Source organism: Eutrigla gurnardus (genome assembly GCF_963514095.1).
Source record: "Eutrigla gurnardus genome assembly, chromosome: 18".
In the NCBI taxonomy this organism is placed as follows: Eukaryota; Metazoa; Chordata; class Actinopteri; order Perciformes; family Triglidae; genus Eutrigla; species Eutrigla gurnardus.
The window spans coordinates 9,718,608-10,006,965 of NC_139929.1; the positions used below are offsets into that span (position 1 = coordinate 9,718,608).

At 42.2% G+C, this 288,358-nt stretch overlaps 4 protein-coding genes and 1 long non-coding RNA gene across 6 annotated transcripts; 2 read left to right on the forward strand and 3 right to left on the reverse strand.

The window, feature by feature from the left end:
• The first annotated feature begins 56,711 nt into the window (after positions 1 to 56,711).
• LOC311028941 (cadherin-10-like) lies at positions 56,712 to 113,750 on the forward strand. Its single transcript, XM_084033757.1, has 12 exons — positions 56,712 to 56,930; positions 77,037 to 77,422; positions 86,284 to 86,578; positions 89,737 to 89,856; positions 93,973 to 94,140; positions 96,375 to 96,562; positions 99,756 to 100,009; positions 104,699 to 104,835; positions 105,420 to 105,541; positions 106,575 to 106,692; positions 106,957 to 107,208; positions 110,481 to 113,750. The coding sequence occupies exons 2-12, from the start codon at positions 77,186 to 77,188 to the stop codon at positions 110,981 to 110,983; spliced, it is 2,394 nt and encodes a 797-aa protein (XP_083889883.1). The 5' UTR covers positions 56,712 to 56,930; positions 77,037 to 77,185; the 3' UTR covers positions 110,984 to 113,750.
• LOC311028943 lies at positions 72,092 to 85,899 on the reverse strand. The gene is made up of 5 exons (XR_014598813.1): positions 85,512 to 85,899; positions 84,308 to 84,432; positions 76,152 to 76,222; positions 74,814 to 75,264; positions 72,092 to 72,154 (listed from the first exon to the last, which is right to left on the reverse strand). It is a non-coding gene; the product is annotated as an uncharacterized lncRNA (long non-coding RNA).
• Positions 113,751 to 114,336: 586 nt separating the features above from the next.
• drosha (drosha ribonuclease III) lies at positions 114,337 to 194,023 on the reverse strand. 2 transcript variants are annotated; one of them, XM_084033756.1, is made up of 32 exons: positions 193,965 to 194,023; positions 192,176 to 193,031; positions 192,024 to 192,092; positions 190,414 to 190,708; positions 188,988 to 189,129; positions 187,765 to 187,922; positions 186,221 to 186,301; positions 184,950 to 185,036; positions 184,668 to 184,754; positions 182,075 to 182,146; positions 181,658 to 181,739; positions 181,365 to 181,433; positions 180,031 to 180,200; positions 177,891 to 178,015; positions 175,004 to 175,103; positions 169,822 to 169,929; positions 166,238 to 166,345; positions 160,900 to 161,038; positions 160,750 to 160,810; positions 160,401 to 160,460; positions 157,769 to 157,868; positions 155,826 to 155,928; positions 148,556 to 148,626; positions 141,065 to 141,109; positions 136,244 to 136,401; positions 130,960 to 131,065; positions 129,618 to 129,759; positions 127,582 to 127,664; positions 125,982 to 126,085; positions 122,968 to 123,060; positions 121,949 to 121,995; positions 114,337 to 114,979 (listed from the first exon to the last, which is right to left on the reverse strand). In XM_084033756.1, exons 2-32 carry the CDS (start codon positions 193,027 to 193,029, stop codon positions 114,849 to 114,851), a joined length of 4,050 nt encoding a protein of 1,349 aa, XP_083889882.1. In that variant the 5' UTR covers positions 193,030 to 193,031; positions 193,965 to 194,023; the 3' UTR covers positions 114,337 to 114,848. The 2 variants fall into 2 exon arrangements, with proteins under 2 accessions (XP_083889882.1, XP_083889881.1); XM_084033755.1 differs by having other exon boundaries at positions 187,765 to 187,925.
• A 27,257-nt stretch (positions 194,024 to 221,280) lies between these two features.
• mc4r (melanocortin 4 receptor) lies at positions 221,281 to 223,158 on the reverse strand. The gene is made up of 2 exons (XM_084033386.1): positions 221,785 to 223,158; positions 221,281 to 221,382 (listed from the first exon to the last, which is right to left on the reverse strand). Exon 1 carries the CDS (start codon positions 222,925 to 222,927, stop codon positions 221,944 to 221,946), a length of 984 nt encoding a protein of 327 aa, XP_083889512.1. The 5' UTR covers positions 222,928 to 223,158; the 3' UTR covers positions 221,281 to 221,382; positions 221,785 to 221,943.
• Positions 223,159 to 282,077: 58,919 nt separating this feature from the next.
• On the forward strand, positions 282,078 to 284,679 carry LOC311029101 (uncharacterized protein). The gene is made up of 4 exons (XM_084034035.1): positions 282,078 to 282,411; positions 282,537 to 282,695; positions 283,085 to 283,180; positions 283,587 to 284,679. Exons 1-4 carry the CDS (start codon positions 282,310 to 282,312, stop codon positions 283,893 to 283,895), a joined length of 666 nt encoding a protein of 221 aa, XP_083890161.1. The 5' UTR covers positions 282,078 to 282,309; the 3' UTR covers positions 283,896 to 284,679.
• Positions 284,680 to 288,358: the final 3,679 nt, after the last annotated feature.

Genomic DNA, 288,358 nt, shown 5'->3' on the forward strand with positions numbered 1-288,358 from the left:
AGTCAACAACGTGGCGTGGACTCTTCTGATTACTGGTGACTCGGGAAGCTGCCCGGGAATCCTGCCTGCAATGACAGTTCAGTCCGCTATGATGGAGGGCAACTTCTGGAGGTTTGATTGGATATTTGTCATGTGGTATTTCCTAAATAGGAGGCATTAGTGATCTAGGTCAGTACACAGTGGTAGGAGTAGGGCTGTCATTGACCAGAGTTCAGTTCGACATATTTCTTAATTAGCCTCACTGTCTGCTCCCCTCAAAGTAATTAACTTGATCAGAAAAGACCTTGCCTCAAGTCGGAGTGGAGTCAGAAATGAAAAAAAAAAAAAAATGTCACAGCATTGACTAACTACATTAAAAATTCTGAAATCATATGTTTATCCCGAGCTGTCTGCAATTAGTATGCATAGAGTGCAGCCCTCATTTTAAATCCTCATAGATTACTCTCGGGGAAGTGATCTGGGATGTGCTATCATAATATATTTGGCTCAAGGTGTTGTTGTTGTTTTTTTTTTTTTTTGCTGTTGTTTTTTTTGTTGAACTTTCAGAACATTGTTGAAGGTTTGTACTATAACAACAAACAAATTAAAATCGAACATGACACTTTGGCCTCTACTTGTTGTTATCCTTTTGTTTATTTTTGTTTTTTTATCCTTTTGTTTTTGGCACACGTGCTACATGCTTTTTCATATGGGTATGTAAATGAGAGAGAGACAGAGTGAGAGGGTTGAATCCGTGGAGACTGAAAGATGAAGCATCACATGATGGGCACTGTAATTGCATCGGAGACAACGGAGCACATTAAAAAATCCCCCTCCCCTTCTCGCATGTTTTATTGCCTCATCCTCTCCTCTTGATGGAATTATTACCCTATTTGTCCAAAGAAAGAGGAAGCTGGCAGAAGCCATCGAGACAACAGTCCATCCCAGAGGGTAGATGGTGCCCTGTGATACGGATGTGCCCTGACACAGTGATGGAGACCTAGAGTCATAATAGGCGGGAGAGGATTTAAAAAGTCCTCTTTTCCTGCCGTGTCCATCAACTTTCCGTCTGTGGCCGTGAAGGTACAAAGCTGGGAGGGAAGTTAGTGCCACAGCTGCACATTATTATCACCCCCGACAAGATATTATCCTCATATATTTACAAAAAAACATTTCATTGCGCAGCTGTTGTCCCTCCCACTCACTTGCATTCATCACCGGCGTGCAGAACAAAAGGCACTTCTTCTCTGCGTGGACTTTGTGCTGCACATCATCAGGAATCGCCCTCTTTCCATCCCTCCTAATCTTTGGTATGGATCTGTGTAGGGCTTAAAGTCCATCTTTTCCAATTGGCTAATGATCTATTTTGAGCAGTTGGAAAAATATCTGTCTCAGTTAGTTCTGGTGTTGAAAAGTTTGAGAGATGGCGCTGAGGGGAGTGCAAAATCAATAAACCCATCAGAGAATGGTGACATGATATATGCCGCCTGGGCAGCCACTCCGCGAGAGCAGGGAGGACTTGGCACGGCCGTGAAAAGACGAATATACGCTACTTAAAATATCATAAACTGTGCGCAGTAAAAACAAAACTTTATCGGTAGTTGTCTTTGCCTGTCATTTATCACAAAAAAAGGACGATTTAGTGTCTTTGGGGCCTTTGAATTGGAGGCATAAACTGCGGCAAGAGAAGTTGTCTCATAACAACGGAGACATAAGTTGAAGCGGCAGCATCGGCCATGACTCTTCCCCAAGTGTCCTTGAGCAGGACACAATGAACTCCGCTATTTGTTCAGCATTATAAAGATTCTCTGGGCGCAAGAGTCAGCAATAGTTATCGCTTAAAGTTATTCTGAGGTCCAGTTGGAATCGGCTCTATTAGATGAATTTGCTGTCCCCCTGTTACCTGAATACATACGAAAATGCCATAATCCTTGATGAATATACTCACATTATAGTTGCAATTACAGCACTAAACTGAAAACATGTTCTCTATGGCAAGTTGCTGTTTTCATTCTTTTCCAATCCAGGATTTAGGGGTGTTATGGGAGCCATAGCATTGTCTGAGCATGCATGGTTAAATGAAGAAATAGATTTTGTTAATGAAAAATGCAACAGATGGTGGCTGTAAACCCAGTCCCTGCAGAGCATGAACATTTCCTGCAGAATGACGGAGAGCGGATTAAGGTCATTTTTGCCTGGTTTTTCAATTTATAAATTCATGCTTAGAGGGAATTGGGAGAAAAAAAAATGAAGGGAACTGGCATCCTGCCTCCACACTCATTGGGAAATCCAAATGTCAATGAGCACATATTGGAAATGTGCAAAAATATTCTGAAAAAAAAAAGCAGAACGTTAAGGCAGCCATCATAACAGACAATCAGACGCAGGGGCTGACAAGAGCCACCCAGAGAGCCAATTGTCCCAGAGAAAGACTGGTGTTTATCAGCATGAAAACAAGACTTGAGTTGATCAAAGCTACGTATTGTTTTAAAAGGTGAGAAACAAAGTAAGTCCCATTCATTCCAGTCATATTCAATTTGTTTTCAATTACATGCCTGCACTTATTGACAGATTATCATTCAGGTTCCATCATTTTTTTTTGACAATTGGTAAAAAAAGTTGCTATTCATGTGTATTTTCTTCTCTGTCCTTGAGTCTGCCAACTCGGGCCAATCCCGTTTCAATGTCATCATTTGAAAAGAACAATCTTCCAGAAGACAATGGCCAATGTTCAGTGCACAAATTGCATTCAATTCGAACTGAATAGAAGTTGGGTCTCTGTCTCCGGTGTCGGTAAAAGGCCCTGTACTCTTTAAACCCTTTTGTCTCCCCCATCAAAACACTACAACTCCCTCACTCACGCTCGCTTGTTCGCCAAGCAGGAAGTGATCACACAGCAACGACCCCGTTAGAGCGAATTGCCGTAAAACATGCAAACGAAGGTTTCGACCCGTGTCGGGGCGGCACACCATTAGCAGGATACCAGCGTTCGTGTTCAACTCAAAGCACCCACATGGCAACTCCCCAGCAAATACACAAAGCCAGTGGCCATGACAGATGCCTGGGACGCCAAGCGTTAAGTGTCACATATCTGCATGTGCGTTTCGGCGGCGCTCTTAGCGCTGCGCGCGTAGGAGCATATGTCTGATGAAGGTCAGTGATTTGAAAACAAGGCACCTCGGCTGGTGCTGTGATTGCTACTGTGGCGGCTGGTGGAGCCACTCAAGCTCTTCCGTCTTTTCTTTTTTCCTTAATCCTGCAGTGATAGAATACAGCTAATGACCAGCAGATGGATGTGACAGAATAAGAATGATATAAGGAAAGGGGAAAACCTGAGGGAAGATGAGGGGTTTAAATGAAACCAGCCTGACGAGCAGAAGAAACTCCGCTGATATCACAGAGGGGCGTTAGTTTCTTTGCCGCCCGGGGTGCGCTTGTTTATCATTTCACAAAGTGGGTGGTGGAGGGGGGGCGATCATTTAACCCCTTCCATCTGGGCTTTAACCCCAATATCCTTGCTGGTCTTAAAATTCCCTGCCAGCCTTGACATCGTCATTATCATCCATCATCATCATCGGCATCCTTTTATAGTTCCATGCATCTGGCGTGTACAGAACACGCCAGCAATCCGGTGTTAAACGCATAAACATTCTGCCAGAGGAAAGTTATGGCCCAGGCGTGATTTTTTTCGATCACGAGCAAGATAAATTATGCTCGGATTGGGATTGTAATTGGGGGAAAGCCAGAGGTCTGCCTGCTGGGAATAGTAGGAACAAGATGTGACGAATGGGAGGAGTTGCTAGAGTTGAGGACGCCGGGTGGAAATGTCGCAATAAAAAGGGAGGTTAAGGGATTAGGAGGAGAGTGAGAGTGTTGTGAAAAGTGATAGTGGGAAGGATGTTCCCCCATTGGAATTCAGGACAGGCATACGGAACACATCAGAGGGAAGGAGAAAAAAAAAAGAAAGGAGAAAAGTAGAACAATGAGCCACTGCATCCTTTTATTAGAGCCACGAATGTCTAGAAATTTAAGACCTCCATATTTTTAGAACCCCATCAACTTGGCCTTTATATAGCTCGATAAAATAGGCCTCCGTGTTTCGAGCTTATCCCGCCATCTGAGGACTGGCTGCTTTTTGTGAACACTCGCTCTCAGGGGGGAGGACATCCAGGCAGGGAAAATGTATGGGCTGCATCGCTGAATGTTATTTAGATTGATAGAAGCTGCTCAACCTGTCAGCATCTCAACGTGCGCATCTTTGCGAGCAAAATGATCCAGATTACCTTGGGAGCCCGATGTGAGGCTATATGAGTGAGCAAAAGAAAAAAAAAAACAGAGCTGCTTTACTTGTTTGTGTATTTCTTTCTGCGAAGGGAAACAAGCGGGCGGGTTCATTTGCGTTACAGTTTTATCATAGCTGAGGAGCGGCGTATCATGAAATAGAAACAAAGAGAAAGTATCTAAAGGCATCCACATATACACCCTGGCCCCCCTGTTGCCTTTCTCCCTCGGGTGTTCGTTAATCACCCTTTTAGATCTGTCAGCCTGTGGGTGGGCCCATTACCCTTCAACGCTGCCACTTTTGTTGCCAGAGACAGTGCCTCCATTCAGATCCTCGGCAGACGCATCACCCCTCGGTGTGCCTCGCACAGGCCCCACCTTATTAGAGGAACATAAGAGATAATGAATAAATAAACAAAGTGAAGTGGATTCTGGGACGTGGGAGCATAGTGACAGTTTGGAGTGTTCATTAAGACAAGGTGCAGAGTATCGTGCTGCGTATGCGACACCAGGTGGCAGGTAGGGCTTCGGTGACGCCGCCGAAGACCCCTTCCTCAGCATCCACCCCCAAATTCGTAGGCCCCCCCGTCAAGCTATTAAAAGCGAGAGATCCGGAGCTCGCCGCCAAGACAGAGCAGAGCTCTTCTCAAGGGGAAGGAGAGGCACCATATGGATCCAGGTTCAAATATAACTAGCCTTGAGCTGTCAGGGTTGCCAACGCTCTTTCCATGCGATCGGTTGCACCTTGTTAAGAATTGGTCTAAATGAGTGTGAGTCCGGTTCTCACATTAGACAGAATCTCAGGTGAGACATGAGTGATATAAAATGGATATTAAGTCAGGTTATCCTTTGAAATGGAACATGGTAGTTTTTTTAAGGCTAGACACCCCAGGCAAAAACATTGTTTTTTGATGCACTGGCCAATTTGGGGCTGTTTTGCTTCCATAACATGTCTTCTGTCAGGCAGGCGGGAAAAAACCCCATCAAAAATACACATTTAGGCGTTAATTTTAATACTTGTTTTACCATTCGATAATGCTTCATTTGGGTATTTAAATGTAAATTCTGTCTGTACTCCAGACAACTAGTAGTACAATCAGTGTAAGTAATCTACTGGGGAATTTTGAAGGTGATATCTATATTATTTTCCCTGTAGTTTTACACCATAAATCATTTAAATTCCATTTCTTTAAAGTTTTTTTTCACTAAATTCATTTTTTCTCATCCTGCGAGCCAGAAAGCTTCACTTCAGTAGTACTTACACACACCAAAATTCCCAGTTCTATTCGTATCTACATTCTGAAGGTTTTTTACTCTGGGCTCTGTTCATATATCAGTGTGATTTATACAACATTTTATTCTGTAAACTTGCTGAATCTGTTGAGTCGGTGAAGACTGTTGACGGTATTTTTTGATTCATGGAGTGATACAAAGAGATGAAAAATCCCCTTTGACTCTGATACATTGACAAAATTCATAAAGCGAATGAACACATATTTATAAGATAATGCCTCATTTGCATATTTAAACCTGCAATTTCAGAAACGTGCAAAACAAACATATTTCCTTGATGTAAGAAATCAAACGAGGAGACGTTTTTCATGGTGGCAATATGAGTTAAATTGTTACCCTATTCGCTTGGAGTTCAAGGAGGATTATACTGAATCTCTTACCGCCCAAGAGTCCATGGAGTTTTAGGGCGAATTGTTTATATATGGTCTTTAACCATCCGCATGATGTGTGATTGTTATTACCTGGAATTAGGCAGTTGCTCATGAGTTGCGGGTTTGTAAATCAGAGTAAACACTGAACTCACCTATTAACTTAATTGACCAATTCCGCAAATGGCCAATAAATAATATGTTACTGCCAATTAGGCTGTATCATGTAGGGTGATTGTGGCAGAAGCCATCTGTTCCATCTAAAGGTGTCTGACCTTGGTTTGTAAAGGTTGTATTTTTAAAACCTTGTCGGGTTGTTACGAGCCCGTCTACAGACACACGCTGCTTTCTTTCATATTTAACTAGCTCGCTTGATATTCCTGAGAACTTAAACAGCGATGTGCAAATGCATGATGTTCCCGTTGTTTTTCTAATTGTCTTAACCAACACTGTCTGGCATTCTGATGAGACAATTTGGATACATTAATGGGAATAAAATAGGCTCTGAACACGGTGTTTTGGAAACACAACTCACTTTGAATTAGTCGTTCCAAAGTTAAGTCTTATGAAGTTGTGACAGCTCTTGAATCTGTCTCACCTCTGGAATACAAATGTGCTGTAAACATTGTACTGTAATGGCACATCCTATTTTGATGAGTGCATTTTAACTTACCTGTCATGTTTGGTCAGAAACACTTCATGCGAACATGGCATAACATGATTTTAGTGCTTAAATTTAGAATGTAATTAAAATATTCAGTCAGAACCGCAGCCTCTTTGTTGTGACCATAGCAACTAAAGTGACACAGTCTTTTGTCCCGGAAGTTTTTTTTTTTTTTAAATCCATCACTATGCTCATGCTGTTTCAGGAGACAGCTATAATGACTTTATGAGTCTCATCCTCACATTTCTACATTTCTTTGCATTAGCTCAGCTGGCAAAGTGGAAGTTTGCAACATGAGAGACTGCGGTCTTAATCCCGAGCGAGCCGTTCTAACACCAGACCGGTTGCAGTTTATCATGAATTATGTGCTTGTTTACAGGCAGTTTGAGATTAACTCCAGTCAACAGTCGCAACTGCTTCAGTGTTGATGTCTCCGAAGTCACTAAACGAGTTACAAAAAAAATCAAAAAAATCCTGCCAATCAGGCAAATTTGCTGCTTTTTGAAGGAGATTAGAGGAGCTGCTGTCATTGGCCTCTGAGAACATATAGTGCTTTTCAAATGTGTTCAATTATTAATCTTCCTCGTGCAGGACATCAAACACTAACTCTGGGTCATGATTTCTACTGGAAAAAGTGGATGCAAAGCAAACTGTTAATGCTGCAGTCAGGTTGTCCATTTGACATAATCACCACGTAACCCCAGCGATGAGATTCCAGCACTTACAAACCCACAACACTCACTCCCAGCATGAATCGCAAAGTGATGTGATGGTGTTAAAAGCAGCCCCGCTGTTGTCAATTTGAATACAAGGAAATGTGCGATGACGCATCGCAGAAGAGGCCGAGTACGTGGAGCGAGGGAAATGTAGGGGAACAGGTGAGCGGAGGGAGGTCACACTTAGTGAACAGATAAATAAAGTGAGGAAATCTCACATGCACTTTGCAGAGGGGAAAAAACAAACAAACAGCTGGAGCCGTTAATTCTGTAGATTAATTAAAAACAGCTCTGCCTTCTTGTAGATATGAATTCAGACGAGACGCATGGGTTATGAGTGATGACTTCTCTCAAACATGCTCTCAAATTAAGATTTAAACTTGCTGTTCAATACATTTTAAAAAATCCCATTTTCTCTATTCCTTGGATAATATAATGAAGCTTTTTCTTTTCTTTTTTCTTCTTCTTCTATATGCTAAAACCACAACTCAAACCTGTCCATCACCCCTCCTTTGTCCAAGCACTCTAAACCATTTTGTGCACTCTCCACGCAACCACACACTACTCCCGTTCATACTTAATATCTTGAGTGGAGGTACATTATTTTTTTTTATTGTGACTTAAGGTTATCAAAGGGAGAAACAACAAACATGCTTTTTCTTCGGTAATAGTCGTCTCTATCGCCAAAGAAAGCTCTTAGGGTGGAAAAGGCGCAGACCTCGCGGTAATACTTTTGAATTGCTTTTGATTGGTTGCATGACTAATGGAGAGAGACAACACCTTGCCAGGTGAAATCACGCAACCCCAAAAGAGATTTCCACTCACGTTGCCCAGGGGTCACCTGTCCAGTCCTTTGACAACAGCATTTGATCAAAAAAGAGAAAAACACACAAAATTGTAATGCGCGGTGCTGCGGGGTTGCAGAGGAGTAATGTGGGATTTGATGTGAACAGACAAGACATCATATACCGCGCGTGTTCTATCAAATAATCTTCGGTGCTGTACATGTAGACTTAGAGGAGTATTATGCAAATTCTTGAAACACTGCGATATGGTACTTTGAAATCAAGAGTCAGGGTCAATGCTGGACTTGTTATGTATACATAAATTTCATGCATCAGGAGGTATGAGAGACGAGGGTTTCAAAGACGATGCGCGCAGCGCTAAGTGGTCTAATGAGGAGCTCTGCACATTCTTCCACAGAACCACTTTAGTTCAGGCCTGTCGGTACATCTCACATTATCGCAGACCACCTGAAACCTCGGGATGTTCTTCGGACAATAAAGCGAGTCGCGTGCTTTTCACGAGGTGAGATATTGCCGATGATGGGAGTCACAGAAACATACCGGAGAGGCTGCATCGAAGTGCACTCTTTTTTTATAACCCTATTACCCCACCACTCGTCGCTCTGTGACTCTCCCATGCACTGGCAATTATTGGAAGAGCCACAGGGAGAAGACATGGTGGACAAGACAAGTGAAAAACTCAACAGTCTTCACTTTAATTCTGTTAGGTTAGGAAGTAGTATCATGGTATAATGTGTAACTTTCCACAAGGCATCATTCAGTATAGAGTGCTTCTGTTGTTTCCTTTCAGACTAAAGCAACTCGGCCGGGATCAACTTGACCTTTAAAACAATAAATACATCAAGGCGACTGAACAGTGAATATGAGAGCTCTGGCCTTAAAAAAAACGTTTGAAAGTCGTCCACAAATACCACAAATTACAGTTGTTCAGAACACACTTAATTGCATTTCTGACACATGTGGCGTCTCAAATTGTATCGATTGCCATTCAGATTTGCAGAAAGAACATTCTACCAGAGAGCAAGAACATTACTTCAGGGCGTGCCCTCTCAGACTGTGATCAACGTCACTACTTCTGCCATCTGCTTTCTTGCAAATCAGCAGTCTGATCAACTTTGTAAAAGTTGAATTTGTATTTTTACCTGTAAACCAAAGGAATAAGTCTACTGGCAAACAACAGCGTGCAAAGTTGTAACTTTCTGTTATTAGGACAGAAAGTGCCACAAAAGTACCATGGCCAGTTGCTATCTCACTGAAATTGCGAGGAACATATTGTCTTTGTTGAGATTCATTTTCTGCTGCACAATTGCATTTTTGAGCTGCCTGGGATATCCGAAAAGTTTGCCACACACTTGAGCTGGTGGAAATTGCATAGTTCTGGGGTTTGATGGTTAATTGGGGTTGGCCAGTGTACTCAAAGTGCTCCCAAAAGGTGGTCCAGGTGGGATAAAGTAGTTCCAATCTTTAGGAAATTTAGTGGGGTAAATTTTTGCTCTTATCTTGACAGAACTTTTTTTTTTTGTTTTGCATTTTTGACTACCTGAAGTAAAACCTACGTATCTTGGTGCAAACATCAAACGCTGCAAATGTGAGAATATACACTGACTGGGTTCATGTCATTCGACATGACAAAGGAACTGATTTGAATCTACATTGTCCAATCTGCCCTAATTGTCACATGCTGGATTAGAGTCCAGGCTTGAACACACCTACGTGCCCATTGTGTGTTATAGTCATCAGCCACTCTACTCACCCGGCTACTCACACTCAATTCAAGGAATTTATTCAGGCCAAGGCCCATTCACAACAGTAACTGTAGCTTTTATCAAGTGACTATACAGTGAGTAACCAGTGTGTTATACTTAACAATCAGGCTTGGTAGTTTGTTGTAAACCTTCTCTTCCTACTTGGTTTTTATTTCATACAAAAAATAACAGTTTTTTTTGTGACAGAAATTAAGCCAGTTCATATCTTAACCCTGAATTTTAAAGGTATATCAGTATTTCAAGGTCAGTACATTGACTGTTTTAGTTTTAAATTATGAATTAGTGATATTGGGCTTTATGAAATAAATAAAACTGAATTCTATTTTGCAACCATTTTAAATGTATGAACACTGGATAAAATAAAGTTCTCCATAACACTGCGTTTACTTTTGGGTGGTTTATGTTTTAACATTCTTAGGTATGAAGCAACGGCATTTGTTTGAGTCTGCGATCTGGAAACTCTGTCAAGTCAGTCATAACAGTATACAATTCATGAAAGGATGAGATTGGTTGATGCTAAACAGGTATTAGAGCTACTAAATGAAATTTGTGATGGTAAATCTGAGGATCAGGCCTGTGTATTTTTTTTAAAGAGCAATTAAAGAGCAATCTCTGAACTTTTCAGGAAGACGCTGCTCTCTCCCCAGTGCATTTACAGCACTTTTCTGCAAGAAAAAAATACACATTTTTATCTTATGAAATGTTTTTTCTTTCAACATTCAAAAAATGTTGTTTGCTCTACAGCTTGCCATGTAGGGAAATGTTGCACCTGTATTAGTATGCATTCATTTGAAAACCTCAACATTACCTTCAAATGCAAAAAAAATAAAAAAAAAGACATTGAGTACAGCTCTTTGTTGGAAAGTGTATTGTTAAAATAATACAAATTATAATAAACATTATTTATGAAGCGCTTTTCAAAATAAAGTTATAAAGTGCTTAATTGACAAGATTTCTTAAAAAAATCAAAACACAAACATCAGTGTAATATAATTAATACAATGATTTTTTTATACACATTTTTTAAATACGTTTTTAGAAGTGATTTAAAAAATGTCACTGTCAGCCTCAGACCCTCAGGAACTTCCAGGGCCATTGTTCGCACAATCCTGGGCCCTTGGGTCTGAGGATCTAAGGCAGGGTCCCAGCTCATATGGGACCAGCAGTTCAGCACTGTAGCTAGGGGCTGAGCCATGAGGTGCTTTGAAGGTGATCAGTAAAATCTTAAAAATCAATTCTAAAATTTACTGGTAACCAGCAACGGGAGGCTAAAACAGGACTGATAGGATCTTGTCTTCTAGCATTTGTTAAAAGCCGAGCTGCATCTTGTACCAGCTGGAGGCATGAGATAGCTTTTTGGCTCAACAAGCTATCTCAACAATGATTTACAATAATCCAAACGAGATAAAAGTGTGGATGACCTTGAGGTCGAGATCAGGCCGAGAGAGATAATACCTGATATTTCAGATGCTCCTTAATTGATGAAAACATGTCTAAAAATCATTTTTGTAATTTCACAATCACACTCGACCGTTAAACAAAGACATTTTAGGACTTGATATTCCTTTGTGTAGACAATGCCTAAATATGATGACAGAGTACACTCGTAGATAAAATATATTAGCATCGGCGATTTTAGGTGTAAACCACCTCAGCTCAGCACTGCAAGACAAGACCAATTAAAATGTGTCACTCTACCCACTCTCCCTGTTTTCCCTCACCCATGCTGTGTGCCTGGTGGAGTCACTAATTCAAATCAAATCTGAAAGTTGCACAGAGAGAGGGAGAGATAATGACAATATGTTTGCAGTGGGAAGCATATGAATCTGTGTGCTAACATAATTATTTGCATGCTTTTTGTTTAGGTAGAGGTTGCCTGCTGTTCTGGGCCAGATGTCCGTCATCAGCTGCCAAACTCCTTGAATGCATTAATGCAAATATTGTCTTGATTGGAAAATTTGCAAAAGTAGACATGATGCCTCTATCCGAACACATCACGTGAAGCTCATATCTTTGTGTGCACCAGCAACAGCTGGGGTGGGAGGCTATACGTTTTGGGATTGTCCTCCTGTCCGTCTGTGTATTCAAAGGTCTGTCTGGTCCATTCATGTGAATGCAATATCTGAATGACTGTAGGGAATGTCAGATTTTGCACAAATGTCCACCTAAACGTTGTCATTTCAGGGTCAGAGGTCACCGTGCTACCTGATGGTTTTTGGCCATCAGGCAGCAACCTCCAGTTCTGAAAAGTGAAGCCAAAGTGAAGTGCTTGAAACCTGCATTCTCTGTACTGGCCATCAGGGGGAGACTGCAAAAAGAAAGTCCGTGAGAAAATAACCCTTCTTGATGTATTACCTCAGTAAACATTGTAAACATGAGTTTATGGTCTCAATCGCTAGTTTCAATTCTTCTTCAACACAGCATGATGTTCATTTAGTAAATTATGGCCCCATTTAGAGTCAAATGGACCATAAAGCAGGGTATGCTTTAGGGCGGGGCTACTTTGCAATTAACATTATCAGTGCAATAAGCTACTAAGATTGCACTTAGCTCTAAAGTTTACCTTGAATTATGGAAGCTAACTTTGTTAACAGCTTCACACCAGAAGCCAGATGGAGTCAGATACATTAAGGTTGCTGCTCGCGGTGCCGATCTGATTCTTGAAAAGATTAGCTCACAACCTCCTCTAGCTCTGTGCTGAGCCGAAGTTGCAGATTGATTGATGGATGTAATTCATGATAGCCTACTGTTGTTTGAAATTGGTTGGTACTGGCTGATGTAGGCATGCGTCATCATTTGTTTTCCAGGAAAAAAATAATATTGGATTTTGATATAAAACTACAGAAATAAATGATATACTGTTAAATAGGTGAACAATATGACCTATTGATGATGGAATTGAGGCACAATCTTGACTTTTAATCTGTTATGGCAAATATAGTCGTATTTTGCTTCACAATATACTTAAAAGGACCAGAGTCCAGTTTGCTTTCAGCTGTGCCTCTTTCTGTAGAAGATCACCAACCGACAGCCAAACTTAATTCCGACAAATCCACAGGATATCAATCAGGTGAGATGAGACACTCGTTTCATCTGTATCCTTTTGTGATCTCAACTGATAAGATGGAGTGTATTATTTATTTTATTTTTTTAATCTTTATTTCTTAAATCTTGGTCTGTGAAGCTTCAGCTGTGGCAAAGGAAAGGTATGGCTGAGGGTGTATCAGGGTCAAAGTCATCTACATGTGTCACAGAACTGTGACATTTAGAATCCACTCAACTGCAACCACAAAGGAAACCGAGAACAGCATAAAAACACACGGCGTTCGCCTCTGGGGGGTTTCTGCTTCCTGTGCCATGTCTCCTGCTCACCTTGGACACTGGGTCAGTGTCAGCTGTCAGTGTCAGGTTGAGAGCAGGAATGCTAATGGGCCCATACCACATTGCATCCCCTCTCCCTCTCCTTTTTCTCTCTGCGTTTTTTTTTTTTTTTTTTTTGTGAGGGAGGCCAAGCTATTAACTTTCCTTTAGTAGCGAGCTCTGCATCTGACTATGGTAGCCCGCAGTTTCCGTCTCTACAAAAGATAGGCAGGCTCCCTTTGAGAACCGGAGACTAGCCTCTACACTGGCTGTCAGAGGCACAGTTGCTCCATGTGCAGTCCCTCCCTCCTGCCTCTCCCTCTTCCTTGTGCTCACATAAATGCTAGCAGATACTGCCAAAACCCCTTCTAAACCTCAGAAGAAGGCAGAACTGTCGGTCAATTCGAATGTAAAAGAACCAGCGGCCACTGCAGTGCCTCCTGCACCACAAAGAAAAAGTTCACAAAACAGTGTTAAGATCTGAAATTGTGCCAGTGTGGTGAGATATTCTTATTGTTTATATCAGGAATTAATAAGTGTTGTATGCCTGAAGGAGAGCTTAAAGGATAATTGCTGTTTGTTCTAAATGATTTTCAGAGCTTTGGCTGTTTTTCTAGCAGTTATGATAACATTGTACTCATCAAATTAATTGCTGTGATATGGTAATATGGTAAAATTCCTACAACAATGTCCAACAAAGAAATACGATGATGTTGTAAACAGTTTTGTCTCTAGCTAAAACCTACAAAGAATGCATGCAAAATGTTGCTATTTATCATTCATTGCACTGAAAAACTGCCAAGATGTATTGAGTTGTTAGCAATGTCAAATAATAGAAACAATATAATGCAAGTCAACAGCCCCACATTCTCTAAAACTGTTTAAACAAAAACAAAAATAACATTACAACCTTCATGAAGGTGTACCCACTTTATTATTGAAATATGATTGTAAGACTCCTGAAGGGCATTCACTTTTTTTCTGATAGTTTACACAACAAAATAAAATGTCAATATTCTCTGAGTAGAGATTACACAGAATTAAATGGTGATTTCACCTGATTCCTGAAACACCAGTGTTTTAGTTGGCTGTGATGCAAAGTATATATGAGTTGCAGCAAACGGGTTAAAACCACCAAAACAATAGATCTTTTTCGCAGTAGACATTTTGACTTACCATAGTGGGAAAACACATTCGAAATAATATGAATGGTGGCTCTGTTGTATTTAAGTGTGACAGTCATCACTGCATGACAGTGAGCCAGCATGCAGTGATGCCCAAAACTGGCCGGTGGCCCCATGCTTAAAACTAAGACACTATGTACATTCCAAGTGTCATGTCAATTTCCGCTCATTACAGACATTCTGTTCAATACAAATGTGTGTTTTCACAGTCAACAACTCGATTAGGTTTAGGCAACACAACTACTATGTTGGTTTCAGGAAAACAATGTGGATAGTATTAAAATAAGTTATGTTTATAGTTAAAGTTATATGTTTGTTAGGTAATTCAGGACGCTATTTTAAGAATGTTATTTAGTACAGTAACGTAGCCTACGACATGTAGTCACATATCACACACATAATGTTGTAACTTGAATTAAGTCAACCGTGACTTTTGGTTTCACACGGGACATTAACATTGGCCACCTGGGTGAAGGTCCTGTGTTTTTGTTCAGTCAAGTTATGGACGGTCAGGAGACTGTCACGTAAGCGACATAGCAATGTTACGTAACATAACAAAACTTAAAATAAGCCATTTTGACCCAGTCATCAACCCTGGCCTGTTGAGTAGTGTCCTACTAACATTAATAGTAGTTTGTAGTGCTCTGATACTTGATAATACAAGTGAGCAACCGTTGTAAATCTCTACTTTATGCAACAGAATCTAATTAAAGTAAGTACAGTAAAGACTGACATTTTGAGTTTTGATGAAGGGGTCAGAAAGCAGTTCACAACCATTGCTCCAACAATTTGAATAAACCTCAGAACGTAATTATTGAAACTGACATTTCATGAAGATTTCAAGAGCAGTCTTTCATTAACAGCTGAAACGAAGGGATGTGTTTACAACCAATCACTTTGAGGAATCTCATTGAACTATAATCTGACAACAGCAACAACAACGGCAAGCTTTTTTCTCCTTTTTTTTCCTTCTTCCACCAGCGCAATTAATCAAAAACCAATTACATTAGCATGCTCGGGAGATGGATTAAATGATTTTGACAATTTCTGTGGCTTGCTCAGACCCCATCCCGCTGTCTGCGGAGCGCGAAAAATCACGAAGTCGAGAACATTGGGATAATTAGTCCAGAAGATGAGCAGAGGCTGTTCGTGTCTGTGGCACATCTCCAGAAGCAGCCCCCCACGTACTGTTCCAGCCACCATGTATTAAAGCAAACGTCTGTTTAATCACAGTGCGCCACGTACCCTCCATGCTTTATTACACCATAAATGTGCTGAATGAAGGCCCGCTGCCTAATTAGGGAAGACTTCAGTTCACACACTATCGCATACTGTTTCCTCCCACCTTGCGTTCTCGCTCCGTCTTTTTCTCTCCACTGCTCTCGCAGCAACTCTCTCCACAGTAAGGGAGCAGCGCTGAATCCCCCAGTTTTAAGGAGCCAACTCTCCTCCAACTCAGATGTTGAGGGGGATTGCACTGGAGGCATTTTCTTTTTTTTTTACTTCAGCCATTTCAGCCGTTTTCTGTCTGTGGGATGCAGGTGGCCTTGCGTGGAGAATGCCGGGGGGGAAAGTAGTCATGCAGAGAGGAGTCCTCAATCTCAGCAGATGGACCGTCGGGGGTGGGAGTGAAGTATCGAGGCTCAAAGAACCAACTTTAGAGGGACTGCTTCTGAAAGAGTTTCAAAAGGGGTCAGGAGGTATCAGCCCGCATGGGGCTTAGGAGTAAATGATGGGGAGAGAGACTTGGGAGCTGAGGAGAACCGACACGCCATGGCCAAACTAATAGGAGAGCCAACATACAGCACATGAGTGCATTGGCTAATAGCCACAGTCGTTGGAGATAATAGGTGCAGTCTGTGGGCCAGAGAACCTGAGACCCAGTCAACGTCCCAGTGGTGGGATTAGGGTGAAGGACGACGTTAAAGATATGGGGAAATTACCGTGCCCACCTCGCCAGTCAATTATTTATATAAGCCTCCTGGTTCATGGAAAATGTTTGGTAATTACCATTAGCAATTACCATTGAGCAAGTGCAGACACGTCCATAGCCTGGCTGGAGGTGCCAGATGTGATCAGGAGGTGAGAACCGGGGTCTTTTCAAACACACCCGAGGGCACAGTTCCAGATCCCCGATGCAGCATCGTTGTGAAGCACTTCTTCGCAAACAGCTCTGACTCGAAAGTAACACTGCAAAACCTAAGCTGCCAGGCAGACGTATTCTTTTTTTTTATTTTTTTTTTTATCAGGCACAAAAAAAATCTATTTTAGATTGGTGTTATTATTATCTATTGGAGATAACAACTCCCTCTGTATGAGGAGAGGAGGACCACGTCAAGCAAAGCGAGGGAAGAGGCCAGAGGGAGAGGTGGTGAAAACAATGCAAGCGAGAGAGAGAATTATAGGAAATGGGAATAATAGGTCTGGCCAAGTGAATGCATCACTCTCTGTATCCAAGGTAAAATAGAGCCCTATTTGCACAAAGGGGCTGCCCATTAGCGGCAAGTAAGCAGCTGGGTTTTCAGGTACAGTTGTGGCAAGGGCTTGGGGGGGTGTGCAGGAGACGACTGGACACCTCTGTGTCTATGTCCTCGGCTCAAAGGGCCGGGAGGCAGGAGACGTGCTGTTCACTGAAAGTGCGGACGCCCTGCCACGTCTGTAATGAGACGAGACCGCCACCACTGAGAGAGAGGCGATAATTACACACACACACATACACCCGCACACAATACACACTGGAGAAGCTAAGAAATAAAGCACTGATGTATACTTTATTCACCGTCTGAAGGCGACGTTAAGGTGGCATTGGACGTAGTCACAGCTCGTGTTTAAGACTGACATTTACTGTTACAAATACATAGTCTGTAAGTATATATTCATACAATGATGTCTCATGCTATGAGAAAATGTTCTGCTCTGCTGTTGTTATGGCAGCACGGTGTGATAACCTGAGTGAAGGGAACAAACATCTGTTTGTTCTCAACATGAAACGCTGAATATGGCTTGTGTGAACTCGATCTGAGCGACTGATTCATCTACTGACATTTTGAGTTGCCCCATGATTTTGCCATTCAAACATCACTATTTTCTTTTATTTTTGCCAGTAGTTCCATGACTGTATGTAAAGCAAAAGCAGCAGTTTGTATAAAGACAGTTGTGACAACTGAACTACACTACATGCATTTCAACTTTATGGTAATTTCACTTATTAGCCATTGCTAAATGTGAACAATCATGGCGTTTGTTTGACGGTCAGCAGCTCGTTCTAGTTTAGCTTAGCACAAAAACTAGAAAAATGGGGAACCGGCTAGCCTGTTTATAGATAACACATTGCCTACCAGCACCTCTATTGCTCACTAATTAAGACATCTTATGTAGGCTAATCCATAAAATTGACAAGTGATTGCTTCTGGACAAGTCCTTTAACAGAACTAACAAGATATAACATGTTAAATGGTAAACATTAGATGTGCTGGTGTGTTGAATTTTCATTTTTGGATGAAGCCAGGCTGTCTGTTTCCCCCTGTTTATGCTAAGCTCAGTTAGCCATTTCCTGGTTGTACCGATCTTCTCATCTAACTCTAAAAAGCAAATGAGTGTATTCCCTCAAACATAAAATTATTACTTCAATAATTAGTTAGTGCAGCACATTTGGAAATCTAGGAGCTAACGAGCCAGATATTTTGTTCTGGAGTTGGCAGAAACCAAAATAGAGCTAAAAATTAGAGTGAATATTGGGCTAACATTAATTACACAAACAGAAACACAACTCCAAATGAATATGTTGTTATGCCTGCAGGATGTGTAAATTGATAATGGAGTTCTGCTGGGATGACTACTAAATCCTTGAAATGAGTTAGCATTTGTTTCATTTCCGGTTCCCTCATTTCAAAGTCAATGTTGTTGTTTTTTTTTACATGGATTTAGTTTGATGCCTGAAGTAAGGCCTAATTCTGAAGCGTTTGTGTGAAAGAAAAAAGGCAGTTGCAGATGCTAACAAGTAAATCAAACGACAAAACATCATCCTATCCACGAGTCCACCTTAAGCTTTGTTGTGGTGATGTCATAGTGACAGTGGTGTGGTTCATTTGGCCAAACTTGAGCTAAATTTCTACATGAACATCATAAAAGTAGAGTTAATTTTTGAAGATTATCCTATTGAAGTAACCTTATTCTCCCTACGGAACAATTTTGTTTTCGAATAATCCAAAACACCATTTGAAAAATCGGGGTGCCCCTCCAAAAGTGTCACTCTGCCCCGAAGTGGCTAAAAAAATCAACTAATGCAGCTTTAAATGAATATGTACTTACTTTATTTAATTTACGTTACTTTATTTACATTTACATATATTTTCCTACAGTTAAATTGAAGCAACCATTGAATAGAACACTGCACAACGCTATGCCCGTTTTTAGATACTTGATTAGCACAATCTCAGCAGCACGTAGTCACACAGATACGCATGTACGTCCAGTTGTAATGTGGAGGTCAGAGCTGCACAAAGTCTTGTTTCACTCTTTCCTCCCAGAGCGGTTGTTCAGGTAGTCAGATAACCGTTAGTGTTCCTCTCTGCAGTGCAGCGCTGTTCCGTGTAATTATCTTTTGCCGGGATAATCAGTGGTGCTAAAAGGTGATGGATGGTGAGGGAATGCATTGCAATAAACCAAGCAGGCAGTCCTCTGATAAGCTGAACCACTCAACTCGGCACTCTAAATTTGTGTTATATCTGACTCATTTCAAATCAAAACACTGAGCAATAAAATATCTTACTGCATGTTTAGTTGTTAAACATCTGTGTGTGTGTGTGTAGGGGGGGGGGGGGGGGGGATCCAAATACAATTCAAATTTATTGAGATGGATAATTAAAATCTCACCAATTAACAATGGACGATGCATATCATGTACATTGTGATGTTTCTGAGCAAAAAAAGAAACCGTTTCAGCAGCTTTCCTTCAAGTCCTTAACACATAAATAATAGGCTCTAAAAATATTGTCACTGCGGGGTATAATTTCATCATTTTTTTGCTGAATCTGATTTGAATGGAAAATGGTATGCATTTGCATTTAAGGCGTTTAGCTGACGCTCATATTCAGAGTAGCTCGCAGTGAGTGAGCAGGCAGGGGTTCTGAGTCGTGTTCAAGGACACTTTGACAGGGTGCGTGGCGCTGTGGCGAGCATATTGTCTTGTGGAATGATGAAAACCTGTGACCTTTCTGTTTGAGGACACTTCAGCGTTTTAAAAGTCACAATGAAACAACAGGGAGAAGCTGAGGACTGGAATTCTTTGTTAACTTCTTATTTGCTTGAGTAAAACCATGTTCTTACAATGATTGAACAGGCGTCTTTTTTTTAGTAGATTGACTTAGTGCACAGTTGTAACCAAAGTGCAAATTCAATATTGACAGTACAGTAGGAAACAAAGTTTATCTTAAATTCTTCAAGTTTGCCAGCAGGGAAGCATCTACATGGGGTGATGTCGAACATGACTGTGTCTGTTTCAGATCTTGATACATTAATCATGCATTGAAATATCCAAGACTGTAAACACATGAACATTTATACTGCACCTGTTTTATTCATTATTGCAATGAAGAATGTGTGCTTTAATACAGGCAATTATAAATACACAGGAAACTTTGAAGGGTTGTGAGATAATCAGTTGGAAAAGAAATATGTATTTTTTCATGTAAAGTTAATTTGTTATTATATCCTATAAGCCATTCTAAATGGCAGTAAATGCATCATGTTCCCGTTATTTTTCTTCTTGCAGTTAAGGTTGAGCGATGCTGTCAATTGGCCATGTGTTTACCTTTAAAGGTCACTGACGGCAGATCCAGTTGGCTATAGGAGGGGAGCTTATGCGGCAGTGCAAATTCATTCAAGACAAATGTGAAGCCTATGTGGGAGTAAATGCTTGTGCTTGCACTTGACAGTGCACGTTTTGTTGGCAATTCAGTCTTTCTCCATTTGCTACAATGCATTTGTGTGTGGGGTTTTTGTTGCATCAGAATGTACCGCAATATGCATTGTTTTATGTAAGTATGTATTTATTTAATGCACTGATAAATTTTGAGATTTTAAGCTATTTTGCTTCCTTAACATGTCTTATATGAGACCAGCAGAAAGGGGGGAAAAAACAATATACATTATATGAGTATTTGACTGTCTGATTTCTCCTAAAAGTTAAGATTAGATAACGCCTCATTAAGCACACACTCACACACACACACACACACACACACACACACACACACACACACACACACATATATATATATATATATATATATATATATATATATATATTTATACACACACACACACACACACACACACACGTTTCAGGAAACTTGTGTTACAAAAAATAATTGTCTCAATGCAAGTGATCAAATTGAGAAGTTTTATCTGTGATAACTATTAGTTATTTTTATTACTCTATTCATCTGTAGTGCTCCTGATAAAAGCTGATTAAGTAAATGTGTTCTGTTCTTTATGAAGTTACTAGTTGGACATATATATTGGGAGAAAACATAGGAATTTGCTAGGTGGGCTGTGTCTTGATAGAATACCTCATATCTATGAAAAACAAATTAAAAACTGTAGAGATTCCAAATGCATGTTAGAATTAGTTTTATATCCAGGCATTTGAATGCACAAACATGGCAGTACAGTCCAAAAATGTAGATAGTTGGATCGAACCGCAGTGTAACTGCAGCAGTGAGATCATAAGGTGCTGAATATGGAAATACTTGAGCAAAGCAGAGGTATGCTTAAATATTAATTTCAGTAAGGTACTTGAGTAAATGGTGTTAAGCTCCACAGGTGCCTTTGCCATAGAGACCCATATGGTCCCCTACGGTGACCATGTCTGCAACAGTTGCTTAAGTCAGTTGTTAATATGTTTCCCTGCGGTGCTTCAGCAGGCTCCATGGGAACACATTCCTCCAGGTGTTTTCAGTGGGCTATGTTTAAATAATATTTGCTTCACATTTTCGCACAGTGATTGGTACAATGCAGAATGTTGACAAATTTAGTTTTTCAACAATTTCAACAATTCCAAATCATGAAGTGGCACTTCTTCAGCAGAGCTGATGTGACTCTGGGCTGCGAACAGCGAGTCAACAAGTCCTAAAGAGCTTGTGAGACAGGAGACCATTGGCTGACATGTGGACAGTCAACAAGCTTGTTGGCCGAGAGGAGTTGGCCGGAGCTGAACCTTTCAACAATAACAAAAAAAGTCTCCCAGTTACCTTGATTGAAACAAGAACACAATCTGTAGAAACCCACAGTGCATGACAAGTAAATGTGATTATTAATTAAGGCTTGAGATATCTGGATTATAATGTTTTTTTGTGTATTTAAAGGTTGTATCAGTGATTCTGGGCCGAAACATAAATGATCACATTCATCTGTTTTTACCTCACGATCCGCTAGCTGCCCGCCCCATAAGCAGGCCGTCAAAAAAACGCGTCTCTCTAGGCAGCCTAGGCTCCGAGATTGCACACAAAAACAAATGGTACTACCAACACCTCAAAAGCAAAATAAACAGTGTTCCAACCAATCACAGACAAGGGATGGGTGGCACGTTCATGAAAATGCGCGTCCATGATCATTTTCAAAACACAGGAGGGAGGGGCTAGCTGGCTCTTTTTGTTTTGGATCTCGCAACGGATGTAAGGGCAACCAGAATCGCTGATACAACCTTTAAGATGGTCACTGGTGCTGTTGTCACTAATGGGGAGATGAGGGATTGGCTCTGTGGCTTTAAGAACAAATGTAGCGAGGTGAACACATTAATCCGATATTAATTAATTCAATTATACAATGAGCCCTTCACTGGCATTTAAATCACACCATTTTTGTTGTTGTTTTTTCAGCAACGTAAACATACATGATTTAGCAATCCTTACAAGCATAACATAGTAACATTTTATTCACCATGGCAATGGCTGGCATTTGAAAACATGGCGACCTAGTGTCCAGAACAACAAACAACTACACAATACTACAAAAAACACATCAAAGTTGTAATAAACTGCAATAATAATTGAATCCTATCGTGTAAAAGAGCCACTACTGGCTCCGATTACTGTCAAACATGAGTTTATTTACAAAGTACAGTTCTTTGTTGTCTTTGTTTTTAAGGCCACTGAATAATGTGAATGTTGACATATAGTAGAACACAAACCAATGAAAAAAAGAATACTCTGACCTACACAATGGACACACTATTACCCAACAGCCTACATAGTGAGATAAGAATCTGAAAGTTTACCCATGCTCATGAATCAGCATTATGCTGAGAAAATCTTTATGTATCAGCTGAGGAAAACGCCTGAAGATAACATAGTTCTGCAGCAAGACTCTCAGTGTGAATGTCTTTATCATTGACTGAAGAAAAAACATGGTTGCACAGAGTGAAATCACACGTCACTGTAGATATGTTTGTTGGGTTTACTAGTCACAGCCATCGCTGTCAGTTTTATGAAGCAAAGAAAATCAAGTCTGGCAAAGGGCTGTGGATGACACAAATGCCCTAAACACAAACACAAGTGATGCCAAAGACACATCACAATAAATAATGCATGATAGTTTTGATATTTTAGGGAGAAAATCCCTGCAGCCTGTTTCCTAAATCTGTGGAGACAGTAATAGCACAATATTAATGTTTTTGGAAAAGACGTGTTCCGAAAAAAGTTTGGCCATTGTACATTGAATTTCTGAACAAAAAGATGAGTTTCATGAATACCTTTCAGATAAGCCCCCTGTCAGGCTTGCAGAAAAGCACAATGACAATGTTAACGTTTTGAAAAGACTTTTTCCGCAACCAAACTACTTGGTTAAGTTAGGGGAAAAAAACATGGTTTGTGTAAAAATAATAATGTAACAACATGGCGTAACTGCAGTAACAATGCAACCAGCATTAATAAATAATGACTACCCAAAGTGAACATTCTCTAGTGATGTTATATAACAATCGCAACAACGTCACGTGGCAAACATTAAGTCAATGTTTACTTTTGGTTTAACATGGGACATGAACAGCAGTCTCCTGGGTGAAAGTTGTGTGCTTGTTTGACCACCACCCAGCCTCGCTTGTTATGCTCATTATAATAATAATAAATAATAATAATACATTTTATTTCTTGGCGCCTCTCAAACACCCAAGGTCACCTTACAAGATAAATTCAATTCAATTCAATTTTATAGTGTCAAACAACAGAAGTCATCTCAGGACACTTAATATTGAGCAGGACTAGAATACGCTCAAAATCTCAAGAGTCAACACAATTTCAAAGTCCCAACATCAACCAGGGGCAAGCTTTACAGCGACAGTGGCGAGAAAAAAACTGCCTTAATAGGCTTTTAGGCAGAAATCTCGTGCAGCCCAGGCCCTTGGGTTCCAACTGCATTTGGTGTTGGTAGTATAGTAGTAGTAGCATTAACAGTAGTGGTGGCATTAACAGAAGCATTTATCAAGTAGTAGTCCGTGGCAGCAGGCACAGCCACGCCGAGATGGATCCATCCAACAATGTCGCTGTAGACCAAAAGCAGAGCAGTCACACAGCGGGCAGGTGGAGCTACAATGTTTCCAGCGTCAGGCCAGTTAGCAGTCGGCATCGGTCAGGACCTCAGTGGACTCTGCTGGACCAGGAAGCAAAAGCCAGACTCCCGGGAGTGATCCCGGGAGTAGTCAAGTTAGTAACAGTAGAGATGCCAATTTTAGTCAATTACTTTAGTTAAAAATACTCTTGGTAACAGTCAAACAAACCACAGCATCGGTGTAGTCCGGGTCAGGTTGCACCACGGTCCAGGGAGACCTGCTAGGCGAGAAAGCACAAGCATATACAAAGAAGAGACACAGTGTTGCTCGATAAATAAATAATAAGGATAGAACGGTATGGTGCACAGAGAATTATACAGAGTAGGACCATTTAAAAAGGTGTGTTTTGACTTGAAGGTGTCAATGGAGTCCAGAGTACGTATGTGTAGTGGGAGTGAGTTCCAGAGTCTAGGTGCTGAGCAGCTAAAAGCTCAAGCTCCCATTGAGGTGAGTGAGAATGAGGGGGTGGAATGCAGGGCGGCAGATGAAGAACGGAGTGAACTGGGTGGGATATAAGGGCGTAGCATATTAGAGAGATATGGGGGGGCGTGGTTATGAAGAGCTTTGAATGTTAGTAGGAGTTTGTAATGTATACGCTGTTGGAGCCAGTGAAGTTGCATGAGGACAGGTGTAATATGGTCAGATAACTTGGTGCGGGTGATGATCCTGGCGGCGGTATTCTGGATGGTTTGTAGCCGGTGGATGAGTTTCTGTGGTAGACCGGTGAGGAGGGAGTTACAGTAGTCCAGGCGGGAAGTGACCAGAGCATTTATGAGGATTTCGGTGGAGTGCTGGGTGAGGGAGGGGCGAAGTCTGGAGATATTGCAGAGATGGAAAAAGGCTGTGCGTGAGATGTTGTTGATGTGGGACGTATAAATATACGTATAAAATGTAACTTTGTGTTAATCACTTGCTCTGACAGAATCTGAGTTTTTGAAGGAACGTACGATGTCAACATGTTTTCCCCCAGCTGTCACATAAGGTTGCAACATTCAAGTGTCTCCATATTTTTGGCCATACAGTGTACTCAGCAAACCAATGTTACAACGTAGCCGTTGAACACTTTACAGCCGGAGCTCGTTGCATATGTAATAGAGCCTCCTGGAATCCATCAGGAGATAGCAGCCAGCCAGCCAACCAAGGAGTTTGCAGTGTGTACCACACATCCACCTAGGGTGGTGTAGAAAGAAAAAGAATGCATGGTGATATGCACCGAAACAAAACATAGTGAGCACTCATGTTCATCATTTTTCTGAGGATAATCTGATTGTAAATTAATCTCAAAATGTTACTCGGAGAAAGGTTGCATCTATTGTAGGGCCAGGTGATAAATTCAGCAAACCAGTGTTCCATTACAAAGTGCAAAACTAAAGGAGTCCAATGCATATGTAATGGAGCCTCTTGCAACACCCTAAATCCATTAGCGCACAGATACTATTCAAGACGGTAAGAAAAGAAAACCTTGCAGAAACGTATTAAGTTGCATGTGCTATTATCGAAAACACCCTGTTTGCACGTTCCGAGTGTCTTTTCCATTTCCCAAGTTGTTGTAATATTACCAGATTAACCATCTGAAAAAGAACACAAGGGTTCATAAAAAAAATGTCTGCCACACTAAGCTTGGCTCTCTTTCTGATGAAACTGTCTGTCTTTGTTGTGCTACGCCATGTGTTTCCGTATCCCATTCAGTCCTGCGAGAGAGGCCTTCAGCAAGTTTGTGTTTATGGGTGTTCTGGGGTGGTTGATGCAGCCAAAAACCAGAGATGGAGAGAGGGGCTGACATTAAAGGGAGAGAAAGATGACAGAGCGAGATAGAAAGAGTGACAAAGACGGAGGACGGCAGTTACCTCAGATGCAGTTTGCCCACATCTCATTAGTGCCTGCTTTCTGCCCAGCTGATGTTCATCACCTCCTGAATTATACATCCGCCACTAATTTGGAATGATTTAATATTGAATCTGCTTTATCTCTATCAAAAAAAAAAAAAACTGCAGGCATTTCATAATTTATTTGTTAGAGCCCTCTAGTTATACCTTCTAAGCTTTAGAGGCTGGGGAAAGAATCTTAAATTAGCCCCATTTTTGGTGTTATGACCCACATGTAATGTCATACATCTTGAGTGGTTTATCAAGAAAAAATGCTTTTTTCACTGTCAGAAAGTCTACAAGATAAAATCCAAGCAGTTCCAAAGCACAAGATAGCAGTTCCATCCATCCATCCGTTGTCCTACACTAATTTGCTGCCAGGTTGCAGGGCAGCATGTCGCTATCCTCGGGAACGCTTCCTGGCAAACCCAAGGTGTTCCCAGGTCAGATGAGATATATGATTTCTCTGGAGAGTTGTGCCTGGAAAACCTCTCAACGGAGGTGTCCAGGAGGAATCCTGATCTAACACGGTCTCACAGCAATCCTGATCTGTGTACATGGACATGCATTTTCCATTTTCTTTGCCGTGTTGCTCAGCACAACTTTCCAACTAATGTATTCCAATTGGAAGTGTCGGTCATGCCTGCACTTTGTTTTTGTTTGTATGTGTTTTTGTCAATTGGGACACAGACATAACCAAACTTAGGAAAAGACATCCATTTAGTTTTAGGACGAACGTCATGGTCTGGTTTAAAACAACTACACACTGTTAGAATAATGCAAAAAACCTATTATGTTTTGTAAAGCAGTCACCAAAGGGTCACTTCACAACCAAACTATAGGACACGCAGTTAAACACTGGACTCTTGGACCCATCCATCCCCGCCACCAGAATCAATCCCAGTAGTCACGCAGATGTGTCATGTGACCATCACGAAAAGTATCACAATCAACGTTGTTTTCCTGCACAGCAACAAAAAAAGGACAATGAGGTTCCCTTTACATGAAATCAATAAATTGCATTTCGTAACTATTTTTCACCTGTCTACCACTTTTCAACACAAAGGAGCAGCGGCTCTACCCCGAGTGGCCTCCAGATGTGGGAAATCCTCACCCTGTCTCTCGACTGAGCCCAGATACCCTACAAAGAAAGCCGTCTGCATCCACAATCGTATTCTTTCGGCCACTACCTGAAGCTCATGACCCTAGGTGAGGGACAAACGTAGAAGGACTGGTAAAACAAGACTTTGCCTTCCGGCTCAGCTCCCTCTTCACCACAACCAACCCGCCTGTCTGTCTCACACTCAAGCCCGAGACAATTCAACTCTTAATATTTTACTATTAGAGTGCATTACGGAGAGTTATTGTGAGGTAAATGACTGTACGCTACACAAACTGCACTCTCCTGCTCGCACGAGACATGATTGATGCGTATGTGCGGTAGATCCCCCAATAAGTCATACATATTTAATACAGTAAATGATCTCTCACCTCCAATTTCACATGATAGATTGCACGTGTACAATGTGAAATATTTTGTGGTTTTTATTTTTAGTTACGTTAACAGAGCGTACACACACGGGCAGACAGAGGCCACACAGGCTGATTATGTTACAGTGATAAAAATAACGCCAGCCATCCATCAGGGGCTCAGAGGGAAAGTCTATCTCTATGAGGCTGGAGGGGGGGGGGGATTTTATCTTTATGGTTGAATCGCAGTGAAGCAGTCACAGCAAATATGTATTCAAACTCCGAAGGGTTCACAATCAGAGGCAGTAAATTACAGCAAAGAGATCAGACAGGTCCATCAAGCTTAGCTGAAGTTAAGTGGACTAGAATCGGATCCGTTCCAATCACCACCTGGCAGGATGACAGGTTACCAAAACGCTGTGCTGCTAACAAGCTGCTTTTGTTTAGAAGCCTCACTTGTAATTGGGCAGTGTGTATCAAAGACCCAGCCCAATAAAAAAAAAAAAAAAAAAAGCATTTGCACAATATATAAATTATTCTCCAAAAGGACGGAAGGAGAATTCACATGAAATATTCTGATTCTTATATAGAAACATCATGTATGATCATGTCATCGTCTATTTCAGCCTCCAGGTTTCTTTGAATAATTAATCACACAAGCAAGGGAAATTAATTATCTTCTGTTTATGCTACAGTTCACCGTTATTTATAGTTGCCCCATGACTTAGCCTTTGTTGTCCTTGTACTGCAAAGGCCAAGCTCCAGTCAATTTCCTTCTTATCTAAATTTCTGTTTGTTTGTTTTATTGAAGTTGCAAAGTTTCAGGAATTTTCTAAGGCTTTTTGGCCTTCTTTTAGGACACATTTAGTGAAGTTTTGTTTCACTTTAGATTAATTGCAGGTGCCTACAGCGGGGAAGATGCTTCTTCCAAAAATGGATGTGAAAAAGTGGTAACTCCATTCAACCGATAATTGAGAGTAAAGGTTCAAGGCATTTCTTTCTCTGTTATTCTAAAATAGCGTTATACTGTTGCATCCTTGTTTAAGTACAATTGCTTTAACCCCTCTTCATACTTCTCATTTGCTATTATTTATAATAACAAAGGAGAAACTGTATCAGGAAAGAAAAATAATGTAGAAAATGTTGAATGCAAAAAAACCTCCAACAAAACAAACCTGCACAAAAAAAAAAAAAATATATATATATATATATATCACCAATTCTTGTGCAATATGACCGGTTCTGGTGCTAAACACACACACAATGCAGTGACATGGTGGGAATCAGCCCAGTTAATCCCGGGCTGAATCACCCGGGGAATAGCGGTCCCTCAGCTCATCAGCGTCCAAGGCAAAGTTGAGGACGACACCTCCAGCAAACACCACCATAACACATCCAATATCCCTGACATGTTTAGCTGTCTGCCCATGTGTCCCCTGCCAGAGGAGGAAAACCTGGAGATTAGATCATATTAGATAACAGGGCAGATGACCCGCGAGGTGGGACTTTGGGGCGTGTTTTTGAACCTTTTCCATCATGTGGGCAGCAATTCTTTCGGAAGGCTAAAAGTGACACGTCTACATAGTTTGGTAGAGCTCCTTCCCGGATCAGATCAAAAAGACATAATACGTTGCTATGTACACACACACAAAAAAAGAAGAAAAAAGCTGACAATAGTTTCCCAGATAGATTCCCCAGTCATTCTGCTGCTTTATTAGCATCCCTTTCTAACTTCCCTATTTAAAAATCCAAAGACAATATGAGACTATACGCAGAGTCAAGAAAACATCCCATAAAGCCAGACTCACTCGTCTACCACTATTTCCAAAAACAAACGTGACTGTTTAAAATAGCTCCTTTGATGAACTCCTCAAACCCCCACCCCCTTCGAATATGACTTTCTGAATACAAAAGAGGATAATTACATAAACACCGTTGAACCTCCTGCATCATATAATTAACGAGTCGTGCAGACGGTGGAGACGTAGCAGGCGAGGAGGCTTTTGTGCGTGTGTGTGGTCTCAGATATCTGCATGGATCACAGCGGCGACGCGGGTGCTGCCGGGAAATGTGTGCCAGGAATACGTTGAGTACTTTTGGAAAGTAAAGCCGAAAGATGAAAACGTCAGTCTTTGGTATTCTGATAAACTGAGTGGTCCCCCATCCCCCCCCAACACCCCACCCCCCCATCCCTATGGCTCACTTCTTTTGCAACCCCTCTTCAGAAAATCATAAAGGAGCAAGCTGTGTTTGTGAATTCCTACCATGGAGAGACTCGAGGAGGAGCAGAATGAAAGAAATATTTCTAAAACTTCCTGCAGAGCAGCTGAGCCCTCTAGGCCCAGTGAACGGAATTTGATTTATGTTTAATTTCACAATGTTTTCATTATTTTTTTATTTTTCTGTGCACCTGACTCCTGGACAATGACAAGGACCTTGTACAGTCTGCTGCAGCTGGGGGACGGTCTCCATATTGGCTAATAATATCTCATCTGCTATTCAGTTTTGCAAAGCATTATCAAACTATTGTTGACAATCCAGCTTGTGTGTGATTGGGGGGGGCATTGTGTTCCCGCCGAAGCCATCTGTGCACATGTGGAGCTTAATTACATGTATAAAAACAATGATTTTTTTTATGAAATAGTTTGTCATGATTGGGAGCGTATAACCTACGTGCACATGGCTTCCATATGAAGAAGTTTTCTGCCTCTCTGCGGTCCAGCGCTTCTGTGGATTGCAAAACGACTTTAATCATCTCAGCTAAAACTGACAAGCTTGCTTTAACTGCGTCTGCACACAGCCTCCGGAATGCGATTTGACATCTGTTGCGGAAGCCATTGGTGTTGCGTTACTTAGGGTGGTGGCGTGGTACAGTAATTCAACAATTTTATTATTTTTTTTCATCTCAATTTTCTCTCCTTCCCTCCCTCTCCGCCTCTTTCTCTCTCTCTCTCTCTCTCTCTCTCTGTCACTCTCTCACTCCACTCTCTCTCTCTCTCTCTCTCTCTCTCTCTCACACACACACGGTATATTCTAGTACTTTGATAAAACAGTGAAATTAGAGGTCATTTTGGTGAGCTCCCAAAATAGAAGGCAATCCAAGTTTTCCAGCCACGGGGTCTCTGTGGAGTCTGGTAAAATCAGAAAATGTTCGAATGTAATACAGAGACAGCGTTCAGAGAGGCTTCCTGCCAGTAACACAGGCACAACTCTTTGGATAACATTGTTTCATTAGATGCACATGGCCGCACAAACATGATGTGTTTTGTTTGGGAAAATCCTGACATTAACAATTCAATTCTTGGTATGAATGAATAAAGGGATGACAGGAATAGCAGATAGGCTATGTCATGCCTACAAGTTAATTTCTATACACCCATCCATCTATTTAACCCAGCTTGGTCAATGGCTCTCAGCTTCAAACTTTGACGCTCTACGAACCCCTGGGTTGAGGAAAATAATGAGGTTGACATCAACTTGACTGACTGATGACTCACATGACTACCTACACACATGAGTCATGTGACCTATGACAATAATGATGCTCATGACTGAAGTCGGACCGACGGAAGTCCTGTATTTGTTTGCGTGTAACAACAATCTGCACACCCACTATCTATCTATCTATCTATCTATCTATCTATCTATCTATCTATCTATCTATCTATCTATCTATCTGTCTGTCTGTCTGTCTGTCTGTCTGTCTGTCTGTCTGTCTGTCTGTCTGTCTATCCATCCATCCATCATCTATCCACCTATTTATTTATTTATCATCCATGCTCCATCATTTATCCATCTATGTATCTGTCATCCATACATCCATCTAGTTATATATCGTCCATCTATCCATCCATGTATGTTTCTATACATCCGTCTGCCTTTCCGTCCGTCTGTGTGACCAAGCCTGTGACTGGTAGAGGACAGGGTGAAGGGCCAGCAGTAATTTCCTCCTCCTCCTCCACAGTGAGATGGTGGACAGAGGATCTGATGGGGGTGTAATGGAAGCCGAGTGTCACAACAACATTGGCAGGATAGGAATGCAAGTAGATGAAGCGCGAGAGAGACCGAGGCCAAAAGGGCTGAGCCGTGGGAGCGAGGAGGGAGTCTTTATGAGCTGTTTGAGAGAGAAATGGCTGTTTTTTTCCCCTGTGAACTGGCCTTACGTAGAGGATTAGCTTTCACTAGAATATGACGGACCAGAATAAGCAGCAAGCCATTGTTTGTTTTTCATGCTACAGTTGGTCACAAAACCTCTATTAGCGAGTGATCAACCATGAAAACAATGAATGCAACAAGTGCCAAATTAAACTGGGAGTTGGAGTAGTTAAAATGCATCTCAGTATTTACTTTTTGTGCTGTTTAATGTTATTATAATGTTATTTATTTTCCCGACTACAGTATGTGAGAAGAAAGAGTGGTAGCCTGCATGCCTCTGTTGTTATTTTTATCTCAGGTGGTGAGTGCTCATTGCTGTGATGTCTCTGCACTTCACTTTGCACCATTCACCTGTCAGTCACACGATACCTCTGCTGCTGTGACACCCTTTCCTTTGGATTCTTCTAAGTGGCAGTGTTTTATTTGTTAGTGCAGTTGAGCTCATGCTATCAATCCAGTTGTTATACATTCTAATGTAAAAATCCCTGTTGTGTTAATGTGATGGCCAGCAGGTTATCTCATGAAACTTAGCAACAACTATACAAGCAGATACTATTAAAAAAACCTGAAATTGCATCTGTACAGTGTTTCTCATTCCCTTTGGCTTGATGGTTGAATTGGTGCAATTTTTCTTTAAAAAAACAATTAGCTCAAATCTGTGAACAATTAGTTTATTCTTCACAACAGATTAGAATTTTTCATTTACTTTCAAGCAGATTGAATGTGTTGCCTTGGCACTTCTTCACAACTTTTTAACATCCTTTCATTGTTTGAGCCATCGCATGCAAAAATGATGCATTCAAAATCACATGTATATTCCATAAATATCTCTAACATGGTGTTAAATACTGAGGAGGTATGAAATTATTTTTAATTCATGTTGCAGGGGGGGGTTTGGCTTTAATGTAATTGTTTGGCAAATGTTCTGTTCTTTGATGTCTATGAAAGATGAAAGGTAAATTTACTGCTAACATGTAACATATAGCAAATTAAAAAAAAATACTTTTCATTGTGTTGCCATTGGCCAATTAACTGTTAAGAAAAACAAAAACAAATGTGTTGAGGCGATTGAGAAAATTAAAATACATTAAACTTTGTGATAGATGCTTCCTGGCTTCGGTTTACATCTCATATTTTCTATGTTGGATACTTCGTTCTGATTGGTTGGGCCAAATACATGTGTGCCACCTCTAGTAGTTGTCAGCTCCCAACACACCCAGCACATATCCGCTCTTAAAAAGCCAGCTTTACTTGTTGGTTTTGGACAGAACGTGACCCCCGGCCTCCAGTGCCAAATTGAATGTCTTACCCTTACTGTTTGCCATGCTGCCTGAAGGTCACTGCCGTCTGCACTGGCGCTGGATGTTGGCATCGGGTGACAATGCCCTCGCCCAATGTGAACTTAATTGCTTGGAAGACTGGGCTGGTTACATCAGGAGGCAACAGCGAATTGTAAAACCATAATCTGATGTGTTTAGCGGAGGGCAGACCAGAGACAAAAGAAAAGGAGTGGTTTCACTGTACCGTTGAAGTGACTGGAGAATGTGCAATTAGATGGCAAGCCGTTTTCAACCCCGATCCGAATGACATACTTTCAAGATCAGAATAACTGTAAAAAAAAATGTAAAAAAAAAAAAAACCTGCATCAGCCTTGGAAATGGCAGAGGAGAGAGAAAGACTGGACCGGGGAGAAGCCGAGAGGCTTGTGGAAAAGAAAGAGCTGAAGGCAACATTTTGAGGCATTCACACTGGCACTCTATTACTCTCTGGACAGACTATTACAAAAACACAAGGCCAAAGACGAGTCACTTCCAGTGGTATCCATGCAAATGAAAACTGTTGCAGCTTATTAAATTCCAAGGTCTTGTTTTGCCCTATTTTCTTCAAATGCCGCGATCAATCTGAAGCCCGGGAGAAGGGTTCAACTTGTATCAGAATACATTCATTAGCTCTCAGGTAGTCTGTGGTCTCTTTATGTAGCAGGAGGGTGGGCATATGGAGACGCCACTGTGGGTTCGTCATCTATAAATCAATATTTTGTGTCGCCACAAGCAAAAAAAAAGAAAGAAGATTCATATTTTCATTATACAGCTGTGCACATTCAATGGGGAAAATACTGTACGAATGCGATGTTGACAGACAGCATGTAAAGTGGAATAGATCCATTTAAGTGCTGTTTTAGGCCGGATAATATGAATCCGGTGACACGGCGCCCACTTTCCCCGCAACCTGTCAGCAATTCATTGCCAAACAAACCAATGGCTACTTGTCAATTCCTCTATTACCTCGTCTGCATTGTTAAAATATATTCTAATCTCCCCGAGATGTGGCTCACTTACTGTCGAGGTGAACATTCCCAGGCGGGAGATGACAGCGGCACTGTCGACGCTCGACGCTGACCCCGCTCCAATTTCCTCCTCGTCTCATTTCTAGCGCGACTGCACTCAACCAGAGAGGGCGAGAGGAGGAGGAGGATGAGAAGAGGAAGAGGGGAGTCATCCTCCGAATGGAAATGGCCACTTTGAAATAGGCCCTGGAAAATGGGCCGCCCCCCAGTGTAGTTTCATCGGAGATGGGGGGCATCAAAAGAGCTCCGCGCTGCTACAGCAAAGGATACTAATGATCCCATGACGCTTGGAAAGGGGTGCTGGAGCGTTAACCTCACTCTAGACGACCCATCCTATGTAGGTCAAAATGAATAGGTTCTGCCTCAACACCCCCTTACCTGAAAATGACAGATTCTGTCGTCCTCCCCCCCTGCTCTATCACAAAATGACAAAGGAGGTCCTTTTTGAGACACATCTCTGGGTTTTACGCAAAACGATTTTCTTCTTCTTCTAATGAGTCTTGAAAGTCAGTGCAGGTAATTGTACTTGTTTCATTGCAATCATTTGAAGGATTTCTGGTATAGAGGAAACATTACAATGAAGTTGTTCAAGTTTATTGTTCACTTAAGAGCTTTTTTTTTTTTTTTTTAGGGCTTAGAGAGCAAAATCCCTTAACAACAGATAGTGGAAAAAAGGTCCAAATTGATTGACAGGTCTTTTGATGGACAGACAGCAACTAACTCTGAAGCTTTTAAAGGTTCCTACGAATTGGCTTATCAATGGCATGACAACCGGAAGGTCAATTTGCATACAAAAAATTGCAGTTTCGCTTTTTATTATGTGCATGAATGCTGCACTCTGAGCATATGACGTAGTATACAATGTGAGAGTGATGGCTCTATCAAGTGGTGGATGGTCAAACCAACACTGGGCCACAGCCAGGAGACTGGTGTGATGCTTTTTCCTCTAATGTTGTTTCAGTACAGATTCTAGCCCAATTATGATGTTTTTACTAAATATAACTGAGTAGTTCCAGTAGTTTAGACGTGATTGTAAAACACCGTTAAAAATGCATGAGATATTGAAAAGATGCTGAAATAATGTCTAGGCTAAGACTAGATGTCAATATCAACTCAACTTCTACTTTTCAACCCTGAATAACACATTTTAACTAGTGAACTTATTTGTGTCATAAGGTAAAACGAGATCACATCATTTATTTATTACAATTATAAAAGCAAACATACCTGTGCTTTGTATGGTTAGAAAATGACAGATTGCGTCTTCAACCAGACAGAACGCCTTGCTGAGATGAAACCTTGTCGGTTTGGAAATTATCCGTTCATTGGACATACATCTTAAAAGCCTTGTGTGCTGCGATAATGCGACGCAAATAACATCACAAGTGTGATATTGATTCAGTCGCACATGTTCTCCTGCAACAGCGGAATAAAAGACATTTGTGAGAATTAATGAGCTGATTGGATTATGATGCAGTGTAAACTCTTTCTGTTCCCTTATGAGGTAATAATGACACAATTTATTCATACAGACATGTTGCCAGATTAATTTTCCACCAATTTTGAACAATTATCATTATGGAGGGGGGGGGATTTTATTCAAGATAAATGAGGTGACGTAAAGTTTTGCCTGGCTCCACTGCTGATGAATCCACAGACAGAGCATCCTTATTAAGCACCACTTCTCATTTCAAAAGCACTCTCATTCATCATTCATAAACATTTGTTTTTGTGTATTTATTTTATTTGTTTTCTCCCATCTTTGCTTTTGTAATGCCCAAGGCTGGTTTTTAGCGCAATGAAAAAAATATGACCATTGTATGATTGGCGAGCGTGTTTCCCTCCCTGAGGACTCTTTATGGGAGTTTAAAATGATTCAACGGATGCGTGCTTGCGCCAGTGCTCCTGTGAGAGCCGCACAGTCGTAAACGAGTCCGACTCCTCAGCTGTCATCGGGGCGCGTACACATTTACATAACACCGACGTGGTCACGCGCGTGCACGAGGGTGTGCACGGCAGACACAATCAAATTTGACAATGATGCGCTCCGTCCTCGCTGATAATTCCAATTAAGCATAGCTTCTGCGGCTTTATCGGTTGCCATGCCAACCCTTGTGTTAACCAGGAAGCTAATTAGCAATGTGTCTTGTTTTTCCCCTGTCGCTGTTATCCTCATGTTTTTATGCATTAGTACTCTGCCAGTCAAAAAGTTTTTGAGCACCCTATATTTTAGCATCTTTGGCAAATGCCATAAAGGAGAGCATATACGCGAGGAATAATTATCAGAGAAGTAAGAATTGTTCATTGGGAAATGTGCTTGATCTAAGCGGGCGCAGTCTCATGTCAAACCTCGGATTCGTCAGTCCACCATACCTTTTATTCCCCCCACACTGCAGCAGTCTGGTGTTTCCCTTTCTTTGTCCGACCTGGCAACCCTGTTTTGACGGCTGAATGAAGGTTTCCGAGTCACAACACGACCCATCAGCCCCTGCTTCTCAAGCCTTCCCTGCACCGTTGAATTGTCCTTGTGTTGACTCTCATTGCAGTTAGTGCCTTGACATCGGCTGCAGCCGGGCCCATGTTAGGCCAGCGAGTGCAACTTATGAACCAGTTGTTTGATTTTGTTGTCGATCTGATTCTGCCGAGCATTTTTTTCTCGATCACAGTCGCACTATCTCAGTTTTCTCAACGTCTTTTGATAATGCGGGAAAAAACACACAGTGCTCAAAGACACTCTGAGATGATTTGGGGGGGCTATTTCTCTTCAAGACAGTCTTTCATTCCTCAGAGTAATAACAGCTTGCCTTCCCTGTCACGAGCTGTCCCCATGACGACTGCTGTGTGCCTCGAAGTGTTCTGCTGGCGACGTCAATTGCCGTTTCTAAGAACCAATTAATTGCAACTTCTCAGACCCTACTGTATCTCTAAACGTCAGATTTTTTTTCAATTAACATTTTCTTATTTCTTTTTTCCTCTTTTTATTCGCAGGTGCTCACAATAGTTGGACTTCTTTGGATGTAACCAAAATTGTCAAAATATGGGGATGGAAGCTTTTAGAGTGACTGCATGCGTTGCATATACAATATATACTACACTGTTTGGACAAGGAAATGATAAGGAAAACTTCCATGTATCTTGTATACATACTGTCAATATTTTGTCTATCTTCTGCATCTTTTTCCTCTGCCGTGCACAGCCCAGTAGCTGTATCTCTGATTGTATCTCTGTGTCTGTATGCAGGCCTCCCTATACAGTCCAGGAAGCAGCCCTGGGATGCGCCACACTACAGACCCGAGAGAAACGTCTGCACTCCAACTTCTCTTTCTCCTGCAGCTGCAAGAGGTTTCCTATCAGTGCAGATTATTCCCAACCCGGCCTATAGCTTTCATCTAAATGTCAGTTGCAAAGGCGTGTCAGAGAGATAAAAGCCCAGATAGAGGGCCGCCGTCAGAATGCATTCACCGAAGCAGGGGTAGAGGTAGAGAGCGAGGGATTGTATACGTGTCAGCGCGAGGTATTGACAGATGCTGCACACTGAGAGCTATAGTGTCCGGGTGTATAGGATTGCCATGCTTTTTTCACCCCCCGGATGCAAAACGTTTATCTCACCTAGTTTAGTTTGGTGAGTTTTGATAAGACTGGCGCAGTGAATGACACCCGTATCTGCTTTTTCCCCAACCGTCTTTTATTTACTGGAGGAGAAATTTCATGAAGCAAATTAACCTCCAGACACCAAACTCATCCTTTTTAAGGTGTGAGTTACAAGTTGCTCTCTCACAGATCCATATACAACCTATAAAAAAATGTGGATATTTCATTCAGCCCTAAAACTGAAAAGTCTGTAGATTTACAAAACCATTTAAGCCATTGCACCATTTATAGACGCTTCTTTTAGACCCACAATGGAAAATTCCATAGATTAACAGTAGATGGTCTTGAGCATTAGAGAAGTTGAGATTTTAAGTTTAAAATTTCAAAATAAACTTCCCAGGAAGTTAGGTGTAGGCAACAAATCCACAGAGTAAGGTTTAGGAAAAGAGCGTGGTTGATGTTAACTTGCCTGACTAACGAGTCACACGACTATCGACACTATTCACATTCCGAACGACTGACGTGACAAAATGTCAACTTTACTTTTAAGTTCACGCTAGACAGGAACAGCGGTCTCCTGGATGAAAGTCTTGTGTTAGTTAGTTGCCATGCCCGTATTGCAGTGGGCGGGAGCATCATATACACACACTAAATGAGCCACATTGTTTGAGGGACCGCTCTCTCCACCGCACCCCCTCCCCATTGGACCCAGCGCCACTGCACTACTACTACAAACTACGCTATCGCAGTTGTGTAGCAGTTTTGCAGCCGCTGCCCTACGCCATCAAATTTATAGAAACTGAGATGAATCAAACTCGCTGTGTAAAGGTGTAAATGTAAAATTTGTTTTTCTCCCTCCCCAACACTCGCCACCCACTCAATCAAATCAAAGCCACGTGCCGCCTCGGTGCCATCGGCATAGAGGCCAGTGAACTCCCTCAAGTCTTCCTGTTCCACGCGACCCGGACGTTTCTTTGACCAATGATGCACATGATGCGGTCCTCAGCGGGAGCCGCCACCTTGGCAAGATTCCCTTTCACTATGAACTCCTGAGATGAGGTCTCAACCCGGCTCTCTAAGGGGGTCACGGACACAGATGGGGCCCGGACGCCCCGCGTTCACCGTGCCTGTTTGATCGCTGGGCTGAGCTGCAGACACGGCAATGCGTCTGAATCAGCCTCACTAAAAAAAAAAAAAAAAAAGTAAAAAAACTGGTCTGTGTTTATGTTAACTCACAATGATTGGTTTCACTGAGTGCCAAGGATAATTACCAAGGGTATTTCTTTATTGAATGGTAATTACAAAAGACAAATAGACTCCATGCAGCTGACTTCCTGAGTAAAAGAGCTCTCCCCCAGTGCAGCTGTGGGTGGCGACGCCGCCAAGAGTCGTCGTTTATTGATGTTGCTATCCACTCAAAACACTGAAATAAATAGCCAAAAGGTGGCTGATTAAAAAAAATGAATGGATGAGGGAATAATAATACAGTTTACACTGTTCGTTGACCAGCTTTCTTTATTTTTACTGAACACAAATTGATCACAGCCTAAGTGAGGGTAATAAATCAAAAACCTTCAGCAGCGAGTGTACTTGGCCTCTGCTGTACTCAACAGTACTGTACTGACGATTTGACCATTAAATCCACTGTAGCTCAGTTGATTTGAAACTTTTTCCACCCTGACTTTCATGTGAATATTATAATGACCTATGATGACAATCTGCCATTTCCAAGGCCAGTCACACGGTATATACGGCCAGATCCTGAGATAGCACATCATCACTGTAATTGACTTCTGTCCAGGTCTTGACTGAAGGTCATGCAGGCAGCCAGACAGATGAGTAATTAAAATCTCTTCTGCTCTTTAAGACACTCGCTGAAGTCCACCCTTCATTTGGAACGTCATTAGTCATGCTACAACTCACACGAGCTTTATATCATGACACTTCCTGGTGCACATTTGCATTCAAACACAATGTATAATCATTAGCAGTATCCTAAGTAATTGAAGGTGGCACTTGGGAAATGGTTACCTGACACTGACAAGTGGAGGATGGAGGGCGCTGTCAGCAAGGTGCCGGCGCATTGCCGCCTTCGCTTCGTCACTCATAATCTGCCAAAGTGTGGTGAGAAAGGGAGGTTAGAAGTTTTCGCCGCGACTTGGAACCCAACTCTTGTTTTGAGATGGGGGATTCATTCAATATATCATCTTCAGTCACACAATACGCTGCAGAAAGGCTCGGAGCCAGTGTTGACCGTACGTAAAGTAGACCCCACTCATCAACTTGGTTTAATGCTTTAATCATTTCCAAATGCTTCTTTGGAGCCGTTTTGTACTCTGCGAGAGGACGAGTGAGTCCAATCAACACTTGAAACTAAAAATTCACTGAGACGTCAACACTTCTTACCACTGGGAGATTAGAGCAGAAATTACAGCAAGCAGACAAAAAAAAGTATATTTAGTGATAGCAAAAAAATTAATCTCTATTGTTAGGCTTAAAATATGCAACGTTTCTGTATTTTCCAGACATGTAATCATACATGTCATGGTGATATAGAATCTATATTATACGCAAGACATATGTTCAAACCAGATGTGGAACGAACTGCAAAATACTCACATTCATGTATTCAACGCATACAAATTGCATGTTTTAGAGCATACTGTGGTTCTCATTATTATTCCAATACATAGGGGTAGTGTATGCATTCAAATAACACAAGATAGACCCTTTATGCTGCTCATTGAGTTAAGTTGTTCCTTCCAGAAAAGCATAACTACTAGATTGAACCAGACCAACCTTCTGTTTCCATTGTGTTTTCATGTTTTAAGACATCATAAGACAACACCTGTTAAATTCCAGCATGTTGCGTTATTCTGCACTTGACACTAAAACAGGAAGTAGTTTAAATGTGCAAACATTTTGATGCTGAGATCCTTTTTTCTTTTAAAAACCACAGGCGATTTCTTCTTCTCTTATTTGACTGTTGCTCAGAGGGATCTTCATCTCATCCTGCCCTTTCAGTTGTCAGTCCGCTTGTGCAGAAACTTGACTTTTTTGTGTGCAAACCCTTCACAAAAAATCACATCTATTTGTAAAGAGGCCTTTCTACAACCTACAATTATAAAAAGAAAATTCATAAAACACAGAGTAGTCTCCTCGGCCATCTGGATGTAACGAATCAAGCCTTTGTGGCAGGCAATGCCAAACTATAGAACGGCAGTTTTTGAAATGATACAGATGTAGTTATTCTGCTTTTCTTTTGGCAAATCCTTCCACAATCCAGCAGCTCTCATTGTGACTAATTGTTAAGTTCTCTATTATCTCGACCTGCCCTTGAATGTGAATGTGTAAGCATTTTGTAGACAACAAAACACACACACAAACACACACACACACACACACACAGAAATATGAGTTGAAATGCCCACCGACAGACACAGACACACAGTGAGAACTGCTCCCAGAACCAGCTGCTGTGTCCCTGAGTTCCCGTTTTACAAGTGAGCTGTCGGCGCAGTTCTGCAATGGCACCACCAGGATGCATTTCTACTTCCATTGGACTTGGCAAATTGTTGCTTCCATGTGGCAATTCCGATTTTGAAACAACACCCATAACTGGGGAACGAGACGACGAGACGCTGCCTCACGTACAGGCAATCACACGGACAACTCCGGGTCTGGCCGGCTGCAGTGAGTGAAGGGAGAATGGATCACAGCAGCCTGCGGTGCTGATGGAGACTGGCCCATCCGTGGCCTTGCCAATCTGTCATCCACTGTGTGCCAGCGTACACACGCTCACACACACACATACACATACACACACACACAGGCACAAGCCAGCTAGCTGGCCCATGAATCAGTCATCCCCTGATCTTCCGCGACCTCCACTCACCGACATTCGTTGTCTGACTGACAAAGCAGCAGACCGGCCTGCCACAGCTCGGATCCCCTCTTCTCGGCGGGATCCTGTTTGGAATAGCCGCTCTTTGATTTCCGCGTGACCCGCAGGCGCGATTCAGGCTTCAGGTCCTCGTCTCTGTCCGAGTGGTGTCACCACCAGGTCTCACTCGTCAGCAACTTTTTTTTTTTTGCCTTTTAGGAATCATTCCTCACTCAGTTTACTTGGGCAGTTAAAGATAGTCATGCAGGTGACGTCGGTTTTTCGAGAATTGCAGGGAAGCTAATTTGGAGAATGATGATAAGAGTTCATCAATAATAATAATAATAAACTTAAATCATATAGCAACTTTTTTTTTAAATACAGGTTACAAAGGGCTTTACTTTCAAATCAGCAGAAAAGCTGGGGATAAGCTAACAAGGTGGTGTGTGTGGGGGGGAGGTGTGGGTGGGTGTTTGTGTGAGTGTGACTGCACAAACAAATTAAAATTAAAAACAATAATATGCTTACACTTTTGCCACTACATGATTACCAAAAAAAAAGTTTTTTTTCCAAACGCATTTGTGTTGTGTGTTGTTTTTTATGTTTTGTTTTTGATAATGGCATCTGATGGCCGGCTGTCAAACCCAGAAGAAAAAAAAAAAGAAAGTTAACTGAGGACGAAATCCATATTTAGCTACTTCGTTATGTGTTCATAACAGCTATTAACACCAGGGTAGGTAAGTCACAGCAAAGAAGTCCATAATGAGGACTGCTGCAGGGAGCTGCTGCAGGGAGTCATTGCAGTCATTTTCCCCGACCGCCCACCTCTACCCCCCGCAGCCCACGCCAAATCTCTAACCTGGCAGGAAGACAGGTTACTAAAACTTTGTCCAATTAACAAGCTACATGTGAGTCCATGTGACAAGCCCCGTTTGGCTTGTAATTGGGCAGCGCCGACCGAAATGAGCCAATAAAAAAATGCACCAAAGTAAACTTTGACTGTGGTTGACAGAAGCAGAAAACAAACTGCGTAGCATCGGTACTTAAAGTATCGATGGCTTGTCAGATTAAATACATCACATTATACTGCACTTTGAATTTGTGGCACAACTTTATCGTCCATTTACACTGAATTTACCTTTTGCCAAACTTGAATTCGCAGCAGTGTATAAAGAAGGAGGGTGTTTCGGAGATGCCAATCAGGTGAAATGCATCAAAAATGACTGGGGTTGTTGAGCAAATGTTTGTGGAAAGACGACGCATGTATTTGACTGCCTCCTTTCCCCCCCTTTTAGCGCTGGGATGATAAGAGCAGAGGTGAAATGAGCAGTTCTGCAAGTGAAACAGTTGCTGCACATTCTTTATTATGTTGTCCCCCCCTGATGAATAAAACATTTCCGAAGACAATCAAAGTCTCTGACATATATGCGCGGCTCTCTGATGGCTGTTGGCTAGAAAACGCCGGCCCAGACTTTATTGAGAGTGGCAGGGAGGAAGTCAGGGAGAGGAGTTCCAAGTCCATTATCTGTTCTCTCTCACTTAAACAACGTGGCTATCCCCTCGTCCTCCTCGCCATCACCTATGGACTTTCTCCCATGGTTCAGCAGCAGGGAAGTCTGATAATTGGTTAGACTGCTGCACAGTCAGAGAGCCACGGCTCTTTCTTCCCTCATTAGAGACACCATAGCCGCATTGAAATTTCAATAAGCTTTTTTGATTCAAGACACTTAAACATTTGCAGACATTTTATTGACGGAATATATTCGATTTTGCACCGAGGGACATGGACTGTATTTATATTTAATTTCCACCGGTTCGTATGACATTGAGCCGCAACGCTCGTCTGAAAGGAAAGATCAAGCCTGTTGAGAAGGTTTTGTACATACAACAACATGCGTCTGCATGAAATAATTGCTATAGATGTTATTTGATCACGGCATTATGTATGCCAGATACACAGATAGATGTCTTTTTTTTCTTGAACCAATGCTTTGGTTGTGTAAACTGTATTGAACGGATCGCTTTTATCAACCCACGCCTTGATTTTGCCATCCAGTGTTGATCGAAATGACTGTAAGGCATTGTACCATTTACAGTTTCTCTGCACTTTGCCACTTGTTTTTGGTGTTTTATTTTTTCTATTTAAAGGCTTTTTAGACATGGACTGACAATATTTCAACTAAATGTTGTGTTTGTGTCCTGCTCACGGCAATAGAATGGGAGTAGAACGCACATTGGACTGTTTTCAGTGGTCATTTGACTGGTATGAAAGAAAATGTGTATTGTTGTTAGTTGTTATGGTGACAACACAAATCGGTGGGGCCAGAAAGTGTTGTTGCAGGTCACTAGGAAGACAGCAGACACAGCTTGTGTAAGAGACGGATATTGAGCTAGTTAGCTCGGTAGCTAAGTAGCTTGTCCCTCGATGGAGAATGAGGTGGAGGGACTGTTTGACCCAGTGGACACCAGCCCGCTGCTTAGCTTCAATTTCTGTAACCAGAGTAGCTTTAATGAATTGGCTTGCTGGCTACCTAGCCAGCTGTCTGCTAGTTCACATATTTTACTTAAAGGTTCTCACTACGCAATTCAGAGCATATCCATTGCCTCCAAATGGCTTTGAACATGGTGACAGCTGAGCTGGCGGCTTGCAGCCATCAGTGCAAACAATGGTAACAGTGCTGACAGAGCTATCAGCGTGTTCTCATGCACTGACCTCACTGTTACCTCCATCCAAGCAGCACCTGTCCGTTTTACACCAAGGACCTGATTCAGCGTTGCCTCCCTTCTGTTTTCTGACTAGACCCGTATGTCATGATGCCTCCCAGTGATTCAAGTTACAGCGCTATACCATATATATATATATATATATATATATATACATTGTGAAAACCGACCTCATGGGGAAATCCTCTCAACTAGTCGTATACATCCTCTCATTATGATTCAAGCTGGGAGACATATTTAGCCTCTGTCTCTGTGGTTACATGGGCAGGATGAGACCCAAGCATGCCCCTGTTTTTGTCCTGCCATTTGCAAGGCCTTGTGGGATGTGACTAATGGAGTGTTGTGCTTAAAGGATTGTGGTGTCTGGTGCGAGCGTTCTCTAGGTCGTGGTGAAGTTAATTACCTGGGATTGAACAGTTAGCTACTTTGTCCATCTCCAGGGATCCGGTCAGCAGACAGGAGAGGAAAGTGATGCGTCTTGAACTGGCTGCATATCCAGGTCACTGTGGGAAAAAACAGCACTTTCTTTTACTTTTTTTTTTTTTTTTTTTTGCTTTAACCCTCCTGTATGTCTCTTTGCTCTCTGCATATGGCTTAAAGGAAAACACCACTGCATTTCCATAATGAACTATGTTCTGCCCTGATCTTAGACGAGGTGATACATACCTCCCTCTCCTCTGTGCGTGCACTCAATGGCTCTTGCGCGCACTCCACGCAGCGCTAATTTGCTAGCATGTAGCTTGGCGCAGTAATATCATCACTCCGCTCCCCCTCTTACTTCCGTCAATAGAACCTACGTGACCTGCACGCCGTCGCCTGCACTACCTGTAGTAGTTTGTGCACAGTTGAGGAAGCATCAGGTTGTAGTAAGATAGTTTGTGAACAATCAAACATCATGGTTATAACGTGCATCGTACAGGGTTGTGAAAACAAGCAGAAGGTATATAGTCCCGTCATGTTTTGAGTGATGATATTACTGCGCCGACGTCGAAGTGCTTCCAGTTGTTATTCCGCCATACATTATATAGTTATCCTTGTTATCCGCTTAGAAAAATTGGCATGTTTCATTTTGTGTAACCAAACTTGGGTCGTGTAACTACTCACCTAACCGTATTTAAATATGGACAACGTGGAAGTGCTTGGTCGCTTCTAACTTCACCCCCCTTTGGATCCTAAGGAATATACTGGGCCAAGCTACATGCTAGCAAATTAGCGCTGCGTGGAGTGCGCGCAAGAGCCATTGAGTGCACGCACAGAGGAGAGGGAGGTATGTATCACCTCGTCTAAGATCAGAGCAGAACATAGTTCAGTATGGAAATGCGGTGGTGTTTTCCTTTAATAGTTGGGCTCATTTCATCAGAACCATAGGAAACCAGTATCTCCCCGTGAGGAGATATGGGAAGGTAATGGCTACCTCGCTTGCATCTGTGTTTACTCTGTGAAGGAGAGAAGGAACGTGTCTGAGATGTTCCCAAATGCATTACTTTCAAAGGCAGTTTACCACATACTGAGGACTGCTTTCCCCTTGTAAACATTAACAATATTTATATTATTATATTTCATATATACATATTGGAAACAATTTCTATGTCTATAATACATTAGAAAAACAATCATAATGGGATATAATCTGTTTAAATTACTGTATAATTATAGAGGTAAGCACAATGTGTCAATAGTTATAACACATTAGAAAGCATTTTCCTATGACTTATAAGGCAAATTAGAATGTATCCTGCAAGGATCATAGTGAGTTATAATTCTCCAGCCCAGTCTCATGGCATGTGGTGAAAGAGTCCTGAAATGTAATCTGTGGTTTTCAGCACGAATTGTCAATTTTTTAGCTCAGCATGAAAACAATGTAAATTGGAAGTTAATTGGGAGCCTTTTTGGAGGTGGACACAATTAGATGCATCTATATGACTATGCAATGGTGACATAGTATTAAATATTGAGGAAAGAGTACTTAATTGAGGTGTATGGGTCCAACAACACAGGACTTCCAACCACAAGACTAGTGTTTGACACCACATGCCCGAAAGCATTGTTGTTTTCTAATCCTAGCTAAGTGGTTTTGTCGCCTGAACTATTGTGTGGTACTTGTGAGAAAAGTCAGTATCATGATATTTGACATTACAAATCATTATAAAATGCTGTATAAAAAAAAAATAATAATAAAAAAGCTTTATGAGTATTTATCAATGCTTGTAGCTATACTAATACAGTGCTATAAGTGGATTATAATGCATTATAAGTCTGGTGATAATGCATTATAGACATGGGCCACCTTGCATCAGAATCGGCAAGATAATGTCATTTGTTTCTAACACAAATCCCCCCCCCCCAAAAAAAAAAAAAAAAAAACTAAAATAAAAGAGTAACCTACAAAACAAAAATCAGATTTATTTTTTAATAATGTCTGAAAGCAGAGAGTAAGGAAATGAAAAATAAAATTTAAAAAAAAGGAAGAAGAAATCCCTATAAGCATTGCAGCGTTTATCAGGGGATATATATCCCCAACTAGTTGGCAAGTGTGCAATGAAGCCTGCCACAGTGTCACGCCGCGCTGTGGCTTTTAATAGGAACACGGCTTAAGAGGCCCTTACATCTTTCGTTTCACTTGAAGTTGTCACTCAGTAATCCCTCGGTAAAGTGTAATGCTGCTGGATTAGCGCCGCAACCCCAGATTTCCAAATTATCATCTGAAAAAAACCCACTGAATGATGTCGCTAATAGGAACCAAATTATGCAAATGAAGAAGAAGAAGAAGGCCATTCTCCCCCCACCCCTCTCCTTCTACCCTGTTTCAATTCGTCATGTCACTTTTTTTCTTTCTCTCTCTCTGTAACTTTTATAACGGGCAGATTAGTATGCCGCTGTGTTCGTGTCCACTCGCTGCTCGGAACTCAGAAAAGGGAAGGGGAAAAAAAAAATATGTCCAGATGAATACACAGCATCACAGGAGGATTTATTAATAGGGAGCAGTCTAAGTCCATCTGTGGTTGAGCTCAGGCCTAATCCTTCCCTCCGACTGAATGAGACTGTACAAATTCCCCATGATGGCCCACATCAACAGCTGCTGGAGTGGGTGGGGAGGATGAGAAGCGAAAGGGAAAAAAAGGAGAGGGAAGCGTCCAAGGCCTCCTCTCACTGTCCACACTCCCCGGAGTCATCTTAACCAAAGCCAAAACGCAGACTGACCATGTTTGTTGTGATCACTAAGCCCGGAGACTTCCACTTTCAGGATAGACATGATTTCCACCGGCCCTCCTTCAAACCCACACACCGAGTCTTACTTAGATTCTTTTTTTTTTCCAGCAAACTCTCACTATGTGCCTTTTCTCTTCCTCCTTCTCACTCTTACAGCACTATCATGCACTATCTCTGTCTCTCTGTGAGTTAAAAAAGACTTTCTCCCAGAGTGCATTTCAGCGTATCTCACCCATGCTAAACCCCGTGCGCTCGGGGATCATGTGCTGTTTTTTTTTTTCTGTACTTTGTCAACTTTGTCCCCCCCCCCCCCCCCCCCCCCCCAACACACACCCTTGGACAGATCAATGCCGATAGAGAAAGACGGAGGGAGCAGACATGTTTTTGCCGTTCCACTTCTTTCTCCAGACACAGCCAGGGGACATGGGAGGAGGGATGATGGTAGCTTCAACCTGCCCTCGCAGCACAATTGGGCTGCCTGCCATGAGTCCGGTGATTTATGATGCCGTCAAAATGTACACTGTTTTCTCGGTTGCTTCACCAAGGGTCACTGTGTTGTCTTAGATGCCTCTATCTCCCGGTGTGCCGCATTGCTCTCACATCTAAAAAAAAGAGCAACTAATCTCCCGCAGTCAGTGTCCATTTATCTGCTATGCCTGGAAATATGAAGTTAAAATGCTAATCCTGCATTTTAAATATTCTTTCTCGTTCTTCAGTACTGTGATATAATCCATTCTTTTGCTATTGTTGCGGTAGTAGCGAGCGATATCGTAGATGATATATATATATATATATATATATATATATGCCTACAAATTCTTCAGATGTTAGCACCAATTACCAGAGAAACCTGCAGAGCTGCATATCTACACAGAGGAAACGATTAGGCTTTGAATATCACCTTAAATGGTGAACTGCTGAATTTATACCTCTACATATGCATGAAGCTGTGCTTTTCAAGCCTCTGTGGAGATAGTGGAGAGAAAGAAAAAGAAAAAAAAACTCCCAGAAACCTTGAAAAATTCTGGAATAAGTGGAATTATCATCGTTTAATGGGGCACATTTTTGGGTGTTTTTTCTGCATTCCTGCCAAATCTGGAAGAGCAAATGTGACATAACAAACCGTTTAGATGTGTGGCTAATTCACTTAGCCGACCCTCTTCCCACTGCTCCGCATGTCCCCGTCCCCCCCGCCGGAGTCGGGAGCGCCACCGGTTCATCTGTGGCGGTTTTCCGACAGGGGAGAGGGATTTTTCTCTCTCTCCCATCAGAGGACATGGGGCTTGGCACGGCACGATTTGCCACGCTCACTGAGCATGCCCGGGCAGCGAAGGGCGCGCCGTTTAAAGAGGCGGAATGGATTGGGCTCCGGGAACGAGGGGCGGGGTGAGAGGTTGGAGGGGGAGAGGTTTGCCAGCGCCAGAGTGCAAAATCCGAGGTTGCATGCTAATAAACACAGGGTGTCACAGTGTCATGCAAATATAAACTCCCCTCGGCGATTTCCTCTGCGTGTTTGATACAGTCCCCGCGTGCCACTTTCCCTCACTATTGTTAAGGTGCCCCGAAGTGTGCTTTCTGCTTTTTTTAGTTTGAGCATTTCCAAATGCTATTCAAAATCCTTTTTTCAAATGCTCCACTGTGATTCATTGAACGGCATGACTGGCTGAAAAGTGCCAGCCCTCCTGGTGTTGCAGGGGTGGAGAGAGAGAGAGAGAGAGAGAGAGAGAGAGAGAGAGAGAACGTGCGATGAGCCGAGTCATGACATTTTTATGCTTTTTTCCATTAGCTTTCTAATTAACGCCACAATCGGGACCACATGACTCGCCTCGTTGCGTGACTCGTCGAAAGAGAGGAAAGTCGCATCGTTGCGATGTTTCTTTGTTCGGAATACGAACGTTTGCCAGTAAAGCGCTCATGATCTGGGATGAATTAGTCTCTTGGCCCCCTGAGCTGCTGAGAATCCTTTAAAATATTCCCAGCCACTAATCTGCTGATCAGCATGAGGTGTGGCTGCCATTCTGTCAGCAGAGAATTATGTTGATTATTGCACAATGTTAGAAAATCTGCAATGAGTTGGGCGAAGGTGGGGAGGGGGGTTCCAGGAACAGTTATTGCTCTCTGCATAACACCAATATCCACTCAGTGCAGAGTAATAGAATATTTAAATGTGGAAATTTAACAGAGATGGCAAAGGACTGATCATAATCCCTGATTTGTGTGTCTTCTCCTCTCAGGAAGGAATTGCAACATTACAGTGTCCGCTAATAACTTCCTGCCAAAGCTGGAAAGGGAATTTTGGAAACTGGAAAATGTCATCTCATGATTGGGAATTACCAAAGGAGGCCATATGCTAATTTTCGGTGTGTACATATAGAGGCATAACACAAGTGCAAAGGCCTTATCAGTTTTCCAAATTAGTAATATGTGCAGGGAAGAAACAGCACTAAGTCTGTGTGATTGTTCCTGTTCAGCCCCGCACTTTAATTGGCTTCAGTGTATGCTTATGTGCGCATACCAGTGTCCTATTAAAACATGTTAACCACTTTAAATATATGGAGGCACTGTACTGTAAATTAGATTAAACAACAACTCCTTGGTCATTATAAAGAGTCGATCAGTTGGAAGTTGCTGAACAAAATACTGTAATTTAAACTTTGCCTCGGCATTATTTATATATTATATCTTTTCACTTGGTTGTATATTCTTATGTGCCATACTGTAACAGAAAATACAAAATATAGCAGTGAAAAAGGGAGTGGATATATAAAGGGCGAAAGAAAACCATATTTTCTACCAATTCCAGCAACATATGAGAGCTGTATACTTGTTTTTTTCCTTATTTCTGAAAAAATAAATTCCGCAATTTCCGTACTGCTGTTTTTGCCATTAGCACATGAGCAGAGAAAGAGATTATTACACAATGGTTATGTGGCACACTTATATTTTCCGAGGCAAGGTCTACTTTTCTGAGCTTTCACACTGCTCATAAAAATAAGCATTATATTGTACAATAATAATAATACTTGTAGTCTGAACCAAGGCGGCAAACTTTATGACACCTTTCAACCTGAACACAGGCAGCGCAGACTACAGCTATTACATTTCACAATAATAGACCGACACATACACGATATAACCAGCAGCAAATTAAATTCACTCAAAGCATTTAACTAAAAGGAAACTCAGTCAAATATCTCTACATTAGCTTTGACTTACCTCAGACAGACCGGAACAGGATCCATGGTTGTTGGAATCCATTCAAAAGTGCTGCAACTTTCGCACATTTGCTCGGCTGCTTGTGTGAATAGTTTAGAATTTGTCAGGCTCAGTGATGCCCATTAAACAGCAATTTGTATCCTAAGTTTGCCAACATTTTCTGGTCATTTCAGGCCAAGAAAGGCTCTTGTGACAAAACTCACGACTGCACTGAATTGATACAGAGGCACATTTCATAACTCACAAATAAAATCCTTTAATTTGCATGAGGAAGAATGCGCTGTCAACTTTTTTTTCCGTTCAAAATGTTTTGTCTTGCTTTAAGCGATTGTCAGCAAGTCAAAAGCCGTTTAATTCGCAACCCTGTTACTCGGATGCTAATTTGACCGCCGTTTATCAGGAGAAACCTCTGGGAAACCTTTCACACCGGCTATTTCCCTGCAACCAAATGTTATCTGCAGACCGTCGTTCCCTGTCCTCCCCCAGATCAGCTTTACAGCAGAATTCTAAATGAAAGGGATATGTAGGAACCTTTAATTGGGTTATTTAGTTCCTCGCAGCAGTTTCCTTATTCCTTCACATGTACGTAAGGTAACGCAACATGTTCCACAGTCATTAGAGGAACACGGACACATCCTTAGTGTGAATATGCCTCTGAGCTCTAGCTCCGGTCTTATTTTCAGCTGAGCATTGAATTGAAAAACACACTTCAGATAGCAGTTCTATCTTTGTGTGATTACCAGTGTTTTTTTCCCTCAGGAGGACCTCGTGAGGACAGTCGCGCCTCCCCCCCCCCATTTCAAACCAATACTAAGGTCAAAGCCCGTGCCTTTATAGAAAACATTCCACCCTGCAGTGGGAAAACTTGTGACCATCAGCTGTTTTTAAGTGTGAGTTACTCAAAACAGGGCGCCGATTCAAGAAATGCCTCCACAGATGATTGCAAAATGTACCGTGTGTGCTTGCAAAACATGCTTTTGACAGAATTGCTTCCTTGTGTTAAGTGTTGCTTTATCCCAGTCGAAAATGACAGCCGAAATATGCTCGCCGTTAGGCAGAGTTCCAGTTCATGCGGGAGACTTAGTGAATGTTTATGCGGCGTCGTCCCCCAAGTTGAAAAGATCCAAACAGTTTGCTGTGTTTTTTATTTCTCTTGGGAGTTGGGAAAACTATGTTGATAAAAAAAAGTCTTTGCCTCACAGAACAAACAGTGTATCTGATATTCTTTAAAAAAAGACTATGATATCTGTGATGCTGGGTGTTTGGGCGCCTGACTCCTCTGTGCTCCCTTGTTCACTTTCCTGTAGCGTATTGATCTTTTTCCGGGATTGTTTATAGGACTCTGTGTGTCTAAAAGGAGGCCTATTGATTTCCTTTTTGGGGGTTCTGCCATGGCGAAGCTCCAAGTCTCACCCATACAATTAAACACATAATAAAATAAGTCAACTTAATCATTAATAATGAGTCTCCACATTTTAATGGTAATCTGTAATATGTATTATATATATATTTTTATGTGTTTGATGTTTTTGTACTGAGCGGAGGCGATGCTTCTTTATTTTTAGGCAATGGGAGCTATCACTTCAACACTGAAACAACCATTGTAAAAGCAACAAAACCGCATTGTGAATTATGTTCCGAAGGAAACTTATTGTGTCGTTAATTCCGTTTGTTTCAAAGGAGGTCGGGAAAGTGGACTGCTGTTTGTGTCTAGTGTGAACAGAGTACACATGGGTACATTTTTGTTTTTCTTTGTTTCAGTATTATCTTCATTTTAAGCCAAACCGTGATGTTTTAAACGTAAGCAGGTAGTTATATTGCTTAAACCTAACTATGTAGCTTTCTTATTTTGTTTTTGGTCGATAATCTCTTTATTCAAACTGTTTAAAATGGCAACTGGTCCAGAACAAAATACGTTTCTCTCAAGTTTTAGGAGATAGATTGTGTAAAAGATATAGGAGATCAAAGTGAAGCCAAAATCGAGATTTCCATGAAAACAGCAGAACCCAACTTCTATTGATTATGACTCGTCTATCCAAATAGGGAGCTCATTCCAATGTCACCATTGTCCAAAAACAAAATATATGACACATTTTTGCACTGGATGACATCTTCACTACCAACAACATGGTCATTGTAGTTTACTTTGAGGCAAACCCACAAACATCATGCTGGCAGTGTAAAAACCTGCTAGAGCACCAATTGTGTATGCAATGCGCAACTGAAAATCCCCAACACAACCAGCTATTTACTCCCATTTAAGTTGGGGACCTCATATGTTTGGTAAAAACTAGTCTCCACTTGTTTAAGGAAAATACTGATCCTTTAAAAATATGAAACTATGTTTAGCGACCTATTCTGCTGCACGCTCAGCAGAGTCAATGGGCAGAATTACACAATATGTTTTTGGCCGCCTGTTTACACTTAAGAGATAATGTGAAACTTAATTCCACCTTTACTGTGTTTACACTCATACCAACCCGTACCTGAACAGGAATAAACTACTGACTTAAACCTAACAACCACAGCCAAATTGCTATCTGTAATGAGTTCAAACAAGACAGAGATAACAAGGGATGCTGGAGGGTTTTGGGAAAAGGGGGGGGGTCACTTTTACCAGGCCGTGTGGACATAGATCATTGTGTCCTCCATTTTTATTGTCATTTTGACACACTCTGCTAAGGTGAGACAGATTAATGAAATATGGACGTCTTTAAACATGGAAGCCGGCCACGAATGAGGCTGGATCCTCAGATGTGATACTTTGAACAATTCCTTTCTCTGATAAATCCGAAAGTATCTCAGCTGTCAGGTATAATAGGAGTACAAATTTGTACTGAGGTTGCCCTCAACATCCCCTGTCTAACTCCATGCCCCATAACTGTCATTTCTCTGCAAAGTAACACATGGAGCATGAGGATGAATATGTAGGCTTTCTATTTTAATATGAAGAAGTCCTTTGCAAGACAATTCTCCTGGACATTTCCTAATACAAATCGTTGCCTGGATCGTTATTTTTATTTGTTTATTTGTTTATATTGCTATAATACGATCTGGAAAAAGGTACAGCAAGAACTAAACACATTATAATGACCCGCATATTCATATTTAACAAGGAGTGGACGTGGCATATTGGGACAAAATTGTTTCTACAGGCCGCCTTCACTGTTGTGATATGTTTACGGAGGCAGGCTGTTAAATAAACTGCACAAAATACTGAGGCAATGTAAGCTCATTCAGTAGCAATGATGCAGTCAAGGGCAGCGGTTATTCGTCTCGGGCTGATCTCCTGATAGAACATGATGCCAAATGCAGACATCCCTTTGGCTCGCTGCATTTTGCGCTATAGGCAAGAGTTTGATGTTTGGTTGAGAGGACAGGGCAGCGGCAAAGTGGATGCTTGGAGCGCTTCCAGGGATTAAACTCATGAATCTAACAGCAGCCAGTGGTCATCATGACACAAACACTGCATGGGTGGAAAGGCATGCACAGCGTGGGGTCTTTGGCTCCAAAAAAAAAAAAAGGGTGGGGGGGAATTGAAACCATAAAACCATAAATGCCTGCAGACTTTGCTTCCATCTTCATATTGCACATTTTATGGGCACTACATTTTTATTTGATGTGACACATGTTTTGTGGCCCTCGTCTCGCTAAAGCCGTGTTTTGATGAAAAGAAATGAGACGCAACTGTTAAATAAAAGACATATTATTATTTTTAATAACCAAAGCATTCATTTTTTTAGTATACTAATGAAATCATGTTCCAGTTTTTACAAAGTATAGTATGAGAGCCATATTTCATTCCTGTCATCATGTTCACGATGTAATTATCCCGTTATCTCAAGAAATCACGCTTTGTTTGCTTCTGATAATAATTTAATTATCTCCTCACCATATCACTGAAATGCTTCTGCAACATATCTTACTTATGTGACACATGGCTCCTGTGTCCAGTATGGATACCTCCATTCAACACTGTTTATTCCACTCTGATTTCTCTTATAGGTCAACACCAGCTCAAAGGCTGTGCAACACACACACACACACACACACACACACACACACACACACACACACACACACACACACACACACACACAGACACACACACACATCATTAAGTCATGTGTCATTGTCAGATAATTAGACGGGGATTGTGGCAACACACTTTAATTAAAACATATTTTATTTATATTCCAAGTAAGCAACCAAATTACATTCTAGGTGTCTTTAAGGCATTGCATTAAACCATTTGCAGCACTTTGTGAATGCTTTGAGCATTGTTTAAATTATAATCTTTTATCTTTGCATTATTCGTAAGCCTTGGCGCTTCTTGTTGATTTCTAACACCCTTTAAAGTTGGCAGAATGTTGCGTCATGTAATCATGTATGGGTGTACGTGCATCACTGAGCCTGCGTCAGTAGAGCAAGTGATGGTAATAATAATAACGGAAAAGACGGAAAGAAAAAACAAGATACAAAGCAATATAACAACGGAAAGCCAAACATTAAAGTAACCATACAAGCCTTCCTAAAAAAACACAGGTGACATTTTGAAAGATTCGGTTACTGTGTTGTAACCTATATCTTGTCGCCTCAAATGTTTCCAGAAACCAGTTTGTAAAATGGAAAAGATTGCGACCCACATTGCCACGTTGAAAACGGTTAAGGCAAAACAGATGACAAAAAGCAATTTTTCTAAAGAGTTACCAACTGTTTCTTTCAATTAGGATTCTGACAAAACAAATGTCCCCGGTAACATCGACATCATAGAATCATTCACACCAGAAACAATGTTGACCTTTCCTCCTGATTTCTTCAGCTGAGGCACAGTGACGCTAACAACAAGCAGAATATATTAGGGCTACGTACGAATCAAATCTACCAGATTACAGTGTGTAATCTGGTCAAGGAGGGGTAATGGATAAAGTATTTAAAAGCTGCATTAGTTTGATTACTCTAAATCCCCACAGTGAACAGGCGTGGTCAGTAATCAGATTCCCCTGTTACCTTCCTTGAACAGAATCAGACACATTAGCAGCTCCAAACACCAATGGACCATGTTGGATGGATTCATTCACTTGCAATGTCCAAACTGTAGCACACCGACCAATCAGTGACTTTGACAGTTCAGTGAGCTACGGGCCAGTAGGTGTACTAGCCAGAGGATTAATAGCAGCGCTGTTTGTTTCGGACTGATAAACTGGCAACTGAGTGGATTTGATCATTTGCATAATCTGCAGGTACTATAATAATAGTAGATGTCGTTATTGCAGCAGTAGCAGTACAAATGATAAATTATTAGCAGCCTAGGAGAAACAGCTGTATTAGTGGCAGTTGTTATGATTCATTACAAAGGCTATTTTGTTGGGGTTTTTTTTGTGTTTTCTACGATCATTGCACCTTGCACAAGCTCCCATGGTGTTTAGCCAACAAAACGACTTGGTAAGATTTCGGAAAATATCGTGGATTAAAATAAAAATGGAAAAGGTGCTACTTTACGGAAGTTACAATTCGACAAATAAGTCAGTGTTTTGGTTACAACAGAAGCTCCGTTAGGTCACACGAGAAATAAATCAACCTTAGGGTTCAAACTGCGGAAGTGAAATTAAAGTATGGAAGTGATACAAATAGGTCTCCTGGGTGAAAGTCTGGTGCTGACACCCACCCAAACCTCATATAGACTTTGTGGCTACTACGTCACCCTTCCTGGCTCACGATAACATGGGTTACATACAAATTGACCATAAGAGCGCGCATCATTACACAGTCACAGCAGTAGGGTGTAATAGTAACACCACAGTGTAAAGAACAAGCCAATTTGCACATATATTTGAATGAATACTTCATCACATGTAAGCAACCACTGTAATGACACATGATGTATGGTTTCCGAGGTTTTAGGCTAAAGGGAGAATTCTAACTTGAGCCTTAGACAAAAATAACCCTTTATTGATTAATTCAAACCCACACTCAACCCATGACTTTCAGGGATTATGCAAATGCAAAGAAGGCGCACTGACAAAAAAAATAACAACACTTGGATTGTATTATTGAATGTATTGATCATCGCACGGCAGCTGAAACGCTGCCCCACTTCGGAGCACTAATCTCCCATTCCTCCACCTTCCGTTTGTTTTTGTCCGTCATGGGTTTTTTTTTTTTTTTTTTGTCCTCCCCTTGTCTTTCCCTTTTTTCTCTCCCCTCTCTCCTCCACGCTGTTCTGCTGGGGACTTGTGAATGGCAGCCAATGGGAGGGTTGAGTCCCCTCAGCCTTTCAGCCTCCCTGACATCCACAGCGAGAAGTGATGCAGCGCGACTGAGACGCGCAGTTGAGGTGGAACAACGGGCAACAAAAGCTGCAGTGAACGGATACACGCGGCTCCCGACGGCCGCGACGACCGCCGGGACGGGCTTTTCCTGCTAGAATAAACTTCATTATCAGGTGAGCGGCATCTTTGACGAAACAACTTCTATCCGCGGTGTGAATGCTCTGATTTGGTGGCACATTTGGCCGCTCGGGCGGAGAGCGGACCACTTCTTCTTCTTTTTCTTCTGCAGCGTTTCTGAATTGTCCAAGTCGGGTTATTGTGGGTTGATCGCGCACCAATGACCTATAGCGGAATAGTTGCTTATATAAGGGCTGCGTGTCGTCGCGTGCACATGTAAAGGCTAGTGGAGCAAAGTCCATAACGCACATAATCACCGGCTTTGAATTGGAAATGAGTTTAGATCGGAAGTTCACAGCCTTGGTTCATGTAACTTATAGCAGCGGGGTCAATCTATTATCAGTGTCAACTTTTGTGTGTGTTTTTTTCATATTTTTTTATTTTTTTTATAAAATGCCTCGTGCGTAATTGTCATTCATGCGTCGAGGTAGAAAATAAAAAACGTGCCCCTCCGGCGCGGAGAGGTTCCTGAACGTCGCAGTACGGTTGCCCCGCCGCGCACAAGTGATGCGGGGCCCTGGACTCTGAAAGTCCCCCCACCCCCCCATTTGCCCTATTTGATCACGCGTGAAACTTCCGGCCCCCTGCTCGCATCTGTCCGCGGACGTGTTCTCCTATCTCCCTCCGCTCTCACCGCCGATCTCGCTGCAGCCAGTGGCAAATCCACGGGATGCGAATCGATGCAGGTGGGACAGCATGCTCTGATAAAGGCGGCTGATGGTCTATCTGTGGTTTTCCCGCAGTCGCGCTGTGATGCCCTGCTGCCTTTTTTGTTGTGGTTTTTGTTGTTGTTGTGTGTGTGTGTGTGTGTTTTTTATAGAGAGAGATTGACTGAAAGGCCTTGTTTCTTGTTTTCTTTTCTGGGTGAGAAACACTCCTGGAGTTGACTCAAGTTTTCTAAAACAACATGTCCTCCAGCGTTATTGACTACAAGACGATATCAGTGATGTGGCTGTGAATATTTAATGGATCTCGCTGAATAATGCAGCGAAGGCTATAAAAGAATTAACTTGGCTCCTTTACTCAAAAGTTGCCGGTGCTGACAGAAAGCGAGGGGGAAAACAGAGGTGCAGCGGATCTGTGCAATTCCTGAAAATTGAATTTAGTGCTTGGTGAAGTTTGGCTGTCCTTCCTGTTCCATTCAGATTGCTCCTCGGTGGTTATTGCGCTTGCTCATCGTAAGCCCGAGGTAATGTGCCTGAAGGCGACCAAAAAGTTGTTTGGGGTGGGGGAGGGGGGTTGTCAAACTACCCGGGGAATATTCTGCAATAATCACTCCTCTGTGCACATACTTTTTTGAAAATGACAAACAAGGACGTGTGCTTATCAGGAGGAGGCTGGGCAATCTGAAAAAAAGAAGATTGACATTTCCCTGCTTGTCTTTCTTTTGTATTATTATCTTTATTATTGGGACAACTTCCCGCTTGTTTTCAGGCAGTGCAGAGCAGCTTGGCGAACAGAGATCATCTGAACCAGAACAGGTTTCCGTGGTCCAAGGTTTTTCATACGCCGGGTTTGAAGTTCAGAGATGAAAGGGACAGAGGAGAATCTGTGGCTGATCAAAGTCGTACAGAAAACACGGCAGGTGCTGAATATTTAAAGGCTCTGCAAATAGAGTTCACGCGCATGCGCGTGCACGGCGGGGAACGTACAGTACGGCGCCGCGCATGTGTGTTTATGGTCCGAGCATGAAGACATTCAAAGTGATACTCGCCGAGCTGATTTGACAGGCGGGGGGGGGGGATAGATGCATCAGAGCCATCTGCCTTTTTTTTTAACCCTGAGCTCAGATTACAAAAGACAAGTCCCTCACATTTCATCTTCCTTTCCTCCCAAATATCTTCCCTCTGCCCGTCATCATGCGACGGCTTAGAGGGATATTCCTAACAAAAAAAAAAAAAGCTCCAGTCCCAATCTGTCGGACCGTCCCTGCGAGCGGTGACGTCATGGGATGGTGGGTTTACCCGGCGGCCAGACGACGATGACCGGTGACCCGAGTTGATTACATTATTTGTGCTCCAGATGGGGAGCATCATTTTTGATGTGTCCTGCTCGTAATATTGAGCGTTTTTCTCGTTGCCTCTCTTCAGCAGCATCTGGAGCTAATAAAATCACATCCCAGTGGCTCGCTGACTGCGAAGCAAGAACTCCCCCTGTGGGAACGTCTACGGCCTTCTTTCCTGCCCCTGCATCTGCGTGCTCGAGTACTTGTGGAACGCTCGCCCGCATCGGTGGCGGAGAGCACCCCCTGGGCGTTGTAGTTCACGAGATGCACCTTGATTGTTTGAGTGCATTAGTCACGGTCTGCATGATACGATAATAAATCATGACGTTGTTTGTACTTCGAAGGGCTGTGGAATTCCTTCTAAGATGGTCTTGTGCCAGATATTTATCTAGAGTGGCTACCGGCGTCGGTGCCAGTCGACTAGGCTTCTCTCCTTTCCTATTCGTATTTTCTCTTTCTTCCTCTGGAACAATGCACCTGCTGTACAGGACCCTCTGCTTGGCCACCTCGTGAAGAACGGCACATTCTACTTCCCCCTCCTCCGCTACATTTACATTGTCTTTTATTTCCCGAGGCTTCTCGTGACCATTATAGAGCACATTTCCAGCAGGCACAATGGCAACTTAATAACTGCTCCTTACTAATGAGGCAGATTCCCTTCAGAGACGCCTATTTAGTAGGCAGTCGGAACCATAATTGCACAAAAAAACAAAATAAGAAAAAGACACATTTCTCACCTACCAAGAAGCAGAAACCTTGACGTCTGCTGCTTCTGGATATGTTGGCGGGGGCCGGCATCACCTTCTCTCTCAAGGTCAACCTCAGTCCCAGATTTAATTTGCTTTGACAAAAAAAGAAGAAGAAAAATGCGGATTTCTTGACAGGTATTAGCAAAGGGATTCGGTAGCCAGGAGAGTAGAGCGTCTGCCCAAATCCTTCCAAAAGGGCCTATTTAGCTCTCTGCACGCTGAGAAGATAAATAGACATGGATCAGACAATTTACACCTCCCTTAACAATGGGTAATTATCTCTCCCTGCTTTGTGCCGGGGAATAGCAATTACACAGAAATATACTTATGGATCTATTTTCAAAGGTGGCAGACCGGAGATATGGTGTAAACGTATAGTGCTTGGATGAGGCTGATAGTACACCATGCAAGGCTTAAGAGCTGCTGAGAAGAGAAGAGTCCATCTTTAAACAGTATGGCACACTAGGACGGATGTGACTATGAAATCACTTAGATTCATGTCTTTGGGGTGGGAGACGGAGTAAATTGCTGCCAATGTTGAATAATGCAGTCTGCCAAAAGCTTTTTTTTTTCTTCCTCTCCCTCTCTTCCCCCTCAAACTGTGGCTTGGCTCCACAGCTTTTTCTAATTATGAAGTGGCTGAGAGATAGCTTCACAACTCTGATACTGGTGGTGGCGAGAGGAAGCTGGCCGAATCGCAATCTTACTGAATTACCAACAAAGCCTGACAGACTTGTGGAGTTTAGTGAACATATTTGCAAAAAAGTAACATCCCTTCCCCTACCTATACAGTCAGAACACACACACACACACATTTTGAAGTAGTCGCACACACATCAAGGTGCGCTCACACAGGCACAAATGCAAGCAAACAAACATGGTACAAAGAGGGAAGGTGTACAGTTCTCTGCACGCTTCTCAGCACAATTTAACAAGATATATTAGTCACCCATGAGGCAGCGGAAAGCCAAGCATCCACAGTGTACTGCAGACTGCCGTCTGACAGTGGGAGATAGTGATTTACAACAAAGCCCTGTAGACCATGGCACAATTTCAGAGTTGCCGAAATGACACTGGTAAAGCATGGGCATGAAAGTATATCCACCAGCCACGTCTCATTTCTTACACCATTTGCCCCGGGAGGGGGGGGAGGGGGTGAAGAAGGTAGGGTCAGATGAGAAATCCAGTGTTGCCACTACTACGCGCAAAGCCCAGTCGATTTCTGTTTGGGTGTCATCTGAAATATGAGCAAAAAACAAGACGGAAGCTGCCTTCAAGGACGCTGAACACTCCCCTCCCCTCTTTCCTAAACACGAGGTGAAATCGATTCCTTGACCCTGCGAGGGTACCGTTAGGGTTTGGATTGGATTTGGAATTAAATCTCTATATCCAATGTGTGTGTGTGTGTGTGTGTGTGTGGGGCGGGGGTGACGACAATAATCATTTAATAGTGGAAATCGCAGATCACTATCAAAATCTAATCAACTGGTCTTCAGCTCGAGGCTGAGCTTGCCACCAACTTTTATGGAAATGTGTTCATGAGCTGCCGTGACTCCCATGGGTTTTATGAGACTGTGGTGGGTGGACCTCAGACCTTCTTGGGGTTTTTCTGAAGGCGTGCTCCCTCGGGAAGAAAATGTTGCACATTTTAAAGTTAAATGCATCAATCTGGTGCACCTTGAGAGGAAAGTTCAGAGGCTAGAGCTATGGAGAAGTCTGGGCTCTTGTACACAGTTTTGTGCAGTGTGGATAAGTACACTTAGGCTACTCAAGTACTGTAATTGGCAACGATTTTGAGGTACTTGTACATCACTTAGGTATTTCCATTGTACGTGACTTTATACACTTCATACACTATACTTTAAACGCTACTTTGCACATTCAAATTCTTACAGCACCCCTCGGAGTCCGGCGAGGTGCTGCAGGCCAGGTTCACTTTCTTAGCCTAACTCGAGCTGCTCTCTGAGCACCTCTGCGGAGGAAATGCCAAGAGCCAACCAGCCCAATTTGTGAGTTGGGTTCATCATGAAACTGTGGCGGGACAAAACGGACTTTGGCGAGCCGCCACAGTTGAGGTAATAAATGATGAAACGCTGAGTTGCTTTCACGCGCTGCTGACATACAGAAAATGAAAGGTAGCGATACTTTAAAATGACCTTCGTTCATCAAAACGTAGAACTTAAGGACAACATTTCAATGTGTTTATGTCTTTTTTATGCCTTTTGTATAAACTATGTAAATGTATAGAACATTATGACATTTTTAAGAGGATCAAATCCAAGTTTTTTTTATTTAGAAAAAATGAGAATTATGTAAATGTTCCTATAGTGGACATCTGCTTCTCTGCCACTCTATATTATCCTAAAGGGGTGAGGGGAATAACCATGGAGGTAGTGTCCTGTATGAGGTTTTGGCTAGTGCGGGAGGAACAGTGTGTGTGAGTGAGTGAGGGAGAGCAGTAGATAGATCATGTCCGCAGGTCCTGCCTTCTCCCTCTAGTTGGATTCCTGTCTGTGCAAAGCCCAGAGGCTTAACTCCGGCTGCAGTAAGTGGACTGAGGAACGCTAAACACTGTCTGGGGGGAAGGCTGCTGAACATGACAGCCAGTTAATAAGTGTATGGAAGACGAGCAAGTGAATGAAGGGGTGGGTGTTGGGTGGCGGGGGGGCAACATCGTCTGTCTGACTTTTGAGACTTTTGTGAAAGCAAAGGGAAGGATTGGTCAGGAAAGGGGGGGATAATATTGACTGCCGGATGACGAGAGGGTAATAGGAGATCAGAGAGTCCAGTCCGTGGTACAAGGAGCATTAGCGGCTGACTGGAGTACAATGGAGACAGCGAAGGGAACGGGTCGGGGCTGCGGATAAAAGAAGGGAGAGACTTTGAGCGAGTGCTCCGCTTGTTTCCAACTGGAGGGAGGCACGGGGCGAGAGAAGGTGATAATGATGCTTACTTTACTCCTGCGAGGCAGCCGCAGTGAGAGCTGTCAGCTTCAGGCAAACACTGGCTGGTGGGACGCTGTTGGGATGCAACTTGCTACGTTAACCCCCTCCTCCCCCTCGCCGCCATGCCAGCCGTCACTGACAGTGTGTGTGATAGATCGCAGGTGTGTAATTACATGTGTGCGAGAGAGAGAGATGGCGAGGCGTGTGCACGTGTACATCGGGACATGTCTTTGTGTGACTTTTAGCGTGTCAATTTTTCTTGGCAGCGGTGAAAGCGGAGTGATGTGATTTTCCCCTCTAACAGCCTCCAGGAGTAATGATCCAGGTTATTGCAGATGGCGTGTAACACCTCAACCCAGCGGGCATTGGCGCTGCGAAAACCTGTCCTTATAGGTTAGGCTTCAGGGAGACTGTTGTCTTGGTGGCACAATTCCTCCGTCTCCCGAAAACCTGTCACCTTCAGATGGGCCCCTCCTCCTGCGGATAATGGTCTCCTGTCTATGTTGTGAATGATATCTGGACTCCATTGTGCGCCCGTTTCCTCCGCTGTGCTATTGTCCTGCAGAATGCCTTTTGTGAGGTTTTTCTTTTTTTTTTTTATTCCACAGAGGTACAACGTGCGAGCTGTATTCTAAAGGTGCTGTAAATGAACAGGCAAACACATCAGCAAAAGGTCCTATTTACTTCCAAATCCCTGAGTGGAGGGAAAAAAGAGGTTTCTGCCATTGTTCTGCTACTTCTGAAAAACATTAGGAGGGTTTGTTGTGAGCGAGGGGGGGGGGGGAGAAAGACCTCCTGCGTGAGCAATCCACGCGTCAAAGCGTGTGTACTGCATATTCCTTGGGGAAGGACACAATGCAAGCGCTCTGCAGAAACATGGGACACACAGTAATAACAGCGCCGGGGGACTGTATTGGGCAGAATAATACCCAGAGCGTCTCTCAGACAGTTGGGGAAACCAGTTCCCCTTTGAGAAAGGTCATTCTTTGAGAACCCCAACAGCTGAACACTGCTTTGACATGAATAACTGACAAACTGATATGTGCGGGTTGTACAGGCCTCCAATTACTTTTTCATGCCGCTGTCCATCAAAAACAAATGGGGCAGGACCTGCCAGAGGACCTTCAAGTCTGCGGGAGCAGACAGCCTCAGAGTCCAACCTCCCTGAACCAGAGGAGCTGCAAGCGCTCTGCAATAATTGAGTTTGATCTAATGAAGGTAATGCCAAACTTGGGTTATTGTTTGCCCGAGGACAATGCAAGAGAGTTGAATTCATTTTTGGGGGAAAGGGGAATTTCTTTGAAATGGAAAAATTGCATTAAACATTCCATTTGTATTAATTATCTTGTGCCTCTTATTAACATTGGCACGCTTAGCAGCGGCAGCGGTGCCGGCGGTAGGATTGGGCTTAAAGCGGCACTCACAGCAATAATATTAGAGGCAACCATCCATGCCTGAGGCACACTGAAACCGCCTGTGATGTCAATGAATAAATGACTGTAGCTTTATTCTGAAGCATTGTGTCTAGACCTTTGGTCCTATGAGACATCAGTCACTCAAGTTACTCACCACTAGATTCAATTAATCATAGCCTTAATTCAATCCGATGGTCGGGCCTCCCAGCTGTAAGCCTCTAAGTGGGTTTTAAGAGAGCTGGAGTTTGCTGGTTTTATGGTCCTCCATGCCGGAGCGGAAGGGCTGCCTGTCTAGCAGGGATTTAATGACACTCCACAGGTCAGGGGTTAGAAACACAGTGGTAGGTGTGGTTACTTGGGTCTGGAGTGAATGAGCAAAACAAAAAAAAGAAGTGCACCTGTATAATTCTGCTCCTCACTCATCAGCTTCCACTGCGAGGACAAGGAGGCATCAGATGTGTGTGCGTGTGCATGCACAGAATACCATGTCAGAACTCCACCTTACAGTGGCAGAAGCATTGTGAAATGCAGTGTGGATCCTCCTCCGTCTCATAAATAATGGACGTCGGTGAAGCATCTGTCAACATTTCTGTCAACCCTGTTCCAGATGGGAGTCAGACAGGCCAGGCCGGAGCAGCGTGTTACATACACATAACAAACCTCCATCCAGTGTGTCTTATGCACCCGTGCCCTGTTTACATCAGCACACTGACACCCCGCGCTCACCTACACGCCTCAGCATATCTGTTGATTTATTAGGTCCCGCACTGGGCTCCCTCGACCGTTTCTTCTCGGACATGCTCACCACACACGTGCGCAAATTTAATCAAAGCGTGCTCCGAAGACATCCCCTTGCTTCAATAAATAAAAGTGTGGGGGGGGGGAAATCCTGTCTGTTCTCTATCTAAATACGCACAAAGCTCCCGGGACAAACGGATCGGTAGCAGTCCATCACGTGGCGGCAGGGAGACGCTAAACACGCGGCGCGCACGTTTGTTGATTTAAATATGGCACCACTCACTTCGCACTAAACACTCGCTGTGAGTTCCCCTTCCTGTGGTGCCGAGGCACCCACTAAATCGTGCTTCCCTTGACATCTGGCTCCGAAGAAATCGGGAGTGTGTTGTCCGCCGGCACGCGGCCAGGAAAGGGACAGCGAGCGAGCGAGGGGCGCGAGCTTGTGGGATCCGTGCGCTGGAACGAGTTTGGGCAAGTGGCTTGATCTCTGTCTCGCTTTCCCTTCCCCTCTGGCAGCTGGGTGGTAGGATGAGTGGATCGGCTGCTGCCGGGTGGCGGTTACTGTACGGTTGCTTTATGGACTAAAGCGGCGTCTTCCCCGGCCTTGTCGTAATAGAGGATTCAGCTCATAAAGCAGCATCATGATTTGCAATAAGCAGAGTTAGGGGAGAGTAATGAAGGTGTAAATCAACTGAGCCATTCTCTTTTTCCCCCAACTCGTTCTTCTTTTAATCTGACATTGGCAGTCTCTCTCTCTCTCTCTCTTTCTTCTTTCCCTCCTCTGCTTCTTGTCCTCTTTCTCTCTCCCTTTGCAGTAATGGAAATCCTGGCACTCTGTAATAAAGCAGAGTGAGCGGCAGTATTAGTAAACATTCTCTGCAATCATTCAGCCAAGTCCAACTTCTTTATTGTGTGTGTGTGTGTGTGTGTGTGTGTGAGGTATTTTATATCCCCAAACAGCGTTAGGCCTGTGGGCGTGGGGGCTAATGAATGAGGATGGAATGAGGAGTATTTAATTCCAGTCTGGGAGAGGGAGCGACTATTTGTTGGGCCTCCTCATAAGAACGCCTTTGTTTTCATTTTTTTCACAGACGTTCTAAACAAAAAAAAGAAGCCTCCCTCCTCCTTTCATCAATGGTGGCACTGGGAATGTAGATGCAAATTGGCCACATACGAGCTTTGCAAAAAAACACAGGGCCACACAGCCAACGCGGGGGGCCACTGGGGGGCTCACCTCTCTCGCTGCCCTTTAGTAAAATAATGACGTCATTAGAATCCTTTGAGATGGAGCAGTGAGTTGGATTGGAAGCAGTCGTCAAAAGAGTAGGGTCCAATACTCGTGAGTTTAAAACGCCTGGCTGGGAATCATGTTAAAATTTCCATCCCCCGCTCCAAATCGATCGTATGGGTCCCTGCTCTCCAATATCCATGGTCACCTTTGCTATAAAGTAAGGTATTACTTCTTTAATGCGGTGGAGGTTTCAGTCTGTGACCAGTGAGGAGAGGAAGGAAAAGAAATGTATCTGGTGACCTCAAACACAAAGAACTGATGGCTGAGGATAATGAAAGAAAGTGGGCTGAATTTTCAACCGATATATATTTCTATATATATTGTTTCATGAGCAAGATTAGTTCCTTGAAGTCCGCCCATGACATTGGCTGGAATTATTTTCCTCGTCTGTTTAACTCCAGGTCGCCTCCGTGGACACGTTAATGCAGTATTGATTGTTTATCTGTAATAACACCGTGCCGTTGTCGCGCCGGTGACAACGGGGGTGGGGGGTGGGGGACGTGAGGGTTTGGGGGATAGAGGGGAGGGTGCCGTGGGGTGGGGATAGATAATGCACTGTTGATTGGTGGCTGGCGGTTTTAGATCTGGGGGTAAAACGAGGTGGCTGGACATATCCTATCTGGCGATAGTCCAAGTGTGAAATGGGAAATAGAAACTGGGGTGCAATGTGGCCGCTGCTCGATAAGGCTGTCTCCGAATAATTCAATCTCCCGGCTGTTCAGGTGACTCGCCAGTGCCAAAGATGGCGTCCACCCACTCTCTGCCCCTGGGCTAGGAGCCCATATGGCTAGTGACAGTGTCTCCCCATGACCTATGGCCAGGCCTGTTGTTCAGCCCCCCCACCCAAGGAGCTTGGTAATTACAAATAAGCTGGAAGTCACACCAGCCCCGAGAAAAAGGTGAGTGTGATTAAGGATGCGTGTACAGCAAAGTTCAAGTGGCGCCCCGCCGGTGCGGCGGCCTATCGAGTCGCATGGCCCACCCGCTGCTCAGGAACCCGAATGCGAACTCGGATCAATCGGGCTCCTTAGTTCATCAGAGTTGTCCCGGGAGGGAACATAAACCAGCCACCCATCACAGCGCTGACTTCAATGATGAGGGCCGCTATCCCTTTGGGATGACTGGCCGAGGTAAATAAACATGAGTCACAGTTAAGGTCAGAGGAGATCATGGCTGTCTGTTGTTCATCTCAGAGCACGGCGAGATCCCTTTTGACGTGATTGGGCGCAGCGCAGAAAGAGCCTTTTTTTAGCATCCATTAAAAAAAAGAGAAGCGTTGTTGATGACATGTATTTATACAAGGCATTCAAAGTGAGATGCCATCACAGGGTTTTTTCCTGAATAGTATTCATACAAGTCTTATGATTTTTCATTTGTTTTTTATCCCAAGGCTCTGCTGATACCCTGGCAGAAGGCCCGCCTGTGACAAATGGCTTTCTTAACACTCCAATGCCTCAGTGGTTTTCGTTGGGTGCCGTTTCAGAGAATTTTGTCCAATTTAACAAAAGTCAAAAGCCATAGTATCAGTTGCTTTTTTTGAGTGTGTGTGAAGCTTCCAGTATCAATAATGGAAAAATAGGTGCTCCTAACTGTGGCCATGTTATTTGGTTTCTAGGTATGGTCATTACTCATAGTCGAGTGGGAGACATATTTTGTCTCTGCAGCCTTTTATTATTAGGGCCATATTTTAGGTGTGTGATGTCTTTGTTTTGTCCCCATGCATTATTAAGTGGTGTGTGACAATTGTGTTTGCGTCCTCCTCGCCGCTGACCCGCTGTTACAGTCGATATGCGCCTGAATGGAAATGTGCCTGCACGTCGTTCCCTCTCATGTAATTGTCGCGACAGGGGAGGCCGAGAAAAACGTGGGAACACAACTCCTCCGCTGATATTCAATTCACTGCACCAGGTTTGACCTTTGTGTAGACCAATCAATGCTGCTCTGCTTCCAGAGATTATCATTTAAAAAAAAACACAAAAAAAAACCTCTGCAAGCTTGGATCTGTAATCACGGTAGGGCGTTGTTATCAATAGGTACATGGCGCTGTGAATGGATGTTGCAGGAATAGCTTTTAATTAACCCGATTGAATGTGAATATTATTCATCCATTGATGCAGCCCTGGCCTTTTGCACCGGTCTTTGCCGGGGCTAAACATACAGAAAAAAGAGCTTGTGCTCGACTGCACATGGCACACACAAACACTTGGGAAGCAAACACTGATTTGCATAGAGACGGAGGCTCCCGTAACCACCAGTGTATTACCACAAAGGCCACAGCGGGGAAAGCAGGAAGCCGCCAGACCCCTCCATTGAGCCTCCTCCATACCTCCCCCCACCCCTCGCTCTTCTGCAATTGTCAGTCCCTCACAAGAGAGCTGTGTGAGACCACACGGCCGCTGGTGACAAAACATGTGCTCTGGAGAACACACAGGAGAGCAAACAACCAAGGATGTCTCATCTGCTATCGTGTCACAGGATGAATGCCATTAAGCTATTATTTTTTTTGCTCTTTATGTGCGAGGATGTCTCGTACCCATTTGTTCTGCCGTCGGAACAGGGAATGACCACATCTGTTTGCCACCAGGGTACAAGGCGTTATTAATCTTCGCATGAGGACATTTAGCGAAATCAAACCTCCATTTATTAGCCCCTAGTGCGGGATTGGAGGACTGGCGAGGGGAGATAATGACTTTAAGCTCCCATTTAGTCAATTAATTCTGAGAAGTGGAATCAGAAGCTGCATGTTAAAGGAGGGGGAAAAAGTGAGAGACTCTGTTGTTTATGATGACGCAGTTATTTTGGGGCTGAAAGTCTTTATTTGGCACTGGAGTGAAGAGAAAAATGATGCCGCCCTAATATACTCGGAGAATGTGGAGTGACTTCAGAGAAGAGGGAGCCTTTAAAATAATGTGCTGAGAGGGTCTTCTTCAACTGGCGTGCCGCTCGACGGTAAACACAGCCATAAACACTGGTGCAAGTTCATAGCATCCCATCTTTGTTTTTGTCAAAGTGACAATGGGGAGAAAGAAAAAGGGAGTGAGCTGAAAATTAGAGCGCAGCGCAGAGAGCTGGCAACCCGCAATTTAGTCCACACTGCGGAGACATAAAATCAAGTGCACTAGAGGAAGGGTTACTTCAGGAGCCCCTCGGTGGGTTCTAAACTGGGCCACTCAGGCAACGGTTGTGAGAGCTTTTCGGACTGAGTGATGCCGCTGAATGATGGCGCGTTGGAAATAACTGGAAAACAGGGAAAACAAGGGGGGGGCTCTCATTGGCTTGGCCCAGATTGTATGATTTATATGGGTTATTTGGTATGCATTTGGGCAGCGAGGCAAGGTAATGTGTTTGCAGTGAGCTCCGGAGCGATGCGCTGGGATGAACGCTGCGGGCACACCCCCCTGCCTCTGACAGGGATCGTATGAGCTAATTTGTTTGGATTACTGTCATTCAGTCAGTCTCACATCCCCGTATGCCATGTCCACAAATTAAGGGTTTCATAGCAAAAGCTTTCTCCTCCCTTTTTTTTTTAGTTTCTTTCCCTGTCGTCGGATGTTAGCAGATAAACAGCCGATAAACATCCTTCAAATTATATTGTTTGGACTAAGTTGGCAGCGCACGTCAGAGTGAAACTTAATGTGCTATTTAGAAGCAGAAGGGGCACTTACAAAAGCGTTAACTAAATCTCCATGCTATTCCGGTGCTGTAGGTTGAATCCTAATTCTCGACTGGAGGACTCTGGTGTTTTTTTTTGCACTCCATTGCTGACATTCAGTCAGGAATTTTTTTCGGTTTCAGCTTTGCATTCCAATTTGACTGGGGATTTTCGTCTGTTTATTCGCCGGCATTTCATGATGATGACACTTTGCCCTCTTCAATCCGTAGACAGTTTTTATTAATTTTTTTTTCCTTTGTGGTAATATCCCTCCATCCATCTGAAAATCTCCTTTCAGTGATCAATTTCCCCTGGCTTAATCTGTGGGCCGTATGCTCCTATATGTCAGATTGGAGCAGGGTGAAGTTATTTTCAAGACATTGCAGCAGTGTGTCTAGACGTTGTTTCTCAGCTAAACAAAAGATCAATACTGTATATATTGACAGGCTTCTGAGGGATTTTTTTTCTTGTTTCCATCGGTATCCATTTTGCTGCAAAGACGAGAAACACAACAGGCTTGTTTTTACACGTTTGGAGAGCACAAGTTCATCCAGTATTTTGGTAATTTGCTATTGGGAACTCGGTTGTGAGCCAGTAACCCACATGGGCAACAAGACAAATGGAGAGCCCCGGATTTGGGTCGAGCGTACGGTTTTTCCCAAATCACACTTGGGATTTAGCTGCAAGTTTCTCCGGCGAGAAGCATAACATGAATTGTGAATGACACCTACTCTGACTTTGTCTGGGTTCTTCTTAACAAAGTGAGATGAGGTGGGAGGGAGCGAGGAAGAGGAAGAGGAAGGGAGGAGGCCAAAGGGAGCAGAGATGCTGGAACAACCTGCTGCTGACACCTCCACACATTAACAGCCTTTAAGGGCCTCCTTTGTGGATTGTAACACGACCGTGTTACCTGTGGCACCGGTGCCCAACCGTCCTCCCCTCCCTCCCCCCCATTTCCCTCTCTTCTCCCCTGCTCGCCCCCACTGGCTGACATTCTCCTCTCTCACTTTTTAATTGCACCCACGGGGCTCTTTCTAGGTTGCTGCGAAAGTCTTTGGCTCAACGGGCGCGATAGGGTGCTTTGCCGTGTCGCTCATATCCCTCGTTAGGGGAAAAGAAAAAGAAAAACAGGATGAGCAGGTGGGAGAGGTAGAAGAGGAAGCAGAGACGAGGACCAGGCCTACTCTACGAGGTTAATCCCAAATTTAGATTAGGCTAAAATGCCACCCAGGCTCTTTGTGTCTAACGGCACATGTGGACTGGAAAGGCCATTAGCCGGCTAGATCCAATATGTATTGACAAATGCATTTGTGCGACTCTCCGTGTCCCCGTCTCTATCCTCGTGGTCCCGTGTTCGATAAACCAATAGATACATTTAATAGCTAATTGTCCTGATTCAAAATGTTATCCCAAGCAATTCTTTGAGCGTAGCATCACGGGGCATTCGAAAATTGGCAGCAGACACATTAATCTTGCTTACGCAGCACCCGGGCACAATGCACGGGTCTTATTGCTCCACGGCGACTCCACACAATCTGTGACAGGCAATTTAAAGCAATTTACTTTTTTCATTTTTTCATCAAGCATTTTTTTTTTAATGCAATTAAATGGCACATGATATGAAGCGAGGATGGGGCAGGCGAGAGCGAGACAAAGAGAGAGAGAGAGAGTGAGTGTGTGTGTGTGTAAGGAGGGAGAAAATAAAGGCAGCCTTGTGCTCGTTGTAAACACTGCCTCTTAACTGGGAGAATATAATTATGGTGTCATGTTCTATTACACACCTTCATTATGACGACGGTGCTCCCTGTGAAAGCGAACAGGGAAAGATGAGACCTGTGGCTCCTTTTTCACAAAATCACCTCCGGCGACAGGCGTTCGTGGAAGACGGCTGTGAGCCCGCTCACTCTTTCTTTGGCACTGTCTCGGTCACACAGTCGAAAGGTTCATTACTTATAATAAACAGCGACATTTGCACGGCTGTACAGGAATCTGTATTTTTTTGATTCATTTGAAGATTTTTGCCGTTGATTTGGTGAATATAAAGATTATTTGACTATTCGTTCCATTTTTTACATACAGACGATCTGAGACACTCAGCATGTCTCACAGTGCAGAATTTGATCAGATTAATAGACACAGCCACAGTTTCATAATGAGCTAAAAAAATATAATATAATATAAAAAATATTTTTATACAACAGGACGGGATCCATGAAGTCTGCTCGGGTGAATTCAACTCAGTGGGTCAATGATGGCCGCCCTTTTGCTGAATAGGAAAGGCATCAGGTGAAGGTGACTCTCGGCTGCGCCCGTGAGCTGTACAGCACCCCCACCACCTCCTGCGGTCGTGGACATAGTCGTCGCCGCGCCTCCCTTCTAGGAGTCAAATGGGTGGACTATCCTCATTGTCAGCAGCCCGACCTGTCTTTAAAAACACAGAAAAACTGAATGTGATCGCAGCTGAAATGTTGATAATGATCAGCAAAAAAAACTGTGTGCCCAACAACAACAGAATTTACGGTAGATCAAAGTTGAACCAAGACTAAAAACTGTTATTCTCTTCCAATTCATTGCAGCTAAACTGGGGATTAATACCAAACTTCTGATTGCCTGACGGCTCGTGTTTCTTGACCTATCACACTTCCTCTTAGCGATGTTGCTAAGTCCTCATTGTCATCATTAATCTGAGTAATTAACTTGGTGCCAATAGAAGCCAGTACAGCGAATGAGATCCACATCGTTAGAAACACGTCTCCCTCCATCTTCCTTTTTCAACATCAATTTCAAATATAAAGAGGCAGGCATTTTGTCATAGCCACCGGGATACATGCAGCACCATAGCATTCGTAACCCGCTGTGACATTTTTCAACGTCGCAAAATAAAGCTTTAGCAGACTTACTACTGGTCCCTTGTCAAGAGAATTATCAGGGCAGGGAGCTGTACAATGTGGCTTCCGGGGTATGACAAATGTGGTCAAGGGGCGAGCACTCCTTAGGGACGGCGGAGCCCTCCATACAGTGAGAGCATTAGCTTTCCACGGTGACATTATGAAGAAATCTATTGAAAAGGCCGTCTTCCCAGTGCTGGGGGACTCGAGGTAGAAAGCTTCATGAGTCTACCCCAGAGACCAACTGGTATTTCCAACTATGCTGAAGCCTACAGCAAATCAATAGCTCAAAGTCCCACATGCTCCTCACCAGCGTCAATTAACTAAATTCATAAAGTCGAGTGCACTGGGGGGGGGGGGGGCAAATAAAAAGGGAAATACTAGAGAGAGCACACGGGGAAAAACATCCAGTCATGTAGCAAATTTGGATAGGAAACAGAGCTTCTGCCATGAGAGTTGCAGCTTAGAGAAAGTAGAGAGTGGTGAGAGACTATTTCTCTACGGGTGCTATTAAGAAGCTTGACAGTCCATCTCACTTTCACCTGCCTCCATCAGCACACGCACTGTTGACCCGGGAGTCTCCCCCACCCCTCCCCTACCCGTGCTGAGCCAGGCAGAGGACACATGCAAAGTGACTGGCTTTCAGCGAAAAGCCCAGCGATAATGCATATCAGCTCAGGCCTATGCAAGCAAAGTAGGCAGCAGCAGGGGGATGGGGAGGCTGGAGGGGGGAGTGCGGGGTGTGTGTGTGCTATAAACAGCAGCGCATGAGGGAAATAGAGAAAGAGGGGACCTAACCCCAAGCTTCAACCGCTCGCAATTTGCCTCATAAGGGGAAAGCAGGGCATGCCTTGGCTGCCTCTGGAAGACAGGTAGCGTAATGGATGGGCCGGTCTCCCAGCCTGACTGCTGACGCTGCTCTGACAGGACGTTTCTACCTCTCCCCTGTTTGCCCCTTAGTGTTGTCACGGTAACTACATCTGATTTCTAAAAACTTTCCGTTAGCATCTTCGGGGATATGCTGAAATTCCACTCTTACCATCACATCTAAACAACTACAGGGAAATGTCATTTGTTTAAAGGATAGGAGTAGTCCACTGAGGCAGTTTGAAGTGGGTTTGGCCCAAATCTCCAAAGTCATCCCACAAAGCAGACATGCAATTATCCACTGTCAATACAAAAAAAGCAGCAGATAGAGTGATGCCTTGACAAGTACAGTGGCCGCCAAGACGCTCTACAACGGCCTACAATTTTCCATTGTGAGAATTGTGCTGCAGCTTCAGAACGCATCCCAATCCAACAAATGCAACAATGGAAATCTGCTGAAAATGAAGAAGAATGCAACTAAAGTAAAACAAAACCACATAACTTGGAAAACAAATGCGACAGAAAGACGCTGCAAATCTAGTCTACACAAGGGAAGTTCTCCAGGCCTTTAGGGAGAGCGCTAGATGAAATGGCTTAATTCATGAAAGACTCAGGACAAACATTAAAACGTACGTTTTTATATCTTCTTGACTACACTTTTATTCCTGCTACAAAAACACACTGTTTCTAAGCTATTTCTCTTAATGGAAATGCTTTCGGCTATTGTAGCACGTTTCCCTTGCTGGCGACCGTACAAAGGCAACCTGAACAATTTGCTGTTTTTTCTCTATCAAAACATGGCAAATACTCATTACTTGACCAGACTACTATTAGTCGACTAAAGAACTCTTAGTTGACGAAAACATCCGGTGGACTTACCAACTAAGAGGGGGCAGCCCTGATCTCTATGATGCCGGATTCGGTGCCGTTCTTTGGGATAGGCTCGTAGGAGTGAAAGCATACAACAAGATAGTGAAACTGTCTTTATGAACCTCTGCCAGAACAGACAGAGACAACTCTCCATCATGTTTTGAACTGAATCCTTCTTCACCGCGAACAGCTTGACAAACTGGTGCCGGAGTGAAATATGCAGCTACTGTATTTTGTTTATCGTGCCAACAAAGACACCCAGCTGACATCAAAAGTCCCCTGTACCAAAGTTGCTCTAAAGCTTTCCCAGTCGATGTGGTGAGACATCTGTTTGCATAAAAAAAAAGCTCAGCGGCTGTTTTGTTACGTTGCTTGATGGGTCTTTATTTCTACTGTATCAGATTTTCAGATACTAAACTTATCGCCGGCGTTAAGAAGTCCCGCTCCCCCCTCCGACACCTTTTCTTCTCGCTCCTCTTCTCTTGCTCCACTTCCCTCACTCCCCTCAGTCTGACTTCACTCCTGCATGCAGGTCAGGGTACTTAATTCATGTCCAAAGATGTCGTCTGCTCGTTCCCCCATCATACTGTACGGGGAAAGCCGGCCAGTCTCGCCATACTTTGGGGCTAGACAGCACCCCCCTCCCCACCAGGCTTCTGAGAACATGCGATATGAAGGAGAGTTGCAGACACTCCCCAGCGGACGGCTGATAACCCTCCTACCAAAACCCCAGCCGAGGAAGACTGGCGGCCTGGATATCGGCCAGCCGGGGAGGAATAATGAGAACAAAAGCAGAATACATGGCCTTCTTTCTCATTCTTCCTTCCCCTCCTTCTCCTCCACCTCCGTCCTGCTCTGTTCCTCTTGTTCCATTTCCTTCACACATTTCGCCAGCGCATTCTGCGTTGGCCTTCGGAGGACGGCGGACAGAGAAAAAAAGGAGAGTAGATGTGTGGGAGAAGAAAAAAAAGAGAAATGATTGAGAGCGGAGATATCCCACTGCCCACATCAGGGCCCTTCTCTGTGCTTTTGCAAACAGTCATTTTGTTCAGTATCTTTACACTGATCTTTAGGTAATAAACTGGGGTTGACATTGCCCAGGGTCTCCCATTGGCATTCTGCTGGGTCCGATAACAAAGTGTGCCGAGGCAGATTGTTTAAAAAGATAGGATAGGCGGCTCCACATTGAGCCTTGCACTCTATTAGATGTTGATTCAGGCGGCTTAATGCAGATAAAGTAGCTCAACACATGCCGTACAACATGTAAGCCAATATGTTGATGTGTAATATTCCTAATCGGATATTTATCAGGTTTGGCAGCACTTAGCCTGCCCATCAATCAGTTGACTGACAGTCAACATGCAGGATGTGTGGGTGTGAATGAATGTACATCAGGGATTGTGTGGATGGGAATGTATGGATGTGTGTGCGCGCTGCAGCAGAAAAGTGCACCGCTGTGTTACAGATTTATCTGCTCTCTAGCATGTGTCTTTTTTTGTTTTTACCTCAACTTGATTGCTCAAAATAGAGCCGCTCAATTATGGCAACAGATCACAATCAGGACTACATTGGTCAATATTGAGATCATGATTATTTGCAGGATTACTCATCCTATGTTTAGAAGGAACATTTTGTAGACTACCATTACCATTCATTAGTCTGATGTGCTTGGAGAGCAAATTTCAGAGGCGAGGTCTGTGAAGAACTTTGCTGTCTTGTAAACTATTTAGTGGTTTAGTGAACATTGAATCATAAACGCATTGTTTGTATAGATATGAATGGTGATGCCAGACTTACAGTAGAATGGTAAATGTGGGTTTAAAGATCGGTCAGGTGGGCCTTGTTGGGAGCAGGCAACTCCATCCCTCCTGAAAAGAGGGAAAGAGGGCACAGTGAGGTACGGGTGAGTGATGCTGTAAAGCTCCACCTTCACCCTCGGCCTTTCCAAGCCGATCTAGAGCGGAGGAAATACGCCCGGAGAGTGCCAGCTAACGATGGGGAGGGTTCCCACGAGAGGATCCTTCCACACTGAACGTCTCTCCCTGACCTGCTAAGCAGGCCGAAGGTGCACCGCTGTAAAGGAAAGTCTGCACTGGATTGCTAGAGACAACAACGCAAGACAACAACAAAAATGCCTAATTGTTCGAAGCAAATCATAAGGTTTATTCAATCATGTGTGCATTTTTCTTGGATTTTGCCAATATTGGCACTCGGGGCTGGCTTTATGAAGTTAGTGCTGATGTCAATGATCACCTCAGATCTACCGCTTCATCATATTTTGGATCCAAAGTGGAAACAAAACAAAATGAAAGAAATAAAAAGAACAGCATAGGAAAAATAATATAAAGAAAAGCAAAGGGTTAGAGAGTTTTGTCATTTATTTTTGCGTTTTAATTTCTTGTTCATGGTGTTTATTCATAGTTTACTTATTTTGGGTTTCACTTAATTTGTATGCTTTCATGGATTTTTAGCACAGATCTAGAAATCTCAAGAAGTTTTTATTTTTTATTGTCTCTTCGCTCCCCATCGCCACTTGGTATTGACTCAATTTTATAAGTGCTGCTAAGCCTCCACTGAGTTGGTCTTGACCACAGGTTAGGAAACAAAACAAGAGCTTGAGCAGTAACAAATTGCTGCCTCCCCTCCAAGTATTGACACTGTTTTTCTCTGTAAATGTTCCAGGTGCTGTTTGCCGCCCCGTATGAGTGTGAGGAGCCGTCCCTGCTTCACTTGATTACAGCATGTGGACTGATCCGTTACCCTGACCAAAAACCAGCGGACACAGACCACCAAGAGGTGGGGAGAAGAGAGAAGGTTGTGGTGTTGTGGCCATGGATAGAAGGAAAGTCTGTGTGTTGATGGTGCTGTGGGCTGTGGCCCACCTCAGCTCTCCAGGGTACGGGCTCAGGGCCCTGCGAAGGACTACAGGGGGGCGTAAGGGGTCCACGGGGCTGACGGGACAAGACGCCAACGGAGTGCCGCTCAGGCGCTCCAAACGAGGTTGGATGTGGAACCAGTTCTTTTTGCTGGAGGAGTACATGGGGACGGACATGCAGTATGTCGGAAAGGTAGGTACAGAGCACCTTTTCTCTGCTTTTTCTTTATCAGACTCACAGAGAACCACACCGCCACATCAGCAGTAGAGACTACAGCTGCACACTCAGCAGGGATGGGACCATATAGGGTTTGGGAGTGGATTGTGATAAAAAACAAAATCAAACAAACAATAACTCAATTGTTCTGAATCCTAAAAAATACTGTCTTAACTTAATAAGTGCCATTTTAAGAGATTTAAGTGTATTTATATGATTCGGTATAATGTCGCATCACAATTATTTTGGCCAGGATGACAGTGATTTGTTTTTCCATATCGTCACACTCAACACACAATCTCACATACATGCTGTGTTCTACAAACCCGCTCTCACTGCCAAGGCGTTAAATAACAGCCTGGTTAGTGTTCCTTGGCGTCTGATGCTGACTCTCATTCAGTGTGTGAGCATTTGTATATGATGCATTATGGGAAGAGCAAACAGATGGGATCAAAGAGTGAGATAGTCCACCCAAGGAGAAAGGCAGTCGGGTCAAACAAACAACACAAACACAGGACTTTCATTTAGGAGACTGTTGTTCGTGCCCTGTGTGAAACTAAAAGTAAAGGTTGACATGTTGCCATGTCAGTAAAGGGAATTGTTGGTGTTGATCGTCACATGACTCGTTCTGAAAAGTGAAGCCAATGGTGCCTTAAAGTGCCTTAAACTTGCATTCTCTCTGCTGGCCATCAGGGGGCGAGGCCTCTGGGCTAAAAAAAGAATAGCCTACCTCGAGGATAAGTTATTAATCTGAAACACTAGATTATCATCAAGAGAACCATGCAAGTCTCCCTGTCATGCCAAGCTAAAACGTTGTTGCATGACGTGTAAGAGCGAGCCGTGACGAGTCTATTTTGCGTTCTCATAACGCAACGTGCGGCCCCACCACCAACTATAGTTGAAAAGAAACAGAAGAAACGTGGCACATACAGGAGCTCAAACTTCATCATTAGGACCCCTAGACACACTTGCTACGCTGTTGAGTTGATAATTGATCTCTAAGTGAAGACACCGCAGAAGTGAGCACTCACTGTAAATGACACATGTGAGATATTTGCAACGAGCCACAGCTTCCATCTCACAAATTGTACGTTTTGAACTGCAGGTTCCAGCCTCCTTCCGTCTCTATCCCTCATTCTGTGTGTGTTCCTCGGTGTCTTGTGTTTAATCTTCTGGAATTTGTTTTCCACAAAGCCATTGTCTACGCAACGCGACGTGAACTTGTCACATGCCGACATTTGAAAATGTATATTTATTCCCCATTTATAAAAAAAAACACGTCTCATTATATACTTTCTTGTCAATACATATTCATGAAAACAGCGTGTTTGTCTGTTTTTTTTCTTTATAAATCCTCCCCATCCATCAATCCAAGTGAATGCAAATGTTGCCACGTATTGCCTTATTTGCATATTACTGTCACACACAAAAAATCTCAATTTGTCATGCAACTATTTTGAAAAGTTCAGTTTCTATAATAGAGCCACAGGGGCAAAAGCTACTTGGTGTGGTGCCTTTTTCTGAGTAGCATAATGGATTTGTAGAGCCGGTAATCTTCCCCTACAAACTCAAAGGAGAAGATCTGCTCTTAATGAGATGCTCATCCCGTACACAAGTGTATCATGCTGTCTCTGAGAATACAGCAACCCTGCCATCATCATAGACTAGCCGTGACGTGATACTCCGCTCGGCTGATGCTCATATATCGGACTTCCATCCATCCATCCTCGGGCTTTGTTTGTTGCTGGCTGTCCAATGTGTTTTGTGCTTACTGTCTGCTCTGTGGCGGCTCGCGCCACGTCCATTCCACTCACATCAAGCCGTCCCAAAGCGTCTGTCTCGCCCTAGAGTCAAACACGACTTCCTCCCAAGGTATTATTTGCTCAACAAAACGAAAACACAGCGTCGACCCAGATACCATGGGGGGGGGGGGGCAAATAATGCTTGCTTTACATGCGGCGTAGCGGAAGTCAAGCTATCAGTCTCCTCTTCCAACCTACTGTAATTGAGGAGATTGTGAAGCATCGTTTGCAAGGTCAGGACGACTGAGGAGGAAGAAAGGCTGTTTTGTGTGGCGAGTTCAATGGGGCCTAGTGCTTTGCATTCCTATCGCGTGTCCGCCGAGGATAGAGTCATCCAACCAAATGAGATTCCGCAACATACGTCCTCCCGGAGTGAGGGGTTGACTTTCAGCCCCTGCCTAAAAGGATTACAACACTCGGTAAGATAGGAGGTCGAGCAAATACGACGTAAGAACAAAAAAAAAAGTTGAAAAGAACAAAAAGAGAGAGAGAGAGAGTGAGGGAGAGAGAGAATGAAGATCAGAAGTAAGTACCGAGCGTGATCAAACCACTTTGGCTTCACAGAGTGATGATTGATGTGCAACTCGTCCTTTTAGCTTGTAAAGTGACTAATGGCGAACGAGGAATGGATTATCTGAGTGTGGTACACTTAGAGAGCCAGAGGCTGCGGCCTAAGAGCTCGTCTCCTGAAGACGCCATTAAGGCATCAACCTTCGAGCACCACACTTAATCTTGACTCAGGGCGCTTGTTGTTCCTGCCAAGTGCATGCAGCTGGGAGCCTCCTCCTCATTGTCAGCTCAGCAGCCAGTCGTCATATAGGATTGCGGCACGCTGAGTTTTTATCTGATTGCAATTACTGTTTGTTAATTGCTTGATAAAGTACAAGTGATGAACGAGTCCCCAAACGGGAGTGAGTGGCTTTCGAGTTGAACGTATGACAAAACAACCATCTGTATCCTCAAGTGGAGGCCATAGTCTCACAATGTATTTGGTCTAAAAAAAATAATACAAAAAATTTAAAAAAATCACACACAAAAGGAAAGGTTTTTGTCATTGCGAGTGGCGGCATGGCAACCAGAGAAAACAGTATGGAGTAAAACCACTTTTGTTAGCGGGGAAAAGAATGAATTGGAAATAACACAATGGCAGGTTATTATAAACAAGGGAGCAGCTCTTGACACACAGTAAAAAAAATAGAATGATGAAACTACACTTGAATTACAACATCCCGTCTCCAGTTATTTGGTAAACTCAAATCCCCCCCCCCCCGTTATATTTTCTCATTCTTTCTTTTTTCACAACGGCTTTATCAAGTTGTGAAAGCGCTAACAAATGCAAGTTTAATCTTTCCTGAACAAGCGTAACAAAAGCAATCGGAACAGGAAGGAATTAAGGGAAGCGATCGAGATGAAGGGGAACAGGAGACTCTGGCGGTGTCTTGTTGTGGAGCTGGTTGGCTGCTAATCTTGCTAATCTTGCTGTATTGGCCAATGATTTTTTTGTTCTCCCCTTCCTGCAGGAGAGGGAATCGTATGCTGCCTCTCATTAGCAGGCGAGCTGCATACAGGCCTCGGAGGGCCCAGGCTGTCACTGGGGGAAGAGATTGTTTGTTTATTTCATTATTTCTTACTTTACCAAAGGGCACATATCCACTGAAAATGGTTAATGGCCTGTGGTTTAGGAGTGTTTGTGCTGTACTATCATATCTCATAAAGTATTTACAGCCCTTGATAGGCCCCAGTGGTTCTGGGTCTGCTGGGTAGACTCCTCAACACAGTCCCTCGCAAGTGAGCAATGCTCTCTGCATGTGGAAAAAAAAAAATGTTGTGCATGCGATCGTGCACGCCTGCAACACTAGCCTCCGGTAATGGGATGGAAATCAGAGGAAAGGGGGGGGGAAAGGCAGATGAACCCAGACATAATATTCTTCCCAGTCCTGTATGATTCAGCGGTTGAGGCGACCCGGGGGAAGGACTCAAGCTTCTTATGGCAGCGGAGTGGAAAGGTGCAGGGATTTTATTTGTGTTTGTTTGTAGAGGTTGGGGTGATTCTTTTTTTCTTTTTTTGGTCTCTGTTCATGTTCCCCCTCCATCACCAGCTGCTCACCTTGGCAAAGAGGCAAGGAGTTTGCAATATGGCGCAAGCCTGGGTGTACCCGCACCATGGCAACCCCTGCGGTCTCCAGTGGCGACCTGGAGCACACATTGGCAGTGTTTGTTGATGAGGCGATAAGTTCCTGCTTGTGTGCCGGGAGGGGGCCGACTTCAATTATGCTCTTCGCCTTCACTGCGTGAGCGCTGGCGGAGGGAAGGGTCTGATGAGGTCATGTGGCGACCAGACCGGGCAAACATCTGTCTGACAACAACGCAGGAGCAAAACGATGTCTGAGTGAGATACGTCGACATCGCCACAGCACCTTGCAATTGTTTCCATGCTATTACCTGCCGACTACGGTTTCAAACACCTGTTGGTTTTGTCAGGGTGAGAGTAATTCATTTTCTATCATCAAACAGTCAGAGTTTGTCTCCCCAGTCAAGTAGTTACTTGGCCAAGTTGTGTCCAGATAAGGGGCAAATGACAGCAAAGCAGGGCTGGAATCAGGATGTTGGTTGTACTGCCAAATCCGCCAATATTTCACCATCATTTAATGATATTTTCTCTATTTTTAATCAGCCTACTTAATGGTCTCAAAGATGATATTCAAAAATTTCTACACTACTGTTTGCACTACTAAAAATGCAATGTTACATTAAGTAATTTATTTTTAAATTGAGCTGTAAAACATAATTATTCTTGAAAAAGGAAACTAAAATCTTCCTATGCATGAATATTATTTCAGCGTCTTGCCATTAGTAATACATTTTTTTCAATCATTTTGCAATAATATCTGTATCTTAATAAAATAAAGGACAATCCAAGTTATTGCACAATCAAGACAAATGTAACTGGTGAAAAAAAATATTTTGCACTGTTTTAAATAATGTTGAACATTTTTTATTATGTTACAAATAGTTTATTTATAATATATTTATTTATTTAAATAATTTGTTTGTGTGTCATTGTACACATTGTAAATAACTACTTGGGTTTCTTAAAATCACCCAAATTGCAACCAGAACCAAGACTGAGGACTTGACCTCGGCTACGGCCCTGCAGCCAAGTGAATACAAGCTGTTGAGAAATGGCTGTAATTAAAAGATAACATGCTGAAAATTATGCAAGCAAAAAAACACAAGATGTCAGATGTCCACAAGAGAGAAATATATGTTAACTGACATTTTCACCTTCAAGTCTCTGCAGCTCAGACCACATATCTCAAGTTTACACATCAACAGACATTTGATCGGCTATTTTTGTGCACAGTCTGAGGCTACCATCTGGCTACATAGAAGGCAGCCAGTTCCCGACAGGCCAGGACACAGGGCCTTAAAGGCTAACTGGCTAATTGCCCTAAGCAGCCCATTTCCAGTGCCATCTTTTTGGCCTAACTCGAGTGAAGCACAAATGGCGGCCAGACCGAATCTGCGCTAACATTTGCTGCACTTGAAGCTGATTAATTTCACAAACAAAGACGGCTCACTGCTAAGTTCTCATGCACAGATGTCTGATGAGTACCACTTCACTTCTCAGCACACTTCAAACTGGAAGCATGTAGGCATAGAAAAAAGAAATGTCTTCTACTGTGCAAAAAAAAAAAAGCAATCCATTGGAAATAGGATGGTATCACTCTAACGCTAATTGAATGGAAGGTTTTGAAACATACAGCATGTCATTGATGTTAGAATGGTTTGAGTGCATGCTCAATAGTTCTCTTCATAGTTGATTCACAGTTACAAAGACATCTTTTGCTAGTCATTTCTTAGAAACGTAAGAACGTTTCCAATGTTTCCAATGCAACTCTGAGATCGAGTGCAGTCACTTCCCTTGATGCTTTTCCACTCAAGAAACAGTCACTGCTGTTTAGAAAATGACTTTAAAACATTTACTTTCTGTTGCAAACAGTTTGTTTTCACAACTGAAGACTGTTTCACTTTTTTTCAAAGGAGGAATAGTAATAGTTTTTGTAAATAGGTTTAAGGAAGTTAGATGAAAAGATTAATATCGTGTCTATACAGTAAATATGAGGCTACAACAAGCTGCCTGTTAGCTTAAGTTAGCAACAAGAGTGGAAAAGTGGGTGTTAAATGAAACACCAAGAAATGCTCCCCAAAAAGCTGTGATTGTTGGTACACACCACCGCTTCAGCCCAGCCCTTAAGGGTTCTACATGAAACCCTTTGAATCTAAAAGAGTGAAAAAAGAAAAAGCCCTGGGTGGGTTCTTGTTAGCACCCTAAGAAGGTGAAAAGGTTATGTATAGAACCTCCAAAGAGGGTTCTGTGTGGAACATTTTATTTTTCAGATGGTTGGTTCCTAGGTAGAGCCCTGTGATAGGGTTCCATGTGGACCCTTTACCGAAGGTTCTATTAGGACTATGAGGACAAGCAATGGAACCTATTTGTGTGATGCTCACTTATTAACAGTTATTTGTTTCATCCATGAGAAAACTGAAGTGAAAAAACAGCAAATTTATGCTAAGCTAAGCTAACCAGCTTGTAATCACGAGGCAGCGTTTTCTCATCAAGTCTATGCTTATTCCAACATATTTCACAAAATGTCAAACATTTATGAAAATATCTTTTAGGCCACTATTATATAAAGAAATGACTTGATGAGATGCATATTTTTTTTTTCCAGTGTCCTCTGCCTTTACAAAAAAAAGACCAGAAATCACAGTGTCCATGAACATAGCGTCATGCTCTCTGCCTTTTTTTTACGATTTGGTACCATAGGAGGGCAAAGGACAAAAGGGAAGCTATTGATGTGCCAGAGCTTCTTGGTGACCATACTGAATGCACATGTGGCTTTCTTCTCTCCCCCCTGTGACAGTTTAATTGTATTTTCGATATAAATTGATCAAAGGGCCATTGTGAATGCACGTTGGGCTGCCACATTGATTTCAGGGAGAGGTTTTTTTCCCTCTTAATTTGAGGAGAAGGGCTGCAGTAAATTCTTCTTACCAGCAAGGTGGGCAACTGGGAGGGACGGGGTCACAGCAGCGGGCCCTGGAGTTCGATACTCCGAGCTGCCTCATAATATCCTTCAGGGGGGCGAGGAGGAAACTCTTCTGAACCACACGATTTCTCTGTTTCCAAAGAAATGACAGTCAACACAGCATATGTCACACTGTCTATCTCCCATCTCGGCCGAAAGGAGAGGACTCAACGGTTATTAACTGAATTGTTGTGCTGGCAGAGATAGGCAGCTTGATACACAATCATAGAAAAGAACATTGCGGCTATAACAGTGGGGGAAAGATAATAATGTTGAAGTGGATTGTTTTCAGCCAAGTGAGTTGCTGTTGGAGGCACGTACTGTAAAGCAGAATAGAAAACAAATAAAATTCTGCAGAACGTTCTCCTGGCTTGGTTAGACAGAGGGAATACGAATAAGAAGGACCCCCCCCCCCCAAAAAAAAAAATTAAAACAGTCATTTTTTTTCCCACCAGCATTCAAGCAGGCGAACAAAATAGTGTTAAAGATGCTAATCCTCAAAGCTGTTCGTCTCGCATGTGCCAGCTTTGCCCTGATATAACAGCATGAATTAGTAAAGCTTCCGAGCACCTGGGATGAAAAGCTTTTTTAATATATGATGAGAAGGGAGACTTTGCAGCGCACTCCCACGTGACCCGGCTGCCGCGCACAATAGCCCCACCCCCCCTTAGTCCGTCCGTCCGCCCGGGGGCAGAGACGAGAACGTGGACACAACAACATCTCAAAAGGACAATGTGCATTCCGGCTGTCAAAAATCAAAAACGTGGCAGCTCACTCAAGTTAATGAGGTCTCAACCCGGCGGACCACAGAATCACGTACCGGTGCCCACTCATCGGCGTAAACATTCAGGTAGCGTTTGCCTCAGTTTGTACTCTGTGAACACGTGCCCTTCTTTTTGCCCTTTACCCCCCCTCCCCCGCAATTATTACCATGTCCTTGGGTATTAAAGAGGGGGGAAAGGGAAGTAGGCAGGGGAAGCAGTGGGAGGGGAAACGACTGGACAAGCTTTTGATGAGTTCTCTGAGATAAATATGTTGGGGGGATTTGGCGGTGGAATTAAAATGTCAGCGCATGCTAAGCTGCTGTTCATGCAAAAAAAAAAAATTAAATAAAAATTAAACAGGCGATAGAGAGGGAGAGAGCAAATGATAATGAGAAACTCCGCAGACAAGTGGACTCTGGTGGTCCTCTGGCATGTTGGTCATGTTGCTGATCCATCAGGGATTGGCAGGCAGCAGACGTGATCCTGCTGGTACTTCACAGACTTTGAACCGCCGGCATTCTGTTTTACAGCACTGTGAAAATGCCACCGTGGGGGCCTGTGATAAAAAAAAAAAGCACGTTGACAACCTGCGTGCCAGTGAACGCAACATTTTTAAAACGCTCCGGCTCTTTTTTCTTTTCTTGTTGGCAGGTTGTGAGTTTCACAGAGACGAGGTGAAGCCACGGGAAAATATGTATCGGTGTGACGTGATGACAGTTCACTGAAAGATGATATGAATCCAGCTAAATAACATCAAACACACTTATCAAAGCTGTCAGTGTTCCCTTGCAAGGGTCCTGATTGGTCAGATCACTGATATGTGCACGGTGTTTCAGAAATACTTAAGTGGAAAACTGTTAGTTTGAAATTTGATTTGCTTGACACCCTCGGTATAAAGTGCTTATTGTCGGGATGTTTTTTATTGTTGTTGCCGTGCACTTTTCAGAGATCACCTGTCAATCAAAGAGTGCATCCAGCCATGTGATGTTTTTTTTCTTGGACTCACTCTGGCTATTTCTGCTCGTGCCAACTATAGTTCCCGGGAAAGAGCGAGCTGACTGTCTATAACAATTAGCAATAGAGAGCCGAAAAGTGGACATTTCTTAAAATGGAAATGCCATAAACAATTGTTTGGTGCTGCAGGGATCCACCTTTTTCTTTTTTTTTTTTGCCCACAGCTTCACTCGGATTCCGATCGAGGAGACGGAAGCGTGAGGTACGTCCTCACAGGGGAGGGAGCCGGGTCCCTCTTCAAGATAGACGAGAAGTCGGGGGACATCCACGCCACCAAGAGGCTGGACCGGGAGGAGAAGGCCTACTACGTCCTCCACGCCAAAGCCGTCAACCGCTTCACCAACGAGGCACTCGAGGGTCAGTCTGAGTTCGTCATCAAGATCCACGACATCAATGACAACGAGCCTCGGTTCACCAAGGACCCGTACATGGCCAGAGTCCCTGAAATGTCTGAGATCGGTGAGTTCCTGCCGTAAATCCCTCATGTTGCGTGTACTATAGGGCTGTGAGGTATTCATTATCATCATTCATTTTCTCAAAGGTGTCCTGATAGGCAAGGCGAGTTCATTTCTATACATCTCAGCAACAAGGCAATGCAAAGTGCCTTACATAAAAGGTCCAAGGACAAAGTGCCAATGAAAGAAATTCATAAAATGGTCACATTAAAGTGCAATTAACACCAAGCATTAAAAATCCAGCAGAATAGAAAATGAAACAAGCTAAAATCGAATAAGACACGTACAGAAATACAAGAATAATAGTCACACTGCAGTGTAAGACATTATTCGATAAAAGTCAGCGGCCAACAGAAAAGTCTTCAGCCTTGATTTAAAAGAAGTGAGAGTTGCAGTTTTCTTGGACTTTGTTCCTGAAAAATGAACTGTTTTGACTCTGGTGACAGAAAGCAGAACTGACCCAGCAGCAGTGTCGCTGTCCAATCGATCTTTTAGGGAGACTTGTAAAGACGCCATTACAGTGGCCGAGGCTATTGAAGATAAATGCATGTACAAGTTTCAAATCCTGCTGGGACGCAAGGCCTTTAATCCTGGATATACTTTCAAAGTGATAGCAGGCTGACTTTGTAATTGTCTTCATGTGGCTGCTGGAATATATACAGATACAAAAGATTTTGTTGATTCGAAGCAAACTGAAAGTAAAAATTACTGAAGCGCCATGGCCTTTAGCAGCAGAAATCCCAACCATCTGCTGATTCTGTGAAATGAAATCTCTGGAACAAAAGATAGAAAGTGCACCTTGAGTTGAGTGGATTTTTTCTTTTGTCATATGAATCATTTTTATGATTTTAAATGCATTTTCCGACAAAAATAATTAGTGCTGTGCATCTATTTTCAACCACATTACACATACGTTTTCATGTCACCTTCTAATGCAGTATAAGAGATGGTTTTACTAATGTGTTTGTCTAAGCTTTGATTAATGATGAATAATTGAATACATACTTAAATATTACATAAGATTATTTGAGTAGCAACTTGTATGTTGATTTATTTTGGTTTTTTTGTATTTGTTTAGACTTTTCAAATATATTACTATACAATCTAATACAATAATAGCATAAATAAATAACAATGCAGATCAGTAATTAACTAATGAAAATTATAACACATAAAACATTTGTATGAAAGCAAATTCTACATTTGTGTGTCTGCACTAGGCAAAGAGAGGTGCATGTAGAAATGTAAAACCACATTTATTGATCATAAAACACACAAAAATTGAGTGTTTACACAGCTGAAGGTGTCTGATTGTGTGTGTGTAAGCAGCTGGATTAAAAGGCTTATGATTAAAATAGGATAGAGATGTTTTCTAAAATGCCAGTCTTACCGGATCAATGGGACTTTATCAATCATAAGAATGATGCAGACTCAACAAAGAGGGCCCGACTAATTAAATGAGACTAGGAGCTGTTTTATGACCAGAGAATAAACAAGGTAAAGCGTCTCTGTGACGGTTACAGCACTGGTGCAGATAATCTTTTAAATACAGTTTTGTATCTTATTAAAACAGTATTTAATTGAATTACCAGAATGTTCGACTGTGTCTTCACAGTGAATAATCGCGGCTTCCACTTCTGCAGAGCCAGTTTCTGAGACGGCACCATTTCATTTTTTTTTTCACCCCGTATTATCATTCAGCACCAAATTAAACTTTAATTCACCGTGCACTTTGGCTCAAGCTCTTAGTCTAAAAGTACATAGTGGCCTCATGAATATAGATAAACAATATAAAAAGACTCCTAATCAATACTTGCATGAAAACATGGTTTGAACTCTCTGTTCTGCTGCTGCTGCAGCCGCCGAGCTTCGGGGACTGAGGGACATCGGTCTTGCAGCTCAGACATGTGACAGAGTTGTCACTTGGTTCAGCAACCCCAAGAGAGAGGCCAGCACTTATCTAAGGGCAGCACGGGTGCCCATGGCAACAACCGAGGTGTGATGTCACCGCTTGGCAGAGCATGTGTTCACGAGTGACTGCGTTGAGACACTGCCCCTTTAAATGTGACATACACTTTGAGTTTCATTATAGTCCCACGGCTCTGACATTCTTCTCTCGGACTCTCGCGACTTTGAGGATTGAACGATGACAGCCGAGGTAATTTAGTCACGCTTATTCCTGACCTGCGTTGTCAGAAGATTCTTTTTTCTCAAAAGCTTTAAGTCGCCGATGAGATGGCTGATGTGGATCAGTGATATTTTCGAAAAGCCGTCATGTCAGAAAAAGCCTCTTTGAGTCTAATTCCCTAGTTAAAGGTATTAGTGATCAAGGTTCGGTGAACTTGCTCAGGAATCGTCAGGAACTGTCACTTACACCAAATCAGACAGCCGTGGTCTTTCTCTCTCTCTCTTTCTCTGCTTCTTTTGGTCCCGCCTTTTTTTTCTTCTTTCTTTTCTCGCCATCCTTCATCCATACGAAGGACATTGATTTTAAAAGAAGGAAACTCTCCTCTCGGCCCTTACAGATCATAGCTGACATCAAATTAGAGAAGTTTCTCGGGGTCGTTAACCCATTGTATCGCACAATTCTATATTTATACCACTTTGCCATTAAATATTTCTACTCAATTAATTTTCTTCTGCATGTAATGAGGCAATACTTGGCCCCGCAAGGCGCCATTTGGGAGGTAGCACTTGGCTAACCGTTTCCCTTTGTTCCGCTGAAATAGGGCTTCAGCCTCTCTGGAAGAGAAAATGGATCACAGTCGTTCGTCTGCGATCAGATATTTGGCTTCTTAGACACTCCAGATCTTTGGATACACTAATAGGCTTCTTGGGGTTTGCAAAGAGCCGGTATCGGTGCCGCTTGTATGCTTAGAGAGAGATATGCTTAGAAAAATACATTAGGACTTATCGATTACTCGCAAAAATCAATCATGTATAAGGGTATAAGTGGCCGAGGATAAAGATTGCTTTGGGTAATGCAAAGGGACAGAAATCATCAGTCACATTCTGCATGAGCGTGATTAGAAGAGGATCCGACACCTCATCAGAAGGTGCATCAGCTTGACCAATTATCCAGCAGGCAATTTTCAGCAGTATTGAAAAGTTGATCTAAATCATTGTCATGAATCTTCTTCTTCTCCCCCCTCTCCCCCGCAGGCACTTCTGTCATCCAGGTGACAGCCACGGACGCAGACGACGCCACGTATGGAAACAGCGCCAGGGTGGTGTACAGCATCCTGGAGGGGCAGCCATACTTCTCTGTGGACCCAGAAACCGGTCAGTGTCATGTAGCTGCTTTGTATTCACGCCTCCATATGCCAATCAAGTGAACTCCAACTTCTTTTCAAGACCTTTCTAGAAATGATTGTTTCTATCTTGCTTCATGAGAATCAAGTAATTCTAAATATCATTCGATGACGATGATTCGATGATGATTAAATGCATTTGAATTAATTTAGTTTGGGAGCAAGTAAAATATTATCCTATTATTGTTATATTTCTTAGAATATTTAGAGTCAAATAGCCCTTAAAGGGTATGCTTTAGGGCGTGGCTCCCTTGTGATTGACAGGTTAGTACCACGCTACCATGCTACAAATGCTATTAGCCACTAAGATTACATTAATGCTTAGCTGTAAACTTGACCTTGAATTATGGAAGCTAACTTCAAACCAGAAAGCAGATGATGATGAGCCAGAACCAGTAAGAAGCAGTCGTTTTGTTGCTTCATTGTTGTTGTCATTTAAGTCAAATCATGATGCTTTTACTAAACCCTATCCAGTAGTCGTGTTGCATAAACCTAACTTTGATGTTTTGTAGCATTTTTTGTTTTTGTTTTTGTTCCAAATCTTTGGACCCACAATTGGGTATGGAAAGAATATGTTTCCCTGGAAACACATTTGAGAATGCAGTTTAGTTGTTTTGGAACATAATTTGCACAGGAGACAGGATGTCAAAAGACAGGGGCTCCTTTGTTCATTTTGCACCAAAATGTAGCACCCAAGGAAAATGTGCCACCGAAAAGACAAAGATTATATTGTCTCCACACAAGGCATGTAGTCTCAATAGACTAGAATGTATGCCTTTACACTATGCACATTTCTTCAGTGGAAAAAATCTCTCATCCTTCTGCCCTAACAAGGCTGCTTGCCATTGCACTCTCCACCTACACATGTAACCCACAAGTTTACAGCCTTTACGCTCGGAGGTGGTCATTCTGGGAAGGAAAAACATAACAAATCACTAACTGAAGCGGAAATAGAGGAAGAGGCAAACTGAGCTTCACCACGAGAGGAAATTAAAACAATTTATCATGAAATAACGCCTGGAATGCCTTTAACAGAACCAAAAATACCAGCGTGCCTCTTGTCGCTGGCTGATGTGGCGGAGGAGGGAGGGTGGGAGAGCACGGGGGAGGATTTGTAGTCAAGAGAGTGGCAATTCACCAAACCCCACCCCCTAAAAAAAAAAAATTCTAGCCGCTTGCTAGTTTTAATCATTAATGTGCGCTTTGGAACACGTCCCGCTCGTGTCTTTTTTCGCTTAAACAAAAGGGAAACGATAAAGAAAAAAAAAATCCATTTGCAGATTAGCAGAGGGATTAACAGTAATATGGTTTATCCCACATGTGGTATGTAAGCTGACATCCCCTCTTACACAAAGACATGCCTGGACATCGCATTATAAGCAGGATTTGTTTCCTCTCCTCCTCTGTATGTGTGTGTGCATTGTAGTCATTAAGCAGTAACAAAGGTAGACAGATATATAGAGCGAGAGTGATGCCGTAAAGCGGCTATACGTTTGCTTGCTCTATTCAGCGATCGGTAAATTGCACATCGTTAGGATGAAGAGAAAAGTTTTGTGCCTGCTTCTTCTTTTTTTTCTTCTTTCTTCTCCCCCACGTTATGAATGAGAGGGAGCAAAGTTGGAGGGCCACAGCCGGTCTGATCTGAGGCTGAGTGATGCGCCTCATGCGTCAGCCTTCTCCTCCTCCCTCATTGTTTGATACGCAGCGAATCATCCATTCAGCCTGGAAGTGATGACGTTTGTCAAAGCCGTTTATTTAGGGTGAAATTGATGTTTTTTCATCTTCATTCTTCCTCTCCCGTCTGCCTCTCTGCCTCCACCTGCTTCTTCTTTTTTTTTTTTGTTGTTGCTTCAAATAAAAATAAAAAAAACATGTAATAGCAGACAGGATTTAAGACCAGCTCTAATGGGAGACAGAGCGCACCTTTTGAATGTGCTGCCAATTACAGCTTCACTCAGTCTCCGTCCCGAACCAGAGATCTAACGAGTCAGAGCGGCAGAAGTAAGCAACCGCACAACACTTGAAAGGCTGAAGATTAACATAGTCTTAATTCCAAAGGGGAGATAAATGATGCGTAGGCGGGTGTTGCGCATGGAAAGAAATTAAAGGGATACGCTGTGTGTTTTTTTTTAGATTGGCCCTTTGGTCCACTTACGAGTTAAATCACAGGAACACAGACACCGGGATGTACTCCTGTGCGACCGCCGAGCTCCATGCAGCCGCCCCGTACTCAGCGAGAGGACTGACCTTTCACTGATAAAATGTTCTTAGTGGTTTAATTATCTGGCCTGTAGATGCATAAATCTTCAAAAAATGGAACATCATTAATTCAACTACAGCTGATGCAGACAGGCTTATTTATAGGCTACAGTGATCTTTAGATCTGTGCGGGCCACCTGTGGAAAATTATTAGATTCGTTTTATATCACATGGCATGGTTGCACAGCTTTAAAGATGTTTTAGAGCTACATATTTATGGCTCCGTTCGTTTCCTATATACGATGGTTACATCATAGCTGCATACACATATACACTATTTTCATGATCACTTTACCCGTAGAGGGGTCAGGAGATCTTTGGGGGAGATATCAGGTCAACAGTAGGTGACACATAGGTGGTGTAAGGTGTACGCCATCTGAAAGCTGTGTGCAAAATGTTAAAAGTGTTTTAATCTTTTTACATAGAATGTGTCAGTGTAAATGGCTCAGAACATCTTGATAGAAGGATATGATCTTAGCCTGACTTAGCGTTGCTACAGCCTCTTAAAGAGAGCGATGTCGGCTGGGTCTCAGAGGGTTCTGTTTATTCATTATTACTTTATCATTTAGTCTTAAGTTATTAAAAGGTTATTTTTTCATGCAGAAATGAACACAAATCCCTAGTTGTAGCTTCTCCATTGTAAATAAGTGCTGCTTTTCTTTCTTATACATCGTAAACTGAGTTTCTTTGGGTTTTGGTCCGACAAAAGAAGACATTTTTTAAAAAAAACCTTCGACTCCAGGGAAACTAGGATGGACATTTTTTAAATTATAAAACATAGTGACTAGCTGTTTCTATGCTACACTGTATATTAGTTTATTGTTCACATTGATAATGCATTCATCTTTATTTACAGCCTATTCACTTCACTGCTGTGAGCACCTTGTGGTTATATTATGAACTACGTTTTGTTGCAGGGGTATTTACTGCAGTGCTGATGAAGATGAATCTAATGCAAAGTAATAATTTAGAGCGCTATTGTGTATTACAGTTTGAGTGAATGACTTTCAAAACTACTGCAGCTCTACAATGTAAAATAACTGATGAAGTGCATCATTTAAGCTCAGCAGTTGTCTTTGTTTTACCTTAAAATAAAAAAAATCCCAGATATTTTTAAATGAGGTAGGTTTAAAGGGACATTTACACATTTCCGCTGCTGCAAAAAAAGAGACGTTGTTGGCAGTAGAAGGGTCAACAAGGTCACAAGGCCCTCTTGTGCTGAGCACACCTCAGTAAAATGTTTTCAGTGAAGAGTAAAAGGTTTAAATGAGCCATCAGAGTCGCTGCCTCTCAGCGAATAAACACACTTCAGAGTTTTAGTTCTGTGCTGAAATTTTCATCAAGGTCAGATTTAAACATTGTCGATTAAACACTGATTGATTCTGAGCTAGATTTGCAGCTAATGATTATTTTCATTATCAATTTGTCTGCTGATTATCTTCTTGATTAGTCGATTATGGATTTTAAATGTGAAGTGGCAAAAAATTGTGAAAAATCACAGTATAATTTCACAAAGTCAGGGATCTTGATCGTCAGTTCACAACCTGAATATATTCAGTAATATGACAAAAAGAAAAACCTGAATATTTTCAAATTTTATGTAATGGCATTTTGGCTCAAAAATGAAACATATTTGCTAATATATCTTTTGTTGACCAACATCTTTAAAAAAAATGCCCTGTGAGTCTAGAGATTGTAAAGCCCTCTAAAACAAAGCTGGGATTCTGGGCTGCATACATTCTCTTGACTTGACTGGGCCGATAAATAACCAGATGGGCGTTCCATCCAAATGAACTCTCCCCCATAAATCTGTGCTTATTCTCCTCAGGCCTGATCAAGACAGCCCTTCCTGGCATGGACCGCGAAGTCAAGGAAAACTACCAGGTTGTGATCCAGGCTAAGGACATGGCTGGACAGATGGGCGGCCTCTCCGGCACCACGACGGTCAGCATCACCCTCTCTGACGTGAACGACAACCCGCCGCGCTTCACCAAGAGTGAGTACACACACATACACACACACACACACACACACACACACACACACACACACACACACACACACACACACATAGTGACCAGTACTCAGCCCATGAAATCCACTTGTCAGTGTGAGCTGGTGCCAGGCAGGCAACCCCCATCTGGTGTGAGTTTCAAAATGAATTTGGATTATTGCAGGGAGCTCTGGGTTTTGTGCGACTAAGGCGGGCCTCTTAAAGGCAGCGAATAATTAAATATAGAGCCATATGATGGAGCAAGGGGTCCTGTAAAGTGCATCAGATCAGCCCTGTAATCCCTATTAAATGAAGAGAGTACATTCAATGGGTTTTATCTCCCCTACTCTTCCCTTCTCTTTGTCTATCCCATGCTATTAAGTCTTTCTTCTGCTGCCTTTTACTCCATAAAACCGATGTTCTCAATTTAGTGCTTGAACTGTCCTTGGCGTGCCCCCCCCCTTTTTGTGTCCCCTCACACTCATCAATCATCAATCCTCTCCTTTTATACTCACTTTCAGTCTCACACATTGTCTCCCTTCGTTCTCTCCCCCTCCTCCTCCCACCCGTCTCACTTCCTGTCGTGCATCTGGTAAACGGCAGCCAGATCAGATTGACAGATTACTGGTGTCGTTGCGTTTCCCCCCTTAGTAACAGAAAGCGCCGACTGTGCAGTGGGGGCGACGCGCGTGCACGAGCGCGAGGCGAACACGCGACCGCAGAACTCCCGCCGTCCCCGCCATTTATCACTCCCCTTTTCCCCACCAGCTTGGGGGGGTGGAAGGGTGTGGGGGAGGGAGAGGGGGGGGGGGGGGGGGTGCAGATGCTGTCAACTCAGCCCCTCCACCAATGAATGAACAGTGCAAGGAGGGAGGGAGATGGATACGACCAGGATGGAGGAGGTGACAGGAGGGGAAGATAGAGGAAGAAAGAAGAAGAGTGATGCAGGCGACAGAAAGACAGCCTGTGATGGAGGGAGGGAGGGAGGAGAAAGGGGGGGTGGACAGAGGGGAAGATTGAAAGAGGGAGAAAGAGGGAGAGATATTGTAATGGGACACCCAGAGGAGGTGGAGTGTCGGCAAGCGATATCATTGTTGTCTGCCGGAGTGATGCCTCTTCTTTTCCACCCAATGCTAAATACCTGTTAGCCTAGTTAAACCTCCTCGTAGTGAGTCGCTTTCAGTGTGTGTGTGTGTGTGTGTGTGTGTGTGTGTGTGTGGAGGCAAGTGTCAGCGTCACAGAGACCTGCCGACTCAGGCGTTGCCAAAACACTGTCAGCATGTTTTATTAGTGTGTCAGTGCTGTTTGTCTCCGCAGGCTGTGTGTATATCACGCCCGCTCCCTCCCGCCATCCAGCTATTTATTTAAGCATACGAGATGCAGCTGGGGCCTCTGCAGCCGACAGGCAGCCATCAATTTATCCCCCCCTCAAACCAGGAAATCATCCTGCAAAATGTAAAAAAAAAAAAAAAAAGAAGAAGAGGATGCAATTAATTGTTGTTGAACAAATTGGCCCAGAATTTATGTTACATCCTAAACTTGTGAGCAGTGAGTCAATAGCGCTTGTAGCAACTTCCTGTGAAAGGCCAAATGTCTGTTTTGGAGATGAAATATGTTTTACCGCATATGAAATGGCTGCTCCACAGCTGATCTACAAACGTTGCAGCACTAAATCTCCCACACGGTTTCTCCCTTTCACTCACTCACTCTCCCTCCCTCGGCTAGCTCGTATTTTTTTTTTTTTTTTTGCCGGTCTCTGATTGGCTCTGAGTCACTCTCTCTAAGCCTTGCTCTCTTGTATTCTTGATCCCTGACTCACCCGCTTACAATCTTTCTTCTTTTTTTTCTTCTTTTTTTTTTCTGGAACAAGTTCATAAAGAATACGCAGGTTATGATGCTTGTCGGGTGCAAAGGGTGATGTTGTTTGTTTGTTTGGTTTGGCCCTCTGTATCCTCCGTGTCTATCGGAAATTAAACTTTGGTGGATATTAGGGCTTTATTTTACATTTTTACTGTGATAAGCTTTTTTTTTTAAAAAGTGGAAAAATAGTTGCATCTTTGCGTTAAAAAAAAGGAAAAGGGAATGAAAAGAACTACCAAGGTCGTGACCTCAGTTGTAACAGCCCTGCTCGCACAATCAATCCCTGACTCGCTTGCACTCCCAACCCTCACTTTCTTTAACTTTCTCTTCCTCTCATGCTACCACCAAATCACAACCATGATGTTCTTTCTCCCCAGCCGTCTACGAGTTCAGGGTGCCCGAGTCTAAGGAGATCGGCGGCGTGATGGGAGTGATCCGGGCCACGGACGATGACATCGGCGAGAACGCGGAGATGGACTACAGGATCATCGGGAGCGACGGCCCCGGCATGTTCGATGTCGCCACCAACAGGAGCACACAGGACGGCGTCATCGTGCTGAGGAAGGTCAGCGACTCTCTGTTGGTTTTACTAGCGAGGGCGATCGATCACATAGTATGGATTTTGGGTTAATTTGTTAGCATAATAACAATGTCAGTGTAATGATATGTCATTTCATAGATTGATATAACTCGATGTAGGAAATAACGTTCACATTTCACTCTCATTTGGGCAACAAAGGGGAAACAACTCAGTGAACTGCAGTAAATAAGCAGGAGAGGGAACTTTTAAAAAATACATTTCCATACAGCCGGAGGATGGACAGCAGAGTTATTAGATTTTCGACTTCCACTTGTCTACTCTCGCAGTACATGTGTTTTGAGTGAGGTTCATTTTTTCCCCCCTCAGCTGAGACCAAAGCAGAAACATTGATGCTCAGTATGGATCGCAGCGTTCAGCCGTGTGCCCTGGTGTGTTTCTGATGTATTCAACAGAATCCAGGCAGTTGCCTTATCAGGCGCTCTCTCCGCAGCCTTCGATTGATCGCTTCCATCATGCCATCATTAAGTGCAGGATGACATAATTGCCTTTTGTAGCCGCGGCGATGCTGCAGTGGATGTGGCGTGCAGGCACAGAGCGTGCGAGGGGGGAGGACTGAGCCTGCCCTAATTCTGAACCTCCTAATTAAATGGGTTTGTCAAGTGGGAGTGTGTCCCGTCTACGCTTTTACCGGTCCTTCAAAGCATTCCCTCCCATTGACGTGCGGTCCCCCACCCCAACACCCCCGCCACCATACCACAAAACAGCGAAAATTACCGACTCATGTTATTATTCATGGCTTCAGAAAACGGCTCGTTCCATCTGGAATTTTCATGCTTTCATTGGCTGTTTCCAGCGATGGCGGACCCGACATGCTTTCATATGTACAGTAGGCAGCCTACAAGGCAGCTCATTCTGATCCAGCTGCTCCTGCTTAACATTCATTAAAATGCACCGCTCCCCAATTATTCCTGTCAATGGGGCGATACCTTCAGTGGCTACAACATGAAAAAAAAAGTTCAGAAAAGGAACATTAAAGCAAAAAAAATAAGACACTGCCAACCTCCAGTAAAATGCACAGGGAGAGAACAGCCGTCGTGCAGGAATCACGCCACTAATCATTGTGTGTGGCCCATAAATTAAAGGATGTAAGAGCAGTGTACACCTAGATGAAGGATTATAGGGAATCACACATGAAAAACAACAAAGCTGCTTCCTTTTAAGCAAAGAAACATGTGAAATTAAAGGCTGCACACCAACAGAAACAGTCGAGCATAAATATACATTACATTACCATATATGGGGGCTGCACGGTGGTGTAGTGGGTAGCACTCTCGCCTCACAGCAAGAGGGTCCTGGGTTCGATTCCCGGGTCGGCCTGGGTTCCTTCTGTGTGGAGTTTGCATGTTCTCCCCGTGTAAGCGTGGGTTCTCTCCGGGTTCTCCGGCTTCCTCCCACAGTCCAAAGACATGCAGGATGGGGATAGGTTGATTGATGACTCTAAATTGCCCGTAGGTGTGAATGTGAGTGTGAATGGTTGTCTGTCTCTACATGTCGGCCCTGTGATAGACTGGCGTCCTGTCCAGGGTGTACCCTGCCTTCGCCCAATGACAGCTGGGATCGGCTCCAGCCCCCCCGTGACCCTGAATACAGGATAAGCGGTAGAAAATGGATGGATGGATGGATTACCATATATGGCAAAAAACAACAGTCGCAAAATGAAGCCATTTCTTCAATCGAAATGCATTTTTATCGTCATTTAATTTTAGGTGTTTGGTTCACATCATTTAAATGCTGTGGCCTTCCACAGAATACTGTCCCAGTCCTGATTTGTATTTTATTTTCCACATTTCAGTTCTTTTTAATCTTGCACCCTTGTGACTAGATTCAAATGTAGAAATGTGCACAACCTTGATACTCCCTTACAAATTAAAGCGGTCGATGTTTTTTCCTTTTCTGCATTACAATGACACATCATACCAAAGACCTCAGACACTCCAATACTGCAATATATACTCGCTGCCGCTTATGTACTGAGCTGATACACTGATCTCTTAATTAAAAAAAAAAAATACTATAACAGATGTCGCCCAGCAGACAATCAATAAACGCACAGGCTTCCAAGAAAGCTACACGTGGCACGTCTTTTTTTCTGCCTAAAATATGAAGCAAATATTAATATAAAATGGTGCACTGCATAGCATTAATGCATGATAACTGCAATAATAAGACTCAATAAAAGACAGCAATGATAATAAAACAATTACCCTTTTTTCTACTCTGTGTAATGCAGTTTTTGTACATTAACCCTAGCGTGTTGTTGTCATGTTAGTTTTCAGCCACATTATTCAGGATACGGCAGCAGCTAATGGAACGCTCTCCATGTTCAAAGCAGCACAGGTCTGATCTATGCAGCAGCCCATGTGTGTCCATCAACGGTCTTGTTAGTGTCCTTGAACATGACACTGAGCACCTTCACACGCGCTCATTAGACCAGGCTCTGGAAGCGATCGCCGGTTTAATGAATAAAATCCCAATCTGACCTGAAATTAAATGTGGCAGGATGCTCTGAATGGATATTAGTTTTCACCAAAATCAACAGCGGAACGTGTCGCTGCATACAAATGAATGTTTAAAAAGTAAATATTAAGGGGCAAACAAAAAGTCACAGTGGCAACTCTTTAACCCAAGAAAACAAAGAAACATGAAACGTCCGCGTTTGTTAAACAATTCAATACTCGGATAATAACGGACATTAAATAAACATGTCAGAAGGTCTTGTTGCCAACTCCATGCTATGTTTCCTTTGACAAGTTCACATAATAGTCCAAATCATATTTAGCAAATATAGCTGGGTTTCTATTATGTGCTATATAGAGCTGTGCAGGGGCGAGGCTAGCCCTTTTTTGGGGGAGGGGGGCTCCAGCCCAAAAGGTCAGATCCTAGAATCGACCCCAGACCTGTGGTCATTCCCAGGTTATCAAACGGTCTGATCTTTTCCTAAAACTTTTTCTAAATCAAGTGGTTTTATTGTTGTTTTTACCCAGGCTTTGTAAAACGAGCACAGAGAAGCTCATATAACAACACACACAGAGGGAGTTGGACTTAATCATCATTACTCCACTATATCTTTGCATGACAAATAGTTGTGTTGATGTTTTAATGCTCTTTATATCGTATAGAGAACCTGTAAGCCTACTTCCACATCTTCTTCTTGCAGCCTCTGGACTACGAGAGGAAGCGTCAGTACAGTCTCCGTATTCAGGTGGAGAACGCCCACATCAACCCTCGCTTCTTCTCCGTGGGCCCCTTCAGGGACGAGGCCAGCATCAAGATCATTGTGGAGGACGTGGACGAGCCGCCAGTGTTCGAGCGTGCCAGCTACGTCATGGAGGTAAAAGAGGACGCAGCCAGGAACACCATCATCGGCTCCGTCAGCGCTTCTGATCCCGACGACAAAAACAGTCTCGTCAGGTACGGAACCACGTCACATCTTAAGGAACTATATCAATGTTTTGCTTTGTTTTTGATCAGACCCATAACATATCCCATGGCCTATCCCACAATAACGGAATAGGCCATGCCATGTGGCTGAAAGCTCAGGCAGAAGCTACTAAGTGAATCCTAGATTTTGGGGACTTGTAGTTGAGTAATGCTAATGGGAGAATTATTTATGTAAAGCACTTATTAGTTTCTACAAGCAATACAGGTACCCCAATTAGGCGATTTAAATATTTAATTACTTTCATTTGAAATTGGTTTAAAAGCTCTGAATTAACCTGATGCACCATTACAGCCATAATTTAAAACAGTTTGGAAAAGCACAGGACCTTAACAAAAAATACTTTGCAGGCAATTAAATCAACTATCCGTCAATCAAACTCTTACTAAAGCGAGTCCAGTGAATATACTTTCCATCGAGAAAAATCTTCAGTGCAGTTATTTTCTCTTCCTTCAATGAATAAATACTCTCCAGTTCTAATACATCATTTTTAGGATTCAGAATGAACATTCACACACACACACACTTAAACCACGCCCCTGTCTACCAATAGCTCCGAACAGGTCGCTGATTGGTCAGACATAACCGCATTACTTGTCTGACAAGACGGATCTTCCAGCGCTTCTCATTTGATTTTATGATATTGTGAGAGTCCATCTACCGTGCAAGGTAACCAAAGTGGATATTTGTCCTTAGAATGTCTTCACCATAAACATAAACAGCATTAAAGCCGTAAGTAGAGAGACACACTGTTCTGTTAGATATACCGATGCATCGAACTACCGAGACGTGACAAAACTTCAATTACGCGACTTAGTTCATGGAGATACACAATCATGCAGGTATTCTATTAAAAGGGAGTAATGGCAACGGAGGGGTGAGCCTGCGCCTTCCACTCTGTCTCAAAGACTTTTTCATTTTTATGATGCACTAAGGGAGTTGGCTCTCAAGGTTGAAGTTCCACCACTTTATTGCAGGTGTCAAATATGATATCATTCTCTTTTATCGCCCATCATCAAGGAGGTAGCTACCCTGTGGCATTTAAAGCCGCGCAGACGAGGAGGAGGGCCGGGAAGCCTGGGGGCTGCCCGGCGCAAGGAAGTCACTGAGATGGTTATCTTTATTAGCTCGCTGCAGCACACGCAGACCGATTAGGCACGGATGCATGGACATATAGAATATTGACATACGTGATCACAGGGATCTACAGTGGCTGATATGACTATTTCTTATTAGAAATCAATGTCATGACAGGCCAGAACGACGGAAATGTATTACTGTTCAGGCCACTAAATGAATACTGACGTTTTTTATCTGAATGAAGGGATTTTGAGCAGTATAAGTGGTGAAGATAAACTTGAGTTTTAAAACAAACATTTTATTAGCCCTGGTATAAATGAGGCATTTTAGTGCTGCAGTATTTTAAATTATGTGTCCTTCCTCTAACCAAGGGCAGACATTTTGGGGAAAAAAACAAAACATTTAAATCTTTTAAAACATTTGATGTGAACATTGAACCAGTCAGCGATTGAATATTCATCCTAAGTGCCTTGTGAGCATAGTTTTGGTCATTTGAAAAATATTTGTGATAAAATGTTCAGGTTACAATGTTGTACTTGACCTCAAGGTCTAATGATTATCTACGGAGCTTCTACTGCCGTACATTTTGGAGACTTCAAATTAAAGTGCTCTAAAAAATGTTCATGTGATATGATCACAAGCTCCAAAATAGCTACTGAATGGACCTTGAGGTAATATTGTCCTGTGAAGTGATTTTGTCCAACAACATTTAGAGTATTAGGCTCGGGCGATATCTGTTTTTTCCATACTATCTGCCTATGGAGTGTAGGGTCTATGATACGGTAATTGAATATTCCCTCCCTCCCTCTCTCTGTCTCTTGACCACACACACAGCGGGCACTAACTGTACCGACACATCAGTGGGCTGAACGGAGCAGATGGTGTTGGCACACTGGCAGTTGAATACATCATGTTACTGTAAACTATGGGATGTCAACAGTTAATAAATATGTGTTTGACCGGTTGAGCAAGTCCGTCTATAGGTTAATTTACGCCTGTATATGAACCGATTGAGTTGTTCAGACAGGATGCACCGCAGCAATGTATCTGGCGTCGGATTAAAGAGCTTTAGCAAGTATTGAAAACCTTTCAATTCAGAATCGAGCCGTCATCTGAATCGGCTAACTATTTAAAATAAATATCAGCTGACAAAGCCAACATAAAATAAAATAAAAGGAAAAGTAGTAAAAGGAAACTCAACAATTTGTCTTTTTTTTTTCTAAAGTTAAATTAACCAAAACTGACACCCCTAATATAACGTATACGTTTTTTAAGTCAACAAAAGATGAAAACACTCAGTTGCCATCTTTCTGAGCTCAGCTGGCACTTGCTTCACATTGCAATATAGTCACTTAAATGTTGCAACGACCATTATATTTAACCTTAAAGGCTAAAAAACTTTCCTTCAAATATAGCCCGGGTCAAGCTGGACATTTTTGACCTCCAAATCCCCAAATCGATACTTGCGCTAGATTCCCACTGACTCTTGTTCTTGAGGAATATCTCATGGCTGGCCGGCCGCTCATGCAGCTTGTGTAGGGAGGAAAGAGGATATATGGTCCAACCTGCTGATCACTAACGTTTCTGTAACCCTCCATGTCCTTCTGCCTGGCCTCCCATCCTGCCAGCTGCCTGCCTGCTGAGAGCAGCACTTTGGGTGCGCGGTCAGGACGAGGCCCGCTGTTATCGCTCTGTCATTAATCAGGGGAAGGGTGAGGCCCAGCCAGCTGAATTATTGGGAATATTAGAAAAGCAATTAGTAAAGCCCACAGCCGACGCGGATTTAACGAGGTTAGAGTTACTGTCGGGGGCCGGCGAGGTGGTACGAGTGAAGAAGAGGCAGGCGGAGACGAGGAGGGAGTGTTTAGATAAAGACACTCAAATGGTTGATGTAGGAGAATCGGCAGGGATGGGTGTGAGGGGGTATCTGTGGAGAGGGGAGAGCAGTGCGGCGGTGCATTGAGAGCCCAGGTTCATAGTCTCCCCTCAGGGGTCTCCTCCCTCTTACGCCAGCCCTCCTGATGCCTGCTACTCCATTAATCACACTGATGTATCGCAGTAGTCTGGGAAGCAGAGAAAAACAACAGGACTGGATAACCTGTTGGCTCACGTGTGTGTGTGTCTGTGTGTCCGTGTGTGTGTGTGTGTGTGTGTGTGTGTGTGTGTGTGTGCGCCTCTCACTGCAAACGCTTACATAAATCCGTCATCACCACATTTGAATTCTGTGTGAAATGAAACGAACGCATTAAGTATGCTGCTGATCACTCGACTTAAGGCATTTTATTTTTCTGAGTGATGTTATCCCAGCTTGTTCTCCTATTTCTGTTAAGAGATGCAAAATCATATTTCTTGTATGCGTACTCATACTCGACACTTGATCCTGATCCTGATTACAATGTGCTGATGTCAGTTTCAAAATCAGGATTTCCATACAGCGATTCGTGTCAAAGCAATTGTGAAAGTCTGTGAAAGACCTGCCGGTCTATCTGAGAGAGACAGCAGCATCCAATCCCATGGCTTGGATTCTGACGGTGGGTGGGGCTGCAGTCAATGTTTCATCACTGATTGGGCCTTTAAATAATATGAGTGGTTTGAAAAGCATTTAGAAATGATATCCTGGTACATTTGGATGAGACGTCCAACTTCATGCAACATAAATAATCCCTTTAAACCCTGTTGACGGGGAGGTTTGTGGAGTTACTCGTGCATTGTTTCTGTAAAAGCTGCAAAACAAATAAAACAGGATTAAGCACTGAATGTACTTGTCCTGGCACAGAAACACACAATTCTTTGTTTGATGCAATTTGCTGTTTGTTTTAAGTCTGTTGTCTCTTTTATGGGAATTTATTTGAATGTTGTTATGTTGTGTTTCACTCTGTTATTAATGTTTATATGTGGTGCTCATGTGAAGCGTTCCCCTCGCATTCTTGGAAATGAAATTTAACATCTCAATGGGATTATCCTGGTTAAATCGAGGTACATTTAAAAAAAAAAAAAGATAATAATAATTCCATACACCATTGTATTTGTGTGGCAGTGGATGTTTCAAATGTCCACAACTATCTGCATGGTTAAATAACACAAAGGGCTCGTTGAGAAAAGACGATTTATTTTTGTCATTTGTGTAACGTGACCCTTGAAACGGTAGTCTGAAAATGTTAAGAAGGGGTTTATTACCTCCTGCAGTTTTGCTCATTTGTGCAGGTGAAAACCAATTTTGTTCTCTTCAACAAAGTTGGCCTTTCTTCTCAGGGCAAACCGCTGCTTGGATTGATGCAACAAAATTAATCTTCTTTTTCTTAATGCCTTCTTGTGTGGAATGAAAAGCAAAGAAAGGATATAATAGCAGACGAGTCCATCATGCTTAGTCGGACTTGTTATCGAAAATCTCTCTAACCACCGAAATGTCAATTTAAGCGAGACTCACCAGTAAATGTGACTATTTCACTGCGGTTCACACCTGAGGAACTCTGTAAATGTGAATGTACCCAGTATCCCTCACCCGGGGGAATACGGCGCACTTCCACACAGCCTGGGTGCACAAGTTTAGAAGACGATCTCTGTGTGTGTTTTTTGAGCAGGTACTCTATTGATCGACGCACGGACATGGACAGAATGTTCAACATCCATGCAGGCAACGGGTCCCTGTTCGTTTTCCGAGAGATGGACAGAGAAGAGAACGACTGGCACAACATCTCCGTCATCGCCACAGAGTTCAGTAAGTGCAGCGGGGACGGGAAGCACACTGACCGGAGTACCAGTTCAGCCAGAGTTTGCTTATCCCAAAATAATGAATCAGGCCAATATTATACTTTTAAACGGCTTTCATGCTTTAGATCCCGATGTTTCCTGTTATTATAATATTACAAATTAACGAGAAGTCTCACATTTTCTGATCTGTCAGTTAAATTTCATATTAAATCAACACTTTCTTCATTCTGAATACTGGCTGTTTCTTTTGGAGAATGTACAGAAGTAGATTTACTTAAGTGAATCCCCAAAATCCAATTTGAGTATTCACACCTGCAGGAAAAGACTTAATGTGAAGTGCAAGTAGAGACAAATATGTCACATAGAATTAGCATAATACTATAAATATGACAATTACACTGTTATCTTACAACATTTGCTTTACTGTGAGTATGGAACAGAACGCACACACACACACACACACACACACACACACACACACACACACACACACACACACACACACACACACACACACACACACACACACACACACGCGTACAGTGTTGTTGGGTAAGGTAATAATTGTTCACCCCTTTGTGTGCTTCCCAGACAACCCACACCAGATCACCCACGTACCCGTTTACGTCAGAGTGCTGGACGTCAACGACAACGCTCCGACATTTGCCACCAATTACGAGACGTTTGTGTGCGAGAACGCAAAGGCTAATCAGGTTGGTGCGGCCAAACACAAAGCGGTTGTCATGGTTTCATCCCGACTTCCTGTTCAGCATGTAATTAGCAGACATATGAGAACGTGTAATTCTATCACGTGTTTTGAGCGAGACGAAGTGCCTCTGCCCAGTCGATGGCTGGGACAACGAATACATCTGGGGACCTGCTTTAGTATTGAGTTCACATCTCAGGTTGTTGAATACAGTTTTCAGAACAGTTTCTTCCTCGGGATAAAGATTGAAGAAGTGTAAAAAATGTAAAAGAGTATCTAAAGGAAACAGCTGCATTATAGAGTATTTATGTGTTATACGATTCTTCACACATCACAATCTCAGCGTTGTCTTTTCCAACACATTTTAATGCATTACACTTTGACTCTTCAGTTTTGATATCACTTATAAATTGCAGTAAATATTTTCTGTGACTTTTTAATGACTTTTTGAACATGCTATACAAATGTGTTATTTGGACATTTTATATGACACTATACTATGACGCTATTACGACAAAAGTATACTCTGACTTTTTTTAAATTCTACCATACTGACTTTTTTTGACATACTAAACAAATAGTTTAATATGAGTATAATATAGTATAATATGACTTTTTATGATATACTATAATATGATCATTTTATGGCATAATATACTGAGTTTTTAATCATTTTTCGATAAACTATACTATGAGGTTCCATGGGTAATACCGTCAGGGAATCCCTGAGGTTTTTTACTTGTTAGCTTTCCATTAACTATGTGTCATTATGAATCCACCAAAGACCAATCTACCCCCTTAAACAGAATGAACAGCTGGTGTTAACATGCAAATACAAGCCACTAATAAGCTTGCACTGTTGGCATCTATGTTACTTAGATGGTGTACAGCTAGCGTTGGCAACAATTTGTATACTGTAAGACAACATCACCTTTAAAATATTGCACTGTATTGAGCCTTGCTGGACCAGACATGAAGGCCATTCTTTGGTTTAGCAGTTAATGCTTAGCTCACTTATCATTTCACTGCTTCTTTTTCAGAGGATACAAACCGTGAGCGCCACAGATCCCGACATGCCGCTCGGAGGACACCGATTCTTCTTCAGTCTCGCACAGGAGGCTGCTGGGAAGGCCAACTTCTCTGTCCGTGATAACAAAGGTAATGCCCTCCCAGCTGATACTTGTGGTCATCACATTAACTTCAATCTCTAGTATAATGTTCCCATAAGGCACTTATACCTGTTGTAAAGCGGAACCACATCTAGTGCTGCACTGCACATGATGTGATTTATATATATATATTTTCATCTCGCAGCACTAAAAGCTCATTCACAGACTAAATTAAGTTTCTCTGACAGTTTATTGAAATATTTATTCAGGTTATTGATTGCTGCATAGTTACCTGACCTCCTGTTGTGTTCAGACAACACGGCCTGGATCCTAACACGGAGGAACAGCTACAACAGCCTGCAGAAGAGCATCTACCACGTGCCCGTGGTCATTTCCGACGGAGAGTACCCGATGCAGAGCAGCACCAGCACCCTGACCATCCGAGTGTGCACCTGCGACCGCGAGGGCAACATGAAGCTGTGCAACGCCGAGGCGCTCACAGCGAGGGCGGGACTCAGCACGGGAGCCCTGGTGGCCATTTTGCTTTGCGTCATCATTCTGCTCAGTGAGTACAGACCGCATGAGTAGCATCCGCCTCCATTTCCATCTTGCAAACAGTTGTTTTTTCCAATTTGAGCCTTAGTTTGCCAGGGTGGCATCACTGGAAATTGGATTGGAGCGTTTCTTAAAGCTGCACCCGAGAGCAAGTACCTCTTGCAGGTGATAAAGAGACGGTTTCGTATTTCACTCTTTAATTTGATTCATCACTTCCTGTGGGCGGGTAATTCTTCCAGTGACCACGGCTGACATGCTGATTTGATTTGAACTGCAAAGCAGCGAAGATTACAGCATCAGCATCGTGCTGTATTGCAACCCAACTTTGTGCCGTAGGATGAAAAGGACAAGTGCATTTTTACACAACAATCCGGAGTTGGGCAATTTTCTCTGATCATCCAATCGACACATTGATGGATTGCCAATAACCAATGGGATTAGATAATACAATCCAATCCGCCCGTCTTTCGTGAACGTCTCTCCTGAGCGGAGAGTTGCTCACTCGCAGCAGACAGCAGACGTTCGCTGAACCAAAATAGCTTTCATGTCGTCTCCATGGGAAGAGGACAACAGTGATTGAAGGCTCATGTATTGATTGATTGATTTTACTTCCCCGCCCACCGCAGTAAAACAGTTGAGCTCACGTGCAAACTGCAGGACCGCCCTGTTGATACAGGCGTGTGTGGGAGAGTAAACAGTTTTTGACCCAAGAGAAAATGTCACATATGGATTAAAGCAGAATACTTTGTGAGATAAAATCATGTTGCCGATTGTGAAATATGACATCTGTCTTTTTTGATCAATTTTGACTTTGGCACTGAGATCATTAAGGAGCTTTTCTCCCTGTGTCTGTGTTTTAGAGAGAGAGTTGGGAATTGAAGGTGGACCTTTGGACGCAATATTCCTGTATCTTATTGAAAATATATGGGTTAGGGTTAGGAATGAATGAAGCTCTGTAGCTTTGAACTGTTCGGTACAGCCCTTGTTTTGACTTATAAGTCATGTTTACAACCAGTGACAAATGCAGGTTATTGTGCAGGGAATGTCGCTATGAAACTATGACAGCGAATATGAATTTTTAGGACATTTTTTTACAACATAATATACTTAGACTTTTTAGTGACAGCTTATTACTATGACACTTTTTATGACTTTTTATGGCGTACTATAGAATTTTCTTTTTAGGGCAAACTACACTAAACTCACTTTTTATATACTTATAGTACAGTACGTAGAAAAAAGTAATAGTATAATATAACACTTTTTGAATTACTTTTTTTTGACATACATTTTTCTTCATAGAACTTCATAGGCAAGAGGCAAGGTAATCCAATGTGCCCCACAGAATAATAAAAGAATACAGCAAAAGTTAAACAATTTACAATTAGTACTATAGAAAAAAGTAATGACTCAGAGCATAGTATGCCCAAACAAATCACAGTATTGTATGTTCAAAAAAGTCATAGCAGAATGTTAAAAACAGTATAAAGTAACAGTATAATATACGTTTTTCATCAATTTTTTTGCAGTATACTATGATTTTGTTTATCATTTTTTTAACATACTTTTTACATACTATTACATTTTTTGGATATGCTATACTATGACTTATTTCATCACTTTTTTCGACATAATACTATGACTTTTTATTTTTATTCATTTATTTATTTATTTTGTTTTACATACTATGACTTTTTTCGACATATACTATGCCCTTCCATTCCTGGCCAACTTCAGGAGGGTTGTCAGCCTGGTTAAGCTCACCTGTGCCTTCCCAATTAAACAGGCTAGTCGACATGCTCATTGTTTGGCTCATAACTAACTGCTCATATTGCCAGAGCTAGTTTCTGACAATAGTAGTAAATATAAAACATAGGTCGGTACTTTATTGTCCCCTTAGGAACCGGCCTGACAACACACAAAATAAAACAAACACAAGAAACTCAACCTTTCAGATAGTGCACCTGCTGTAATCACAGTGAATGAACAATTGTTTGCACTTATCCCTCACAATGCAAGCTAAAAAGAAAAGGACAATTCAATTAAATATAATTTATGGTGTCATATCACATGCTACTTTACACATAGAACTAGAATAGAATAGCACTAGAACACGCTCATGATTTTCAGTGTCAATGACTTGAATAGTCCCAACATCACCCAGGAGCAAGGGTGTGTGACAGTGGTGCGAAAAAAAAATGTCTGAACAGACTTTATGCAGACATCTCAAGCAGACCAGGCTCTTGAGTTCGATCTGCATTTGTTGTTGGTAGAAGTATTAGCAGTAGTAGTCCATGGTGGCAGGCACGACCACGTCCCATCACCGTCACCCATCACCCAACATCAGTTGACAGTAATGCACAAGGTCCAGTACAATAAGATCCATCTCCAACCTCTCCCAACATGTCGGAACAAGTCAGTATAGTATGTCCAAAAGGTGATGGAAAAAGTATACTAGAGTATACTATACTGTTACTCATTTCGACAGGATATAGTATGCCGAAAGAGTGATGAAAAAAGTACAGTTGATGATAGGTAATCCACAAACATGGCATGAACCGATATAGCGGCTGCTATTACCGTCGTATGAATTGGTGTATGAATCATCGTTTCATCTATGTGTCTGCTTTTAACTAACTGTCTGACTGACTCTCTTTGTTGTGTGGTGCGGTTTGTCATTTCCTATATCCTGTGAGCTGAAGACAATTTTCCACCCCGGTGGACAATAAAGATTCTATTCTATTCTATAGTTTGTCAAAAAAAAGTCATAGACTAGTATGTAAAAAAAAATGCATAGTATTGTATTTAGAAAATAGCTATAAGTCGTTATAGTATAGAACGTCAAAAAACAGTGCATTACCCTGATGGGGTTCATTTTATGTGAACTTAAAAGCCTGAGCAGGAATCTTAATCATGTTGCATTGGAAATTTAGTAACAAAGTGTATTGTGATGAGCCCCGGATCAAATGTCATGAGGCTACATAACGCCACATAAAGTTGTGTTTTTCCGCACAAAACGTTGTTGTTATTAAACGGCATTTTTGGTGATCTCAAGCAGCAGTGGCCCTGAGGAGAGAAAATACATAATGCATCCTTGTGGTAGCTGGGCCTCTTTCTACAAAGTCAGACAAAGTCCCTGAACATCAGTGAATGCTCGTGCAACATCAACAATTCCCCCTGGGTAGTCATCGGCCTTCAGAACAAGGAGAGGGTGCAAAGCAACAAACAGCAAAAGTCACCAAAGTTTCTTTCTTGTTCTCTTTGTTTGTGTTCTCCCTGTAGTGATCGTGGTGCTGTTTGCTGCCCTGAGGAGACAGAGGAAGAAGGAGCCTCTGATCATCTCCAAAGAGGATGTCAGAGACAACGTCGTGAGCTACAACGACGAAGGGGGCGGAGAGGAGGACACTCAGGCCTTTGATATCGGAACGCTGCGCAACCCAGAGGCCATCGAGGAGAGCAAGCAGCGGAGGGACATCGTTCCCGAGACCTTCTACCCTCCGGTTCGACGGCCCGTGCTGCCGCCGGTGCGGGACAATAACGGGGACGTGAGAGATTTCATCAACCAGAAGCTCCAGGACAACGACAGCGACCCGACAGCGCCGCCTTACGACTCCCTGGCCACCTACGCCTACGAGGGAACCGGCTCCGTGGCAGAGTCCCTTAGCTCACTGGATTCGGTGACCACCGACGGCGACCAGGACTACAACTACCTGAGCGAGTGGGGACCCCGGTTTAAGAAACTGGCGGACATGTACGGAGGCGACGACAGCGACAGGGATTCCTAACGAGAGCCTGGCACATAGATGAGGAGAGAGACGTGAAATGAAACAAACTTTCGGGGCAATTCTGGCGCGCGTTTTTGGCGAGGAAAAAACGGCAAAAGGACCGAGAAACAAGCGCCGTTTGTCCACGTGCTCTTTCGCCACTCACCATTCAGTTCTCCCTCCGGTGACCAGACGTAGGCTTTGTGTGTCCAGTCAGTGTTAGTTGCGTTTTTTGCCAGGGTGCAGTGAAAAGAGACTCTGTGTCAAGACTTTTTTGTGTGTGTACATGAGGCCCAAATATATCTATACCAACATCTTTCTTTTTTTGTTTGTTTTTTCCAAAGCTGCGTGTGATGGACATGTTCAACAAACAGCTTTGTAAACCAACAGATATGCCTATGTATTTTTCAGTGTTTCTGGGACAAAAACATGCTGCATATTGTGAGTTCTATCTTAGCTTGTGTACGTATGGTAATATGATACAATACGCTGTACAGTGGTTTTGTTTTTCTAGGGATTTCTATTCTATCTCCAAGTGATCCCCTCTCTCGGCGATGGGTGCCTCACATCAGCCACTCACCTGCAGTTTGGAGCTCGAGCCTGAAGTGCCAGAAAGTTTTGAGGGAAAAAAAAAAAAAAAAAGATAAATCTCAATACAGATTGGATGGTAATCGAATTCGCGTCAGCCGTGGCTAATGCTCTTTAAAGCGTACATGAATTTTAAACAAATATCCACAAACGCACCAGTTTTTCTTTTTTTGGGGGGTTTTTCACAGTACGTGATTTTAATCCCTACACAGCTTTGATCATTCGCTGTGAGGTGAGCCATATACCAAATATTTCCTTATTGAGCTGAATGTCAATTTTGCAACTCTGGCTGAAAAACAGTGTTATTTTTTAAGATGCATTGAGAAGAAAATCACCAATCTAATGTGCACCAGGCTCAGTCAGAGGAAAATACTGGTCTTGTACTTTTTTGCTCATCTCAAAACACAAAAGTGTGCAAACAACTCACTTTGTACAGCATGGTGTAAACTACGGCATCTAATTGGATTAGATGAAACATCTCGTGGACAGTGACCATTAAAATTCATCATGCAATGTTACTTTCTCCCCTTTTAAAATGCTTCATTTCATCTATTCCCGTGAAGAAAAACAGGAAAAGTAGTGCGCCGAGCGTAAAGATGTAAAGATTTTATACTTTGTGTGACAAAGCGTCAAAGTCGATGGTATGAATCGAAAGAGTTGCCTTAAATCATAAAAAAAAAATATATGCGATGACAAATGGCCTGAATGCTAGATTTGTTTTATTTGGAGGGGTCAGATTATCACAAGGAAAAGTCCATAAATGTACCACATGACCTCCAGCATTAAAACAAAAAAACTAGATGTCCTTACACTGGTTTGATGGAGATTCTGTGTCCCGCGACGGGCTTAGCCCTACACAGACGAATGTATAATAATGTAACGTAGATGTTTTTGGAAATGTGCCAAAAAGCAAAGAACGCCAGTATTTTCCTTTAAAACCCCTGCTATTTCTCAACGCTGTTCCCTGCCCTTCATTACATCTACTGTATGTAGGTGTTGAAAATGGAGCTGATTTCCTGAAGGATGAACATCCTTTTCCATAAATGGGCTTCGATCTAAGGGCGCCTGACCTTTTGAGTGGTGCGGAATGAGGCTCTTAGACCCAGAGGTGTTTCCTCCAGACGTGTTTCCTGCAGCCTGGACAGAAGGACCCAACGTTATCCTGCAGCGATGAAAACACACAGGTTGAGTTTTTAATTGGGAGTTAGAAAGCAAAACAATATCATCACAGTACTTTAACTCGGAACTATGAATATAAAAGGTTTTGGAGTAAGGAGCTGATTGAACTGGGAGGGCAGAACGATAAGGCTGATTAGGCCGGCTAAAGCAAGCTCAGCCCACTTTAGCAGAAGGCCTGTGGAGAGACTGACATTTGAAACCGAAAATGACGAAATACAACGGCATGTTTGCCACGGTGGCCGACTTTCTCCTCTGTACGCGGAATGGAGCTCGGCGTGTGCAGCACATTCAACAATCCAATTGATAACACTGTGGTTGGAAAAATGCTTTACGCTCGGTTATGGCATACACGTGTTCTCTTTCTCCCCCCTTGGTTTTGTTTGCTTGTTCCTGGAGCTCCCCATTGTAAGTGGCTATTTCAGACTGTCGCTGCGATAAGCATTTAATGGGTTTAGAAACCCTTCACTCTAAAGGAAACTGCGTTTCTGCCTCAAGGTGCAACGTGAGGTCTCAAATGGAAATTAACATGACAGCGGTACTCACCAACAGCATTTGTTCCCCTTTCGGTCTTCACTATTTTTCCGTCTTCATGCGGAGTGTCAGCATATCGCCATTACGAAGACGTGCTTGTGTTTTCCTATGGAGAGTGTAATCGCCTCCTAGCATTGGCGCCATGCTCAGCTTAAGGCAACGGACAAAGTTGCACATCGTGACGTACCACTTCTCGTTTTTTTTTTTTTGTTGAGGCAACTCGATGGTGACGCTGATGTCGTCTTGCGCCGGATACAATAGATCTGTGGTTGTTGATGTGTAGACACGGTCGGCCTTTGTGGCTCACCTCTACTACGGTGTATTATGTCGGTGACAATGTGATTGAGCAGTTCTGTCAATGTAGAAACTATTTGAGAGGTCGTCGTAGTGTAAGGGGCCCTCCATCATTGGCCATTCATCAATCTGCTTTGTAAAACGTGATATTTTGTACTGAATATTTATATGACACGATTAAATATCTTTAAAATCAGCCTCTCTATTTTTCTTTGTGAGGTATTCCACAAAAAGACGTTATACATTAAATGGAAGGTTAATAATTGGACAGGTTTATGTACTTGTGTAGTCGCTCCAGTGGACTACTCTCCCTTTAATCTTCTGGTTATGAGGGATGATTTAACTTTTATCTGAAATGTGATAGCAGCCACAGGCTAGCAGGCGAGAAATTTACCATCCTCACAGGTATTTATATATTATCTACGATAAATCGCAGCATAAAAGAGTCAGCTCTACATGTCAGATAGTAATTCATATGACGGCCGTTGTTAAATAGCTGGATCCAGAGGCTACTGAGCTGAGGAAATTGTTAATTAGACAATCTATAATTAAGATCTGTCAGACAGTCAATCGGATTTGGAGGGAGGTTAAAAAAAAAAGAGAGGGAGGGGGGAAGAATCACATTTGGAATATTGGAGGATGAGTGGCAGATGTGAGACAGATGGTGTCATTGTAGTGATTGAATACAATTGACTCAACCCTTTTTCTGAATTAGGCCTTTTAGCAGAGCGATGGGCAGGTGCAGGTTACAATAAATGCAAAAAACAACAAAAAAAAACAACTGTTGATCTGAACCTTTATTTACAATTATAGACTTGAATGATGGTTTATTTTGCATTTCATACTTGATTTAAAAACTTGTTTTCATTTTCTTGAGGCATGTGCCAGTAAAACGATGAGCTCCTTCTGTTTTGGATTTAAAAGTCAGGCAACAAAAATAAACATAAGACAACACAAGGCCACCTTTAACGGTGCTACAGTACTAAACAGCATTCTTCCAGATTATTTTTGCCTTCAGTTCCACTTTAACTTTGAAATTCCTGGATAGAAAAACAAACTAACTTCGAGCTAACTTCACTTTAAATCTCTGGTTTAAGAGTCGAAGCGATCCAACTACTCCACACCCGTGTTTCATCAATGTCCTTGTAGAACACAGTCGACCATCATTGTTAAACTGTTACAGCTCCAACATCAGCGCCATCTGTATTTTGCCGACTCTTGCCTGGACAGCTGCCGCGTTTCCTAAATGCGGACGCGGCTCCTGATTGGCCTCCGAGGGTGAAAAAGGTTGCTGTCACTTCCTGCATTCCTCCGGCTCGTCGGTTTCCTTCTCCTGCCGCTCCCGCTCCCGTCTCATCTCCTTCAGCTCCTGTCTGTATTTACGCTCGATGAAGCGCTTCTGATGAGCCATCTGTGGGAAGTTATCTGGTAGAGGGAGAGGCAGAGCAGGAAACATAAAGAAGTCAACCAAGGAGAACGGAAAGAGAGAGAGACAGAGAGACAGAGAGACAGACAGACAGAGGCAGGGGTGTGAAGCGACAAGGTCAGTTTCCAACTGGGCCAAGACGGCAATTCAGTAGCCCAAACTGCACAGAGCGTGGTTTTCATAGCAAGTGTCACGTTGTCACTTTGGTCGAATGACGCAAGCAGTTTTGCGATTAAATTGCCCCTGTTATTTCATTAATAATGATGAAGTAACAAGAAATTAGACAGGCCTTGTTTGGTTTCACCACGGTGACTATGAGATCTGATAACATAATTACAAGTGAACATTTCTAAATGAGATCTGTAATGAGATGGTGGAGCATGACAGCAGAGAAAATACAACAAAATCAGATACTGATAGGATGTTAACATATAGGCAGTAAACAAAATAACTTGTTTTCCCCTGCAGTTGGATCACAGATTATTTAAAAAAAAAAAAACGTTTTTTTTTTTTTTTTAATTGTCTCATACTGCTTTCAAAACTGCGATTGCCAGAACTGACAAATACAACTTCTTGTTGACAACCAAACTGTAGGAAAGCACAAATGAGACATTGGTTACAGCAGTAATTAGTTTCTAGAGAGTTCGGAAGTCTCAATTTGGGTTTTCTTCTTCTTGCCAACTTGGCTGGAGCAACACAATGCAAATGTGGGCACATATAGAGGGAGTCTGGGTGGGTGGATTCAATGAGTTTGGAGAAAGTGTTGACAGTAATGACTGAATCGGATTGGTTAGGACTCCTGTGGATCAAGGACAAGACACTTGAAAAGGTGCCTCAATGTCTTTTAAAATCTCAACCAATAAGGAAATGAGTTACTGAGGCCATTATGTGTTAAAAAAAAAAGAGTTGATGTTTGACTGAACCACGACAACAATAACTTTTATGCCAGCATCTAGTGGTCATTGTAAGTACTGCATCTCCAGAATGTCAACTTTTAAGTAAGAAAAACAATTGTTCGATCCCAAAATGTGAAGAAATAGTGAAAAAGACAAAGCTCATTTATTCTGAGAGCTTGTTTTGTTCGAGTCCAAAACCCAGAGGTGTTCAGCTTACAATGACAGATGAGTCTACTTAAAACATGACAGAAACAACGATTATATAATCAAAATGATTTCAGATTAATTATGTAAATCAATGAATCAACTTATTCTAGTTATCATTTCTTTGATTGATCCATTAATCATTCATCCCATGTCATGTGGTTATAAGTTCTGAGAGTACAAGATGACATTTTCAAAAGCCTTCTTTTCTTATAATTTGTCTTTGTCCCTTTGGCATTTCCACCGATTTTGCTTGAAAAATGACCTGAATAATTCATCAAAATAGTTGCCGATCATTTTTCATCAACCGATCAATGAATCAACCAACGCTTTCAACGCTGGTTAAACTTTAAGAGCATATCCCAACCCCGTAAAAGGAAACGTTATTTTGGGAAACACCTGGATTTCACAGAAAAGTGCCAAGCAGCTTTATTTTCCAGCCATGACAGCAGGATTGGACCCACCAGGCAGCGCTGTTTTGTTATGTTGTTATTTAGAGCTTAGGTCATTTTCCATTAAGGGTTTATGTTACTGGGTCTATCTGCTGCACACTTCAATTTAAAACAGCACGCATGACAGAGGCCCGGTGGCTTGTGTCAACTCGCTGAGACGCAGATTTGACTGTGCAGTTTTTCCGGCTGCTGACCATGACTATGCAAACCTACACAAATTAGAACCTGTCTTTTTACCCCCACAGAAGTTTTAAAGTCAGCCTGTGATTGGTGAGGACCACAATGTTCTGTAATAATAATAAAAAAGTTCTCATTCTGGTTGCTGTTAGAGGTTTATGATACACAGTGTTAGTGTTTGCTGAAGTTTATCAGTCATAGACTAACCAGACATCTTGTATCTTCCCTGGTAAAGCTTTGGAAAGGCGTCTCCAGAGTATCTGGCAGCGGGATGGAACGTTGGGAAAGTTGGATTTGTTGGTTTAAAGATTAACTCACGACCTTCCCCAGACCTCTTTAAGTTACCGATTGATTGATGGGAACATGTCGTGTCATTATTGGTTGAAAGTAGTTGGTTCTAGCTGATGTAAGCACATGTCATATTTTATTTTCCAGGAAGGTAAAAATATTGGATTTTAGTATAAAGATACCAGAGAAATTGATTTTCAGCATAGACTGTGAAATAGGCGAAAAATATCGACCGGGTTTTTCATTTCAGCTTAACTTTAAGCAAGGGATAACTAATACCTTTTCCAAGAACTACTACTTCATTAAAAAATCTACTAGTTTGCTTAATTTAGATGTTAACAAAGCAAAGAGGGAGCACCTGAACCTCCCACGTTGCTTCATTTCAAATCCAATGTGCTGCAACACAGAGCCAAAACAACACAACATGTGTCACGCACTAAATACTTTAAGCCTGCACTGCAGATTGTGTACATTATCCTCTGATGAATGGGGAAATGGAATTATTACTATTGTCCAGACGGTGGATTCACAGCTGATAATATGGCAACTTAGGGTGTGTGCCAACTCTTCAACTATCTTGTGTGGATAGTGTGGTATTTGTTTTTTTCTGGAAACGGCTGCCGCCCTGCTGCTGCAGACGCATATCCACGGTGGGAGAAACACACCACAGGAGCAGAAGTAAAAAAAAAAAACGCTTCTGGAAGGTTGGAGCGACGCATTATCCATCTGGAGGGCGCTCAACTCCTTCCCTGGCGCCGATAAGCTCTTAGCAGATCGGCTGTTTGAAAAACACATCACGGCGGTTTATTTAAAGAATGCCTCATCTAATGTCTAATAAAGAGCACAGTGGGAACTTCTTTCTGTGTGTCTCCTGAATGCGTGCAAAAGTATTTATAATTCAAGTCGTTTATTGAGTTAGACATGCAAGGAATTCCCTTCTCTTTGTGGCTCGCACAAAACGGGCAATTTAAAGATGTCATCTTCAGCTCTAAGGTGCGCTGAGGTATTTTTTCACTGTTTACTATCATTTTATGGACTCAATAGTAGTTGGCCTCGGTGTGAGCCTGAGAACACATTCTTCAACTAAAGGCCAAGTAGAATCTTAGATGTTTGGAGTTGGAGTTCCTATAATTAGAATTCTGAAACCGCTGATTTGAATAGCGCAGGTGTTTTGACCTGTGAATAGAAGAGGTGTTTTCTTCTATTTGCAAAACTAATTTGTCATTATGGCAACAGAGAGGAAAGGTACAAGTTAGCTGCAATATTCTATTAAAAAGGAGATGGATCAAAAAAGAAATACAAAAAATGAAAATAATTCTGAGAGAAATTTGAGACACACCCATGCACGGATACACACAGTATTTCAATATGCTTTTTGGTGAGTAAGGAACACTGGGGGAGCCTTTGAGAGAAAACTACATATTGCGGTTAAAATATGGAAATCACTGGCATTTTTCCCGAGGAGATGACTTGAGAATTACCCACTCGAGAGGAAACAAAACAGCTTTGGTTATTTCCATTGTTTAACATGCGGCACAAGGGCAAGCGTCAACGAATATGGTTGCTGAAGAATACACAAGGCTTTTCCTTTCAGTCAGGATCAGGCATCGACAATACACATTGAGATTTCTCCACCGTCCGCCGTTCTGGGGAAAAAGCACCTTTGAGAAACACGCGGTCTCTGCATATTGATGACTTTCGGTTGAGGCGTCAACGCACACGGGTCTTCCGTTTGTTTGTATTGTATCGACGGTGCAGTAATTCCTCTTAAGATCCAGGCCTGAGCTGCTTTCGGAGCCCGGGCTGGATGTACGGGGGCCTCTCGCAAAACAACGCGGCCTGTTGTTGCCCGCCGACAGCGGCGCGGCAGCTGGATGTGGAATCTGTGATGAGGGACGGCTCCTCTTTTAAGGGCATAAGAACATACAGTGTCCTTTCACTTAAGCATTCAGTATTCAGCCGAGGCTCAGGCTGTGAGACGACTCTACAATAGACTCCGCATCGGAGTCTATCACCTAGAGCTCGCATGCACCACATCACTCAACGAGCCAATAGTGCACCTGTATGGCAGTGCTGATGAAGGGATTTCCCCCGCCATGCCATAGGCCAAACAAAAGGCTCAAGTATTCAATAGAGATCCTGCATACTGTACTCTACTTTGCCTATATCCATCCAAGGCTTTTATCTGGAGATTACGGGGTTTAGAGAAAGCTGAGGGAAGAAAAAAAAAAAAAATGCAGTCCCCTTCCAGCTTCTATCCAGATCGACGCTCCTTCTCTTATTCAACAGATATTGCATTGTCTGAGAAACAAGCAGCTGCAAGGAAGCTCAAAAAAAGGGAAGGGGAGGGCACTTGGAGAGAGAGTGGAGACTTTAAACAGAGACGGCGCTATCTGGGAGGATGCATGACAAATGGTTAAGCCGTTTACCATGTATATTTGATGTCGCCTTAGACCAAAAGGTGCAAGGAGCCTCGGGGTGTGAGAGACTCCGCACCGCTCGAATCACTTCCCCCTACCTGGCTGCTCTCAGCTCGATTTGTTTGCACTCATCGCTCTCCCAGTCTGGGCCTTGGTTAACATTTAATTCTGCCTTTGACAGACACAGGCAGGAGACTGTCAAAACGCGGGCCATCAAATAATGAAATGTGAATCTGCTGAGCCACCAGTGGATCGGCTACAGACAGCGAGCGCGCCAAATATTGGGCCCTGCTCTCTTTAATGAGCTCTGAGCTGTCTGACTGAACGCAGCCATGTCTCTCACCTCTCTGACACCGCCGGAGCCGCCGGGGCAGGAAGAGCTCAGCAGCAGAAACAAAAAAAAGTTCAATCCCACTCAAAGTGCTCCTGATACTCGAGCACGCCTTAAATAAAACATGGAAATGAAGCCCGACACGTTGCCGGATGGCGTTTTTTTTCTTTTTTTTTTCGATCCGAGGGTAACACGAGGTAGGGCTGTTGTACAAGAGGAGTAATGGTGTAGCCAATGCTGCAGTGAGGGCCAACAAGACAATCAATGACGAATTACATGACACCAGGGCTAATGTCCTTGATTAGTCTTGCTATGCGAACAAATGAAGCGGGGCCCTTGACAATCACATGAGACACAATGCTGCTCCGATAGGAGTTGATGCGTCAGGCGCTTCGGCAGCAGATGAGCTCCAGTCTCATTATATAAGCTCATGGTCAGGAGACACAAAGATCCTTCAAAGGCGTGATAGAACCCTGCTGACTGACCTTGCAAGAACACGCTCGACAACGAAATAACAGAACACGAACGCTGCAGTGACGCGGCTTGCAAAGAAGTGAATCATTAATGCTTGAATAGTGAATTGTACAAGAGATATCATAGGATTATGTTTCATTTAAACGAGAAAAACGATAAAGAATGAGCGCTGCCTGGAAATGATGGAAGTGATCTGAGCAACCATCAGCAGCAATTCACTAGTGGAGAGCCTGGTGCAACCACGTTGCAGCCTGCAGTGGTTTTCTTTCCTCTAATAATCAATTAAAGTCATACGATTGACAGGCTCACCTCAGGTAGTCGGCAGCGCCGGGCAAAAAGAAAAGGAGTACGCTGAGGCTGAGGGGGAGTTGTAAATTGCCAGCGTTAAATTAAGTGACAATAGAAAGTCAAACAAAGCCCTCGAAGTGGGAGCATTTTGCTCTGAAGGAAGGAAGAGTTGAAGAGATGATTTTAAATTAACTGACCTTTTAAAAGGCATTGCTAATCTAGCCACATGAAACAGAAATTTATGAGGGGGGAAATATTCATTTACTAGCAATGAGCATCTATCAATCATGGTGACAGAGGTGTACACTGGGGAGAGGAAATGGGAGGAATTAAGGGAGGGAGGAAGCCACAGGAGAGAGAGAGTGTGCACTGAACTACGCCCCCTGATAAGGAGGGAGGTGAGGGAGAAAGAGTGGGGAGTTGGAAGCAGGAAGAGAGGGAGTCCTTAAATAATACCGCTTTAACACTAATGTTTCATAAAAAGAAAAGCTAGGGCGCACAAACAGTATCAATCACCAGCGGCTGGAGGCCTCATTTATGAGCCAAATGAAATCAAGGTTTGACCTCCGTGCCCTTTGCAAGTTCTGCAGGCCGGTTCCAACAAAGCCATTTGCGCTCACCTCCAGCTAATTAGTTGGGTAAAGAACAAATTGTACATTTGATTAATGTGGCGGTCACAGGGAAAGCGGGCGAGGCCAGTCCAAAAATTACACTTTATCACCGACCCAACTCTTTGCACAGTGTAACGTACGATATTATGCATCCGCATACATATGCATCGAGTGTATTGTTAAGTGGCGAATGGGAGACGATGGAAACATCTCACGGATGTGTCGCTGAGAGCCCTGTAATTGTATTTTTACTTGGCAGCGAATGAGACATTGTAAATGTCTAAAAACCACTATCTATTCTCCTTAAGTGGTGGTTGATGACAAGTTGAAAAACAGCCAAGGAGTGAAGCGGCACATAGGGAACGCATCAACCGCACTCCCTCAAATCTGAAGAGGAGTGCTGAGCACGGGAGAGCTGCGAGTGGGAAGCCTCGCTCTCGTGGTCTGTAAAAGGGCTCGAAAAACACAACAAAAAAAAAAGGAAACTTTGCGCCTGCCTTGACACAAACTTCCTGTGCTCCCTCAGGATGATCGACAGGGTCGAGGATGCTTTAGCATCTCCTGTCCTTGTTGTATTGGTTCTCAATCTCTGGCTAGGTCCCATGCCTATGCTCTGGGCTAGCACTTCAAACAGCCTAATGTCCTATATGTCGCAGCCAACCGGCTGGTCAGGCCACAGCGCTCTGCCAGCCATCTTGCATACTGTACAGCCAAGGCTAATATTCAACACAGAGGCAAAGCGTGTGAAAGGCTTAAAGGCTGAATATGTGTGTGTGTGTGTGTGTGTGTGTGTGTGGGGAGGAGGTTCATGATGCCAAACAACTCACATTTTTCGAGCGCATCCATCGCAGCTCCCATTTCCGCCTGTTGGATGCTAGATTAGAACATTTTTTTTAAAAGGAGACAGAGAGGGAGAGAGAGAAAAAAAAAGGGAGAAAGAGTCTTTAGCATATTCAAAATGTCTGTTTTTAAATTTTTTGTCGAAAAAAATGCAGGCCCAGTATTGAGGGGATTATGAAAAGTGCTTTATATTTGTTTTGAAAGAGCCCTTTTGCCTAACAATCCCAGGTAACACAGTGCACACATTTCAAAAAGGTAAGCCTATTGGCGGCTCGGCGCTGGGCACTGTTTACGCCCGCAATTCACCGTCCCTCCGTATACATATCGTGTGCCGTGTGATCAGAGCCCAGCGGCGGAGGTGGCTGGGAGCTTAAGTCATGTAAATACAAAAACATTAAGCTGTCAAAGATCCCATGGAAGGGACAAACTTATCGCCAGCTTAGAGCAAGAAGGAGCGCTTTCAAGTAGGGGGCCATGGAGGGGATTTCCACATGTGGTGGTGGTGCTGGTGGTGGGGGGGTGAAAGATGTTTGATGGATTTACGTTGCATTTCTAGCAAGCTCTGTTGCGGCTTTATTATCAACCCCTCCAACCCTGAAAAGGCCGCCGCGTGGATGTTCTTTACTTTACAAGAGCGTGAATGTATGAGCGAACACAAAAGGTGTCCACAAAACGCTCACAAACACATCGCTGCCCTGCTGTGAAACACAATATCCCAGCCAGACTTGAATTGCAGCCCTGGATGCATTGTCGCCCGATCGCCGATTCTTCTTCGGCACAACGTGATGTCTCCATAACACAATTTACATCAAATCGATAATGAATCGATTCATTTTCATTCTGCATAATGTCTCTCCTGATAGAATAGGCCAACACGAGCTTAATTGCTATAATAAACACCATCAATAAAGCGCAGCCATTATTCCTCGAAGCCCATTAGCGGTGCACTGAGAAGTGGCGCTGCTTGTCCTGTTGCGCCTTGTTATATTGTGCTCGTCTTACTCACCTTGGGCCTTTGCCACAGCCGATTCGCTCCCCTTTGAAATAGACGGCGACGGTGTAGGTGCGAGCGTGTGAGGGCCCGACTGTCTGCAGGGTCCTGCAAATTCAAACACAGAAATATGGGATGACAGGGAGAAGGGTAGAGTTGAGAAAATAATAATAATACCCAGGGAGAAAGGCACAAGGACACACAGGGACGTTGTCCTTCAGAGAAATAACAAGAAAAAGGGAGGTGAGGAGAGAAAAAAAAAACTTTTCAATTGGAACAAATATAATTCATCTCAAGCGGCGGGCTGAGAGGAGGGGAATAGCGCTTTGATTCAGTGGCGTGCTTTGAGAGCGCACAGAAGCCATCTGAGGGACATATAAACAACTTTTAAAGCCTCCCCAACTCCCCACACCCATCATCCTCAGATACCAAGATCTGTGTTTGCTTGAAGAAATTTGACATGTTTGGAGAAGAATTGAAATAAAGAATGACAATAGTCTTTGAGAGACCCATGAGTCTTTGGTGAGCTTGGAGGATAAACAATAAAAAGCTAAAGAGGGACCAACAAATCTAAAAGATGGATGACAACGGAATATCACTCAACTAATTTACAGATGTACCTCATTTGAGAGGGAGGGGGAGAAAAAAAAAAATCAAGCTGTCAGTGTTGTTACATTTCTGCAGGGACATAAGCACAAGATACCAGACAAAACTTGGGAGATGTTTGAAATGTTAACATTAGCATAAACATCTCAGACCCAAGCTGCGAGTCACCTAAATTATTCACAGACAATTTACTTATTTCAGGAGAGCAATCCATTTTTAATGCAATGTGGTCACTTATGACACGTTATCAATAATTCAGCCCCCTTTCTCACTTACAAATGAAGAAGCACATGGCACGCGTGGAGCAAATAAGATTCTTGTGAGGGACGTTTTAGCCAAATCTCAACAGGGAGAGCGTGTCGCTTGGAATTAACGCCGCAGCTAAAATAACACACGACGAGACTGGAATGAAAAGGAAAATCTGTTGGGCTGTTGGGAAGTTGTCAACTTCAATGCTGCACACAGATGGAGGTGTGTGTGTGTGCGAGGGGGAAAGAAGCTGCACCGTAGAGGGTCCGCACGAGCTTCAGCTCCCCACTAAAAGCAGCTTTCTTGCGGGCCACTCTCCGCAAGATGTGAAAATGTGCACGTCTACGCTCCCCGGTGTGTCTTGCCCCGGACAAGATGTACAGTAGAGTGATGGTGCTGGGGTTGAGGTGCAAATCTGTCATCAACCAGACACATTCGCCAGGGAACCTTTAGCAGGGGGCTCGATGCATTAACTCCCTTCCTTCTCCGTCTCCATCTCCGCGTCCTTTCCTGCCCTTCGTCGGTCATTTACTTCCTTTCTGTCTGACATGAACACTCTTGTCTCAGCCTCTGTGTCTCTACTCTTCACACTTGTAAACAAACACACACACTTAAGACGGCCTGCCAGTGAGGCGGCGGTAAATCAGAAGGTTGGCGGTTCGATTCCCGGCTCCAGTGTGGGAAAGTGTTTAGGCAAAGTGGAATGCGTTTTGTCTGGTAATGTATGCTAGACATGAACAACAAATGATGTATGAAATGCTATACAAAGGTATACAAGCTAAGTAGGCTAGTAACTGCACTCCAACTTGAGCCTCATATACATCAGTGACTAGCTGTGTCTATTAGCTGTGTCTATTATTGTGTGTGTCGGAATTCAAGTCACCCACGGGTTATATTTGTTTCTCGTTCACGTTCTCTTCTTGGGGGTTGGGGTAGGGGGGGGGGGCTTGTTGATTGTCATGTCAGAGTTGTGCCGTGTCAAAAGAATCACCATCCGTCGGGCAGATAGACAGAATAATACACGGAGGATCTCTGAAAAGACTTTCAAATAAATGTACGGACGAGAGAAATGGAGGGAGAGCCAAAGGATTAAATGCTGGATTGTGGAGTTCATTGTACATAAAAACTGCACCGTCTCCAACTGCCCTTGTGCATCCAGCTGACCCCCGTTTTTTCCCCTTCCCTTTCAGAGAAAACACTGTTTGTCAGTTTCCATGGTGACAAACACACGGCTTCATGGCAGCTCTCAAAAGCATTCTGTCAAATGACACTTGCTCCTTGACCTTTTGTCAAATAAGAGGTCTCTTTGGGCGTGTTTATATATGACAACAACAGAGACCTTTACACAGCTATTCACTATGTTCAGGCACCAATGGCAAAGAGAAAAGTCCTGTAAATTATGTTTGTGCCATTTCATTTCTCTGGATGTGTATTGTGGCTGATGTGATGCCTGAATGAACCCATCTCAACTGCCGACTGTGTCACGCTGAAAAGATGGATGGGATCCTTTTTTTCTCGTATGTACAATGTACAGACAAGTTATATCAGGGCAGAAATATCCTATTTTTTAAGCTCAAATTGTAACATCTAAAATATGTACAGTAATGTTGATATATGATGATTCTCAAATAAACTTGGGGCTGCTTTGATTGTGGAGTAGCTAATTTAAATACATATTACTTACATTATAATTTGAAAAAAATAATAAAATAAATTATACTGAGTCAGACAGTTGAAATAGCTATATTGTAGGTTTAACTGTTAAAATAGTTAGATAAAAGACATTGAAAATATGTTGAAATACTTAGCTTAAAGAAAGATGAATAGATGAAATAGGAAACGCAACTTAAATGTATCCGACTGGTCTGTGGCTCTACATCTGACAAAAAAAGGTTGGAAACTATTTAATTATCCCTAATGCCTACCTCATATATTGACTGTTTCTAGAATCAATTAAGAAGAAAACGTTTATTTTTAAGTGGCTTTTTTAATTAGTAAACCTTACTTTAAGTTAGTGAGCTGCTGAGTCATCCTCATATTACAGGAAATAAAAAAAGAACCTAACCTAAACCAAGTGTAAATAAAATATGACTCATGGCAGAAGAAATTGTTGTTTAACTTTCTAAAATTCACCACCAGTCCCCGTTGTGTGTATGTGTTTTCTGGGGTCTTACTTGTACAGCGGGATATCAGGCTCTTTGCCCTCTGTTCTCAGGGTCAAACAGCACTGCTGCAGCTGAGACTTCGGGTCATTCCAGTCCTGGTTCAGAATGAACTCCTGCAACACAGAAACCAAACAAAGCATGCATGTGATCCGACAACTTTTCCCATAACTTTCTTTCAAAGAATCAAAAACATAGGAAACAAAAATCAGCGGTGGCCCTCTCCCGTGGCAGCTCGTGCTTTTATTTCGTTCTTGCCGTTTCTGCCTCTCTCCACCATTTCCCCCCTTCCTTTTGCACTCAATTATTTGCTCTCTCCCTGACTGGCTCTCCATCTGTGTCTTCTCGGTGAGTACAAATCACAGGCTACTTAAGACAAAAGCCAATCCTTGGCCAGATATAAAGAGCGCCTGGGAGTCTCCCAGGTGTGCAGCACTGATACATTTCTCTTATCCAAGGGGGACTTCTAAAAGCCCTTCCATTAACAGGGAGGCAGCCTTGTCATAAAAAGGCAGACTTTGAATCCAGAACTGTCTGCTCCTATTAATTTTCTACAAAGAGTGCTTCTGCTTCTGTTGCTCCCACTCTCCTGCTCTCTCGCTTTACTGCCCCCCCAACCCCATCCATCGCCGCTGTTCTTACTTTTGCTCTTTCCCTTTTTCTTCCCACTTTTCCTCCCTCCTGGAGGCATATTCAATCCTTTAGCCTAAAGCAGAGAAATTAGATTGTTTTCAAAAGAGCTCACTATATGCTACACTCTCTCCTCTTTTTTTTTGGTACTTTATTTCATAAGTAAAAAGGAGCGAACATAAGGAAAGGAGCATTTATGTCCCTGCGTTTGCCTCTCTATTCCCATCCAAATTGGATGAAGCAGCACAGTGTGCAACGCTGTGGTTTCCAGAAGGCTATGTAAGGAGACGTGCTGGCTGTTTCACAACTTTTCTCTTGGAAGTGGAAATGAGGTGCTCTCTTGCAGCGACCATGACGCAAAGCTCAGCTCCTCCAGAGCTGGGGATTCTCCCTGGAGAGGCACACCAAGACAGCAATTAGCATGGCATATCAGACCACTGCAGCAGCTTCACAAGGAGAGGTCCACGCTGGGTGGGTACCAGCATAAAAGCATGTGTGTGTGTGTGTGTGTGTGTGTGTGTGTGTGTGTGTGTGTGTGTGCACTTGTGCGCATGCCCTGTTTAGGTCGGAGATACGATGTGATAGCTTAGATTATTAATAGGAAACGGCAAACGTAGCACTCGTGTCTACATTTGGACGATCCAGCAGTGCTTGAGAATAACGTTTCTGTCCTTCCTCTCTCACATTTGGTCATGGGAGTCCCGAATGAAGACGTTTCCAACACCAGCTGAAGCACTTCCTGGACCAGCAATACAGGACTTGCGATTCCCATTAAAAGGTCACTTAAACAGCGATGAAACCCACCGTCGCATGTCATTCAACAGCCGAGCACCACTGCAGGCCCCGTGTCGATGTTAGCTCCATTAGGGCCCAGCCATTAGCTCCCTCCTAATAATCTCCCTAGTTCTTTCTCTCCGAGGTGCCCGGCTGAGCGGCTCATTGATCAGGTGCAAGTGGTGAATGACTATCAATAAGGGCTCACCTTCAGCCTGGGGAAGAAGCACACGTTCATGAAGGTGTGCACGTACTCCAGATCTTTATCAATGTAGAGCGCCGCGATGAAAGCTGCAAAACATAAAGACAGCAATTATTTAAAAAGTAAAGATGGTAGACAATTGCTTCTTCTGTTCTACTTGACAATGGGCTCTCTTCCTGCTCCTAAAGCAAATGAAACATTGACAAAGACCAGAGGATGATCCTCAGCTGTGGCCCTCTACAGCAAGTGTGATCTTAATGTAAACAATCGGAAAAGATGGCTCTTTAGTTTATCCAACAGGAAATAAGGCAAAGCGAGGGCCACACGGGGTTCACAGAAACATTTATATAATATATATGTTATATAAAGAGTATGCCAAGCTGAATTGAGAGCAACTGGAGGTCTAAGTGAAGTGGAAAAAAAAAAAAGATTTGAAATGTAAGCGGTGGGCGCTGGGTGTCATCCTCATCTTGTGGCTGTCCCTTTGTTTTTCCCCTCTTCTATTGGCTGCCGGTGCATCGACTCATCTCCATGACTGGGACATGAGAGAGGAATAATAGGTAATATTTCAGGAGGCCAGCGAGGGTCCGCTATAGCTGCAGGGCACGGCTGCTCATATGCGCAAGAGCCATGCTCATTTCCAGTGCTGACCCTCGTCCCCTTCCTGTGTCATCAACTCTGCTCTGGCCCCAACGTCGAAAGATAATTTGAAAGGCAAATGATATGAAGCCCGTGTATTAAGGTCTGGCTACTGAATGCTGACCTCAGACGCACGAGTGCTTTTTTCTTTCTTTTTTTCTCTCCAGCATATTTGAAATGTACTATTCTCTGTCACTGCTTTAATTGGACGGATTTTTCCATTGGAGTTCTGTAATCATGCAGTAATGTTTCAATAACAACTTGAATACAAGGAGATATTTTCACAGGGATACAAAGTAGATACGTGAGAGGGAATTTCGACCAGGTTAACTTCCTAACTAACCTAAATGATGTGTTGCTTTCCCTAACTATTTTCATTTTCATTGGATAAAAAAACCTTCCCTGGCAACACTTTTTTCAGTTTCAGAATCTATTCTTGCTGGTTTCTCCAATGTTGTCAAGCCCAGTTTTAAAGGGTCATCAAATAAACATGCTCTTTGTTGTTGGATTTTTCTAAACTGTCAAATATTGATGCTGGTGTTGGAAATGTGAACATGAAGTATGCTATGCAGGTAAAATAAATGTGGCAGTGGTCTCTGGTGGAAAACTGAAAATCACCGTAAATTTGAGATTTCTGTTCCGTCGTCAGCAGGGTTTGGTCTGGGAACACTGTCCCATGTGTTCAACAGAGTCACACCAGAGCACTGAACTGCCTTCCATACAATTTATACCTTTTTATTTCATCTATTTATCTGGGAAATGTCAAACTTAACATCTCACTGCCACCTGATTATTTTTATTAGTACGCATTACAATAATGCAATCCACTTTGTTAAGAGTTCTATAGACACTGTGTGTAAAGAGGAGTGAGGCAGGGACACAGCCTCCATAAAAACATTGGCTTTGTTTTCAGTTACCTTACATGCCAACTGCCCATTTTTATTTGCAAAATATCCTGAAAGCACGAGGTTAAGTCTTCCTAAGTCAGGGTGGATAAAACAACCACTGGAGATCATACCCGAGCTGCCAAATATCTTCCACCATCCACATATAATTTATAATATGGACTATTCTGTTTGTAAAATGTTTTAGGGTAGTAGAACATCGCAAGTATCTTTTTCATTGTGGCAGCTGTAGCTGTTGGAATCAAAAGAGAGAAAAAAAAGGATGACAAAATCAACACTAACTGCACCAGTCATACTAAGCACATAGGGAGCATCCTGCAGTGTCTTCGGCAGAGAACCAAATTGACATCTAACACAAAGGGAACAAAAAAATCAATGATGGTGCCATCTTTAACTGCACATTCTGGAGAGACATGCAAGAAAAAGGTTGAGTAGGGGCTTTGTAAAGGTCTATAAAGATTCTCTTTCTGCAAATAAATCGAGGAGACATTAACGTACACTCCAGCAAGTCGGCCAGAGTCTTGGTCCGCAGTGCGACTGGCCGCTTGGTCTTATCATTGGTAATGGCGAAGTCCTGCATGCCCAACTCCTCTGCCACTTTGGCCTGTGTGCGGTTGTTTACCAGCGAACTGCGGAGTAACTGTGGACAAAAAAACAAAAGAAAAAGAGCATCACATTTCCATGTCCACCTTTCAGAAACCTCTACCCTCACACTCACATGGAAATAGACGGAGGTACACAAGAACATCAAAATAAACTCCAAATGGAATAATTCATCACAGACAGGAATGGTAATGCAGAGTAAACGTTTCAGGGAGATTGCACATTGCTCTGTTAAATATTGCATTGTGACTTGGAGCTTAGAGGAAAGTCAACATGTTAGACTGGATAAGGTACATTTGTGTCTCTAAAAGGAAAAACACAAACATGTTAAATATAGCTTCAAGATGCGGAAAACCATTAAATATAACGCAATATGACTTGTCTGAATCCGTCTCGCTGTGATGTACCCTCCTTCACAGTAGACACGCAATCCAGGCCACACAGACGCACACTAGTTGAATGAGCACTTTTCCTCCCCGATTTGAAATCCATTTCAGATGTACCCCATCTGAAGCTGATGCTGGAGCTTTCAGTCACTCCATGAACGCTCGCTGGAAGCTTTTAAACAAATGACGTCACAGCCTCCAGCTATAAGGAATATTCACGAATAAAGGTTCTTATTCAGGTTTAGTCCAGTTCAATCCCTCTCACCTGTGCTGATGCTCGAATGAAAAGTGGGAGGGTTGACGCTGTCAGAGAACGGACTTGTATGTTCAAAGTGTGATCATTTGCTTTATACCGGTGTCACAAGCTTGTGCGTCGTAAACAACTTCTATTTCTCAGGCGATTGACAGGCTTGGCAAAAAAAAAAAAAAAAAAACCTGAAAAGGCTGTTATTGAAAACCACTGAACAATTTTTATCTCATGAAAATACCCATCACAAGGAGTAGAGCAAACATACAGGCACAGTTTGGGATGAGGAGTTGAATTAGAGTGATTTTGTGGAAACAAGCAGTAGAGGAAGAGAATGAATACCTGGCTGGTACTTGGAGATTCAAAGATTGATGGGAAGAAAAAAAAAAAACGCACCCACACACAAACACAAAAGCACAGCTGTAGCTTTATTTCAGGTGTGAGATGCGGGGAACACCTGTGCTGAGCAACTTCAGACAGCAGCACCACAAAGACGGAAGAAAAGCCAAAAGATGCAGATGTAAAACAGTATGTTCCTGCGGGCGCGAGAGGAGCCCGTAAAGAGCGTGTGCAATGCTGTCTGAAATAAGGAATTTGATCTTACCGTTAGATGTCCTTCATGGTGATCGGGGAAGTGGATGAAGAGATACTCCGTGGCCACCAGCTGCATGATAGAGTCTCCCAGGAACTCCATCCTCTGGTTGTGACCCCTGAAAAAGAGGAAGCATAAATGGATGGATGGATCGAGGTAAAAAGAGAGAAGGACAAGTGAGAAGTTATATATATTAATATAAAAGGATATTTAGGGACCGGAATGGTAGGGGTGAATGGGAGGGCACGGGGAAATCGTGCAAAAAGAGTGGAGCGGCAGTGTTTTACGTGAGGTTACACAGCTACACATCATTGGGGCCTGAAAGGCATCGTGCTCTCTCGAAAATCTACCAGGCTTTTAGTCTTGTAACAGAAACGGTGAAGAAGGCTGATGTACATTTCATGGGTGGCCTCTGGGAACAGCTGCACTGACAGGCTGTGTGACAACTCGGAGGGTGCCTGAAGTAGCAGCCCTCCAGAAGAAAATCGCCAGGCTTTGATTGCAATTCAAATGAAAAAAAAAAAAGAGAGGAAAAAACAACATTCGAAAAGAAAAACTTCTGGTACAATTGCAGGACTGCCTTTCAAAAATCATGAGCCCAAAAAAAAGCAGCAAGTGTGCACACGGGTTTACAGAATAACTGTCAGCCTTCTAACAATTTAGATGAAATAACTAATGGCAGCACTGCGATACTGTACATCAGCTTCCTGCCTTTCTCCCCCATGAGTGTAAGGCATTAATTAAACAGAATTATAGATTAGCATTGCAGATGTGGGCTGGTGCTGTGCCAGGCAGGCAGGAAGCGTTGGGTGGGGGTGGGGCATAAGTAAAAACAGGGAGGTATAGACCACAGCAGCAGCAGCATCAGCAGCAGTGCATATATTCATCTATAGATACATGCTCTTCGCAGGAGGGGAAAGTCTGAAGATGAGAGAGAAAGATGCAGAGGTAGGAGTCGAGGAGGAAGCCGACATCAAAGAGGAAAAAAGGTCAAAGTTTATTGTCCGATTTATGGTGCCTCTGCCTTTTATGAGCCGGTGCCAAATAGAGATCAGAGCTAAAGACTGAGACAGCAGCATCTCTAGCAGGGCTGCAGCTGCCAATTAATTTGATTATACATTTTTTCTTCTGCAGACTAAATATATATCAGATTTTTTTCCCAAATGTTATTCAATTCATGATATAAATCAGTAAATTTGAGAATCTGGAAGCAGAGAAGAGTCCCATGAATAGGAATTTACATAAGAAAAAACTTAATTAATTGATTATCAAAAGGATTATCAATGATTTATCAAATCGACTAATCGGTTGATTAACTAAGCAGCATCCAATCATGGAGTCTCTGAAAATCCACAGTGATTCTGAGGAGGACCTCCACGACTTTTTCACTAATAGAGGGCCCACTTGCTTCCATCATCACTTCTCTCACCCACGCTCTTGGTAAGAGGACAGAAGAGGAGAGAAATGAATCAATTCTAGTCACCTAAACTACAACAGCAGCACTTTTGGGAGTGTACAAACTGGCATCCAAATGCATACCTTCTCCATTAATCCTTTACTTTATGAAACGTCTGGAAATAGTGCAAAACAGCCATCACAATCCCCCAGCTCACCATGATATCTTTTAATTAGACCCTAGTTTTGTCTGACCAACAGTCCAAAAAACATGATTTATTTTACAACAACATAGAACATCAACAACGTTTAAGAAATTGTTGGCTGGTTGTCCAAATCACATTTGAATATACAAATGTATATTCTGATAGACACCAAAGATGTATGTTAGACGAGTAAGAACTTGAAACGCTGCTTCTTATTTCACTCTGTCTCTAAGGTCCAGAGCGGAGCTTCATTAGAAGGGAAGGGACACTGCCCGATGCACACTCCCACATTAAATATAATCACAGAGCTTCTTAATGAAAAGGCTGAAGAAGAAGTGGAGGCTGGGAGGAGGAGGGGTGGTGGGAGGCCAGTGGGAGAACTTCCTCCACTTCACTACTGTGCATGTGAATGCATGTGTCAAACGGTTTGTTGCGGATTTCTCCCAAGCATCCATAGCATGCATACTGTATGTGAGCTGGGAGAAGAAGGGGGTATGCCAGAGAGCATATGTGTGGAAACAGATTGAGAAGGTGGAGTGTGAGCTAATTTCATGTCCAATAGGAGCCGGAGCGAGAAAGGGAATAGTGCAGTGACAGTGAAAGAAGGGGAAAAAAGGGAGAGATGGAGCGGGTCAAAGAGGAATGCGTTGCAGTGTGAAGTGGTGAAAGGAGCCATCCCTTATTCACTTCAACAGCAGAGGTACAATGCTCCAGTAAGGTGGGGGAAATTGAAGTAAAGTGTGGAGCCGAGGTCTTTATTCGCCTTTGACTTTGATCTAAAATACCTTTAACAGTTCCCTCTGAGGAGGCGGCGACGGGCTGCCAGCTCCAGAAGAGGGGAGCGCTCCATCTTTTAAGGCCATTTTTGCCTCAGTTCTTAGGGAAATAATGTTCTTGTTTCATATGTGCCTGCTTGTGTGTGGTTCAAATGTGAAATCTGCAGCTGCTTTCCACAAAATGTTACCTGCGAGGGGGTGAAAAACGTAATTATAATGTAATCTCAGGGTCTCTTTTTGGCAAGATTACGTTGAAAAAGAGTTTTCACTGCAGAGGACAAATTTCGCCTTTTACAGTATGACTGAAAGTCTTTGACTACAAGCTGTGTAATGGCATACCTAATCATAGAGCAGGCGGAAACCGCCAGTTCAGAAAAGTAAAGCCAACGCTCTCTCTGCCGGATATCAGGGGGCGACTCCTCTAATCGCTCCTCTACACTCCAAATATGGCCACTTCAGTGCAACGGCCAAAATGCTGAACTCGAGGCTTCAAAACAGGACACACGCAAATCAAAGGGTGACGTTACCATGACAACGGCTTATGTACATGCTGTGTCAAGATTCTGTTCTGTTCCTTATTTTTCTTCAAATAGCAATAGTTTTCATTGTTTTGGCACTATCAGGTTGTCGTAAATCATGCCAATTGAATCGTCTAAATACTATATTTGAAAATACTTGAAGTACCCAACCCAATGGCAATTCACCAAAATAACATTATTTTACACCGGAAACAGATCGCTACGTTACTGGTAACCTTAGATCATCTTTGTATTTGTGATACAAAAAAAACACCAGAAACGTTGCATTTACAGATTGACTCCAACTCTCAATTTTGTACAACCTGAATCTATTTGGTATAATGTAACAAGATGTATAAATGTTTGAAAGAACATCCCTCAGAGCTGCACAGCGAAATCTACTTTCATTTCACAAATACTGAACATGAAAAGAGATGGATGCTTTTTCACCAACGGTGAAATTCTTGCAGCATCCAGCTCTTCTGCTGTGAGAGGAGACAGGAAGCCCAGCGCCTGGGGGCCATAGCTCTCCATTTCTACCGTCTGATAGTAGCCTCTGGTCTCCACTGCCTCTAAACAGGGTCAACTCCGTTCCTTGCTTCTTGTGCCGTCTCCTTATAGGTCACACTGTCCTCTCTTTTTGCATGAAATGGAAGGCCAACCGGGGTCCCGTCTCCTCATCTGCTGCCTACCTTATAGCCTGAACTTCCTTTCTGTTATCGGACCTCGTTCCTCTCTCAATCATGACAGCGTGACCTACTTTCTATAACCTTAGGTTGGTATGGTCAGCCGCTCAGTTCCAGCTTTCAAGCGAGTCGGCTCTATTTAGGTCAACCTGCCTTTGGCCACCAACCAGCTAATGAACACAAATTACGATGAATTATTTCATTTTGTGCCAGGAAAAGTAATGCTACAATTTTGCGAATTAAAAAACAGTAAAAAAAAAATTGGATATTGGATGTGAGGGCAAGTTGGAATTAAAATATCAACCTTGAGTTGGAAAGTCCTCAAAGTAGAGCTCAACGGGAGACAAACCTCTGGACCTCTAATCGACTTCACTGACCATGAGTGGGGAGAGGTTTGACATTTCAGTGATGGATTAGAACATACACAGCAGTGTACTGTATGTGTGGACGTGTGTACATGACTCGCGCACACAAACACACACTAACACAAAGAGCTGTGTCCTTGTGGCAAACCCAAGCAGGCAATTACAGAGTGTGACCTGCCAATAAGAAATCGGAGGTGTGCTGCGAAGGCTAATTTGCTTTAGCTGTCAAACTCACTATTGTGTTGTGTTGTAAAGCACAGAAGTGAGTTAAGCTTCCCAATGCAAATAACCATCACACCTCAAATTGGAGTGAACAGTCTCATTAGTGACAAAACTTTTCTCGTGAAAACAGCTCATCTTTTCAAACTTGCGTTCTATCAACGAAGGAGGAAGGTTAAATTCCAGCAACACAATGATGACATGTTTGTAACAAGCAGGCCAAGCCATCCAATCAATTTCAAGAAATAACTGGAGAAGTTTCTAACTTCACTGGCTATTGAACAAATGTCATCGAGGAAGGTTGAGAGGGAAAAAAAAAAAAAAAGGTTTCCAATGTCGGAGCCAAATCAGTATCACAGTGAAATCCTACAATTAACAAGAGAAAAACAATCCTAAAACCACACAGAATACAGGAATACTGCAGTGGTATATGTATAGCACATATAATCTTAATGTAATCTGGACTAAAAATAAAAATGTTAGTGCAGTCCAGGAATGCAAAAGGTGGACTGGAGCATGACAGTGAGAGAGAAAATCGGTCAAATAAGAGATGTGGCTGAAATGAATAAGATACATTTTAAACCATCTGCCCTGGACAACCAAGTGAATCAAAGCCCCGTTTCCCATGAGGCACGGAGGTCGTGGCCTCTCACGTACAGGCAGACTACAGATATGGGGACTTCGGACTCCCCTGGGCCATTCTCTATCTCAGCTGTGAAACCCTTGGATTTGGAACCGGGCCAAAAAGCAGCGCAAGAGGCAATCTTTCACTAAGGTACTTTGAATGTAACATTCAAGACATCACTTGTTATACAGGCAGTTTTAGTGATGGCAAGAAAACGTAGAAGCTGCAGGGGGAAACATAATGATGATGTAGGCGGAGGAGGCGGCTGCTCCTGCTTTAACAACAAATAAAACAATTATAATGCTGGACGTACGATAACACTCCCAGCATCTCAAATCATATTATATATTATAATGCATCATGCCTCATCACCTCTGAAGGGAACAACAAACAAAGTCCGGCCAGTTCTGCAGCATCCTTGCAAATTGCATCTGGCCAACTAGTGGCTCACTTTGCATTTTAATTGGCTGTAACTCTATTATCAACGGACAACTGACTGTACTTACAGGGTGAGGTGGTTGAAGCCCACAGTCCTCAAGGTGAAGGCTCTGGCCAGGAGACGCACATGTGTGAACAAAATTCCAATGGAGTCCTCAAAGCTGGTCAGTTTCTGGAGGACAGGAGATGTCTCGATCAGCTGCCTGTCCGTCTGAGGCTCCTGGACCTGGTCATGAAACAGAATAAACTAGTATAAAACCTGCCAGGTTGCAGTTTACATCCATGTATGTTCAAATTGCCATCACATCACCATGTTATCCTATTAGATATTTTCATGAAATTGTCATAAGTAGCAGATTAATTATTGAGTTATGGCTGGAAAATGTGAGGTCACAGTGACCTGGACATTTGACCACTAAAATCAGATCAGTTCTTCCTTCAGTCCAAATGGATGTTCGTGCTAAGTTTGAAGAAATTCCCTCAAGAACAGACAACCTGAAAACATAATACCTTCAGCCAAAGCTGTTGCCAATGCACAAGATAAAAAAACAGAAGAGCTAGTATATAAGTATTTTACTCGGCACAGTCTAAATTTAAGTTAAAATGTATATGAAATATTATTTTTGACAACAATGTCCCTTCATTGTTTGGGGGAAGGTCCTTAGTTCCAATGAAGGGATTTAGTGCTTTTCCAATGTTGCGAGGAGTGACAATTGTTGCAACCAGGTTCCATTAATGTCTGTGGTTTTGGGATGAGATGATCATCCTATTACATCCGAGAGAAATGTTCAGGTATCCACATACCCTTAGCCATGAGATCAAGATTTGATACAGCATACCAGATGAGGGAACTCATCAATTTTTTTCTGAAGGTACTATTTACAGTTTAAAATATAAATGCCACCACTATGCACCATACCAGATTATAACTTTGAAGTAATTAACTTCTTTAGCCCCTTGGCAGTTCAAAACAAACAAAGATAACAGAAGACAGAGTACAGTTATACAAGACAGAACACACAACACAAAGCAACACACAATAGTACATAAAACTGCATGCTTGTCAGATACAAGTAAGTCATGAAGTCCACGATATAGGATTCAAGGTCAGTGAGTACAGAGCTGAGCGGCGGCTTTTAACAGACTTTAAGTTGGTTTTTGAAAGTGCTGATAGAGCTGCAGCCCCTCATAGTCGGTCAGGGTATCCCACTGGTTTGTGGCTTTTAGGGGAAAAAGCCGATTTACCAAATGCGGCGCGTCGAAATGGTATTGTACAATCTCGTACAGAGGATGTTCTTGAGAATCTAATGACATTTCCAGAGCGTGTATACACAAAGTCACTTAGAGCAGGGGGCCAGACAATTTAAAATTGTATAAACCAGGTACACATTTTAAAATGTGCTTAAATTCCCAAAGCTCCGTTAAGTGTATTTATCCAGTAGCCTACAGTGATTGAAATGCAATGCAAATTTGTTGAGTTTATAGTTCAGATTTTGACCTATGTCAATCTGTTCACCTTATGTGAGAATATCAGCAAGGTTGTACCATGGTTTAAAAGGGAAAAAAACATACCATTTGTCTTTAATCCTTTCCATTGCAACTGTTTTTGTGTAAGTGAATACAACAGTGTCATCTGCAAAAGTTTGCAGTTCTATATCACGACATTGTTCAGGGAGATCATTCATATATGGGCTAAATAATAGAGGGTTGAGGGTAGATGTGAGCAAATAGTGTATTGTTAATATGCATTATTTGTGATAGTATGTCTTGAACTAAGTGTGATGTAGCGCCACAGTCTTTTTGCTTATGTATTTTTGCAAGTACGTTACACGTATTAATCTATGACAAACCAAAAGGAGAAGAAACAAAACAAATAAGTGTCCAGTAGAAAGCAGCTTGGCCACTTTAATGATCCTTGAACCAGAAACACACAAAAAAATGCCACTTCCTCAATGAACACAATCCGCATAGAGTGTTGAATAAATTCCTTAAATGAAATGAACCTCTACAGTATGTGCTGCTTGAGGGCCTGTTTAGAGTGTGTGTTTTAACTCCCCCTCAAAACAAACTCCGATGATCTGCAGCAGATGGAATCTCTTAGTCATTAAGTTTTAAGTCAAACGGCCCGGTTTTCCCCCCCTCTCACTAAATCGGGTGATTCAAGCGGTCCATTAATATCTCTGGTGACTCAGTGGAACTGTAAGTCTTGTTTGGTCTAGAGCTGGCTGTATCAGAGACTCCCGGCCTCGTGACGTTGATAAGGCATGAAAGAATAGTCTTTGGTTGTGAAAATCCCTCTAGGCTATGTCTTTAACATTAGCTTTAAGGCTTTGTGAGTTAAGAGGTAGACGGGTTAAGCAGAAACATGCTGTGCGCTTTGACTACAGCATTTGCTCATGTCGGTGCTCATTAGAAAAAGAAATGATAGGCTAAAAGAATATGTGCACGCATGTTTGTTGAATCAAGACATATCCTTATGGGTGCATTAATTGGACTGCTAGAAATATCTAATTGGTCTCCGCGTGGAACCACTGGAAGCTTGACCAAGATATGTTTTCCAAAGAAAACAGAAACTTCGAGCCACATTATTTTATGTGGCCATTCAAAGGGAACTAAATTCACTCTGATATTGTGCTCCATCTACTTGTACATAAAGTGTCCCAAAATAAGAATAAAGAGAGCTACACTCAAGGCTCTCCAGGGGGAAGATGGCTACTTTCTTCATTTCCAAGCATATTCTTTGTCTCTACATTCATAAAGGCATGATGAGTAAACAGCTTTTCACAGTCTCCCATGTCAAGCCACTGCGTAGAGCAGCGATGTAGCTTTAAACTCAGTATATTAATTGGAGTGCTGCCGGTAATGTCATGGTTCCATCTTCCAATATGTCCTAAAAACATTTCATTTTTGCCTTCTTTCCCCTCCGTTAATTAACGGAAGGCGTTTAAATGTCACGCATCACAACTAACGGCATCTGACGAGTTCAGCACTCACAGGCGCTAGCTATCCTTCAGGGGGAATGGCCGGCAGCAAGGCTTCAAACGAAGTGGAGAGAGGAGGAGAAGCAAAAAAATCAACAGCAGTAATGAAAAAATAAATAAATAAATAAAGCACTTTTGAAATGGCTTCAAAGCATCACTTTCAGCTCAGTCCAGACAGAAACAGAATCAGAGGCGAGGTCATCTTGGGCCCAGAAAGCCTCACGCTCGCGTATCTCCCAAATAACCCCAAAAAACAAGTGGAATCCAGACTCAACATAAATGACATACTGGTAAATTATTCTGGAGAGCTGGGGTTGATGATGCGTTGGTGCGAATCGAGCGAACACGAAAGACATAAAGATGTGCCTGTCAACCACGGAGCATTCCACTGCGCTCTGGAAGGCACGACGGTGGCGCAGCTAATGTATGCGTGTATGCCAAAGACGGGTGTACGCATAATTAACCACACCATGGCGAGCTGCCATGGCCATCCACTCAAACCTCATTAAGACGGCTCCTCTTTCACCTCCGTTTTGTCATCCTCGTCTTCAGGGGAGTGGGGGGTGAAACCTTGTTCATTCTCTGCAGCAATTTTGGGCATAATATTCTGGCCTTAACTCCACATCTATTATAAGATACATAAACAAACAAAATAATGAAGGAGAAAGATGTTTTTTTCTTGGATAATATCTCAAGCCAAAGATGTCAAGATGCTATCAAGCTACCAAGAGGTGGGCACAAGTCAACAGAAGTCACCCCACTGGCAAGGGACCACCCTGAGGAAAACCTCAGACACGCGCAGTGTGTGGTAATGAGGCTGTGGCACAGAAGCGGCTAATGACTACTCATGCAGCACGCTGTGGAGGTTCCCCTCGCGCCGCAGAGAGGTTGTAGGGCTGACCCCGGGGCTCCACCCTGACCACGCTGGGCCCTCCACTGTGCAACTCACCAGGAAAAGACGCTGCTGGATACAATGGGTTTATTCTGAGCACTTGGCTGCTCAAAGAAAAAAACATCCAGAGCACTCTGTGACTCTTGAGCATTTGGGGATGAGAAATATGAGGAAGGAAAAAAAACAAACACACACACACACACATATTCCACACACACACACACATATATATATATATATATATATATATATATATATATATATATATATATATATATATATATATATATATATATACACAGATGCATGTAAACAGAAGCATGGATATGCAAAAATGTACATAGGAAGGCACAGCGGCACTTGTGCACATGCAGGGAGATGAAGAAAATAAACTGCTTAAAGACGAGTCTCGGCATCCACACAAAGAAACACTTTCTCCACACAAACACATCAGAGAGAAGGATGCCTGACGCTCCCTGGAGGCCCCATGTGATTCGGGACTGTAATCCTGTTATGGCATCTTTGATCTCTTCTCCCAAATCCTAATTTCAAACAAACACTGTTGACATGTTCAATGTTTCTGGGCAGATCATGCAAAGCAAGGGAAAGCAGAACAGAGGGAGAGCAAAGAGACAGAGGGAGTGAGCGCAAAAAAAGCATGATGATGAAGAAGGAAAGAAAATGAGCAATGGAGAGGAGGAAGAGAGACTGTAGTAAATGAAAAAGCGGATTAGGGTCTCGACGAAAATGGAGAGCAGCGAGACACGGCTGCAGAACAATGGAGACTAGTGGAAGGCTACTGGGGGCCTTGTGACAGCTATAAAGAACAGCCTCAGGCAAAATAACTAACAGCTTGGCCACCTCTGTCAGGCAACACACACACATGAAAAAACATACATCCAGGCTGGAAAACTACAAATGGGAGAGTTCTTTTGTGTCTTGGGGTGAGGAGAGTTTTAATGAGAGGCAAACCTAGTCCAAAATAAACATCAATAATAAAACATTTTTCAACCAACCTGCAGGGGGTGTGGTGGGAAGTTGAGCCAGACCTCCTGTAGGCCCTGCAAAGACAGCAAAGGAGGGGAAAGAGAGATGTGCAGTCAGAGGAAATAAATTACAGTATGTCCTGTTGGTTGATCTTTGTTTAAAAAAACACAGTTCTTCAATGGTGTATTTTGTATGTACAGTATGTTTGTCAGCTGTTTGTTGTTGGGCAGATAGCCTACAGTAGTAGTATTTTTTTTTCTACAGCTAGAAATGCATTCATGAAAGAGTAGAACCATTTTGCAAACATAAAACCAAAACAACGGGCTGAAAGATGATAAAAATGTTTTTTTTTGTAGAGAGAGCAGCTCTGTTTCACAATGTAAGACCCAATAATGATAGCATGTTATTTATCATTGAACGGCACACTAAACACAGATTGCGATGATGCACCACAGATGGTTCTATGTCGGGATCACTTTGCATTGCTTAAGTCAAAGTGTTTTCAGGTGCCGTGAGCAGCCCCAGTGGGAGGGGCGGTGAAATAACAGCGACGAAGTCAGCATGTAATTTTCAGACCAAGAGGTGTGTATATCGACCACCCACTGGGGAGTGAGGGAGGGGGCTCAGGATGTGGATTTGAGCAGAAGCCGAGGGGTGTTGCGGTTTGGAGGGATCTGGGTTTGAGAGGTGTTTGTCTCTGGGGAGACACATTGGCAATGCAGGACTCCCGTTGCCTCCCATAGCTATGAAGACCAACATGTATCCTCAACCTTGCTCTGAGGTTACCACACAAGATCGTATGTGAAGAAAAGAAAGAGGCTAAAAAATAGACAGAGAGAGGGAGGGAGAGAGGGAGTAGAAGCTGTGGCACTCAAGTTGTTGCCAATGACAACGCCAGTCAGAAGTGGTTTTGGGCCTGAGGTCTAATGTTGAGTGAGTCATAGTGGTGATAGAGATGTGGCGAGGGCCTCTAAAGTACAGTATCACTCAGGTGTTTAAAGGTTCAAGGAGATAAACCTTAAAGACGCAGCACTAGCCCATAGGGGGTTGTGTGTGGTCAGCGGCATCGAATGGGCGCCTCATCTTCTCGACCCACCCAGCTGGCAACCCATCGCCTTGAGCAGCCAATGAAAAATTCATGACAGTCAATACATTTGAGCAAATGCTTCCCTTTTGGTAGCTTGTCTCTTTGCCCGGGACTGGAGTTTAAAAAAAAAGCACAGAGTACATAGCAGGTATCAAGTCAACACGCTTGTGAACATAACACTTCCAACATAGTGATTATACAGTCACACAAAACATGAAAATCATCCAAAGCACATGATAAACAAGCACACATGCAGAAAATGAAGATGAAAGAACTAGAAAGAACTAGAAAATTACAAAAAAGTATGAAAAGAAAAAAGTATTTACACAAGTTGCTTCAACTTGTGATTAAAATTCGTCCACAGGGCACACACAATCCGCCCACATGCTGTATGTAGAACGGAACAGCTAATGTTTCAATTACTGCTATTCCAAAGACAAGGCAGACAATGATTAAGCCTGCATCGAGTGGGGATTTAAGAATAACAACAGGTTTCTTTTTCTCCCTCCCAGCACGATGGAGGTATAATTACTGGGGGCACAAATCATCATGTGCAGCAGTTGAATCCCAGCCATGATGAAGCTCTTGTGACAAAACAGAGAGAAAGGAAGGGGAAAAAAAGAAACCTATGCAAACATGTTGATTTGAATGTCAACGGCCAACTCGTAAGAGTTGAAATTAAAGGAAAATGAAAGGGAACCCTCCTATGAGCTCCATTTTAAGGTGGGCTGCTGCTGCTGGGGAAGCAAGCCGCAGGGTCAGTCTTGCACATATTCACAAGCCAACTGGGAATACTCAACACCACCGTACCCTCTACCCGCACACTCTCCACCCCCACACACCCCCTGGGATTGTTGGCCATCCTTGATTGGGACATAATGGTGCCCTTTGCTGACAAGGTCCAGTGCTCCTTGACAAATTGGTCTCTAGCTCCTGGCTGCCAATCAATCTATCAAACGTAGTAGTGCAGCAGAGAAAATCGATAGATAGCGTCGCTGATCAATACCAACTTAAAAGCACCCCTTAGTCCAAAACGGAGGTTTGTGTCAGTGAATGGTTGTGGTGATCTTCAAAACATGAGGGAAAAAAAAGACACAGACTCTTTGGTGCAAGTCCATCAGTTGATTTATGATGGAGGTCAAGAGCACAACTTTCAGTTCACAAATGTTCTAATCTATAGAGGGAATTAGTGTACCAAATGTAGTGGACTCAAAGCATCCCACAATTCATCTCGAAAAGTAGAGTAGAAACCAGTGGTCACTAACGAGCATTATATACCATCATGCATTGCACTGGGGAAAAATGGCCTATGGAAGAGAGAGAGCCGTGTGATTGAGAAAAAATAATACATTTAAAGTAAGCAGAGCAGCGCAATGCATTATTATTTAATCATGGGGAAAAATACACATATTGCCTCCACATTGACAACGGCAGCAAACAGCTCTTTTGGTTTTTACTTTTCACAATAAAAGCCCTGGATCTGCATTACTGCTTACCAGGGGAACTTACATTACAGCAAATTAGCTTACAATATGTATGTTTTGCAAAGCAATATGTTGGTATTCATTATGGATGCTCTACCAGCTGCTGTTGATCTGGCACGTTTTAATTGTGCAGCAGTGACTGTAGTTATTACTGGTGCAAAGAAAATTAACGAGAATTGTCCAAAAGTCTTTTTCCTTTTTGCTGATGAACTCATATTTATTCTTCCATAAAGTCTAGTTAAAGATAGTAGTGAGGAGTGAATGACTCATGGTTTATTTCTTGTTATCGTTCGTCAAACCAGAGACCAGTTCACTTGAGGCTCTGGTTACACTTGTCTTTTTCAGTGGGACTTTTGTGATAGATATGCCAGATCGGAGAGTGTCCACACTGACTATACACTACACTCCAAATAGTGATCAGATATATGTCCTGCTCAAAGGAGTGGTTGTAAATTGATTAAAACAAATGTCATCTCCTATCATTTCTTCACAATAAAAGTTGTTCTGTTCCTGCGGTATTAGTAGACTTTTCTTTTGAAGAATAGCGTGGCAACAACATCTTTAATTTCCTCGTTGAGAGAAGAGCAAAGATGGCTCTGAAGTCTTTGCTCTTCTCTCAACTTGCTTGATGGTTCCCAAACAGTTTCCGATGACGGCTTCTCAGATGGTTCTGTGCAACAAACCATCTGGCGGGTCAGGTTAGTGCTCCAGTGCCGGTTTTTGCGGGAGATGAATTCCCGCGTGGGGGAAGATGATGCGAGACCCACGTTTCATAAATGGTCCAGATTGTGCCCACATGCCGTCGACACCTCACTGAGATCTGAACTCAATGCGAGCCAGGCCGCCACGGCATGTGGTCTGCCTAAACATATCCCAATGCGAGCAAGATCCCATCTCAGGGGGCACAGCTAATGGGTCCTGACATGATCGAATGACAAAAGTCTCATTGAAAAAAAAAAACACATGTAATGTTTATTGTTAACTACGAAGGCGTAAACTCAATAACACATAGTGGAGAAAGAATGTACGTGTGCATTCATTCACCATACCAAGGATGCAGTGGAGAAGGCATAAAAACTCTCATTCAAACATTGCACATATGCGACTGCAGTTGTCACACGACAAAGCATACAAATTGCACAGATATCACCAGAGAACAGAAAAGGGACATGGGTGTTGCAGGAATAAAGAGCAGCCGGGTGAAAAGAGAAGTGTCGGTGTTGTTGCAGAAAATGGAAACACTCACTCATTCTTACAAAAGGCTCATGCCCAGTGGATGTTCTTTAAAAAAAAAAAAAAATGTAAATGAATAGTCTGTGTTTCGGTAAAAAAAAAAAAGGACGAGCATGAATCCACCTAACAGAGACAGGGGCTGCTGTTGCTGCGAGCCAGCGAGGTGACCTTCGTGTGGAGGGAGTTTCTTGTCAGCCAGCCTTTCATCTGCATCAGCATGTAAGCCTAGCACACTCTACTGGCGCACCGAGAGACCAGAATAAGATCAGACTGGGTCATGGTTATCAAATACAGTTAAAATCTGTTTTACTTAATACTTTTGCCGCTCGATCCAGAATGCATACTACCACCACTGTTGACAACATTGAAAGATTCAAACCATGGGTGCAATCTCTGCTCGAGTCCAGTTGAAAGCAAAGCGGCTCCAAAAACCCGTTTGCACCCACCAGCGAGGGCAGGTAGGGAGAAGGCTGCGATGCCACACTAGCCATAGTGACCATCGCAGTGCCATGGTGACCATCTTGGTTGTCACAGCATCCTTTTTATGGCGTTTGAGTGTGCATGCTTGTGTGCTGGTGTTAATGGAAGCCGACAGATTTGCCGTGGGTAACTAGTGAGATCATCATTATGATGATTGCTCCTCAAAAGAGGCACTTCCCCTCAGGACAGCACAGTGGCATCAACATCTTTTCCCAGCTATATTGCAACAACCACTGTCGGGTCCAGGTTGGGAGCAATCGAGCGGCTAGCCCTGAAGAAGACACTTCCTGCCTCTCTGCTGATGCTTTAATAACCTCCACAGTAACATCACTGGCAAATTAGCATCTATTGTTTCCTCCGGGCTTCTGTGTGCAGCGAAGCTAGATTCCATCCACGACGTTGTTTGGGAACTAGTGCCAGCAAAGGTGATATGTTGAGAGAAAAACAAGGGGACGGAAATAACTGTTGAGCTCCAGCCATGAATGCCATACCAATTAAGGTATAACAGAAAGAAAGGGAGGGGGGGTAGTGTTTGTCTGGCTAGGTCTTAAGGTGGAAATTATATGCATGCTTTGTCTTAGGTAGGCAATTCGGAATGCTACCTCCAGAGTTGTGGAGCTTTTGTGTCGACTTGTCGTAAGAGGACTGGAGCAAAACATCTACGGGGGTAATGACATCCTTGAGCGTTAGAGAGCGGATAGAATGGAAAAGGAAGGATAGAAAAAAAACAACAGGGAGCAAAAGAGAGGCACCAGGCAGCTTCCTGTTGTTACTGAGAGAAAAGGAGGGTATGGGACTGATCACCCATGTGTGAATGAGAACACCCTACCGACAAATAGGAGAGGAAAAACCTTGCCGAGTGTGATAAAGAAAAGTGTGGAGGGTTCAGTTTTGTACTGCCTCTCATTAGTCTGGTAATGTGCTGTTCGGAGACCCATTCTGACACGTTAAGCTAGAAATATAGATGGAGTCAAGTGGTCCTGCAGAAATGCATCTCACCGTCTGCCCCGCCACTCCCCACCATCATGCCCAGTACACCGACCCAGTTGGGGTTTGTCTTCCTGGTCTGTGTCCATCTGTTTGCTCACTGTTTTCTATGTGAGCGCAGCCATCAGGAGGATTCAGCAGGTGACAAGCCGTACTATTTCAATCCTCAAATCGCTCTACTTTAGTCGTACAACTTCTCGTGGGAATCTCCGCCATGTGTCATCTGACTAGAATGCTCCCTCAGCATACAGAGTTGTACTGTATTAAGAGTGCGATATTACATCAGATTTTACTGCATTTACTGACTGCAACTTGATTTTTTATAGAGTAACTTGGACTGTGCAGAACATGTTTACAGTGACAGTGCCACATCTGAAATGGCTGTCTGTCAATATTGTTTTCATGCCATGTGCATGAATTTTTTTGTACGTGTTTATGTTCTTATTCTTCTGCAAAAAAAAATCCATCTTACTGGTTTCCCGCATGCAATTCCCTCTCTCCTCCTTTCACTCCATCTCCTCATTAATAAGCACAAATGGCCAAAAGATTAAGAATAAAAAAAAGAGATTCAGCCAAAAAAGGAGTGAAAACAGTTTTAAATATAGCCTGATTTCATATACGGATTATCAGAGTTTTAACAATTCTGAATGTGATATCATATGCATTCTCTGCTTCTTTTTATTCCAAAATAAAAAGAAGTAGACCCTGCCTTAATCTTTTTTTACTCAGACTCTCCGTCTGGAAATTATATCATAAGCATGTCTAACTTTCCTCTCATCTGCTGTCTCCCTGAGTGATGAAAAAAACAAAATAACAGCAGGTATCTCTTTGTACCCATGGGATATCAATGTGCTCTATGCTGCTGGTTTATATTTTGCATTAGGAGGCGATGACGTTTGTGAGTGCGTGTTTCTCTCCGTCTGTATGTCAACTGCAGTGTTTTAACACGCCTTGATGTCGATCCTCTGCCCCAGTAGTTGCCGCACTGCACTTAATAATGAGGTTACTTATTTGAAATGCCGTCGTATTTTTGTAAATCCACATCTGTTCAGTAGCTCCAAGAAGCTCCATCTTTACAAGGCATTCTCTCATCATCGTACAAATAAAGAACTCCAAATTCAAGCAATAACTTGATAACTGCTGTCGACTTTCATGGCCAGAAGATGACAGTAAAACCGAACCAAGGACGTTTGAGCTCCCCGCATGGAAACAAATACTCCACAGTCGGCAATGAAACAAAATGCCTGTGTCCGCGCAGCAGAAAAGACTCATAGTGAATTTGGCCGAGAGTGGAGACAAATCAAGGCTGAAATGTTTTGTCAATTAAAGTGAAAAAAAAAATAAAAAATCTATTACATTTGAAATAGAATGATTAATTAACCGATTTGCCTTCAACCCTGAAGGAAATCATATAAATAAGACATTGTTTTGGGAGGGATGATCACAAATTAATGATAATCTGCCTGAGAAGTGGTGAGTTTTTTTCTTTTTATAAATTTAGCCCTGAAGCCTCTGATCTTGTCTCTCTAAGCCTCCCGATGTTGACGAAACATGTTGCCTCCATGTGTCCCGTAGTGTGCGGGAGTCAACAACCGAATCTCCGACAAGCACCCTCAATAGCCAATTAGAACAAGGCCTGCTGCTACATTCTAGATGTGCTGCCGGTTATTTAATTGACTCATAACATTTCTTGCCAAGATAAATGCAAATACTGATCCATTCATCAATTATTCATGCCCACTGATCACACTCACACAATCGCAAACAATAGCAGGTGTCCTGCTCAAGACTGGCAAACCGCAATGTTCCACACCTCCAGTTCATTTCACACAATTTAAAAACCACGCTATGGCTTCATCCAGGTTTTCATTTTCGTTTTTTTCCTTCGTCTTATCGTTTTATCTTCCTGCATATCGGTGCACACACAATAAGCAGCGAGTCAAAAGTATTGCAGGGTGAAGTGAGATTATGTGAGATTTCAGGTTCTGAGGCAGGCAAGGGCTCAGTATCATGCAATACTTGGCGCTTGCCAAAACAGTGTGTGGGTTTAAACAAATAAAAACATGTCAGGGGGGAAAAAAAACTTTGAAAAATATTTGTTATGTCATCAACAAAACAAAATTGGAAAATGTTGTCTCCACGACTGAAGGAAATGTCCGCAAAAAAAGGGAATCCACATCCTGTAGAGAAAAAAACTGGCACAGGGCAGAAACCTCATTAGAGGAAAGTAAGTGTATTGTGTCACTTACCCCGGTGCTGAAAAGCAGTCGACCAAAGAGCTTCCGGGACTCCTCCAAGCCTCCTTCCAAATACACAGCACCTGAAATTAAAAAAAGATGAATTAAGAAAAGTGTGCAAACTGTGTGGAATATTAGCTGGATCCTAAAAACCTACACAACATTTAAAGCAACCGAGAAAAGCATTACATTGCACCAGTGTGTTGCTGGTGTGGAAATTCTCTGGCAATTCCAAGGCAATTTCCAACTGTTCCCGTAATGGAAAACTTAAAATTAATTGAACTCGGCAATGAGTTATAATTGCTTTATTAAAAAGAGAAGTGCATTTTTATTGCTTTTTGGCAGTGAAAATGACCTCGGGGTTCCTGCACAAGAGGAGAGGAAGTGAGGGTTGCATCGGCACGCTGAGACGGAACAGGCCAAGGTCACGTAAACATCAAACTCGCAGGCAAACCGAGCCCGTGTCACATTCTTAGGTATGTATAAGCATAACAAACATACAAAGCCCACATACAGGCCTATGGACTTCACGCTCAAAACCTTTCATGGACAGTGTGGACAAAAGTGTAATGTCCTCGCCTACACACTGACGTATGTGTAGTTGTCCACACAGCAAACAGAATGTGATGCATTGAACTTGAATTGTTAGGGAAGGGGGGGGGGGGGGGGACCCACAAACACATGTGCATACACCCACACGCACGCACACACATACACACACACACAAAAGACAAGGGACAAAGAAAGAAATTTGATACAGGATTGGTCCCAAATTGCAGAGAGCTGCTGTCACAGCGAGCGAAGAACAAGACAAGTATCCCAAATGTCTCTCTCTGTGGGAATGATGTGCAGCATCTCCAGTTCATTCAGTTGCAAACAGTCAGCTGCTTTGCACAAGTCAACTCTCCCTTTGTGCGTTTCAGTTGTTTTTTTTTTTGCTCTTCCACCGTTTCCACTAAAATCAGCGGCACTATCATGGTGCCTTTAAGCTGCGTACAACTTCGAACCATCACACTTAGGGCGGCTCATTCAATTTAGAAAGCAATAACCACCTGGCAAATTGGGTATACAATCGTGCAGAGGTTTTTATTATGTGCATAAATGAGCCAGTGGAAATGGGGTGCGGTGCGGTTGCGAGTCTAAATGCGCAAACTGCTTTCATGGACGACATCAAAAACATATGAGGGATTCATCATCTGGGGAGGGAAACTGCTTTCAGATGGCTAAAAGGCCATTTACACAAACACGCAAAACACACACGCGCACACACACACACACACACGGACAGTGACGATGCTGCCTACATAACCGAAACCATAAAGAAATACAAACAAACCACCTAGCACAAAGACAAACACGAACGCACACCCACTCTATCTGCCTTCCATGCCCTTTACTTCTAATCAGAGTGGGAAACTGCTACCAGCCATTGCCGAATGTTCGTAAAATTTGATTAAGGCCTGACAACTCTGTCTCACCCTAGCAGCTACTTTGGCAAGTAACAAGCTCTCATTCGTTTGGAGGACCTTTTACTAATGTACAAATCGAGTTGAGTGGCACAATAATGAAAGTAGCTTGTGAATTTCGAAGGCACAAGTCGGAGGTTTTTTTAGACAGGAGTCATTTTTCTGCCAAGCTTTTGACCATCTAAAATCAGAACAGAATAGAGAGGTGGAGCCTCCTTCCGGTGGATTACCAAGGGACCTTTTTTGGGGGGGAAATATGTACAGTAGTCAACTGTGATAAACAAATGATTTTTGAATTTGATCCCGTTTGAATTGTGCCATGAATTACACATATGATTTTAGTCAATTAAAAAAATATTTTTCACTTTAAGTAAATATAGTAACTATTTATTTACGGATTTAAAAAAAGAAGATCTCTCACTGTTGACTACCGTACATAGTCCTCCCAAGATAGAGTCCCATAGCGGACACCGGAAGGGGATGTCCTTCGCCTCTCTATGTGCCTATAAATCTCCATCTATAAATCTAAACTCCACACACACACACACACACACACACACACACACACACACACACACACACACACACACACACACACACACACACACACACACACACACACACACACACACACACACACACACACACACACACACACACACACACACACACCGCTCGCTCCCTTGCAGATGTGTTTCAATAAGCAAGTAATCTTGGCATGTCGGGGCGACTGAGGCTGACCGCAGGATGCTCTGGAGATGGGAGCGGTTCTTAGCAGGATGTTTTCCACTAAACATCAGCTCTGAGATTTGTGATTTTACCATAATGTGGACTTCATTTCTAGAAGCTGCTACCAGATGTTTCCTCTGGAGACCAGCTGTAGGAGGATAAGAACTCCCTCCTAGGACCAAGTTTTGAACATCTTTCACTCATAATGCATTCATGTGTGAATGCTGACAAAAGTGGGGTGTGGGTGGGGCCGGGAGGCAGTTTTTCTTCATGTTTTGATGACACTGCAGATTTGTAGAGCTCCCCAAATGGAGGCCTCAAACGTTGTTGAATCTCAAAGTTTTTCCTTCTTATTAGATTTTAAAAACTTCTTGCAAGAGTAAGTAGAAGGTAGGGGGGAAAGAGAAACCAGGAGAGCCTCAAGGGATTTAAAAAAGGTAATACAAATCTCAAAGCAACACCTTTGGTGTCAATCAAAGGGCCTATGGATGAAGAAACCAAGATATGCAGTTCATTCGAGCGAGAACACTCTTGACAAGACGGCTGTCCATGCAAAAAGTGTGCCCCAAAGCGATCCAATCAATCGCACAACTTGCCGCAATCATTAAACGGAGATCTGTGCTTCGCAGTCCACCCTGTCAGCCTGCAAAGTTGCAACCGACGCCCTGAATACACACAGCAGCAGAAGGAGGCCCAGCCAACTCTGCTGGCAATTATATGCTAGCATCTACTCATATTGCAGTAACATCATGCACCGGCCAATCATTCCACAGTCTCGGAGCTGGGGCACATTCAGCCCGCTGAGTTGTCGACCCTGCGGGGTTAGCCGGCGTGCAATAAAGGAGGCCTGAAGAGTGAAGTGAGCAAACCTGCCTAGAATATGCACACGAAGAATCACCGACACTGCAGCAGGGACACTGGAGTTGGGTGCCCTTTTGAAACTTCCAAGAAAGTGCGATTGGTTCACCGTATTTTTGTTTTTTTAATCCCTTTAAGGCTGACCCGAAGGCTTCACAGCTTCAACGGTTGCCATGGTAATCAACGTCCAAATCTGTACTTGCGTGCATCGGTTTGAATTTTTAATATAGGCTACACATTACCCCACAAAACCCAATAGCCTATTGAAATAATGACATTATTACCATTAATCATTAAACACCATTATTATGAGTTATACCAGACAGATAGCGCTGTTTGTTCTATGTAGAGGGTGAGGGTGTGTGTGTGTGTGTGTGTGTGTGTGTTAGAAAGCTATTGATACAGCTGGCCTACAGTGAGCGGCCTAGACCTTTTAGTGACTAATTTGAAGTTTCAACAATCGCCGAATATTCCTCACTGAAGCTTTAAAGCTCCAGCAATGATATTTGAGATGGCCCTAAATCCTTTGTTGAAAGCTATCCATTTTAAACAATCAAATAAAGAAATAACTTTGATCCTTTCAAAAGTCCAGCACGTCTACTTCCTTCAAGATAGATTACCTATTTGCTATTTCGATAAAAAGGTCACCTTTACGCTGCTCTTCGCAATCTAGGCATTGCAGATCTGTTAGAGACGGAGTTTAATGAATCTGAGTAACTTTGAGCTGGATCCAAAAATGGAAACGGAGCCTGATGCAACCCAACCCAAAACTGATAGATTAGAAACTTCACCGTGTAAATTTGATAAAGGTCAGAGAGAACACAGCGTAAAAACTCTAACCGTGTTTTCCATCCGGCAGCGCATAGAGGATATCAGTCATGGCCAGAGAAGGCCAGCCACTAATGAATCTCCACATCTGTCACGAGTCTAACGCAGACAGCCATGCCGACTGTACAGTGTTATGTTTAGGAATAGAATTCCAATGTCTGTGGGCTTTCAGTGACCAATAAAAACCCAGAGTCAGGGGCATATGAAACACCAGCGGCTGACAGTCACATTAATAACCTAGAATGAATTATTCAAAAACGCTCAGACTCTAATCCATCAAATAATATATTAAGCCGCTCCCTCTCGGCTCAGTGGGGGCTGAAGCAGCAGACGGACACAGAAAGCAACACATTAAAAGGCAAAAAAAAAAAAAAAAAAACGAAACCAAAACATGAAAATAGAATTTTCACCACAGCGGTGACAAAAGGCAGGCTGAGTGCATTGTTACATCAAACATCTTACTTTTCAAAAAAAAAAATGAGGCTTGGAGCAGAAGAGTGAGACGGAGAAACCCAAAAAAAAGAGACAAAAACAAAAAAAGAGGGCACACGCAAAGCACCAACTCCACCACTTGCTACCATTGCAGCAATTAACAAAGGGAGCAGTGCTAGCTCAATGAATACACCGGCTGCATTGTGTATGAATCTGATATTCAGCAAGTGAGAGATAATCCTTTCTCTCCGTTCTTTTAATAGGAAGAGCTTAGAGAGGGCCCTCACAAAGGTTCACCATCTGTATCCCCCATGGCTGCTGGCAGCGCATAATCCACAGATCAACTGTACAAGGAAATTAGGGCCATAAAAACAGAGTGGGGCCTCTTTTCTTCTTCTCACAATTCTTTTCAAACAGTTCGGTAGGAAGGAAACGATGTGGCTTATCAGTGGAGAGGACCTGAGAGGGAAACGGGAGGGCAACAGGCGTGCCGAGTTTCTATGAATAAGCAGAAGGAGAAAGTGGTTTCTAAAGACGAAGAGGTAAAGTGGGCAGGAGCTAAAGTACAGAGGGAGAGAGGGTGAGAGGGAGAAGGGGGTGGGGGGGTACAGAATGGGAGGTGCACAGGCCAAAAGAGCCCAAATGAGAATGGCTCACTCCAGCAGAAGTTAATGACAGGGGATCAGAAAAGCAAGATTTCCATTCAACACTTTGAATTATTCAGGGTTGCAGGGCACCCATTTGCATTGCAGATGCCTTTACTTTCCATTCCTCTACCGCTCTCCCTCCATTCTTCCCCTCACTCTCCCTCTCTCCGGCTCTCTCCCTTTCTTTCTCTGTCTCGAGCAAGAGAATGGCCCTGCCTCAGGGTTAGGAGATAGACACATTCTCGGCTCTGCGGAGGGAAAGCTTTGCCCATGCAAAGCAGGAGATTATCTGCCATTTCCAACAAAGCCAAGGTTCAATGGTCACCGTGGCATAGAAACAAATAAAACAAAGGTCAAAAAACATGCATAGTAAGCTGTTAAAGCTATCTGCCAGGGCCTTGGAAATATTATGAGCATGTCATATTTCATCACAGCTTTCTGGATACTGGATGAAGACCGATTTGAATTCTACGCATGTGCGTGCTGGAGGGGGAAAAAAATGTGTTAAAATAGGAAAAGAAAAAAAAAATGATGGTTCCTTCAGAAAACAAGGCAGCATGTCTGTTGATGTGGTGCCTGCTGCTTTTGGGAAAGTGGTGGTTTGACGTCTCTGTCAGATGGAAAAGCGTATGTGAGGATGAAAGGACGGCGTTTGTGAGCCCCTCGTAGCATCCTATGGCGTGCATGAGCGATCCCGGTTTGTCTCGTAAGGAGAAAGCGCTGCAGTCGGTGAGAGTCGGGATGGGTGAGGATGGCGCGGCGCGGGGAGGGGAGTGACATGATGACTCATCAGATGCGTGGCACATCGTTCACCTAATAACACCCAAACTCTAGATCACAGGGGGGGGAGAAGCGAGAGATGGAAGAGCGCGGAGGGACACGAAGAGTAAGTCAGAGACGGGAGGGTGGAGACAGATAGACTGCTCAAAGACAAGGTCTTAAAGGAAGTGTTTGAGCTAAAAAAAAAACTGAAATGGAGATGACAAAAGTCTCGGAGAAAGAAGAGAGGCAACATCAGACAGCATTCTCAATGCTAGTGACTTTCAACGTCTCGAGTCTGTGTGTACGTGTGCATGTTTTGCCCCTCAGCGTGTGTGTGTGTGTGTGTGTGGGCAGGTGGGGGGGGGGGGTGATATTTTTGAGTTAGTAAATCAAAACCCATCACCACAGGGTGCTCTCTGACAGCGGTTCTCTCACAGGTTCCTTCATAACAGCACCCCTGTTTATTCATCACATTTCACTTTATTAAGTTGTAACTGGAGATAGAAGACGAGGAGAGAGAGAGAGAGAGAGAGAGAGAGAGAGAGAGAGAGAGAGAGAGAGAGAGAGAGAGAGAGAGAGACCCAGTGTTGTGGCCCTGCTGCCTTGCTCGGATGTGCACTGCGATGAGGCGGCGACAGCCACGGGACAGAATAGATTATGACTACGTCTCCGCCGATAATGAACCCATAACAAGTACGGCGCCCCCGGGGCCGACAGGGGGCCGTGGTGCCAGTCAGCACTTTCCCTGCCACTCTCTGCTCACTGCTGTTTTGGCGCGGGGAGGTGGCGGGGAAGCAAGGCAGATTTCTTGAAAGCCACCCACTTTCTCTATCTATCATCAGGGGAGCGCAGAGAGATGGCTGAACTGGTTCAATCAAGATGGTGATTAGATGAGGAGAGCTGCCGACGCTGCAGCTCTCGAGGAGTGAGACTTAGCTCAGCGACGCCCGTGGTGGTTGGACAGAGAGAGGGAGACGGCCCCTACCAAGAGTGTGTTTTGGTGTGTTTGTGTGTGGTTTTAAAGCGCCAGGGTCCCTAATCACTGCACAAACTCTGCTGATGAACCGCAAGCCAGATGAAATAGCGAGCCTGTGTTATGTGTGTGGTGTGGGTAAAGACAGTGCTCTGGGGGATTGCCTGTCCAGCCAGAGGTCAAACCACACCTCCTGAGATCAATAAAGCTGTGTAATGTTTCCACGGCCTAATGGGAGAGCCACTGCTGCGATTTACACAGGAGAACACACACATACACAAAGCTGAATTACACTCGGAGAAGATTCCATTTTAACCAAAGCACATGAAGTAGGTGAATTAAAAGCATATATGCATAGAAGCATTACCAGTATACCTGCCGCTTCACAAAGTATTGAACCCCTCCTTCCTAACTGTTTGTTGTATGTATGAGAGCGTAGAGACGGTATTTGTTTTCAGTATATGTAAATCTGTCCTCGTAGAAATAGATTTACATATTTAGTTCACTCAAAATGTATTCCTCTTTTTTTTTTGTTCTCTGGCGCAGCCATCATCCCCACTTCTATCTCTGTCTCGTGGGAATCTCACCGATAAGAGCCTCAAAGCAGTTGGCCATGGCGTGTCGCAGGTCCGACTCCCGGCACAGATCTGGTCCGTGAGCGTAGAGCATGAAGCGATCTAACTCCAGTTTCTGTAAAAAGACAAACACATTCATATCAGTGTTGCTGCCACCGACACCACGGTAATAGCTTCTTGAAAAAGTAATAGCATTTTTTCTTTTTTTGGGGTGTTGCACATTTTCATAGGCTCTTTATGGAAAATGGGGAGGGTGGGGGTGGGGGGGGAACTCGAGGGAAATGAAAAAGATTGTCTGCCCTTGCTGGAAAAGGTTCTACTTCATGGCACTGACAGATGTGCCCATGTGTTGTCCAGCTGTGGCATGATGCACTAAGCAGGCACAGGAGGAAAAAGAAATGTGCACACGTGCATACACGCGCAAAATTACACTGGGGCGCACGCGCAAACACACACGCGCTATATAATCCTAAAATAAATTGTGAAATAGTACAGTGGTGACCTTCAGTCTGCCTGAAGAGGAGTGACACTTCTTTCACTGGAAAATCACTTTTTTTTCTATAAGATGCATAACAGGGAAGCAGGGTTTAAGCTGCACCGCCAACCTCCACCTCAATGATGCCGAAAAAAACATAAAGAACTGATATTGAATGCATTCTACTGGTTACTTTAAAGCTATTACTGAGCTTATAAATATGTATTATTAGAATAGCTATGTTATCACTTTATCGCTGCTATCACATATAGCTGTATTATTGCATTCCCATATTTAACATACCTCTACCTGTGTGCATTCCAGTTTATGTAATATATTCAATGTATTTGTGAATTAATCTGTACAAGCTCAATTTAGCACCCTGCTGTACTGTTCAGTCTTCCCTATGATGGCAGCTTGCAGTGGAGCTGGTTGTATTGGTCAACTTGTGGTAGTGAGAAAGCTGCATGAGAATAAAGCAGACATCACGTAAAGGAGGAGAAATGTCAAATCTAATAATAACTGGTTGCCAAATGTATGTTTATGTATGTAATAGTTATTTTCTGGGACTGTGGGTCGGTCAAACTTTCTACAACTATTTGTTTGAGCCTTGTCGAGAGAAGCCCAACTTGATTTTACTGGCAGTGAACCACAGACGAATACCCGTCAAAAAACAGTCAGGGTGCTATTTAATTATGGCTGATAACTGTTGGTGGTATCCCACCCCCCGTGATTGCACACACAAATTAAATCACAATTCATAAATACTCCAACTCAGAGGGAACCCGTTCTGACTTTTAAGCCTTCCAAGTGAAGTGGCGGATTGTGCCGTTGCTCGCTGAAGATATTTTTTGAAAGATAATTGCGAGTGTTCTTGAGCAGACGGCTTTAGAGGAGCCTGGTAAACAACTTGGCAACGTCGAACACTGTATCACACTCACTTTACCGCGAGCGGCAAATTGAAACAAGCCAAACTGCTACACAGCACTAATGCAGATTCGGGCGGCTGCATCTTTGTATTCAGCAGGGAGCAACATGAAAGATTGAAGTTTTTAATTGCTTTCTCCACATCACGGGACGATTATTGTTGTGTTCTTTACAAACGTGCCAGTGAGTGCGGCTTGGCTGTACGTCGCTGCCAGCGAGAGAGGGAAGGAGGGAAGCAAGGGGGCCTAGCGATAACAGGAACTGGAGAGTGTTTCAGGAAGACTTCTAGGGGCCCACAGGGACCCCGGCCGCACTAGTCTAGTCCTCCAAAACAACAACCTTTTAACTCCAATTACAAACCTGAGGGGCCAAAAAAAAAGGGTAGGGATGGCAGCAAGACAAAATTACTCTTTTCCCCAGTGCCCCCTTAGAAAGAAGCAAAGTCATAACGGCAAGCCAGAAAACAATAACACTGTCTCAAACATGTGCTCGCGTCAGTTCGCAGACCTTTCACTACTTTGACCTGCAGAGGAAGGACATGTAATGAGTTTACCTTGGCTAGCATGGCTAGGTGCTGGTTTTGTACGATGGCTGTTCTGTAGGTGGCCAGGCCACCCTCCTCCAAACCGGGAAAAAGGTAGTACAAGTGGACACTGTGGAGAAAGGAATGGAAACGCAATCAGAAACGTCACTGGATCTCAGATTCCATGGTTTTTCAGGGCTTAAATTTCTTGCTTGAATATAATGAAAATGATTATATATATATATATATATATATATATATTAGTACATGGCAGAGAAATATGACATCACAAAATCTACTAAAAGGTATTCTTGACACCAACAACAATAATAATATAATGAAGAAAAGTGTGTATAGAGATTTCTAAAAATATACTATATTCTCAGATAAAAATAGTTAGTTATCCTTTCAAATTGCCTCATCCTGCATTTTGTCAAGACCACCTAATTCATTTTCCAGAGATATCCATCCTTTCCAGGTCTGTGTTGGAACCCAGAAATGGCCACAGACGCTTCAGTAGTTCCACAGCTGGGTTCCAGGCGAGCAGGTTCCATTTTCATTATGGTCCAGCGTCTCCCTAACCATAGCGTATCATTTGATTTCATTTGAATTAAAACAGGCCATTTAATTCAGTCATTTCTAATCAATGCAAAGAGAGGAAGGCAGGTGGTGTTCTGTTTTTCCAAATTCACGAGAGGTCTATTTGTCAGGGTATTGTGATCTTAGTGTGAAAACAAAGCACTTGGAATTAATAAAAAGCACTTAGCGCAATGAAAAATAATTAGACTAGTTTGCTGGCAAAAGTGTCAGTCACAGAGAGTGGCTAACTGGACTAAATAGCATTCGTCAGGTTTTATTTATCATTCTTTTAAGATAAAGATGATCCACAAATGTCCTATTCAAAAACGTTGTCACAGTGAACCATCGATCGCACGTACTGTGCAGTACATCAAAGGGTCATTCAGTGAACATAAAAACCGGAGCTCCTTCCAGCCGGCAACTCTCAAGCTCATCTGTAATCCATTTCTCGTGTGCTTTTCCTCATATTTTCTGCAGCAGTGGTCCTAAAACTTTATGGCCAAAAACATGAGTGAGGTTTATTCACAACGATGTGTTCTTAATGTGATTTAAAAGACGCATCGGTTGCTTTTTCAGGCATTTATCTTTAATAAAAATTGCTAATTTAAAGTGGCAACTTTGTCCCCCGACTATCGTTTCCAACTGGTATTACCGTTGGCGCCGCTGTCGCACAGACAACCGATATAGCTTCTGGTTTGTTTTCTGGCTGCTTGCGTCAGGGTGTGTGCTTTAAAGCAGAGTAAAACTAGTTTAAAAAAAGCCTTAATTTTCCCAGGAGATTGGAGCCAGTGGCAGACAGAATTATAATGAAAAGAGGCTTATAGGGAACCAATCTAAATCTGGTGTGATTATACATTATTCCCTATTACACCGTGCAATCAACATTTACGTCATGGTGATAAGTTAAAGCAAAAAACCTGACTATTTCCACTTCAAAAACTTACCTGAACTTGAATAACTCCTTCTAATGAAATATTTACTTTTTCAGAAGAAGGATCACAAATATTGCAAGAGGAATTATTTTTTTTACATCATCTGCTGACCCTTTTAAAAAAACCATGCCGTGACCCCCCTCTGTTCAACAGTAACTCCCGGTGTTGAGGCTATTCAAATGTGCAAAACAGTCTGTTGGCTGGACAGCAGAGGCACAGATAGCCTCTAAGGGCAGCGCGCACTGGAGGTGCACAAGGCGGTTGGCTGGATCTGCTGTACCCATTTAACTGGACAAGAGGCTGATAAATAATTCAGAGGGCCAGAGCGTAGGCCAAGCATGTCTCGTCAGAAGCTAACAATCAAAGAAGGAAGGCAGAGGAAGAGGAGGCGGGAGAGTGGCGAAACATGCCGAGAGATAGCCAGAGAAACAGAGGCTAACCAGCTTCTTTGTAACACTGTTCTTGCTGAAGCAGTGTCCTGTGTAACCCAGTGTCAGTTCCTATTAAGGTTTAATCCGGCTCCTGAATGTTCACTGTTGTGGAAGTGTTAGCATCGGGGGTTACGCTTGAGATTTTGGTGGTAGAAGATATGCTTTTGGGCAAATGGAAGTCGGATAAAAATTTGTTCTTCCTTTTTACAACGTGCTGTGTGTGTGTGAGTACAGCCTGTGGCAACAGAGAAAGCCCTCTTCTTGTATGTTTAAGTATAATATCGACACAGAGGAGAAGGTGCAGTGGGTAGATGGGCACTACCTTGTTAGGTGGTTTGTGTGATTAATAATGTACATATAATTAGCACAGTGCTTAGGTAAGTGCTGGGCAGCGACATCCACACTCACCGGGGAGTCAATAACGCAGTCAGCATTCCAGACACTTAATTGCAAGTTGTCATGGAGAATTTCAGGCTTTTAAAGGAGGAGGGAAGGGGAAGGGAAAAAAAATTACATCCCAGTACCAATTACCAGTAAATCGCTGTCTTGAACGCGTCGAAAGTATGGAGCGCGTGGCTGTGACAGACGTGGATAGATGTAGACAATGAGAGGGAGAACGAGAGAGGGCGAGAGGAACGGGGAAGGGAGAAAGGCCGATAGTCTTGTAGTCGTCTTCAATTAGCGGTGGTGTCCATCAAAGATGTGCGAGTGCTTTCTCACCTGGTGAGGAACTCGACAACAGCATCACCCAGGAACTCCAGTCTCTCGTTATGATTGATCCTAGGGGGGTGAGGAGGGGGAGGATAGGTGGAAGACGTGAGGACAGTTGAAGTAGCAAGACCTGACCAGCGCTCTATGAGAATAAAAGCAGCTCACATTCAATAATAAGTAGCCGTTGCCCTTAAAATTAGCTCATTTCATTTCCCCCTGCGATATCCCTTCCTTTCATAGTTAAAGTTAATTTTCTTGTCAGCAGGCCTGCCGGGAATATTAATCACAAGGAGAGTCCCTTTGATTGCCCCTGTGGTCAGTGATAGCATGAACAGATATGTGCCTGCGGGCGGCCTACCTGGAGGGGGAGGGGTCATCCTGGCCCAGGCGAGACATGATGTTAATCAACGTGTTGATTCCTGAAATCCCCAGGGAGAAGAGGTGAGGGACCATAGCAGACAGTGTGGTCATTTGACAGTAAGAACACAAACAGACACAGGTGACCCACCCTTCTTCCTCATGTACATGTGGTGGACCTTCCTGTCTCCGTACTTGGGCTGGCGGATGCCACAATTGGAGAGGGAGTTGCGGGCGTGATCGGGATTCATGCCGAAGTTGAGGTGGTGACTCGGGTGAGTCATGGCAAGCTGGAGGAGAGGATAAGGGACTTAGCAAACAGGCGTAAGTGTAGTAAAAAATGTAAAATATATATATATAAACCAACAATCATCATGTTCATGTGTTCACGTGAGCAACAGAAGTCCATTAAATGCCTGTTCTTCCAATATTTTAACAAAACTACATCACATTCCATTATTTGACGACCAGCTTTTCAATCAGCCTTCCAGTGTAACCATTCGAAACAACTATAAACCCTTTATTTATGACGTGGACGGACAACACATTGTATGAACTAGTTCTGCTCGAGCAGAACCCGAGCCTTAACGGCAGCAGAATCAATGCTGAATGTGAGTTTAAAGTAAAAATATGTGGTTTCCGAATGAGTCTGAGCAAGTAACATGTTGCTTCTCATTCATTTGAACTTAATTATTTGAAAGAGTCGCAGACCTGCACTTTTCTTTTCCAGCCATCAAGCTTGTGTGACATTTTCAGTCTCTCATTCCACCTCTGCACATCTGTTCCCCGGCATGCACTCAAACATATGAGTCGTAGAGCAGTAAATTACAGAGAGTGTGCAATGAGACTGTGTTGTCTTATTCTATGTGACACAAATAAAAGCCACTACTTTCATTATCAGCCTGCTGTACCAAATCTTCACGGTTCGTCAGATGTAGTTGAAATGCAAACAGGGAAATAAAAAGGGGAGTTTGGAGTTTAGGTTCTGGCACTCCTGAGTTTATTCCTGGTCACAGAGGGCCAATAGTATACAAATTGAGCAACAAAAGCCAAGCTGATAGCGTTTAGACATCGACGAAGTGGCCCAACCCCCGGCCCTGTGAAAACCCTCCACAGATCCTGATGCATTGCACTTCCTCTTTTGTTTAATGACTAATTACAAGCGTAACATCGGTCAAATCAGTATAATAATGTTGGATCAGCAGTTGCTCAAAGAAAAAGAAGAGAGGGGAGCTGCGTTTACGTGAGCTGAGCCAAGAGAGAGTACTTGTCCCCTCTAGGCTCTTTGTCATGGTGAAGTTGTCTGTATGGAAATTAATGACTTAAACTTTCAAACCTGTAAAGAGTGGCAAAAGTGGGGAATTTAAGGTAAAATCACCCTGAAGGAAACGCATTAGTTTGTTTGAAAAGAGGACAAAAAAAGAAAAGTGCTGTGCCTAGAAAGACTGTTGCGGCTGAACTTCACAAACTCGCTGGGGGAAGAAAAAGGAAAAAGATAGGGCTCGGTAGGATGTGTCAAGCCTTTATCAATCTTACATTAGGAGAATGTTAATCTCAGCCAAAAAAAACTCCAACTGCTCCCCCCCCACCCCGGGCTTGCTTTTCAAAATGCTTGTCTCCTTTCAGCCAACTTCAAATCAATTTCAAGCTCCAATGAGATATATATGTAAAACGTTAAGAGAGAGGTTTCAATATTTATAGTTACTCAAGAGGCCTTCAGCTTGGTAGCCTTGAACACAGAGGTGACAAATTCAACAGCAATTGTATCGTTTTTCCCCCCCGTAGTTAAGAGGCACAGCATTTTTTTGTGTTGGGAGGGGGGGAAAGCTAGTTATTTGACATGACACAAGCAGAAATCTAGCAATTCTCAGCACCGTGTTGACAGTTTGATAAGAAATATAAATAAAAACAACAACAACAACCGCGTCTACTTCCAATTTCAACTCCCCCATTGTGCAATGTCAGACACAAGTCAATGACTGCTGACTACACAGCCTCAACTACAGAGTTGAGCACTCTGAAGGAAAGGCATCAAGAAAACGGCATCAGTTATTCTGTAAACACTGCAGGTCCTTCACAGTTAAGGACAACATCCAACAACAGTATTGGCTTTTAAGTTGAATCTGTGGGGAGGATTGACGTCTGCAACTGTTCCTGTCAACATAATGACTGCGTAAAGTATCACAGGGATTTGGATTTAGTGATCGCTGCCTCAGCTGCTGCTCAACTGCCTTTGGCTAAACGGGAATAAACACCATCGCTCAGTGGAGAGCTGCAGACTTGACTAGAAAGAATGTTCTTGAACCTGCGTGCAGGGAAACTGATGGGCAAACTGCCTGCTTGGTAACCTGACAATGTCATTACACTGTACTTTATTATGGAATAAACGGGTAAATAAGGGTTGACAAAAGTGGAAACTGGCGAAATGAAAAAATCATGACATGATTATCCTGGCTAAAATAATTGTGATTTATGATATTATCTCAATAATCATCATGGACATACTGGAATCACTGTTTCTGTGTAAATCAGTCTCTCTGCACAAATAAAGAATAAACACATTTAAAATAATACATTCATGTATACTTCATGTAATATTTATTTATTTCATTTTTTTTTAAATCAGCATCTATTTTTCACTTCTCTAGCAGCAAGACAGCTTTTTCAAGTCACTCGGGACAATATTCGCAATTGTCCCAATAAAGGAAATTCACCACACAACTTATTATGAGGGTTTTATATAATTATGATCGACAATAAAATCCTATAATGTCTCATTCCTAACTGGAAATAATATCTAAATATTTAATCTTTTGAAGTATGTTAAACGACGGAGTTCACTTAATAAAATGGGCTATATAAGAGTAGCCATATAGTATGTAGCTTTTTCGGCATACGCTATTTACGTTCTGTATGAAAGTAATCATGACAAAAACAACAGTTTGTAAAAAAATATATATTGATGATGTCTAAAAGCTTTCACTCCTCAACTTAAAATAAATGCACGGTATGGCAAACTCTCATACAATAAATCCATGTGGTATTGCGGTGCTGATTTCTACTGATTTCACTTCTCACACTGAACTATACATACAAACTTAAGCAAAGAGTCAAAACTTTGTTAACTGCTGGGGTCCGTGCATGCATCATACATCAACACATTCCAGTTGAGCTGCTATGCCTTGCATTATTACATAATGTACATGTAACATGTTTCCATTTGTAACGAGATTAATTCAAATACTAGCTCTGAAACAGAATCAAACATTTCGAGCCTATAAATGCTATTCAGGCCGGTCCTAAACAGATGGAATCATCTCAATCACATGGCTGAGCATGCAACGCCATGAATAACAAAACAAATGAAATGCCCAGCTACTCGGAGTCACAGCCACGTTCGTGGGGGCACACAAACAAAAGCATGCAATATCAGAGCCGGGGCCGAAGACTTGTACGGTTAAATTATTGAGATCCTCTGTGATGCCTCTCATTCTGTCAGCATGGGTCAAATGTAAGGAGTGGGGATGAAGCAACGGGGTGGGGGGGTAGGATTCTGAGGGTCTAGATGTGGGGATGCGGGAGCATGTGGCGACCATGAACACATGCCTCTCCACCCTCAACCCCCCCACCCCACCCCATCAAGTTTTTTATGTTAAATGTTTAACGGGAAGGCTCTCAGAAGAGGAGCTTCAAAGGGCCGTGGCTCCGCTGAGCCAGGCGGGGGGAAGTGCCAAGTGCAGAGTTCTCCCGCTCTCGGGCTGAGTTTTTGTCAGTTGCCTCATGCCAGGAACACATCCACTCTGAATTGAAATAGCAGGTATGTTGCTGCAGAGAATCAAACAGTGTTCTCATGGATTTACTGATAAAGAGTATAGTATGGTGATGACATATGTTTCGCAAATATGATCATAAAACATTAATTCGGGGAAGGAGCTGAAAACAAGGGCTGATTCTGTACAGCCCACCCAAAGTTTAGATCTGTTGCTTTAATGTCTTCTCAGGGGGGTAAAAGGGTTATCATTCCTTTAATGAGTACAGCCGATTACCTTTTAAAGCTTGAAGAAAAATTATAATATTGAAATACTGATTCAACTGTTCCAAACCAAGAACGACAGCCCAATGCAAGTTACTGTTGCCAATGCTTTAAAAAAAAGTTCTCTACATCGAATTAACAGCAAATCTATTGTATTTTAAGAAAGGAGGAAAATAGGAAGCGGTGGCAGATCTGAAATCAGTAGTGACTCTGAGATTTGTTGTTTGAACAAGCCCCACAGCGCTAACAAGTTGCACTGCAGCCGTTCTGTCCAAACCTTTCGGGGGAGAAAGTTTGTGTGTGTAGTGGGACATTAGCTATTGATGAGTGTGTCCAGTAGATGGGGAAGGTGCTGTGAAGCCAGCAATGATGGCTCCCTACATGGGTCATTTCAGTCCCAGTAGTCGTGAACTGCTGACAGCCCTCGCTTTATCCAAACACACACACACGACAATCTCATGGTATTAACACCTCAGTGGACAGAATTGAGATGTAGACAGACAGACACACACACACTGCAGAGGCCTCTATTTGAGCCGTCATAATCACACTTTGTTTGTTTTTTTTCCTCTCTTTTGTTTGCTTGTCTTTTTTGGAAGATGAAGGAATTGAATGAGAAAGGGGCAGGGACAAATCCATTAACTTCTCCCCAAGAGACGGAGACGTCAAGCTCAAATGGGCGTCTCCGCGATGAAAGGGCTGCAGCTTGTCGGCCGCCGCTTGGCCTCACAGCGGGTCAGTGTTCCCTTTTTAACACTCATAACGACAGCTCGTCATTATACAAACGACAAAAAGGCCAATCGTTGATCGATACGTGCAAATCCCCCCCTTATAAACACACTCGGAGCACTGAGCAGTCATTCACACAGACGGACACTCACACAGACACACACACACAGAGCCTTGAGCGAATCTTAATGCATCCTTCCCCTTTTTAACTATGTATAGGCTACAACACATTGATTTCTAATGTATCAGGTTATGACAGCTCTTCAATATTGCTGGAGGCAGCCGTGGGGCTTACTCCGAGAGAACAGAGCTCGAGGCTCCAGACCTGACAGGGGAGAGCTGGCATTACGGAGGAGGCTGTTGTTGTCCTGACTACTGTCACTGCAACTTACAGCAGAGCCGGGCTGCTCGTTGCAGAGATATGACTCAGGCCGGTGTGTGGGTTACCTTAGCTGACTCCTGAGCCTCTGTTTCCACCTGAACTATCCCTGCAGAGGTGGAATGGCCACAATAATGAGGCAAACGCCGCCTGCCTGGATCTCTGTGCACTAGAAGCCCCTGCTCAAAATGTTTCCCTTTTTTTCCACCTAAAAGAACCACTGGGATTTGCCTACCAATATCTATCCTGTGAGTTATCAACTATGCCAGCCTTTAAATAATGCAGCCTGGGTTGGGGCATCGAGTCGCATCACTTTGTAAGTAAGGAGCTGCTGTGGCTGTGTCTTACCTGAAGGAGGCAGCGCTCCTTGAAGACGTAGCCAATGAGCTCATCCAGGTGCATCAGACACTGGTGGTACCGGATGTGGTGGGTGAGAACGGGCAGCATCATGGCGTGCTGTGGAGGACAGAGAGAATTGGCACAACAACAAAAAACAGGGGCACGAGGGAGCATAGGGAGACAACATTGGAAAGGGATAGAAGCAGGACGAGATAGAGAATAAGGATAATGCCTTGTTTGAAAGGAGAGAGGTGGAGCATGTTTTGAGAGAAAGTGTGACGAAGAGATTGTGAAAAAGAAAGGCAGAGTGTAGATAGAGGGAACAGGCTGGGAGAAATCAATCAGCCAGTCATTATTTATTAAGTGGTGCTCTGCAACAGAGAGATGAAATAATCAAAAACTCAATTGCTGCACTGTGAGAGGGAATGACAGAGAGGAGGGGAATTCACATTTGGACAGGACAGCCAAATCGAAGACCATTTCGCCATGTTGACACACCTCCATTCGGAGAAACACTGACAGCTGCCTTCTGACCCTCATATATATATATGTAATAAAAAAAAATGTGGGGGGAAAAAGTTTGAGTGCAACAAAGTGAAATAAAACAGAGCGTGGAGTTGGTGCGAGTGTACGCACACATCTGTGAGGAAATGTGACATGTAAAGTGAAGATGAACAGCAAAAAAGAAGAAGAAGAAAAAAAAAAAAAAGGAGTCAGTGGTCAGCAAATTAGTCTGACAGTCAGAGAGCCAATCTACAGAATCATTAGTGGAGGCTTATCAAGTCAGCCGGTTGAAGTGGCTGAGGAACTGTAGCAAAGCCTGGTGTACACACATTAACCCTGTGCCCCCACATGAGAGAGGGGGAAGCCATGCATGTTTTAATTAGTGCTACTGGGGAGGGTGAGCCTGAGGCCCGGCGGCTACAAGCGGTGCTGCCACGTAGCCCTGGGGCCATCACAGGGGCCAATGTGACACACTCCCCAGCCTTGTTAAGCAGCCAATTAACAAAGCCAGGACCTGGTCGCGTCTACAGCTCCTGACCTGTTCTCATGACTGCTGGAGTGACTGAGTACATGAGGAGAAGGTGGGGTGCTGCTGTTACAGTTGATACTCTGGTAATTAAAAGGTGGGACATTTCTAATTTACGGTCATGGATGACGTTCGGGCAGCTTGGACACCGTCCAACGGCCTTATTCCCCCACACTGTTGAAATATTACAAGCATAAATTCTAAATTGCACTTTGGCTCACTATATCACAATTTCATTAACTGGAATGTGATAAAATGGTTATCACGACTTGTTTTCCCTTTAATCACATCCATTTGTTTCTTACAGAATATTAAAAAATGATGTCCACTGTATATTGTGCATTAGAGATGACATTGTAGGGCTAAATGCTTTCAATGCCCTCCTCCAACTCATTGGAAGATATATTATGTATTGCATATACCCAGCAATGTTGAGTATAAAAGCAGTTAATACTTTCTTCCAACCTGCCAGTGAATGTGGAAAGTTCTATTCTGCGTTGCTCTGGCTTGGTTATGCGATATACAAATAGGCCAATTAATGTATATAGCAAGTGATAAGTAAATAAATGTGCCATGCTGTTTCAAGGAAGAAAGACCCACCCACACTTATTTTCTCTGATGTAGAAGGGAAAACAAGCTGCCTTTCCCTTGAAATGTAAAATCAATTGATAGCCTTCACATGGATGTGATCTTGGCCACAGAAAGCCAGGAGGACAAAGCTAAGAAAACAGCAGTGAATCACAAAAAAGGCAAAAAACATACACATATCAAATTAAAAAACAAAAACAAAGCAGTAATGAATAAATAAATCCCTGCCTCCAAAGTGTAGCCCGGTCCTTGACAGAGCCTTTCAAGTGAAACAACCTTGGTGTAGCCGAGCGATGTCAGTAACGAGGGGGCTGATTCTGTTCCCAATACAGCGCCTGCTTTTAGAATCAAGAAACTATGGGTCAGTTTCGCCGTTCTATCTTGTCTGTGTCACACGTTGTGCGGAGTGTACCACCGCGGTTCGAAAATGAAATTATTCATGAACCAATTAGCCGTAGAAGTACAGCTTGAAGCAAATATAATTGGGCAGCAATTATGGATCGGATCCTTCTTTGCTAGACCTTGCTGTTGGAGGGGTCTGGTTTGTGATGCTAGAACTTTCTGTCATTCCTCTCCAAAATGTGAGAATGAGTATCAGCTGTGGGCTCTCCTCGCTGTTTATACAGGGCCAAGGGGATGTGTTCAGAGAGAAAGATGTGCTGAACGCTGATGGCAATTATTTTCTGAGTAACAGGCAGAAAAATATTGGAATAGACAATAAATAAAAGCATTAAGTAAAGCAGACTAGTCCATTTCATTACTCTGACAAATCCGTGAACAAATGTGGCTCTGTATGTTTCAGTGCGCACAGCATGGCGCCAACACATTCGGGGTTATGGTTCAAGTCTCATTAGGGCCGCCTATACTAAATCGTATGCATGCCCAGAACTGGAAGCTGCATATGGTGTCCCACTTCCCTGAGAAGAAGATAACACGTAGACCCATATGGAGATTAAATTCAATCCTGCTTCATACCGCTGCTAATAAGTGCATGACTGAACTGAGCGGTGGTGAAGTTGTATATAAATAAAATGTCAGGTCTGAGACATTACTTAATGAAGGGTGTTGCTTGCTGAGGCTCTGTGGGAGTCCACTTTCCTTACAGATTTTGATACTTAAATAGAAAAGTGACGCAACGTGTGGAAAGATCAGAAGTCAAGTTTCTAACTGTGGCTGTGCTGAAAGCACTGGTCTGAGCGGAAGCACTGCTGTATCCATGTATGTGCCGTTTTAAAGGAGAATTGTCGTGTATTGGAAAGTTATGACAAGGTTAGCAAGAATTCTGAAATATAGAATAGCTAGACCTCAAAGTGTGTGCACCCGAAATGTCAGTAACTGCCGAGGAAAACGGCACACATTAAAAAAACAGTAGATCAAAACTGAACCCGGAATGCAGTAAAGCAGAACTGACTGTTAATTCTGACCGCAGCACTTAGTATTTCGTTGCCCTGCATTGGCTCTCGGTCAGCTTTAGAATCAATTTGAATAGTTTATTGATGTTCATGCTGGTTGCTGTTTAGATCGCCGAGACTGTGATCTTCTAGATATCAGATTCAGTTTTAATACCGAAGTACAGACTGGCGTCAACAGCTGAGAGAAACAGACTCTGCAACATCCTGACTAAGGAGCTTATTTGATAATAAATCAATTAATTGTTTTGTCATTTAAATATTACATGTATCGCGTCTCACAATTAAAGTTAAAAGAAATATTACTATTCAAGCTAATTGTTGTATGCTGTCCTACTACATTTTACTCTTTAAATTATATTCATAAAACAAGGTTTTTACAGCTCTTGTTATGATATATATATAAGAAAGTTAAGTGAGTGCACGCATCTGTGTGTGTGTGTGTGTGTGTGTGTGTGTGTGTGTGTGTGTGTGTGTATAACATCCAAATGCGTTGTTTGCTTTCACGCGTTAGATTCATATTGCAGCGTGTATCATGGTGGGTGTGTACAGTCGGCAGGCGTTACCTGACAGACGTCGGAGCGGATGCCAGTCTTCCAGAAGCCCTGACTGCTGAGCTCCACTGTCACCTCCCGGCGCATGGTGTTCTTCTGTCGGATCTTCTGAAGAGCTTCCTGCCAAACAATCAGCCAGTCAATTATTGATCTGCTGGAGCGCAGCCTTCGGGGGACAGCTCCCATCCTCAAAACCCCACCCCAACCCTCACCCCCCCCCCTCCCTATGCTTTCACTCCAGCTCTCCCAACAGATGCAATGAACTGAAACCTCTGTAGCATGACATAAATATGGTACAGCAGTGGACAGGAGCAACAGGGCCAGTGACAGCTCTGCTGGTCCTGGTTAATTGAGGCACTGAAATGGGTCAGCATGGCTGTGGGCAGTGGTGGCGCTGGGTGTTGGGGTTCGGTCCCAGTCACCAAGAGCCAAGGCACCTGGCTGCCTATTAGGACCATTACGCAAGAGCCTATAGGTACCTCCATCAGCAGCAGCAGCAAGAACAGCAGGAATCACACACACAGCACCACGCCAGCCCTGCAGCTAATAACTGGAAATTCAGAAGGGTGGGGGCTTAGACAAGAGGGTCACAGATAACAACCAAGTGGAAGACGTATTGACAGACTGCACCTCCTGATGTTTGTGCGTGCATGCATGCATTTCATTCAACTGAGAATTATCGACTCTCTGAGTTAGCCGTGATCTGCCTAAAATGGAACGCCAGGAATTTTTGGCTCGCAGAGGAAATAAGAACAACAAAGGCATGAATAAATAATGCCATCCTACTTTGAACTGTGCATCAAAGTGAACACGCTCGCCCGCACGCAACACGCGCACGCGCAAGCACACACAACAACAAATCTTTCCGCGGTCGGCCTGCCGCTGTATATGGAAAGCAGTAATCACTGCAAAGTGCGAATGATATGTAAATGCTTTATTATGCAAGGCTTTTCTACAGGGTCAGGGTATGGACAGAAGTACAAAAAAAAAGTAAATAATTCACCAGGAAAAGGGGAGGCAGTGAGACTTTCGGCTGGTCAAACACACAAGCCCTATGACATATCATCCCATCCTTCTGCTGGGAGATTTTTTGCGTTTTCGGATCAGCTTGAGGTCAAACACCGAAGACGCTGTCGGGAATTTGCTTTCTGCAGAAGGCAAGTGCACATCTGTTGCATGTCCGCTCCCTTGTTTACTTCCTGCAAACTTGTTTACTGCTTTTGCAAGTTCATTGAGAGACTTTTGCTTATTCTATTATTTACAGATTCTGGGCAATGTGAAGCCATGTGGTTCAGCATAAAGTCTCTCAAAACGAGTGGCCAGACTTCAATCACATTTGCAGGCTATTCATGGTTTCCAGGGGACAAATCTTAAAATGTTTTGCAACCTCCTTGACATTTGCTCTAGGCTTAGAGATGTTCGAAAAATTGTTTTCCTTCCCAATACACCTACGTATTGACCGATACAGACACCAGTACATTAAAAAAAACATTAAAACAATCTGAAATCTTATACCTGTTACTGGTGATGCTTGACAGTGTGAATATTACTTTAATCATCGATTTCGGACACAGCCATTGTTTTTTTTTCTGAAGCTGATGATGAAATTAGCTAATGAGTAAGTCAAAGACTTGTGTGCTCGCTGTATTGGATGCATTTCCGCTACTCGTATCTGAGCAACTTTATCTTTGACCATTTTTAGACAATGCATATATTTCTCTATGGAGGTTGCATGCACTTATCTTAAGCTACATTGGGAAAAGGTAAAATAAATGTAATATAACAAAATATATCATAAACAGATCATTTCTGTCTTGCCGGGCGGATGGTTTTCGTTACTTGGACCAACTAAATTAAAGTTCTTGTCAAGATTTAAGTGCCAAAATGTTCAAACTGGGCCAATATCTGTTGCAGCGGGACAATAATCCCTATGAACACATCCCACATCCCAATCAACACCAGAATCAACGGAGATGAATTGTTTTCTTGTGTGGCCCAGCTGAAGCCCAGACTGAAGCCAATGAAAGAAACACTGAAATGAGTTGAAGTCCGCCTTTCAAAGTTGCTACTCGTACAGCTCGACTGAGCTCGGCCAAATCTGCAAGGAGGAATCAAGAGAAAATCCCCAAATCTACATATGCTGAGTTGATAGAGAAGACTCAAAGCTGAATTCACTGCCAAAAGTACTGAATACTTATTCAAATTAGAGATACCAGATAATAAAGTAACATTCATTTTAAATACAGTCACACAAATGTTTTCAAGCTTGTGTCCGCCTCGTCAGTATTGGTTAAAATATATTTGTGCTTATATTATAAGACTGTTAACCAGAAACTATGAAATTGTGTGTTGGAGCATTTTCCGAAGACAATATCCGTCTGTATGTTTGATGCCCAGTCATGTGTTTGGCTGAAGGACTCACACAAAATCCATCTGGGCAACAAGCACGGACAGTCTGCATGTCCATCTATGCCACATCAACTCCGCCCACACACACACGACCCTTCATGCTCAGCATGAGATTTGGAAATAGCTGCAGAGGCGGGCTCCCTTGTGTAAAAAGCCCGTCCTAGCCAAGACTAGAGTTGCACGATACCCACGGTAGCCACGGTAACCCGCGGTGCCAAAACGTAACGGTTCCTACTATACTAGAAATTCTACACGACGGTACTACCGTGGATTACTACTACCGGTGCCAGTTTCCGCTACGTAGCAGCCGCCTCTCCTCTCCTCCCGGCTTCTCACTGCATGTAAACAGACCCACATGGCAACTACTGCAACCTAACTACACAGCTGCTGAATGATTGGCTGTTTGCCTGTTACTGTGACGTCCAGGGATATGATAGGCTGTTTCCGTACGCTGGGTCCGCCCGTCTGTTATCTGATTGGCTGTTCGTGTGTTTCTGCCGGGAAGACGAACTCAAGACAGCTCCGCTTCACAACAAGTTCTGTCTCGCCCAGACGCGCGCCCGGCTTATTAACAGTCACAATCAACACAACACAACACACTCACAAACAACACAACACAATACAACACACGCACCATGGCAGAAGCACCGGGCCCGAGCGGCGAGTCTGCCGCGGCGGCGTTGTCGTCGTCAGTGGCACCGCTAATTTTGCTAAAAAAAACGAACTCCAAAAGCCACATATGGAGCTATTTTGGCTTAAAACAAGGGGCAGACGGTAAAGCCATTGACGATGCCCGTCCACTGTGCAGGCGCTGCTACCAGGCGCTGTCCTTTAAGTTAAATACCTCAACGTTTGACGAGACACACAAACACGCAGAGAAAAGGCCAGTGGGTCTGTTGTTTTTTTTTGTTTTTCTTAAATTTAACTTTTTAATAAATGTTATTCATAAAAATATTTGTTCCAGTCTAATTCTTACTTCACCAGTATTATGTTTATCATGCACCAAACATTCTAAGTAATTAATAAGTATTTATTTTATTTTTTTATTATTTAACTTGTACAAATACATTGCAGTTCATAAAAACAATAATTTTAAAAAAAGGCCGCAGTATCGTGATATTACCCGGAACCGTGATACTTTGTCTGGTATAGTATCGTGGTTACTCATTTTGGTATCGTGACAACTCTAGCCAAGACGTACACCTTTGGTCTCCCTGGAGCTCCGTGGACTTCAGACTGGGCACAGAGGTATCAAAGAGCCAGTTGGAGCAGCTGCTGTGAAACACTTCTGACAGGACTATTCTTAATGGCGGAAAATGCCTTTCAGAAAAATACAGACATTTAGTCTTTCACTGAAAGACCATTTACACGGGAAGCTTGAGTGTTCCCTGGGGCATTAAATGAGTAGCGATGCCACACTTCCACTGCAGTGGGGAGACACTGACATGGCTAATGCTTGTGGTGGAGCCTGACAGACCCAGTGTACGAGAGTGCGCATGTGTTTGGGTTCACTAATTGCTCCGGTGCAGGTTGACAGTAGGATTGTCAGGGCCTGTTAGCCAGAAAGCTTTGCCGAGCTACCTGGGAAACAAGCTAATTGAGCTCTGAGTTCTTGCTCATTATTGGTTTAGAGTGTATCAAACAGACCAAAGAAGGAGACACACTTGAAGAAAAGGTGTATCTACTGTGGAGAGCTTGCAGCAGTCCCTACAGCAGAGGTATGGTGGGACAAAGTGATCAGCTACTTCAGACCACACACACACACTTCACACTCACACACACACACTTCACACTTCACACTCAACTCAGGAGAGAAGTTCCAGCAGTTCTATTCTGAACTGCAAATTCATCTAAATCATGCATTATTAGTCTGAATAAAAGACACTTCCACGCCAAGATAAAAGTATCTATACCTGTGCTTTCTGTGCTAATGGGTCTAAAGTAGAGAATGGTTAGATTCAACGATGTATATTCACATCCCTACTGTGTTTTGAATTTGTTACATTTTGTTTTGTCCAGGTCACTTACACACAGTGAGGCTTATTAAGAAAACACTGGCATCGGATCGGTACTCTGCCAATTACCAAAGCCCAGGTATCGGTATTGCAAATGTTGAATTGGTGGATCCCTGCTCTCACGCGTGATGGACAGATGGTGCAATCTGTCAAACATTATACTCAAAATGTCTGCAGTTACACCAATTCCCAAAAATAAAATTTTGGGAATAATGAAGAGATAGTTGCTTGTACGTGTAGAGGCTGGTCTTATGAACATGGTGCAAATGAATACTGTGTGTGTGTGTGTGTGTGTGTGTGTGTGTGTGTGTGTGTGTGTGTGTGTGTGTGTGTGTATATATAGAAATAGAAATATAATGTGAAAGCAGAAGCTGTGTTTTCTAAAAAAAAAAAAAAAACAATTGAAAAAATAATGCTGCCTTTGTAAGTTTTGGCTGTCTTATTTTTTGTTGCGTGAGACGGCATCCTTGTACCTTTCAGGCAATAACACTGACTACCAGCAGCAAGTTCCAGATAAGCAGCATTTGAATCAGTGCGCACAGCAGGAATAATTGCAATGGTTTTGCTCTTATTTCTGCAGAGAGTGCAAATGCTCCAGTGTTTCAGTACAACCTTTCATATCTGTAGGGAGTGGAAATAATATTTTAAATGAAAAGTGCGTTGCATCACATCTACGTAACGAGTGCGGGCCACCTGAAAATGTTAAAATATGAGCGTGACAAAAGAAGCAGTGAAAAATATCAAAGAGGGCTTGTTTTCTTTCAACCCACCTCTCTCTGCGTCAGCTTCTGCTTGTCAATCTGCTTGACCTTGGGGCTGTTGGCCAGCAGGTGGCGTAGTTTCACATAGCTCTTCCACAGCTTCTGGTATCTGCAAGCAGCAAATGAGACCATGTCAGACTGACAGGAGTCTATCTCCCCCTCGCTCTCCATCTTTGCAGCAACACATCAATATTTCATCTGCAGCTTTTCCCGATATTACACATAATCTAACAGTTGCCTGTGGTCGTTATTGCATTAGCTGCTGGGCAGTAGACTCACAAGATTCTCTGTGTCTCTGATGTACACTGTTTGAACTGTGAGCTAAGGATCAGACACACACTGGCTAATGATTTGCACTTCCCCTTATTTTATTTTCTCGTAAAAAGCTGTACATCGTGAAACATTAGAGGAGCACTGACGCACGGCTAGAGAGCCGTCTCACAACCTCATTTTCTATAAAACCTTGTTGTCTTTGCTCTCATTTGCATCTGAAAAGAGGCAGGGAGTTATCGGCAAGGTGACATGTAGCCGCCATACTAATGCCCCCGCTCTCTCTCTCACTCTCTTTTCAATCAGACCTCCTGATTGATGCACTGAGGGCCGAGTGTGACCGTTCTGCTCCCATTCAGGAGACTTTCTCCTCATTTACCCAGAATTATTCAATTATGATTGGTGGGATGGAGGGGTAGGGTGGTGCGGTTTGGGGGATAGGATGGTGCTTTGACGGAGAGAAAGGCAGAGAGGCATACAGAAGTGGAAGGGGGAAGGAGAGAGAGAGGTGAGCAAGGACGGGAAGAAAGAGAGAGGAGTGGGGGTGTACTGTGGAATAGAAGAATTATAGAGCTTTAATAGCGGGGACTTCATTAGAGACTGAGACGAGGGAATGAGACGGCTTTACCGCCCCGATTATCAGCTCACCACCACCTCCGCACTGAAGCCGCCCGAGCAGACGAGAGACAGAGAGGGGAAGTAAGAGAGAGCGAGACAGAGGAGGGAAAAAAAAAAAAGTCTACCCAGCCTGGGAGGCCCCCTCGTCCCCAATCCGCTCCAATGACCTTTCCACAGATCCGCTGTGTGCTCTCAGGGTAGCAATGCCGCGGCTCTCACCACTTTCTGCACATGCTTTCATTAGCATATGCTGCATCTTTCTTTTCTCTTCTCCCCCTCTCTCCTGTTTCCAATCTCTAGTCCTTTTCAGCTTCATCTATCTGCTAAAGTACAAAACATGGGTATCTGTGACATGAACGTTCTGTAATGGCTCTGCTCCAACATGACAGGGTCATTAATGGACAGAACTTGGCACCCTTTGGGTGAGGTAGGCAAAGGCAGCACTGATTGAATGTGATAGGGTTTTAAAACGTGCATCAATGACAACCATGAGGGATGCTCATTACCAGCGTCTCACCAGTCTAACCAACCTTATAGCCCCTTAATATATTTCCTCATCACTGTCATCGCTTATCAGATAGATTATAGAATCCTGCCAGCTTAAGGATTGATAAAAAGTGGATAAATACAGTATTTCATTGTAGTTGTACTTAAATGTATGGACATTCAAAGCATTAATGTAACAGCAACTATTTGTCATGTGAAGATATAATGAGCTGAAAATAAAGAAAAGTTCTCCGTCTGTGTGTTGCTATCTGGTTATTTTAACTTTGTGCAGCCTTTACATTACAGACTGTGATCATTATACATTCTGTTTACTTTTCGTATCTCTTGCCATCCATATGCGTTTCCCCCCGGTCGCACAATCCTTCCATCGTGTTCCTCTGATGTTTCACCCCTCTCTTGCTTAGGTCGTCTGTCTTGCTACATCCTGCTCTATTTTCTTTACATTCTGTGACCTATGACATGTCATCATTCTCACGTCAGCTGTGGTGATGGTGTTGGAAGAGCTCGAGTAGTGGCCCTGAACACAAATGCGTCCAGTGGATGGTGTAAAGGGGCGAAGGCAACACTGCTTCTTCAGTCTCCTGAGTTAATATATGCTGCTGCTGTGTCCAAGGCTCCGTCTCTGTGGCATTGCCGCCGCCGCAATCAACACAGACTCCTGCCCTCGCTACACGCATCATTAGCAGTGGTTGGAAATCCTTTCCACTGGTCTCTTACTACTCGTTTCTGCATCAGCTAATGATGTCCCAGTCCATCCATAAATTTGTCGTTGTCTGCCTCTTTGAGAAGTTTGACATGGCAGCAGGGTGTAAGGGGATGAAAGAGCTCGGCGGACAGACGGCTAAAATGTAGCGGCAGGGGAGAGGGGACATTAGTCAGGGGGAAGAAGCAAACTAGCTCTGCCTAATACGTCTTCATCACCACTATTTTCCTCACGCACCTCCTCCCGACTGTTGTTATTGAGACCAGCCATTAGAGTTGAGAAAGAAATCCACAGGTTTAAATTTAGACTGAGAGCTCAGAAACAGAGTTGTGTGCAGACTTTTGATTGGCGCTTGGCGTGGTGTTGTCGCATCTCTCTGAACACCTCAGGGACGGCGTCTCAGATGATCTAATACTCTGGTTTTGTTAATTATGCAGCAGCACAGTACAGTATTCCCTACTGCAGCCCTGTGACATTACTATTCACGAGACATAAACCGCAGCAGCTCCCTCAGCGGAGGCACCCAGCGGAAACCTGGGACCCGTGACGACGCATGTGAAAATGTCACGCCACTCGTTTTCTCATCCTTCTATTCCCTGTATTTCCATCTATCTGCCCCCTCCTCTTCGACATACGCCGCTCTCGTCCTGCACGACCCGCGACACGCAAGATACTGCACTCACAGCGTCCTCGGGGTGCGGCGGTGAATTAGGGAAGGAGGGAGACGGCACAGAGGGGGTGGGGGGAGGATCTGTCCTAGGCTGAATGGTTGACATTTATTTGTGTGTGCAATCTTACTGAGGGTCTCCGGCGTAGCTGAGCTGAGCAGGCCGGATCCCAAAATGAACGATGATGGGGAAAGTGATGACGTCTGGGTTGAACTGCTCCCTGTCCAGTTGGTCGATGCGCACCGAGCTCGGTTTCTGGGGAAAAAAATAATTCAGAACAGTGAGTCATGTTACAGGGCGACCACATCCATATAGCTACAAGGCAGGCATCATTCAATCACCTGCTACATATATGTGGAAAATAACAAATAATCCACGCCAAGAGGGTCGTCTGTCACAGGAATGTAATGAGGTGAGGCCCAGACTTGGCTTGCAGCATGCGCGCAACAATGATAAAGTGATGTCAGAGACGGTGAGCTAACTTCTGAAGCTCTTATCGGGGAGGAGATTGACAAGAAACATGTTCTCAGCTGACTCCCAAATCACAGTTAGCCTGTCAGGTGTTTTGCGAGATCAGAGGAAGGGGCTGTAGCATAAGGCGCAGTGAGCAACACGGCAGATGGCTTGAGGCTCGGGCTCACCTTGACATTAGACGCGCTCGCTCGTCATGGCCTGCATACAAACTTTGATTTACGAGCGAGAGGTCAGTCATCTTTGATTTTACCTTGAGAGAAGCACAATCAGGTTTGATTGGCTTGATGGAAGGGCTTGATGATTGACCTGTTTACCAGCTAGACACACATACATTGTGAGTTGTAATTTCTATATTTGAGGCCACTGCTTTTGATGTTTTAATGCACCGGAGCTGATTCAAGGTCAATGACATTTGTGGCGTCATTTGTCAACATTGCCACCGTGTGAAATGACAGGACTTGGAAGACATTCGGGGCTTAGCTGAGATCCCTGGTGGGAGGTAAGGGTAAGGGTTTTCTGTCAGAACAGTTTGTGTCGCCCTTTTTTCTCACGTTTTGTAGCTCTTCACATGCTTCCCTTTAAAATTATATTCAGGGCTACACTTAAAGCAAATCTTTGACGGTTTCGAGCCAAACTCTAAACCCATTGGCTATCAAAGACAAATTTAGCTTCTGTGTTCAGGGCTACACTTAAAACATTCTGGACTAAAACTCTAGTGAAATGCCCTGTCAACACCACTGATCAGTTTGAAGATTATTTGATCGATAGCAAAGGAAACTATCTTCATAATCGGTCAGCATTTTTCAACGTTTTATATCATTGTAAATTTAATATCTTTGGACTGGTGTTTTGACTAAACATTTAAAGTCATTTTAAAAGGTCCCCTTCGGCTCAAGGACCTTGAAAATGGATCATTTTGAATACTTCTTACAATATGTATTGACATTTCTGACCAAATAAATGTGCTAACTGAAAAGAAAATTGACGGATTAATCCATAAAGCAAATCTTTGACGGTTTCGGGTCAAGCTCTAAACCCATTGGCTATCAAAGACAAATTTAGCTTCTGGGTGCAAAAGCCAATATTGCTGAATTGAGTTAGAGCTGAGAGACGACATCTACAACCAGCTAGGTTCCGAACTAATTTTAAGCTAAATCATTGCAAAAAGATAGCCGATGGGTATCGAGATTGCAGGCGAAAACTCAAAAGAGGCGAAACACGTTTGCCGAAACGCAATCAACCAAAGGCTGCTCAAACTTCAACACCACACTGATTCCTCTGCATGCAGAATCTGTACCATAAAACCACCGATAGTTCTACTTTCTAAGTCTCTCTATATGACCTTTTGAATGGATTTTGACTGGCAGAACTAATCTTTAAGGGATCTCTAGGGATGGGAGACTATTATACATCCACTATGTGGAAATCATGTCAGCAACAATTCAGTCCTGCCAGGAAGAACAGTTGACTGAATAACTCACCCACGTCAAAGGTTACACAACCATTTCATTGTTCGCCTTTTAGCTGGCAATGACATCCTCACCTTTACCCAGACACAATTACTGAACATGCTTTAAAATATGGGCCATACAACAAGGTTAACCAACTTCATCGCATCACAAGGAAGCTTCCGCCCGAGGAACGTTGACGACAGCGAACGCCCTTGGGGATAATAGGTGTGTTTGTTCATGTCACAGCCTAACAGGAACGGCCCTATTCTTTGCAGTGTCAGGGGGGTGGGCGCGACAAATGCCCTTGAAAGGGTAGACAAGGCCACCTCCTGTGTGAAGCCTCACCATGCCCGGGTTGGTGACGATCATGCCCTTGCACTCCTCCGCATATTTCTGCCACTCCAGCTCCTCCCACTGCAGCATGTCTGCAATCTCCTCCTCGGGGACCAGCGGCTTACTGCTGCGCAGCAGGTAGAGCAGCACCTGATGCATGGACAGCACCTCCTTCCCACCATCTATGACAATTTTTAAACAGAAATACACACCAGAATTAAATTTGGACTGAAGCATAACAAAAACACCACCACCAGGTATGGAGCTCACCAGGGACTCTCAGCTAATTAAAAAAATGCAAAAATCGCAATCTTTATAGCTACAGTTTGTAGAATTAAGCAAGCCTGTGACTTTTTTCCCACAAGGTGGTGTTTCAGTGTGCCTCCATACAATGCATTATTATGCTGTTTAAAATCCATGTCCCAAAATCAAGGCTGATGTTGGAGAAAATCTTTGTTTTTATACAAGCACGTCACCCACCCTCAGCTCTGCAAACTCAAGCCAATACATATTGTGAAAATGTCCCCAATGCATTGGAATCGCATTGTTCAGGAAACACACAGGTACAGAAAGGCACTGGTGCAAGGTCGGATGCCATACAATACACAAAGGCACATAATGACAGGCAGATAGAAAAACATTTTTAAAAACTGTATTACAAAAAATGGCACTAAAGTGTGTGCAGAGAAATACAGCCAGGCCTGTGCATGAAATCTACTTGGTCAAATAGTCCGTTTAATAGACACGCATGAAAAATTGATTGACCTCCACTTAAGTTACGAGTGTTCCCATGGACAGACACACAAAATCTGCAGGCCTCTCAGCATGGAAATATATAAAAACAATACCAAAACGCATACCCAGACAGTTACTTTCAGACACTCCATCACCTTGGTCCCACTGCCACTTCCCGTCTCCTCTTACTCTCTTTCTCTTTACACAGACCACATTAGAAGCCTTGCATCGGACAGTTCTTTTTGTGCTTTTATAAAAAGACGCAGATGAGTGTTTGTAGCGGACTAAATTGGGAGAGAAATTGTTTTTTGATGGAAAGTGGCACAGCTGTCATGACAAACGCTGCAGCAATATCATAGTGCACCAGCACCATCTTGTGTATCAAAGATGAGTACCATGCAGCTGCAGAGCAGCACAAGCTACTGTAGGAGAACATAGCAAGAAATGTCAACACCAGCGTATACAGAGATGTTTGGAAGGAGACATTACTGGAGACCCTCTCTTTTCTGTACCACGTTTTAACTTAAGAGCGGTGTCGCTACTGACCAACAGAGGGAGACAAGTAGCAAAAGAAGGCAGAAAGGTTATCTTTGTATGTTGTTGAGTCTCACCAGGTAAGAATCGGACAAAACGGGGCATGAAATGGAACCGCTGGCATCCAGCGGCCTCAAACTCAGGACCTGGAAGAAAGAGCAGAGTTTTGTTGTTTAAGTAATTGTTCTTATGAATGGTGATTGTGGAGTCTCAATTTATATTATAATCTTGCCTCCTGCATATTTACCTGCAATTTGCAAGCTACAATCATTATTGCAACACAAAAGAAGCTGCGACCATTTGCAATCTGCATGTCAGCACTGCTTGAAAATCCCAATCGTGACACTTGGGTTTGGAAATGGTACCGTACCTGTCAGGTTCCAGTCATACAGCTCAAGAATGTCCTGGAACAAGTAGGAAGCAAACAGCTCCAGGCCTCGGACACAGTAGTTCTGGAAACGGCAGGGAGACAGTGTTATGAGAGTGCACAGTAGAAGCAGACTCGGAAAAAAGCCTACTGCCGTACCGAGTACCTTAATGTAGATGTGACTGATAAGTAAATCCACTTCTTAAACTTTATCACATAAGCTACCTTATCGGTGTAATCAACCTGTGCGGGTTAAAAAGAAGCTCTTTTCCCTCTTCTACAAGGATTAGCGCCTTCGCTCACCCAGGCACCGAGGTGCGAGGGTTACCTCTGGCTCAGCTGTGCTCAGACGCAGCCGTTTTGAGATAAAAACAAAAGGGGGCGAGGGAGAGCTGCAAGATAAAGTGGGGTTTTACTGACCTCCGGTGTCATCTCCTCTATGAAGTGAATGGTGTAATCTATGTTGAAGCGGATCACACGGCACAATGGGATCTGTGATGATGAAAGGAGCAGAGGACGAGAAGAAGAAAGGATGGACCGACTCATTACCATGGCGTTAGGCAGAGGTTACAGCTTTTCAAGGAAACTCATTAAAACCTCATCTCACTCAAAACAGTGCGCACAGCCTTACGCAAGTAAAGAAGAAAAATAATATGAGCTCAAGAAGCCACCCTGTAACTCACTGCAATGCGTACAAACGCGCACGACCTTTGGTCAATTTAAAACCCCGGACGTGTACAAACACACTCTCCCATGGATTGCACGCCTGCACACACCAGTGTGCACCAGACTCTTGAAAATTAAGTAACTCAAATCTCGCTAAATAGATAAGCCTGCTCCTCTGTGTTTAATCTCCCCAGTTACACGGTCTTTGTTGTCAGAGCGCAGGGGTCCATTTTAAGAGATTAACCTGGGAGCCACATTCATTCTTGCCCATCCTAGCGGCTAACTAGCAGGGGGCTAATATCACGACGCTTCCGAGGTTTTAAATCCCCACACTGCCACGAAGCGTTTACCCTAGCTTTTAACAAGGGCTGCTTAAATTATCCAGTTCAAATCACGCCTAATCCTCGGGGCTCTTTTCAAGCTAGATGAATATTGACCCAATAGTTTATTATTCAAACATGCAGGAAAAATACACACACAAGACAACTGACGGACACATGCACACGCGTATATCAAGACGCCGAAATACTTGAACTTTGAATAAACTTTCGAGAAATGGGGATGGGTCCATCGATTTTCTGGCTCCCTTTAAACTTCCTCCTTAGAATAAAAGTCAGGCGCACAGCTCAAACGACCGCAGGAAGAGAGGATCCTTTTTAAGTCGCGACCCCTCTAATGTTTGACCGCCATTGATGGGCGTTCAAAAGGGAGGGAGGAAGGGGACTGTGTGACAAGGTCAGCACAGTGAGCGAGGAGCACTTTGTCGGGGCAACAAAGAAGATGACCCGAAGCCAAAAAGCCGATTTGAAGTGATTTTTGCAGAGCGTGGAGTTAAAAGGAGGAGGGGATTTTTCACCCGAACGCTGGCCTCAACCGCACTGTAGATGGAGGACGGGAACACATGTGGCCGGTGCGGAGCTGACGGAGCAGCGGTCGAGTATCGTGTGAGAGAGAGGTAATTAAACCATCGTGGCTGCTTTAAGCAGCAGAGGTTCACACAACACAAAGAGAGAACCGAACTCACAGTAGATGTGGGAGGAATACCCGCAATGCGATGAGAGTTGAATCTAATAAAAAGATATTCATGAGATTATTTTTAAGATATGATATGCATACGACAAAAGCAGGACTTAATTTGTATCCTATCCTCTGTTTATTACTGCCCGTGCTCTGGTACTATGTTTATGGATCCGAAAATAACAATGTAATAATGGCTAAGGAAGTGGGTGTTTGTGCTGTGAAAGGGTGAAATGAGTATGGATGAATTAGTGTGTGTGTGTGTGTGTGTGTGTGTGTGTGTGTAGGTATGACGCTGTCTGTAGTACTGAAGCGGAGCGGAGAACGACAGACAGACAGAACACGTCACGGTTTCCGGCCGTCTGTCAGCAGCAGTTCCCGGGGAGCCGAGTGGACAGCGCGGGCTACCTGCCTTCTCCAGGCTGACTGAGAGCAGAAACGCACTGAACCAAAATAGCTTTCTTGTCGGCTCCACGGGAGGAAATCAACAGTGCTTGTATGTATTGATCTGCTGATTTCAATTGGGGGATTGGATAATTATGCCAAAACACATATACTGCGGGATATTTGTGCGATTTTAAGCGGCTATGTATACAGATTACGCTGCAATAAACGCGACAAAAATAGACTTGAAGGGTAAAAAAAGAAACACGGGGGGGCTCTTAGAAAACGGGTGGGGATTGATAGATTTAATAAAACTGAGATTCACAATGGAGCCTTCCTGCTTTTCGTTGTCGTCTCAAAACAAATTTGCTCCAGGCACTGTGGATTTTTTGGTGCAGCGTTTTTCTCTCTCCTTGAACCGCCGGAACTTCCTGATTTACAAATTAAACACTGGACAAATGTTTTGAAGCTATTCACACTTAAAAATAAGTCTTTTTTGCTTGTTCGGGGTTATTAACAAGGAATTGGACACGGTTATTTTTATTATGAATTTGTCGTATCTTATGAAAGTTTTAACTGTTGCTTTTAAATTACAATTTACTTGGAATAATTTATAAGAACAACAGAATTCGATAAAATAGTAAAACCTAATACAAAAAGAAACACCAGAACAATAATTGTCCATACTTCTCCTATCAGATGAGCTTTTAGTCATAAGTTGAGTCTAACTTGTTTTCATGTATAACACACGTGTATTTGAGTATGAAATGACTGAAGGCGAAGAGGTGGAAAAGTTGTTTTTTCCTTTTTTGGAGGTTTAACATGGTTCTTTCAAATGAAATTTGTGTGACGCCAAACACAATATGAAAGGAGCTGCAAATACAAAATAAATAAAGAATAAAGTCAATATTACATATAGGCATAACAGGGAGAGCAGCGGGCTTACGCTAGCGAGAGGTGTGTGGGAGAAAAGAGAGAAGCCTTCAAAGAGGTACTCATGGTCATCATACTCGATCACCGTCGGCCTGTCAGTCTGGAACAGAAAGCAGCAGGAACACGCAGCAGCTTAGGTGTAGTGCAGGGAATACATCCACAGTGATTACGGCAATGACAGTGTGTAAAAATGTATTACAAATAATAAAAAAAATCTGAATATATATAAAAAATGCTCTGGTGAAATCATGATTTACAGCATAAAACACACTACGTTGTGACAAAAGAGACATACCAGGAAGTTGGTGGGAGGAGACACAGTGATCCTGTAGTGGTATAGCTTTCCTGCGTTGTTGTTCATTGGACGACAGTGTTTCACGGGCTGTAAGAGACGCACAAATTTGTAACCGACGTGTAGCTAATCCTCTTTAAAACCAAATTGGTGCTTTGTTCTTACATTGAGTGTTACACCAACGAGCCTATTGCACGTAAAATAAATTAACGCTAAGATGTATGGGGTCTCAATTTTTGTCCACATACCTCGAAAAGCGTTGCATCCCAGAACTAATCCAGGCGATTTTGTAACTCTTAGGAATATCATTGACGAAAGAAATGTATGTATTTTTAGGGTCAACACCATTTTTCTGCTGTGTGCTCATTGTTGTAATACTCAATTTAGCCACAATAGGCAGAAGTGCACCACTATCCCATGTTCTAAATATGTCTGAGCAATTAGTCAACCAATGGTCCACGAGGGAGGCGAGCTTCACAACAGGTTAACATGTTCAGTAAAGGCTGCGATTCTGGAGAAAGATTGTTGATATCTGAAGTTAGTGCTGCTTCAGAACATTGCCAGATTCACCATCACTCTCACTCCCACGTTCTCTTTATATACCCTTGGCCTTTCCCCTGAGCTGGCTGGAAGAGTGTTGTGTGTGTGTGTAGTCTGACCTGCTTTGTTTGCTTCACATTAAGTGGATTTTTTTTGAGTGCACACACAGAATGGACAGCTAACAGACCTTGAGGAGACATTCACTGAATTTGACAAAAAGTGCTTAAAATGACATTCATTGGTCTCTACTGGCAAACAAAAGGAAAAGCAACCACATAAACTGATTTTACCTCTACCTGAGAAGGCATACCTTTCTCCTTAAATGTCAATAGTTTAATAAAGGAGTAATATTAGGAGTAAGGAGTAATGTTATTTGCCGTTACTTGTTGCTTAGCACTGTTAAACTGTTCAGTTGAAGAAGCACCTACATGGTTGTTGTTCCTATACAGAAGAAGGCCAGAAAACGAGCATTGAAAACCAGAAATCTCAGTACCTGGCAAAATAATCGATGAGTCGCTGATATAGATCAACTCTCCTGTCGTATACCTACAGTAATGTACATGTAATGTCATCATTTGATACTACTGGGATGATGTTCCTTATTGTCCATGTAATGCAATGGAAAATGCTCACTGTACAGAGAATACATTTAAGCCTACTAGAATAATGCCCTTGCCCCTCTGTGGCACAACTTGAAGGTTATGAGAGGGTGATTTATTCACGGCGTGTCATACCTCCTCCCCCGGGTAGATGCTGTGGCGGATCCCTGTACGTCTGGCCTTGGCACTGCACTTACACAAGGGACCATCATTCATCTGGACGGAAAGAAAATACGTAAATCAGACACAATTGCTTCACTTGCCATGTATAACAAAAGGGCTGCAGAGCATTTTACATCCCTAAACTCTATACTGCTGACCTTTACTTCTTCACTTGAGCTCTAAGTTGTCCTATGTGATAGTATCTGGGCAATGTGGAGGTAAATGAGACTTGTTTTCTCTTTTTTTTATCCCAACAGTTGGAAATTCAATCTTTAAACAAGGAAAACAAATGCTACATTAATCTTCGAGCACTTTTCTGATCACAAAGTCAGATATGAGAGCTCAAACTGACTCATCTACTGAAGCAAGTTATAAGTTACCAGAATGATTTCAAAGCCCTCAATCAAATGTTGCTACGAATGCAGTAAGAGTGGAAAAATTCCTGACATGTTCCATCTTGATGTGTATCTGCAATATAGATTCACTGGCACCAAACTACCGTTGTTGTTGGCGCCTTAGAACAAATGTTATGGGCACTATTTCTGTGGAATTAAATCTGTGTTTGATTGCTAGGGCTGCAACTTCCATTTAACTGAAGTGGATGATATTATTTGTGTTTTTCATAATCAATAAAGCACTGTGCACAATAGTAACTGCTTCATATTTGGCAACATTAGATATCACATGGGCATCTTTAGCAGGATTAACAGTTTCGTATTGACACTATTATCTGTCAATGTTTGCCCTTCACACTGGACACAGAAGGCCTCAAAGCACCAATGGCTGTGCAGCCAGAAGCATATTTGTCCTTGCTGGGCAACAAGTGATTCTGCTCCTCTGCTTGTGTGTGTCTGCACGTCACGCTTTCTCTCTGTTTAGACACAGCTGACAAAAACGTGGAATAAGTACGTCATTTAAAAAGCACAATCACAAACAGCAGTGACACCAGGCTATTTCTAATAAATATAGTCGGTAGAGAAATATGAAATTGATTACGTGGGAGGGGAGTCGGGGAATTTAAACTCCAGGAGAACAGCAAAAAGAGAGGGGAGAATAGTCAAGAGTGAAATGCATATATATATATATATATATATATATATATATATAAAAAACACACACACACACACACTCATTCATCAGAATGAGATCATAATCATTCATCAGAATGAGATCATAATCATTCAGTAGATAATAGTATTTTCTTGCCAGATTCGCTCGGGGCACACAAATAAAATAGAGAAGGCTTCCTCGTCAACCTGCCGTTATACAAATTCACAATTTTATTCGTGATTCATAACTATAAAAACTTGGCTGAGCTGCATTTCCAGCTTACGATGAGGCATTAACTACTGATTTTGTATCTACCCGTTAACATCCCCTACTGCCACCCCTCTAAATAGGTGGGAAGGCTGAATCGTAAGAGGTTGCTCATCCGTGAGTCCTGTGCAGAGTAACAGAAGATTCATGTAGAAGAAAAAACAAATGGAGATGAATACAGTTTGGTTTTGTAGACCGACCTGCCCGTGGTCATTGTACCACAGCTCTTCGTGCAGCCGGTCGGGGTGAGCTTTCTTTCTCTTGATCTCGGCGATGACGTCAAAAACCTCAGAGTCAGAGCTGCTGGAGCAGGTGCTTCCTTCGCCGTCTGACTCACAGTCTGACTCACTACTGCTGTCTTCTAAAAGGGCAAAAAGGTCTTTAATCATCACAACGTCATAATGCTGACAACTTAAATATAAATCGGTGAGCCGGAGCGGGTTCAGTGTTTAAGCTCCCCGGCTCAGCTGTGCCCTCGGAAAGTATTATATAACATAAAGCCTCTGTAAATCTATCTGTCAAAATGTTTTCAAATTGGGCGCACACACCGTCTCGGACGACTCTGGTAGGAGGAATAATTATCCACACAATGGTGGTAGAAAGCTTCAGACCTCATTTGTATTTCCTTAATGTTTCTTTCGGGAAACAAATACAGCTAAGTGTGATTTACCAATCAACTTTGCTGGAATAACCGTTTAAATATTCTACTTCATTACAATTTCAACTTATCTGCCCAAAGCGCCGAAGAGATTAAAAGAGCTACACAGTTGGCAACGCTGACATCTGGCACTCATGTTTCCTTTATTTCTCTTACTTTCCCCTTACTAAAAAGAAACCTCACACCAATATGAGGAATATATTTATCAGTCAGCTGAATAGTTGAAGGTTACAAGCCGAGCAATGTCTTCAGCTCTTATCAACGTTTTAGCTCAAGCGCTTGATTGTGAAGTCAGTGCCCGGAGCAATGTGTTTGGCAAATAGGATCCCTCAGAGCGAGATTTATATTGTTGCGGTGCTGAAAGAGACAACCACTCTGACAGCCCTGCAGATAACATCATAAACACTGAACATAATCTCTGCCTCGGTCTAATGCACTGCGGAGAAGATGGGGTTTTATGCATAACAATTACAAAATATTGCCAACAGATGTATTAACTGTTTGCATATTGTTTAGTTGTTGCACGTATACTTATTTGCTAATAAAAGGAACAAGATCACAAGAAAGAGCAGGAATCAATCCCGACCTGCTAACAAATCTGCTCAGCCCAAAATCAGAGCTAAAATAAAGTAGATCACTTTACATGATTCACATCGATATTATTTGCATTGATTTAATAATTCAACAAAACTATGTGGCAGTATTATTTGCATAAGAAAACACGCGCATCCACAATACACCCACTAGTTTTGCAGCACGGCCCACCTGGGTCCTCATCCAGTTTGGTCTTGGGTGGGTCCCATGAGGGACGGACGGCCTTCGCTCTCTCCTGTCTCTTCCCCAGCTCTTCCTCAAAGCGGTCGTACAGGTCCCGCAGTTTACTGGTCCCCACTACAGTAGAGTCTCCCTGAACAAATGGAAATGTCATTTTTCAAATGTTAAATATAATGAGTGCAAAAAAAACACCAAATGATGACATGGTCCAGCTGTTTTTATTTTTTTTTAAAGGATAAATAATTGTTAACTCTTCTAATAGAAACGGAAAGAATTAACAATTTAGTGAGTTGAAGTTAAATGAAATGAGTTCACTCTTGAGATTTTACTGAACTTTTCATTTCACAACAACAAGGCTTCTCTTCTTTTGTCCAAAATTGCTGAGCTCATCTTCCCCTGGAAATAAACTCCAGAAATGTGTAGACCTTTTCCAGCCCTAAAACAAGACCTTGTATGTTAATGAGAACTTAAATTATTTCACTATTAAAAAGGCTACCACGTTATACTGAAATTATGCAAAAACCTTCTCAGAATTCCAGAGCTCATCAGAAGATTTCTGTCAAATTTACCAGATATTATTTACCAACTATTTGCAGATCGAGTCATTGAATAGTAGTAATGCCCAACCTGCGGTCCAAAGATCAGAGCAGTAGCAGCAGACCTTTGTTGTTGAAAGCTTGTCAAAAAAAAAGATATTATACCAAAAAAAAGTTGAAATTAAACTGCATTTAAATATATTCATCAGAGTGTGTTTAGACATTCTGTATTCAGTAAGATTACCCTGCCGGGACCTGCCCTCACTATCAATGAGATTCAACAACACCCTTTTGGGGGCAGCTTTAGTAACTCACACGAGTAGCGTCCTCACTATCACAGCAGAAAAGACATTTACTTTGACTTTGTATTTATTTAAAGACAGGTCAAGTCTTGAGCAGAATGTGTAATTTGTGGCAAAAAAAATAAATTCGCTGACGACAGCATGAAGCAAGCATCCAGAGACCACGGATGAATTTCAGAAGAAGAAGAAGAAGAAGAAGAAGAAGGAGTTGGCACCATACGAAGACGGAGATCAAAAAAATCATTTGAGAGGACAGGCGGTGATTTGCAAATGGTGACTGAGGTGTATTTTGAGTGCTTGCTATTAAATGTCTAAAAAAGATATTGGAGAGCGACCAATCGAACTTTTTAACACAACTATTAAAGACAAAATGGATAAAATGGCAGGTAAAATATTAGAAAAGTAAAGTGTTACTCTCCTGTTTAATCCACCTTCAACAAACTGCAGGCAAAGACATTTTTCATGCCCTATATAATAATATAATAAAATATTCCACAAAATGATTAGCAAGTAAATAATAAGATAAGACAGATTAATTATAAGATAAGACAGATTAATTAGTTAAGATGTAAACTGTACCACTTGGTCCATGGGGTCATTGGAGTAGTTGTTTTCAGCATGTGTGCAGCGGATCCAGGCAGGTTTCAGCAGCTCTTCCTCCTCTTTCTCTTCATCACCCTTATCTTTCTCGTTGTCGTTCTCTCGGTCACGTTCCCGTTCCCTCTCTCGCTCTCTCTCTCTGTCGGTGAAGGGCTCTTCGGACTCTCTGCTTCTGATGGAGCTGCGCTCTCGGCTCAGGCCGGAGGAGCTCTCCGACCTTCTGTTCCTCTCCTCTTCCCAGCAAACCCGTTTCCTGTCTCTGCTTGAGGAACGACTGCACAGCACAGACAAGACAAAAAAAAAGACCAATTATCTCAATCACTCGAGATGAAGGTCATGACCACTGGTTGTCATGTGACCAAAGGACTGAGTTAAGGTCACGTGATGACACCTGAGGCAGCTCCAAGTGCTCTATGAAGAATGTGATTTAATAACAGTGTTATTAAAGGGGAACTGCAGGGCTCAACACTAACTTTTTAAAGTGGTTGGGAAACTTTTAATATAATTGCCTATGTCAGCTTAATGACAAGAATGTGACATGAGGAAAAAAAGGTTTAATACAGTAGCAGAGTAAATTCTGTGTGTTATTAGTTAACGTGACCTTCTTTTATTCCTGGTATACAGAATAGGATTAACGCAGCTGTTATGTTCTTCACAGAACCCTCAAAATGAATCCAGCAAGTCACTGGTTTGCTGTTCATCCGTCCCCTCCCTTTTAAAATTTAGGATTTCTGGACCACCACAGATTTTGACATTGACACGTCAGCATTGAAGTCTTGGACTGTGGGTCCGTCAAGTGACACAAAAATCAGCTACTTTCAGAGATGATCCAATCTGCCTCGATTCTGCTTCGACATCTGAATGTCGTCTCACACTGAGGTGCATGTTTGATTTTTTTTCAAATGTTAAAAAGTAGTTGCCACTGAGGGCAACCTTTCCTGAGGATTTCAAATATGTCAGTCAAATTACTAGTCATTGGAAGCACCACTCAAATGTGAAAAGAGTGTAAAACATATATATAGTGGCTCTAGATAAGCTTTGTGGGAAAGGATTACCACAATAACCACCCGATTTTGTCGACTTGGAGTACAATTTTTTTTTTACAAAAAACAGATGTAATAGTGGTGTGGTCTAGGTAAAGGCGCTGACCATTTACCAGAACATCCCTGGTTCACATCTGGCCATGGACCTTTGTTCCATGTCTTGGGCAGTGGGTAAAGCTGTTCATCCTTTAATGACTTCACGGTTTCTACCGCTTGTCCAAGACACTGAACCCCAAGTTGCTCCCTGGGCCCCTTAAAGCAGCCCACTGTTCCTAACGCTTAAGATGGGTTAAAGGCAGAGGTTGAACTTGAATTTATGTTCCTGTATGTAGGACTGAAATAAAGTTTCAGCTTTTGAAGTCTCCCTTCATCTGTCTACTGTCTCACATCTTCCAGCTATTGAAGGAATAAAATGCCCCTAAAATATAACACATGAAAACGTTAATATACACATCAGGCATTGTGTTCTTAAAGGTGAGTACTTTTTCAAACGAGGAAGTGTGACTGTGTAGCTTTTATAAGACAAACAATGGACTGTATGTGTACCTTCGAGGCCTCTTTCTGTGTCTGTCGGGCGACTGGGATCTCCGACTTTCTCTGTGACGGTACCTCTCCCTGGTAACAAACAAACACATGGTAGTAAGAAAATAAAAACATGTCACAGATCCCATTTACAAGAGTTACTGCTATTTATGTACCTGCTACGATCCCTGCTCCTGAGTCTGGGTGAAGTCCGGCCTCTGTCATACTCAGACCTGTACCGCCCACCCTCCGGCCTGCCACGCCTGTCTGGATCCCTCCCGCGGTCCTTCCTCTCTACAGGAAATTCCATTTTATGCCTATCACCATGGCTGCCATAGCCATAGCCTTTCTGCCTGTGGTCATCGTGACGGTACCCTCTTTCTGGAGACCTCCTGTTGTCAATGGGCTTCTCATACTTGAATTGCCCCCCGTGCCTGAAACTGTGGTCCGGCTTGAAAGAGCTGGTACTCTGAGTGTAGCCAGGGCTGAAGGGAGGAGGAGGGAAAGGAGGGTGAGGAGGATGGGGATAGTTCATGGAGTATGGAGAGTGGTAGCTCATAGACTGTGATGCTATGGGGGGTGGCATGGATGGGTGTGGGATTGGCGGTGGGGGCACAGGAGGCATCATGTAGGGGTGGTAGGCATTCTGAGCAGACACCTGGGACCCTGCCGTGGGACCACCTGTGGAGTTTGGTAGTGGAGGTGGTGGAAAGTTCGGCGGGGGTTCAGGGTAGCCCTGTCGAACAGGGGGCTTGGGGAAAGGTGGGCGGACTGGGCACTGGTTAAGAGAACTGGGAGTCTGGGACGGTGCTGGTGGAGGGTACTGCATGAAGTCAGAGTGTGGAGGCATGTAGCCACTATTTCCATGGTAGGTTGAACTGGGAGGAGTCTGAGGATCGTAGTGGTACTGGGGAACAGGAGGTTGGGGAGGTGGCGGCCTCAGGTTGGTGGGGCGGTAGTTTTGATGGGAGCCGTGCTGGCCTGGGGGCATTCCTCCCCTGTGACTCCCCCGATCCTGATGGAACGACATGACTGTGGACATGACAAAATAATTAGTTACAAAACAAGAAACAAACCTAAACATAAAGTAAATACACCTAGATAAAAGGTCTATAGTCTTCTGCTTTAATAACTTGTTAGGGTTATGGACATATAATAACAACCGTGACACCATATGACAGGACAAGTTAGATTTAAAAGTGCTTGGTATCATCTCTGAACTGGAGAACACTGCTTCCCAATCTTCAAAGTCAGTTTCCACATCGAACAGTGTTTCCCATCTAACTGCCTTCTGCACTTGGGGTTTGGGCTACAGTTTGCTTCTAATTAAGTTATGATTAGGAATGGTAGAGAGGATTGATGTTAAAGGAAACATAAATTGATGTACACACACCTGGAGACACAGCTGTGATTAACAATAATTAGTAATGGGTTAATTATGTATGTGTATATATATATATATATAAATGCTAAAATGTGTGAGTAAAACTAGAATAGATCTAGACATGTAGGATTAAAAATGTTCATACAGAACGGACTAGAAAGACTTTACCATAAGGAAGCTGAACAACGTTCAACGAATTGCTTAGACAACGTTAGCTGTAATGCATCATTAGCTAGCTAGCTAGCGTTAGCCACAACAGGAGGCGTTTCCGATCCAAAGCATACAGCATGGGAAAGTCGGTTATTAAATGTTAGCGTTAGAAGAGACTGTATTCACTCTGGGTCAACATGCACGTTAGTATTATGTTTGAGCAAAGCGCAACAGCCAGGTTACAGCTCCACTGGCTACCCAGTGGTAACATGTTAGCAAGCCTGCTAGCACTTCATGCCAGGATACGAGTGGGACAAATTGCTTGAAACTACACAGAGCGCTTGCTACATGAGCGAATAATTCCGTCTGCACCACGGGTTAAAACAATCTTAATTACATCAACGTTACTGGTTTCAAATAGCGCTACTCACATGCAATTACGTGATACGACGTGCCTTCTGTTTGGTATACGGAGGGTCCGAGTTTCTGGTCGGACGGGTTAGCGAGAAGGAACAAGGATGAACCAATCACATTCAGTGACTCGGTTGTTGGCCAATGAAATACCGGTTAGGTTTTCAAGGCGAGTTTCCGACAGGTTGGGGCGGCGGAAGCACAAATTAATTAAACTCATAGCAACAGAGACAGTTTCGAAGTAAACAACCACTTCGTCATTTTATATTATATATTATTATATTATTTGAATTTTATTTTTTTTATTTAGTCTGACAGCTTTCTCGGTGTGTGTGTGTGTGTGTGTGTGTGTGTGTGTGTGTGTGTGCGTGCGTGCGTGTGTGTGTGTGTGTGCTTTAATTTGTCTTACATATCGTCAAATACAGTTCGATACTTTTTAGTGATATCCAACTAATAAATACGCTTTAACACTGTTCTTGTGCACTTGTGCCATTTATCCACTAGAGGGCAGCAGACTTCTTGTTAAAATTGCATCACAATGAATTAGCAACATCACCATGGGAACATATCACACACCATTCAATTGTGAATGAGGCAGAGGCAACACAGAATATTTAACATAGTACATGTATTTTTTCAGGCTAAAACTCTCTAACTGCTTTCTTAATGTGCCCGGGGAACACTTAGGTCTAAATCCATGCTACTTTTCCTGTAGGCCTATTATTCTGACTGCGGAACCTGTTTGACATCTGCTTTGTATTGATCTAACCCTGTCTCAGGAGCTGTTGGTCTGAATGCATGACTTACGGCCCAGTTTTTAACCTCGGCGGCCTAGCATCGATGGGCTCCCTGCTGTGATGTTATGCACTGCACATCATCGATGGATGCCTTACTGTGGAGGAGCGAGGTTAAAGTGCAGGAGCCCACACAGTTTGCTTGTAGATATTATTCTGTCCTGACTACTAATCACCTAAGAGAATCATTTAGACTGCTTAGTAGAGTGTTAATACCAAGTGTGTGGACACCCCTGCTCACATGTATTTTATTTTACTTTTGGTCTTAAGGTTTTCTTTGGTTTTGGTTAAATTTTCATGCACTTAAGCAACTTTTAAAGTCCAGCCATTGGCAGTATGGTGCGCTAACAACAACATTGCGCTCAACACCACCAAAGAGCTCATTGTCGACTTCCCGGTGTGGTATAGGAACTGCACAATTGCTGACAGGAAAGCCCTAGAGTGAGTGGTGATAGCTGCTCAAAAAATCATTAATACATCATTCCCTGCCATCACTGACCTTCAGCACTCATGGTGTCTGCGACGTGCACACAATATCATCAAGGACCACATGCACCCCAGTCATGGACTGTTCTCCATCCTCCCATCTGGGAGACGTTACAGGAGCCTTAGGAGTACAGCTTTTTTTCACAACACTCCAACGGCCCTACCCCACCCCGCCCCCCTCATGGATTATGGACTGTCTGACTACATCTGACCACTATGCACTTTATTAATGCACTTCAATAATTCACTTTATATGATCATTCTGCATTCTGTCTCTCTACTATTCATGGACTATGGACTGTTTGATTCCCACTATGCACTTTAATGCATTTTAATAATGGACTAATATGATCATATTGCATTTTTGTTTTTTGTTTGTATGTCTTTTTTTAAAGCACTGCTATAAGGAAAGCACTTTTTAAATGATTACACTACTGGTCAGATGTTTGTTGTACTGGTTGTTCTTACTTGAGCAATGACAATAAAGTTGAATCTAATCTAATCTTATATTTTTCCTTCACATACATTGCAAAGAAGACACATTTTCCATCAGACTTGCTGTTTTTATTTTTCCTCTGGCTTGTCTGATTATGTTTCAATTTTATGCTCTGCTTGGCTCCTGTCCTGGCAGCTAGAGCTGGATCCACTTTTTTCTTGCCCATTCTTACAGGGCAAGGTGGTCGGGGTTGGTCGACTGGAGGGAGGAAAGGAGGTCAGTTTCAAACAAGTCTGCAGAAGTCCAGTGAGGCGGTTGAGGTGGTGGACAGGTCAAAAAACAGAAGGGTCAGGCCGGGTTAGGAGACTGTTGTTCGTCTGAACCACTTGTCGCCTCAACATAACTAAGTACTTCGTCAATTTAAACCAAACTATGTTTTCTACTCAACCTTACCAAGTATTTTCATTTTGCCTAAACCTGAATGTAGTTTTGTATTATTCTGTTTGCAAACAATGTTTTTTTTTAATTACAACTGTTTGGTCTGGGGAAGGTTCTCTCCGGGTTCTCCGGCTTCCTCCCACAGTCCAAAGACATGCAGGATGGGGATAGGTTGATTGATAACTCTAAATTGCCCGTAGGTGTGAATGTGAGCGTGAATGGTTGTCTGTCTCTACATGTCGGCCCTGTGATGGACTGGCGTCCTGTCCAGGGTGTACCCTGCCTTCGCCCAATGACAGCTGGGATCGGCTCCAGCCCCCCCGTGACCCTGAATACAGGATAAGCGGTAGAAAATGGATGGATGGATGGATGGTCTGGGGAAAAAAAAGTGTGTGTTGTGGCAAACCAGGGGAAATCAACGAGCCAACCCAGCACAGGGGGCGGATCCCCAAGCTCCGACTAGGGGAGGTGATGGAAGGAGTGTTTTTCCCAGTGCAGGTTCTGCAGCCGCTGGGAACATAGCACTGGACACACCTGCACCCCTCAGCTAATCAGAGAGGCATTAAGAGGCAGACTCACAAAGCAGCGGGAGAGAGGGTGAAATCAAAGGAGGAAGCCGGCCACAGGACGGAGGACACTATCAGGAGCTGGCAGATGGATCACACTCTCTACTGGGACCCAGAGTACGGCTGTGTGGTGAAGTAGGATAAAGACCCCAGATGAATCCTCAGTTATAGTTTGACCCATTTTACTGTTCCCCTAGAACCCCTTTATTGAATAAAACCCATTATTTCATGTTGTCTGTCTCTGCCTCCTAATTTATCAGTGAATCTTGCCGTCGCTTCTGTGTGTGTGTGTGTGTGTGTGTGTGTGGGCGGGGGGGGAGGTGTGGGTGTGGGCTTAATGTTACTTCCGAATGAACAAATGTGTTCAAGGAAACAGGCTCCAAAGAAGTGTTCCAAAGTCTAATTCATTGACTCAAGGTTATAGCATAAAGTAATTGGAGCTTTTCACGTCACTCTTGCCAGATCCCCGGCTGTGCCACGGCAGCACATAAAACGTGGCTCCGGTGCTCACCTGTAGCCTACCACTCCGGCACCGAGTCTATGTAATGATCATTTCAATGTACGCAATGTTTGCGAGCTTCAATGCCCATTCCATTAATGCTTTTTGCAGTTTTTCTCCCACACAGAAACAAGAATTCATTTGTTGCAAAAATAAATAAATAAAGGCCTAATGTTTTTCCAGGCAATGCATTTTGTTCCTGTTTTTCCCCTCGGTGATACCTATAGTGTATTAGGCTACATGCATACATAATAATCTCAGTATATCTGCTCTGGGGTTTAAGCAATGGGTTAACATTTTGGGCTAATTTGTTGTCTTGCTGTGAGTTAGGTGACAACTTCATGCACTCAGTGGCTAGGGGGAAAACGTTTTTAGATCACATCTCAAATCATATTTTGTACCTATATAATATATGCAACACCGAAACAAATGTAACCTAAAATCATCTTTTCTTCCTGTCAGATTAAAATGTAAGCTAATAGTAATCTCTGTAGGGGACTAGTGGTAGGTCCTCCTGAGTCTATTAACTACAGGTGACAACCTCCGATTCTGAAAAGTGAAGCCTCCCTGAAGTGCCTTAAACTTGCATGATCTCTACTGGCCATCAGGGGGTGACTCCTGGCTGCAAAAAGAAGTCTGCTTGTATAGAAATCTATGAGAAAATGACTCTACTTCTACTCCATAAATATTTTAAACATGAATTTAAGGTCTCTGAAATGGAGTAAGTTGCACTGAGAGCCACCTCTTGTGCCACTTGTACTCACTAAATTGTGAGTTCCATACTCACTAAATTAAATATATGACCCATTTTTCACGACATAGTCACGCTCTTACGAACATTCTGATGCTGACATGGCATTTTTCAGTGCATAAAATTGACTTTGTTTGAGACCGTTCTCTGTCTGAGCGACACACTTTCGACGACGCACTATTTACCATTTCACTGGGACTTCAATGTATGCATTAGTCAACATAGTTTGATAAGTGAGGTAACCCCAGGGCCAGTTATCTAATTTATCAGTTCAGGCAATGTTGCATTGTGGGTTGTTTGAAGCCATGACATAATGTGTCTATAAGTCATGTAGTCCAGAAGCTAACAAGGCTCTAATTTTGTTCTGTTCAAGAGAGAAAAAAATTGCTTAGCTGACAGCAGAACAAGTCGCTTCAGCTGATAATATCATTTTCTTAAGAAGCATGCTCCTTATTAGTTGGCATTTACCATTTGTGCAGAGCCTGGGGCCTGCGCACACATGGAGACCAATAATTACTTAAGCCGAAATGCGAACACATTTTTTATGTACCAACAGATATTGTATTTCATTGGAGTACAGGGAAGAGGAAATTAGTTTCATAGAAAAATCCAGGTCAGGGAGTTTACTTTAATGTACCCAGTTAAAGTACCGAGGCACATGTTGCTGCTGCGATTATGTGTCATTACTTGAGCTGACCAAAAAGCATTCGGTTACCGGCTTTTTTTCCCCGATTGCTAAACGACAGTGGGCACGACTGCATCACCAACAGTCACCTGAGCTAAACACTTCACATCAGCTGTAAAACAGGCTCAGTGCAGTGAACACTGTGAACAGTCATCATGACGACAACACACACTGTCACTCAGAATACACTGAGAGGAGAAAACACTAACATCAGACACCAATACACAAGTTAGGCACTTTTCATCTTTACAGTCTGAATAATTTGATTGACTTCACACACAAAAGAGTGAAATTCTTTCAATATTTATATTATAACATACCAGTTTTCTTTAGGTAAACAAGAAGGAATTAAAATCAGTAGTTTGCTTCAATATATATTTTCCACTCAAAACCATGGTTTTCTGAGTGTAAGTATATGCAGTTTGAGCAGATCACAAACAAGCGCAAGCGGGGGCGATTTGAGTGCAAGGATGTGGTTTGGAGCATTATAAAATCTGAGTGATGGATGATTCATGCTCATGGATACCACTGGCATTCATGCCAAAGAATATAACTTGCTGTTTGGAAAGGTAAGAGAACAGCAGGTGACTATTACGTTTTCTGCAGAAATCACTCTTCAGATAATTGTTTTTCTTTTTGTAGTGTAGGTTTAGTGGGAGGCCACTTGTTTCTGAAGGTGCACACCACTCATATCTAACAGGTAAGTACGAACGTAGCGTGATGCTCTTTTATCTATTCCCAGATTCATATGGCCAAGGACCAGGAGACAACAAACAAATATAAATGATTTTATTTATTTTTGTAGCACTTCATGGTCTATGGCCCATATCTCATCATTCAGTGTATGAACCAACGCAGCCCCTCCAGACCTCTGGCCTAAGTTTGTGCAAAAGTGCAGGACAAAAAAACTCTTTGGTGAATCAGATTTAAGCTTTTATGCTCTAAAATGCTGGAACAGAGAATCGCTGTTATCTGGTGTTATTCGCTAACACTAATTGCTATGCTGACTATAGTTATGATTATGGTTAGCTAAGAGTAATGTAAAGGGTGTGTTAAATAAAATACAGAATCATCTTGAAGAAACTATGAATTTTAGTTCACATTATGATTATGATGACGATAATGAAGATGATGATGATGATTATGCAAATGTTACACTTTAAATACTAAATGTACTGCACGTGTTTTTTGTCCTTATTCTCCCTTTCTGTTTTTCTAGGATTTGGAAGTGAAGTTTAAGAAAATCCATTATCTCTAATGGATGTTTCCAACTAGTCATTATAGGTAAATCTAACATCTCTGAATATCAAAGCTTATTCTTTGCTTAACCTGCTGAATAAAAGAGAACAAAAGTAGTTCTTGTACATGTCTTTGCATCATTATTTTTTACATGCATAGCAATCACGTTACCATAAGGTCACGTCGGAATTGGAATTGTCAGATTGGAATATACAGTACATGCAGCAACTCAGTACTCACTTTTTCCAGTCTCTCATTATAGCACGAAATGTTCTTGTTTTAGTTTTTTTAACAGACAGTGACATATACAGTAACAGCAGAAATCGACATGTAGCTACATAGAAGGGTCTGTAGTTTGAATAGCACCACTGACCAAGCTGCCATATTTAATGAGTTGGCTTTGAGTTGCTATCCTTTTATAACATCAAACTTCCACATGCTGCTCCTTATTTTATCTGGTTACCTGAACAACACTTTCTCATAATAAAGAAAAACTAAGAAACATTTTTGGTAAAAGAATTTGCCCGTAATCGAACAAATTCACCCAAGGAGGAGATCGGAGACATAAGTAAAGTCGACGTCCGACTTTAATCTTTTACAAGAGGAGCAGTTACAGTGCAACAACGTATGAGGATGCTACAGAGGAAGTGCTCCCATCACTGTTGTGACTTGAGTCTTTTAAAGGCACAGGAGATGATGCGTCATAGACAGTGAATCTTCGTGTAGACCAAGACATCATATGCACAAGGTCCCTGACAACAGACATGAGGTTATTCATACCTAAGACAAGGTTATACAAAATTCTTAACAGTAGTCATCGTCACGTAGTCCTTGTCTGTCTAGTCATCACAAAATTCTTATAACAACTTTATTACATTTTTTAAAAGGGATTCTGCCAACTCTACGCAGCTGCTCAGTTCAAGGATTGGCAAACTTCAAAGTCAAGGAAGGGACTGGAACTTTGAATTGAGTTGAAAAATGTTTTGACGGAACCATGTCTTCATCAGAGTCAACACATTTAAATAGTTGACCTAGAACAGGTGTACAACAGTCATTGGATATTTGGTCAAAGAGGATCTCAAATCTATTGGAAAATTGATCAAAGGGTGGGTGTTGCCATCCCCAATGTCCACATGCCAAAGGCCATGCAGTATAATCACATCAGAAACAAGAACACAGATATCTAGTCAAGTTACAAAGATAGGAAACATGACAAATTCAGTTCCTCATTTCAGCCAAATGCTCCACTGTGTCGAGAGTGAGAATCTGTGCCTCTCGGAGAGGATGAATGGTTTTCTATAGCCGTGTTTAGCATGTGCATATTGCAGATCAACAGTACAATCCATGCATTCTGACTGTGTGAGCTTGTGTTCTGATATAGGAATCTTTGAGTTTGTCCGATATAGACATTTCTGCATGAAGACAACATGAGTGCTGCCGTGTATTTTTATTTTATTACCAGGACTAGTATGTATTACTTGGTGTCTGCTTCGTTAGAACATCCATGGGAAAATCCTGTATGTTGATTGGACAGTCGGAAGCATAGTTTTAGGTGGTTTTCTAGTGTCAGAATGAGCCTGTCTCTCAGGACGTTTCAACGTGATCAAAGGAGGCACTGAGCTGATTTTATTTAGAGATGAATCATTTCTGAGGACATGTTAAGTGTTAAAGGATATTGTTTTTACTCCGCCAGCCAGATTAGAAATCAATCTGTAAATAGGGCAGGGAATTGTTGAGCATCAGCTGTTTAACTTGACAGTCTCTCTCAATCTGAAGTCTTTGTCAGACACATTCACACAAATGAAAAAGCTTATAGCTTCTCAAATTGAAATGTTTACTTCTGTTTTGAACTGGATATAGTCTATTCATCTTTTTTATAAGTCATTCTTTTACATTTTAAAGACCAAACTTAAATGGTGAATCAAGAAAATAATTGCCAGACTAATCAACAATGTTTTGTTCATCATTCTTTAAATGAACCAGACGTTTGTCTTTCACGAGCTAACCCGCTCGTCACTTTATTATTCTTCTGTGCCCCTCATCCGGAGTACAGATAGCAATGACACCTTACTATCAGCACATCCTCCCTTCTTTGAAGTAATGAACTGTGAGCATAAGAAACATATGCATGAACACATTCATATGATGCCAAGACGATAAATCACAATTATTGAAAATCACAATTACAACATTTTCAGCTCTGCATTAACTTCTTGCTAACTTTTTTTTTTTTTTTTTTTAACAGTAGAACTTCAGCACAAACAATAAATATTACTGTTAGTTGATATAACTCAGAAAGGTCAGCTCACTTCTCTCAGGGAGTTCTCAGCATGTGTTCATGGCTCTGGAGGAGCATCGTTAAGTCACAGTAATAGGCTTCATATAACAGTATACATTAGAAAGTGGGAGCATGGAGTTTACTGTATAAGACCTGCATGTTTACCAGGCAAAGGGGGTCAATCGAAATATATTGAAAGATAGTTTTGTTTTATGCTGCTTTGATTTTAATCATCCTCCCATTTATTGTTCGCTGGTGAGTCCCCCCAATTTGATGGATGAAACCCTTGGAAAACATCTTTGAAAACCTATGCCACTCACCCTGACATGGCTTGTACGGTTCCAGGTGGACCTCTCAGACATAATAGACATGATTACCTCTGGGCTCGTATCTGCTCATAAAAGCAGCTAACTAATAGAAGAACAGATACTTCAACTTCTTCGCTGTCGAGTAGGTTATTCTATTTAGAAATATTGAGCTATTATTGAGCTGAGCCTTGAGTGACAAAACAGCAAAGAGAAATGAGAAATGGGAATATTTTATTTAGCCTTGTGAGCGCATTGTGAAAATGGAGCCCCAAGAAATCGGCCATGTACGGTGAACCCGGTGGGAGAAGAAAACAAACACAACACATATTTAAGCTTATTTTACAGGTGTGGAAAGAATTAAATCACATGTATAACAACCGTCTTTGATTCAATATACTGCAGTCATAAACAATAACCCCACTCTGAAGTCATTTTAATATTGGGCCGAGATAAAATTTGAAGAGGGAACATTTCTGTACATTTCAGTTCACTTTAGTTTTAAACATTTTTTTTTTACCTATATTGTCATGATGGATGCATGAAGCATTTTCCTCAGTTGAGGATTCACATCCTGTCACACCGCGGTGAGGGCTGTCCTGTGGGTTTTCTGTCTTGTGAATTTTATGTATTACTTCGAAAAGTAACATCACTAATCCCTGATTGTTCTCACCTGTGCTCCCTCCCCTGATGTGTATAGTCTGTGTCTTCCCTCGTCTTGTTGCCAGAGTATTTCATCCTGTCGAATCTCCAGCATTGATCCACAGCCCTGCCTTTGTTTCATTGCCACGTTTGTATATCTGTGTTCTTTTGTTCCTCTGAAGAAGAGTGATTATTGTTTGATAAAGTTTTTGGTCAGCGCATTTTGTGTAAGAATAGTTAATTTCAGAGCCTTGTTGTTTTTTCTCCTTGTGGAGCGGTTTTTATTTTTTGGTACCATTTGTAATTCAGAATAGTGTAGTTACGTTTGTAGCCTTTCCCCTTGATCCTCCATGTGAGGACTTTCAGTTGTAATTTTCATAATGCTTGTTCTTCTCAAGAGTAGAGTAGACCTAGACGGTTTTTCCTCCTTCGTGAGTGATTTTCTGTTTCATGGTAATTTGGTTCATTTTCGTAATTCTTAGCCCTTGTCCTTTTGACGAAAAAAGAGTTCATTGTCAATTTGTTTTCTACGCTCATTCGATGATAAATTCAAGAATATCCAGAATAAAAGCCTGTCTACCCATTCCCATCTGCATCTGAGTCCTCTCCTTTGTCCAAGCCCTGACACATCCCTTTGTTTTATGACAAAAACCATCCACTCATCTCAGCCATAGGCACCTACATATATCGCCATTATGCATTGTGTATGCATAAATACAAACAAGCTAATGTGATGTCACATGGTGCCTTTATTCTATAGCCATTAATAAGTAAGTTAATCTCAATCGATCGAGAGAAGTTACAAAGTGCTTCACATTACCCTTCATGCAGAGCACACAAATACCGAGCACAGGAATAGACACAGAGCTTTCAACAGGCCGTGTTGTTCTAGTGTTGCCCAAACCTTATGAAGTAGTTTCAGTCTTTTTCATTTGCACTCCTTAACCACATGTTACAAGCTTAAAACGTCATTTGGGAGAAAACATTTTTCATCTCATAATGGAACGGAAAGTGCTGTTGAGTTGTTTGGGAACTTATTCAAGACAAGTTTGGCCATGGACTTTTATATCTCATAAATACTGCACTTCAACGGCAGCCAATGCAGGGAGGCTGAAATAGGAGCGGTGTGACATCTACAGGCTGTTAAAATCCTACCTGCTGGCTTTTTGTACAAGCTGGAGATGGGCCAGGGCAGTAAAGCAGGTGAAAAAGGGCTTTGCAAGAAGTCGAGACGGGCAAAAGAAAGGCTTTAAAGATCCATTCTAAATGAAAAGGTGAAAAAAAGGATTGTGTATTTGCATCTCTTTCCAGGTTCCATGATGGCGAAGAGCTCCTGGGTCTCTGGCTGTTTGACGATGCCTGGAAGCTCTTGGATCCGTAATCTCATTTTGATGATTCATTTAGAAATGTTTTTATTGTCTGTCTGTCTAGCAGAAGAATCCCACTCCCTGAAGTTTTTTTTTTATTTTTTATTTTGAATATGTTTTTTTCCCTCATATGAAGCAGGGGTCAAAAAGGGCAGAGAGCATCAAGTGCTGTAAAGATTGTGAAGATGAACGGAATAATTAATGATCAAGTCTAATATTCTCCCACGTTTAGGCTAAAAATTATGTTGTCATCATCTCTAAACGAGCTCATTTGCATGCGAGACTGAGTTACCGTTTTGGAACCACAAATTAGCGTGCAGTGCTGCATGTTTTGCATTGATGCTGCTGCCCTTGGATTTTAAGTTCACTCACAATTAAAAATGCTCAAGGACCTTCAGTTATTTTCTGATTGGACTTAACAAATTACTCCTTTCCTTAAAAGCTTTTGAAAAAAACCTATTCAGAACTGGGATACATTTGGGTGAATGCTGTGAAACTGATTTGAATCGGTTATTTATTCAGCACCTGTCTCAGCTCACCTGAATCAGGTCAAACATGGTACTGGAAGCTATGTTTACAGGCTGGTATAAACTGCAAGTTGAGGAAAGATGGATCGTGAAAATGATACACACACCTGGCAGATTTGCAAGTCTGAAACATGAATCTTTGCCAATTTAGTCATTTTGCTGATTGCTGGCTCTTAGTGAACATATGATCGATGATAATGTTGAGCTATCTAGATTCAGGACATGAGTCCATGAGGAAAATCTACATTTCAGGACAACATCCAGTCGCCTCTGTAGTGTGAATATCTCCCGCTCATCACCCCAGCAACAGCCAGCTAGAATGCGACGCAGTGTCCACTGTTTACCACCACACAATGGAGAAGCTTCTTTTCTCTGCACTCCATTGTCCATTTTTTGTTTTGTTGTTTTAGAATAAAGGAGCTGAAGGATAACCCTGAGGCGTTTAAGTAACAAGACTAAGGGCTCCAAGATTAAAGTGCATTTGGGGGCGTGTCAAACTCAACCTTTAAGTTAAACAACAAATAATGATGCGTTATGTCTCTTAGTTAATCATAGGTGGGTTTTTTTTTTTTTTCGCATAAGATAAATGAAACCAATCAGAGTGGCATTCCCTTTAAAAAATAAGTGTTCATTGAATTCTAAGTTATTGTAAGTATTTTCTTTCAAGACTTTTGGACATTTCAGGCTACACTTCTTTACTGTCCATTTGACAGAATGGAATCTAAATTGCGAGAATGCCTCGGAGCTGGAAGATGTTGCCAGGACGACACAGCCCTGGAGAAGTGGCAGATAGCGGGATTGGATGGAGTTTGACAAAGTATTTTAGCACAAGGTTGACGTCCAAGCAATTTCTAGGGTTTTTCAATTACAAAAAAGTCAAAGCGGGGAACTTTGGGCCGTATTCTTTTGGTGGCAATGAGCAATTTTAACCTTAAGTTAAAATTATTTTGTCAAGCAACGAATTTCAAAGAGAAATAACTTTTAGCGTTGAACCACAAAACAATCTTCTCCTTTGTAATATAACATTTCTGATGCAGACACTGAAAGTAAACATCTCACTCTGATGCCACGGGCCCAAATGGATCTTGAAAATGTATTAAAAATGCTGCCCTCAATAACACAGTGTAGAGCTCAGCTGCATCCAGAACGAACACTACATTTGTTTGAAGTGGACAGTTTTTAGTTAATTGCCACACAAGCTTGAACACAACATGTGACCTATAGGCTTTGCTAGTGGAGCCTCAATTTCTCACACACTCGATGAAATTAGTATCATGAGCACCATGTCCCCAGATAATGGGTCAGAAGTGAGGCAGAGATGTCTGAAAAAGGACAAGCGCCACTACATTACGAAAGGACATTTGTCAAAAAGGGTGATATTTCCTGCTGTTGGGGAGCAGCACAAATGGCTCTTTCTGGCTACTAAAAGGCTCCGCTACAATTATATTTCATGCAGGCTTCTCCTTCTATGAACCGTGAAGACTTTTTTTTTTTGTCAACACCTTTGCGAATTAATGATCCAATTGGAATCAGAACAAAAGTTTATTCTTGACCTTTGCGGTGTTTCTCCTCACAAGTATGCTGACGTTTATTCAGATGATTTTAAAGGGGAAATACAAATTCTGCAGATACAGAGTAATAGTTACCTTTTTTTTTCAAGGCACTTTTTATTATATGTCAGAAAAAAAAAAAATAAAGCCCAATCAAGATTTACATTCATACATCGAGTGTCATAACACAAACATACGTACATATGAATTTGCTACATGTTCTTACAGTTTATCTGGCAGGTGGTGTCGCTGCACTCTGCGCAAAGCAATAACCACACTTTAGAGGATAAATGTCTTCATACATTTATATAGCGCTTTTATCCAAAGCGCTTTACAGTTATGACTGACATTCACCCATTCATACACACATTCATTCACTGACGGCGGAGTTAACCACACAGGGTGACAGCCAGTCAATTAGGGTGAGGTGCCTTGCTCAGGGACACCAGGCACTCAGCTAGGAGGAGCCGGGGATCGAACCGGCAATCTTGTGGTTGCCAGGTGGTGAAGGTGAAGCTCATTTGAAATTCTTTATAACCTGCTGGGAAGTGGAATGTATAATATTACATAATCAATGTCAGACAATAAAAAGTACAATATTTACCCCCGAGATGTAGTGGAGAAAAACACCTGAAACACCTCAGCATCTGGATAAGTCGATGGACAGATTCGCCAACATTTCCATCATGAGCATGGCCAACAACAAAACATACAACTAAATGAAATGTCAATAAGTAAGATCATTCAAAAAGTAGATGGAAAAAAAATAAAGAAATCTGTTGAATAGAAGATGCTTTCTTCTGATCTACTTTTTCATTATGAATAAACTGTAAGTGGACACATTTATCACTTTATTAGTAATTTCAGCTGCTGCAGTCAGACATTATCATTTTCTATCTTCTTGTTTCTTCAGTTAATCCCATCTTTAAATCAGTGAGCCCTGTCATGATGTGATTCCCTGGATTTGACGATAAGATATTGACCTTTAAGCAACGCGTATGTAAGGATTACCTGGTGCCTTCACCCACTGAGTGCATGAGAACATTAAAGTGTGACACTGTTTCCCACGTTAATGATGAGTCACCCAGGCTTACTGAGGATGACTGGGCCATCAGCAACATAGAGTACATAGCAGTGTGCTCACACATTCTAGTGAAGGCTCAATTTTGTGTTTCATGTTGTGTGTTAGTCTTTAATTGGTATCCTGACCGAAATATTCTCGCTTTAGTATTTAAACTCTTTTCAATGAGTTTTGTTTATCCATATATCACTCTAAAAAATCCCAAAATGATCATGTTGTTTGACCACCAGTTGTTAAAAATATTTAAGAATACATCAAAGATGGCTATAACAGTTTACACAGTCAGCATTCATTATGTCTTCCATTGCTTGTCCTTTTTGCAGTTTGTGACATATATGCCTTATGGGTAGTACAGTCCACCCAACATATAACGTACAGAATTGTCTATTAATGTTATCAGTCTACAAGCACATAATTATACATTCATATTCATGGCCACATTGTTTTATTACATTTATTAGAGGCCATATTTTATATGTTTTTATATGTTACTTACGTTTCCTTTGTTCAGTATTTGTGGAAACCCCAGCTCATGTAGAACATCTTCAAGGAGCAGTACATATGTGTCAGTCCATAGTTATGTCCCAACAGTTACATTCTCCAAAGAAATATAAAATGTACAAAAATCTGGAGGACATATGGTCCAACGGTCTGCACCCCCCCAAAAAAACTACAATATTACAGAGCAGTAGCCATCCTGCTTCTTACAGCAATCTTTTCCAATTTAAAGGGTGGTTTGACTCAAAGCCACATTGAATTGCCCCATCTGGAGGTGATATCAGTGAGCGTTAACTCGCTGCTTCTGACAGACTCCTGTTCAGAAGGAAGGTGGGAGGAAGAAGAGATAAGCCAGAGTAGTAACTCTGAAATGTAATCATGGTGAAGTAGGCTGAGATATCAATGGGTGGTGTACTAAAGAGCTCTATTCATATTAAACAGATTTCATTATAAAGGATGGAAATGCCATCTTGAAGCAGGGCCAATAAGATACATCTGTCAGAGAAACATTAGCGTTACTTTTTTAATGTCAAAGAATGAATAATATTTTGACATTGGGAGAACAAGGATTTGCTTAAATCTGGTTTGTTTCTTATCAGTTGACAGGAGCAGAGGGTTGAGGGGAGGGAAGTTTCAGCTCCTCTCAAGTAGCTCACAGTAGGACCTGCCAACAGCACAGTCTCTTTGTCTTCTTTTATACCTTGTAACCACACAGAATGGGCAGTAGTGAAGAATATTGAAGGGAAAAACAGATAACCAAGGACAACACATAGAGATGATCAGTATGCCAGTAGCATGCACAAGGCAGCAGAGGACGGGCGAGATGACCATATAAGCTCCTGAAGGCAAAGAAAGATTCATGAACCGGGTGACCTCCATGACAGAGTTCATTCTCCCATGGACCGTTGCATTCTGAGCAGGGCAGCTGTGCAGCCACTTGGAGGTGGCTTAGTAGAGCACAATCAGGTGCACCATAGGAAATAGAAAACTAGCCTTTGCAGGTGTCTCATGTTATCTGGGTGAATTGAAGCAGCGGAGGAAGGAGGTTATTATGTTTTGAGTAAATGAATGAGAATTGTGAGGAGAGGGTCTCAATTCTCATTTCAAAGGGAAATTGAGTTTTATCTCAAATATGAATATCCAACTTCAGTGACACAGCTGCGAGGGGTCAAATGTAAGATGGAAACTTGTTTAGATATACACAGATAAGCCAAACTATGATATCTTACACCACGCCACACAGCGTAGCATATTCATGTGAATGCATCAGTACAGACTACATGACGTGCAAATGATATGCAAAACAAAATGACTGAAGGATTGTCATCTCATGCAAGAGAACATTTATTTATTTCATCTTGTGATTAGAGAATCAAATTCCTTAGAATACTTCAATATAGATTTCAAATAAACTGTTGTATGAGGATACATTGCTACATGCGGCAAGACATCGGCCAAAGTGTGTTACCAAATGATACTGAACTCGACTCAACCCTGTCTCCTAGAGATGAAATTTATGTACACTAATAGTTTTTTTCGACAATTACTTTGGGAGGTGCCCCTGTAACGCCTTTTCCTTAGCATGTTAATAATTTAAAGCTCATTAAATTAAAAAAATGTAAACCACGATATTTGTGGGTCTACCATTACATGTTTTATCATGCTTTCAGCTGTAAATTGTCAGTTAACATTTAGCTGATACGTTGAATGTGAAGATAACTTGTTTAGGAATATAGGGCCCTAGTTTCGTAGACCAGGCGCAGTCAGCTTTCAGCGCACCTGCGCCGCGCCGACGAGATGTGTCCGCCTGGACTTTGCAAGTTTCGTGCACCGCGCAGGCTCGCGCAGGCACACCTCCCGTCTCGCCCACCGGCGCAAGTGGGAAAGAGGGAGGAGAAGAAGGCGTGAGTGGGAGACGAGGAGGAGACGAGGCGTGGACTGGGATTGGGCGCGTTTCGGATTGCATGCATTTGCGCCGATGCATGCACGAGACTTGAGAGGATCCGCCGGAACTGGTCATAAACACGCCAAATTCTCACCACGTCAAGTCGGACACAGGTGCACTTCACGGACCTTTTTATTTATTTATTTTTTTTAAACTTTATTAATAATTGTATACATAACAAAAACTATTGCGCCAGGGGAAACTTCATGGACTTTGCACAAAGAATATGGCCTGCCCAGTGGCGCTGGCTTTCTTCGAAGCTGACGAACTCGAGCCGAGGCATTTGAAGTCCCGTTGTTGACGGAGGCTGAGGAATTTTCTCACGTGGGAAATACCACGTGATAATTCTAACCAACTAGGGCAACGTTGAGGGGAGTGTCTTATGTCCGCACTTATTTCAGACCATCTGCAGAGAAAAGCATGTGAAGGGAGGTACCCTGGAGATACCGCAAGTTTTTAAAGTCATGTGACATGTCGCAAAGGGAAGTTATCACCAGCATTTGTGACGTTTTTTTCCCAGAATGCCTTGTTTTGCGAGGCAAATGCATGCGCATGCTTGATTCGAAACAAGCCTATTAATACAGCCGATTCAGATCTCCACCAATCAAATGAGCTCCTCTCCTCACCTTTAATGCGTTAGGGGAGGTTCAGTGCAAGTTCCGTCATTTGACAACCCGATGACAGAAGCAGCGCCGCCGCTCCCACCACGCTCATCACGCACTGTGCGCGCGTATCATAATAATAACAATGCCGATATTATAAAAAACAGGAGAGAGAGAGGGAGATGTTTTGGTCCGAGAGGCTGAGTTTCCGTTACGCGTGCCATCCGCCTTTGATCTGACGTCAGATGTGACGGGACAATCTATATAGATATAAATTCACGTGTTCATTCAATTAGTTGCATTAAATAGTGTTTGTTGTGATTATTTATTGCATTTAAATGTGCCTGGAACTGTGGAAACCTGCCTGTGAGGTCTCGGTGACGTGTGCGCACTGCGCACAGTCAGCCAAACTTCCACTCCGCCAGCTGTGATTCGCATTGAATGAATGGACTTTATTTGCGCCTTGCGCCGAAAGTAGACCAGGTCGGAGCTGGCGAGCTTTCAGCGCAGTCTCGGCGAGGCTTTTTGCCACGAAACTTCCGCTACGCCAAGCTGAATCTGTGACGCCTCCCCCTGCTGCGCCGCCACACCCATCTAGGCGCAGGCGATCCACCAAACTGCCAAACTGACCGTGCGCAAGGCTGCGCGGGTCGAAACTTGCATTGCGCCGGCTCCGCCACCCTGCGCCGCCCTGCGCTGCGCCACGAAACTAGGGCCCATAATGTTCAATTTGTTTCAATATCTCCTGACTCAACCTTCTGCTTGTGATAAGTGATACTGACGTCTGAATGGACTCTCAGGCAGCAGCAGTGGACATTAGCCTGAAAAGCCATTTGCAGCTTGAGAGGCTGGGACAGACTCTTTAATCTGTCTCATAAATAACCCTTACTTCCCTCTCACATTCATTGATCAGGAGAAACAGTTCCAACAAAGTAGTAGAAAGTAGCTGCTGTGAGGTGTCATGGGCCCCCTGAACTTCAGCAATAAAATGTCTCTCAAAGAGAAATGCACCAACTAGGAAGAGACTCAAAATGACCACAAAGAATGATACAACAACTACAAAGTGTAGTTAAAGGCATTTCCAACGATACCAAAACACCTATAAATAGATACAAAAAACCAAAGTGACCAACACAACTCCAAATAGACACAAGCAGACTACAACTACAAATAGAGAATGAGACACAAAACAATCACAATGAAACTGAAAATGACGACAAAAAACACAAAATGACTACAAGGAAACACAAAACGACTGAAACAACCCCAAAAAGATGCGAAGAGACAAGAGACTCACGACTATCAAAAGCAGAAAAACATTCATAACTCCACGTATTCTTGCGGCCACTATCTGACCACTAATTATCTCCTTGCTTTTATATCTACTATTATGGAGAGCTGAGGGTCGGTCTCTGAAACACAAATGAATTGCTGTCAGTGGGCCTAATATATAATAAGATCCTTCTCACAATAACAACTTTCAGTCCAATGGGACTTTTTTTCGGAGTATTGGAATAACAGGCGCGAATAGTGAGGAAGTAGAGCCCTAATATGCTGCAGTACAATAAAGAATTCACACACATTAAAAAAAAGGATATCTCCAATTAACGTAAGTTATAAAGTCAAACATTGCAATTTGTGTTGTAGCATACAGCCATCTGCTCTATCCTTAAAATATATTATAACAAAACACAAGACAGTGAATATTGTTCTTTATCTGTGTTTGCTAGAAAAACAACAACAACATTGATCATACAATTCAACCTCGATAAAAAGTGAATTGGCGCCACGTTGAATATAGATGAGTCAATACAGTGAGAGACCTAATGACCTCCTCAGGTAGTGTAGCCAATGCTTTTGCTGTCAACATCTCTGATAAAAATAATACATGGTGTGGTGGCGAGGATAAGGTGGAAGTAAAAAAGAAAAGTAAAGCCTAATAATTTGACCAACAACCAAATTAGGAAAAGGAACCGACAACGCCACCCTGGGAATCTCGCCCAGGGAATTAATTTGGAAGGCACACAGGTAAGTTTACTCAATCAGGCATGAGACGTGGTTCAGATATTTAGAAAAATATACAACTTTTATTGTTAACTGACTAGTTTAAAATATCAATTTCATTCATACAAAAGAAAATCAAAACAAAAATAAAAAAAAGGGGGGCTGGAGCTGAGTGTATGGACAGGAGCGTAGTGCAGGAGGGGGGGTTAACCAAAAAGAAATCAATTCAAACACCCGACGTGACACACACACTCCGGGAAGTGAAGCCTGCTTCCCCGGACACTGCAAACAAAAAGGGGATACCACCACCCGGGCACCAGTACTGCCACCACCAGTCTCCAGCAACTGAAAGAAATAAACAAAATAGATCAATCACAAAACAAAAAGGGGCAAATAATCTTAACCAATATCAATACGTGCCCACTTTAAGAACTGAAGAATAAACTAAAAAAAACAAAACAAATTTAAATATGTAATCAATCCAAAATAACAAAATTACTCGAATAACCCAACACTCATCCACACACACACACACACACACAGGCCAGGCTCTAGTTAAAACACCCAGGCGTGAGTCTAACAGAGACGCTCTAGGGCATAATGTGGGCCGCAGACGCCAGGCCGCGGCGACCGCCAGGTGAAGCCAAGCAGAGCAAGAGCAGCCACACAGCCAAGCAGCGTGAAGACCACGCAAAGCAGAACAAACAGTCAAAACGGAGCAGAGCAAAGCATCAGCGGTTGAAGCAGAGATAAAACAGCGACAAAGCAGCAGCGACCCCAATCAGCTGATCGCACGTTACACCTAATGATAAAAGAAAATAAATAAATTAGCGTCACTACATTTAACAGCAAATACTGCGGTCGGTTGCTATACCAACACATACCTGGGACACACCCAGTCGCACCGGAGGAGGGAGAGAGAGAGAGAGCGCGGCCACTGCTGGTGTTTACCTGTGACCACACTAGCGTTAGCCCTCAGACAGCATCAACTACAATGGCAAGAAAGGGAGGACACTTACCACACAAACTACGCCACACATATGGGACGCACGAAAAACCGCACGCCAGCAGCTGCCCTACAAACAAGCACAAATGCCGTGAGCACGCAGAAAAGGACCGAGCGACCAGTGTGGTGGAGCAGCGGGCAACCATACCTGTCGGGCCAACAACCTGTGACTCGGAAATGACGCACCGATGACGACAGAGGCGCAAAAGGAATAGCCCGTGAAGGGTGGTGGCTTTTATACTGGCCCGGAATGATAGATGGCACCTGTGTGCTGCTACAATGGCACCAGTTTAAGGGTCATGGGGTTTGCTAACATCAATAGTTTTCTTCTTGTTGGGAGAATAATTGTGTAGGCTAGCAAATAAACTTCAGAGGCAAAGTCAAAGGGTCTCCTCAATCAATGCCTTCCATATGGGTTTTTCCTCTTTGGCATGTGAAGGTGCATAGAAAACCTGATTTGATCATTAGATTTCAACATGTCGCTAAGAAATAATGGTCCAGCTGGTTTACAGCATCACCTCTCTAAAGTAAATGTGGCAGACTGACGGAAGCGTGGCTGCCATTCAGCGCCTACGGCCCCTCCGACCCCCACCTCAAACATACAGCAGTCATACACATTCACACGAGGCAAGCTGGGTGAAGTGTCTTGCCCAAGGACACAACGACCATGACACAGTGACAAGGGCGGGGATCGTTTGAAACAAACAGGAGAGCAGGGGTAGCCAGCAAGGTGCCTGTGAATGCGTTGTCACCCGCAGAGAGCCAATGAGTCACCCTCATGCACGTTCCAAAAAAAAAAAAGCACACGTCACCAGTGGAGTTGTTTGGTGAAGCGTATTTTTAAAAAATATTTATAATATTCTGTACAATAGAATGGCCAGCAGCATGATGAAGTGCTGCATCTTTTCAGCTCTTGGGATGTTTTCTCATATAGAAAATCTCATCCACTTCCGTGGATATTCCGTATCATAGCAACAAGATGCAATTAAATGCTGCAAAACACCCATTTCAGAGATGCCTGCTGTTTTCAGCTGGGGAAAAACCCACTTTGGTAGAAACACAACTTTGCGCATAAATATGACAAAATCTGACTTTCATAGAAACAGATTAACTCTTGACAATAACAGAGATATCAACTTATAATAAGTGCATAATATTCAAGGTAAACTGAGCAAAAATGTATTATTTGGAATAAATAAAATGAAAAAAGTAGCCCTAAGTATTACTCTCTACCTTTCAGGTAGCTCTCAGTCTGAAAAAAGAAAATCGATGATCCATCCTGTGCTGTTATTAAGTTGGAGGTTTGTCACAGTGATGGTGTCAACAGAAGCAGATAGAACTCCTCATCTTTAAATGATTCTTCTTCTTCTCCTCTCACAGACACAGTGTGCGATATGTTGCTTCGGCTAATGAAAGGTGTTTGTATTCTCTTGCAGGAGTGTGAATTTGAACTTTGAATGCTGTTGTTTATAAGAAAAAAACAAGACTCTTCAGGCCACTCACAGGTTAGCGCTGTTACGTCTTGCACAGGTATGCGTTGTTATGGTGACTATGGAACCCATTAGCTCCCCAATCCATTTCTCTCTCTCAAGCACATGCAAGCAGACACACTTCAATACTCCAATACACATTGTGCAAATATACAATATGCACTCATGGAAGTCAGATTAGCAGCTGGGATCGGCTCCAGCCCCCCCACGACGCTGAATACAGGATAAGTGGTAGACAATGGATGGATGGATGGAATTTAGATTAAAAACAGGTCAGGAAAGAACAGAGCACTGCTAAAATTAATATATCAGTTAAAATTGGAAACGATGAAAAAAATGCAAATCCGATCACCCATAGGATTTATGCTGGATCAAAGAAATAAGAATTAGAATAAAATAATAAAACATTTAAATAAGAAAATAAGTAAAACAGATTGATCCGAACACCAAGTTCATGAAGTTAATATGGTGCTTTGAACAGTTTTCAATGGCTCAGATTGAATGTCTGATAGTAATAATAGAAAATAATACTTCCACTAACCCTCTCAAAGAATTGTTGTTTAATTTTTCAAATGAACTTAACAGAGAGGACCTGAAGTTAACTCCAGCATTTTTCGCTGTGGACAGGGATGATAACAGCAGCGAATCAACAGTGTTTAATTTGATACTCTGTGCACCAATCCCCAGGAAGCCAGCATGATAAAGATGGATGGAGCAGCGCTTTACCAATTGGCCACATGCAAACACAAATTCTGGTAATCCTGGACAAAAACCGATGCGGTAACTTTACCACCTTTTGTCTGTATTTCTATTGCACTTTTGTTTAACTGTAATCTTTAATTGTTCTGTGAAGCAGCCTTGAATTGCCTTGGCGTATGAAAGGTGCTACACAAAAAAAGTTGCCTTGCCTTGTAAATGAAGTGTAAAGGACGACTCACGACTAAAATATAACGATCGCATCGATCATTCCCGGGAGTATCTACTGATACGTTGGCTGTGTGGAGTAATGAGTTTGGAGGTGATACATGGAGGCATTCAAAACGGCCACACCTGGAGTTGGTGATCGGGCAGCTTCCGAGCATATTAGGATTCAAGTGACACCTGCGGTCTTGCTTTGAGTCGATATAAAACAGGGTGAGAGGCAAGGCATTACATCATAATCACAGAAGGAGGTTTTTGATGAATTTTTGAAGCCCAGAGAAAAGGATGGAATTCAGATTAAGAGATAACTGCATAAAAAGACAAAGAGCCTTTGGAACAGAAAGCTGCAACTTCAGGAAAGGACACAAACAACATAATTTGGGCATTTGGTGTTCAATCAGCCTAAAATCATACAGTAGGTGATTCCCTCATGAACAAATTCCAGACCCTCTCACGGCAGTCACAATATTGAAATCAACTGATTCATGTATGTCCACTTCTTTCGTTTTTCGAGTCAATCACCACAGAATTACATTAAAAAACTGTTTATACTGGGAACTGTCTTTCATGCCTCATCTTTCGCTAGTATCCTACCCGCCAACTCCTGAACCATCTTTCCCCTTTGAGTCTGCCCCAAAAAAAACAGGTTAGGTGCATTTTTGGACACGTTGTCTCGAACACCACTATCATAATTGAAAATCCTGTGTTTTTGAGCTCATCGACTTCCCCACCCGCCCACCATGCATTTCATTTGTGGGCGTCCACCATGAAAAATGATCCCTGTTGACTTTCATTGGCACTGTTTTCCTTCTGAATGACAAAATTTTAAAAAAGGGCAATTCGTACACAAAATCAATACATTGCATCTGGTGATTATTTCCAAAGCTGCCGTGAGAACGGGATGTCTCATCATTGTTCATTTACACATTGCACAGCTGGAGAATTCATAATGAGTTCTTAAAGTGAATTGTTAAAGATTTCCTCTTTTCAGGCTCACTCTCTTCCAATTCTCTCTGCTCCACTAACTTTTGTTACCCAATCCAATCTCTCATTCAGCATTTCTTTTGTCTTTCTGAGAAAAACCAAACCCTTTGAGGGCATATTGGCTTCAGGACAGCTCTCGGCCTTAATAGTTGGATCATAACAAAGGTCACTTTGTGTGCAAAGACAAAAAAGAAACCTCATCATGGTTTCATTGAGGCTCTTTTTCAATTGTTTCTTTCATTTTCACAAGACTAAAAACAATGTGAGGGAAGCCAGATTGTAGGCTAAGTTTCAACGTGGTTTTCAGCATACTTGATGCCAATTTGTTTTGTTCATACATGGGTGAAATGAACAGTATAAGCTTGTTTGTAAAGCCATAGTTTATGTCTGATGGATTTGCTTGACATGTTGTTTCGGGTATGAATAAAACCCCAAACCCTAAATTCAAGGAGTGAGCTATGCAGGGCACAGGGATTCCTCTTCTTGGAATACATTTGAAATACATGATTCTGTCATATGACTGGCCTTGAGTGACGGCTGCCTCGCTGTAACTGCTGCAAATCTCACTGGATACTTTTTCGATAGAAAACAGTTAAAAAAACATATACCCATTCATAATTAATCACATTCCACAATTAAAAGCTGGTACTCTACTAATTTATGGAGCTATGCAGGTCATTGCTCGGTTGGTCAACGAGAAGAAAGTAGGTCATTGTTGACACATTGTCTGCCAGTGGTCCTATCAGAGGCTGGATAGTTGGATCTGCTGTCTTGTCTCCTCATAAACTGGATCTGTAACATTGTTGAGCCAGTGGAGGTGGGACAGGTTAACTAGTCATGGCTGCTGGGTTACAGGCCTCCTCCTCCTCTTTCTCTTCCTTCTCCTCCTTACCATATCTGCCATCAGTTTCTTTTTTAGCCTTTTTCTTTACTGCTCCACCTTGTTGATCAATGTAAGTTAACAGCTCACCTTAAAGTGTCTATTCGCTCTTGAAGTAAGGAGACATTCACACTCTTGCCACTGTTGTTGTTTGGAGGCCTCTAATAGTTATAGTTGACAACGACCCCATCAGCCTAGTGGATAACAAATGACGCATTGTGCTCTCAGGGAGATGAAAGACATCAGAAAAAGCATAGAAATTAGCTAGGCTGATACCGCCATCATTTATGAGGTTATATAAAATGATGAGTCATGCTTGCTTTATTGTGCTATTGAAAAGTAAATGAAAGGAAGGAATGAAATCAGGTTTGAATTGCGAACCACAATAATGTATCGCAAACCATTTAACCACCATTAGTCACATGGCAGAATATTCCTCATCTTATTTGTTTGTTTCCGCTTTTTTTTAAAATTGTTTAGGAAATGTTTTTGGATTGTATGGTGTGTTGTACTTCTTTTTCCACTGTTGTGTATCCCCTCTGGACTAAGTGCAATTGACTGGAAAGCAATAGGACTCTCAGCTGGAACAGCCAATCATTATTCAGATGCACAACCCCTGGAACCAATCAGCAACTGGGGAGTGGAGCTGCACAGTGTGAGGAGGGTAAAATGACTTTAGCTCATCTGGTTTTTAAGGTTTTTTTCATACTAATTGTTATCTTCTGTTTTTAAGATAGCTTCAGTTTTTTCTTAAAATGAGCAATACATGACACTCGCCCCCGGCTCAGGCATCGCCATGTTGAATGCCGCTGGGAGGCAATACAAATGCCCCCAATCTTGTATTACACACCTCTAAGGTATTTGCTTATGTAACACTGTTCTATTGCTGACTATTTAAAGATTTGTTTCCCCCATTAGTGTGCTCCAGTCTCTGTTTTTGGGTTACCATACCCTCTCCTTTGGCGAACCAAAACTTAATGCAGCTGTTGAGTTTTAGAGTGCTGCAAATCCGAGGAATGGAAACGGCAGAGCAACATTCACAAACCACCTTTCACGAGCATATTCCTTAATTCTTGATTGTATAAAATGAATGATTTGGCTTGCTGAAATGTGTTTCTTTATTTGAGCATAAAGAAATATGAGAAATATCTAAGTTTTCTCAAACCTAAGAATTAAAAAAGGACGTAACAGAAAACACCCCTGATGTTTTGCAGATTCCAGTGTGTAGTCTGATACCTCTGATACCTATGAATCCACCAACCCAAAGTATATTAAGGTGTTATTAAATTCAAATACGTTTGAAGCAATAGTGAATGTATGCAAGTTATTTTTCAGTTTTATAAATGTTTTATTTGCTTCAGATTAAATTATTCATCATGATAAAAAACCCCGAGTATTTTTCCAGCAAAAAAACACCAGTTGCTCACCTCAGGGAAGAAACTGTAAAGATAAACTTGAATTATAAACGGTGGGAAGTAAAAAAGGAGCAAACTTTGCACTATGCAAGCATTTATTCAGCGATATTAAAATAAAATCATTTAAATCTTACATTTTTTGTGTTTTCCATTTTCAAATGCCAATTTTTAGGAATTGTTTTCAATTAAAGTAAAAACAAACAAAGTTAGGTTAAAGTCTGCACTCCAGAGAAAAGCTGACAAACAGAGCTGTTGCCAAGGTGGCAGCATGATTTATTGAAGCTACTTTGCAGCAGTGATTCACAGAGTATGCATTGGCCAAGCAAACAGCTTCATATCGGCACACATGAATCAAATTTCCCAGCGAAGCTTTTCACAATAAAATGGGCTAGCCATTTACATCAGTGTTCTTGTGCATTTTTTGAGCTTTCAAATGCACTTTTAGTTCAAAAGGCATACATAAATAAGGCAATGTTGAATATAGCACTTAGCATAATATTAAGACTGATCACATACGTTTGTACAGTTCACAAAGGACAAGGTTGCTATTCACATCACAGTGCAAAATATCTAAGGCAAGGGTAAGTTACACACATTACACAACACATACATAAATATACATTCAGTAAAATATGTCTTTTGACATAAATAGGATGAAAAATAGATCTCTATGTGGTCGCACATACATGCTGAGTGGGAAAACAAACCACATGTGCAAATGTACACGAATATCTACGCAAACCACAAATTCACAAGAGCGTTCATTTGAAATCAGATGGACTTTTAGCTATTTGTTGAGGCAGAAATCATGATTTGCAAACCTTAAAGCAACTTACTGTTCATAGACATAAGTTTATTTTTTAAAAGACCCTTTGCATGTAACGAGCATATGTTCACAAACAGTCCAAAACTAACACTATACAGGCACGTATGAGCCGTATGATGATTTAATTTCAACTGATCATCAACTGACTAAGCTGAGTTATGTGACGCATTAGTGTGAGAATGTGTTGATCACGAAGAGTGTGAAGTTGCCATAATGGAGCCAAAAACTGTGAACAAAAACTAAAGGAAAGGTTCTAGGTCATCCTGAATCCTTTTCTCTTTCATGTAGGTTTAAATAAACTAAAATGCTTATTAATTGCCATCTTTTGTGCCTGAGAAATGCACTGACATTTTCCTGATTTACCCATTTTAAAGTCATGCATGAATGCATTTTCAGTATATTCTACACTGATTTTATATAAGTACTTACGCCCCTTACTTTTCCAGTTTTACAACTGTGCTGGTATTGGTATTTTATCTTTTTGTGCTTGTTCCCAGAAGCATCTAGCTGGGAAAATCAAACGTAATACCTCCTTCCGACGAAGTAGTCGGTATCTGTTTCCCCTTTGTTTCTGACAATTTTACCTCCAACTCAGAAAAATGCCTTTTAATAATAATAATAATAATTTGAAAAAAAGTACACGTCAGTTGAGCAGGATGTGTTCTGCACTTCCATTCATCTCTTCCTTAATTATTGGCACAAAACGAGAAAATCTCTGAGGTCTAATGTCTTTCATCATTCTTTCTCATGAAAAGTACATTTATAGCTCATACAAATCATTCCACGCATCACTGCACACTGTATGAAATGGTTGGTTGGCCCTGACTTCATATGAGAAGGCACAAGCATTAGCTAATACTTTTGTTCAAAGCTGTAGTTGGCCAGCTTCCTTTGTACATAATTAGTCTTTTAACAGTGAACAGATAAGAGTATAATCTGCGCTCTAGTAGATATATTCTTTTAAATGTTCCATCAATGAAGACAGAGACTGAAAAGACTGCTTTTATTTATAGTGCACCTTGGAATGAGATTCAGAGATCACTCAAACTTACTGTTCATTTCACTCACTACGTTTAAGTCATATCTCAACCAAACATTCCAAAATGTCTGCTCAATTTTTAACTTTGTTTCATGTATTTATTTATTACCTTGTCTGTCCGTATTATGCTGCCTTGGCCAGGGCTCACTTGTAAAAGAGATATCTATCTCAGTGTGATTCTTCCCTGGTTAAAAAAAAAAAGGTAAAATAAAAAAATAAAAACGATACAGACATTTTCTTAACATGCATTGCGATGCAAAACAAAAAGGGGCACATCTCAGGGATATACCCATCTTTGACTGCAGTGTGCCAAATGCTCTGTTATGAGGTGGATTATAGTTTTAATAAGACGTGGAGGTAGTCTGTCATAATCTATGATCATATATGCTGCAACAGCTTGGATTTTCTTCGACAGTGAAAACGTATCATGTGTATTTGTTATATAGATACACTCTCTCACTTACACACACACACACACACATGCTGGTAACATTTACTTCAAATTGCACTTCAGAACGGCATTTACTAAGAAAGAAAATGTCTTTACATAGCAATACTCTATTTTACAAGGTGTCTGTAAACCTACCTCTTCAGCAACCCAAAGGCAAGCACCCTACCTATCAATCATTCAGAGACTGCGAGAACAGGGCAGAACAGAGCCACATCAGTCCACAGCAATTACAGCTCAAAATCTCAAAGTCCTTGAAGGCCAAATTTCATTCCGTTCTGACACTTAACAAGCAGCTCAAACACACAGGAGAGCGTGTGAGCAGAAGAAAATCTCTTTGAAGGTTTTCCTCATCTCCTGGCTGCGAAAGGCATAGATGATGGGGTCAATGACGGAGTTGCACATGATGAGTATGAGGTACATGTTGAAGTGGGACATGAAGCAGGTGCAGTAGGGGTTCCTGGGGCAGGTGATCATGAGGATGAGGTGGAGGAAAAAGGGCGCCCAGCACACCACGAACACCCCGAGCAGGATGGTGAGGGTAATGGCGCCCTTCATGTTGGCCCGCTGGTGGATGGGCGCGTTTCCCGGCAGCGCCGCGATCCGCTTCATGTGCAGGCGCGCCAGCAGGAACATGTGGACGTACAGTGAAGCCATGAGCACCAGCATGGTGAAGAACATGGTAATGAGGCAGATGAGCACCGTGGTGCTCTCAGAGTAGATGATGAACAGGATGCCGGACATGGTGCAGCATGTCCAGATGCTGACGATGACCAGAATTGCTCTTCGCAGGGTGACGATGTTGTGGTACCGCAGCGCGTAGAAGATGGTGATGTAGCGATCGATGGCAATGGCCAGCAAGCTGCATATTGATGCTAGCAGAGAGCTGCAGATCATAGAGTCAAACACGTTGTCCATGCTTTTGATCAGATCGACCGGGATGGTCAGGTTGCCTCCGTTGATGAGCGCTATGACGATAGTCTCAGAGGCGTTGGAGACGCTCACGAGCATGTCGGCAACAGCGAGGCTACAGATGAAAAAGTACATGGGCGAGTGAAGGTTCTTGTTTTTGACGATAGCAGCTACAACCAGGATGTTCTCAAACAGGCTCACAATGCCCAGAGTGAGAAAAACCTCAGTGGAAATCAGCAGCTGTTCGTAACATCCTGCCGATGAGTCTTTCTCCTCGGTTGATAAGTCTTTGTTAAGAGGCAAAATGCCTGAGGTTTGGCTCTGGTTGTGGTAGCCTTGGAGCAATCCATTGCCGTCGGTGGTGTTCATAATGCCTCCTCTTAAATTTCCCTTCACCTTGGGTTAGGTTCTCTTTTTCCTTTTGTTAGTAGTCCATTGATAGTGTTGAAATCTCCTCAGTCAGCCTCATTATCCGGAGGACTTTCTCAACACCCTCGAAGTGGAATGAAAACAAAAATAAAGAAATCACCCTTCAGTTTAAACAAGAAAGGCAATTATCTTCAAAACATCTTCTGCTGTCGTTGGTCAAAAACAATCCCACCACTCTCCTCTCATCTCTCCTCTCCACTAATGAGTTCAAATAAATGTTCTCTAAAAAGATGAAAGAACTGCAGCAGAAAAGGTGCGTGAGATTGATCAACAGTGAGGCAGAGAGATCACAGCTCTATGTGCGAGTGCAGGCGGATCGTCACTTAGTAAGCCACTGTGGTCTTCCTGCTCTGTCTGGCTCTGTTAATATACCAGGCGCACACACACACCAACACACACACCCACCACTGTCATTTTTTTTGTCCTATTCGCTCACTGATAAGATGGAAGGAGGAGCAAAGTTTGGCTTGACTCATGAAAGAAATGAAGAATATTATTCATCCTTGAGGCTAAACATTAAAAAATGCATTCATGAAATTTAAATCAAAGCTTCCGTCCAACGGTGAAAACGATATAAAGACTGAATGATAGCCTACAGGTAGAGTGTGGTATTTTTTTCCGATATTGACTAATGACTATTGTTTTTTGCTATTGTTAGTATGTTTGTTAAACATTGATGCCTGCTGTTGTGTGGAGTAAGTAAATAAAAAAACTATTAGCCTTGTCACCATGAAACCATGCAGGATGCGGCCATGAAACTTTACAAAATTTACAACATTTGAAAATGGGTGTGGTCCGACAAAGAGAGTTAGTAACTGGAGAAGGTCATTTCAGTCTTTTTATGAGATGTCTTTTACGGATATGCCCCTTATCCATCTGGCGTTGTGGCTTTAGCTCTTTTTTTGGGCTCCACCAACTTATAGGATAATATCTTGCTCTTTAGCTGCTGAATAGTCTTTTATGTTCATTAGCTAGTTGCAGGACACATTCATTATTAAGTAACTTCTGGTAATGGTTATATCTTTTGATACGGCCTGAAAGGCCACACATAAACACGTATTCTTGAATAATGTGGGGAAGTTGCACAGTGAATATGTCCTAATATTGGGACTGCAAACAAATATACATGCATCAGAACCTGAACAATTTACATCTGTCATTATGACTGGAAGTGAAAGCTACTTGGCCACATATCTGTCTCCTGGCTTTGGATCCTGGATTATAAAGAATCCTGCAAAAATGTTCCTATCCCAAAAACAGGACATTAGGTACATTAAAAAACAGATACCAGTTCAAATAGTATAGAATAGAGGTTACTGACATATGGGACTTTAAATTCACGTTTTTTAGTTATGGTTATTAATTAATTAATTAAAAGTATGAATACATTTTAAGATAATCTATGATGTATGACACATCACACTGCTGTCTCAAGAGGAAGCACTTAAACATGTATGCAAACGATGATGCAGAGGGATAACCTCCAGTGAAAGGACAGTTGCTGTCATGGCAATACTAGTCATTCACTATGCAGAGCTGAATTTCTTTTTGAGGTAGAGTACCATGCAGTGCAGTATTTTTGTTTTTTAATAGTTGCTAATTATCTGGTAATTGTTAGTGCAAAAGGTACCGCATGATTGTGTAATTATTTCCACAAAAGCACACATTATTCGTTAACCTGTGAAATGATCATGTAGATAAAAAAAAAACTCCATTGTCAATCACCTACCGAGACAGTTAATGAGATGTCAGAAAAGACAGAGAAGAGGAATATGTTTCAGTAGGCTTTCATGAGATTTCTCAGAGCATTTGTTTGTAATTTTAAAAATGTAGGTCCTATATTGGTTGTTCACATTATTGCATTATCAGAGAAAATCTTGAAGACCAGGAGAGAAAAAAACAAAGATTAGATCTACATACATTATAATTTAAGCCAAATAGACATTTTTGCATTTATTTTGGGCCCTGACTGATTGTTCAGTCAGTGTGATTATGTGACAACATGTCTGAATGACAGTGTCATTGTGCTGAGAACATTATCTTAATCACAAAGAAGGTAAGTGATGCAGTTGTTGAAAGTTCCCCTTGTTTTATGCCACAACTTGGCATGAAAGGAGCAAAGCCTGCAGCCTGCAGTTGCATTTTCTAAACTCACACAGCATGCATCCAATGCACTGCAATAATGGACGGATCTCTTTAAGATGTAGGACTAGCCCCTTGGTCACAGCTGCCCACAATACAAATTAAAAGACTTCATGTTGGAAAGCACAAGCCAACCTCATGACTGAACATCTCTTTCACCAAAAAGCCCCCACAAAAAAACTCCGGCAGCACCACGGCTCCTCGTAATTCTCATGTGAAGAATCTATTCAGCATAGTACATAGTGCATTGGGATATTCAGCTGTATTAAACCAAGACAAAGTCAAGGCTGCTTCTCCTCTTGACGCAACGCCTATTGAAAGTCGTTACCATGGTAAATGTGAAGTAAAACAATATGTTAACACGTAACACACACAAAGCTAAGCACTTCGTCGAACACTGCGTCTTCTTTCACTTAAGACACAGATACACATGAATAAGCTGCAACTTAAACCTTTTACGTGCAGCATTTTTCTATCTTCTTAAAAATTACATCAAGCCGAGTGTTCCCAGCATCGTAGCTTCTTTAAGGAAACTTAACACTAATGCATCATGATTAGTCCCTTTGAGTCTATTTTGTAACTTAAAAGGCCTCAAGTGATATGAGATTTAAATAATGTGTATTTTTTGTAGACCACTCAATCTGCGTATTCTCCTCTGCACAGAGAGAAGGTTGTGAGCTATTCAAATGAGTCTAGCAGGATTTCCCTTTTAAAGGAGGAGGAATCATACTGTAGATCAAGGTCATAAGGGGAAGCTCAGCTGGATGACGTCTTTAGATAAAACTACATCATGGATGGTTGGGGAAAGTGGAGAGTCATCTGTCTTGCCACTCTGGATGTGGAAGACGTCGAGGACGTGTACTTGTTCGCGTTCATGACAACTGGAATAATCGCCTTGGGATGTGGAATCTTCATGCTACATCGGAAATTGAGAAAGATCGCCACGGAGCTGACCAGTGTGAGGGCGGACAACGCCACCACTCGGTCTACTGTGGTCGGGATGGGCTCTGACATCTCTGCAGTTCGCGATTCCACGGCACTGGTGCGAGTTGAAGTGGCCACTAACCGGGAAGAAATAGTGACCAATCGGTCAACCATGGTCGGGATGCGCTCTGACCTCTCCGCACTTCGCGAGTTCCCTTCACGGAAGCGAGCTGAAGTTGCCAATAACCGAGAGGAAATGGCTAAGTCGAGGGCTGCGAGAGCTGCAGATGACAGTGAGGATTAATAAAAAAAAATTAAAAAAAGGGGGGGGGCTCCCACACCATCTCAACAACTAGAAGCTTCACTGGACTTTTATTTTTATCTTTATTTTTATTTTTTATTTTTCATTTTTCTTATTTTTTTGCTTGTTTTTCTTTCCTTTTTTTCTCTCTTTTCCTTCGGACCTTGTTACATGATGAGACTGCTGCTCAATCGTGATGAATAAATATGGACACGTGTGCAGACACACACGTAATCTGTATGCACTGGACTTCAGCTCTCTGTAACACCTACTGCTGTAACATGTTGTGTCAAATGTCACAAGAAAAAGTAAAAGTTATGTAAAGTGAAAAATGCAATGATAAGAAAAGATTATGATGACGATTTTCTCCTGTGGGTAATGGGGGCGGGACCAGATAAGCCTTGGCTTCTCCCGCTTTCCCTTTCGGCCATGTTGTATTCTACTATGTGAACAAAGATGTGTGATGATGATTTAACAGACATGCCCGAAATAAACAAATAAATAAATAAAACAAAGCATTCTCTCAGACTTGCCATCACAAAATCTCAGAACAGCATTTATGTATGTAATAAAAGACAGGTCATGTCCTATCTTAAAAAGGCAGGATGTACTGAACACAGATGTCCTAATGTCCTCTGAAATTATCGCATGTCATGTGGCACTCATTCTCATCTCACCTGACTATTCACAAACAGGCAATCATTTTAGTCATAGGATAACAGTTGAAAAGAGGAGATGCGGATCAACGTCTGACCTGACAAAGATTCTGATTATAAATTACAAACATCCAAAATTCCCATAACACCACGTTGCCATGATGTTCTGTGTTCGCTGTCATCTCAGAGGTCCTTCAGAAAGAGAGACTGGATTTTTATTGTTTCAATAAGTGGCGGTTATTCAATTAAAGTTTAAAGAGGTCCAGATAGAGAAAATGTCCTCAGTTAAAGGACTGGAACATCATAATGTCCAACTCGTGTTATGATTCAATGACATTTATAGTGGCGTCTTATATTCGCTTATATTCTGGATTTGAGTGGGTATGTTTATCTTCAAAAAGGCTTGTGCTTTGTCTGGTTGTTTGTCTGCTTTTGGTGTGTGTGTGTGTGTGTGAGAGGGGGGAGGGGGGCAGACTGGAAATTAAATGTTATATTTATTATGGCGAGTCCACCAGCTACCATTGATCTGACATGTTTTAATTGTGCGACAGCAGTGACATAAGGAAGCGATGAGAATATGACCTGGGGAAAGATACATTAAGACATTGTAAGATGATGGGTTTGATTGTTTCAGCACCATGGAAAGAGACACAATAAAATTATGGGTTTGATTGTTTCAGCACCATGGAGAGGGACAGATTAATATAATGGGTGTGATTGCTTCAGCACCATGGAGAGAGACACAATAAAATGATGGGTGTGATTGCCTCAGCACCATGGAGGGAGACACATTAACATAATGGGTGTGATTGCTTCAGCACCATGGAGAGAGACACAGTAAGATGATGGGTGTGATTGCCTCAGCACCATGGAGGGAGACACAGTAAGATGATGGGTGTGATTGCTTCAGCACCATGGAGAGAGACACAGTAAGATGATGGGTGTGATTGCTTCAGCACCATGGAGAGAGACACAGTAAGATGATGGGTGTGATTGCTTCAGCACCATGGAGAGAGACACAGTAAGATGATGGGTGTGATTGCTTCAGCACCATGGAGAGAGATACAGTAAGATGATGGGTTTGATTGTTTCAGCACCATGGAGAGAGACACAAAGTTAGATTATCGGTGTGATTGTTTCAGCACCATGGAGAGGGACAGATTAATATAATGGGTGTGATTGTTTCAGCACCATGGAGAGAGACACACAGTAAGATGATGGGTGTGATTGTTTCAGCACCATGGAGAGAGACACAATAATATAATAGGTGTGATTGTTTCAGCACCATGGAGAGAGACACATTAATATAATAGGTGTGATTGTTTCAGCACTATGGAGAGAGACACACAGTAAGATAATTGCTGTGTCCGAAATCACTCCCACCATTTTGCTATTTTGTAGTGGTGTCTGAATGTGTAGTGAGCATAACTATTCCCTATATAGTGCACTCAAAGTTTCCCACAATGCAATGTGAAAAGTAGTGTATAACCGATGTTCACTATGTAACTTTGGACTCAGTGAGCATTGCCAGCAAGAGAAGTTGACAAAGGCAGGCCTGGCTTTCCTGAAGAGGACATACACCCATTGCACTCAACATAAGGTGGAAACCAAGATGCACTTTCTGACTGCCCGGCAACGGAGACAAACAGAGACATTTGAGAACATTCTCATCCAGCTCAGCGCTGATGCTGAGTACCAACCATGTGCTCAAAGGGGTTGATTTAAAAAATTAAGTAATAACAGAGAAACACATTTAAAGATTGGAACAAGGAAAACATTTTTATAATAGTCATAGTTTAGTTATATTCTGGTAACAATCTGGTAACCTGCTAAGAATACAATGGTTGTATCATTGCAATATTTAGATTAAACTATGATATGATCTGAATTAGGTCATAACATGATAACAATGAGGTAAGGTAGGTTAGTTGATATTATGACAATATTGTAGGCTATTATCACCACCTTCAATCACATTCAAACAACATTTTGTTATGATGATGACGTGATGTAATACTGTACACACAATATGTTTAACACTGTTAAATACCAAGCTAATACCAAGTTAATACCAAGCTATTGACCAGTTATTACTTTGATATTTACATAGTATTATTTAAGTATTATATTTTTATTATTTAACTATTACCATGTTATTACTGAGCTGTACTATAAAGCATTTTGCAAATAAAGTTGTAAAGTGTGGCCTGTCAGGAAATGCTAAAACATGCTCATATCCAATCAACCTAATCCATCCATCCATCCATTTTCTACCGCTTATCCTGTATTTAGGGTCACGGGGGGGCTGGAGCCGATCCCAGCTGTCATTGGGCGAAGGCAGGGTACACCCTGGACAGGTCGCCAGTCTATCACAGGGCCAACATGTAGAGACAGACAACCATTCATACTCACATTCACACCTACGGGCAATTTAGAGTCACCAATTCACCTATCTCCATCATGCATGTCTTTGGACTGTGGGAGGAAGCCGGAGAACCCGGAGAGAACCCACGCTCACACGGGGAGAACATGCAAACTCCACACAGAAGGAACCCAGGCCGACCTGGGAATCGAACCCAGGATCCTCTCGCTGTGAGGCGACAGTGCTACCCACTACACCACCGTGCAGCCCCATCAACCTAATCTCAGCATAGGAATATTGTTCTGAAAGCAATTTTCTCATAAACTTTTTCTTGACATATAATAATTTGTATCCAACTATTTTATCATACAAGAAAAGTTATAATAAGCCATTCTATTCCTTTTGACAGCCTAATGGTCCATTAGAGATTGAATCTTTCATGTTCATTCACCTCGCTGCCTGGCTCTGCACTTGCGAGGATAACAGGAGACAAACACAATGTCTAAAGACTGTGTTACATTTCCTTTTTAAAGAGGAGGCCATGACTGAAACATTCTATTTTTTCTTTCCATCATGCCGGGACTAAAATGTCCTTGTGCTGCATGAATCAGCCCTGTTTTTCCTCTGTTATATTCAGCTGCATACAGCTTTGAATCACCAGCAGCAATCAGGCTTCGTTAAAAAAGAGACAAACACACCAACTCAGCTAGACATTTGTGGACAAGAGAAAACAGGTCGGTTTGACCTTTAGGGCACAAACATAAATACACCCTGGAAACGACGACTGACCAGCTCAGCCTTTCAAGCACATAAACACCAATGCCCTTTCATGTTTATGTGCAGGCACATTGTCCTTTGGTTTATAGTTGAGATCAACATGTACCACAGTGGACAAAAGGCAACTCTGCTGCTATTTACATAATACAAGTATAATGTTTGCCCTGGTATGCATTTGGGCTCATTAGTCACCTTTAAACCCCACTTAGACAAATAAAGTACTGTTGACTTTTCTTTGCAGAAGAGATCTCTTTAAGTTTTAATGTTCACGGTTTTAATTGAATGTTCATGTTCATGTACATATCATATATTATGTTTTAATGTGAGTCTATATCTGTTCTTGGTGTAATAGTTACTCTCTCATCAGAATCAGAAACATATTTATCGCCACGAAGGATTTTACACCAACAAGTGTGAGGGAATTTGTCATTGTGACTAAGGTGCATACTTTGAGGTGAAATAAGTATTTGTTGGATTATATGGTGTGTTTTTATATCGACCCAGGTAAGAGTAGTTGTTGCCAAGGTAACCATTACTAACTGATAAAGAATACTAAATCAGGGAAAGGTGCCACCCTATTAGAGTGAAGCTCCTGTTTTCAGATTGTCACTTTTTGCCTCATATAACCTCCTTCCTGCTCCCTAAACCTAGAACTGTGAAACCAATGCATGTGTCAATTAGACTAAATAAAGCATTAAGGTGACCGTGATCAACCCAAACCATATTTTTAGTCACATTAGTTTCAAATTATAGTTGGGATCAACATGCCCACACAGTGGGCAACATATTGCTCTACATTATAATTATTTACATTTTAAAAGTATAATTGATTGCCCTGGTGTGGATTTGGGATCATCAGTCACCTTAGACAAATGCCATGTATATTGCTTGTTACACTGTCCTATAGTCTGAGTGTTGTTGTAGTTTATAGTGTTGTGTATTTGCATTATATTATATCCTAATATGTAAATGGAGAAATTGAAATATTCCGACAGCAAAGTTTACTCCTACTACAGTGAAATATCAATAAGTTAATATGAAAAGTAATTAATTTTGATACATTATCTGGGTCACACCTGCCTGAGAGGGAACCATTACCATGAACAAATGGCTCTGCCAGGCTCTGCTGCAGAATTATTTAGCCAGTTATCACATTTTGCACCGTTGAGTGTAGACGAAAAGCTACAGCTCAAAATGTCAGCAGAAATGCACATGGAAAATGTGAAATATGCATCACTGACTGCACCATATTAGTTTGATTATTTGGAAGATGCGTGGTATGCATCCTGTATAGGGTGATTTTGCCCACACACCTGAGACTCAGGAAGAAAAAAGGTGTTTACGACCATTGAAGACAGTGCGGCTGGATTTGCAGTTATAGCTCTAATGGGTATCATGCTATTGTATCCGAGTGATATAACCTTGAAGACAAACAATGTGTGTAGTTTCTTTGCCTTGAGTTTAAAGATGAGTGGGATGACGAGATGGTAAAGTGATGAAAGAGGTGTATAGTCTTAGTGCAGGAGACTGGCATGACAAGCACCAGGCAAGATAATAGAACACTAGCTGATGTTGCTCCTACAATGCATCCTCCTTTGTTGTTTTCTTTTAGATAGTTTGTGTAAGGGCTCGGACGAGAAAGAGGACTCAGATGCAGAAGGGAGCAGGTTTGACAGACTTTATTCTGAACTTTTGTAGCTCCTTAGAATGAGTGCAACCAAACAGGCTATAAAGACTGTCGTCCGAGGGACAAGGGCTATGTGAAAGCAACAACACAATGAAAACCAAAAATCACTCCCGAAGGAGGAAAAAACCTCTACTCTACACTATCCTTAATCAAACTAAGCTCTATGAAAAATTACAACAAAAATCGCTCGCTAGGAGGGGGAAAAAAAAGGGCAAGGCTATAAATGAACTATTCTTCACTATTCACTAGACAAACCTAGATCTATGGGAACAAATAAAACAAACTCACTCATAAGGAGGATCAGGGAAAAAGGGTCTGAACTAAACTTGCACTAAATTGCACTACAAATAGGTACAAACCAAGGACGCTCGGCAAGGAGGAAAATAAACAGGACTCTGAAAATTAACTAACGCTCAAAACTAAACACTGACCAAAAGACTTTACAAAACCAAAAATCACTCTTCTGCAGAGGAACAAAGGAACATAATCTCTCACGTGGCAAAGAAGGTTTCCTGGACAAGGCTGTGGTAAGGGCTGGAGGTTCGACACAAAACGAAATACTCTGGCAACGGGACAAGGGGAGACACAGACTATATACACATTAGGGAAGGGAGCACAGGTGAGAACAATCAGGGATTAGGGATGACGTCAGACCGGAGACACATGAGGAGGAGCAAGTGACCTGAAACGAGAGGGGAGTTATTCTTCAAAATAAAACATGAAATTTCACAAGACAAAAAACCCCAAGACAGGTCAACCCTCACCGCAGTGTGACAGTTTGTCTGCCGGTGAGGTGGAACTCAGAAACCAGTGAAATCGGCTGCTGTATTATTGCCCTTAGAATAGACAAAAGGTATAACTTACTAAATCCATCCATCCATTTTCTACCGCTTATCCTGTATTTAGGGTCACGGGGGGGCTGGAGCCAATCCCAGCTGTCATTGGGCGAAGGCAGGGTACACAGGACGCCAGTCTATCGCAGTATAACTTACTAAATGTTTTTACTTATTCTATTCTAATACTGTTATTTCGAAATATTATCAAAAAGCCCACAACAACATAAGAAATAAAGCTATGGAGTTGCAATTTGATTTTCTATTTGGAGTTTTGGAATTTTATCCCAAATAATAGTCGTAATAATAATAACAGCCCCAAATCGCAAATTTGCCTCAGCTGGCTTTACCAACTATACAACATCTTCTATCCCGGAACCCTCCATTGGATGAGAAGAAAACTTTTAACGGGGAAAAAGTAAGAATCCTCAGGAAGAGAAACTGGGTAGGGAACTCTCTCCTAGGGTAGACAGAAGTGCAATAGATAATAATAATAATAATAATAATAATAATAATAATAATAATAATAATAATAATAATAATAATATGACGCATGTAATGTAATGTGGACATAATAGTAAAAAAGGATGAGTAGCCTAGCAGCAGTGACTATATTAAAGATAATAATAATAAAGCTGTCTATGAACAGTGTGAGTATGAACACAGTGGTGGGTGGCTGCGATTCAAGGGACACTAGCTAAAATCTTGCCTAGGGCACCAGATTGATAAGGACTGGTGCTGGTTTGTGGCCATGGTTACCATGGTCACGCTGGTATCTGAGAAAGCAAGCTTAATAAGCATGTTAACAAACTCCTGAGGGAAATATCTGTCATATTCATGGATTAAAAAAAAACGTTAATCTTCCTCTGTTAATGATTGTTTTGAAGCGTTTTGATCAAATGTTGCCGAATCCCGAATTCACATTTCCACATGAATCATGTAAACTTAAGTTTATGTTGCACACATTAAAACATTTTTTTTATATTATATTAAGCATTTGGTAATGATTACCAAATGACTTGCACAATTCTGGATCAGAAGTATTATCTAAATAATGTTTATAAATGCTTTATAAATTATTTATCAATCAGTAAATATTATTATTGCTATCTAGATAATGTAAATGTAAAATAACATACAGCATAGCATTACTTATAATGAACTACTATAAAGTACTAATAGTATCTTAGTGAAGTACATTAAAGAGCAAAGATGGTGTAGGCCTATAATGCACATTGTATACACTATAGTGTATATGCAGGATTTGGTGGAAAATCAAACTGGTGCACAGCTGAGCAAAGCCCCATTCTGGATGGAGTTCAGGTACTGAAGGGCATTCAATCAATGCACATGAGCAATAAATAAACGTTGTTTTAAGCACAGTAATGTTTGGTTTTCAGTTGCTATTTTTGTCAGTGGGGGGGGGTTAGCTCAGGAAGTAAAGCAGGTTGGTCTCCCTGAGCAAGACACCTCACCCTAATTGCTCCTGGCGAGCTGGCTGTCTCCCTGTGTGGTTGACTCCGCCGTCGGTGTGTGAATGGGTGAATGTCAGTCATTACTGTAAAGTGCTTTGGATAAAAGTTAGATTGGATAAAAATGAGGACCATCTACCATGTTTTGGCCTTTATTTTTCCAAGTTGTAAGAACATGGTTTACTCATAACAACACTCTGATGTGGAAATCTATTTCTGGGTATCTTGTGGGGTTCAGTCATCTATCAAGCTTTTTCAAAATTCCTCGGGGACTCAATGGCCAGCACCTTAGCAACAGAGCTCAGGCTTGTTGAAGCAGGTGGAAGCAAAGAGGAGAGGGAGGACAAGCCATGTAGCATGACTGGCAAATTATCAACCACAATGAGGCAGTGGTCTGCTTTGAGTTAATAAAATAATGAGATGTGACAGAGGCTGTGCCAATATTGTCCACTTAATGGCATTTATAGGCTTGGAAAATGCGATTGTGTGAGTAAGCATCAAACACAGTGGAAAGGATTGCTTCACACTGGTGTCTTCACTTATTCATTCGTATTGTAAAATAGACAAAGAGATGCAAAACAACAAAAAGGTCATGAAACAATGCAAAATGACTACAGGGAGGTGGAAAAAGAATTGACCTTGGGTATTAAAAAGTGATTTGTAAGTTGATAGAAAGTAATGCTGTTGTCTGAGATCGACCGGCTTTTCTTTTATTGGAGGAAAGTGTCGCCTGCAGCTTTTTGACAGGCAGCTTGAGAAAGCATGGGGAGGTGAATTGTCAATGAAGTAAACTAGATTATAGAACGTTAATTAGGAGCATAATTATTTCTCTCTAACAACCCTTCAAGACAAGTTGTCATGGAAACCTCATGTGAGAATGCAGTCAAGGTGTATGGATGATGGTGAAAAATGCTCTTGCCAACACATAACGGGGGCAAATTGGAAATTCTTTTGAGTTTCTGAAAAGAGTATGAGCACTTTCCCAGAGGAAAAATGTGGGCTTGGAAATAGGGCTTCGAAGAGAACGTGCAGCAGGGAGCTCATTTCCACACTATTACTCATTTTGGTCAAGTAAACATTTCAATTTCAAGGAGATCATTCTTCTCGTCTGAGAGAAGATAGCAATAAGAATGATGAAAACATGACATCTACTCTTTTAAAATGATCATTATATTTACCTTTCACAACAGGAACTCTCTATTTCAAAGGTTGCGGAAAATCCTCTTCTAAGGCTATGCTAGATGAAAATAAAGAGCTGCAGGAAGTTAAAACATTGGTTCTTCAAAACCACATGGCTCTTGATCTTCTGCTAGCAGCCCAAGGTGGTGCTTGTAAGGTTATTAGTACTGAATGTTGTTCCTACATCTCCGATGCAACCACCGAGGTCATGGACATGACATGATACAGCCCAGGGAATAAAGTTATTACATTTGGATCAAGGATTTCTCGGGTACGTTCGTATTCCTGACCACCCTCGTGGCCACAGTATTCATCCTGCTCCAACTTGGTTCATGTTTGATAATGATGGATAAAATTGTTTGTCCGCAAAACAACAAAGGTTGTTCTTCAAGCACCTCAGAGGGTGTCGAAGGAGGCAAAGGAGCAGGAGGTGGTAATAAAGTACTTTGTGTACCAAGGTTTTGATGAAGTGGGACCAGGATCAGCACACAATAGAGATAGATAGTAGTTAACAAATTCCTAAATTAAAAGAGGTATAGATTATCAAAGATTTAGTTAATAGTTAAACAAAGTGTGTGAATCCCTTGTCCTCGTATTCAATAATGTCTTCCTCATCATCGATCGCTTCAGCTCCTGCAGAACTCCAGTACAAGCAGCTATAGCTCCACCCAGGCCACTTATGTAAACTGGAAGCAGCTGGACATTAACAACAAGTGCACCCAGAATCTGCTTCTAGCTTCGGACGCAGATGTGATTTGATATCAATGCACAAATAGCTTTTACTAGAGTACAATAATATTAGATAAAAATAACGCAGTGATTTTCACAAGGTTGAATTATCCAAAATCAGCGACAGTCTCATACGTAGCTAAGTACGGTATACACTGCAGACACTGAAACACACAAAATCTTTTGAAGACAATAAATCTCTGCCAATGGCGAGAAGTCAGAATTAGACTGGTACGGACCTTTAATATAGTCATTGTTTCAATTGAATCATTTCCCACCAACTGAAGAAGGAAAAGTATCCATATATTTCCTAAAGACAAAAAGAAAAAAGTGGGAGTCAAAGTCCAAATAATTTTGTGTAGCAAATGCTGTTATTTTTATTTGCATTTTTTTTTTATTAGTTTTGCTATCAACTATTAAAAAAACAAATCCAGTTCAGGATTGGTGAGAGAGAAGAGAAAAACGGGAAGCTCTGAGCGCCATGAAGCTAAAATCTTGTCTGAGAGCAGCATCTGCTGGCTGAATTGAGAACTGTTCCTCACTGGAACGCTGTACCAGTGAACATCCAGGGATTAGACATTGAGATGGTGAAAGCTTAGAAAGTAGCTGGGTATTCACCTAAAAAATGAACTGGATTGGACAGACAGCACAAATACACTTTACAAAAAGGACAGACAACCTGCTGCTTTTTTAAATTTATTTCTACTGGTGACTTATCGATTATATCATGTTTATATATTGTACTTTTTTTATCTTAACACTGCAAATGTCCCTACTGTGGGACTAAAAGTATTATCTAGTAGTGCTCATGTTACAGGCAATATATCATCCTCAATCTGAATTTGATTTATATTGAATTTTTTTTTGTCAAGTTAACCTTGAGAGCATGACATTCTGTAATCATTTTATTAAATGATTCTGATTACAGGGAATTATTAAATTAGAAAATATGACTTGTTTCTCTGGGTAACAGCATGCCTAATGGTATGAGCCAGAGGCTTTGTGTGACTTGTCGGTTTTGAGCAGTTTGTGCATCCAAAATGTCCCTGTATTAAACAGATGTTTCAACACTGATTAGCAGCGTTGTGTAATTAGGCAGTCAATCAGAACAGCTCTCCACTCCACACACTGTGGGTGCCCATCATTCAGAATTCTTTGACTGAATGTTGGTGAAAGACGGAGCAAAAACTCAGAGAGATTTTTCCTGAGGATCAATGTCAAGGATGCCAAAGTAAAACAACACGAAAGAGAAAGTATGCAAATACGTTTCATATTCATTGTCCTACATGTTATCCCAACCGATGCAATGTAAGCCAAATGTAAGGGACAAAACTCAAATAAGCTGCCACTCGGTTCTATAGAATATAATATCACCAAAGCAGAAAACAGAGAATTAGAAACGATGTGAATTCCACAGCAGCTGCAGCCAATAGCATTTAAGCAAAAAGAGCTGAGCAGCTCCTCAACGGTTTCCTAACATTTATTCTAAATGTTCTGAAGGCCGAATCCACATAAATCATTCACAGAGTCATCGCCTCCGATTGTGAGACCAGCATGGACATTTCACTGCCCCTCTATCAGGAGCCGCAGGCCATGTTGTTTGTTGTTATTGATGCATTGCATGATGTGAGTGTTTACTTGATGATTGGAGAGTCTGCTTTCACTAATTGTATCATTTAAATGCATGCAGCAAATATCGTGAGACATTCAAGTAATGTATTCATTGAACCGCTATCACTCGCCGTTTGTCAAGACACACAAATCACCAGAATCACAATCATCAACACAACCCATTAGATCAGCTTAATGCTCATGATTTATTATTATACATATAAAAACCTACAGCAGCCCTAGCTGCAGAGTTTAAAAGAAAAAAGAATGCTCGTCATCTCTGATTTTTCCATAAATTGGTTCAAATCCAGCAGCAGTTTTGTGCTATTTGTGAATAAGTGATGCTTATCACCTTGAACATTGTCAATGTGGACAATATTGCTTAGCTGGATAGAAAACAGACCCAGAATAATAACCTCGCAATGGCTCCATTTTTTTTTTTTTTTGGAAGAACATCTCTCAATAGAACATAGCTCAATTGCATGACAGCCTACCTTGGCCTCCTCTCGGAAAACTTTCCCATGAATACAGACTCAACTCCTGTCTGTCTGTCTGTCTGTCTTTCTTATCAGACCAATACAATGCAGGGGCGGCCAGGGTAGGGAACATTTGTGTTTGGTTTATTGCTGTTTAAATTTGTGTCTAGTTTTTTTATGGATTACATTTTTTTTTTAATGAAAATACTAAATAAAGTACAAGTGAGATACACACAAAAGGCATACTTTTTAGAACAGTCACAAGAGTACACTGAACAAAAATATAAACGCAATGCTCCCATTTTTTTATGAGATGAACTCAAAGATGTAAAACATTTTCTACATACACAAAATAACCATTTCTCTCAAATATTGTTCACAAAGCTATCTAAATCTGTGATAGTGAGCACTTCTCTTTTGTCGAGATAATCCATCCCACCTCACAGGTGTGGCGTATCAAGATGCTGATTAGACAGCATGATTATTGCACAGGCGTGCCTTAGACTGGCCACAACAAAAGGCCACTCTAAGAATGTTCAGTTGTATCCCACAGCACAATGCCACAGATGTAGCAAGTTTTGAGGGAGCGTGCAATTGGCGTGCTGACAGCAGGAATGTCCACCAGAGCTGGTGCCCTTGAATTGAATGGTCCCACATTTAAGACTGTTCAGACAATTCAGGTAATGTGTGTGCATGCACATTATATACCGGTTTTGATCCCTTTCATTACTGTAATTGTGGTACTACAACATACGCAGCATAATAACAAGTGTAATTTCAGGTTGAATGGCTTCTGCAGATGGAAGAAAAGCAGAGCGGGGCAAACAAGTTTGCATGATTAAAACAACTTTTTAGCTTAAAGGACATGTTTTTTTTTAATATTATGTATAAATAATATTTATATTACTTTATTATTTATTTGTCATACATATTAGCATTGAGATTTTAGATCCCCGGTTGTACAGTTATACCCACTTGTGGTTGATGTAAGCAATTTTAACTTGTAATAGTAACGCATGATGTGAGCCTGGCAGGAAAATGGAGAGGAGCAAAGAGATGGAAATTATAGCTCTCAGACGTTGCTAGAATGCAGGATTTTTTTTTAAATGTTCTGAAAGAAAAACTCCAGCCTGGTTTCCAACATGTTCTGCTGCTAGATGAGAGAAGAGTGGACATCCGGTGACAGAGCATGCGGCACAATTTGAAATGCAGCCGACTTGTGTGGGGGAACAAAATCCATGTGGTTCATTGTGGCTCCAGCAGCATCCAAAGGCTGGCTCTGCAAGATCCCAGTTAATGCTTGAGAAGAAGAACAGCCTTTGAGCTCATAGCAGACTCACATTAGGAAAGCTGTGACAAAGTTGTGGAAGGGAAGAAGCTCAAGATGCAAATTGTTTATTGCTTATTAAGACATCAGGGCTCCTTTTTGGGAACACTTTTTTCCCCTTTACGTTAAGATTGTCCTTACCAATTTTTAAATCTGTACCCTTCTATCTGTGCTCAGTTGTGTCACCTCTGTTCAAAATAACTGTTATTCTTCGCTCCAATGCTCTTTGGCACCTCAGCACCATTTATTGCGCCTGCAGCCATGGCCTTGAGATTTTTGTGACCGTCACTGTAGCTATACTTGTCACACTTGTGAGTCACAAATTCAAACCCATCCAAGTCTAGAACATTGGTCCTCAAACATTTATTGAATCCTGCCATTTGTCACATAATATATGTATTAAAGTCATTTAAAACATTTTCAAATCAAGAAATAACTAGTTTTGGGTCAAGATTTCATTATTTGATTTGATTTTTTGAGCAGTTTTATGGCATATTATAAATAGAGGCGGAACATGACGGAAAATATTATCATTATAATTATTAGGATTACTTATGTCTGTGTTTCCTTTGCATATCTTGAACCAATCATCCGATCTTCTTCACAATAGGTGAGTGTTTTGCTGAGGACTCAATTGCGTGTTCTGTCCAATTTAGTTTAGTTTGGACATGTGACACATTGGATATTAATACACTTTTAATAAAAAAAAAAGTGAATAGCAAATGGGGTTTGTGTTGTCAGCTATGGGGCTTTGCAGATGTATGATATTAGTATGTATAAATTAAGATTTTAAAATGTTCACCCCCCATGTTTCTCATTTATTATTCACTACAACTTCAACAAGACGGCATTCGCTTTGTTGTGCTCGACGTTTCGCTGTGCCGTCCTATTTCAAACGGCTCTTACTGAAAAGCAAATGTGAGTTTATCGCAGGTGAAAAAGCATCTAGTGGAAAAGCTCTGATGTCCTTTGGATTAACTCCCGTACGTCTCCCTCATCCAGTCAGAGTGTGGGAGATGCCTGTGTGTGTATACATACGGCAGTCCAACCCCTGCTGGGATCAAAAGAAACATCTGTGAGCTTATATCTACATCAGACACCCAAAGATGTAAAGGATTCCACCAGCTCCCTGTGAATCCAAGATCCCCTCCAATCTGCCTTTATTCATTCTTTAGACTTGACACAGTTAAAACACTTTTTGAAGTGCGCACGTCACATTTTCCATCACAGTTCAACCTTGTTGCTACAAGTCAGCTCTACAGCTTTTTCTGCGGGATAAGCACCCTCGCGTTGGAGTTATGCCTCATGTAGACACGAGAAATGAATTGTCTTCTCTTGTTCCTGTCAACACCAGGACATCCATTTTTCATGTTGATGCCCTGACAATGTGCACAAACATCCATCAAGCATCATTTTCAAGCAAAGCAATTATGGAAATGGAATGTCAGCGAACAGCATTAGATGTTGTCTCCACAGGAAGACCGCAGATAAGGAAAAACGTAGCAGAGCTGAGTCAAACACTTTTAAGGATTTCACTGCAAACGAACACCAGAGGGCAGAGTAGCACGCTCTTTTTCAAATCCACCACAATGCTTGAACTGGTGAGATGTGCCTGGTGAAGAGGACATTGCCTGACAAAGTGCTGAAGTAAACAGGCTTTGCGGAGACAAAATGAGGATTTGCTAAAGTCACAATCTTCTTATTCCAATGCGAATTAACAAAGGAGACTGCATTCGGTGCAAATCATTAGAAGGGAATTAAAGAAATGAGTGTGCACACTGAACATTAATCACCCTTAAATCGCTATTTTAAAGCAACTTTTTCGCTTGGTTGCCATCTTTAAATGATTGATAACAGCATGCAGAAAGCATGTTTTCATTCAGGCCATTTCTACGCAGGGGGAAGGTAGTCAACTCCACTGGGTAATACAATATTCATTTTCCTCAACGCAAAGCTTCGTAGATGTGCTTTGTGTCTGCCTGGTGAACCTCAAGTTCACATGTCTCATGTTCAAGAGAATATGTGGACTACTGTATGTACAGCTACAGTAGTAGTAAGTGATATTTTATTTCTAAAACACAGTACAAAATTACAACCACAATGTGTGTTCCCAAATGAATAAATTAGTTCAAAGTACTTTGTGACCACACATTATTTTAATGGCTTTGTCTCAATCACTCTGCTCTCTTCTCTCGTCTGTCATTTTTCCTTCAGTGCAAAGCATGATGGTACATAATGCTCGGTTAGTGACCATCAGTTGTATGTTACTTTTCAAGATGAATTGTGGGATACTTTGCGTCCACTAGGTATTACGATTCTCATTTAACATTTAGACAGAACAGCAACTGGTGCAGGTGACGTCACAATTGAGCAGACTACATCGTGAGTGATTTCAACCTAAAAGGCATAAAATGGACTTCACTGTTGCTAGTTGCTGCTCACTGTTTCACATAGCTTCTCTCGGTGAAATAGTTCTTCATCTCAGTCCTCGGTTGTGATTTAAACTGATAAGACTTTGTATTTGGACACGCTTGACCATGAAACTCTCCCCTTAGAAGAACAACATAAATGGCTTCGCCGCTAAGCCAACTTAGTGGGTGTTTGGAGCACTACGGAGAAGATTTGAGGAGAGAAAAAATAAATAAATAAAAAAGTAAGACAAATAGATGGACGGAAAGGAAGGAGTGAAGCGACAGAGTAGAGGAAGAGATGCGGAGGGTGGCTTGTGCCTATAAGGACTGATGCTGTGTGAAGGTGACCTGGGATTATTCTGGTCCGATTCCACAATCTCATCCTGGTATCTGAAACTCATCGCACAGCGGAATGAGCTCAGCTGTCCACATCCCTAAGTAAGTCTTTGGCTGAACCCCCAATCTGCCAGGAGCAAGAATGTAAGCCAGGCTTGAGGATATTCCCTTTTTTTCCCAACAGACAATGCCGCTGAATGTTAGCTTGCAGATTTGGATGATGACATTTGGTCGGAGGAAACCGGAGGAGATTCCCTGAACATATAATAAGGCTTTTTAGTGCATTTTATATTCATTAAAACATTATGACAGAATAAAAAACCCATAAGGCAGATAAAGTTATATTAATAAACACGCACAATGTTGACAGTGTCACTACTGGTTATTTTTCCTACAATGTTGTTCATTTAACATGTTAATATTTAAGATGTTGACATAAAAACCATTTGGCAGTTGGAACACTATCTGTAGAAAGCATTTCCCAATTCAGTAAAATGATTGTATTTTTGTAGCAGGGCATCCCTTCCTACATTCACAGCTAGCTGGTGGCAGTTCATCATAGACTGTGTATGGCCAATGAATGACAAAATATTAAAACATTAGATTAATCCGGTGTTATTCACTAAATGAGAAATGTAAGGTAGTAGGTATACGTTTGAAATAGTCATGAAATTGTGCTTGTGGACACAAATTGATTTATTTAGTTTTTGTATTTATTTATTTTTTCCCATGTCAGTGAGACCGGTGTTTGAGACTACATGTCCCAAAGCATTGTCGTCAAACTAAACTTAATGGTTTTGTTTGCCTAAAACTATTTATTTTTGTTGCATAATGTCATCCCAGAAAAAAACAATTGCAATTACAAAATACTTCCAATCAAAATATATTATTCCAAAAATTCATTAGTTTTAAAGTCATGCCCACTGATAGTTGAAATAAATGGGAAATAGGTGACCATGTAATCAACAAAAACGTGATGTTGCGGCCATTTTCACAAACTTGATACTGTGTCTGTGTTGGTTTTTACCCTCTGGGATAAAGGCATTTTCTGTCCTGAAACCCCATATGGACATTGTTTGTCTGTTCATTATAGAAATGTTGAGAAATGCTTTGGTTATGGTTAAAATTACTACTATGGTGTAACATTTACAGTAATAGCTTATTTACTTCACGTCTGCCCCCTAGTGGTTAAAATGATTAAACCACACTGGTTGATTGGGGTTGTATTTTAGCTTTGGACTAGACAAATATCTCTCTTAACTTAATTCATTTAAAAATCAGCTTTGAGAAACTGCATTATTTGGTCCTTCCACTGTGACTTCATTTCCAGGTCTGGAGATTGGGGCTTGATAGAAATCTTTATGTTCCATGAATTCCTTTCAATAAAACATCATAATTTTTTTAATGTCTTTATACAAGTAGAATTATATGGCAAGGCTGCCTCGTTTCAAGGTTGTGCCTGCTGTGTCACACCACTTAGAAAACCTACAGTACAAATCTCTCAATTAATGAATGTTAGACTGACAAGTTTTTCAAAGTGTCCTTGAGGAAAACTGCAACTTTCCTCCTCATCACAACCCGCTGAGGATAAAAACCATCAGTTTTTCCCTAAAAAAAAAAAAAAATTATAATAATCATGATTTAATCCTTCAACAATACTGCTGCTATATTAAAGAATAGTTCCTCTAACTCATACCAACTGTCAATCACTCCGGATCGGTCAATCAATGTGTAAATATAAATGACAAATCAACAGATGTAATGCTAAGATACAACTGTAATTACTTTCTTGAGATTCCCTGCAGACAGTTTGCTAACCCTCATTGCTTTCTGCTCGTCCAAAAATAAATGATAAACTTTAAGAATAAAAAAAAGTCCCTGTAATGAATGGAAAACATGTTTATCTGTTAATTGGTTCGTGTGTTGAGCTTCCTGGGTGTACTGGTAATACACTAAATGTTGTTGCGCACACAGGCATATACAGGCCCCAAAGAGCATTCTTAGTAATTGCAATCAAAATCCAGAGTTAATGAGATCTATCCCACAGTCGCTCAAAAAAAAGAGCAACTGCAGATGTATTTGTGACAGCAGATTGATTCGTCAAGCTTGGTGTGATAAAAGTCTCCTGCCGCCGTTGGCTGCAGCCCGCATCCATCAGCCTCGTTTTCTGGGCGAACCAGAAAAAGGAAGGAAATGGGGAAAACAGCAGCAGGTAGCTGGAAAGAGCCAGAGCTGATGGAAGAAAAGGGGAGATTTACAGAGAGAGAGAGAGAGAGAGAGAGAGAGAGAGAGAGAGAGAGAGAGAGAGAGAGAGAGAGAGAGAGTATTAGAAGAAAGAAAGAGTCTGGGGTGGAGAGGAGATGCTGAATAGATGGGGTTGGGGGGGGGCTGAGCTGGAGTCAAAGAGGTATTGACATGGTAGGAATCGGGGAGAGCGGGGATTTACATTTCATTTGAATGGGATGATGAGTGGCGCACAGAGGCGTGGAGATGGGACGGCGGGCGCTCTCGTGGCCCCGCGGTGATGCTGCGTTCAACAGAAACACTTTGCCATTTCAAACCCATCAATTCAAAGGGACACGCTCATCATGCACTTGTTTTTCACTCTGTTCTGTCTCTTGGCGCTATAATTGTTTTGCTTACGCACGGTCACACGGGTGATATATGGAGTCAGCCCGCATGTCAAAGCACGCACAAAGCACCACCCCTCTTTGTGTGGATGTTTGTGTGTTAAAGCTTAAGGGCAGCTTTAATTAAAAAAAACAAAACAAAAAAAACTCCTTATTATAATAGCTTTCTTGTTTTAAGCTGCAGCCTTCTCATGGTTGCGTCTTGATTAATGAGATTATCATACGGTCAAGTCCTTGCTGGTTCCGCTCCCAAAGTACCGGCATTGAATAAAAGAGGAAAACAAAAAGCCTTTGGACAAAACACAACTTTGTATCTGGATTCCTGTCAGCTCTGAGACAAGATAGTGGAAGACTTTCTTTTTTTTTTATGCAGCCGCAGAATATGAATCACTGCTTTTATTCACGGAACAAAAAGCTTTTAAATATTTGTTTCTGGGTTTTGAATATGGAAGTGAAAGAGAGAGGTAATGTGATACAAGCAAGGTCAAAACGCTCAGACGTGATCTGATTTCTGAATAAAGTGCTTTAACTGCAGGGAAATGGGTTCTTCTGAAAAGGCTATATGGTCTCTTGTTGCAAGATAACCCGCAATTCTTTAAATGGATGCCAGACATTTGAGAAGTTAATTAGCATCATCCTGGAAGGTTATTTTTTCTCTGGAATAGAAAGGGAGACAACCTGGACAGGAAGTGCAGAGTCTGTTCCCAAATGTCAGATCCAAGTTTTCAAACAGGGAGAGAATGTGGATGGCAGCTACAGCAAAAACAACATTATGGTTGCCACGAGTATGACTATTAAATGTTTAACCATAGCTCCAAATCCACAAAACCAGCTTGAAAATGAACCCTCACATTTGGCTAAAGCTAAGCTATGATTGCCAACGGCAGTCTGCGTTCAAAGGGCAGGACATAGCGAAGAGTCAATTGCTTCTCTCTCTATTAAGTATCCAAGAGTGGATGACTTTGTGGGTATTGCTTGGGTTAATAATAAAAACATATTTTATATATTGTAAGAGGCCATTTTTGAATTAGGAACTTGATATGATACATGATGTGATAGTGTTGATGTTTGGCTCAGGAAAAGTGATTTATAATTTACAGAGACTGCTCTGAAATAGCCAATGCTATTACGTTTTTGTCACAAACACCTTTTTTTAAATATTAAACAAGGCCACCAAAAACCTTCAAAAGAGGTACTTTACTTTTAATATCACCATCTTAAAGCATTTCAGGACACTGACTCAACATATTTCCATTAACTATCGCTTCTATCTGACAAAGGATATTAAACCTGTCAGGATTTAAGAATGTCTTCTGAAAAGCCCCCACCTCGCGTTTTCCCTCATGCTGAGCCACATAAATTAATTAGATCAATGGCCAGTCAGCTTTGTACAAATGAGTTTATTGAAATGGAACAGGATCTCTTTTCTCGCTTTAGTTGAAGTCACCTTAATATAGTTGAAGGAAATTTCTTCTTTATACTTCAATCTCAGGGCAATGAAAGTCACAGTGCCCATTAAAGACCAGCACACACTGACAGTGCCCCATGTCATGAAATATGGAATATTATCTTTCATGTATTTGTTCATTTGATTGGGACAGAGCATGTTAACAAACATGCCAGAGTTAACTTTTAATGTCCCTTGGCAGGGACATTAAAAGTGACAATACAGGTACTTACAGTTATGACAAGTGTTATAACTGTAAGTGTCAGACATCTTGGCAACACTGAATGTCAGAAATGGCCTAAAGTGATGGTTCGGAGTTAATGGTAAATGGCCTCATTTATATAGCGCTTTTGTCCAAAGTGCTTTACAGCAATGACTGACATTCACCCATTCATACACACATTCACACACCGACGGCAGAGTCAACCACACAGGGCGACAGCCAGCTCGTCAGGAGCAATTAGGGTGAGGTGTCTTGCTCAGGGACAAGAGGCACTCAGGAGGAGCCGGGGATCCAACCGGCAATCTTGCGGTTACCAGCCAACCCGCTTTACCTCCTGAGCTAAACCCCCCCCTAGGTCAAATGCACCCTACGTCATTTCCACCAAGACATCTAGCCAAATACCCCCTCGGAAGCAATTTTAGCGATGGTCAGCATTGGTCAAGATAGGGCTATCAGCCGAATGGCTTAGTACTAGCGCGATGGTACATCTTGATTATCTCGTAAATTACCCCACTAATAATGCATGGAATGTTACCAAACTTCTGCAGTAGTACACATAGGGTCTGTACTCACAAAACGAGGCATTTGAAAGTTTGTAAGTACACCAGGAGTTTGTTTACAAGAACACTTGCCTTATAGCTTCTATCCTCGGCTACTAACGCTAACTAACACTACCGCAGCGTAGACGCTACTTCCGTGTTGCCGATGCTGTGACGCGAGTTTCACGTGAGAGTATGAAAACGTTTAGCTGAATTTTTATAAATGCTTGTATTATCAGCTCAACACTTGTCAACACTTGTTAACCTGATAATCCAAACATTTATAAAAAATGTGTTGACCTGATAATACAAGCATTTATACAAATTTAGCAAAACTTTTTCATACTCTCGCGTGAAAATCGCGTCACGGCATCGGCTGGGTAAACACGGAAGTGGCGTCTACGCTACAGTAGCATAGCAGCCGAGGATAGAAGCTATCAGGCAAGTGTTCTTTTAAATAAACTCCTGGTGTACTTACAAACTTTCAAATGCCTCGTTTTGTGAGTACAGACCCTATGTGTACTACTGCAGAAGTTTGGTAACATTCCATGCATTATTAGTGGGGTAATTTACGAGATATACCCACTGTACCATAGCGCTAGTACTAAGCCATTCGGCTGATAGCCCTATCTTGACCAAATGCTTCTGAGGGGGTATTTGGCTGGATGATATGGGGGAAATTACCTAGGGTGCATTTTACTCCGAACCATCACTTTAAGATTTTGACACCTTTTTCATGTCTTTTAAAGATTAAGGTATATTCCAATGTGACTTCAAGGTACTTGAACTAAATTACAATGTTACCCTCCTCTCCTCTCAGGAATATCTTAAAATGTGTCAGCTCTACTCGAGATACCTGAATAACAGACATTGGCCGCGTTTCTCAGATTCGATCGTTCTTAAGGACTTAAGAAGGCTCTTAAGAAGGGTTCGGCTAAGAAGGAGCGCTAAGATACGGGTGTTTCCCAGACGCGTTCTTAACTGCCTTTTTAGGAGAACCTTAAGATCAAGCCAAAGAAGCTTCTTAAGAAGCTCTTAGTGGGAGCTGTCCACCGCGGTGGTGCTGAAATTGAATCAATCAATGCCAGGCAAATCGATCATCCATCTCTTTATCAGCGCATAAGTCACACACAGCGCCCCGTGGTCCCCCCACACAGGTGCAATTAGCCTATGCATGTATCGTGTGTGTGTGGGGGTTGTGGGTGCGGGTGTGTGTGTGTGTGTGTGTGTGTGTGTGTGTGCCAACAGGTGTATCCAAGTAGTAATCAAGCCCTTTAGCGCATACCCCCGTGGATATAGGCACAGGCATGTGAGAATGGAATGAGGGTGCCATCCACCACACCGATCACGCGGGGGATCCCAGCCACTGTGTGGAACCCTTGGTGGACCTGGCGGACCTCGTCCCATGTGGTGGGCATCTTAATGTGGGTCCGGGCATGGCGCAGGAGAATCGGTGTCAGAGCTGCCACACTCCGTGACACCAATGCCTTGCCGAGGCCGGTGCCGTCCCCCCCCACCACCTCCAGGAAGCTCCCCACTGCATATAAACGCGGCGCAGTCAGGAGCTGCACCTCCGGGCTGAGGGCAAAATTGCAGCGGGTTGCTCTCTGGATGTGTGGAGACACCAGAGTGATCAGCCGTTGGATCTCCGCACGGGGCAGCCGGTACTTTGCCTTGACAGCCCGGTCTGACAGCACGTCCAGTGGGGAGAAGTGCTGACGCACGTATGCATTTATGTAAACTGTCTGGCTTCGCACACGGCGACGCTGTTGGTTCGCAGCGAGAATGTACTGTATTGCAACCAGCGTGTTTCTCACACGCGCGTACTTTGGCTTTTTTTTTTTCATATATGCAGATGTGTGTGGAAAACTTAAATGCGTAATTCAATAAAAAGTTTTTTTCGTTCTCCTATTAGCTTATGTTTCTTGCACCAGTGGTCCGCAGCTATGAGCGTATTTCTACATTGAGCATTGTTTTATTATTTCGAAAAGTGGAGGATATAAATTTCCCTGACGAGGCTTGATCACTTTATGAATCTAGCATGAACATTTCCAGTAGATTTCATGTAGGCTGTATGGAAAGTCATTGTTTCATGATTGGAACATGACATTTACTGGGGAAAATGTTAGGTTCACGGTGAGTGGATTTTGGATTAGAATGAGCAAGCAAGGATCACCATATAAATCCCCATTCCATCACTCACACACACTGAATAACAAATGATCTTTCTCATCGAAGCTCAGGGTATTTGGTTTTTATCATAGATTACCAAGCTTGGATTCAGGGCTGGATTCATTTGACTACCACCAGTTTCTTTCATGAAAACGCCACCTGGAGACAGCAGGTAATTTTAGCCTCCTTCACAGTTAATTAAAAGGCTTTTGTGGCTTCAAATTGTTAATCAATATGTGTTCCAATATGTGGAAGAGTTTTACTGTGGTGTTCATCTCGAAATGAAATCTTAAAATCATATTTGTTTGCACTGGAAGCAAGTGAAAGTTGTGATGAGATGGATAATTGGAAAAAGATATTTCACTCACCCATTTTCCACGGAAAGAATATTCATTATTTTTTTCCTTTTGTGGAGTAACCTCATAACATCGGCAGTCTTCATGCTGTTTGACATAACAGTTTACCTTTTTTCATGATATTGTAGCATTGAAACTCTCCTCTTGACTGTTCTCTCCCTGACATTTATTTTTCTAAGGCCACTTTCACTGTTTGGAATTTCCCCCTACGTTTTGTCATCCTTTTTGTCAAGTTTGGAGTCAGAGTTGACCAAAAGAAAGCTGTGGCAAAATGTCGGGAGGTGAGAGACTCAACCTTTAGATATTTGCAGAGGTAATGAATCAGCTTGACAGTTGTGCCGGGAACATGGCTCAGGGTTGCCTGATGCTTGTAAAACATGGCGGCTCTGCACCGTGTAAGGAAGCCGCAGTTTTCATAAAAAGTAATTAATTTTAAAGCTTCATCGTGGAAAAGACCAATTAAGAAAAAGGATCAAAGCATGAGGTCAACATTATGAGTCTCAGGAACAGACATGCAGACTGTTAAGCTGAGTAGGTCATAACTAATGGTCATTATTAACATGCTATGAATCCATGTAGCTTACATGCTGTACAGGATATAGACTCAGGAACATTTACAATAACAAATGCATGATTATGGGAAACTATATCCAGTGTGGCCACCTGACAGTAGCGAGTGAAAAGGCTTTAGGATGTGCCCACTCTTATTAAAAAGGGAAATAAACAGAGAGTGTCCTCCAGGATTCAAGTCATGATCTTAAAAGAGGTTGTCAAAACTGTCATCCACAGCTCAGAAGTGTGTTCTATTATATTTTCCATCCAGCTGGAGGGTCTACAGGGAGCTGATTGGCAGCCAATTGACCGACAACGGTTTAAAGAGATTTTTCACTCTCAAGATATGTCTGGAAAAATGTAAATGTTGTTGTGCATTAAGTACTGAGCTATAGTTTTGTTTCCACCCTTTGTGAAGGGTTAAAAAACGATCTAACATATTACTTCGTAAGAGGTGCTGGTAGGTGTTATTGTGACATTTAAGGAGGGCTGGGCTCACTGCTTCCCCCTGCTTCTACTTAGGATGCACTTACACCAGGCAACCCGCACTGTGCCCAAGCACGTTTCACCCTCGGGGTCCAGTTTGTTCGTTCAGGTGTTATGACCTGACCAATGAGCTAACCTGACCCTAACTACTCGAGAGGAATGCCAAACCTTACAATCGTACTTTTTAAAAGTAAAATTATGATTTTTTTCCAACCCTAACTTGCAGGTTTTGCAACAAACTAGCGAACAGCTCGACTGTAAACATATATTTTGTATGTTAACAAGAAAACTCTACAGGGCCTCCTATAATAAAGAGCCTCGGGGAGCTGAAAGAGGTCCAAGACTGAAGGGAAGAACAAGTCTTCATGACTCATGTTGGATTATTAATCATACTTGTAATACACCACTCTGCATTACACACACGTTAACAATCATGGGGACTTTCCAGCTTCTATATTAGATTATTTATCTAGATTAATGAATCTCAGTGGTGAACTGAAAGTTTGCTGATTTAAAATTAAAATGAATTTAATTCCGGTGCCCGCGATAACATTTAATGCTTCCACCCTAAAACTAGAATAATGTAGCAACACCCAAACCACTAATTGTACTTCTAGAGTTGTACATTTATCCCACAGATTTGAGGGGTTTTGCTGTTTTTTTTTTTTTTGCTTTTTGGAATTAGCTCTTTATTTCTGGCTTTGACAGTACAGCATGAAACACATGAACATAGATGCCTACACATACTTACACCCCTGACAAATATAGCTCTTATTCTTTTTTGTTTTTACAGAACCTACTCTCCACACATACACGCAAAAAAATAAAATAAAAAAACCACGCACAAACCCCCCCCCCCCCCCCCAAAAAAAAAGACAAACAACAAAAACAGAAGGTTTACACAGTCAGTAGAGGGGTTTTGCTGTTGATGATAACAATCTTTGAGGTCAAAGATTATCTTATAATCAACAGAGTGATCAAATCCTTCTCTCTCACTGCAGCACATTTCCCGAATTGTTACTGATTGGTGGCTGATTGTTTAAACTGAAAAAGTGAAGAACAACAAAAATAAGGAGCTCATGAGGCGCTCACATATGTCACATCACGTTTAAGTTACAAGTCAAAGCGAATGAAGGCAAAGTATTTATTTACGCATGTGGAAGTCTATAATAAAACGAAAAAGAAATCTGAGAGGAACCGGTAGACACATTGAGGAACATGTAATATATGTTGGAGCAAAAGATGAGGGCTTAATGCTTGAAGCAGTCAAAACCTTGACGATCGGTGCTGTCAAAGGCTGCTTTGTGCTTTCAGTAAGCAGTAAGTCTTGTGTGGCCTTCGAAGTGTGCAATGTCAGTGGTCTAAACCCATGTTCCTGTACCGCATTAGCATTTAAAAAAAAACACCTTTGAAGTACTCTACATCTCAAAAGGAAGTTACCAAAAAATATGTACAATTGTACAGTTGAGGTTAGGTTTCTCTGAGCTTACATCTGCTTAAAATCAACTTCCAGAGGTCAGAGAACTGCTGATAATTGAGACAATAATGCAATACAAACTTCTTCACAGAACCTCTGCCCTCCTCCCCGTCATCAGGGGAGTAAAAAGAACCAAAGGGAACAAAGATGAAGGATACAATCTCGTAAGCACAGTGAGCCAGGAGGTTCCTTTTGTTATTGAGTAGTGCAGCTACTGTATGTCATGCAGCACATCTCAATATGAACACTTTTAATAAAAAAAAATGTTTTAATGTATTTTCTTCTTGAAACTTGGCTGTCTGAAATGAGAGTTCTAACAAAAGCACGATGCTAGAGGTTGTGAAGGACATCTGTTCGTGACCTCAGACCCCACCAGCTGCAGCTGCCCTCATCCAAGCGCTCCTCCAAGGCCTCAGCCAAGCCCTCGCTCTTGGCATTGTAAGAGAAACTTTCTGCAGGGCTGCAGCATTGCCAGTTTCCCATTTGCCGTTTTAAAGATTATGGTTCACCCCCTTGTTCTGACATTATTATCATTCAATTCATGTTCCTCAAATTTGTATTTATTTACTTTTTACGTAAATGAGTGCATATCTGCAGGGTTTTAATGCGGTAATACCTGCTAAAAGTAGCCAATAGCCTCCTTTCCCATTGCCAGTATGCCGTGCTGTTGTGCAAGCAGGGTTAGCAAACACTGACAAGGTTCCTTTTTTGTATTTTGGGATGTTTCTATAAGCCATAATTCAACACAATATTTGAAAATTCTGCTTTTAAATTACTGACTCAGTGAACATTTTTAAGAGTATTTTTGAAAAAGCCAATAATTTGTTTCTATTTTCTGTTCTTCCTGTTCTGTCTTCTTCCTGGTTGTTGTTTATAGTTTTTAAACTTGTGTTTTTGCTACTGATTTTTTAAAAGCATGTTCTGCACGAAAGCATATAAATAAAGTGTATTCATTCACTCATTATGAAAAGCATGTACTGTACACTTTGGCCATAACCCTGGTATTAAAGTAATAGATGCTGGACTCAAAAGATTTTCCTGGTAAAAGGCAAATAAAATGTGCAAAGCAACCATAGCTTTTTGAAGGTTTCACCATCCTTTTGTCCAACAAATAATAAAAGTAAGGACATGTATAAATGTGACAGTTACGCTTGTAAGGCGACTTGTATGCGAGGGGATATTTCCCAGCAGACATTTCCTATTCTTCCTGTGGTGTCAGGTGATTGACAGTGAGCAGAATGTGTGCAGTCATATGAAAGGCACTCAACCAGGGCACGATGTAATGCAAAAGCAATGATCAAATAGAAACTGCCAAACAAATTAATGATTCATATTCCGTGTTATGGATTATCTTGATCTATTGAAGTTGGTTTTCCATAGTGCTGAGGGATGAATGGCAGCAAATGGGTTTTTTTCTGAAGAGGGAAATGATGGGCTCAGACAGCAGCAGGACGAAGAATGTAAAGAAGAGGAGCAATCTTCTCCACTAATGGACTGGTGGATGAGATGGATGTGAGTAGATAATGACTAAATGTGTTTACAATCCAAGAAAATGCCCCATGAACAAACGGTGTATTTTATTCTGACCCTTAGTAAAAAATAAAAGTATATATTTTTATATATACACATCCAACCATCCATCCATCCATCCATCCATCCATCCATCCATTTTGTTAATAGTAGCTCACTGCTGCTTGGATTTTAGCTCCTTATTCTGATCAACTAGCAAAAAATAAATACTGAACTGAATTTGTGTGTGTGTGTGTGAGTGTGTGTGTGTGTGTGTGAGAGAGAGAGAGAGAGAGAGAGAGAGAGAGAGAGAGAGAGAGAGAGAGAGAGAGAGAGAAAGCACAAAAATGGATGTGAAATGAAAAATGGAGTTATAAATTATCAAGTGATTGGATTAATTTCGCGAAATATTTTCTCTTCCGCAGTTGGCGAAGAGCAAACTAGAACGAAATGAGAGTGACTTGTTGGGCTTAAATTCATCAGTTCAAACAAGACTCCGAATGAATGCTAATGTTGCTCTATGTCTGGCCGTCACATAAAAACTCAATACAATTGTTTAATAACACAACTTTTCTCAAGTGATAATATATCAACGGTTCAGGTTGTTACAGTTATTCTGCCCTCTAGTGGACAAAAACACAATTGAAGGATCTTTAAGGTAGAAGAATATCAATTGTCTGAGCAGATTCTCAGGTCACGGTCATTTTAAATTCTAACTGGGTATTTCACTTCTTGTAGCGTCGTTAATACTGTGAGAGGTATGTCACTCCGAGCGAGTCACTCCCACCCAGACCTCAATGAAACTTTGTTGTTTGTACTTTGGTGGGGGCCTGTGGATCCAGAGCCATCAAGTGAACTATTCACATGGGTGTTGGATGGGTCATCTGAGAGTCGTTTGCCCAACCTTGTGAGTCACTGGGACTCATGTGACCCTAACGAATCCTCAGATTCCATTACTTATTTAAATCCTCTCACAAACCATCAGTCTTCCACGGCCAGAAATTGAACATTGGTGTCCCCAAAGGAGTGTCCCTTGTACTTCAGATGCCGATGGAGTCCTGAGATGAGGAATTGGCTGTCCCTGTTTTGTGCCACTCGCTTGTGCAGCGGTTGTTCCCCCCCCCCCCATGTACAGGTCCGTGCATTCCTCACTGCATTGGATCTCATACACCACAATGTCCCGCTTGTGCCTGGGTATTTTGTCATTTACATTTGCAATGTATGGGATCATACTGTTGCTGTGTTTTTGTTGTTTTCTTCTCTGTCTGTGTTGGGTCTCGTTGTGGTGTCAATGAAAGCCTAGAGCTTAGGGGTCATCAGAACCCTCCAGCATCGGGCCCAAAGAGGGAAATCACATAACCTTTCCCTGGACATCGATCAGCAATGAGACACCACTTGTATTTTTTTTTTCCAGAAATACAGAAGAATGTATTATTATAGTTTCTGTTTGCCTTATTTGTTGCAAACCATCAACTGCAATGTCAAGTGTAAAAGGCATCAACACAACATGTCACAAGGTCTCTACTCTGATACCAAAAGGAAGTTTTTTTTAGACAGCTGCCTCTACTGTTCTACTTTTAACAAAGTAGGCTTCTCTTACAGAGTTCATCACTGTCTTCCCCCGCTGTCTTCCCCCTGCAGCGTTATTTATTTTTTTGCAGAGGAATCCCATGACTTCCAAAGAAGCAACATGATTCCATCATGAGATAAATATATAAAGGAAAAGATAAACCTGGAAAGACGAGTAAGAATTTAAAAAAAGGCGTCCAAGAGATGTGAAAGTTGGTTATTAGCGTTGAGATCGATAGTGAGGTCTGAAAATGGCCAAAAAATAAATAAACAACGCACACAAACATGTGACCTCTCTGCGCTGCTTTGATGTTCTCTCGGTAGCTTTCTACTGGTGTAAATAAATAACTAGGCTACGAGCTAATGGGATGTGGTCAAGGAGGCATGTGTGTGTGTGTGCGTGCACTGCAGGCTGCAAGCACACACACACACACACACACACACACACATCAAAACACATCTGTCTTTTTACATGCTGCGGTACAAATCGAATCCATGTGAAGTAGCAGAAATAAAATGCAGTGATTCCTTGAAAGGATGAGAAGCTGACATCTAATCACACACATTGAGCCATTAGGATGAATTATTGATGCATGCTCATATTTATGCAGGTAATAATAGGAAAAGTGTTAATCTTTTCTCACCCAACCTGCAGCGCAAAGTGCCTCCATCACTGTTCCCTGCTCGGTGGCTTTATTTTAATCAGGAAGAGACAGCGAAGCCGTGTTCAGTTTTGTGTCGAATTAACACTTCTGGCACTCTCCCAGGAGGTGCATTATGGGAAGACGTTTTCAGACCTTCGCTCCCTTGCCACTCAGGTTAGAGCGTGATGGGATGTCCTACCTCTGGATACTAGTTAAGTGAAGGGTAAATTCATTGAGTCTTAAATCCACAATACATACTCATGTAATCATCCATGTGCTAGCTGTACCAATAAAGTTGACATTCAAATCGGTGTGTCTTCTATATTCATGCACCACCACCATCATACATCCTGCGAGGCTTATCCTCCACAGATACGGAGCGGTGCAGAGGAGAGACAGGCGAAGTGAAGATAACATTGTCTGCAATGGTTACATACAGGATCAGTAGTGAATTATACTATTTGTGGAATTAGATTGTGTGTGTGTGTGTGTGTGTGGGGGGGGGGGGGGGGGGGGGGGGGGTTGCTGCGTAGGATTCCAACTTGTTTGATCCAAACATATCAATAATTCCAGAGCGTAAAGTCCAAAAGTCAACATTAATTGAAAAAAGATTTCTTTATCTAACAAAATACTCGTACTACTTGAATCCAAATTTGTTTGAAAAACAGTTTGCTCCCCAGCTTGATGCAAACTAAACAGACTGTCCTCCTCGAGAAAACGACCACATAGGTCGTGTGTCAAGCACCGAATTACGACCATATGTTACGTTTCAAAATAGCGCGCCCTCTAGCGGTCAAGTAAATATCGACACTCCGGTGTCTCAGACGATCGCCCCCCGTCAATCATCGGCAGAGACCCCCTCCACACGTCGACCTAACCCTAACCTTAACCACTACTATCGTTGCGGAAGAATCTCCGCAATACGCTCCCAGAGGTCGTATTTGAGGACGTGACACACGACCTATTTGGTCGTATGAGTTGGAGGGCTTGTTGAAACTAAAACACTGGCAAGTTATATGCATCAAAGAAAGTTGATTTAATTTAAAAAGAATAACACTTAATCCAATGCATCACTTCATATATTTTTTTTTCACCTTGGTTCATCAATTGATAATCATCAAAATCTGTTTAATTACCGTAAAATACACACAAAGTACTGATCCCCGTTCAGGGAAAAATAGCTGAATATGGTGTATAATGGAATAGCGTGACCGCTGAATCTGGACTCAATTTGCACCCTTCAGCAGAATCACTGAAGCTGGAGTGAAGCGGTCGAGTTATTAGTGATTTTTTTAGCCTCTCTTATGCCACTGCTTGCTCAATTGCTGCTTTGAATTAAGTAACCTGCCACAAACCTACAGCCATAATTTAAAAACGGAACTGCGGGCTTGTGGTCTCGCAAGATAAAAGGGAGGGGGGGGGGGGGGGAAGAGGGCTGGCACTTATTTTTAAATCTTCAGAGGGGAAAATTCTCCTCCCCTCTCTGTCCCCCTACACCCACTTGAATTAAAATAATCCACTTTTTTCCCCCTCTTCACCACAACGTGAATGTTTCCAGAGGGTCTCAATGATACTTGACCACATGACGCACTAACAGATTCTTTTTTTCCCCCCTCTGAGACACAGCTGTTTCAAGTCCCATTACAGTGCATATGAAAGGGAGGCGATTAAAGCTTCAACATCCCTGCTTTTCCCACTGACATCTTTAACGAGAAACATATTTCACCCCAACAGAAACGCTGTCTTTTCCCCACTTGCCGCTGATTGCATTTAAATGGATCCCATGAAGCGAGGAGGGAAAAAAGGGATTAAAATTTGTTTTTTAAGGCTGCTTTGTCACATGATGCAGGTGATTCAATTCCGAGCGCGCACGCGACGGCAACGCTGAGCATATGTTTGATTTTATGACAACTTCTGCCATTCTCCCCGCAAACATTATTGCATCAGGGTTTATGAGCTTTCCGAAGCAAACAGTGCTGTCATTCCCGGTCATATTCTCTGATTTATATTGTTTCTAACTCTATTGTAGTGCCGAGCTGATGGTTGCCTCTCATCGAAGACCTCATCTATCACAAGGTTTTTCAATGACACCTTAAACCCTGGACAGAAGAGGAATAAAAGAGTGGGGGGAGAATAAAGAAGCAGAGACAGAGCGTAGACGTTAAGGGAGGTAACGAGAGGCTGACGGCGAGAGGGATGACATTGCGAAGTAGATGGAAAGAAAGCAACTCAGTGAGACTCACTTCATCACGCTGCTTGTGTTTGTGACCTTCAGATTTTCGACACACATTTGTGCACTCGCGGTTGTTATTTACACACCAGGCAACAATGGTGGGAGAAGGGTTTAAAGGAGCATCGGTGCTATGGAGGAATGATCCCACATGACAGCTCCTGATCAACGAGGTCGGCTCCAACTTTGACTACGGTTGATCAGCTCAGCAGAGTTGACCCGAGACACCTACATGCCACGCTTATACCTGGAAAGAAATCACTTTTATTAAAGCTGCTGTGTGTGCGTGATGAAGAAAAAGAAACATTTTGACGGGTCTGGGCATGAAAAGACAACTGCAGAACTTTAGTGCAGTCGGATTTGACTCATCTCAAGATTTGAAGGCAAAAACATACATATGTAGCTATTAAGACTCTGCACTGAAATGACTTGGTATCAGTTATGTAAAAAAGCAGACAGCCAACAAAACTTTGCAAGGGAAATGTTCCATAAGCATTTACAGACCTGGATATTTGCAATTAAAGACTTGACTTGACTTGCCCTAAAGGACTTGAGACTTGACTTGGACTCTGGATTAAATCAAGAATCAATTTGACTTATCTTAAAGGGTTTATGATATGCTTTGGAAAGACTTGAGACTTCACAAGGACCTGCCTAAAGGACCCTAAAGAATATGACTGGACTGACCTGAGATTTGGGTTGGACTTGGCCTCCATAATGTCATACTTGACTTGTTACCAACTTGAGTCATAAACTTGCCTCAATTGACTGAATTGAATTGATCTAAACTTCTCCTGACTGATTTAAGACTTGACTTTGATTTGCCCTTGAGGACTTGAGACCTGACTTGAATTTGTCTCAGTACAACCAGGGACTTGAGTTGCCCAAAAGGACATTAAACTTGATCAAATTGAAAAGGACTTGTCCTGATGGATTCGTGAACTGAAATGAAACTCGACCTCGACGTATCTTGATGGTTGGAGTTGAAATTGCCTTTAGGACTTGAGACATGACTAGAACATTCCTCGATTGACTTGAGGCTTGAGTTGAATGTCTCCTGCCTGACTTGAGACATGACTTGATTCAGGGACTTGAGACTTTCTAGGATGTGACTTTCTACAATCTGACTTAAGTGTGTTATTTTGTCTCAAATATTTCTCTTATGTTCTGAAATGTTCTCTAACTGGTCATTGTGGTGAATTTTAAATCACCTCACTTTTCTTTTCCAGTTCATTGCTTTTGTTTGCACCTCTGTATGCATTTACTAAATCCTCATATTCCCTCAGCCGCCTCTTTGACTCTTTTGTTCTGTTGTTGTTGTAAGTTTTTGTCACCGCTGCTTGTGGTTTCCCCACGTTACGGTTCACGCTCTAATCTCCACGCAGCCCCGGCTCACATGCAAAGTAAATAAACAAACAATGTAAGGCTTCAGAGAGTATTCACATATCGGTATGTGATGCCAGGTTTAACCGTGTTCCTTTTTGGTGTGTGAACCTTTGTCTTTATTGTCAAGATGTAGAAAAAAGGATTAGTAGGCTGCAACTGAACCATAAAGCTTCTGAGGGTGGTACAGTTTGGATAGGAAAGCCCTTCACTGTCTCGTTTCATGCATGCACGGATTTCCAAACACATCCTGGAGCTAGGCCCAAACCTGGAGACCACCCACCGGTGTTATTACAGCCCAGGTCCTCCACCTCTAACCCAACTCACCCCACACATTTAGCTGACTCTCCAGAAGGAAGCAGCCTAACATAAGCGTCTGACAGGAAGTGCTACAATATGTGCAGTAGTTTGTTTTACCAGGGTTGTTTTTGTGTAACTGTCCTTTACTATTCCACCACATTTCATATGGAAATAGTCATATTTAATTTCACTGCATTTACCTGACAGCTGTAGTTTCTTTGACGTGCAAAATTATCTTTTAAATTGACAAACACGTGTTAAATTAAAATTCAAAATTCAAACAGAAATAAATATTTGTCTCTCACCATTTTGACTACCACATGTATTTTTCATAAATGTTCCCATTTTGGTTCACTGCCTCAGCCTCTCTTCAGAGTAATAACACTGTAAGGTTGTCATGAGTCTGGTTTTGCTCTGGGGAAGGTAACGTCAGTCAGTCAATCCATCACTTTGTTAACAACTTGCTGGATTGTCAGTAATTGGTTAACAGACATTCATGGTTCCCAGAGGACAAATCTTACCGACTTTGCTGAACTCTTCACTTTTCCTTCTCCAACCATCAGGGTGGTTTTGAGTAAAACTCTCAACAGTGAAAGTAAAGGATCTGAAAAATTCTTTGATCACTGTCTTGACATCCTGCTCTAAGATACTGCTAACCCACTTAAACTAATTTTAGCTTTGGTTTCGGCAGATGTTACACGTTCTTTGATGTTGGTTGATGGCCTTGACAAGGAAAATTGGTCAAATATCTGATTTTGAAGGAGACCTACATGATATATTGACCCTAAAACTGTCACCAATTAAACAGAAACATTCACATAGAAAAGTCATGCTAAAGTACAAACCAGATTGTCTTGCAGCTGTCTTACACTTATTCTGTCACTTCCTCCTTTCTGTTAAACTGGGGCAATCTGACATCAGCATATTCTAAAACTAGCCATGAAAATATACCCAGACTCCATGTGGCACGTCGGCTATAAACATACAGGTGTGGGACGTGTTGACACTAGGGAGTGAGAGTATTTCGAGGGGAAATAAATAATTATATGTGACATAGTTCAGTCTGCATGTTTTGAATATGAGGGGAATTTTAAAAAGTCCTCCTCCTGTTTTATACTCTTCAGTCTCTCTGTCACCTATTTTCAGTGTACGTATCTTTTCAGCTATTGGTGTGATTAAAGGGCAGACATCAATGGCCTGCTCCATGAAAATAGCCCTGTGGAGATGTTTCTTTGAATTATGACCAAAAATCTGTGATTTTTAAATTGTATTCTGCTAATATTCACATTGTTTGTAACTGTTGAATACATTTCACTCCCTGTGTTCATCTTGTGAATCAATAGGCAAAAATTACGCTAATTGTTTCCCCAGTTGGTGGCCAACCTGTGTGTAGGTGTGTGTGAAAAGAGCTCTCCACGCTACGTGAAACACCCCTAAGTGACAAGTTAAATAGTCTAATTTCCTTTCAGCTCCATTGACGCGTGACGCCCCTGAGATATTGTTTATGAGACCTTCCAAAAATATGGATCAACTTCATAGTCACAAGTTTCCAACCTCGCCTGCATCTCCCCCGAACTGAGATCCTGTCTTTCCTTCCAGACTTGTAACACTTGAAAGGTTGTCACCAGCGTTTTAAATGTCACCCGGTGTCACTGCTTAGTTGGATGTCAGGTGAGAAAGGGTATGAGCAGTAAGAGCAGAGCTACCTGACAGATCTCAGGCCCTTTTCCCACATACGTCGCTCGATGGTGGAGCCCAAAATAAACTGACTAATCTTTGCTTCGCCTCTCCGGGGATGTATTGTCTTGAAATACCTGTTATTTTGTTGCCTGGGTGAGTAAATTGCTCATGTGCAGCTTTGTGGATGTGTGAGTGAACGCAGCTTCTCCTACAGGTTTGTGGCTGGAGGTTAACATGTGGAAGGACTGGTGAATGGGCCATACAATCGTTTAAAGTGACTGTCGACAAATAATGATCCCAAAGAGACTCAAAGCTATCAGAAAAAGCACAATACAACAAAAAAGAGAAAAAACAACCACAAATAGATGCTATGAATATAAAAAGATGTAAAACGACTACAAAGTTAATTAGCAAACATAAGCAAACAAAATGTCCCACAAACGACCAGAAAAAGCACAGAACAACTATAAATTGATGCTTTATGATCACAAATAGAGGATATATATGACTACAAAATGACTTAAAGGACAACAAAGAGACCCAAAAGATCCACAAAAGGCACTGAATGATTACAAAGAGACTCAAAAATGACAAGAAAAAGTGTAAAATTGCTACAAAGAGATGCAAAAAACAAACAAATACATAAAATGACCATAAAGAGTCGAAAAACGACCAGAAAAGCAAACATGAACCACAAAGAAACATTGAGAAGCAAGACCAAATGTCTACAAAGATGCAAAATGACGACAAAGAGATAAAACTTTTGTAGAGAAGTAAAACAAGAATAAGGCTGTGTCCATAGAGCATTTTCATTGTCAACTGTTCCCAATAAGGAAAGAGCGTACGCGGCTGCCAGCAGCCGCCCGGATAAAAACCTCTTCACTCAGCGTCCTTTCATCAGAGCGCTGCAACTTTTTTTTGCTAAACCGCTCCAAGCGCTTCTAGTTGACGATCTCTGAACTTATCTAGAACGCTGCTGGAGAGAAACACTATATCACTCAGCCGAGAGACACAAAGCGACCACAAGGAGAAGCTAAGCAGCTGCAAAGTGACGCATGACCACAAAAAAAGCGGCGTGCCCCGGTTGTCGATTTGCGCCTCTTTCAGCCTGCGTCACTATCAGCACGCAGAGGATGAGTCGGTTTCCTTAATCCCACACAGACGACGCATCCGCATGCATACACGTGAGGGAATAAGGAAGCTGCCAGCAGGCCCGGAGCTCTCACCACGGCTCCTCGCTCTGCTCGCTTGTTAATACCACTCTTGGGACTTCACCCCCCATCACCCCCGCTGCCTCTCACCTCCCCCCTTCCCCTCCTTTGGACCGGGTGATTAGGAACTTACACAAGTTCCTCGGTCTCTTTGCACTCCCTCTTCATTCCCTTACCTCTCGGCATCAAGGGAAATGAAGGTAATCCACTGACAGTTTGCCAGGTGAGGCGAACAATGGGAAAACGAAAGGAACTGCAAGGTGGATGTGATTCATCACGGGGCTCCTTTCATTTTGCGGGAGTGCGCCTGGCACAGCTGTTTGAAATGGCACCCCTCGCTTGCAGACTTTGGGGAAGGGCGCTTTATGAAGATGCATGAGTCGGAAAACAGACTATTAAAGTTAGTGAGAGTTCATTAACCTTGTAAAAGTAGGCTCCGGCTCCCATAAAGCGCCATATTTCAGGATTTTGCCCGTCATTTTTTATCGTAAGTGCTCTTGGTGGCCTGATAGTTCATTTCACACGTGACAAGCATTAAATGAGACAAAGACAATCGGAGCTGGAGCTATGCACACGTGGCGGCTAATGACTGATTTTTGTGGCCTGTTATCAAAAAGGAATTAAACCCGCGCTCCGGCAGTTAATCTGGTCTTCAGCACTAACCTCTCAAAGTGTGTTTTTCTCCTTTTTTTCCTTCTCCCCACTCAAACTTAGCAACACCACAAGCTGAGTCTAGATTAGAAAACACAGAAGGTAATGGCAATGGAGCGAGGGTGTTGTTGGCGGGCTAACTTGTCTAATCATGGACGACTCGGAGGGGGGTCCCGTGCTAAATGGTGTGGCGCTATTGGTGCACAAGGAAGGCGTTGCAGAGGAAATGAGAGCAATGAGTGAACGAGTGTGGCAGCTTTGACTCAGAGACAGAGCGATTATAGTTTCTCTACCATCTGGGTGAGTCATCTGCTCTTCCCCCCATCGCTACATACCAGGTTCTTAAAACCATCATCATCACCATTTACACTCCCGGATGTCCCCCTTTGGACCGACTCTACTCTAGATTTTTGTCTTCACAGCATCACTGTCACTGCTGCTGATAAAAAAAAGGCATGCTATGAAAAAAAAAAAAAAAAAACATGGACGTAGTAGACAACAGAGAGAGTGGAGAGTCCCAGAGCTGAGCATTTGATGAAAGTATTCAGATTTTTATCGAGCTGCATATTAGCAGAGCGTGCGAGAGGTTTTACAGCCAGCACATCAGGGCAACCACTGCCAAATTATGGAAGGAAAATAATGACTAATGACTGAGCAGATGTACAAACTTGCTTAGCAAATAAAGTTAATTTATGCAAATCACTGCCAGGCTTTTATTATTTGAATGTGAGAAGGTAAATAGGCAAGAGCTGTCTCCTCATTGTTTCTTTAATGTGTGATTTCTGGTGTGTAATTAGGGAACGATCATCCTCCTCTGAGCCCTCGTGACTAAAAATCAATAGGCCTCTGGCGATAGGCCTGTAATTGAGAAGTAGAATGACGTCAACAACGAGTTGACGGCGAACACGCCAGAGAGGCTTGGCGTACTTTACCCGTGGTGTAAATTGCTCAGCCCAGCTTGACGCCGCATAGCTTCCTGGGGAAACGCGGTGGCGCTGAACAGCCGGCAGCTCCTTCCGGGAGAGGGAGCGAGAGGTCGGACGTCCAGAGTCGGGGTGATGAATACAATTTTTTGTATGACAGTGTATGTATGGGTGTTTGCTTGTGTGCGTTCATGATAAGTCTGTCCCTGTAAGTGGGCATGACAGTTTGTATGGTTTTAATAGTGTTTGTGTTTACAGAAGTGATTTATCATTTTCATTCATTTTTCAATGTTGTTGTTGTATTTTTTTAAAACAAATTTCATAGACGGCGTATTAGGGCCACTGTCGGAAAAAAATAAAAAAATAAAAAAAACGGAGCCGAGACAGGTGGGCAGTATTCTGAGATTAAAAGTCGCAAATTTGCTATTTTTTAAAGTGGCAAATTTGTGACTTTAAAACTAGCAAATTTGCTAGTTTTAAAGTCGCAAATTTGCAAGTTTATTACGATGCTAACAACCGGCATTTATACTAGCTAACTTCCCATGAATGTCGCTTTTATCTTTCTAATTAATCCATCCCAATGTGCAACAACGCTTTTCTAAGGTCCTTAGGGTGATGGCTGTTGATCGTTATTGTTGGGTAATTTTATATTTATATATATATATTCATTTTATATTTGCCACTTTAAAACTTTAAAACTAGCAAATTTGCGACTTTTAATCTCACCAACCACCCAACCACCTCTCTCGGCTCCGTTTTTTTTTTTTTTTTTGACAGTGGCCCTAATATGCCTTCGTAAATTTCTGTATGTTTTGACAATAGCTTATTATCAATATTAAAATGTATTATTATTATTATTATTATTATTATTATTATTATTATTAGCGGTGGTAGTAATCGTTGTGATAACAGTATCGATGATTAGATTCAGAATTGATGTACAATGTACACAGGAATTAGACTTGATGATACGCTCAGTAACCCGAAGAAGGGAAAAGTTCAAAAAGTTAAATTTCATGAAAATAAATACAAGGATTATGTATGGTTAAGAATGATAAAAAGGCTACATTATGCTCAGCACAGTCTCAAGGCAGTTCCTGAAATAGTCACAAAACTGAAATCTACCGATCCGTGCACATGAACAAAATGAACGTCCAAGAAAACCACCATGAATGCGTCGCTTAACAACACTTTGGGACACTTTGTGGTTGAAGCTCCTGTGTTTGTTTCAGTTAATATGACATATAGGCCTATAGTTGGAAAAATAAATCCCACTTTGAGGTCCAGTTTTAGTGCATTTGAATGGTTTGTAATGATAATGAGGAAATCATTGTAATTATATCTATACTGTCAAAGTGTTTTCTAAAGTCCAGGAATGCTGCCAAAAACATTCACTTCGCCTTCGTGGAAAAAAAACATGTCCTAGTTGGAAAACTAGCAGACCAGACAAGCAGCAGTGTTCAGTAAAACAAAGCACCACTGTTCATCATTTCCACTTCTTGTTTGGTTTGTGGAAGCCTCTCATTAGCCAGAATGTGAGTGGAACTCGGGAGCCAACGCTTCTAAAGGGAAGAGTCATTTCATTTCCTGAGCAGACCTGACACATCAAGCAAACAACATCACCACTGTTTATAATATGATGAAGTCCACTCTATTCCCTTAAATCATTTAAAGTTGTTAATTGAGCATTTCCGCATGAGACAGCCATGTTTGTTTTAGTCCTCGGTGAACGTGTTCATGACTCAGATCTCCACTAACCTCGCCAAAGGCCGATGCCAGCTCGTTATGCACATCCCTCGCAATCATTTGCGTGAAATCGGAAGATGAGGGGAATTAGTTCCTGTCTCTTTTACCTCCCCACCACCTTCATCCTCCACCTTCATCTTCCTGGAGGAGTGCAGATGTGATGGGTCCTTTGAGGGCCCATCTGTTGTGCTGTCGCAGGTTTGGCCCAGCCGGTGTCTGACTGGGGGCCAGATGATTAGGCTGCCATCCAAGGCAATCCGCCCAGGTAAGCCACGACTCCATCGCCCTGACCGGCCCTATCAAGGGGAGACAGGAGACGGATATTAGAGCAAACGCATCGCGCTGAGCCCCGAGTCGAACCAAAGCCCGAAGAGCTTTGCACACGGATATACTCCAGTTGATGACGCCGCCTCTGCTCATCTCACCTTTAGCTCAAAGGACAATGAGTCTTCCAGCATTTTCCAACAAAAGAGAGAGAAAAGAAAACCACTGGAGCCTTTCCTAAGCTTTTACAACTCCTCAACCAAATGAAATGCAAACAATGTTAAAACAATATTAATGACCCCCTTTATTGTGTTGCATTATTCTATTCTTTTCCCCCTCCAGCTGCGACCAACGGAAATATTAGCAACCAAAAAGCCACAATTCATCATCATAAGTGCCAATGACAGCCTGTTTAGACTAACAAATGAAGAGGCTGCACGCAAAATTAGCGAGCTCAAGTGACCTTGTCGTGTTAGCGGGAAACAATTCTCTGAGGACTGGTTCGGGTTTTCTTCAAAGAAACTTCACTTGTGACTTTTGGTCACCAAAATGAACTGACGGGCCACAATGCTATTGGGTTGCTGCACATCGGGCCCTTTCCCATTTCCCATGTTTGCGCATCCTCAATTCCTCTCCTCGTGTCTTAGGCCTGCCCACTACAGATGCAAGCGGAGGAGGCGAGGAAGAGAGAGGAGAACAGAGAGGCAACAGGCGCTTAACAAAATGCAAATTAACATTCTGCAAGGCTTCTCACTGCAATGCGTCAAGTATTGCAGCTTGGACAGAGCTACAAGCTTCAATCTACGACGCTATACGTTCCCGTCAAGCGTCACTTGAGTATCTGTGACGCCGTGTCAATACACGCTCGTTACATGCATAGTGTCTTTTCAAAACAAACTTCTTTCCGCACAGGAAGTTGGATTTAGGCAACAAAACTGCTCAGTTAGGTTCAGTGTGGTAGGTTTACTTGACTAACCACTGGTCTGACAACGGCTGTCTGAAATCACTCCTCACTACATACTGACTGTCATTGTGTAGTGCTGTCTGAACGTTAAGAGGATTATTATACCCATAAAGTGGATTCAAAGTTTCCCACAATTCATCTTGAAAAGTAGTGTACAACCAATGGTAATTAACTGAGCATTATATACCATCATGCATTGCTTTTTGAATAACTCACGGTAATGCATTCATAAACCATTTCCTCATGGGGATCCCCATCTGTTCTCATGCCAGCTGGGGACACATTGCTCCCTTTCGTCCTGCACTCTGCCTTCCCATCTCCAAAGTCTGACATGCCCAGATCAGAGACGCACAAACAACACTCCCCACCAGGAGCCTGATCCGGCTCCTCTCGGCATGCGGCAGTTTCATTCTGAAGTCCTTCCAGATCACCGAGCTCCTCGAGGAGTCGTTGCGAGGGAGAGGCCAGACACCCCGCAGAGAAACCTCATTTCGCTCGATTGTTTCCTCAAGCCCATTCCACAAGTCAGCGCTGCGAGCTGGCGACCATCAGCGAGGTCAGGATGAAGACTGACTACTAAACACTGGCCAGAGAGCAGCGATATCTTTGGGCCCAATTCACTGTTTAGTGCTGAGGATACAACCAAAAGAGACACTGCATGGTCATTACACCGCTGCAGGTTAATTTAATGGTAGTTTGGGGCTAATTAAAGGCACCTATTTAATGAAATGCATGACTAAATAGTAGCTTTTAAAACCAAGTTAAGGCTTCGTTCCAGACCCAAACTAGACCATTTCATTCTGTACTTGGCTAAGGCCGAGAAATAACAAAAATGACTCAAGAACCATATAATCTGTGTGAACTCTTGTGATGTGAAAGTTGTGGGGGAATAAAAGGCGGGCTGCGGTCTTTTATTTGGTGGTGAGAGTTTACTCATGTTTCACTGAAGGATGACTTCTTCTGTCTCTCGACTCTCATATTCATCTGGCTAACAAACTCAGCAGGCCACATTTGAATCTCTGTCTCTCAGAACTACAGAACCGGACTTTTCAATAACATTGAAAGTGAAAAAAAAGCAGCACAGATAGGGATACAAATGTTGCTTCTGTGCTTCTCTGTTGAACTTTTTAACTCCTTTTTCAGTCAGTACACATAAAATACTCATTCTCAGGGAACACGGACATACCATTGTGTCTTCTTCACAGTTTCTGGAATATTTAGACAGTCATTGAATTTTGTCTACTTCTTCAGGTTGTTCTGTGAAAAGTAATGCACTGTGCTCAATCAATCAATCAATAAATATCATCAATTTGTATTTGATCATAAGCCAAGAAAGATTATATAGTATAAAGCTGACAAAGTCCTTTTAGGAATGAGGTTGAAGTGGATCAGTGTGTCTTAAATCCTTAAACCCAAGAGACTGCTGTTTGTGTCAAAATGTTCTTATATGTCACGTAGCCTTACTTACTTCAACCCGTACTTAAGTAACCTCTTTGGTAATCATTTTAACCAAAGCATTGACTCATTTCTTATGTAAATTCCATAAAAAACAGCACTTTCGTATTGTTCTAATCAAAATGTTGATTTATTTGTTACATTACTTCCACTTCCATAGTTACTTTAACTCAAACGTTTACTTATTTGTTATATAACTACTTAAGTAACCCAAACCACGATTCTTTCATGACCTAACCAAGTAGTACAGTTGCCTGAACACCACAGGGACTTGTTCAGGCGCACTCATTGCTTATCTTGCTGGACTTGCATTGGGTTATGCACACAATATAACAAAATGCATTGTCGTAAGATATCAGACATCAGTTGTATGGGGATACATTGACTTCTTTGTCATGTTAAATCAAGTCTAGCCTCATTGATTCATTTTCCCCTTTGCTTTCAATAAGGGCTGTTGAACACAATACATGGAAAATGATTGGATTGTCTGTGCAAGGCAGAAAACATTCAAACAAGTGAACTTTGACCTCAACAGAACACAATAATGATATAATTGAAATCATCGTGGTGTTTCCAGAGATGCTGCTGACCTCCAGGTTTTCTGTTTTTATGTCAATGTTTATCCCTCCCCAAAGAGAGCTTTTGAGAAAATCGTGGCTGGGTAGCTGGGGATGCATTTTAGAAAAGATATGATGCAGCTTAAATAGATGAGTTTTATTGGCTATTAGCATTCTCCGTTCTCCCTGTTCCTGGACTGAATACTGTGATCTCAGGGGTGCAGAAGCACTGGGCAATATATGTCACAAGGAGCTGATGCATGTATTAAATAATTGGACGCGAATGCAGCAGAAACCAGTTAACGTGCTTACTGCTTTCATTATGTTTTGCTGTGATTTTAAAGAAAGAAAAGTTATCTGTGAACATTAAAAATGAGGAAAGAGAAAACAGCAATGTGTAATGTCTTAAATCTAACCCCAAGTGGCTGAAATACATCACAAACCCCAAGTTAAAGAGACAACTGTCACTGAATCTCCTTTTTTTTTAAATAGTTTGCAGATTTGTCACAAAAAAGCTCGGCCTGTTTTACTTTTATTTTTCTTATAGTCACAAAAGTGTTGGACATACTCTGTGGTCCCAAGTTTATTCATTCCCACTGAACATCTAATTTTCTTAAAACAGCTCAAAAATATATTGTTTCTTTCCTTTAAAAAGGTTGAGTAAGTGCCTATTGCTTACAAATCAAGTGAGAAGTAGGGTCATTTTCTCAGACATCCATCCAGTCGGACTTCTTTTTGCAACCAGAGCCCACAGCAGTCTAGTCGGCTTCACTTCACTTTACCACTTAGTAATGACCGAATGTCATCTAGCAGTGTGGCATATTAAAGTATTTTTTATAGTTTTTGGACAAGAGTAGAGCTCTATGTCACAGAGGAAGAAGACATATCAGGATACAAACACAACACTTATTAATTCACTCTTTTCATTGGATTTGGACATGAATATTAACACCAATGTGACAATATCTTGCTATATCCACAATATATTAATTTATCTGCTGTTGCAAGGCGAGTAACAAAACTTGTCACCACAATGTCACCACAAAAAAAAAAACAGGAATCCTAAAGGTGTTTCCTGCTGTCGCCTTGGGCTACTTCACCAGTTAATCAACATCAGACAAACCCACTACGATGGCCCATCTTCCACATCACCCACAAACTCATCTGCTGCCAGCTCCACATCCCAGAAGTGCTACAAATGCGTAAATTGAGAGACGCCAACATGACTGTTTACCTTCCAACTGGCAACGGGTTGTTTATAATTTGCAGTTTAAAAAAAAGATTTTTAGCAGCATAAATACATTTGTGTTTGAACCCTATATTCTCCACACTCTCCTTTAGATGAGGGTGCACGGAACCGGAGGCAACGATTATGCATGAATCACGGATTGCCCCCTTAGTCATCTTTCCTTAGCTCAAGCGCATATTTACCGACAGATAATACAAACAAGAATACATGAGTAAACGTCTTGGTTTACAGTAATTTCTGGAGCATTTTATCCTTTCTTATGCGAATACAGAGGGGGTGGAATATATATATATATGCATTTTGTCTGAGCCTACTGTGTGTTTGGAAATTGCGATCATTCCCATTATTCCCAGTGAATGCACCGTCTCTCCGCTGCAACCCGATTTGGCACCACCCCTGTCGAATAGGGCTCCGAACACAAAAGGTGGTGGTGCTCATGCTTCGGAGGGTCTCTTTGTTAAGCAGGTGGGAGTTTAATTTGCAATGGGAGAAGAAGAAAAAAAGGAAGCATTTCGCCCTGTTTTGATTGCTTGTATTGCAAAGCATAAGCTGCAAAACGAAGCCTTCGGGGGGGGGGGGGGATTGAGGAGGTCAGGCAGCTGATCAATACACACATTTTCACAATAAACACGTTGAATATGGATGAGAGCATTCAGCCGTGCAGCGTCTACTTCCCTCCTTATTTCCTTGTCGAATGACACGTTTGATGCTGTGCCCTGCCACCAGTCGGGCAGCCCTCGTTAAATGACTCCATTTGGAAGATGTGTGTGCACTACAGTAAGAGCTGACATTTGAACACCCACATCAGTGTCACATTCTTTAGAGGCAGAGGTATCTCATATTGATTGAGATTCTCAAATGACATCATTGAGTAAGTTGAGTGGGATATTTCTTCTCTTTCATGGTACACTTGAAAAGCGAGCACAACTTTAGAGACACTTGATCGGAAATTAAGTTTTCACCTTCCTAACAATAGATGGTTTCAAGCAGAGTTGATTTATGAATCATCTCTCTGAAGATGATGTGAAAAAGTGCTTCAATTCAGAAGACAATGAAAAACAGACAACTAGAATTACCACATCCATGTACATCCATGTCTGTCTAAACAGACACGTATGTGTGAAATTGTCACATTTTGCATAGGATATATTGAGTTATGGATGGATGGGTCAAACAAACACAGGACTTTGACCCAGGAGACTGCAGTTTGTGTCCTTTGTGAAACCAAAAGTCAATGTTGACTTATTTTAATTTATATCCAGAACTCAAATAACATGACAAAGTCACTTTATAACATTAACTACATGTTTACAACCGCAACTAAGAAAATAATATCCCCAATAAATGTAATTGACAATGTGGTTTAATTGTCAATTCAATTCAATGTCAGATGTAGGTATAATCCATTGCAAACATCCACTGGAATCTTGGTAAAACAAGATGCTTTATTACATTAATGTGAATAATGTGTAAATCCAATATATTTTCATCATGCCATCCTGTTCATTGATTTTAAACATGTCTCACAATGCAACAATATATGCAGACATAATAAAGATATTGCTGGAATCGAATCTTTATCGCAGGAGCTCACAACAAATGAACAAGTATGTAGTTGTTTGGGGTTAGAAATGGTCAAATTCAAGAGTCTTTATCAGCTAAAGGATGGTTTCAAAGCAGAGGTCAGATTGTATGTATGTAGTCTACATGATGATTGAAGGAGATTTGAAGAAGAGCACTTGCCTTCAAAAATCCATTCAAGACAAAAACCCAAGGGCAGTCTGGTTTAATTATGAATTCAAAGTGAAAACCTCTCATTGGCTGTCTGATCCTCGGAGATGACTTCACTCTTGGCATTTAGAAAACAATCAACCTGTGGGAAACTTTCAAAATATCACTGGATTTAAAAAGAAAAACACCCTGGAGCGCTGGCTGCACTGCATGCAGGACACCCCTGGTTCTGCAAGTCATTTTCACATCCTTCCGACGGCGCCTCAGGGGATCTGATAATTGAATTCATTATATTGACATTGTTGAGTATCCTCCTCTAATTGTAATAGAATTGCCGAGGCGATAAGAGCGTGTCTGTCAGAGTCAGAGCTGCTCACCTAGCACCCATCTGTGCTTGTTGTGGACACGTATGAATATGAATTTGACAGCGAGGCTACTGACGACTCCAGCGGTGTTGTATGAAATTGACTTGTGTGAAGAGAGATTCCTACTGTGTGCGTGGGTATGCGGTATGCTTTTGATGAACTGTTTCCACATGTTTCCTTATGCGCCTGTCTTGGCCCATGTTTATATATTTATTATAACAACATCATGTTTAATAGTCTTATATTCAGATGAGAAGCGCCTTCGTCTGCAGTACAACCACTGGAAACCAAAAACAGTCACACAATCCGTCCCTGCTAATGATCTAACAATTGTTTTTGTACTTTCATGAGACTCAGTACGAGCAAAAATGTGAATCTCAAAATACATTTAGGGCTCCAAAACATGATCAATATCCATAACATCCTCAAACAACCTTTTAGTTTGATATATTAAAAAACAAAACACCCACGCTAGTGTACAGTGAGGCCAAATTTACATTCAAACTCCTCACTGCACAGCACACATTATACAACAAGTAAAACTTTCCTGGGAAAGAACTAACTCCAAAAATGATTTTGAATATTTAGGAGATGTGTGGGCTCATGGCAGGCAATTCACTATATTTTACTGCATGCACTTCACTTTTTTTGTATGTGGAACAATGTTAGACAGCCTTTGTAGCCGATAATATTGTCTCTTTCTGGGGGTCGGGATGCCAAGGTGGGACGCAGCAGATTTTATTTCGGTTCCAAAATAAACTTGCAAAATTTCTTCCATTACAATTTTCATACAAACCAATTTAATATACATATCTACAGTACCCCTTCATGCCACACGAGGGAACCTGAATGCTCATATTGTTTTGATAATCGTAGCCAAATTCTAACATAAAAATCTAATATGAAAGGCTAGTTTACATTCTTCTGTGTGTTTAGCTGATGGGGATAAAACAAGAGTTTCTTTTTGCACCCAACTCGTTTATTTGGTTTAATTTTTTTCCTCCAACACATGATAAAACTACCTTCTCTTTGAAACGACTGCATTACGTATTCAAGATAATAGAGGGTGATGTGAAAATGTCAGTAAAAATGCTCAAGAATGTATATTCATGCACAAATGGGCTCCTCTCTTGATTTACAGATGAGGCCTGGTGAATTTTGCAATGGGTTTTCAGTTGTATAAAAGTGGGATTCCATGAACAAAGTTTGGGAAACACTGTTCTATAAAGCCTTTTCACTAAATTAATTTGTTGGCATTGATTATTATCATGATGTGTATCGTTCCTTTAACTTTTGATTAGCAATACCGTTAAGTATTTTGCATATAGGCATATGTCCGTCATCGCTGTTAATCTCCCGTGGTGCTGAAATATATGTGTTTGACTATTTTCCCCCAAATCTGTTTAGAAAGTTATATATAATATGGTTGTTGGGTGTGTGGGTAGGGCATTCAGCAGTAATGACCACCAATAAATAGGCATCTATGATCAATCATTTTCCAAGATTTGGAGAACAATACATTAGCGACAAAAAAATAATTGTATTTATTTGTTTTCATCTCTCAATATTATATCTGCTCGTGTTGCTTATGGCATTATTTTTGCACATTTGTATGGTTATGTTGCACTGGCAGCACATGGTTAAGGTTAAAGAATGTTACGTTTTTGAAGATTCAACCAAAACCACAATCTTTACATAACTTTAACCAAAGTGTCTTTTTTTTTTGGCTAAACCTAACTGTCTTAATCTCAAAGGGAGAGAAAACATTCAACACCATCACAACTTCAGAACAAGAAGTCTTACAGACTCTCAAGAAAGTCTTTTATTTTTAGTTTTGATCAGCTGCCATCCCGCCAGGTTAGAGATTTCATCAGCAGGGGGTCGCCAAAGGAAGCCGATTAATTCCGCTCCTCATAACTTTCCTAAGTATGACGGACTTATCTTGCTTTAGCTTCCAAACTTTGATATTCATACCACTTGGTACATGTGTTGATCTTCTTCTCGGCCAACTCCACATCTACAAATCTGCTGCTATGAGGAAGTCCTCATTCACAAAACATGCCATGATTTCAGCACGTGGGCGTAGTTGTAATTTATGGGTGGAGGTTGCATGAAAGTGAAAGGTAGAAATTAAATTCTTTGGATGAAAGTCACCTTTAAGGGGAGATTTAAAGCTCCTTAGAATCCTGACAGGAAGAGCCCTCCCCCCATTAGATGCAAAGTCTCACCTTCTTGCACACATTTTGGACTGTCTGATATTATGTTGTTACAAGGTGAAGCTTCTCAGGGTGAAAATTCAGGATTCGTAATTTTCCTGGCCGATCACAGGAGCGCAGACAACACTTATTTATAGGTTTTTCAGAGCAGCTTCTTCTCCAAAAAATTACATTCCCACGCAACAAAACTGCATTGTGAATTATGTTTTAAAGGTCAACGTATTTCGCCATAGATTAAGTTTCCTCTCAACGTGTCAGAAAACACTGCAAATGATTTTACAGTCATGTCATTAATTTGAAATATGTGATGTGGACTTGTGTGTCAACTTTATATTGTAATGTGCATTTTCATGGAAGGAACAAATAAAAAAAATCAAATAAAATCAAATGTTACAGTTAATTACTGGCTGCTAGTTACTGTATTATTTTGTAAGTGAATTAATGTAAAATTACAGCTGTATACTGCAACCTAACAATAGTTACACTAGTACATTGCTGTGATTTAGTAGTATGCTAATGTAGAATGACTGTATGTAACTGTACCATTACTGTTACTGAAGCTTTAAGTATTTAGCAGTCCCTGGACTGGATGTAGGGAAACCCCTCTTTTTTGCTCTAACATGGTGATGCATTAATTTCACAATACCATTTTGCATACTTATATATTGTGAAATATCCATTTTTAAGCCTGTGAAGTAATAATAATGCAGTTTATTGTGAAATATTACAGTTGCATCTTGGGGAGGACTTTCACTCAGGAGACTGCTGTCTGTGTCCCGTGCAAACCAAGTCGTTTTGAGAGAGGTTTTTTTTATTTATTTCATCAACATTTCAAGTCAAACCATTGGGGTTTTTTTTAACTAAACGAAACCAAGATGTGTCTAAACCTAACCATAGCTTTCTAGCATATTTTGTTTTGTCTTTAAACCATGTTTCAAACATGTTTGCCACCTGTACACATACTTCATATTGTAGGAGACAGGTTTGTACAGAGGCACTTCTCTTGACCACACTGTTACTTGAAGGGCCTTTGGACTGATCTCAGGGCCACTTTGGGAATTCGGGAAAATCAAAGGGCCTTTGTGCCAACAGTTGCCCCTTCTGCTGTGAAGATTGGCCAGCGATGACACAATAAAGTGTCCCTGCAGGGCTCAGGTACATCCTTTTTCAAAGAAGCAGACCAATGTTAGCGCCTGAATTTCATTTCATTGCTGTTGATAGTCTTGTTTGTGTTTTGCTTTACGTAAAGGTGCCACGCTGTGAAAATATGTTTTGAAGATGAAGTAGAAGTAGTCAAGATGTATCAGGAGTACAAGTCCGTGTTTGGCAGAAATGCAAATGTGTATAGTCGCCGCCAACAGCCATAGTGTAATTATTACAGTCTCAAGTTGGTGGTAACTGAAGCACATTTATAAGCGTGACCCGAGACTTTCCAGTGATCATGGCAGCAGTGATTGTCGCCAGGCGAATGCATCGTCATGCTCCGCTCAAACTCATCTATTATGGGATGCAGTGACAGTTGTGTCATGAAAAATAGATGAATAAAGCTCCCCTTCATGTCGGTTTTGAACATACCAGAGAGGAAAAAAGGGGGGATTTAAATAATCATGAAGTTATGCTTCTGTGCCTCAGTGGCCCTCTCGTGTGGAGACACACTTATCATTTCTGTTGAGTTGGGATCGCTGCAGACATGGCTCAATTGTCTCAAAAAGTAATTCATATATTCCTCAGTGATGAAGTATTATTTCACTCACCTGCATGTGTGCGCTCTGTGATGTATGGGCACAATGAAAGGAAAGAAGTTGGGTCGACTCACGTGGCTCAGGCTATTTCTCACTCCTCACATTGACCTCAAGTGCTCTTATGTAATTGCAATCAGACACAGAAACCAAGTGGTCACAGATTGAAACACATGGTTAACAAACAACTACACAAAAAACACGATAAAACTACATAGTTCAGGCAACGAAACAACTTGGTTAAATTTGATACAAAACAACATGGTTTGGCTTAAAATTATTATGAAATTGAAACAAAAATGTCTTCATTCACATCGGACACAAACAGCAGTTTTGACCCGTCCACCATCCTGTCTCAAACGACTGCAGACTCTAAAAACTAAATTTGAGAACATTAAGAGGAAACGTGATCCATGACAAAATGTATTTCACCCGAAATGTGATTGACAATGTGTGTTTTTTTTGTTGTTTTTTTAGTAGCCCAGGCAATGCTGTAATATCATAAGCACAATATCTCATCTGAGATAAAGCAGATAGCGATTGCAGATTGAATTCATGGCGCTATCAGCTGCTGCAATCAATTTGTTTCCCCTGAGACTTTAGCATTTTTTAACGTTTATAATATAAAGGTCTCCATCGATCCATCGGACCATTTCTATATAAAAAAAAAACAACAATTGGCAAAACCGTCTAAAAACATGCTCATTTGAACGCACGCTGGGATTAATTTGTCTAAAAAACAGACCTCTTGCGAAAGGTTAACACCTCGGATGCTCAGCCACAGGACAGCTGCTTGTTTGTGCGAGACAAAGTGTCAGAGTGCATCATGTCCAAGGTCCTGGGGAGAGGGGGATGCATCAAACACCCCCACTGTAATGGCCTGTAATTAGAGAGCTGATTAGTAGAACTAATGACCCAATAAATGAAGCTTCTTTCATATTTCAATGTCTTTGAAACGAGGCTGCAGCGGGAGATAGGGGACAAACGGCGTAGCTGGACAACGCCGAGGATGGCCCCCCGCTCTCGTTAACCTAATTAACATCCATACAGGTGATTACGTGATGATGGTGCATAATGAGGCAGCACAGACATGTTTGCAACATTATTGTTGTCATTTTTTTTTTATAATCCACTATGCACAAATAGGAAGCTCTGGTGACAAAGACCCTCACAGGCAACCGACATAGCTTTCTTTCTTTTTTTGTCTTTCTTAGAAAAACCTCTGCATTCGCTGCATGTCTAGTGAACACTGTATTCTGTATTCAGCAGAGTGCTGCAGGCCACGGGGTAATAGGTGGCTTGGGGCACATCAGATGGGGAATAACAGTGGTGATTATCTTCTCTACCTCCTTGAAGTAATAGATGAAAGCCTCGCCATCGTGTAATAGGCTACTTAAGTCTGTCAAGGCAGGAGAACATTTTTTTGCCCCGTCCTTATTTGCCTGGCTCCTTTCTCTCCCCTCTTTTGTGGTTAAAAGTGCCGTGTCTGAACGCTCCCTGATGAACGGTACATCCACCTCTCTCCCTCCTGCTTCCCCCCCGACGTGGAAATAAAAAGCCACACAGGTGCTTTTAGTTCCCTTCAGGCTAAATCCCTGCAATCAAAAGTCATTTATATGACACATCCAGGCGCTAAAGAGCAGCCCGGCCAGGCAGTAATAATTACACTGTTATCCATACTTTGACATCATTAATGAGGCAGAAGAGGGAGACAAACCCAGAGGTGAGGAAGAGTACGAGGCAGATAAATGGGCTTTTGGGGGGGGGTTTTTAGGGAGATCATATAGATTATGTTTTTGCATCGTGATATCACTTGGCTCTCCGCGGCTGCCTCAGCAGGGGAGGTTGTTTGGCTGTTTTGGAAGAGACGAGGCTAGTTAGCAGCGAGCGATGACATCTCCTGAATCGCATGCAGCGCTGATCTGAGTGAGCGTGCTATGTTGTTAAAAGCTCACCTCTAATAGTTGCCGAGGCCACGGAGTTGGGTTTCGATTTGCATCAAACACCCATATGGTAATCCCACAGCACCTGCAATATTTTTGCATAATTCCGCATAAAAAGCCTTATCTTGGGATGTGGAAATGTCCTTTAATGTTCTTATTGGGATGACAATGCGAATGCGTCGGAATCAACTCTGCAGAGCAGATAAAACTATCTAAATGCAAATAAACAGCGTAACCATGTCACACTTCAGATTGTATCATACCATGGCTCCTGCAGGGCACATTGTTTTAAATCAGACACTCTTTTGCTTGTATGATCACATCTCATTCTTCCATTTTTTTTTTTTTGTTTGTTGTTTTTTTTTTTTGCTTATTTTCTTTGCAGAGGAACATTATTGCACCATAGCCAGGGCAAATTGTTAACCAAGCCCTGTTCCATCATTACTTAATATGTCACTCTTCTTCCTTTTCTCAGTCCAAGCCAATTTTACAACACTTGTGTCCTATTGGGCTGCATCTATTTCCTATCCCGTTTGTCTTTCTGGGAAACAAAGTATGACGGGATGCTTACATCGAGTAGAACCAACCAATTTCAACCAATAATGTCAGGACTTAAATCCATCAATCAATCTGGAACTATGGCTCTGCACAGAGCTCGAGGAGGTTGTGAGCTCATCTCTTCAACGATCAAATCAAATTTCTCCCGGTGTTAAATTCTGCCTGTCTGTCCCGATTCCCACAATACGCCACAACACGGAAGCTAGATACTCTGGAAACGTGGTTTCAACTCGACTTTATAAAATGCTAATATCAACCTTTTGTTAGCATTTGCAATTGTCCGTTCCTTCCACATCTACTGGTATTGAGCCTCACCCACTCAGTACCATTGGAAAACGACAATAATGGGCAGCATAGATCCTATTTATAAAGGGGAGAATGTAAAAACATCTCATTGTCATGCACTGGTCATAACATATGTTTAGAATGTGGGCTTTCTTCTTTCAGACTAGCGTAAAGAATATTAAAGTTAAATGGGTCTACTCTTTTAACCTATAGTGTCTTCACAATGTTAGGAAATGTAACAATCCATATCTTTAAAGGGTGTTTTCTCTTTCAACCAGAAATCTCCACTTCAGTAGCACTTACATCCTCCAAACTTTCCAGTTTCATTCTTATCTTTATTCTGAAGGTTTTTAAAACGTTTTTTTTTTTTTTTTTCATAATTTGAATTCGAGGGCTGTTGGTAGTTTTTTTTTTATTTGTGCCAGAATATTTTTAGATTTCACTAGAAGACCTTTCCTTGAGCAGGGCTTGGGCACAGAAAGCAACAGGGAAAATAAAATGTTTTATTTCTCTGCAGTGTCCTTTCCATAATGTCTTCACACACTTATAACAATCTGAGGATGGCAGTCGTAGAAATAGCACTTTTAGGGGGCTCAAATCAATGCCAGAATTTCAATGTGAATATATAACAACACCCAGTGGCGCCGCCAGCCGGAATCCTGTACGCACTGTGCATACTTTTTTTGAAGGTGAAAAAAAAAATGTATGGTGCTGAGCCGGGCCGGATTGGAAGATTCAGTGGGCTAGATATTTAAATTATGCAAATCAGCGGGTGACACCAAACAACGTCTGCCCAAGCAAGTCAGAGCTTTTCTTTCTCTCACACAGTGACCTGGAGAGACGCAGCCACATTTGAGAGGACGATCGCGCGTGTGTGCGCAATTATGCATAGCGTGTGTTGGCCCCTCTCCACTACACAATACTGCTCGGCTCTAGTCTCGTCACCTCTCTGCTGCGGTGCTCCGGGGCCTATCACCATGATATACACTACTCATACTGAAAACATTAGATTTTGTCTTAAAAAAGTATTTTTCCTTTTGTTGTTGTATTTGCCGTTTCTGTGCGTACATTGAAATTGAATCCTGGCGGCAGCGCTGACAACACCCTCCCACAGCTATAAACACGCACACACCGTGAGAGAGAGAGACAGAGACAGCGAAACGTGAATAGTTACGTTAACAGCCGGGACCCGAGTGGTCATCTTCCCCTGCAGGTGTCAACATTGCGTCCGTAGTTTTATCCACCACGCCCGCCACCGCCATCTGTTGTTCCGTCCGACGACGTTTAAAAACAAATTTATCCATGATAAATTTTGACCAGCTTACTAACGTTAACTTAACGTAAGTGACTATAAGCCGCTAACGCTAACTGCTAGAGCCAGGTAGCTTACAAACTAGTAGCCTACTGTCTCTGTGTCGAGCATACACTAAAAGCGGGCTCACATGAGTGACGTTGACGTACGGACAATACAGTCTGTTAATGAACCCAGATCAGTGACAGATGTCATCGCAGCTGCCTGAATGCCGTTACGACGTGACGTGGTGGTGCTGTTGGACTCCGCACTTTTCTTGATTATTTTGTTGTTGTTTTTTTCTTGGTGGTTTTATGGTAGGGCTAATGGTAGGGCTAACACAATTCTCGATGGGGCTATAGCCCAACCAAGCCCCACCCTGGCGCCGCCGCTGTCTGTATGATGAAAGCGCGTAAGGGCAAGCCCTCACTGTAAAAACTCCAACTTAATATTGTTGTCCTAAAAAAGTATTTTAAGTTTTTAAGACTTAAAAAAATAAATTATTCCTATTTGACTTAAAAATGTAAGTAACTCCAGCAAACCATGCATTTTTTATGTTTCAACAGCATTTTGTAAGTTATCACGACTTATTTCCTTCAGTTGGGATGCACAACCTGTGCACAACAAGTAAAAAAGTTCTGCCAACTCGTATGTCCTTGTCGTAAAATGCGGGAAAGCCAACTTTCCGAGTTGAGGTTTGTTACCTGAACTCCCACGAGTCGTCTTTCGTCAGGGCTGGAGACAACACAGGCAAGTTTTAACCTTCTTTCCAATTAGACTTGAAGTGTGAGTTTTTTTCATGAATGTGAATATAATACATGATAAATAAGTGGATATGGTATGCATTTTCACTGACGATAGTATGACCCTAAACAGAATAAATAATGCTCGCCGTCGCCGTTAGCTTTAGCTTATCGCAAGCTAGCACGATGCATGCGGTGCTTGTCTCGGTATGTTCAAGCAGCAAACAGCGCAGTCGAGCGAGAACGGCACTGCAGTCCTTTCAGACCGGCAAGTTCAAATAGGCCACTCGGTATTCTACTAGACATATCTCGTTATTGCAAGATATACATATCTTCTAGCCATGTGTAACTAACTGTTAAATTAAGGAAGCTGTAGGATGGTTTTCCATGCCGTAGAATTTCAATGAAGTCTGGTGGCTAAGCTCCAAGTCACCAGACTCCATTGGAAAAAAAAAAACTGATTTTACGGCGTGTGAGACCTGTACAGCTGCCTTAATTCAACGGTTAGTTTGTGTGTTCTATTGTGTGGTTGTTGTATTTCAGTGATTGGATATTAATGAATACTAGCGTTTTCGCTGGGGCATGTTGTGCTTTTCAGCCATTCAGCCAGGCGGGCGTGCATGCGGGCACACCATAGTATATAAGAGGGGCAGACGTCGGGGGTGGGGGGGGGGGGAGTTACAGTCAGAGTTAGGGATGGGCATGATTAATCTACGATCGACTAATTGAATTTCGTATATTATCCTATTATATATATATTATATAAGAATTTCGTCGATTACGTACATTTTTCATCGATTAAACTAATGCAGTGTGCAATTAAACCGGAAAAGGAGGAGTGATGAAGGTGATGGTGCAGGGTCTTCTTTGAAGAGACCAAGGCGAGGTGAGATTAACCATGTTCCTGACCATCCCGATAACCAAACTGATGACTCGTTGGAGGAGGAAAGACTGGGACTGGTTGAGGAGTCACAGAAGAGGCATAAGAATGATGCACTCATAAAGCAGCGGATGGATTTGACTTTCTCACTGAGGCGCAAGGAGATTGTGGAGCTACAGCCTATGGTCTCAGAAGTGCAAGGGAGATGGCCTGCTTTGTTTTGCGAGGCAGAGGTAAGCAGCTGATGAAATGTTATCCTAATGGAGTTTGTACAAAATATGAACATTTGGTGGTTTAATTCCTCTAAAAATAATCAAAATGCTGAAATTGAAATTACTGTCCTTCCTTTATTAAACAGATCAAGGAAGAATTCTATCGGATCACCAACAAGAAGCTACTAGATGACTTTAGAGGAGCCATTAGTGAGCACACTCCAGGACTTCTCAGACTCTATCGGGCCAGGGGGGCAGCTTCTCTCCCCGAGATGGATGACATTCTTGAAAGACTGGATGAACAGGTATATTTATTAAGCGCAGTAAGCGCAGTAATAAGTTGCATGTTGTGGAAACTTACCCATCGGGTAATTACTTAATTAATTAATTATTAGAGAAGAAAGTGGCACGTGTAGCAGTCAAAAAGCTATACACATATTTATCACAAGTTATGATTAACCCTTAGACTTGCATGTGTCTACAATTTATTGGACGTGAAAGAAAACAGCTGTAAGCCAATACTTAATCCATGTGTGCTTCATTCAGTTATACAGTAAATTGTGTGATTAAATTTGAAATTGGACGAAATATATCAGATAAACTCACCATTGACGTTTTCCTGTTTGCTCTCTACTTTAGTACATGTTACTTTGATTTTGTAGTAATGTTTTTTATCCATCTCTTTGTGTTTAAGACAAATTACATAACAGCACACAGACAGACCGCAGCTTTGAAGGGCCTCCCTTTATTTCTCCGTGAGAGTCACGAGAAGCTGTTCAGGAATTGTCTGGTGAGTGGTCATTAGTAGCAACCGTCACTTGGATTATACTGTTGCTATATTTTAAAATAGATTGCTTGGATCATAATGTTTATTCTGTTATTGACTTTAACCTCTCTGCCCTTTATTTTCATCCAGTTGATCCATTCCAATGTTCTCCTTGCCCTCTTTATGTCAATGCATTAAGTGTCGTAAAAAGATGTACTTCGTTGGCTATTACTTTATTCAGTCTGGAATTTACTTACATATGAGATGGAAATGTTCTGTTTTTTAACATAAGTGTCTCAAAGTAAAATAAATGTAATCTTTTTTGTATAGTTATTTGAGAGTAAGAGCTTATTCTGAGCCATAGGAATTTAAAGACAAACCTTTTGTTTCATTTATTAATCATACATTTGTTTTTGTCTGTCATCACAAGGATACTGACCCAGAGGAGGAGAAGACAAGGGGTCTCATTGTGGGGATACTTTCGGTGATGGAGGATCAAAGTTCCGCTCCTGCAAGACTTCAAAACGTAGCTGTGGTTTTAGAAGAACAAATCGTCTTGCAAGACCTCCCTGACCTGCCAACGGCCCTTGCGTTGCTCTTTGGGCTGATATACGCCCTGAACATCCAGTTTCCCAAGGAACTGCGATACACATTTGAAACGTTTCAAAAGCTCTTCTTGGAGCTGGGGACAGATCTCTCTGCAAGAGTCAGATCCCTCAAAAACAAACTTCTTCTGTAACCCTGTGTCAGAACCTAATGTTGAGCTGCAAATACTGTTGAAAACAAACTAATGTTGGGCATGTTTTAAATTGTTAATGTTCATGCTGCCCTTTTGTATATTTACTTATTTTACTCAGTCCCCCATATATCTCTTCTCTTCCTGTCACACATACACTCGCACGCACGCCAGTCACTCACTCACTATCTATGACACATAAGGTACTGAGTTGGAAGGATTTTATCTGGTATTTTGTTAATTTCTCTTCAGTTTAATTTGATTCTTGAAGAGCAGTTTCTACATTTAAATTGGTATGCCTTCCTTCTACCCAACTCTTATTGTAAGTGCCTAAAGAATCTTGCACGTTAGCAGTTATATAATGCTGTATTATGCATTCCTGTTTGGATTTCGAAATGTTTGAGTCGTTGACACTCGATACAAAGGATTTTAATACAGCGCGTGCTGATATTTCAATGTTTTAAGAAAGCAACTGTTTCACCTGATCGGGTGAGCTATTGGTCTTCTGTGCTTTTGCACAGCATTTGAGACATGCAAGACATGTTCAATAAAAAAAGATTTGAATTCAGATATTATAGCCCCTGTAATTTGTTTCATGCATGATGTATTGAGTTACTGCAGGTTGAAGTTGGGTTATGAGTATGGCTTTAAAGTTTTCATATTTCAAAGTTATTGCAAGTTTGAGAGGTCGAGATGACTAAGGATTTAAAGTATTCACAACTTAAAATGTCAAGTTACCGCAACGTAAACATAAGTCGAGATGACTTGGGTTTCAAAGTTTTCTTAACTTAGAATTGCGAGTTACCGTAACTTAGACTTAAGTCAGGATGACTAAGGATTTAAAGTAGTTTCAACTCAAAATTAAGAGTTACTGCAACTTAGACTTAAGTCAAGATGACTAAGGTTTTACAGTTTTCCTAACTCAAGATTGTGAGTTACTGCAACTTCAGGTTGAGTTAATAGAACTTGAAATTCAAAGTTTTACTAACTCAAAAACAGAACTTAAAAAGTTAAGTTGTCATTCCCAACTTAAAATTCTATTGCAGTTTGTTGCCTTAAAATTGTAAGTTGTCCCAACTTTCGATTTTTTAGGCCCGGAACCCATTGAGATTGCATTGAAAGCTCTGAAATTTGAAAAAAAATATTATTTTACATGAGATTCTATGAGACAACCTTGGGGTGATTTTCAACCTGACTGAAATTGCCCCCAAAGAGGCGGGACCATTTGAAGCACAACTTTAGTCTGATTGGACAATGATATTTTTGGCAGCTCAAACCTCTAGAACACTGATGACGACTGTTGCTGTAATAGAATTGGTTAGAAAATAATTCTCTCCTTTTCCCCATTGGTAGTGCGTCGCCCAAAACGCCCCAATACAGAAACCGCCCTGCTCACAACTACAGAGATGTCGAAACAAATACTGGAGCATTTTTCTGTCTATTTACCTAAACCACATTCTCAAATGCACATCTGATTTTGTTCTTGTAACTGATCTAAAGGCCCTGTTTCCCAGTGTTTTGTCGCCTCAGCTGGTGCTCATTTGATTAACTATCTGTTTATTTATATATTTATTCAGAGCAGCTTTGAAGGAGAGAAAAAAAGAAAGGTTTAAAAACACATTTGAGCGCTGCACATTCAGACAGCAGGCGAGGAAAAAAATAAAGGCGAGGATCTGAAACGGGAGCGGAGCTAATGTAACTGGCAGCAAGTTTTTGTTTTTGTGCACAGAGAGCTCGCCCTCACAATGGCCTCCCGCATGTGACCGAGGGAGCTCATCAGCAAAAAGAGAAAGCATTAATTACCTGAATAAAGGCAGCTGGCGTGGCGCTTTCTTAAAAATTCACCCTCGTTCAAGCTACGTGTGAAAGAAGAGAAGATAATTCAAAGCTTATTGAGCAGGGAGCGATTTCATTTAGTCTCTGAAAAACATTCTCTATATAGTTGACAGTCGAGCAAGATGAAATGATTGAAAGGAGGTGATGGTGCCTCTTTCAACGCTAACAGGTCCCAGTTTATTTCAACTAAATTACCATTTAGCAACACAGCAAAAGAAAATTTCCCTTGTTGCTGCTGCTGAGGGGCAATCTGCCGTCGTTGCAGATCATATTTATGCATTCTGACTTCATCTCTTGTTCATTAAAGCTTATGATTACAACTTGCTTCTTCTTGCGTATCATTTCTAGTTAAATTGCATCCAGTTTGTCTTTCAAAGGAATATAAAAGGGATTCATTCCTTAACTATCTTCTTTTATAGGGAATATATGAAACACACTTATCATTCCTTAATTCGGTAAATCTGGTTGGAAAACAGAAACACAAACAGAAAAAAGAATCAACCGGGCTCTGAAGTGCACCCGGCTGCATGTTGCTGTGTGAAATAAAGCTGCCACGCTACTGCACTCTGGTCCCGCTGGGCTCAGATACCACTCATTATATGACCCGTATCTCATCAGGCAGCTGTAGACCAATCACTCTGCTGCAGGTAAACAGCATCGGCGGGGGAAGAATCGGAGGCTTTGAATGGTGACAAATGTAAAAAAGAGCTCTCCTGCTATTTCTATAAAGTACATTTAAAGGAAGGAAATGGACTTTTTAAATAGCTTTTGTGTATTGTGCATCTTGGGTTGCTCTCAGAGAGCTCCTTGAAATCTCTAGCAAAAGGGTCCTAGCTTTCAAAATGAAACCCCTATACAACTAAACTGCACTCTCCCTTTTTTTTTTCTTTTTTTTTTTTTTACTTTTTTGGCCTTTTTGCATTTATTTGGAGAGGAGGATGACACGCAGAAAGCGCCACTGGTCAGATTTGAACCTGTGGTTGCTGTAGTGAGGACCTGGCCTCGTTACATGAGGTGCCAACTCTATCGACTGAGCTATCTGGTGCCCCTGCGCTCTCACTTTTGATTCCAGGAAAATCTATTCTATTCTGGACCGAATGGTCGTTGTTTTAAAGAGTTTGAAACGTGTGGGTTAGCAAACGAAAAGAAACAACAACAACAACAAAAAAACACTGAAAAACTATGCTAGAGCAACTCTGAGCAAAGAACGGACAGAAACAGTACAGTTGAGCATGTGGTTTACTAAGTGGCAGAGCTGGTTGTACAGTCTCAGACCTGCAATCCTGCTCCTTCAGACACCTCAGGTGGATGAGTGCTATAATGGTGTACTGCACTATTCTGAGAAAATAGAAAAAACATTTCTGAGAATGTCACCACTAGGAGCAACTTTTTGTACCAGAAAGCTTCATGAGTACAGCCCCTGAGTTTTCCAGCTAACCTTTGTTGGGAGGTTAAATGAGATTGAAAGGCTGCTTTTCCACAAAAATATAACAAAGAGCGACCACAAGCAAGCCTATTAACTATCTCCTTCAACGCTCATCACTTATTCAGGCTGAGCAGAGATGTCCATTAACCCAAGCATATGGGAAGCTGCTATTAGAAGATGCATGTCTCGCCTGTCATTTTTCCTTTTTCATGTGCAAGAACCCCATAATCAACAGGCTGCTGCTCACCGACAGCACTGAGAGCATTAATCACCCCAACTAACTGTCACAAGCAGCCCGGGCTAGCATTAAAGCCTTGTTTGCATCTATGCCAGTGCCCATTAGGCTACATTATACTGTGTGTACAATTAGGAGCATGAAATCCAGGGAGCTCAGGGGCTGTTACTATATGTCGGTAATATCTCCTTGTGTTGAGATGACACAAACCCTTGATCACCTTTTCCAGAGCATAAGTAGTATGAGAACAAGTTTGCATATTACCACGCTGAATGGATATATAGCAGAATAGTGAGAGGGAAAACTAATAGAGACATCACATGCATATCTTTATCTTTTTTTTTGTCATAATCATCTATTGACCTGTTTTGATTTGTTTTTTGCTTCTTTGATTGTATCGATCTTTCATCCTTGTACTATCAAATAAAAAAATGTATAGGATACATATCTTGGTATGTAGCTGGATCAAAAACATTTAAATTTCACAGAAGAAGAGAAGAACAGAAGAAAAATTGGATGTTTGTACAGACACGCACCTAAATTTCCTATGCTCAGCAGGAAGCCAATAATTGAGGCCGTCTTCTCGTCTTGGATTATGGCGATGGTATCAATACACGCCTCTGCCTCCACTCTTAAACCCCTACATTCAGTTTAGCCCACTCTGAGCTAAGATTTATTACGGTTGACAGTTATTCTACTCATCATTGCATCTTCCATGAAAGGGCTGGGTGGGCATCTCTAACAGTAAGACGTGACAAGCATGGTTTTCTATTTATTCATAAAAGCCCTTAATGGCAACTTGCCATGCCAGCTCCTCGTTGAAATGCACCTACACTCATTATTTGACACGTTCAAGTGATCGTCTAATGCATTAAATCCCATGTGCATACTCTAAATTTGGGAAAACTGCTTTACACATGTAGTCCGTGCTTTAATTCTATCTCATGTTGAATACTGCAATGCCCTGCA

Coding starts and splice junctions, on each gene's coding strand:
- LOC311028941 (XM_084033757.1), top strand. CDS start 77,186: ATGGATAGAAGGAAAGTCTGTGTGTTGATGGTGCTGTGGGCTGTGGCC. Junction 100,010..104,698: donor GACAAAAACAGTCTCGTCAG/GTACGGAACCAC, acceptor TTTTTTGAGCAG/GTACTCTATTGATCGACGCA. Junction 106,693..106,956: donor CTCTGTCCGTGATAACAAAG/GTAATGCCCTCC, acceptor TGTTGTGTTCAG/ACAACACGGCCTGGATCCTA.
- drosha (XM_084033755.1), bottom strand. CDS start 193,029: ATGTCGTTCCATCAGGATCGGGGGAGTCACAGGGGAGGAATGCCCCCA. Junction 182,147..184,667: donor CCCACACACCTCTCGCTAGC/GTAAGCCCGCTG, acceptor TCATCATCACAG/ATCCCATTGTGCCGTGTGAT. Junction 123,061..125,981: donor CCTGATATCCCGCTGTACAA/GTAAGACCCCAG, acceptor TTGAATTTGCAG/GACCCTGCAGACAGTCGGGC.
- mc4r (XM_084033386.1), bottom strand. CDS start 222,927: ATGAACACCACCGACGGCAATGGATTGCTCCAAGGCTACCACAACCAG.
- LOC311029101 (XM_084034035.1), top strand. CDS start 282,310: ATGGATTTGACTTTCTCACTGAGGCGCAAGGAGATTGTGGAGCTACAG. Junction 282,412..282,536: donor CTTTGTTTTGCGAGGCAGAG/GTAAGCAGCTGA, acceptor TTTATTAAACAG/ATCAAGGAAGAATTCTATCG. Junction 282,696..283,084: donor TTGAAAGACTGGATGAACAG/GTATATTTATTA, acceptor TTTGTGTTTAAG/ACAAATTACATAACAGCACA.